At 48.8% G+C, this 284,022-nt stretch overlaps 6 protein-coding genes, 1 long non-coding RNA gene and 1 pseudogene across 14 annotated transcripts; 3 read left to right on the top strand and 5 right to left on the bottom strand.

The window, feature by feature from the left end:
* Nucleotides 1-9,290: 9,290 nt before the first annotated feature.
* Nucleotides 9,291-18,789, bottom strand: TINAGL1 (tubulointerstitial nephritis antigen like 1). 3 transcript variants are annotated; one of them, XM_079114392.1, is made up of 12 exons: nt 18,637-18,789; nt 17,833-18,150; nt 16,685-16,748; nt 13,211-13,303; nt 12,949-13,063; nt 11,753-11,876; nt 11,525-11,675; nt 11,254-11,443; nt 11,101-11,146; nt 10,728-10,851; nt 9,908-9,953; nt 9,291-9,815 (listed from the first exon to the last, which is right to left on the bottom strand). In XM_079114392.1, exons 2-12 carry the CDS (start codon nt 18,140-18,142, stop codon nt 9,675-9,677), a joined length of 1,404 nt encoding a protein of 467 aa, XP_078970518.1. In that variant the 5' UTR covers nt 18,143-18,150; nt 18,637-18,789; the 3' UTR covers nt 9,291-9,674. The 3 variants fall into 3 exon arrangements, with proteins under 3 accessions (XP_078970518.1, XP_078970520.1, XP_078970519.1); XM_079114394.1 differs by lacking the exon at nt 18,637-18,789 and adding an exon at nt 18,443-18,592; XM_079114393.1 differs by lacking the exons at nt 9,291-9,815; nt 9,908-9,953 and adding an exon at nt 9,960-10,643.
* A 21,430-nt stretch (nt 18,790-40,219) lies between these two features.
* Nucleotides 40,220-59,213, bottom strand: LOC306664617 (antizyme inhibitor 2-like; annotated as a pseudogene). Its single transcript has 14 exons — nt 59,128-59,213; nt 57,809-57,923; nt 55,550-55,685; nt 53,509-53,588; nt 52,806-52,955; nt 52,067-52,240; nt 51,220-51,378; nt 50,611-50,745; nt 46,965-47,126; nt 46,326-46,473; nt 43,268-43,368; nt 42,268-42,483; nt 41,964-42,005; nt 40,220-40,671 (listed from the first exon to the last, which is right to left on the bottom strand). The product of its transcript is annotated as an antizyme inhibitor 2-like (transcript).
* Nucleotides 59,214-88,264: 29,051 nt separating this feature from the next.
* Nucleotides 88,265-106,910, bottom strand: SERINC2 (serine incorporator 2). The gene is made up of 10 exons (XM_079103536.1): nt 106,790-106,910; nt 97,744-97,905; nt 96,855-97,045; nt 96,332-96,411; nt 95,839-95,976; nt 95,271-95,440; nt 93,371-93,461; nt 92,916-93,057; nt 89,697-89,915; nt 88,265-88,857 (listed from the first exon to the last, which is right to left on the bottom strand). Exons 1-10 carry the CDS (start codon nt 106,826-106,828, stop codon nt 88,722-88,724), a joined length of 1,368 nt encoding a protein of 455 aa, XP_078959662.1. The 5' UTR covers nt 106,829-106,910; the 3' UTR covers nt 88,265-88,721.
* A 26,848-nt stretch (nt 106,911-133,758) lies between these two features.
* Nucleotides 133,759-137,846, bottom strand: LOC306646672. The gene is made up of 2 exons (XR_013759937.1): nt 137,549-137,846; nt 133,759-136,286 (listed from the first exon to the last, which is right to left on the bottom strand). It is a non-coding gene; the product is annotated as an uncharacterized lncRNA (long non-coding RNA).
* Nucleotides 137,847-137,979: 133 nt separating this feature from the next.
* Nucleotides 137,980-145,579, top strand: FABP3 (fatty acid binding protein 3). Its single transcript, XM_079115208.1, has 4 exons — nt 137,980-138,134; nt 142,079-142,251; nt 143,885-143,986; nt 145,283-145,579. The coding sequence occupies exons 1-4, from the start codon at nt 138,062-138,064 to the stop codon at nt 145,334-145,336; spliced, it is 402 nt and encodes a 133-aa protein (XP_078971334.1). The 5' UTR covers nt 137,980-138,061; the 3' UTR covers nt 145,337-145,579.
* A 592-nt stretch (nt 145,580-146,171) lies between these two features.
* ZCCHC17 (zinc finger CCHC-type containing 17) lies at nt 146,172-194,169 on the bottom strand. Of its 4 annotated transcripts, none has more exons than XM_079114782.1 (9): nt 194,050-194,121; nt 192,726-192,834; nt 185,645-185,765; nt 177,183-177,240; nt 165,896-165,996; nt 164,264-164,355; nt 160,716-160,816; nt 158,828-158,973; nt 146,172-147,123 (listed from the first exon to the last, which is right to left on the bottom strand). In XM_079114782.1, the coding sequence occupies exons 3-9, from the start codon at nt 185,708-185,710 to the stop codon at nt 146,962-146,964; spliced, it is 726 nt and encodes a 241-aa protein (XP_078970908.1). In that variant the 5' UTR covers nt 185,711-185,765; nt 192,726-192,834; nt 194,050-194,121; the 3' UTR covers nt 146,172-146,961. The 4 variants fall into 4 exon arrangements, with proteins under 4 accessions (XP_078970908.1, XP_078970909.1, XP_078970907.1 ...); XM_079114783.1 differs by having other exon boundaries at nt 192,751-192,834; nt 194,050-194,106; XM_079114781.1 differs by lacking the exon at nt 192,726-192,834 and having other exon boundaries at nt 194,050-194,169.
* A 159-nt stretch (nt 194,170-194,328) lies between these two features.
* SNRNP40 (small nuclear ribonucleoprotein U5 subunit 40) lies at nt 194,329-226,381 on the top strand. The gene is made up of 10 exons (XM_079114640.1): nt 194,329-194,515; nt 196,039-196,168; nt 198,233-198,326; nt 200,016-200,181; nt 209,454-209,576; nt 216,827-216,947; nt 219,373-219,455; nt 220,397-220,458; nt 224,957-225,060; nt 225,872-226,381. Exons 1-10 carry the CDS (start codon nt 194,372-194,374, stop codon nt 225,919-225,921), a joined length of 1,077 nt encoding a protein of 358 aa, XP_078970766.1. The 5' UTR covers nt 194,329-194,371; the 3' UTR covers nt 225,922-226,381.
* A 13,490-nt stretch (nt 226,382-239,871) lies between these two features.
* On the top strand, nt 239,872-282,135 carry NKAIN1 (sodium/potassium transporting ATPase interacting 1). 2 transcript variants are annotated; one of them, XR_013759856.1, is made up of 7 exons: nt 239,872-240,511; nt 275,870-276,007; nt 277,232-277,312; nt 278,498-278,695; nt 279,280-279,376; nt 279,510-279,570; nt 280,076-280,144. XR_013759856.1 is itself a non-coding variant. In XM_079115069.1 (7 exons), exons 1-7 carry the CDS (start codon nt 240,458-240,460, stop codon nt 280,304-280,306), a joined length of 624 nt encoding a protein of 207 aa, XP_078971195.1. In that variant the 5' UTR covers nt 240,029-240,457; the 3' UTR covers nt 280,307-282,135. The 2 variants fall into 2 exon arrangements, 1 of the variants encoding a protein (XP_078971195.1); XM_079115069.1 differs by lacking the exon at nt 279,280-279,376 and adding an exon at nt 280,297-282,135 and having other exon boundaries at nt 240,029-240,511; nt 280,076-280,157.
* The last annotated feature ends 1,887 nt before the right edge of the window (nt 282,136-284,022 follow it).

Genomic DNA, 284,022 nt, shown 5'->3' with positions numbered 1-284,022 from the left:
CTGCTGCCTGAAAATCTCCAGTCCTGCCGCAGAGGGCAAAAGGAGCTGGGCTCCCTGTTGGTCAGGCAAGGACCGAGTCAGATCAGGCCATCTTTTCTCCTATCTTTGCTTTCAGGATGCCCACAGTTTTGTTTTAGGAGTGTCTCTTGTCAGCAGCCCAGAGCTGGAGTAAGGGTTTCATTGATGGTGACAATAATCTATTAACAGGGGCAATCAGTTCCTTTACATTGTTCGTGATTATCAGTATTCTAAATTTTATTTGTACCGTCTGATTTGTGCTTTCCATTTACCATGTGTATTATCAACAGTTATCACTAAACATTCATTATCTCATACAGTGTCTTAGGGTTGGGAATCTGGGGGATTTGGGCTCAGACTTTTGGAGACTGCAGTCAAGCTGTTGCCACCCAAAGGGTTGCTGAGGATTTGCTTCCACATCCACTCACAGGGCTAAGGCAGGAAGCTCCAAGTCTTCCCCACCTTAGCCTCTCCCCAGCGCTGTTCACCACCTGGCTTTCCCAGAATGAATGATGCAAGATAAAGAGAGCCAGAGCCAGAGAGAGTGTAATCAAAATGGAAGTCACAGGACTTTTCTAATAGGGTCACCAGATTCAGCAAACACCAATACAGGAAGCCCAGCTAAATTTAAAATTCAGAGACTACATTGACATTTGCACGGGACACATTTTACTAAAAAATTATTCATTGCTTCCTTGAAATTCAAATTTTCCTGGGTTTCCTGTATTTTATCTGGTAACTCTCCATAGCACAGGACAGGCTACACAATTTGCGGAGTCCCTTATTAAAATAGCGTGAAGCGGGACCTGGGGTTGTGGCTAGGTGGTGGAGAACTTGACCAGCAGGTACAGGGCCCTGGGTTTGATCCCCAGCACTGCAGGGAAAAGAAACTAGTGTGAAGACTTTAAAACAGAGCAGAGCATCAAGGCAACCACGGGGCCCTTCTAAAGATGGGGCTCAGAAAGCAGGCCCTGCTGGGACCTGCCTCACTTCTGCCAGATCCTGTTGGACAGAAGAGTCACAAGTCCAGGTTGGGTCCCAGGATCGGGGGAGGAGCAGCTTAGAAACCAGCCAGGTTTTCTTCACTTCTTATATTGGTCGTTTCCTGACTGGTGGTGGAGTGACTGGATTTTCTTCATTCCCCTGCTTCGACTGGTTTGGAATTCATTCCTTTCCTTCTCCTTCATTAGTCATCCTTAAATTTTTAACCTGCATATTTCATAACAATGTTTGAAGTTAATCAATGTCCTCTGGAATGATCTTAAAATGCCTTTGAACTTGATCATGGCTTCCTGCCCCTAATTTTGTTCTCCAACGTTTTAGTCTCACCTTGTGGGTTTCTTTAGTTTCTCTTTGGACCCAGGGCCTCACACATGCCAGGAGAGTGCACTACCACCGAGTCATACCCCAGCACGCCTTGCTCCGTTTCAGTTTTTATTTTATTATTATTTTTTAGTTCCAGGCATTGACTAAGGGGTGCTTTACCACTGAGCCACACTCCCAGCCCTTTTTATTTTTTACTTTGAGACAGGGTCTCATTAAGTTGCCCGAGGTTGGCCTCAAACTTGTGATCCTCCTGTCTCAGCCTCCTGAGCTGCTGGGATTACAGATGTGTGCCACCGCATCAGATTCATTTTGTTTTTAAATCACACTTTAAACATCTTTTTTATTTTTTTCTTGCAAAGTCTGCGCCTATTTGAATTTTCCATGATTGATCATTTTTTTGCCTTCCAATTCATACAGCTACTTCTACCGAGTTCATTTCCTTGGTTTTCATATTATCTTACTCTGAGATCTTGTCAGAACCAGAGGTCCCCGTGGTGTTTTCCACTGATTTTTTTATAAAGTCGATTGCATCTCTGGTCATATCCTTCTTTTTGTTCCCAATATTGTGTATTTCATGGTAATGTTTTGTTTATTTTATTGAGGCTTTTAAAAGAATCAACCAGCTTCGGGTTGTTTTCCATATCATCACTTTCTATTTTATCTTCATGATTTCCTTCCTTTTACTCTCTTTGGGTTTTCCAATCATCTCTTCCTAGTATCTCGAATTGGATGCTTAATTCATGTGTTGCCAATTCTTCCTGTTTTTAATAAACACAGTGAAGGCTACAATTTTTCCTCCAAGTTCCACTTTAGCTTATTGTTATTCCATTTAATATATCTTGTAATTTTCTTTATAATTTTATCCTTTCCCCATGAATTATTTAGAAATGAGTTTTTAAGTTACCAAACATATTGGATTTCCTTGGCCAACTTTTTATTGTTGATTTCTAATTTTATTATTGGGATTAAAAAAATGTGATGGAGTCAGGCACAGTGGTGCATGCCTGTAATCCCAGCAGCTCAGGAGGCTGAGGCAGGAGGATCGAAAGTTCCAAGCCAGCCTCGGCAATTTAGCAAGGCCTTAAGCAACTTAGTGAGAACCTGTCTCAAAATGAAATACAAAAAGGGCCGGGGATGTGGCGCAGGGGGAAGCAACCTGGGTTCAACCTGTAGTACCTAAAAGAAAATTCTCCCTCCCTCCCTTCCTCCCTCCCTTCTTTCCTTCCTTTCTTCCTTCCTTCCCAGTGCTGGGGATTGAAGCCAGGGCCTTGAGCACACTAGGCAAGCACTCTCTTCTATCAAGAAGCTACACCACTGGCCCCATACTGATTCTTTGAAAAAATTTTAGACTTCCTTTATTACCAGTATGCAGTGTTTTATAAAATGTTCCACATGAGCTTGAAAATAGTGGGTTTTCTATTTGGGGGGTGTTGCAAAGTTTATTCTAACCTAATGGATCAAGATCCTGATTACATTGTTCAAATTTGTGTCCTCACTAATGTTTTGTTACTTGATCCACTGGTTTTAAGAAAGTTTAATTAAAATCTTCCTCTCTTTTTATAGATTTCTGACTTTCTCCGGGCCGTTCCTCCAGATTAACTTTATATGTTTCACCAAGATAAACACGTGCTGCCAGATACATAGAAATCCCTGACCACCTTAGGATCCTGGCGGATGCTGCCCTTCCTGAGCTTTGGGCTCAGGTTATGGGGTAAGCTGCTATTATAAAGACCCTAAGAAAACAATGATTTTTAAAAAGATAGACGTTCTAGTTCTTGTTCACTTCAAAAGCTCACAGCCACAGTGCCCTGCCCTCCGGCCTCCTGTGGGACATGGTAAATGTGCAGCCCCCCAGGAGATGGGAGGGAGGGAAGGGAGGGAGCGAGGTCTTTATTCCCCTGCGCCCCCAAGGCAGGTCACCTCTGCCTTAAATGACTCTATCCTTCAGAGCTGAGTGACCTCTCCCTTCCCTTGGCCCTGCAGGTCTCGCGCAAGTGACAGTATGCTGCTGCTGGCCCCAGGGTCCTGTACTCTCCTGTGACCCCCTGCACCCTGCTTTCTCATGAGTCCTTTCGAGAATAAACTCTACCCAAATTCTAATTAGTGTTCACCATCTGTGTCCTGATGAGACCGCAAGGGATGCACGCTGACATCTGTTTTTAAAAGTCACTGCCTCCGAATGCCCAGAGGCAGGGCACTCTCCCCCCACACTGGATGCTGGGCCCGGTTCTCTCTCACCCTGGCTCACTCCTGAGACTCATTAGACTCTGGCTCAGGTTTCTGGAGAACCATCCTGTCACCAGGGCCTAGATCTCTCCACCAGTAACACCGCCCTGTGTCCACCTCAACCCAAGGCTCAGCTTGACCACGGGTCTGCTGGTAACGGCTGCCTCTCAGCATCCTGGGATCGTGGGTTGATGCTTTAACCAAGTGCCTGTCAGCTTCTGCGGCACCAGAGTAAGCCTGGCTCTTTAGGGAGAGTTACCCATTTCTTCAGTTTAGCTCTTGGTGAGCAAGCTTGTCTCCGTTTCTTCATTCTTAAACAATTCCTCAAGCTAGAGCCATTTTACAAAGAGCTAACAGAAATCACTATTCCCATTTTACAGACTGGGAAACTGAGGTCCAGAGTGGAAGGTGAGTTTCAGGTGAATCAGAGGAACTGGAACCTGAACCCGGGTCTCACTGGCAGTGAGTGAGAGGTCTCTTGCTAGGTGCTTGTGCGCTTGGGGGAGACGGGGAGTCAGAATGGAGACCCAAGCCAAGGACTGTGCCATAAGGTGGAGGGACCCTCAAGGCCAAATTCAGACCCTTTCCGGGCCAGACTGAGGCATGCCATCAGGGCTGGAGGTGCAGAGACAGGGTGGCAGCAGTAAGCTGGCCTCTGGAGTCGGACAGCATGAGATCCGTTACCCGCTCTGCCCGCTCCTGGCTTTTCCCCTCGTCGGCGTCCAGCCTCCCAGAGCCGTGAGGACTCAGTCTGGGAAGGAAGGTAAAGGGCAGGCGCTCAGGTCTGAGAACCAGCGCAGGTGCCTCCCTGCTTCTTCTCTGCGCGGCCGCGACGTGCCGACCCAGCCACCAGGGGGCGCTGCTGCCCGGGCGCCGCGGTCGTCGGGCACCGCTTGCTCTCCTCCCGTGCGTTCTGCCACCAAACCCTCGAGCAATCCTGAGGGCACAGGCTGTGGCCCAGCCCAGTTCTTGAGAAGCCTGCGTCAGGAAGGAGGGGTAGGGCGGAGGTCTGCAGTGCAGGAAGGTGACAGAGAAAGTGGGGGCGGATATCCAGAGAGGAACGATGACTGTCTAGGGGAGGCAGAGGTTTCCCAGAAGAGGCGGCTTTGGAACTTGACTTCCCAGGATGAGCAGGATTCGGGCACCCCCTCTGCAGCCCCAGGTCAAGGCCAGGCCTCTCCCAGGTTCTCCCTGATCACCAGCAGAAACGAGCCCCAGACTTCAGGTCCCAGCCGTCTGGGCGCCTGCACCTGGTTTAGGGGGAGCAAAGGCTGCCGTCTGACCAACGAAGTTCCTCGCTGTTGAAAAACAAACTCCAGCTCAGAGCGCAGCAAGTGACAGAAGACCGCGCCTCAAAAGGCTTTCTCCTCACCAGCAAATGAGCCATTGTGCAGGGGCATCCTCTGTAAAGCTCAGTTTGGACACTCATAGGTAGAGATGGCGACAGATCGCACAGGTTGGAAAATCAGACCCCAAGACACCCCCTGGATTTTATTTTATTGTGTTGTTGTTTATCTATTGGGCACTTTATCACTGAGCCACATCCCCAATCCTATTTATTTATTTAGAGACAGGGTCTCACTAAGTTGCGCAGGGCCTGGCTAAGGAGGGAGGTTCCCCAGAGTTCCGTTCCTTTGGATCTCCTGGGAGACGTCTCCACATGAGCCATGCTCACAGGAAGAGGCCTATCAGCCTCTACATTGGCCTTGGCTCTGTGCAGCTCGGGGCAGCACCCCTCTGGAATGAGGAGGGTATGACCTGCTGTAGAACAAGGGCAGGGAGTCTCTGTGGCTGGCGGTGAGAGGGAAGGCAGGGGAAGACTGGAGTTTCTATGACCTGGGGGAACAAGGTCTAGTTTCTGTGGCTTGCCTTGGGGATGGAGTTTTGAGCCAGGAACCATGGACAAAGCCAAAAACTACGTATATCATAATATCACACACATCACTTGGACACTAAAAACGTGTCCTTGGGCAAGTCACTTCACCTTCTCCGGTGCCCACACCCAGCCTCAGCTCCCTCCCTGCAAAGCGGGGAGGAAGCATCCTCACCTGCAGTGTGTGTCTTTAGGACAACTTGCCTGGCACCCACCTCTGATGTCACCTGCCTCATCCCATCCCACGGTGGGAACTGCGTGACGAGAAAGGATGCCTCCTGAATGTCCCCTAGGATGTGGCCTGTGTCCCCTTGGAAAGAGACTGCCATGGCCATCGAAGGCAGAGCCACCATGTCTTCACAGCGAGTGGGATTCTAGAGAAGGTGTCTCCCAGGGCCCAGGGGAGAGTTCTGTGGGAGAAGCCGGGGAGGAAGCTGTCACCTGTGCTTCCCTTTGGACTGATCTTCAAGGTCAGGCGAAGGCAGTCTGGTCTCTGTCTGTGTCTGGCTCTACCACTCATGGGCTGTGTGACCTGGCCAGTCACAGCTGAGCCTCCATCTCCTCACCTGGCAGGTGGAGGGTGCAGCAGGCCCTGCGCCATCCGCCCAGGGTTCCTCCTTCCCCCAGGAGGATTCCGCAAGGGTTTTCATAACTTCTGTGATCCTGACCTTGGCCACAGTGACTGGCCAACAGGTGGACACTGACTAGGGCCACATTAATCTGCAGACACCCCAGAAAATGGCTGTGGGCTGAGGCTCAGTCGTCTTTGGCCATGTGCCTTTCCCCAGGGCAGACAAATCTAGAGAGAGAGAGAGAAGGAGGGAGAGACAGAGGCAGAGAGACTACACCCTGGCAGTACTGGGCACCCTGGTTCCAGCTGGCCTGGACCCACCAGCCCATCATTTGGAAGTTCACCCCTCCTGGACTCTCCGAGTCACCTTGCTGGTGGCACTGGGTTTCCAGAGACGCACTTCCCCACAGGAGAGTGGGTAAATGGGAGTGAGCTGACGTGTGTGGAGCACTTGGCCCATGGCCTGGCCTACTGCAGGCTCAGTGGGCACGAATTCCTTTCCCTTAATGGGCGCCAAGCAGAGATGGGGTTTGGCAAGATATCAGGAGGCTGTGAAGCATCAGCGCTCGTGAGGTAACTTCCAGCCCCTGGGAAAATAAAGTCAGGTGCCCCATAGGAGACCAGAACTGTTGCCCAAATGGAATATTTGGTAGCTAGGAAAGGTTGAGGCTCAGGAGAAATTAAAAGATCTGCCCATCCTTTTGTAGGAGAATTTTTTAGGGAGTGGAGGGTATTGTGGATGGAACCCAGGGATGCTTAACCACTGAGCCACATCCCCAGGCCTTTTTAAAAATAATTTATTTTGAGACGGAGTCTCGCTAAGTGGCTTAGGGCCTGCCTAAATTCTGAGGCTGGCTTTCAATTCAGATCCTCCTGCCTCAGCCTCCTGAGCTACTGGGATTTCAGGTGTGTGCCACCCTGCCTGGCTCCAGGAGAAATTTTTAACAGGCACTCCCTCTGTGCTAGGAACGTATGCCAGGGTCCCTGGAGGTCAAGAAGATGGGTGCCAAGAAAAGGTTTCCAGAGGTGGAACATTTGAGCTGGGATTTGAAGGATAAATAAGAGTTTGTCAGGCAGGGAAAGGTCTTGGGGAGGGACTATCATTACCAATCTTAACTCCTACCATTAGTACAGAGCTCATGACTTTGAGGATTTAGGTGACCTGGGTTTGTGTCCCGCTCTCAACCACTTAACTTCTGTTCCTAATAAAGAAAAATTTCAAGGCTTAAACAAGACTATATGCATAAAGTACTCAGAACAATATGTTGGTAGAAACCTGTTGTCAAGCTCTTAGTAAATATTTAGCTCATTAGGAAAACTTATCTGATCAAGTCCAATTCCTTAAAATGATCAGAGCTATTACTACTTATTGAGCCTGGAAAAGTTCCAAGCACAGAGCTAAATGCTTAGCCTGCTTCGTCTCATTTAATCCCCAGGAGGTGGGAAAATACAGTCACCCCACCAACTACGCACAAACCTATCCGATATTCCAGAGTTGGTGTGGATCTAACAGCAGAGATTCAAAACCAGGTTTGTCTGGGGACCGTGCCCTGGGCCCAGAGAACGCAAGGGATTCGCCCCAGGGCACACAGCAGGAGGCCAGAGAGCCAGGCTTTCCTTACTGGCAGACCCGAGGGCAGTAATGTGGCGGGGGACGCCTGAGGTTTGCCTCCCTCTTCACACCAGCACATCCATCAGCAGCCTCTGAGCACCGGCGTGGCGGGCAGAGGACGCGCGGCACCTGCCAAGGCCTCCGCGGTCCCCGCGCTCCGGGAAAGGAGAGGCGCGGGCCCGGCGAGGCGAGGCCGGGCGGGGCAGGGCGGGCGCCGCCCGGGACCCTCCGCCCGCTCCCTCCCGCCCGCCCGCGCGGCTTCCGCCCCAGGTCGGGGTAGAAAATTCCAGCCGGCCCCGCGGCCCCAGCGGGATTTTTCCAGGGGCGCGTCCCGGGCCCAAGCCGCCGGGGGCGGCCCTCGTCGGGCCCCACAGCGGAGCCGCCCCAAGGCCGGCGGCCCGGGCTCCTCGGGACGGTGGGCGGGCCGCGGGCGCCGGCTCGGGACGTCCTGGCCCACAGGAAGCGAGACAAAGGCGGCCGCTTATCGGGCGCCCGCATTCCTTTCAGTGGTGCCCGCCGGCCTTGGGGACGCGGAGGGGCTGCCCGCGCTCGCTGGAGGAGGACCTCCGGCCACCTGCCGCAGTGGCGCAGTGACGCGGCCACCCCCGCCTCTCCGTCCCGCACTCCGGGCCGCCCCACCCGCGGCCCCAGGCACGGCGTCCTGGGCTCCAGGGAAGGAAGGGCCCGGGCTGCCGCAGTCCCGGGCGGGAAGCAAGCGGAGGAAAAGAACCGGTCACAGTCACTGTCGCTCCACAAACTGAAATGCCCCTGTACCCCAGGGCAGCTTCGGCACAGTGGGGACACAGGTGGACCGGTGGACGCCCGAGGAGTGGAACGTGAATTCGAGGGCAGCGTGCGCTGTCACAGGAGGGAGTGTCCAACCCGAGCGGGTGGATTTGGGGTGGTTTTGGGGAGCATGTACAGCAGGTGGCCTCTATGATAGCCCTCCTGGGGACAGTACCACCCTTGGGGACTGCTTGAGTGAGGCAACCCTGGAATTCCTTTGGAGCAGGAGTGGGTCTGGGTGGGTAGGGGAAGGGCATCTGGCTTGGGGAACGGCATGCACGTGCCTGGTGGTCTGCGTGTGTTCCGAGGAGCAGTGGGGACGCTGGAGCTGCCTGGGCACAGGGCGAAGACACTGGGGGGAGGGGGGGCATTCTGGTTGGCAGGTCTTGAGGGCCAGGCTGAGGCCTGGGTGTATTTTGCTGGCACTGGGAGCCGGGGGAGGTGGGATGCTAAGAGGGTGCGCAGGCAGGCCCAGCTTGACCCAGGAGGAGGGAAGGCAGGGGCCCCCTGTCCCGGTGGCTTGGAGAGGATGATCTGCAGAGACAGAGGTCCCAGCACTGTGGGGTGAGCCCCCCTTGCCCGCTGGGCCCTGGAGCCAGCTCTGCTGATTGGTGGGCTGGCTGCCCCTACAGGCAGGGCTGAGTCAGCGTCTGAAAGGTGGTTCCCACGGTCCGCATTTTCCTGGGGGCCAAAGGCCATGCCAGCCCCGTCCCGCCTCCTAGTGGGTCACCGCCCAGGGCGCTGACAATTAGGACTGAATGGCGGCTACCCACCCCTACCAACCAGCAATGGCTCAGCCAGTCCTTTCTGCCCTCTAGCTAAGTCCCATCCCAACTCTGGCCAGGTTTTCCACCCCTGCAGGACCCAAGATACTGTAGTTATCTGTACTTTAGTTTTATTTTAGAACAGTGAAAAGAAAAATAAATATCTTTGAAAAACAAGAATACAGGAGTGGGGCGGGTAGGGGGGCTGGAGATTGGGGGTGTCCTGGCTTCGTGGTCTTGGGCTGGAATGCCAGGATCTACGGGCCCCCTCCTGCCTAGCCAGGCCCTGCCTCATCCCCGCTGGGAGGTCTGGGGGCTCCGCCAGCCTCGCCTGCCCGGGCTCCCAGGCCGGGCGCTGCGTCAGCGGATCCGGCTCCGTGAGGGGATTAGCACCAGGCGCCGCCTGCACCAGGGGCTGCTCCGCCGGGCGGTCTGGGGGCTCTTCCGTCCATCGCCCCACTGGGACCCCGGGCCGGGCCTGGCCTAGTGCCCGCAACTTCAGTGATGACCCATGTCCTCCATGCCCACGCGGCCCCAGACGCCCAGCACGAAGCTCTCGATGTCACACTCGTTAGCACCACGCACGATTCGAAAGTGGCCCCGCTCACCCCAGGATGGGCCCCAGGAGTTGGCCACGGTCTGGGAAGAAAAGGGGCAGTGAGGAGGAGCGGGCGGAGAGCGGGGAGGGGGCAGCGGAAAGAGGCAGCACCAGGGCTGCCGGCGGGACTCACCCAGTACTTGAGCGTCTTCCCATCGGGCTGCGTCTCCTCTCCCCACCTGGCAGAGCGGGAGGGGAAGGGGCGCTGATTCCATTGGCTCTCAGGGGCGGGAACCCTTGGGGTCCCCCCCTTGGGGCCCCTGTTGCTTTTTGAAACTTGGGCACACTGTTATGACTTGGGGAGTCTCAGTCCCTCTCCACATTCCCTCACTCGCCCCTTCTGTAAGTGTGTGTACCCAAGCTCAGCAAGGGGAAGACACCAAAGGTGTGGGCACAGGGTGGACCTGGTCCTCATGGGGCCAGCTCTGTGGGACCTCACACATCTGCCTCTCCTCCCTTGCATGGGCAGCCAGGGAGGGATAGGTAGACTGAAGGAAAAGGCCCGGAGAGTGTGGTACTTCAGAGGCCCCTAACTCCCCCCAGCACACTTCTTTGGTTGGGCTTTTCATTGACAAAATCAGGATCCTACCATCCCCTATTGTATCAGAGGGGGAAACTGAGGTGGGGGGAGTGACCTGCCCTGATGACTGTGTCTGCCAGAGCTGGGACAGGTGCTGAGGTGGAGAGGCTGAGCAGCTCTTGAATCCTTGTCAGTTATTTTATCCCTGGGGCTATTTTATCACTGTGTAAGGAAGGAATGGTTTCCAGGAGCCCTTCAAAAACTCCTGACTCTCCGTGTGACTCAGAGCAAGCTCCTCCTCTTCCTGAGCCTCAGTTTCCTCCTTTTGAAGTGTGGGGAGCAGTCCTGACTTTGTAGAGATCACAAGGATTCAAAGCAGGCCCCCGGTGCAAGCCCTGCTGCCCCGAGTCTCCCCAGGCCCACAACATCTCACCCTGTGATCTTGACCGAGTGGGTGCCGTGCCGGCGATAGCGCTCTGGTCTGCTCAGGCTCACGGGTGTGTGGCTGTAGATGCCACCCTGGTACAGGAAGAAGTCCTCGTGAACCTCCATGAGCGCTGTGGGCAGATCAAGGTAGGGCCCCCTTAGCCCTTAGTACAGGCCCTGGTGGGGAGCCTGTTCCACGTGCCCAGCCACCAGGACCTCACCCCGCAACACTCTCCGGGGCCGGCCTGTGAGGCGGGGACATGCCTCATGCCCGGCCTCACTGCGGATGCTGCTCAGTGCTGTACAGACTGCTTGGGCCACCGGACCCAGCCTCAAGCAGACACCAGCTTCTGGAGCCAGAGCAAGACGAGGACACTCACCCTGGACCGGGCCGTTCTCCATCAGCTCCTTCATGATCTCCTGCTCCTGGAGGGAGGAGGATGGGCAGGAGGGTACCCATCAAGAGCGAGGCCCTGGCCTCTGACCACCCCCAACTCTCCTGCCTCTGACCCCTCACCCATGTGCAGACTTACATTGGAGCCCAGGCGGTAGGCAGGAGTGACCTGGTAGATGTCATTGGCATGGACATGGCTATTGGGGCAGCGGGCAGTGGCCTGGCGCTTACCCCGACCCATGGCCCGGCTGTGCATCATACAGGGGGGTGCAGGGCCAGCCTCATCCCGCTCATGACCCGAGAACGGATAGCAGTTGTCAGACACAACCCTGGAGAGACAGCAGAAGGCAGCGATGTGGTGCAGCACAGCCCAGACCCTGCCCACTCCCCTGGTACCCCTTGCGGCATACCCGCGACGTCGCAGGAACCACCAGGCGCCATCGAGACGCCCACCGCGGCAGCCTTGCTGGTGGTGGGTGTCACAGGACAGCAGGTTCTGGGGTGACAAGACTGGCGTCATGTGTCCCAGAGAATGGATTGAGACCCGATCAGATGCCACGGCTGCGGGAGGCAGAGGGGCCATCAGGGCCAGGCCTTGGCTCGTGCCCCCGCTGTGCCGGCCCTGCCCTCAGACGCACCTGCCGTGGAGAAGGCCCAGGAGCCTGCACAGTTGCCCTGGTCCAGCGGCTCGTGGATCAGATTGGGCCACTTCTCCGAGGCCTCGAAGGCCGTGGGCAGCACCTGCCCTGGGTCTAGCACCATCTGCAAGGCAAAGGTGGCCCTGTCTGCCTCCTGCCCTGTGTGGCCTGCCCCTCAGGCGCACTTTGGTGTTGGTGGGTCACCAGGGGTCGAGGGCCTTCCGCAATCGGAGGCTCCTGCTGCGAGACTCTAGCTGCTTCGGCCTCAAGGAGAATGGAAGAACCAAGTGCCACTGAGTGGCTCCCGGTGCGTGCGGCAGGGGCAGCCCGTCCTGTTTTACAGGTGAGGCCCTGAGACCAGGAAGAGGGGAGTGGCCCCGTCAGGATCGCCCAGCTTTCCATTTCCAACCTCTGCCTTTTCCTTCTCCCCCTTCGGATCTGCCACACCCTCCTTCCTGCAAGGCCTTGGCCTCTAAGCCCCAAAGGGCAGGGGAGGGAAGAAGCAGCGGCGTCCCGTGACCAGGCAGGCTGCCAAGGCAAATAGCACCAGGCAGAAAATAACCAGAGGCCCAGAGAAGTAAGGCAGGGCCAGGGCTGGCCACCCAGGCTTGGGCTGAGGTCTCTCTGCAGGAAGGACCAGCCCCCATCTCCCCTGCCAGTCACTGATGGACAGACCCTCAGTATGTGTCCCAGCCCAGTCCTGCTGCACGAAGCTCCCCCTCCGCACCCTGTGACCGCGTGGGTCTGATTCCCATCTCCTCCTCCCCTGGAGGGTCCCACTGGTGGGAAGGGAGACACCCCCTCCTCCCTAGAGGCTCTGCTGAGTCCGCATTTGTTCCGAGAACTGTTGATCTCTGGCCAGAGCTGGAAGAGTGTCGGTCCTTCCTTTCCTAAAAATACCAAGGTGACCTCCTGGCAGCTGGGGCCCTGGCTCAGCTCTACTGGGACCAGCAGCATTTTTCCCAGGCTGAGGCAGGAGGAACTGATGCTGAAGCCACACAGCTCACGCCTCCCGTGCGGCCCATTTTGTTATAAGCAGGCAACAAAGGCCCAGAGAGGGAAGTGATCTACTCGGGGGAACATAGCCTGATACTAGCGGACAGGTCTGAGCCGTTGTGGGAGCAGGGCACAGGTACCATCGTCCCTGGTCCTAAGCCACAGGAGGATGGCGGCAGTGTGGGCATGGGTGGACTCACGTAAATCTCATTCATGTTCATGACGGAGGAAGACGGGCGGGTGGTGCCCAGGCGGTAGCGAATGCCCTCGTCCAGGGTCATGCCCCAGAAAGCGCTGTGGTTCCCGGCCTGCCATCTGAAGGAGAGGGGACGGGGACTCACAGGTCTGCCGAGGCTGGGAGCCCCGGGGCTACGTCCCTGTCAGGGGAGGGATGCATCGCGGCCAAATGAGCATCGCGTGCCCGGCTCGTCGCGCGACTCGGGCAGGGCACCGGTACCTCACCCGTAGTTGCCCCGGTTGATGGCATTGATCATGTCCAGGTCCACCAGGCATGGCTCCTGGTCACACTCCCACTGCCCCTTCTCCTGGCAGGTGCTGGCAAGGAAAGGACAGAGGGAAGTGAGTGGGGAGCTGGGGACTCTGAGGGGACGGCCCCCGAGGTCAGCGTGGGCCTGGGATTGTGTACCGGTCACCGTGGGAGAACCCTCAGACGCTCCCACCCACCTGGTGGCCTTAAACGTCAACTTCAAGCTCACAGTTCTCAAGTTCATGTCCACTGCCCAGCTCCCTCCTGAACTCCGGATCTGGTACACCTAACAGCAGCTCAGGCGTAGCACACCCCAGCCCAAAGCCTGGTCCCCCCACTTTCCGATCTCATAAAACGCCAGCTCCAGTCTCCCTGGAACTCAGGCCCAAGCCTGGGAGTCGCCCTTGACATTCTCCCCACTTGCTGATCCCACCATAGGCAGATCCTGCTGGGTCTGCCTTAAACTCACCCCAGAATCCAAACCACTCTCCCCTGCAGCCACGGCCTCTCCCCCGTCCCTCAGCCCATCTGCATCACCCCACATCCCCCAGGATATTTTTAACACAGCCGCCAGAGTCATCTGCTAAACTGAAGTCAGGCCATTCCTCTGCCCAAAACCTCCACTGGCTTCACATCCCAGAATACAAGCCAAAGTCCTCAGGTGACTACAAGTGCTGCATGGTCTGTCCTCTTTCCCCACTCTGACCCTCTCCCTCCAGTTCTGACTCCAAGGCTCCAGCTAGGCCGTGTTCGTACCAGCCCCGCTCCTGCCCCAGGGCCTTTGAGCGGCCTTCCTCCCACATCCCCATGGCCTGCTCTCATTTCTCCCAGGTCTTCAGTCAAATGTCTCCTTCCCAGGGAAACCTCCTCTGGCCACCCTATCTTACAATCTGGCACCCTCTCTACTTCCTGTCCCATTTCCCTGTCTCACTGTTTACCTTGGCAGGTCACCAGGACCTGACACCCTACAGTTGACATGGTTTGTACCATTTCCTAAGGCCCTTGAGGGCAGGTATTGGTTGGCATCTTTGGGGATTCAGAAGATAAAACCCAGCCCATAGCAGCACCCCATAAATATCTGTTGAGGGAATGAGAGGCGTTGGCCGTACAGTGCGCTGGCTGAGAGCACAGATTCTGGAGTTCAAATCCCGGGTTCCAACCCTAGTCGCCTCCGCATGTGAACTTGGGAAAGTTATTTAAACCCTCTCCCTCAGGGTCCTCAGCTGTAAAGGAGGATAATAATAGTACCACTTTCCAGGGATTAAGTGACGGCTGTAAAGCACTTAGCACCAGGCCGGCGGGCTGAGCGCTCAGAATTGTTCTGGACTGTCATTGTTCTCACAGGAACCCCAGGCCCCGCTTCCCCTGGGCTTCCGACTCACATCCAGCTGACCTCCTGACACCTCTGGATGAGTAAAGGCAGCTCAGATCTAAAATAGCCAAATGGCCTTCCCCGCTGCTCCTCCCCAGCACCCTCCGCTCAGAACGCAGCACCCAGCTGCTCAGATCCAAATACTGCAGGGTCAGCAGTGTCCCCCACAAGTCCCCCATCAGCAGGCTCTGGGGATGGCCCTTCAGGAACCCAGCTGACCCTTGCCCCTCCACTGCTGCCATCCGGCTCCGATCCCTCCTCACCTCTCACCTGGCCTGGACAACGGCTTGCTGACCGAGTCTCTGCCTTTCTCTGATTCCCCCACCCACCCCACCCACAATGCATTTCCCGCCTGCTTTCAAGTCAGAGACCTATGAGCAATGTAAGTCGACCGTGTTCTCCAAAAGGCTTCCTGTGACGCTCAGGACCTCAGGGTCCGCGGCCCAGCTCATGAGACCCGCGGGCCATGGCCCACCTCCTGGAGCCTCGTCCACCTCCGCCTGTCTCCCTGGGCCAGGGCTGCTGGCCCTGTCTTCTACCCACTGCTCGATGTCAGCAGAAATGTCCCTTCCTGACAGCGGCCTACCTTCTTCCTTTGGACCCTCTTGACTCTAAAGTAGGACCTCCATTATCCTGTCTTTCCCATAACACCTAGAACAGCTCGTCAGGATGGATTTATGGTTTTTTGTTTTGTTTCTAATGTCCTTCACCATTAGCCTGGAAGTCCTGTGGGACAAGGACTGTGTCTGCTACCTCCAGCTGAACCTTCTGGGCCCGGCGCAGGTTCCTGTGGGGCAGCAGGTCTTTAATAACTAGGTGTCGACTGAGGGTTGGATTCTGTGCATTCTAGGATGCTTTTACGAGCTCATAACTCTGCGATTACAAGATGCTAAACTGCTTCCTTCCAGGCCAGCCCCAGGCACCCGCCTCCAATGTCACCTTATAAGGAGCCTCAAGGGGAGCCAAGCCCCAGTATGGCTGGCTCTCCAGGCCAGAGCGGAGTGGGTGGCGCTCAGGGAGGGCTGTGGGGGCAGGGAGGCCCTTGTCCTTCTTTCCCCTCTGCACAGCGGGCAGCAGCCGCAGGACCCTCTGGAAGCTTCCCTGAGGGTGCACACAGCCTGGAGGGCACCCACTGCCAGGTGTGAGGTGCTGGGAACAGAGCCGCCCAGAGCTCCCGAGGGTGGGCAGGGGTCGGTCAGGGCCTTCCGGTCCCCACCCCGTGCCCCAGGGCTGCCCAAGCAGGTCTAGACAGGGCTGATGGCAGGCAGCAGGTCCCACATTCCAGAGGGGACCTGGGACAGGAGAGGGAGCGTTAACCCCTCAGGTCTCCCCTCTCGGGAGGGCAGACTCCTGCAGGCCTGGCCCGCCCTCCTGGGGCACCCAGAGTCCCCGCTGCCCCTGTGACCCAGGCACCCCTCACCCCGTGAGGCAATGGAAACAGCTTATGCGCAATGCATTCCAAAAAGTTTCCTTCTCCCTGGGGCCTCTCAGACCAGCGGAGCGGTGGACGGGCTCCTCCAAGTCCCTCTCTCCGGGGCGGCCTTGGGCTTCCCACCCACCCTTCCCACTTCCCGCCTCCGACTGAGTACAGGCACCACGACCCCTTCCTCCTCCTGCCCGGGATGTGGGAGGGCTGGAGGAAGGCGGGGCTGCGTTCCAGGGAAGGCCCTGCTTCGGCGGCTGCCAGCTCGGCCATCCCTGACCCTTGGCTGGCCCAGGGCAGCGGATGCTGCAGAGGTTTCCTTCCTGGCGTCCCCTTCTCGGCTCTCCCGTGACAGCAAGAGCAGTGGGGAGGGGCAGTGGCCCAGCCCAAGCCAGGAGGGGCGGGGAAGGACTCCCAGCTGGGATGGCACCTGGGCCAGGCAACCACGGCCGCCCGCTCCTAGGCATGTGTTCGGATGCCACTGTAACAGTTGGCAGGGACTGTCATTGCTGAAATGCCCACGTCACAGATGAGGACTGAGGCTGAGAGGGGAAAGGACTTGTCCCTAGTACGCGGGGGCAGGGATGTAGGTTTTGACCAAGTCTGTTGGCCATGAGGCGCACAAGCCAAGCCCCACCTGGCCCCAACACTCACCAGCGGTTGCAGTTGTCCCAGTAGGTTCCAAAGACTGGATAGATGCGCCCCCCATGCATGCATCCTGGAGGGAGGAGAGAAGGGAAGTGGCCCCAGGCCAGAGAACCGCCGATATGGCCCTGTCCTCAGAGGGTCAGGTGCCCTAGACCCTCCCCAGGTCATCTCTCCCATACACACACACCAACCCCAATTGTCACGGAAGCTAAAGCCCAACTATAACTAAGACATCCCCTGCCGGGTGCGGTGGTGCACACCTGTAATCCCAGCAACTCAGGAGGCTGAGGCAGGAGGATGGCAAGTTCAAGGCCAGCCTGGGCAACTGTCTCAAAATTAAAACTTAAAGAAAGACTGGGGATTTAGCGCAGTAGCAAAGCACCCCTGGGTTCAAACCCCAGTGCCCCGGGGGGTGGGGGAAGACATCTCCCTCGGGGTTGAACACCAGCCTCTACGTGGGAAGTTATTCAATGACTCCACCGCGAATCCTCTTGCTTCACCTGGAGGCCAGCCACAGCGTTCCTGGGATCCTTTGCCATTTAAATAAGTTGGGGCATGGAAGCGGGGTGGGAATGGCAAGGCCCAGAGAAAGTAAGAGACGCCCTTAAGATAACACAGCACTTTGGAATGGCAACCCAGGTGTGCAGTCTCCCTGCTCAGGGCCCTCCAGGACTGTGGGAAGGAATTCCAGCGCTTCTCCCAAGGGCCAGTGCATGGAAAAGGGCGTGGGGAAGGGCGGGGGCAGGAAAAGTCCGACCCACTTCCCAGGTCTGGCCTATCTCAGGGGCAAGGAATCCTGAGCGGAAGCAGAGTGGCTGAGATGACCCTGGCCAACCCGCGTGCTCTATCAGCCCAGCCGTGAGTCAGCGGGCGGGCCAACACCTTCCCCCTCCGGACAGGACTGGGAGAAAGGGCGGGAGGCCATCAGCCCTTCCCCTGGGGCCGCTTAGAATCCCAGCTACGGATCTTCTCTTTCAGTCTTACTGGAGAGAATCACGTTAGACCACAGGAGGGACTTCCCTGAGGGGCAGGGAGTGAGCTGGGGTCTCTTTCCCAGATTCTGCAAAGCCTGCCCTAGTAATGTCCACGCATCAGCGCCTTGCTGAGCCTGGGGCCGACAGGTGTCCTGTCCTCTTGGTCACCTTGGTGCCCACCTTGGATGGGAGGGAAGGGGGGCGGCACACCGAGGCAGAAGTCCCAGAAGTCAGGGCAGCAGTCGGAGACGGTGCGGTTGCAGAAGAGGTCACAGTAGCAGGTGGCACCCAGGTAGGGGAGGGCACAGTCGTCAGCGCGACCACGGCAGCACATGTCCTGCTCCTGGCAGTACCGGCCACCCGCGTCCCGGATGCCCCGCAGGTGCAGTCCTGGTGCCAGCTCCCGGCGCCAGCGACCCCGCCGGTCACCCAGGGCTCCCTGGCCAGCCAGCAGCAGCAACAGCAGCAGCCCCGGGGGACAGCGCCACATGGTGCCTCCTGGGCCCAGGGAGGGCAGAGCTCGGGGTCAGAGGCGGTGGGCGCAGAGCCTCCCCACTTCCCGCAGCTGAGGGCCCAAGAGGTGCAGCCAGGCGGGGCCCCTGCCTGCTCGGTCCCCGGGCAGGACACAGCACGGAGCCACAGGCTTGGTGACCTGGCCTACGGCAGGGAGGGACCTGGGCACAGAACGGAGCCCCTGCCTTCAAGGACAAGGACACGGGTGATGGCATTCTGGGAGCCCCCACCCGGCCCTCGTCCTGCACGCCAAGGTCCCTCTGCCCCCGACCCTGACCTGGGTCCTGACTCCAGCCGTCCTAACCCGCCCGGCCGCCCCGACTCGCCCTCGGGTGCCCTCCTCTTCCTTTCTCTGGGGGTCCCTCTGTCGCTCCGCACTGTGCTCTGCTCAGTCCTGGCCTCCGCCTGCCCCGTCCCCCTCCGCCCCGTGTCTGTCTACACCCTCCGCCTCTGAGCAGGGGAGCGCCCTACCTGGTGAGGGGTGTGGGCTGGGCCCCGGCTGCCCTCCGCCTCCTGGCTCCCCGCTGCCGGACACAAAGTCAAGTGAGGAGCACGGGGCGGGACTGCCTTTTGTACCGCCCCGCCGGCCATGCCCTCCCGGCCGGCAGACTGTGGGAGGGAGGAGCCGGCTCATTTGCACCTGGAGCAGACCGAAATGCAGGGCTGGGGCTTGCAGCAGGGAGCGGGCAGGCCCAAGGACAATGAGCATGAGGTTGTCCTCCTTGGATTTTGATAAGTGGAAGTCGCTCCCTTTGGAGGTAGAACTGTAACTCAAGCAGAAGGGATTGTGGTCTGACACCAGGAAGGACTTACCATGGAAGCGAGGTGCTTTCCTAGAGAGCAGGAGATGGGGGCAGCTGAGCTCAGAGTTTAGGACATGACAGAAGAGTGCCAGGGGCTGCCCCTCTGGCCCCTTAGTATGAAAAACAGCCCTGCGTGCCCTCTCCATGGTGACCGGGCTGGGGGCGGTGGGGCTGCCTCAGCAGCCAGGAATGATCGGAATCCTCAGGAGCAGGGTTGAGGAACCTGCAGACACGGGCGGCTCATCCCCAGGAGGCGGGTGGGTGAGGGCCCCTCCACGCCCTGCGACCCTGGGTGGGCTCTGTCCTCTCAGTCTGCTGGGTCCGCCCTGAGCACCGCCCCTCCGTCAATCCCAGGAACATCCTGCTTGGCCCCTGTCCCCTGAGAGGGCCCGAAGGCAAGCGCCAGGCCAGCTGGGTGCCCCCTGCAGAGCACCCCCTTCCTGCCTGAGGCCTGACCCCTTCCTTTGCCCAGGCGGGTCTGGGCCCCACACAATAAGGCCTCTGTCCCACCAGGCCCGCCGCCGCCACCTCTCACCTCCGTTGCGCAATCCCCCTCTGCCAACAGGTTGGGCCCAGGCCAGGGCGCCCGACCAGCAGGGAGGAGGGAAGAGCTACACCTGGACAGGTCCCGGTCCCCAGCCCATGCTCTCGTGCCACCCTGGGAAGCGCGGGAGTCCCTCTGCCTCTGCTGAGCTCCCCGCACCCTCCTCCAGCCGGGGCGACCCAGCCAGCCGGCCCCTGGCAGAGGCGGAGAGACCAGGACAACGGGCACTTGTGGCTGGGCCACCCCCTGCTATGGGACAGTGGGGGTGAGTCCCCAAGGGGTCCTGCCTTGGAGGTGGGGACAATGTCCACCCCATGTGGGCACTCAGGCCCACCAGCTGCCCTGCTCCCTGCAGGGACTTGGTAAACGAGGAGAAACTGAGGCTCAGAGGAACAGATTGGCTTGAGGCCACGCAGTCAGAACACAGGCTCCCTGCCTTCTAGCAACCTCCTCCTTCCCCGTCACCCTTAGCCATCCCTGCAAGTCTCAACACCCTCCTAGTTGGGAAGTCATTCTTCCTGTCTAACCTCCATTCATCTTGCTGTTAGACGGGTTCCTTGGAATTGCCAAATATCACATCCTCCCAGTGGGAGATGAGGCAGCCTTCAGAAGCTGCCCAGGGTGCCTGCTTTGATGGATGGGTTTCATGGCTCTGGACTGGGACTGGCTCAGGGGCATCCAGCCTGTCTTTGACCCAAACCCACTGTGTGTGCTGCCCAAGTGAGTCTGCACATGTGTGCCCGAGTGGCTGTGTGCGTATTTCCAAGTGTTTGTGGGTGTTTCTGCTTGAGTGGTGGTTGATCTGTCTGTCTGTCCATCTGTCTACCTGCCTGTCCGCTGCGTACCTGTGTGTCGGGCATTTTGGCTGTCTGCCGGTTCTCGTCTGTCTGTCTGTCTGCTTGTCTACCTGCTCACGTGTCTGTCTGCATGGCCTGTGTGTTCGTGTCTGTGCGGCCCTCTGGATGTTGTCTGTCAGTCTGTCTGTCAGGGTGTCATTTGCCCGTGCACGTGGCTGCGAGGCGGTTCTGTCCGCGTCCACCTGTCTTCAAGGTGTTCCTGTATCAGTGCCAGTGTCTGCTTGTGCCTGTCTGGGCTTCTAGCTGTCTGTCTGTCCTCATCTGTCTGTCTGCATAGGAGGCAGGAACACCAGCAGGGCAGGGGGCAGAGCCAGGGGCAGCCCCCATCTCGGAGCTTGGCGCTGAGCCCACCCAGTGGAATCTCGTGACTCACTGGGCTCCATGGCCAAGGAGCAGAGGAAAGGGCAGGGCCCGGGGGCTGGACACCCCGCTTTCCTTTTCCCCTCCTCCCAGTGACTCATTCTGTCTCATTCTTGCCCAGGGGGGGCTTTGTCCAAGGGCCTGGGACAGAGCCGCAAGTGAGGGACACCAGTGAATCCTCCTGGAGGCCTCCAGCCTCCCCTAGAGGCAGGTGACCTGGGAGACTCACCAGGGAGTCACCGCCGACTCTAGGCAGCATGCCCCTCTCTGGTCTTGGCTCCCATCTGCTGCCTGGAGACCCTCTCACACTCGCTTCCCTCTGAAGGGGACGGGAGAGCACAGGCCGGCCTCCTCTCCTCTCCCAGAGATCGGTCGCTCCTCCCAGTGCCAGCCCCTCCGGCTCCTCTGAATGCCAGAACGGACCGTTTTATGCAGTCTGAGCAAGGCAGTTGTTCTCCAGCCAGGTCCCTGGCTGAGGACCCCGCACTTGGGGTCCCCAACAGCACCCCAGCTAAGGCTAGAGCTTCCACAGGCAGCCTGTGTCCAGAGCTGTGACGCTGAGTCAGCTCCAGGCCAGGCCTAACGTCACAGCCTGCGGGGGTGCGTTGCTGCGTGCTAGGCTTCCCTAGGGCCAAGCACCCCACGGAGGCCGCGAGGTGGCGGCCCCGGGGCGGGTGCTGTGCACCCAGCTCTGCTCCTCAGCTTTTCCTTTGTTCAACAAACATCTCTGCATTAGGTGCCGAGGGCTCAGGGTCGACCCAACAGGTCTTGTGCTGCTGAGGTGCAGTTTGTGACCAATGGGCGGGCAGACCCTGAACGAGCACACGACAGCCAGAGGTCGTTCCAAACATGAAGTCAGACACCATCTGCACCCAGCATCAGGGCCTGGGACGCTGGGGTGGGCCCGGTGGTCTCAGAGGGGAGAAGGCGTCTGAGCTGGCACCTGAAGGATGAGGAGAATGGAACCTTTCCGAGCGCCCAGGGTGGGGGTTCTGGGAAGCCAGAGTCACCGGAGCAAAAGCCCCGTACTCACTGGTCCGCTGGAGAAGCAGAAGGCCTAGGAGCAGCCGGATAATAGTGAGGGAGGCCCCAGAGGAGCAGGAAGGAGGCTGGTGGGAGGAGCGCGGGCTGTAGTGAGGAGCTGGGATTGTCTTTTGCCACTAAAGATTATTACTATTATTTTTTGTACTGGTGATTGACCCCAGGGCTGCTTAACCACTGAGCCACGTCCTCAGCCCTTTTTATTTATTATTTTGAGACAGGGTCTCACTAAGTTGCTTAGGGCCTTGCTAAATTGCTGAGGCTGTCCTTGAACTTGAGATCCTCCTGCCTCAGCCTCCTGAGCTGCTGGGACTACAGGCCTGTGCCACCACGCCCGGCTTGCCACTGGAGATATTTAAATGTGACAATGAAATAATTGTGATTTCTCTCTGGCTGCTGTGCAGAGAACAGAGTATTATAGGGAAAAAGTAAATTCAGAGAAGCTGGCAGGAGGCCACGGGGTGACCTAGACTAGCTGTGCTCGTTTGAACCAGGCTGGCGGCGTGGCAGTTACGAGTGGGCTCACTGAGCATCCTGGGGAAGTGGGACTGTCAAGACTTGCTGCAGGACAGGACGTGGGGGGACAGACTTCAAGGAGGCTGCAAGGTTTCTAGCAAAACCTCTGCTCCTCTTCCCACTGAGAGGCAAAGATGCTCCCTCCCCTTGACTCTGAGTGGCTCCTGATGACTTCCACCCACAGAGCAAGCATGACCTAGGCTGGTTCCCAGCTCAGGCTGGAAGAGGGGAAGCAGGACTGAGGTTCAGGAGCCTGGGGGTCGCGTGCCTGTGGTCCCAGCTACTCAGAAGGTGGCAGCGGGAGGATCTTGTGAGCTCGCCGTTCCGAGCCAGCCTCTGGAGGCCCATGTCTATATATCTGGCAGGCCAGGCAGAGTGGCACATGCATGTAATTCCAGGGACTTGAGAGGCTGAGGTAGGAGGATTGCAAGTTCAAGGCCAGCTTCAGCAACTTAGCAAGACACTGTCTCAAATAAAAAATGCAAAGAACTAGGGAAGTGACTCAGTGGTACAGTGTCCCTGGGTTCAGTCCCCAGTAGCAAATAAATAAGTGTTTGGCTGAGAGGAGGGAGAGGTGGTGCACCCTGCACAGGAGTGCCAGGGGGTGGGGAGGGAGTTAGCCGTGTCCAGAGCCAACCAAGAGATGCACGAGGCAGGGAGCGGGTCGGGGGTGCGGCCAGTGGTGCAGTGTGTGCACCCGGGAGGCCCTGGGTCCAACCCCCAGCACCAAAGACAGACAGAAAGAAAAAAGATGAGCTGTAGGTCCACTTCTGACAGTGACGGACGTGAACTTTGGACAGATCCCCTTTAGACTTGGTGATGTGGAAGTTGGGGCAAGATTGACAGGGAAGTCAATTGACAGGAAGTCCCTGGAAGATTAGGGAGTTGGCCTCTGGTAGCAGCAGGGACCATTGCCTGAGAGACAGAAGAGGAGGCAAGCTTGAAGAACTAACTAGTCGAAGACTTCCCTCCAATGGGAAGGTCACATGAGCAGGTGACAGCTGGAGTGTGCCTGGAAAGGGAGGGGACGCAGGACCGAGGCTTGGGTGTGAGAGGGTAGCCGCGCAGGGTGACCTGGAGGTTGCCAACCGTGAATGCACAATGAGCCCAGCTGGCCAGGCTGACTAGTAGCATTTTAACCTATGCACAGCAGGTGCCGAGATGGACTTTATCCCAGCTAACCTGATCCACTCCATTTCACAGGTGAGAAAGTCCAGGCTCAGAAAGACTCTCCAACTTGCCCAAGGGTGCACAGCTATTAGGGACAAAGCAGGAGCTGGGGCCCACACCCTGGAAGCCCGATCACACCGTCTCCGCAGCCGCCACCATTGTCCTCGGACTAAGCTCTTCGCTTAAGTGCTTGTGGTCATCAGTTGTGGCCAGAAGTGGGGAAATTTGGAAGAGAGGAGCAAGCTTTCCCTCTCCTGTAATATTTCTGTACCATTGGTGTTTGGGGCCAGCTGAGCCCAGAGGCCCGAATGCTGTTTCCTTGGGAAATCTGTTTGCCAGGCGGTGACACCTGCCAGTCCTCTCCAGCCCCGCCCACCTCTCATGCCGGGAGTGCCAGGATATTTGGGGTTAATGGCTCCTCCTCTCGTAATTCTCTGCCGTTCTTCAATCAGCCTTACTTTCACTGAAGAATGCTGCCCAGGAGCAGGGAGCTTGGTGTTGTCACCCTCAAATATCTGCAGAGCTGCTGCCGTCCCCACGGGCCCGTTTACAGGAACATTTCCATATCTCACTTGACATTTCCCGGAAGTCTTGGTTGTTCCCAACAGGAATGTTAATAAATAGATGAGTCCTGTAAAAGGGCAAGAGGCTGTTCCAGGGCTGCAAGCACATCGTACACCTTCCCTTTTCACCCCTAAGAGAGTACTAGAATCTAAATGGCGGGGTAAACGCCAGCCCGCCCACCATGCTGGGGATTGAACCCAGGGGCACTCTACACTCTCACTGGGATACATCCCTAGTCTTTTGAAAACGTTTTGGAGACAGGGTCTCACTAAGCTATCCCAATCTGGCCCTGAAATTGCAAGTCTCCTGCCTCAGCTTCCCGAGCAGCTGAGAATATGGATGTGCACCAATGCCTGGCTAGAGCCACCCTTAAGAACCGGGTCCTCAGCATACTGTGATCTATAGTGTCGAAATGGAGAACCTCAGAAGGAGATGTCCAGATCCTGAGCGCTGGAATCTGTGAATGCGACCTTATTTGGAAAAAAGAATCCTTGCATAGTTTTATAGTTAAGGATCTCGAGATGAGATCAGCCTAGATTATGAGTGGGCCCGAACAGGGGGTCCGTGTGAGATTCACACGGGACACCGACAAAAGAGGAGGAGGCTACGTGGTCACAGAGAGGCAGTCTGGAGTTCTGTGTCCACAAGTCTGGGGATACCCAGAGCCACCAGTAGCTGGAAGGGACCAGGAACAGACTTGCCCAGAGCTTCGAGGTGGAGAGCAGCCCTGCCAACACCTTGCCTTTGGACTTCCGGTCTCCAGTTAACTGTGAGAAACATACTTCAGTTGGTTAAGCAGCCAAGTCTGTGGCAGTTTGCTACAGCAACCCTAGGAAACTAACGCAGCAGTCCTCCATTTCAAGAATGCACAAGGCCTGAGATCTAGCATCAATTGGAATGTGCCAAAATCAAGGCCAAGTGTGGATCAAGCCAGTGCAAAGCAGCCCACGCTGGCAAACGTGGAACGAACTGGCTCAGACTGTGTCGAATCATCTTAAGTGGCTCCAACACTCCCTCTGCAGGGCGGGGCCATGGGAGGTCAGAGCACAGACAGACGCAGACAGACGAAGAGCTTCAAGCCCTGGCTCGGCAAACCTGCGAGCTGGGGCGAGGCTGTCTCACGCTCTGTGCCTCCGTTTCTCCTCGTGTACATGAACGGTCGCTACTGCCGGGTAGTCCTGAGGATTATATGAATTCACAGCTGGACAGCACCTGGAAGGGACAACCCCACCACAGCACAAGTCGAAAATAAATGTCCACTAGTATTCAATGCACCCAAGTCGAAACAGGCACCAACAAACTCTGACCAGTCCAGTACACTCAAGGGGGCTGGAGGGGGCCCACCAGTGAAATCGAGCCAAAACTAGAATGAAGCAGCACAAACCTCCTGAGTCAAAAGCATGAAAACCAGATCCAACCAGTCGAAACAGTCTGGAAGGCGGTGCCTGCTTTCACAGGCTCTCCGCATCCTCCATGCACATCAGTTTGAGAAGCAGCAAAGGGCCCTGCCAGCTCCCCCCAGGAGCACGGTGGAAGCCAGTCGGAAAGTAGATAGATGTGTTTCTGTCGGAAACAGGACGGGCAGTGTGATTGCTGCTCAAAGAAACACTCCAATGCCTCCGTCAGCTCAAGGCTCGAATATCGGGATCCAGCCTCACACGAATCAAAGACGAGACAGGTCATTCGCTCCAGGATCCCGAGGGTCTCAGGAAACCAGGCGTAAGAAGCGGAGTCAGAGGCTGTGAGCATCTAGGTGGTGAGAGGCCTCCCTCCGTCCAGTACAGGAAGTCTGGAGCTCAGTGGCACGCAGGCTGGGAGGCAGGTGGGGACCAGAAGGCAGAGGCAGCAGAAGGCCACCTCCTCCAGTGGATACAAGGACACTTGGAACCCTAGCCCTTCCTCCAGGACTGTGCCCTCTACGGAGCACAGTGACACCCCAGCACCCCTCTGGGGCTCCTGGAGCCGCAGGGCGATGCCTGTCTGGATGCACAGCAGTCCGTCTGCTGTCAGAGTCAGAAGCGGGGAAGGTAAGCAGAGTCCCAGAGAAACAGTCTCCCCGACATCACCGCAGGGGCGTTGAGGTCCGGGGGGCCTCAGTGACCAGTCCTGGCTCTGCCTCTGACATGCTGCGGTGTGCCCTTGGGCAGGTCACCACCCCTTCTGGGCCTCACTAACCCATATCTGAAATGATAGCATGTCCCCCATGGTCGCCAAGGGTTTGAAGCACATAGAAACCCAAGAGCTCATTCAGCTTGACCCTCTCGTGTGCAACTAAAGGAACAGACACAGAAAAGGGAGAATACAGAACACAGTGACGAGGGAAGACGGGGGCTGCCCATGTCATGCACTGTCCATCTACTGTGTGCTCAATAAAGTCCCTCTGCGTGGACAGCCTTTCCTGCATCCCAGTCGGCAGGACATCATGGCCTCTCCCGGGGGCTGGGTGTTGGCCACGGTTGTCCCGTTCCTCCCCAGCTGGCCCCACCCGCAACAATCATCCCCCATTTCACAGGTGAAGAAGCAGTTCCAGAGAGAAGACTCACTCAGACCCAGCTCCTTGAATCCTGTTCTCCAGGGCAGAAGGGGGATGGCGAAATGCCAGAGGTCAAGGTTGCACATCACCCAGAATCAACCTGTGCAGGCGAGAGCAAGGATGCAGGTCCGGAAGAGGCTGTGAGGACGGGCCTCTCGGATTCCTCTGAAAACAATCATTTTTATTTGATTTATTTTTCATTCAATGGTATGTTCTGATGGTTCAAAAAAATATACATTTAAAAAGCTTGCAGTAAAAGTCTCACGCGGGGCTGCAGCTCAGCAGTAGAGCACTCGCCTAGCACGTCCAGGGCTCTGGGTTTCATCTCCAGCACTGCCAAAAAAAAAAAAAAAAAAGTGTTGCTCTGACTTTGTGGCATTTGCCCTGTTGGGACGCCCTGCTGCCGCCTCCTACCGGTCAATTTTCATCTCCCATATTCTTTCAGAGTTTCTTTTTCTTTTTCTTTTTGGTATTGGGGATTGAACCCAGGGGCACTTTCCACTGAGCCACATCCCCATACCTTCTTTTATGAAACAGGGTCTCATAAAAAAATTTGGGGAGCTTAGGGCTCCCCAAATTGCTGAAGATCTCAAATTTGCGGTCCTCCTGCCTCAGCCTTCCGAGCCTCTGGGATGATAGGCATGTGCCACCGCCCCCAGCAAGCTCATTTCTTCTTGTTGGCAGAATTTGGTTCCTTGGGGCTGGAGAGCTGAGGTCCCTCCTGTCTTGCTGGCTGGAAGCTGGGGGTCTCCCTCAGCCCTCAGAGGGCACCCAGAGTCCATGTCATGCAGCTCCTCCAAGTTCAAGGCAGAAAAGGCACAGTGCAGCTTTCTCATGCGCCGTATCTCTGACCTCTGCCAGGGAGAGCACCCGACTTTTAAAGGACTCGCCTGATCAGTGTAGCCCACCCAGGGTCACCTCCCGATCTCTATGGCCTTGCTTACATTTGCAAAATACCTTCCGCCACTCAGTGGTATCTAGTCATTGAGTCCAGTCTCAGGGTTCACAGTTCCACCCACACAAGGGCAGGGGACCCCACAAGGATGAAGGCAGTGAGGGTCACCTCAGAATTCTGCCCGACACAGTCGTCTTTGTGATTTGGGGTAGAGAATGCCATCCTGTCCCCATAGGGGTTTCCTCTAGAAATAATGGCGTGCTTGCGTCTCCGCATGCTGCTGAAGAATGTGATCAAGGCTGGATTTCTGCCAATCTGATAGGTGAAAAATGAACTCTCAACATATTTTAAATTTGTGATCATCTTCTTATGAATAAGTCTGAGTATTTCTTCAAAAGCCTGAGAGTCACTTCTATTTCTTTTAAATGGCTTCTGGTTTTAAGATCTAACTTCAAAATTAATTAGAAACTCCCCTGTTTTCTTCTAGTGTTTTCATGGTATTTTTTGTTTGTTTATTTGTTTGATACTGGGGGTTGAGCCCAGGGGAACTTTACCACTGAGCTATATCCCCAGCCCTTTTTATCTTATTTGTTATTTGGAAACAGGGCCTTGCTAACTTTCTGAGGCTAGCCTTGAACCTGCAATCCTCCTGCCTCAGCCTCCCAAGTCGCTGGGATTAAGGTGTGTGTCAATGCACTTGGCTCATGGTTTCATTTTTTAAATCCACTGGTTCCTGGAGCTAGAAGCTTCTTTTATTTTTCTCAGTCTTGAGTGCAAAGTTGCACCCCACAGGCTTGGGGTTCGGGGTAGAGAAGGGGCTGTGACCATGGTGGAGCCCTCTCGTGTTGGTTCTGGCCCTTCCTCCAGCACTCATGGCACGCTGGGCCAGCTCAGGGGTCCAGAGTTGGGGGGGACCCTTCCTGCCTGAGCTCCGGATCTGGAGGTTGAGCAAGCTCAGGGCCAGGCTACCAGGGACAACCAGGCTGGGAGCACAGGTAGGGGCGGGGATTGAGATGGGGGCGTCTAGGGGGCTCCCCGGAAGAGCTGGTGTGTAAGCTGAGCCTGGAGGAGGAGAGGGAAAGGTGACAACAGTGCGGGGGAGGGAGGCGCCGCAGTGTAGGAAGCAAAGAGGGGGAGGTGGGAAAACCAGCGGAAAACCCAAGCCAGCGGACCAGCAGTCCAGGGATAGGAAGCCGGTATGACTGATCTCCGAGCCCCTCCTCCGTGCCAGAGGAGGCATCAGCCAGTCTAATGAGTGAAATGAAGCAGAGGGGAAACAGGTTTTGAATCCTAAGCTAAATCATGTTCTCTTTACTCTGACAATGAGAAGCAAAGACCACCAAGAAAGAAGCCGTGGGCGGGTTGTCCTTGCAGAACCCGGCATTCCCTGCGCACCACCGCCCCCTCGTGGCCGAGCTGGGCACTCTCCATGCCGGCCTCCGGGGTCAGGTCTGCGCAGAGTAAATTCCAGAGCTAAAGCAGAAAAGGAGGCTGAGTGGGACTCGGGGAACGGAAAGACCCCGAAGGCCTGGTCTGAGACCGTGAGTCCAGTGGGCCCTCGTTTGTCCAGGTCCGACTTGGTATGTAACTGTGGAGAAATCAGGTCTCCAAGACACTGGCAGCGCCGGGTGATAAGACAGCCCAGTTTGCAGCCTGGCTTGTTTCTTCCAGGCTGAAAGACCCTGGGCAACTGGTCGCTGCTTCCGTCTCTGGAGTCTGGCCTCTGCTTGACCTCTTTCCTGATAAGGCGAGCTAAGTTACACACATGGATCCTCCTGCTGAAAACCGTTGAACATGGTGAGATATTGGCATAACTAGGGGCAAGGAGTTACCAGATCAGAGCTGAAGGGAAAACAGCAATTTAGATAAGCCTAGCAGGAAATTCGCTTTTACTCTAAGGACATTTCCTGATTCTGGCCAATGGGAACTATTGTTTTGATGAGTCCCTCAGGCAAAAGAGCACAAATAAAAGTCTAGAACACAGGGAGGTAGATCAAATAGAAGACCCTCCCCCCAAATGAGCTGGGATTCCGGAGAGCCATGCTCTCAGAAGTAAACCCACCCTGGAATGGATCTAGCTTGTATCTCCTGGGTGGTCTGTGATCTTAAATCTTGAACTTGGTTGAGGTGATCCCAGGCTGTTTGTGCCTCCTGGAAGGAGAAATGGAAATCCTCTTTGGAGGTAAGTACCTTCAGTGTGGGCCCTTGTCAGTTACACAAGGGCAAGCACAGGCGAGGGACTGAAGCACCAAGGGAAGCAAGAACCCAGGGCAAGAAACAGGAAATGAGACAACAAACACCCCCATAGAGAATTGAAACACAAATTATTTTACATAGACTATAAAACAACTATTCCATATATATATATATTCTTTATATACATATATTTTTTTAATTGTCGATGGACCTTTTTTTATTTATTGGTTTATATGTGGTGCTGAGAATTGAACCCAGTGCCTCACATGTGCCACGCCAGCTACCACTGAGCCACAACCCTAGTCCCTAAAACAGCTATTCTTAAATAAGCAAAAGACTAGCTTGAAAATATTGGCATGATACAGGGAAGCTATAAAAAGTAACCGTAGATTTGAAAAGAGACAACCTTGAACAAAAATTAAAAGTCAGAAGTCAAAAGGAAGTTTAAAGCAGATTGGGCATAGCTGAAAAGAGAATTGGTGAACTGGAAGAAAAGTCAGAAGAAACGATCCAGAATGAGCACGGGAGACAGGAGGATTAAAAAAAAATACAGAAGAAGGGACAGAAGACATGGAGAGTAAGTGAGACTCCTCTAACATCTAACATTTATTTAACTGGAACTTCAGAAAGAAGAACGAAGGGGAAAGACATGATATTTGAAGGATTGGTAACTGAAAATTTCCCAGAACTATATGCCATCAATCTACAGATTCAAAAATTGAAGCAAATTTCAAGCCAGACCTACATATTTTTTTAAATTTACACTCAGAAAAACCTACATAGAGTATGGTTCCAACTATGTGACGTTCTGGAAAAGGCAAAACCATGGAAAGGGTAGGAAGATGAGTGGCCATAGGGTGGGAGGGTGGACGGGTGAGCACAGGGAGGTCCTAGGGTAGGGAAAACACGTTGTTTGACACGGTGATGGTGTGAACATGTCATTATACATTTGTCAAAGGCCACAGAATGTATGAAATGAAGAGCAGTTCTTTGAAAAGATTAATAAAATGGCCTGGTGTGGTGGCGCATGCCCATAATCCCAGAGGCTCAGGAGGCTGAGGCAGGTAGATACCAAGTTCAAAGCCAGCCTCAGCAACTTAGCACGGATGTTAGTAACTCAGTGAGGCCCTGAATAAAATGGGCTGGGGATGTGGCTCAGTGGTTAAGTGCGCCTGGGTTCAATCCCTGGTACAAAAAAAAAAAAGAAAAAAGAAAATAGATAAACCCCTATCAAGAATGAAAAGAGAGAAGTAAATATTGCCTAATACTAGGACAAAAGAAAGAATATCACTCCTGATTCTACACATAAAAACAATAATAAGGAGCTGGGCATGGGGGCACATGCCCATAATCCCAGAGGCTCGGGAGGCTGAGGCAGGAGTTCTCTAGTTCAAAGCCAGCCTCAGCAACAGTGAAACACTAAGCAACTTAGTGAGACCCTGTCTCCAAATAAAATACAAAAAGGGCTGGGGATGTGGCTCAGTGGTCCAGTGCCCTAGAGTTCAATCCCCAGTGCCCCCTCCAAAAAAAAAAAAAAAAAAAAATACAATAATAAGGAAATATTATGAACTACTTTGGGTCAATAGATTTTAAAAAGTTTGAATAAAATGAATAAATTCCTTGAAAGAAACAACTTAGCAGAACTATCAGAAAGAAATATAAAATGTCAATAAGCTCTATAACAATTGAAGAAATTGAATTTGGACTTAAAGAAAATTTTCTAACAAAGATTACTCCAGTTCGAGTGGCTTTAAGGAAAAAAATAACACCAACTTCTACAAACTCCTCCACTTTACAAAGGAAGAAGGATCACTTCCCAGTACACTTTATGAGGTCAGCATAAGCCTAACACGCAAATCAGATAAAGACGTTATTTTAAAAAACCACAAACCAATGTCCATAAAGGATAACATAGTTGCAGAAATCCCTAACAAAATATTAGCAAATCAAATTAGTTATATATGAAAAGAATAAAAATGTCATGAGCAAATGGAGTTTATCCTAGAAATTTAAGATTGGTTTAACGGTCAAAAATCAATTATTGTAATTCACTATATTAACATCCAAAAAGTCAAAATAATCTCAAATGAATCCAGAAAAAACGGGCTAAGGCAGCAGATTGCAAATTCAAGGCCAGCCTAGGCAACTTAGCAAGAACCTAAGCAAATTAGAGAGACTCTGTCTTGAAATTAAAAAAGAAAGAAAGAAAGAAAGAAAATGTATGGGGATGTGGCTCAGTGGTAAATTGCCCCTGGGCTAAACCCCCGGTACCCCAAAATAAGTAAATAAATAAAATTGAAAAATAAATCAATAAAAGGAACTAGGGCCAAAGCTTAGTGGAGAGCTCTTCTGGGTTCAATTCCCTTACCAAAAAAAAAAAAAGAATTAACACCCATTCATTATTTAAAAAACAAAGCAAAACACACACACACGCACACTCACCCTTAACAAGCTGGGAATAGAAAATAACTTCTAATAAAAGACATTCATGAAACATTTATAGCTAACATCATATTTAATTAATGGAGAAACACTGACCAGGTTTTCACTGAGATTCCCTAAGGCAAACACTTTGTTCCTACCCCTTCTACTCAACATTATTCCAGAAAGCGTGTCCAGTTCCATAAGTTGAGAAAAAGAAATAAAAGATCTCAAGGCTGGGGGGCCGTGAAATTGTCACTGTTCCATACCACGTGATGGGTAGACAGTATGTGAATCCCACTCCCTCCATCTACAGCCCCCCCAAAAACCCCTAAAATTAAAACTGAATTCCTAAGGGTCACAGAGACAAAATTAACATACAAAACCCAAACTTTTTGTATACATGCCACAATTAATTGGAAAGTGAGATTAAAATATTATTTACAATAATAAATATAAACTCAAAGGATTTTTAACTGTCTTCTGACAAGGAGCCAAGTTAATTCAAAGGGGGATGGAAAACACTTCATATTGGAGCCACTGAGTATCCACATGAGAAAAAAATAAATCTTGGAACTGGGGGCGCGGATCAGTGGTAAGATGCTTACCTAGCTCGCACAAGGCCCTGGGTTCTATCCCCACCACCACAAAAATGTATAAATAATAAGAATGATAATTTCAATTCCTGTTTCTCCCATAAATAAAAAATTAATTTGCCATATAAACCCAAATGAAACATTAGAAACAAAAACGTTCTAGAAGAAAACACAAAGAATACCTTTACAACCTTGGGGTTGGTGAAAGTTTCTTAGAATCCAAAAAGCACTATCTGTAAAAGAAAAATATTACATACTGAACTTCATCAAAATAAAAAATGTATTCTGTCAAGAGATACACACCCAGCTGTAATCCCAGCAACTCAGGAGGCTGAGGCAGGAGGATCACAAGTTCAAGGCCAGCCTCAGCAATTGAGCAAGACCCTCAGCAACTTGGTGACCCTCTCTCAAAATACAAAGATGGGATGTAGCTCGGCATGCCTGGGTTCAATCCCCAGGGGTGGGGGAGGCACCTTTTAAGAAAGTGAATAGGCAAGATGTAGACTTGGAAAAATATTCACAAAACATCTAACAAAGAGCTTATTTTCAGAGCATACACAGAGCTCTGCAAAGTAAAAAAGATGATCCAATTAGACATGGATGAAAGACTGGTGGGCTTGCACTGGGGTCTCATGTGTAACCTGTCACGGTCAAAACAGAGCTGCTGACTGTCAACCTAACAAAAAGTAGCTAAAGCCGAGGGGTTAGGAAGGAAGAGTTCTCACGCGCACTGGCCTGAGAGGAGCTGTCGCGAAAGATCCTGTCAGAACACAGGCGTTGCATGAAGGCCACCGCATACTTCGGGCCGGGTGTGGTGGCCCAGGCCTGTAACCCCAGTGGTTGGGGAGGCTGAGGCAGGAGGATCGAAAGTTCAAAACTAACCTCAGTAACTCAGTAAGACCCTGTCTTAAAATAAAAAATAAAAAGGGCAGGGGATATGGCTCAGTGGTTAAGTATTGCTGGGTGCAATCCCCAGTACAAAATAGTAATAATAATAATAATAATAATAATACTGCGATGACGTCTGTCCAGCAACTGTCCAACCTCAGACTGGTGCCCCTTTGTTATTGAGCCATGTGGCCAAGGATTATTGTTTCAACGCATCTTATGTAACCCTCCCTTCTCATTTTGTCATTAAAAAGTCCTTTTTCCTCTGCCAGCTTGAATATGGTCCTGGTTTCTATGCACATGCGCTGCCTTTGCAAAGCTTTTGCCTTTGCGATAAACTCCAGGGCTCATTAGGGAATCTCTCTCTGGTTGTCATTTAGGTCGACAACCCCAGTGAACTACCTGCCCTGGTATTTGTGTTCTTGGGTGGTCCCTTCCCTTGTGACTCTGGGCTTGGTCACTGGATTTACCTTAACTTGGCTAAGAACTCAAGGATTCAACAAGGGTCTTTGAATGCTCCATCTCGGAGCCCCGAGTCACCATGTAATGTGATCTGATGACCCCCCACGGGGGGCCTCAAAATCAGGGCTACCTGGCCAGCCTCCAGCTGTCACGGCGATCACAGCTGAGGCCTCGGAGGCGCGTGTTAGGTTGTCTTCAATTTCAGCTACTTGGAGCCTCCCGTTGACACTGCCCACATCACATCGGAGGAGAAGCCGGCCCAGATGCACCCGGTTCAGATCCCGGGAGAGCGCGACAACGAGTGGCTTTGTCTTACGGCGCTTGTTTCCATGGTGGGGTGTTACACAGTAGTGCATGGCTGAAACAGAAGCTGGACGCATGTTTCTCAAAAGAAGATTTGTGGCAGGCCAATAAGCATGAGAAGAGGGATTCGGCACAGTTAGCTGTTAGGAAAATTCAAATTAACTTCAAACACGACGAGATCATATTTCTCACCACTACCATGGTCAACATTAAGGAAAGGGTTAACAATACTAAATTTGGAGCAGCTGAGACTTTCACACATTGCTGGTGGGAGTGTACAAAAGTAGACCAACCCCAGAAAACTATCAGATTCTCAGAATGCTATGCATTTATTATTTATCTACCTTAGGAACTAGCAATTCCGATTGTGGATATTTACCCAAGTTATCTGAACTGATTTCAAGTCTGAGGCAAGAAACGTACAAGAGGAGAAAGAGGATGGAACTCTAGGAGTCTCTGAACACCCATCACCTCAGTTTATCAAAAAAAATAAAAATAAAAGCAGCCAGGCACAGTGCTGCATACTTATAATCCCAGCGACTCTGGAGGCTAAGGCAGGAGAATTGCAAGTTAGAGGCCAGCCTCAGCAACTCAGGGAGACCCTGTCTCAAACTTAAATAGACAGACATAAATCTGATGATTCTTCTAGATTCAATTGTACAGCAATAAATAGGACATTTGAGGAGAGGGGAACAGAGCACCTGCACCATGGGTGTGCAATTGCCAAGGACTGAGAAAGAAACTCTTTAAGACGACAATCCAGTTGCACTGACATGAATTATAAGAAGAGAAGAAATGGGAAAGGAGCCAAAGATTAAAGGAGATTTGAAGACACATTCAAACAAGCAAAACATGGGTGAATCCATTCAGAAACAAAACCATACACATAAAACACAGGCAAAGCAGGAGTCAGGGGATGGTTGCTCCCGGGGTGCAGAGGAGCGAGCAGTGCCTGGGAGGAGCACCTGGAGAGTTCCTGGGGTGATCAACAAGTTTTTGCCTCCAGACAGGGGTGGTGGAGACCGGGTCTTTGCCTTATGGTGGCTGATTAAACTATACAGACATTTGTTTATTGTGATTTCCCACATTTGTATTATATTTAATCATGAAAATGGTTTTTAAAACAGAATCCTCCTGACTACTTACTAAACAGGCTGTTCCTGGTTTTAGCTCTGAGGGATTCGATTCCGTTTATCTGGACGATTTCTGCTCATCAGCAGCTTTAAGAAACTGCCAGATGTTTTGACATAGCTGTCCCGGATGCATTCTGAGCAACACTGGGGAAGGCGTGAGGGCCAGGGAAGGATTTTGTGCAGACAGATCCCTCCAGTCTGCCTGGGTGAGAGGAGCTGGAGGCTGACCCCCAAGGTCAGAAGAGAGGACAAAGAGATGGTGGTTGAAGTAGTTGCCTGGGGATGAGATGGAAACTCAGATGCAGATGTTACAGGTACAACTTCATAAAGGGTTTTCAGGAGCTGGGGTTGTGGCTCAGTGGTAGAGTGCTTGCCTGGCATGTGTGAAGCCCTAGGTTCGATCCCCAGCACCACATGCAAATAAATAAAGGAGTCATTGACAACGAAAAAAATTATTTAAAAAAAAAAAGGTTTTTCAAATTCCCATCAGACATTAGCCTTTGGGATTTCAATATAAGAAATCAGAATTCCAGGACATTCTCATGAATTCCTAAAACCACACATTGTTTTGCATTTGCCCTAATACTTTGCTGATGTGTTTTGAAAAAAAGAATGATTGACCATAGGAATAAATAGTAAACATTTTTCCTTAAGAAGGAAATTTGAGATACTTTCTGTTTGAAACAACTCACAAAATAACAAATACATGGCTTATTATTATATAAGCCAATTTATAATAACAAGATGATTTATTTCCACAACATGTTAAAAATGACCTCTACATTTTACAGACATTTGATAAAAGAAGGGAACATGGCCTCAAAGTAAATGCCAAACAAAAATTCTCTTTAAAATTGAATGATAATATCACAAATGTTTACTTTCAGGGATGGGTAATTGGGAATTGAACCCAAGAGTAATGTACCACTGAGCTATAGCCCCAGTCTTTTTAATTTTTAGAGAGGGTCTCCCAAAGTTGCTGAGGGTCTTGCTAAATTGCTAAGCCTGGCCTTGATCTTGATTCTCCTACCTCAGCCTCCTGAGTCACTGGATTACAGGCATGCAGTACCACACCTGGCTTTAAAAATTATTCTCAAAATTAAAGTTTAAAACGCACAAAGTAATAATTGCCCTATTCAACAATCTCTGCCCCCCCGCCTCTGCTGGGGCTAGAACCCAGGGCCTCATGCATGCTAGGCAAGCGCTCTCCCACTGAGCTACACCCCCAGCCCTTTCAGTATTGCAGACATAGATATTTTGATTTTGTTGTCATGGAGGCTGGTTGAATTGTTAGAGTATGTCCAAACTCATCTTCAAGTTAGTTATTATGATGCATGCAGCTTCATAGAATTTTCTCTTTTTTAAGGAGAAAATAGTTTGTTTTACAAAGAACTATAACCTATAGCAAATATTCATATGCTGGAAAACACCAGCTAACATAACGAGCTAGTGTTTGAGCAGCATGTTGAAATTGCCAATTTAAGGGCATATCTTACTTCCACAACTTATTTCTCGGAACACCACTCACAGGATGTGAATAAAACATGCTCATACTATACACACACACACACACACACACACACACACATATATATAAAATACACATATTTATATCAACTTATAAATATTCATTTTATTTGCAAGAATAGCTCACCATTAGCAGTAGACAGGGTCCTGAACACACATTTACAACACAGATATAGCTCCAAACAAGACTAATTGCATCTCATCCAAGTCTCTTACACTTTTGCTCCTATGCCCTGCCCAGAAATGAGGAGCTTGACCTTTGCCTCTGCAGGACAGTATTTCTTGCTTTAGCTTTTGACATAATGTCCATGGGTTCCTTTAAACCAGTAACATCTTTTTGTTAGTTGTTAAGCTTCAATTTTCACAGGAAAATAAAAACAGTTTTCCCCACCCCTGGAGTCACTCAAGCCAAGATAGGAGAGTCTCAAGGGTCAGCAGGGTAGGGACTGATTGACAGAAGGCCAATGGCATCACCATCCCTGGAGAACATTTAGTTATTTATTTTGGTACCAGGGATTGATCCCAGGGGTGCTTAACCACTGAGCCACATCCCCGACCCTTTCTTTTATTTTATTTAGGGACAGGGTCTTGTTAAGTTGTTTTAGGCCTCACTAACTTGCTGAGGCTGGCTTTGAACTTGTGATCCTCCTGCCTTAGCTTCCTGAGTTGCTGGGATTACAGGTGTACACCACCAGGCCCAGCTCCGTGGAGAACTTTCTACAGAGATCTCTGCATGGACAGCAGTGACTTAGGCATGGGCCTTCTCTGAACCCACCTAAATCTTTCAAACCCTCAGGCCTTGGCACTATGGCCTCTTGCTGGGCTGTCTCCCTGGCTGGTCCTCCCCCCTGCCTGGTGTCTCCCCAAGTGCTGCCTCCCAGTCACCCTCTCCAGTCACTCTCTGAATTCACTGTGGCACCCCTTACAACCTATCATGCTCTTGGTCTTGTTTATTATCTGTTCCTTCCCTACCCACATGGAATGTCCGTATTAACGAGCATGACCTCTCCCCTCTTATTCCAACCCCGTGTTGGTGCCTGCTTATGTCTGACACAGAGTAGTTGTTGAGTAGCTAGCAGGAGGTACTGCTGAGTGGACAGAACGGGCAAGCGCAGGTGGCTGTTTAAACCACCTGTCTGGACTCTGTGTGGCTCAGTGGAGGATGCTGGCTTAGCACGCACGAGCTCTGGGTTTGATTCCCAACGCTGCAGAAGAACCCCAACCAAACAAAACACGAACAACGCCCCCACCACCACACAGCCCTTTCAACCAGCCCTGGTAAGCCCCAGACAGCACATCCCCAGCTCCACTTGGGTGCAACACTGAGCGAGGCCAGTGGGGGGCAGCAAGTCCCTGTGGATGAATGGTGACTTAGCTTCAACCCCCCCAGAGCACCAAGGACCCCAACTTTAATCCCCCAAGAGCCAGAAGAATTGTGTCTTTTCGCCATGTGGGACGCAGGGCTTTCTTATGCACAGAGAGCAAGCGCTGGGGTCCTGAACGGAGAACACCGAAGACATTTGCTTTCAAATCCTGGCTCTGACATTTCCTGACTCGTGACGACCCAGGGCCATTGGCTCCTGGACAGTGGTGTCCCTCTGAGTCTGTGGCAGGTAAAAGCTGTGAATGAATGGCATGCTGCGCCAGGCAGGGCAAAGCTCGGAGGGCTGCGGGGGCCATGAGGTGGCACCGTGTATGGAGCCTGGACCTGCAAAGAGCCCGGGGCCACCTCACACTCAAGCCGTCCAGCCTCCCTGGGTCTACCTCAGCTTCCAGCTCTGCGCCTGCACCCACGCAGCGGGGCGCAGCTGGGGGCCAAACCTCCCTGGTGACAGGGCTGTGACCCGCTTCTCAGCACTCTAGACTCGGCTGAGCGGTCGGTCCCTCCTGGAGTTCTCTTAAATTCTGTGACTGCCTCTTCTTTATGGATGGCTCCTCTCCTTGGTTCCAGGAATTCCAAGGTCATCCAATGCCAGCCGCTCCCAGTGTGTCTCACCCCGACCTCTCCCAGGAGCGCAGATTGTTGTATCTGGAGGAGGTCTGGTGGCTTATTTCAGCACTCCTAACCTGCTTCTCTCCCAGGTCCCCAGCAGGGCAACTCCGGCCCCAAACCCTGGAGTTGAACTTGACTCCTCTCTGCCTCACCTGATGCCTCAGCAAATTCTCTCGGTTCCACCTTCAAGGCGCATCCTGATCCTGACTGCGTCTCACCCCCTCCACCACTATGGCCACTCCACGTCCTCCTCTCTCTCTGACCCCCCAGTCTGGGGATTGAAGCCAGGGCAGCCACATCCTCAGACATTTTTATTTATTTGGAGACAGGGCCTTCCTAAGTTGCCCAGGTGGGCCTTGAACTTGTGATCCTCTCGCCTCAGCCTCCCAAGTGACTGGGATCACAGGCACGCGCCACCGGCTGCCCTCATCACTACTGTGGGGCAGAGCCTCATGCTGACTCACAGTTTCTCTCCTGCTCCGATCACGTCAAAGTCTTGGCTCACCACAGGCTGGTCAGGGGCAGCCCAGACCCTTCCCGCCACATCCCCTTGCCCTCCCCTCCACCTCCGCTACCCACACCTGTCCTCCCGTTCGCTCTCCACCCCGACCTTTGAGCATGCTGACCTCTCTTCCTCCAGGGCTCTGCTCACACCTCACCCCCACAGAGAGGCTGCCTGACCCCTGCCGCTGCCCTCTGTCACTCGCTCCTCCTGTTTCATTTTTCTTCACAGCACCTGTGTTTCCACTTCATTTTGTCATTGATGTATCTGTTTTTCTAAGCTCTGTCTTTCTCACCAGGAAGGTGAGCTCTACCGGCGCGGGTTCTTACCTGTCTTGTTTGTCCTGTGTCACCTGTGCCTAGAGTCATGCCAGGCAGAAGAGGCCCTCACATTGTTATTGAGAGGCTGGATGATGGATGGATAGATAAATGGATGGATGAATGGATGGTTGGATGGATGATGGATGGATGGGTGGATGGGTGGGTGGATGGGTAGATGGATGGATGAATGGATGGGTGGATGGATGGATGGATGGATGGATGGATGGACAGATGATGGATGATGGGTAGATGGATGGATGGATGGATAGGCAAACGGATGATGGATGTGTAGATGATAGATGGATGGATGGATGGTGGATGATTGGTGGATGGGTGATGGATGGGTGATGGATGGATGATGGATGGATGGATCATTATCCACAATCCCACAGGACAGCACCCACAGGGCAAACAAAACACACCAACCATCTTTTGCACCTGAACACAACTTTGTATTTTCCCCAAAGCCCACTCATATCTGTACTCCCAAACGCCTCTGAAGGGTAGAGGTGGACATTTCCACACCCAATTTGAAGGCCCAGGGGACAGCCAATGAGAAGCACAGTGTCTGGCAGGCTCTCTGGACCCTCCAGCTTCCACAAGGGGCAACCGCAGCCCACCTTTTCCTCAGATGTCTAGGGGTAAATGTTCTTCAGCCCACAAAGATTTTCTGGCCTTGACTAGGCTGAGGAGGCAGAGGCAGGATTGGTGGCACTGTCTCCAGCAGGCAGGGAGCACCATTTGCAGAGGCTGTAGGTGCACGACGGCCCTCATAAGGCAAGCTGGGAGACACACAGGAGATGGCGTGGGCCCTAGGTGCAGTCCCCTCTCTCACTGCAGGGTGGTCATCTGGATGTTCCTCCCCTCCCCTCTGCCAATGTCCTTCCCTGCAGGATACATATTTTTTTAAGCTTAAAACCCCAGATACTATTTATTCATTTTGTTACCAGGGATTGAACCCAGGGGCACTTAACCACAGAGCCACATCCCCATCCCTTTTAATTTTAATTTTGAGACAGGGTCTTGTTAAGTTGCTTGGGGCCTCACTAAATTGTTGAGGCTGGCCTTGAACTTGTGATCCTCCTGCCTCAGCCTCCTGAGCTGCTGGAATTGCAGGGGTGAGCAACCACACCTGGCCCCAAATATTACTTTTAACCTTGAAAAGGGCCCAGGGATGGCCCTAGCATCTGCTCTACTTTAGAATCCTCTGTAGCCCCACCTCATCCATCCAACCTTTCCATCTGGGGCTCCTCTGAGGTCAAGGTCAGGCCTGAGGGAGCCCTGGGCCTGGTCTGTCAGCTGTGTGGCCAGGTGCTGCACATGCCCTCTGAGGATGCCCAGACTGTGGGGCAGGGGGTGACCCCTGAAAGGCCCTGTCCAGCCAGAGGCAGGGTCCTGGACATGAATGGTCCTTGGAAGAATTCACATCATCTTCCTTAGCCCTCTCGTCAGCCCTGTGAAGGGAGGACGGTAGTTCCCTCTACCAGCCCTGTGAGAGGGAACTACCGTCCTCCCTTCACAGGAGGGGAAACCGAGGCTCTGACCACGTGCCAGTACATGGTGGGGCCAGTCTGACCACAAAGCCCGAGCTGGAGGCATCTCCAGTTCAAGTAAACCCTTTCAGCAGCGCCCACAAACTGGACAGAGGAGGGAGGAAAGAAATCCAGGGTCCTGTCAGCGCCCAGGACCTGCAGGGCACAAGCCTCGTGCTGGGCAAGTTCCTCAGCCACCGCCCCCACAGTGGTGTAGAATGGCCTTCTCAGGGCGGGGGCAGAGCTCTCGCCTAGCACTTGAGTGCCTGGGTTCCAGCCCCAGAACCATCCAAAGAGGAACACACAAACCAAAAGAACCACCCTGCCTCCTCCAGGAGCACTCCTCCCCCTCCAGGAGCACTCCTCCCCCCTCCAGGAGCACTCCTCCCCCCCCTCCAGGAGCACTCCTCCCCCTCCAGGAGCACTCCTCCCCCTCCAGGAGCACTCCTCCCCCCTCCAGGAGCACTCCTCCCCCTCCAGGAGCACTCCTCCCCCCTCCAGGAGCACTCCTCCCCCTCCAGGAGCACTCCTCCTCCCTCCAGGAGCACTCCTCCCCCCCTCCAGGAACACTCCTCCCCCTCCAGGAGCACTCCTCCCCATCTGAGCTTCCCGGGCCCCACCAAGGCACTGGAGCCACTCCACGACAGCCATGCCCTGGCCTAAGGCGCCATCTCCAGCAGGCTCCTGTGAAAAGGTGGTGACGGTCATAGTGTCAGTCCCTCCACCTCCTCGGGGACCAACCCGAGACCAGGCAGAGAAAGGACCCCAGGGCAGGTGTGTGAGTCAGCCTGAGGCAGGTGGGGAAGCGTCACCTGAAGACGAACCAGAGAACTCGGGAAGCAGTCACAAATGGTCAGAGCAAGAAGGGTCTGGGCTGCCCGGGAACCTCGGACTTCAGACCCTGGTGAGAGCGCCGCAGCGCCCTTCCTCCAACCCCTCCAGACACCTGCGCTGGGGGCCCAGGGCACAGTGAACGGCCGCAGGCAGGAAGCCATTGGAGGTGGAGCTCATGCAGCAGGTGTAGGGCCCGCGCCGGGAAGACGAGCCAGTCGCTCACGTCCAGCTCGGGGAGTCACACCTCCTCCAAGGAGAGCCCGTCAAAGGCATCACACTTGGGGCCCTAGAAGGGGCAGGGGCAGAGGCGGGGCTCTGAGAGGACCTCCTACAGGGAGCGAGGGGGCGGGGTCAGAGAAGCAGGAGCGCCCAGTCCCCGCCCACTCCCCAGGCCCAGGGTGTGCCCCTGGGCACAAGTGGCCACGCACCAGCCAGGACGCAGTCATTCAGCCACAGGAATCACGAATGGGTGGCTACTCTGTGCCAGGCGGTGCTCCCTGCACACCGTGGGACTCATACACACTGAGCCAAATGAAGACCCTGCGATCGCGGAGCATGTTCTATGAGGCGCCACACCCCAGCCCTGCCACTCCAGAAAGTCTGTTTTCCAACTCTAGCATGCAAAGGTTTTATTCATTAGTCCCTCAGGGCATTAAGCCTGGAGCCACCCGGGGAGTCTTAACAAGGCTGATGCCAGGCCCCCAGGCCCCGAGAAATTCTGATTTAAGTGGTCTGAGGGCATGGCCTGGGCCCTGGGGCTCTAAAGCTTCCCGGGCCACCCCTGTGAAGCAGTTGGAGAACCATTCCTCTTGAAGTCTCCTGAGCCTTCAACATTCAAATATTCTGGAAACGCCCAGAGCCACAGGTGTGCAACCTCCGCAGACCCACGCACCTGTGCACCCAGGTACCCGCGCAGGTGCGATCGACAGGCCCCTCGAGGAAACACACATGGGTGAACGTGCAGATCCCCGCACACACTCCTGGTGTGATAACTTTTAGAACCGTGCTTTATCTGAGATCCTGCACCTCTCCCTGCCTCTCAGAGCAGGGCCCAGACCTGGTGGTGGTCTCAGGGCCTGGGAGGTGCCGGAGTCACACAAGGGCCCCCTTGCCTTCACCACGATGGGTGTCCTGGGGACTGGCTCCCTGAGGAAGATGCGGAAGGAGCCATCCCAGCCCTCATTGAGGTAGTAGAGCAGCTTCCCTCGGCCTCCTGCGAGCAGGGGATGGCGGGACTGAGGTGTGCTTGGCCAGGTCTCTCTCCTGACTCTTCACGCAAGAGCCCCAGGACCCTTGGGAGAGGCGCAGACCCTCTGCCCAGAGCTGGATAACTCCTGTTCCCTGGTCCTCCTTCCCATGCATGTCTAGCCTGTCCTCGGGCACACACTCTCCTTCTGCTCTCTCCAGCAGAGCATATGCATGAGAGCTCAGGGATTGTTCCAGGCCTCACGTGTGTCTGTTTAATGCACTTAACTACACCCTGAGTAGATACAATGGTCCTTGCTTTACAGTGGGGGAAACTAAGTCTTGCCAGAAGTCCACAAGGGAATGTGGGCAGGATGGGATTCATCTCAAGTCTTTGTCTTGGACCAGGTTCCTGAGCACCTGCTGAGTCAGGGCAGAAGAGGGGGCAAAGGGCCTTTGTGTGACCGTCTCATTTGTTTTGCAAGTCTGGGGGTTGAACCCAGGGGTGCTCGACCACTGAGCCACACCCCCAGCCCTGTGTATTTTTTTATTTTGAAATGGCCTCACTCAATGGTGAGCCTCCTGCCTCAGCTTCCCGAGTTGCTGGGATTTCAGTGAGCTCGGCCACACCTGGCTGAGTTGGTTCTGTTCTGCTTGCTCCTTCAAGGTGTGCTGTTTCCTTCCTGGCAGGGGTGCCTGGATGAACATTTTTATTTTTGTGTGTTCTTGGTGCTCTGGCCTCTGGGGCCCTGCTCATGCCTGAGGGAGTGGTCATTCCAGAGGAGCTCATTCTTAGCAACAGCCTTTTCCCGGAGTTCTGATTCCTGCAGGGCCAAGGACCAGGCACAGTCCTTATACTCCAGGGTCTTCTAAACAGTTGAAACTGGCCAGTCCTAAGCCTGCCTGCACGGTGTGCCGGCCTTGTCCATTCCTTCCCTCAAAGTCACGATGAAGACCCCTTTCCACTCTCTCCTTATGCCTCCTGAGCAACCGTGGTGCTTTCCCACGTGGTCCTGCCCGGTGTGATGGCTCCTGTCTCTAGTAAACTACGCATACGACAGTCATTCCTGAGTCTATGTCTTATAAATCCTGGCTACATTTTAAAATAGTGCCCAACTCTAACCGGCACCAACTAGTGCGTGATCCTCACCTCCCTCCACCTAAACTCACCGCCTCTAATGATATTGCTGATGTAAGCCTGTGGCAACTTTCTCCCTAGCTGCTGACCCCCACGTCCTCTGGACATGACCTCCGCCCAAACCAGTTTCTTCACAGTCTTTAGACTGTACTCAGAATATTGTCTTTTGAATTCCAACTCAGAATTCTACACTAATTTCTGGTAGCACTTGGGGGCATTTCAGCTACTACTTAGATGCTCAGGTCTTTCTGAATAGCAACTTTCTCTCCCCAAGTTTTCCCTCCTCACTTCTCGCTGCTGTCAGTCACCTCTTTGCTCCTCCCCTGCCTCCCTCTGCTGTTATGGAGCTTCTCTCCTCAGCCCCAGCCGCGGCCCATGGTCCCTGAGTCAGTTTTGGATAGTTCCTCCTGACAGCCCTGAGGTGACAGCCCCTGCTGGGCACGTGGGGCAAATACACCAGCACTGGAGTCAGAGGGGCCTGGGGCCAGCCATGCCACTAACTGGCTGTGCCGCCTCCTTGCACGAAGCCTTTCCCTCTCTGTGCCTCAACATCTCCACCTATTTAATGGGAATGACCCGAAGCCACCTCACGGGATCATTGAGCAGAAATGAGATAAAATATATAGTTCACACATCATTGATCCATACTAATTGGCAGCTCTTGCTATTGTGGACATAAATAACCAGCTCCAAATACTTGTAACTCAGACTTTGGAGAAATGATGGCTAAAATCATATGCTTTACATTATTATTACTATTATTATTTTTATTAGTTTGGTACTGGAGATTGAACTCAGGGGCACCTTACCACTGAGCCACATCACCAGCCCTTTTTATTTTTTGTTTTGAGACAGGGTCTCGCTAAGTTGCTGAGGCTGGCTTTGAACTTGCCTCAGCCTCCCAAGCTTCTGGAATTATAGGCACACACCACCTATATTACATTATAATATTCTTGACTGAGATGTTCTGCAAGGAAATGAAATTGTTTGACACAAATGCTTTTGGGATTACAAAACTGTGGCCAATCATTTGTCAAAAGGATAAGGAAGGAGATTAAAGAGATTCGTAAACATTGATATGTCAATTTTCAGCAAGCCACAGTGGATTGGATCTAGTAATGTTCTCCATTTCATCATGAAAATGAGAACAGCAAACCCCACTTTCACCACCCACAAAAGATACTGACAACAGAAAGACTCTTGTGACAGATGATCCCTCTGTCCAGGAGGGTCACTGTCATCCTCTGGACCAGAATCCTCAGGATATGATCATAAGAATATTGCTTTGATTTACTTGTTGTGAGAATTTGTATACACTCCCTCTAGTTTTTGTTACATGAATTTGTACCTGTTCACTTGCTTAAAGAATTTACTAGTTTGGGGCTGAGGTGTAAGTAACTCAGTGGTAGAGGGTTTACTTAGCATGTGCAAAGGCCTGGGGTCCATCCCCAGCACTGCAAAAAGGAAGGAAGGAAAGAAGGAAGAGAAGGAGCGGGGAGGGAGGAAGGGAGGGAGGGAGGATTTACTAGGCTTAGTTATAGGGTACACATTATTTCAAGGGAGTTGGGACCTGAGCTTATTCTGTGACTTTAACTTCATATATGCAGCATAAATTCACTGGATACTAAGGAAGAATGAAGATCTTTTTTCTTCATTCTTTACTTCACAGTCTATTTGAGAACGAGAAGTTAGTGACAGTAAAGGGTTTATTTCTAAACCCAATTCCAATCTTGTTTCCTGGTAATTAGGCACCAGGGGCAAAGCCTAGACCAGCTGTCCATCCTCTCCCAGGGCCTGGGGCTGCCTGGCCAGCGGCCTCCTGCCCCAGTGCCCTCCTGCCCACCCACCGGGCTCCAGCACCGCCTTCTTGCGGATGATGTTGACTGCAGCTGTGCAGACGGGCGCCATGTAGAAGCGTCCAGGCTCCGCGATGACCTCGACCCCAGTCCCCTCAGGAAAGTCCTGGGCCAGGGCAGCATTGATGACACTCGCCATCTGCAGGGACAGACCCAGCCTCTCCTGTGGCCAGTCCCTATACAGTGGGCTCAGCCTGCTCCGTTTCCCTCTGTCCGGGTGACAGTGACAGGGATGTGGAGGTTTGTTCACCCCCTTTTACTGAGGAAGGAGCAGGTAGGAACAGTGACCCAGAAGGACGAAGGCACCCAGCAGGAGAGGTGAAGGCGCCCCGAGATGTGGAGGTCGGAGGATTTGATTCAAATCCAGGAGCAGAGACAGAATGTTCCCTTGGTCTGGGGACTGCAAGCTTCTACCTGGCTGCAGCCGAGCCAAGGACAGCAGCTAACGTGTTTACAGAGGCGCAGCAGGTACGCACGCATGCGCAGTCAGGCCATGGTCTCCCAACACAGACGAACCCCAGGTGTGCACAAGGACTCCCCAAACACGGGGTTCTCAGGCTCACATTCTGTTCCCCACCCCAGGCTGGGACACCAGGCTCCCTCCCAGATCCCCGGGACCATCTCTCGCACCTCCTCAAACTTAGGCTGAGAGCCCTCCGCTCCAGGGAAGCCCCCTCCGAGATCCAGGAGGCTCCTGTCATGGCCCCACGACCCATCTCAAACACGCAGCAGCAGTCAGCAATGGCCTGTGCGAAGCTCTGGGGTGGCTGGCAATCGGAGCCCACGTGGAAGCTGAGCAGCACCGTGACAAGTGGCACAGGAGACACCCAGATAGAAATGCAAGGGTCAGCGAGAAGAGAGACGTATTCAGAAACCCTGCACCCTTGGTGCCTGGACCCAGGTAAAGAACAGAGACCAGCACAGAGCAGATGCCTCTGCGTGCCCAAGTACACTGGCCCAGGTGGGCACCCAGGAAATGTGCAACCTTGGATACACACGGGTGTCCTCAGAGATGCACACACCCCACGTGAGGATCCTAGAGTTGGGGAACTCACAACTGGGTCTCCCCCAGCTGTCCCTCCCAGTGCCTCCCTCCCAGAGTCCCCCCTTCTCCCCGTCCTTGGAGCGTATGTCATCAGAAGCTTGCCTCCCAGTGCCCCCAGAAGGTGGGCTGAGTAATCAACCAGGGCCAGGATGAGCAAGGCGAGACATTTCCTCAGGTGCAACATTTAAGGGGGCGCCAAAACACTAAGTAACCCAGGCAAATCATACTTCATGCAATCTTTTATTTTTTATTTTATTTTATTTATTTATTGTTTTTGGAGTACTGGGAACTGAATCCAGGGACACTTCACCACGAATTACACCCCCAGCCCTTTTAAATTTTATTTTTAAATTCAGAGATAGAGTCTTGCTAAGTTGCTTAGGGGCTTGCTAAGTGGATGAGACTGGCCTCAAACTTGCAATCCTCCTGTCTCAGCCTCCCAAGTCACTGGGATTACAGGTGTGCCCAACTTCCATGCATTTTAAAGAGCAAAATTAATGCAAACATCCATGAAGAATAAAACAAAAATTTTAAATGAAGGGCTGGGGTTGTAGCTCAGTGTTTGAGTGCTTGCCCAGCATGTGTGAGGCACTGGGTTTGATTCTCAGTGCCACATATAAACAAACAAATAAGCATTGACAACTAAAAGATTATTAAAAGAAATAAAAAAATCACCCCCCTTAAAAAAAATATTTTTTTTAAATGAAGCCAGGCTCAGTGGCTCACGCCTGTAATCCCAGCAGCTTGGGAGGCTGAGGCAGGAGGATTGTGAGTTCAAAGCCAGCCACAGCAATGGTGAGCTGCTAAGCAATTCAGTGAGACCCTGTCTCTAAATAAAATACAAAATAGGGCTGGGGATGTGGCTCAGTGGTTGAGTGGCCCTGAATTCAATCCCTGGTACCAAAAAAGAAAAAAAAAATTTAAATGAAGACAAGATCAATAATCTATCCCAAAAACCTCCTCCAGAAAACTTCTAGACCTCATCAATGAATTCAGAAAAATAGCAGGCTATAAAATCAACACGCATAAATCTACAGCATTTTTATATGCAATTGATGAAACAGCTGAAAGGGAAATGAGGAAAACAACTCCATTTGCAATAGCCTCAAAAAAAATAAAATACTTGGGTATCAATCTAACCAAAGAGGTAAAAGATCTCTACAATGAAAACTACAAAACACTGAAGAAAAAAATTAAGGAAGACCTTAGAAGATGGAAAGATCTCCCATGTTCTTGGATAGGCAGAATTAATATTGTCAAAATGGCCATACTACCAAAAGTGCTATACAGATTCAATGCAATTCCAATTAAAATCCCAATGATGTACCTCACAGAAATAGAGCAAGCAATCATGAAATTCATCTGGAAGAATAAGAAACCCAGAATAGCTAAAGCAATCCTTAGCAGGAAGAGTGAAGCAGGAGGTATTGCAATACCAGATCTTCAACTCTACTACAAAGCAATAGTAACAAAAACAGCATACTATTGGCAACAAAATAGACAGGTAGATCAATGGTACAGAATAGAGGACATGGACACAAACCCAAATAAATACAATTTTTTCATACTAGACAAAGTTGCCAAAAATATGCAATGGAGAAAAGATAGCCTCTTCAACAAATGGTGCTGGGAAAACTGGAAATCCATATGCAACAGAATGAAACTAAACCCCTATCTCTCACCCTGCAAAACTCAACTCACAATGGATCAAGGACCTTGAAATCAGACCAGAGACCCTGCATCTTATAGAAGAAAAAGTAGGTCCAAATCTTCACCTTGTTGGCTTAGGATCAGACTTCCTTAACAGGACTCCCATAGCACAAGAAATAAAAGCAAGAATCAATAACTGGGATAGATTCAAACTAAATAGCTTTCTCTCAGCAAAGGAAACTATCAGCAATGCGAAGAGAGAGCCTACAGAGCGGGAGAAAATCTTTGCCCTCATACTTCAGATAGAGCACTAATTTCCAGAATATATAAAGAACTCAAAAAACTCTACACCAAGAATACAAATAACCCAATCAACAAATGGGCTAAGGAAATGAACAGACACTTCACAGAAGAAGATGTACAAGCAATCAACAGATATATGGAAAAATGTTCAACATCTCTAGTAATAAGAGAAATGCAAATCAAAACCACCCTAAGATTCCATCTCACCCCAATTAGAATGGCGATTATCAAGAACACAAGCAACAATAGGTGTTGGAGAGGATATGGGGAAAAAGGTACACTCATACATTGCTGGTGGGACTGCAAATTAGTGCAGCCACTCTGGAAAGCAGTGTGGAGATTCCTTAGAAAACTTGGAATGGACCTACCATTTGACTCAGCTATCCCACTCCTCAGCCTATACCCAAAGGACTTAAAATCAGCACACTACAGAGATACAGCCACATCAATGTTCATAGCGGCTCAATTCACAATAGCCAGATTATGGAACCAACCTAGATGCCCTTCAATTGATGAATGGATAAAGAAACTGTGGTATATATATACGATGGAATATTACTCAGCCATAAAGAATAATAAAATTATGGCATTTGCAGGCAAATGGATGAAATTGGAGAATATCATGTTAAGTGAGATAAGCCAATCTCAAAAATCCAAGAGGAATGATCTCACTGTTAAGTGGATGATGACACTTAATGGGGGGTGGGAGTGGGACAAGAATGGAGGAAGGAGGGACTGTATAGAGGGAAAAGAGAGGTGAGAGGGGTGGGGGGGAAGGAAAAAAATAATGGAATGAATCAAACATCATTACTCTATGTAAATTTATGAATATGCAAATGGTATGCTGTTACTCCATGTACAAACAGAAACAACATGTATCCCATTTGTTTACAATAAAAATAAATTTAAAAAATAATAATTATCTATCCCAAGGCCAAAAAGAAAATCAGTAATACCAACCCTATCTTTATTTAAGATATCAATCTTTGTTTGGATTTTTTTTGCATTAACTTTGATTTTTTTTTAAGTTCTTTATCTAGAGTAGTAGGGTGTTTTGGTGGCCCTTAAACTTTGCACGGGAGGCCACTGCCTCACTTGGATTCCACTGGTCCCAGATAACGTCCAGCCCCAGCTCTAGACAAATGGAGCACTGTGGGGGGCCAGAGAAGCCACTGGGAGGCCAGAGAGGCCACCTGGCCCAGGGCATGCATTAAGCAGGGCGCTCAGGGAGGCACCAGGACTCCTGCCTCCCCGTCATGGAAGGCTAGTGCTACTCACCTGGCTCCAACCACCGCCAGCCCCAGGTCTCTGGCAGTCGTGAGCAGGTGTCCACACGCCTCCAGGCTGGCCCCAAACTTGGTGTTCAGGGGGAATCTGCTCTTGCTGTCCTCAGCCAATATCCAGGGGACCAGCCTGCAGCAGCGCAGGAGAGGTGGCAAGAGAACTTAGACCCATGAACCCTGAGGCCTGGGTGCTTTACCACCATCCCCGCCTCCCCTCCCTCTCCCCTGGTTCCTCTGCCAGGCAGGCTCAAGCAGGAAGAGCATAAAAATCATAAAGACACCTGCAGAATCAGAGCTGCTAAGGAACTTTCTCGAGACTACATAGCACGTGACCAGGGACCCTGAGAAGTGGATCCTGCTGGACTCCAGTGAGTACTTTTCCCTTTATTCCAGTGCTGGGATTGAACCCAGAGCTTTGCGCAGGCTCTACCACTGAGCTGTGCCCTTGGCCCATGCGAGTACTTTTTCTTTGACATCACGGTGCCAGACCTCCGTGCGCCAGGCTCTGCCTAGTGTCTGTGCAGACAAAAGCAATGTTTATTTGGTACCAATGTGCACCACAGAAGGCTTTGGCCCACTGACCCCAATTCTTAAGTTTGCTCACCTGGCCCCAGTGTGGTGCTGGGCCACCTTGGTCAGCTCTTCCTCGCTGTCAAAGCCCGTGGCAGGCTGCATACTGAATGTGGATGCTGGCCTTGCAGGGGTTGGCAAAGATGATGCGTGCGGGGGCCACGCCCAGGCTCAGCACCTGCTCCAGCTCCACCTGGCATGGAGAGCCAGAGTTGGGGTTATCTTGCTGTCCCTCTACCCTTTGAGGACCGGAAGACTGGCCTAAGCAAATGGAGCTGCCCTTGATGGAACCTCTACTATCTGCCAGGCACTGCACTGGGAAAGTAGAGTTGGCCACATTTTTGGTCCTTGGGGGCACTTTACCACTGAGCTACATCCCCAGCCCTTTTTTTCAATTATTTTACTTGTCGATGGACCTTTATTTTATTTATGTATATGCAATGCTGAAAATTGAACCCAGTGCCTCACACGTGCCAGGCAAGTGCTCTACCACTGAGCCACAACTCCAGCCCCCCCCAGCCCTTTTTACTTTTTATTTGAGACAGGGTCTTGCTAAGTTTCCCAGGCTCGCCTTGAACTTGGCGATCCTCCCTCGTACCTGGGATTCCAGGCATGCGCCACCACGTTTGGCCATGTTTTAAAGAGGAAGAAACTGAGGCTCAGAAAAGTAATCTGGCTGTGCCAGGTCAGAGTGTGTCCTGAGGCTTGAAGCCTGTGCCCAGCTTGGGCTGTCCACCCTCGTCTCATGGCCCAGTGGAAGGCGGACCACAGTAGTTCATTTGTTTATTCTGTCAAAAATAGCTGAGCACTACACAGCAGGCACTCCAGATCCTGGCCACGACCTTCTCCCCCAGAATGTGACAGGCCTGGCGCTGGCTCACCTGGCTGGCACAGTCAAAGCCTGTGCCCAAGGGAGCCAGGACACGCAGCACCCAGGGGCTGCTGCTGCACTTCACCGAGTAGAAGGGCCAGACCCTCGGCAGGGCCTGGCCGAAAGCCTGATGGTGGCTGGCCAGCTCGTGCAGGTCAGCCACCATGAAGGGATCTCGGTGGTCCTGTAGGGGCAAGGACACAGGGAGAGAAGGCTGCGCAGTGGCTTATCTGGCAAAATCCCCTCAGCTCTCTGAAGTGAGCGCCGCTGCTTTCCTCTTTCAGGGACGAAGAAACAAAGACTGAGAAAAGTGAGAACACTGGCTCAAGGTCATGGAGCAAGTGCGAGTCAAAGAGGATTCGAACCCGGGTCTTTTGACTCCTCCCTCCTCTCCCCACAATGCCGGGGATCAAACCCAGGCCTAGGGCATGATAGGAAGGTGCTTTCTGCTGAGGCGCATCCTTGACCCTCTTTAACTAGAAGGCCATCATCTCTGCAGACCGAAGTAGGAAAAAGGGGTCTCCAACCCCAGCGTGGGCTGACCCTGGGTAAAATCCCACATGACAAGCAAGGGGCCTGGAAACGACAAATGAGGGAACGGAAACGCTCATCCAGGACCCCAGCTGAAGGGGCCTTGGAAAAAGGCTTGTGAAATTGCCTTGCAGAGCCATAAAACAGGAAGGGGCTCCTCCCACCCTGGGGGCTGGGGAGCAGGACTCCGCCTGCCGTGGGTGCCACGCCCTCCATACCGATTGGGAGAGCTCCTGGATCTTCCTCAGGACTTCCTGCCAGGCCGGTTCCCCAGGCCCCAGGGCGATGAGCTCCTTCAGTCCTAGGGGACCTAGGTCTCTCCCTCGGGCCCCACGGTGGGTACTCATCCCTGAGTCTCCAGCCGAGGCCTCCTCCAGGCACAATCCGGCACCCTGGAAAGGGCCTGCTCTGAGGACCCGCCTCTTCCTCCCTGCTGGCCCCAGAAGCCTGAGTGGCTGGTCCGAGTCCTTGACCCCCACCACCCTTCAACCCCAAGACTCCACAGCCTTGGCGAGTTTTTCCAGATGGACGGGTCACTGCTCCAGCCCAGCCCTGGTCACAGACTGGTGGGGGCAGCAAGCAGGACCCATGGACCCACCCACCCAGAGAAGGATGGTTATCCCTCACCTAGTGCACCCATTCAAGTGAGAAACAGACTCAGAAGAAGCGCGGAGAAGGACTGAGACCTGGGAGAAGGCAGGGTCCTATGGTCACATTTTGCCAAAAGGGATAAGGCCAGAAAGAGGAAGGGACTTGCCCCAGGTCAACTGGTTAGCAGCGGAGCTGGGAATGGAACTGGACTCCCTAGAGCAGTCACTGGACCCTGCCCTGCCGCTGACACCTGAAGCAAGTGGGGTCAGCCTGCGGCCAGAAGCTCCTGCTCTGTGGTGGGGAGGGTGCCTGCAGCCCCTCCTTACTCACCTTGTGGTCATGGTGACCTGCTTTCTCAGGAACAGCCCAGGGAGCAAGGTCGATGGTGTCCCCAAACTTCAGGTAAATCTCTGTGGGAGGGGGGTGGGAGGGGGGCAAGAATGGAGGAAGGAGGGACTGTATAGAGAGAAAAGAGGGGTAGGGGAGGAAGGAAAAAAATAACAGAATGAGTCAAAAACTATTACCCTATGTAAATGTATGATTACACAAATGGCATGCTTCTGTTTCATGTACAGAGAAACAAGATGTATCCCATTTGTTTACAATAAAAATAAATTTAAAAAAATCTCTATGGGAAGAGCAAATCCCAGCCCCAGCTCAGGGGGCAGGGCATGTGCCCCCCCACCTTCCCCACCTAACCTCAGTCCCCTTCCTTCTCAGTCCCAACCTCCAGGGCAGGAGGTCTCCCACACAACAGGCGCATAGGGTGGGCTGAGACCCTTGTCGTACATAAGTGTCAGCAATGGCCCAAAGCAGAGGAAGTCTGAAATATTCCCACTCACCCTTTCCTCTCTGCAGGTGGAAACCAGGACCCCAAAGTGACCAGATCACTCAGCAGATGGGGAGTGGGCCTGGGAGTAGAATCAAGACCTCTGACTTCGAAGGGAGTGAGTCCCGCAGACTCTCCTGGATGGCGTCTCTTGTGCTCTGCTGCAGATTTAAGTGTCCTGCTGGAAGCTTCTGCAGATAGAAGCCTGATGCTGTCTGCCTCGTGGCTCAGGGTCTAGTCTCATCCTCACCCCTCCCCACCCTACTTTTCTGTGGGAGTCTCCTCTGCCTTGTGTGACCTCCTGGCCCTCCCAGACTGGAGCCACCACCTTGGGGCTGGGATGTCAACTACCACTTTCTGCAGGCTTATACCTGCTACTGTGCTAAGTCCTCTGCTATTCCAGAGAAGATCAGCCAGAGCTTCTAGGCCTCTGACTGATCTGGTGTGCCAGCTCTGCACAGGCAGCCAGTGGGGAGGACCAGGACAGCAGCAATGGCCGGGCCCAGGTCCTCCTGTACCTGCGTTAGCAGAGATATGGATCTTAACCCAGAAACTAATCCTCTTATAGCCTCCGACTCCCTCCTGCTTGCACCCCCTCCATGACATTTCCTCCCCAGGACAGCGGCCTTGAAATCAGTCAGGTTTAACACTCTCAAGCTGTGCAGTTGTGGACATGTTAATTGACTTCTCTGAGACTCAGTTTCTTCATCTGGAAAATGGAATATCAAGGAGCAGGATAAGGATTAAGTGGGATAATATGTATGGAGCACCTCACTATCACTGTTGGTCTTTGTGTTTGTCTTTCTGCCCATGTGAATCTTCCCTTCCAGATGCCATGCCTGGGAGACAGGAACCCAATCTGCATTTCTGTATCCTCCATTCAGGACAGAGCAGAGTGCAATTGGGCATGCCTGTGATTCCAGCTACTCAGAAGGCTGAGGCAAGAGGATGGAAAGTTCGAGGCCAGTCTCAACAATTTAGCAAGTCCCTCAGCAACTTAGAACTTGTATCAAAATTTAAAAAATAAAAATAAAAAGGACTGAGGATGTAACTCAGTGATTAAATGCCCTTTGCATTAAATTCCCAGCTCTCTGGTCTGTGGGGGTTGGGGGGGCGGCGTTCAGCACAGACTTTGCCTCAGTAAATATTTGTGGAAGAAAGAAATAAACGGGTATCTCAACTAATCCACGTGAGATCTAGGGTTTAGATAAAGGCCGGTGTGGTATTGTGATATGTATATTTTGGTTTTCATCCATGATTTCTGGCTCAAAACTCCATCCCTGAGGCAAACCACAGAAACTAGAACTTCTTCCTCCAGGTGGTCATAGAAACTGGAATCTTCCCCTGCTTGTCAGTCTCACCGCCAGCCACCAAGAGTCTCTCTGACCTGCTCTTGTCCTATAGCAGGTCATAGACCCTCCTCCGGCCAGCCCATGAGCAATGAAGTCTCCCTGGAGATCTGAAGGGACAGAGCTCTGGGAAGACTCCCTCCTGGTGGCTGAACCCCTGGCAGCTGCTGGAGGAGGCGCCCTTCCTACGCACCTCGCCTTCCCAGGCCCTCGCCCCTCATGACGCCCTTCACGATGAACTGGCCAATGGTAGGGCTGCCCTGAGTTACCTGAGCCAGCGCAGCGAATTCACGGAAGCCCAGGAGGGGTCGTGGGAACCCAACGCATCGCTGGCCGATTAGAAGCACAGGTTAAGTGATCTGGGCTGGCCGCGGGCATCTAGTGCACAGAGCAGGGGCCCTGGGGACTGAGCCCCACACTGTGGGACCCACGTGTCTCCAGGTGGGCAGTGTCAGCACCCGCTGCGGCGCTGCTTGCTGTCTTGGGGTGTGGGCAGAAGGCCCCAGACGTCCCTGGGTTGATGGCCGGGCTAGAGCAGACGGGAAACTGGACAGGGTGTTTTTCCCAGCACAGCCTGTGTGACGCCACATCCTGATAAGGATCCAGGGGAGAAAAGATCAGTGGGACGGAATGAACAAACCAGAAACGGAGCAGAGCTCAGACTTCAACTAATGGCCCAAGAGAACAGGTTCACGGAACAGCTGGGGACGAGCAAGCTGGGAAGACCTCGCTTCTCCCTAAGATAAAGGTGAAGTAGGCTAGAAAGCTAATTCATTTTTAAACAAACCATTAACAACTTTAGGAAATGGGATTGTCTGTGTGAACTATCTCTTGGGGGATGACTAAGCTGGAATGTGACCAGGGAGAGGACAGTGAAGGATCAACAGGTTCCGTGGCACCTGAGTTCTAAATGCTGTAGGTACTTAAACACGAAACTCAGTCCTTCCTGGGGATTAGGAGACCTGGGAGCGGGTGCTGGCCTGGGATTAACTCGCGGGGAAGTATGACCCGAACACGAGACCCGGAGTTAAGCAGCGGTTTTGACATCTCAGATGGTAAACCCCAAGAAGCCTTGTCAGAGTGACAGATGCCAGATGCCAGCCGGCCAGCACACCCAGGTGGCCACACTGAAGTGTCGGCGCATCCTGAAGGCACAAGGAGAGGGAAGGAGGAGAGGGAGAGAGAGCTGGCAGTCCTCCAGCTGGGGCCTCCAGACTCTCTCCTCCACCAGCGACCCTCCCAGGCTCTGGGGGCTCAAAGGTCCAGGCGGGGACAACAGGAAGAGCCTGAGTTGGAAGGAGGACTCCAGTGGGACCTGAGGCAGATCCCTAAACTTCTAGGGCCCTCCTGAATCCCTTCTGGAAAGAGGTGGGTGAAGATTAAGGATGAGTTGGAGAAGTCCTTCCACTCCATGATTCCAGACAGGAAAGTGAAATCGGTGACTTTCACAGAGACACCCCACCCGCCCACTTGCACCCACTGATTCAGGGAGAAACGATTTCAAGCTCTGGGTGGACGCCTTCCCCCCCAGGGCCTCAGTTTCATCCTCTGCCAAAGTCATCTGGATTTCTCCTGGCCTCATGGGTGGTTCCAAGGGTGAAATGAGGCGAAGTGGGGTTCCTGTGAAGAGCTAGCCAGGTGCCGGTACCAGAGTCATCCGGGTAATGAAGACAATGATAATGACAGTGGCCAACATTACTCAGCCTTAAAAGAGAGTCAGCATTATGCTAAGTATTTTTTATTTCGGCAAATTTGAAAACATTTTTATTGTTTGTTTTATTTTACTTTGACACATAATAATTGTGTTTATTCACAGGGTACAATGTGTGTTGTATGCATGTATACATTGTGGACTAACCAAATCAGAGTAATGAGCATATCAGTCACCTGAGTATTTACCTTTTTTTGGGGGGAGGGGAGACATTTAAAGCCTCTTTTAACTGGGCACAGTGGCACACACCTATGATCCCAGGTACTCAGGAAGCAAAGGCTCACCGCAATGCACCACAGATTCTGCTCCAGCAACTCTATTCTTGGGTCACTGGGGTTAAGCGCGATGTCTTTGGTTTGGTGAGTGTGGGTGTCATGAGTGAGCTATGCCATTAACATAGACCAAACACGTCTGTGTCTTTCCACAATGTCAGGATTTATTGAATAACAATAAATTTACAAGGTACACCAGTTGTGTGGTCGGGATTCACTGAGTACTCCAGAGTCACCTGATGGTCATGAGCCAGGCAATCGCGAGTTCTTTTATTCATTTCAAACTTAATTTCTAATATCCATAACACTCAAGCCGCACATCATACTTCACACGCAGATGCATGTGTGTGCCACAGAAAGACCGAGGAAGGGGAAGGGGGCGCAGCATCCAGAATGCTCTGCCAAGAGCACAGGCAGAGAGAGAGAAGACTGAAGAGCCAGAGTCACTGTAGGTGGCCAGGTAACCCACCAGTTCCGCAGAGTCGTCAGGGCAGAGGGGCTGCGTGGACAGCAGGGTGCCAGCTTGAGGTGTCAGCTTGGAGTGGGCCCACATTGTTGTCAAGGGCAGAAGAAACCACACTGTGCTGAAGCCCAAAGGAACAGGGTCAGAGGCTCAGAGCTCGGGCAATTTCCCTGTGCAAAGCTTACCATAAGTGACCAGGTGACAGGGTCAGGGCGCTGCCATGTCACTCTTAGGGGACTCTTCCTTTTATGGGCACAGCCTGAAAACTACTGTTCTGCTCACCATGGAGAAACTAGGAGCAGGGCACAGCCCGCTCTTCACCCTGGGCCAAAGAACTGCTGCTTCCCTGGGTTAAGGTCCGATGAGGTCTGACGCAGAACCTTTGGGGCTGTTGGACATCATACCCACCTCAACCATTTCAGCTCACGACAACGACCATGAGGTCAGAGCAGGGAGGGCGGGAAGATGCTCCCAACCAGGGCTCATCTCCTGAGGAATGAGAATGGCCCTTCCTTCTGAAGGTGGCCAGAAGACAGAGTGGTCTGCACATTCAGTAGCTCCAGGGTGTTCTGGCACCTTCCATTTTCATAGATGAAGTAAGACCTCTGGCTGAGATTCCCTTGGGTCTCTTTTCCAGCTTGGGAAGGTCTTCTGTGGATTCTGAAGCAGGTGTCCAGAACCTGCAACTGGGCAGCTTCCCCCTGGGGAAGAGGGAAGACTTCTGGTTACCTTCTAGAAAGAAGAGAGAAAGTGCCTGTCCCCGCCATGGCCTGCCTAAATGTGCACGGCAAGATCAAATTGCCTCTGGAAGCTACTGGGGAACAGAGAATGGACTGGAGATCATTCCGTACCTAGGGCATGCAGATGCCTGTAGATGCCTCTCCTGGTCCAGATTCCAGCCGGGCTGCTCACCATGCCATGAAGCCCAGAGGTCAGGAAGGATGAGAGCCAGCTGCTTTCAGCACTTCCATGGTGAAACCAGGAAAGTAAGACCCCGGAGAGAAGCTTCTGTCCTGTTAACCCATATAACAAACATTACAAGAGCACCTACTATGCGCTGGTAGGGCCCAGGAGGACAGGCAGGGGAGCAAACAGAACATCCTTGGGTAGTGGTGAGTGGTGTTCTCGCAGGTCTCTTGAATAAACTGCCGGAGAAGAGGGACTCTACTTGGGGGACCTGGGGTTCTGGGCCTTTGGGGTCGAACCTGGAAGACCTGCTTGTCACAACAGATAATAAGACAAGTGCCCCACTGTGTGCAAGCAACAGTGCCAGGCACTCGACCTGCATCACAGCAACCTGCCCAAGTTGAACTCTTGACTCTCACCCCAACTTGGTCCTGGCAACTTTCAATTCCCGGTGAAAATTGGCATCATCCAATCCAGAGTCGGTCTCCTTCTCCACCCTGCCCATCCTCACTCTCCCTGGACACATCCTGATTCTTCTTGGTGTTTTCTCTTCCGTGTCCCTGGTCATCCACTCCTCTCCATCTTGGTCATTGACCCAGTGGCTTCTCCTCTGCCCTCTGCTAATAACAGACATGATCCTGGTTCATCTCTTTTGAAAAAAAAAAATTTTTTTTGGTACCAAGGATTAAATCCAGGGACACTTAACCACTGAGCTGCATCCCCAGTCCTTTTTGTGTTTTATTTAGAGACAGGGTCTTACTGAGTTGCACACGGCCTCGCTAAATTGCTCAGACAGCCTTTGAATTCACAATCCTCCTGCCTCAGCCTCCCCAGTAGCTGGGATTACAGGCATGTGCCGTGGTGCCTAACTAGAAAGACCTTTAAAGATGATGATAACCAGTAGTCCTTACAACTGTTGTGAGGTTCAGAGACCCTGTGTTAATTCAACAAGATGTGTGAATCTTCATCCTAGAAAGGTGCATATGTAAACGGTAACTCATAGGTTAAGAAACACTGATTTAATCTGTCCCCTCCCATTTTATGAATGAAATTTGAATGAGATGTAGATAAAAGTCCTAGAGAAAGACTGCTGGTTGGTTAACTTATTCATTAGACACCAGGGAGTCACCGGGATCCTTCCATACACAGGACATTGGACTGTTCACAGCTGTTCCTCTGTCTTTCAGGAACCCAGGGCCTCCAGGAAGTGAGCAGGAGAGACAATAGGTTCCACTCACAACGGGGGAAATGAGCAGCTGACCCTTTCCACCTGCTGGAGAAGAGCGGGCTGTCTTCTAGAGCAGTAGGAGGAGCCTGGGAAAGCAGGGACATTTTAAATCCAACCTAGAGGGACAGGTTGGCACAGTCATTCAGATACAAGCCACAGGATTTGGTTGGACCATGAAGGATAAGCATGAAAAGAACAGGGCTCCATGCCAGGGATGACAAATGGCTGGACAGGAGGACCTGGAATCTTCCATGACACCCTTGAACCAACTCTGGTCGGGCATGTGATAATGAGGTATCACTGCTGTCTAAGTCACTGCTGAGCGGTCCCGTTACCTGCTCTGGAGACTGATAATACAGTCCATTGTTGTGTGAAGGAATAAAAAACAATAATATATAAGGTGATAAATCAGGAAAGAATAGAACAAGAGAATACTTCATGCCTAGGAAGGAAAATAAAGAAACAAGTTTTCTGGGGCAAAAATTTGGTTCTCAGGCTGAGATGTAGCTTAGCGACATAGCGCTTACCCCGAAGCCTTGGGCAGAATACCCAGTTCCGGAAAAAAAAAAAAAAAAAAAAAAAACAAAAAATTGGTTCTCAATCTTGGCTGTACTTTAAAATCACCAGGAGAAAAAAATCACTGGGGAGCTAATGAAAATCCAGATGCCCAGGGTCCTCTCCAGCCCAATCCCATCAGCTCCTGTTGGGTGAGATGTTGCAGCCGCTCCCAGGCGTGGGGACTAACGTGAGATCACTAGTCTAGAGACTAGTCTAGAGGATAAGGAATGTGGGACAGATTTGTTGGTTTTCATTATCTTTATTATATTATTTAATGCTGTTTTATTAGCTGTAAGATTTTTATTTAAAATTGAAGAGACAAAAAAAATTAAATAAAAAACAAATGCACTGCAGAAGAAGGGGGGAAAATCCCTTCCCCTCCCCCACGGCAATCTGCAGACAGGCAATCTGCAATCCTCAGACAGGGCTCCCCCACCCCAGTTAGCTCCACTTTGGAACAAATGCCCTCTGTTCCCAGGGGACTATCCCCCTCTTCCTTCTCACATGGAAGTGATGTAACTCACCCAAGGTCACAGGGACAGGTTTGTCAGCCCAGTGACATTAATTAGGGCTTCTTTAACAACAGAACAGGCATTCCCTCAGGGCAGGACCTGTGAATTCCTTTGTGCTGTGTCTCAGTTTCCTGGGTGACCCCACAGGAGACTGGAGATCATATGCTGCCCACTTGTGCCTGAGGACACCCTATGGGGCAGATCTGGCCTTCCTTGCTCCACCTGAAGCACAGCTTGTGCACTGTCCTCTCTGGGGTATGTTCCCATGTACTTCAAAACCAGCAAACCCAGATGCTCTGACTCAGGTCAGGTGAGAAGAGAGGAATGAGGCGGGCTCAAGCTACCAGAGGTTCCCCACCTACACTGGGGAACGAGGGATTATTGTCCCTGTTTTATGGATGAGGAAATTGAAATTTGAAATTTCAGATGGCGGGCTGGGGTTTGGCTCAGTGGTAGAGCACTTACCTAGCATACCTGAGGCACTGGGTTCGATTCTCAGCACCACATATACATAAATGAATAAAATAAAGGTTCATCAACATCTAAGAAAAATATTTTTAAAAAATTTCAGATGGCTTTGCCCATGCTGCTGTGGAGCACAGTGGTGAAGTTCATGGACTCTGCAGCCAGACAGCCGAGGTTCACACCAGGTTTGCTGCTTGTCTGGGTGAGTACTTGACCTAGGTGTGTCTGTTCCTCCTTGTCATGGAGACCGACACATGTTCCTTCTCGGGGCTGATGTGAGGACAGATACCAGCACACATGCAGGGCTGAGGGCACAGCCTGGTTTCACAGCCTGTCCCTGTAACTCACGCCCAGCTTGGGGGCTCAGTGGATGTTCTGAAATGGGTGTTGAGACATGGCTGAGCTGTCCCAGGAATCAGGAAGCAGAGAGGCCCCTGGTTAATGTTCTGCAAAGAACAGAGAAGATGCCAGCCTCTCCTATGACCTGTGCTCACAGCAAGATAGAGTCAGCCCACAAGTCACAGCAGAGGCAGAAAAGAACTCCCAGGTCACTCCAGTTGGAGGCTGGAACTGTTTTCTGGAAATTTCTCTGGTTCAGAATCCGAGGCAGGGCTGGTTTCTAGAGAGAGGACCTCTTGGCTGGACAAGGCCAGGCCAGCCTGTGAATGGCAGAATCAGGATTGAATTCAGGGCGTCTGACCCCAGGACTTTAACCTCATGGGAGGCACAAGCCAGAAAAGCAGGCTAGATCTGGGCTTTGGTGTTGGATACTGACCCTGAGTCCCCTGCCCTCCAGCTGTGTGACCTTGTACCTCCAGACTCTTGCTTGGGTGGAATCACCTACCTCTTCAGGATTTCATCTCAAATAGAGCAGAATCCCCTGATGAGCTGGTAACACCAACAAGAGCTGTATTTCGCCTTCTTCTGATTTCTAGCCGAAATTGAGCGAAAGAACCCCAACGTGACTGGTAACAAAACCAGAGAAAATCAGCTCAAACTGGTTCAAACCACATCAAAAAGAAGTCAGTTCAAGCCAGGCGCGGTGGTACCTGCCCTTAATCCCAGCTTTGGAGGCCAAGACAGGAGAATCGCAAGGTCAAAGCCAGCCTCAGCAATTTAGAGAGGCCCTAAGCAACTCAGTGAGACCCTGTCTCTAAATAAAATACAAAATAGGGCTGGTGATGTGGTTCAGTGGTTGAGCACCCCTTTCAGTCCCCAGTACCCTCCCCCCCCCAAAAAAGAAGTCAGTTCAGGCCAGGCATAGTGGTGCGCACCTGTAATCCCAGCTACTCAAGAGGCTGAGACAAGAGGACCACAAGAGGCCAGCCTCAGCAACTTAAGGAGACCCTGTCTAAAAATAAAACAATACGAAGGACTGGGGTGTTTTACCCAGTGTACAGCACCCAGGTTCAATTCCCAGTGCCCCCCTCCACAGAAAAAGTCAGTCCCCGGTTCAAGCTTCTTCCAACATATTCTTCCAACCCTTCCAGCGTTTTTCCAGCTCCTCCCTCGTTTCCTCAGAGCTCCGGGTGAACGGCACACAAACCTGCCCAGGCCCAGGCAGCCTGGCTCCTATGGCTCCCGTCTGCAGCATCACAGTCCTGCTACAGGAAAGAGCCAGGCGGTTTTTTGCCTTAGTCAAAGTTCTTTGGGTTGCAAGAAAACCACCTGCACACTGGCAGGCTGGAGAGGGCACTCCCTGTAGGAAAGCCAGGCGTCTCAGAGGAAGCTGGCAAAGCAGCCGGCCCGCCCCCTCCCGCACGCCCCCTCCCGCACGCCATCTTCACTCTGGTTTCTCTTCGAAGTGGAAACCAAGGCCAGGCAGCAAGGTGGCTTGTTCGAGCCAAGGCTCATAGAGCAGAGCCAGGTCAGGGATGTGGGGGGCGGGTGGGGGAGAGGCCTCCCTGTGGGGTTCTGACGTCACAGGCTGGCTCTGGTTGTGATCAGTGCCCTGACCCTCTAGGAAGCCCTCTGGCCCCGATGGTCAACTACAGGCCCACGTGACTTGGCCTTCCTCCCGAGGTCCCTGGATCCCTGAGAGGATTTATGGAATCTGAAGTTACAGATTGGGGGCCTCTAAGACTTAAGGGACAAAATGCAAAATTACTCATACAAAATTGCTGAGCCTAAAACGCTCAAAAGAAGCATGAGCGAGTGACATGTCATGAAGCGTAGGCTTCATTAGCTTCCTGATAAATCTGCCTCTGGTATGGAAGCAGCTAGAAGCAGAGTCCTTGAGGAAGAAGTCCGTGGCTGGGCTTTCTAGGCACACTGCTGCCACCTGGAGGACAGAAGGCCCCGTGCTGAGGTCTTAGGGAGGCTGGGCCTCTAGGGAAATGAGAGATGTGGTGTCAGTCACTGAGTGCAGCTCTGTCCCCAACTGTGTGACCATGAGCACAAAATAACCCCCTCCAGCCCCAGAAGTGTTGTGGAAAAATAGCAGAAAGTCACCTCCTCCCTGTGCTGGTGGGACAAGAGGTCACAGTTAGCCAGGAGAGCTGCAGCCAGGAAGGAGACATGGCCACTGCTGGAGAAGCCACCCAAGGCAGAGAGGGTAGGGGAAGAGGACACTTCTCTTTCGTTCCCACCCTCCAAGCTCCACCTGAGCTTCCACGGGTCGAAGCTGCGGGGGAGCCAGTTGAGCCAGGCCAGTGGGAAACACAGCCTGCAGAGGTCAGGGTGTCAACCCAGGTCAGGAGGCCAGGCTGCTCAGGATGCGCTGAGATGAGGTGCAGTCTCAGCCTGTGGTGCCCCGTGCAGAAGGGGCTCGGGGAATCTGAGCTGGCTGTCAAGCAGATAAGTGGAATTTGGACAGGAGCAGATGGGCAAGAACGTTACAGGCAGAGGAGAAGTGTACGCAGAGGCTGTGCCTGGGCACAGGTGGCGAGCTACCAGAAATGCCTGGCTGGGCAGAGCTGGTGCAGAGCGGGTTGGAATGAGAGCAGGGTGATCGTGGAAGGCCAGAGGCCAGCGTGGGATGGGCTGCCTGCTGCAGGAGGGCTTCCGAGGAAGCAACGGGCTCAGACGAGCACAGTAGAAGGAGCTCAGGGGGCAGCAGAGTGGCTGCACGAGAGAGCAAGACCATGCTGGGAGGCCATCTGGACCGTCACTATGGCTCTGGAGAGTGCCACAGAGGGGCTGGACCCTGGCAGTGCCTGGAGAGGGAAGACGCAGAGGTGCTCTGGAGCCCGGACACGTGGGATTTCAAAGAACACACAGGGGGCTTCCCCCAGGGTCTCCAGCATGGAGCATGTGGCCTGCTGGTGAGCCATATGAGGGAGAAGGTCAAAGTGGGGACAAGGCCCAGATTTCTGCTGAGGGGCCAGAGACAGGCTGGGTGGAGGAACAAGGGGAGCTCGGTCGAGATGTGCTGAGGGTCCTGCAGAATGTCCTTGCAAGGCGAGGTGACCAGGGTCTGGAGTATGGGAGAGAAGTCACCTGGAGTCACCAGCAGACAGGCAATCCCTAGAGCCCGGAGAGTGGACACGGGCAAACCCGGCCTGGGCAGTGAGCTCCAGCTACATTCACTGATGCCATAAAAGCCAGGCTGCTCCTGAGCAATAGGGAGGGCCAAGGCCTGGAGGCTGCAGAGGCCAAAGGGCAACCTGGGGCAGCGGGTGGAGGCTGGGGTAGAATAGCATCCCCCACAAAACTCATGCCACTGGAACCTCAGAAGGGAACTTTATTCAGAAATAGTATTTTACCAAATGTCATCAGTAAGGAATCCCAAGATTAAATCCTCCTGGATTTAGGGTGGACCCACCTCCAATGACAGACATCCTTATATAAAGAGGAGAGGGCACAGAGACACGGAGAAAGCTGTGTTGCTGGAACAAGCTGAGGAAGGTCTGGGGTCACCAGCCCCAGAGGACTCTTCCTTGACACCGAGGTCAGACTTCCAGCCTCCAGGACTGAGAGAATACATTTCTGTTGTTTTAAGCCATCAGTTAGCAGTATGTGGTGCAGCAGCCCTAGGAGACTAGTACTTGGGATTGGAAGCTGCCAAGCTCTGCCCACGGCATGTACAAGATGTCTTCCTCTGCTCTGCTTGTCATGCGATTCTCACACACAGACTGTCCCCCTACCACTAACCTGCCAAGGCAGTACTCACCTCTTACCGTCCCTGGGAGATGGCCTTCCCCACACATTGACCAAACCAGCATTGTGGCCATACCTGTCCATCCACTCTGTTTCTCTTTACACTCCTCCTTCAGCACAATCGTGATGACTTATTTCTATCAATTCTATTATCTAAGGGGTGGTCCTTCTGTTTCTATGTCTGTTGTCATTTGTCTGTGATTGTGCTTTGATTCTTTGCGTTTTGTAATTTGGGATTGTGAGCTCATCTTTGTGGTTTGAGGCTGTGACTCCCCAGAGCAGACTTTATTTGCTTCTGCCAGGCAGCCCTGCGATATTACCAGCCACAGACCACAGAGTAGATTAACTTTGCAGCTTTAGGATTTCTCAGACCACAAAGGAAATGTTAGTTCAAAATCTAAATTCTTGGAAGGTTTGACAGGTACGTATAAATTCTCAAAGGACAAACACTCTTTCCTGTTACCTTTTCCTGCCAGTGGGCAGGGTGGATGTTTTTTCTAGTTCACTTTTTCATTAAAGGTGTCCGCGTGTTGGGAGGAAGATGGATGGGTCCAAACACCTGCTCCTTGTTGCCAGGCTTTTCATAGCTTGGCCCCTGATGGCTATGAAGTCAGCCTACTTAGTTACTCTAGCACAGCCCCAAAGTTTTTGGGTTGCCTTCTCTGTCAATGAACAGAAGCCACAAATCCTAATAAATTCTTTTCTTGTCTTTCTCCCTGTGCCAGAGACTGTCTATTGACAGCTCCAGCTCACCCTTCTTTGACTTTCCATATTGCCTGTGCCACCAGGCTGCAAACCTGAAAACTACATTTCCCAGATTCCCTTGCAGTTGGGTTTCAATCGATTCTGCCAATGGGAAGCACCGGTGAGAGGAGAAGGTGGGAAGAATGTGGAAGCTCGGGGCAGGACTTCCTGTACTGGCAGGAAGGGACCCCTGCTAAGGAGCTAAGTGACTATGAGCTCCTGTGCTGGAGCCAGCAGTTCAGAGGCAGCAGAGGGGTCAGGCGGCCAGCCATCTGACAGTGAGTGACAGTGGCAAAGGAGTGCATCTTCCTGCAGGGTGATGGCCTTGGGAACAATTGCAACAATGCAGGAAAAAGGACAGCATCCTCAGACAGTGTGCTTCCCCTGGTTCCTAACTGCTCTGTGGAGAGGATGCTCTCAGGGCTCCAGCCCCAGCCCTTGGACTCCACTGCGCATCCCTGTCCCTGGGGCAGACATGTTCCCTGCACTCACACCGGCCACCAACGCCTGGAGAACCAAGCCCCACTCCCAGGAGCCCTCCGCAGGGGTAGCTGAGTGTTGGTGTGGAGTGCTCCAGCCCGGGTCCTCATGCGGGTCACTCTGAGGCCAGTGTTTCACATCCCAGCATCTCCCATGGGATTAAGCTCTTGTCACTCACTGTCTTGAGCTGTGCGTTTACCCCTGGTGGCTTCCCACGCGGCTCCAAAATCCATGTCCTCAAATCCTTGTGTCAGGTTCACCCCTCCCAAAGGGCACGATTCAGCAGGAACATGTCTTCCACACCCATGGCACTTGCCGCCTCCTCTCTGCAAATTTCCTCTCTTGAATCCCTCTCCATCCGCGAGACTTGGAGTCCTTTTTGTTTTCCTAATAAGAAGCCAACTAATGCACATCTCAGGTGGTCTGCAAACTCAAAGGGGCAGTCTTGGTCAATACTCTGCACAGGCCCAGCACACAGTAGGTACGCAGTGAAAACTTGTTGACTGACATGCAACGGAATGAAGTGCCCCAGCTTCTTCCGAGTGTCTCTGAGCTCCACGTGTGTCCTGAAGGAAGGCATTGCTGCTTGTTCCTATTACAGATGCTGAAGCATGTTCAGAAAATTAGCCCTCTTGCCTGGCAATCTTTTTTTTTTTTTTTTTTTTTTTAATTCTGGGGCCCTTTACCACTGAGCTACACCCCTAGCCCTTTATAATTACTCTTATTATTATTATATTTTTATTTTTGGTACTGAGAATCGAACCCAGGGGCACTTGACCACAGAGCTAAGGGATAAAAAGGGATCCAGCCCTTTTTCTCTTTTAGACGGGGTCTTGCTAAATTTCTTAGGGCCTCACTAAATTGCTAAGATAGACCTTGAACTTGGCGATCCTCCTGCCTCAGCCTCCTGAGTGGCCTGGAGTACAGGTATGTACCACAATACCCAGCCCTTGCCTGGAAATCTGTAAGTTATATTGTCTGCATTGTAATTCGGCTTATCAACAAAGTTCCAGAAAAGGCCAAACACCACAGAGCTATACTGGATCCAGAGCTGCAGTGGTTCAGCTGGACAGGGCTGGCACAGAGGGGAGAAGATAGGAGGAGGGCATTATAGCCTGCTCCCAGAGTCTCAGAATTTTCTTAAGGGTGGCAACCAATGATTCAAATGATGGAGTCTTCCTCTTAGGATGACAGAAAGCAAATGTCTTGTTGAAGGTCAATCTGGCCCAGATTGGTTAGGCCTGGCGGCCTGTGAATTCCATGTCCAGACCCACTGATCCCCCATAACAAAGAAGATTCACTGGAATATCTTCCCAGAGTCTACACATTCCCCTGCATTTCATGCCCATAATCCAAACTCCTTAGGACTGGAGCCATACCTGCCCCACCTGTCCCCAGTGTGGGCACTCATCCCAGCCAGGCCTCCAGGCCTGAATGGGACACCCTCCCACATTACAAGAGGCAGGACGTGGCCCCTAAGACATCCAGACCCTGGAGACTCGGCAAGAACCAGGCCATGAAGGGCAAAGCTGATGCAAACTGACACGTTGACTCCTCTTGAAATCCTGCCAGCAAGCCCCTGGGGAAGTCAGAACTCTTATCACTGTTGTACAAGGAAAACTGGAGTTCAGGTGAGACATGGACCTGTCCAAGTTCACAGCTGGCAGGGAGCGCGCCTACACTCCAGCCAACTCTGGCTCATCCCAGCACACTCTCTCTTTATTTATTCATTTTTTGTAGCTGTAGATGGACAGCATGCCTTTATCTTTACTTTTATGTGGTGCTGAGGATGGAACCCAGTGCCTCACCTGTGCTAGGCAAGTGCTCTACCCCTGAGCTCACAGCCTCTGCGCCCCCAGCGCATTCTTAACACTATGATACGTTGTTGTTTTATAGAAACTCTTTCTGGAATAAGGTCACACTTGATACAAGGAGGAAGAAGGAGAGAGAGAGAAGCATAGATCAATGCCAAGTGCTAATCGTTTAGGGCAAAGATTGAGCGATCTTGGAAGCTGTATTATTTAATATGGACGATCAGTAGCCCATTTTTGGTGTTCCTCTGAGTGGAAGTAGCTTCCAACATGTAGTCTTAAGCCACTGCTTCTATGAATGGGGAAAAAAGGCTGAGGAGGAAAATGAGAGGGGGAATGGCAGGACCGGCCACTGCTGAGAAATTCAGAGCAAGAATCAACCCACATGTGAGCAAAGATGTTTTGGAAGTTGCACATAGAATTTGAGAGTTGCCCAGGCCTCTGCTCCTCAGTACCATCCTGGGTCAAATCAGTGTCCCCAGGGCTGACCTATCAGAGTGTCTTCTGCCTTCCAGACTGGCTAGGCTCTGGATTTAGGGCTCTGCAGGCTCCAGAAGACTCCTGGGGGAAAGGTGTGTGAGGTGGACAAGGCACTTTAAAGCCCCTGGTCCCCTCCCCTGAGGCTTCACACAGCTGAGTAGAGCAGCTGGGCCCTAGAGGCAGAGCCCAGGGGGATGTGACATCTGAAAGAGCCTGGGACCAGCCACAGGCCAGAGGCCCTGGGGACTCCTGCTCCTCAATTCTGCTCCAGGGGAGGTGCCACCTTGTAAGTCTCCTCCTCCCTGGGACAGGCTCAGATGCAGACCCAAGTCAAAGGGCAGATGGGCACTTGGCTCTGGTGAGTCCACAGGGAAGGGCAGGTTCCCCACTGTTGGGTGATCCCACTTCCTCTTCCACCCTACCCGCAGACCTGAGCTGGGTCCACGGCAGAGTAGACAGCCATGTGCACTAGACATGGCAGTAGACAGCGAGAGGCCATTGAAGGTGGAGCTCCTGGACCTTGGGCAGGCGCCTGCATAAAGCGGGGCAGCCAAACCTCCTCCAAGAAGAGCCTGTCAAAGCCATCATGCACAGGGCCACAGAGGGAGCAGGGAGGGCACTCGAGAGGATCAAAGAAGCCCAAGGCCACCGGGAAGGCTCAGAGCTATCCCAGGGCTGGGAGTCATTGCTCCAACAGCCCAGGGTCTATAGGGTCTGCCTCCGCAGGCCTCAGTCTCCTCATCTGTAAACAGGGCTGCTGGCCTCAATGACTGCTCTAGGGCAGGGGTTGGAACAATCACCTCAGGGGTCCAGCAGGTAACTAAGTGAGCAAAATGGACCAGACAAGGCTTATGACAAGCTGGAAAGCCACCCAAAGTGGGATACCACTTCTCAGTTCCAACAGAGACGTCGCATGAAGGTGTGCCAATGCAAATTTGCAGACTTTCTGGTTGCCAGACCTTTCTCAGTATCTTAAAAAGAGCCAAAAACATCCAGGCATTGGTCAGATAGGTCTCGATTTATAATATATATATATATATATATATATATATGGGGGGTACCAGGGATTGAACTCAGGGACAACTGAGCCACACCCCAGTCCTATTTTGTATTTATTTAGAGACAGGGTCTCACTGAGTTGCTTAGCACCTTGCTTTTGCTGAGGCTGGCTTTGAACTCGCAATCCTCCTGCCTCAGCCTCCCAAGCCACCGGGATTACAGGTGTGCACCACCACGCCTGGCTAGAATTTTCAATATTTTTAACTACAGTTTAAACTCTGTGGGGGTCACACTTGCCTGAGGGCCTCCTATTTGAAATCTCTGTTCTGACGGTGGCTCCATTGCCAGCTTTCTAGCCTAAAGGGAGGAGAGAGGCAAATACACAGCCAGGAACACCACATACACAAACACCCATGCGCGGAGAGACACACACACATACAAGCAACCTGTACACACACCAAGACACTCATCGTTCAGGAGAGATGGTTAAAATACTTACAAAGCCATGTTATTTGCAGTTGTCAATGCCATCAAACTGGAGGAGGACACTGTGTGCCAATTCGGTGCTGGATCCTGGGAGGCTTGAGCGGCAGGACCTCCTGCAAAGGCCCTTGGGAGACTCAGCAAATGGCTATTCAATAACCAGTGGGAAGAATCTCAGTAGTGTGGAAAACAGGTCACGCCAGAGAATCCCGGGGGCCTTCTGGCCGGTGAAGCTGCTTATCCAGCTACTGCAAGTGTTCTGACTTGTGTCCCCAAGCGAGCACGAGTCTGAGTGTGCACTAATCATCAGGGAAGACCCTCCGCTGGGGTCAGGCACATCCACCCCTCCCCGTGGGGGAAGCACAGGACACCTCAGGAAGGGACAACACCACGGCCACACAACGCCCTGACTTTTACCACAATGGGACCCATGAGCAGGCTCTTGGAGGAACATGCAGAAGGCGTCATTGTGGCCATTATTGAGGGAGCTTCCTGCTGCCTCCTAGGGACAGGGGAGGGGCACTTATAGGGGTACTCAGTCATACCCTGACCCAGACCCTGGAATCTGTTGCCCATCCTCTCCACAGGGCCTGGGGATGCCGAGACAGTGGCCTCCCCACCCAGCTCCCTCCTGGCCCACCCACCAGGCTCCAGCATGGCCTTCTTGACACTGATGTTAATGGCAGCTGTGCAGATGGATACCACGTAAGAAGCAGTCAAACTCTGCAGTGACCTTGACAACAGTGTCCTCGGGGAAGCTGGGCCAGGGCAGCATTGATCCCTCTCACCCACTAGAATGGGGGTGTAGCACAGCAGGAAGAAATTATGACTCGTCCCACACACGTGGGTGCACCTCATTCCCAGGGCAGCCGGCAGGAGAGGGTTAGCATTATCCCGCTTGCCAAAGAGGAAACAAGCGGGGCATTGGAGGTCACCTGGGTGAGGTCACAGGGGGGATGTTGAGACTGAGCCATCTGGCTACCAAGCTCCCTGAATATACAGCGATTTAATTCACACACAGTAAGAGGACAGGATGTCTCCCACACCCAGGATGCCTCCCAATTGTCACTTATTTAGTGATATTGACACCAATTCTACAGAAGCAAACATATACATATGTGCACAGGGACACACAGAGAGGCATGGGCACAGACATCTGCAGCAGCTGCCAGTGTTCCCAGGCCATGTCCTCCCTAAGCCACCTGTGCTTACCTGCTCAGTTTCCAGCTCCAGCCCGGCCTCCCTCTGCTGCTGTCCCTGAGGGCTTTCTCCAGTGCCACCAGGAACTAGTAGGGCTCACAGACCACAAAGACTCCCAGCCCACGACTTATAACCAAAGAGGGCAGGAATTGGTAGACACGGGCCACAGCTCCCTGTCCTGCAAGAGGACAATTCTGAGATGTGTGTACATGGTCCCCAGAGGGCCAGCCCTGGTGCCTACAGTGGGACCCAGCTCACCCATGCTCCACTTGAAGGATCACCTTCAAAAATACTACCCGCAGCCAAGTTTTCATCCCATAGTTGGTTTGGGGGGGAAACCAAACTAAAATAGGCCTGTGCACACCTACCGGCCTGTGCATACCTTCCCACCTGTGCACACAGAAGCACAGCATGCACGTGCTCACACACATGCCTGGGGATATACTCTGACTTCCCTGAATACAGGGACCACTCTCAGACCCTCACCTCCTCAAACTCAGGCTCAGAGTCAGCTGCCCAGAGAAGCCCCCTCCAAGATCAAGGAAGCTATGTCATGGCTGACCCCAAGGCCCATCTCAAACACAGGCCAGCAGTCAGCGATGGCCTATGTGTAGCTCTGGGGTGTCTGGTAGTCAGAGCCCACATGGAAACCAAGAACACATGCATGTGACCTACGGACGGATGAGTACTGTTTAGAAGCATAGGGCCACATATGGATAAGCACACACCAAGACAGACAGACCTGGTGCTACAGAAGGCCCAGAGCCTCCAGACCAAATGCTGAAGCAAATGACCTGAAACATAATTGGGGACACTGGCACAGGTGTTTGCTCACAAACACCTGCACACTCAGGCTGACCAGTAGATAGATAAATGCACCCTCGGAGGGCACTCGCCTGGAGACCTGAGTGTTCACATGGACACACTCCATGAGCGGCAGGCCTCGACCCCAGCCTGGCTGCAGAGGCTCCCCTCATGCTCCTCATGGCTGGGATTCTCAAACCCCAGGACTCTGAGTAGGGAGGACCCAAGTAAACTTCGCATCATAGCCTGTCCCCTTTGACAAGATGGGGTCTCCCAGAACGGGGACCACAGCTTGCCAAGGGTCCCAGCAAGGGCTAGATTAGAACTCAGGGCTCCTTCCCCCAATCCAGTCTTTAGCATCACTCCCTGGTACAAACCCAGGTCTCCAGTGATCATGAGCCGGGCCCACATGCCTCTAGGCTGCAGGCCCCCAACATGGCCTGGCTCTGGGTCTGCACAATAGGGCAGCCTAGAAGAAGGACACCATGGTTAGGGAGGGTGGAGATAGAGTGCTCAGCCACATGCACCCAGGGATGCAGACTTCTACCACCCCACTGCAGCCCAGGCGACACAGGATCTGGTAGGGCTTCAGGGCCACCCAGGTCATCCCACCTGCCCAACCAACCACCCACTTGGGTACACATCCACCCTTTCTGTCAGGTAAGCCAGACAGGGGTGCAGAAAACAGGAACGAAGCTGATGAACACCACTATGAGCTAGGCCACGGCCCTATTTTGTCAATGAAAAAAATCTAGTATCGAACATACCAAGAGGCTTGCCCAGGACACATGTCAAGTATGTGGCAAGCCAGGAGGTGATCCCGCTGTCTCACTGCAAATGCAGGGTGGCTTCTCTCACACAGCTGGGCCCACTGGTCCTCTCCACTGTTCTTAGGCCAGCATGGCTCGGCCAGGTGCTGCGCTGGGTGACACTCACTCCTGTGGGCCCTCGCCCTGCCTGCCTGCAGGCTGCTGCTCTCACCTGGCCTGGGGTGGTCCTGGGCCACCTTGGGTGGCTCCTCCTCGCTGGAGGAAAACAGGAGAGCACCTCTTGGTGGGACCCAGGCTGGCAGGGGCGGGCCCAGGCAGCGCACAAGATGGACACCCCCAGGCCCAGCACCTGCTCCAGCTCCGCCTGGCAGAGCCAAGAGCCAGACTGTGATGCACTCCCTGCCCCTCCTTATAGACAGAAGCCCCTGGCAGGGCTTCTGCAATGTGTCAGGCGCTGTCCTGCTGGCAGCAACGTCTTAGAACCCACCCCTGATGAACCCCAGTCCCCTGGAGGAGGAATTCGGTTCTGGAGGCAGCTGGCGATTGAACCCTGTCAGCTGAGGGCTCTGCAGAGAGGAAGGGGGAGGCCCGGCAGAATAGTCCTGCCTTCAGGGAGACTCCCCACTCCCATCCTTGGGCTTCTGCTCCAATCTCCGTCAACACCCCTAAAGCCCCTTCTGCAAAGAACCCCAAGAGGGGCTGGGGAGATAGCTCAGTCGGTAGAGTGCTTGCCTTGTAAGCACAAGGCCCTGGGTTCGATCCCTAGCACCCCCCCCCAAAAAAAAAAAAAAAAAAGAACCCTGAGAAGTGCTAACTCCTGGGATAAGAAAAGACCCACAGAACTCTGTGGGGTGCCCTCCGTGTCCAGAAGAATCAGACTTGGACGAGCCGTGGGGTGCAGAGGTCCGACTCCCAGGAAACGGTGGTCATGGGGCACTGCTCCAGGTAGCCAAGGAGGGAGTGGCCCTGTGAGGGAGTGGCTGGCCATCTGGGGATATGCTAGTTCCCCAAGCAAATGGCTCCCCTGACTCCACCCCATCCTGTTCCTCACAGAAGCCCCTCCAGGTCGGGGCCCCTTAACCTGTGTAACTATAAATAAAGGTGAAGGTGGGGTTCTCCATCTTGTTGGAGGCCAGATCTGGTATGGTCCAATCCATCACACTCCCTTCCTTTTGAAAAGAATATTGGCTCTTATGTGTTTATTGATTAGATAAGTTTATTGGCAATTAATTGATTTATTGCCGGAACTGCCGTCTTCCAACAGTTAACCCTTACCTCAACCACGCCGGATGTGGCTTGAAATCCCCCACAGAATTCATGTTCAGATGGTTGGAAAAGATACACTGGTAAGTCATTGGGGTGGGAAGGGCTCTCCCAAGGGCCAAATGGGGTCTGGGTGACGCAGGGCTTTTGCTCTGCCCATTGAGATGTGCAAGTGTGGGGAGGAGCTGAACTAGTTAGCCCAGGAGAGAAAACACCACGGGAACTCTGAAAAGAAATGTAGAGCCAGCTGGGTGTGGCGCACACGCCTGTCGCCCCAGGACACAGGAGGCTGAGGCAGGAGGACTGCAAGTTCCGGGCCTGTCTGGGCCACTCAGCAAGGCCCTGTCTCAACATTTAAAAAGTAAAATAAAATTTCAAAAAGGCCTGGGGATGAAGCTCAGCGGTAAAGTGCCCTGAGTTCAGTCCCCAGCACAACACTTTGGTCTTGGTGTTGACCTGCCAGTTCTAGTCAGTCCTTCAAGGCAAAAACTTTGCTGAAGAGCAGCATAATACAATCCTTACAATGAAAACCATGTTTTAGCTTATTTTATTTTTATTTTTGAAAAGCGTGTTTTTAAACAACTGAATGACTGACAACATTTGAATTGTTCGGAGTTATTTTGTGGTTGATCTACCTGGCAACCACAGGTCTCCTGAAGGCAAGCAGGGTCCCCACCTTGGACCTGGCCACGGAACATGCGTGTTTCAAGACCAAGGCCGGGTCCTCTCCTGGGGCATTTACTCGTGCCAGGGCTGGTCTGCTGGATTCCAGGCAAGCTGGCTGACTGAGAGAACAGGCTGTGCCCAGAGTTACTCCATGAGGCACAGAACAGTCGTCCACAGACTATTCCTCAGCCTGTGATAAAGCCACTTGATAAAGCAATAGTTGGCCAGAAGCTACTCCCTCGCAAGAGCTGAGATGGAATCACTCTAAGCCTTGTTCATACAAGTAAACAAAAACCATCTGCCTGGCACAACCATCAGGCACACACCAATAAATAAAGTGTGCTAATAAAAATGGCCACCTGTGGACTTACCGAATGAGTCGGAAGCATGGGGGGCACATGGACTTAACAAACTCATAATGGAAAATCAGACCACCAAACGAAGCCACTCCCTCACTTGAGGCCCATAAAAGGAGGAGCACCCCAAGACTGGACACAGCAGCACCCTGACCCCCTCACCTGGCCACTCCTCATGGGCCTTGCCCAGGGAAATCACCACCACAAAGAACCTCTGAATCTCTGTCCTCAGGCTTCTGAGGAGGGCATTGTCTCCTGCCCCTGAGGACTACACAAGACCCACCCCAAGGCGACATCTCAAGCTGATGCTCTGCAACTGCTCTCAGTGCTGGACTTTGGCCTAGAATAAGTCCCTGCTCTTGGACAGCTCTGTGCGCCCCCCCCTCCCCCCAACAGATTCTTAGGCCGGTTCCTGATCTTATCCGACCACCTACAGTGACTCCTTTCCATTCTGCCTACTCTCAGGTCAGAACCCCTGTGGCTGCCTTAACCCTTTCTTAGCCTTTCTGGAACCTATGGGTATAATTGAGTAAAGTGTGATGTGAGACTTGAGTGCTACGGATACTAGAAATTGAGATTGGAATAACAGAGCTGGTGTTTGCCTGGCTTAGGACTACCAGGTGGCCCACAAGTACTCAGTGGGCTTAGGACTACCAGGTGGCCCACAAGTACTCAGTGACCTGCCACTGATGAAAGTGGTATGGCCTGTGAATTTACTGTCGTTCAATAAAATCTGACATTGTGGAAAGACACCAACGTTCCTGATGTCGACACTGACAGATGTCCCAGTTCACAGCAAATTCAGGAGGTGGAGGAACAAATTACCCAACATCAAGTGGAAACAATCAAACTGACTCAGAATGTGGGCCATTATACAATTCAACTCTTCCAGCCGCACAGGAGGGAGCCGAGGGGAGGCCGTTAGGAGAATTCAGACACATAATAATTAGCTTCGATGTGTACTTAGTGATTAGGGCCTGGTTCGAAAACATCAGCTAGAGAGGACATTGAGGGGGAAATTAAGAAAATTTACATATGGACTGTCTCAGATGATATCAGGGAATTACTGTTACTTTTTTAGGTGGGGTAATAATATTGTGGTTATGTAGAAGAGTGACTTCTCTATTTAAAAAATTATTTTAAGAGACTCCTGCTGAAATAACTTGCATGTCTTTTCTCTGCAATTGGGAAACACCATTGTCCTCTGGCCACAATTGGGTTTATTGTCCTTCTAGGGCAAGTACCTGGTTATAATTTAAAAATCTGAGCTGGGCACGGTGGCGCATGCTTATAATCTCAGTGGCTCGGGAGGGTGAGACAAGAGGATCCCAAGTTCAAAGTCAGCCTCAGCAACTCAGTGAGAGAGTACACAGCCCTAGCAGCTCCTGTGTGAAGTAGCAGCTCAGGAGACTGTCTTTTTTTTTTTTTTTTTTTGGCGGTGCTGGTGATTGAACCCAGGGCCCTGTGCTTGACAGGCAAGCACTCTACCAACTGAGCGATACCCAGCCCTCTGGTGCTCTTTTTTATTTTGTTTTAAGCTTGGTTATTTTACTTTTTTAAAAAATCAAGTGTCAATCCATGTTGACAATTATTAACTGAAGTCCATAGCTTACAGTAGGATTCACATTTTGTTGTACATCCTATAGGACTTTTTTATTTAAAAATTTTTTCATACATGTATATAGGGTAATAATGTCCATCTTAATCCACCGTCCTTCCCATCCCCACCTGCCCACCCCTCCCCTCAGTCCCCTCTGTACAATCCAAAGTTCCTTCATTCTTCCCTACCCACCTCCAACCTGGATCAGATTCTACATATCAGAGAAAATATTTAGCCTTTGGTTTTGGGGATTGGTTTATTTCACTTAGCATGATGTTCTCCAGTTCCATCCCTTTACCTGAAAATGCCATAATTTCATTCCTATTTAAGGCAGAGTAATATTCCATTGTGTATATGTACCACAGTTTCTTTATCCATTCATCTGTTGTAAGGCATTTTACATTGGTTCCATAGTTTAGCTATTGTGAATTGAGCTGCTATAAACATTGATGTGGCTGTATCTCTGTAGTATGCTGATTTTAAGTCCTTTGGGAATAGGCCAAGGAGTGGGATAGCTGGGTCAAATGGTAGTTCTATTCCAAGTTTTCTGAGGAATCTCCATACTGCTTTCCAGAGTGGCTGCACCAGTCTGCAGTCCCACCAACAATGTATGAGTGAACCTTTTCCCCACATCCTCGACTCTGGTGTTCTTCATGCCAGATGAGAAGGCCCTGGGAAGGGTCAAGACTGAGGACAACTGTCCTAAGTTGAAGGCATTGGACAGGATGCTTCCGTGGTGCCAGTTAAGATGAAGAGCCCTCTAGAGAAGGAAACAAAACTTCAAGTAAAGTAAAAACAATGGAAGTCCAAAGAAGAAAAGCTCAGTAGGCGCACACCACGTAGGGAACTAAAGAATGCCGACTGGGAAGGACTGGGTTGTCAGTGAGATCAGATTCTGATTGGGGGGCAGCCAGGCCATGAAACAGACACACTTGGAAGGGAAAGAGGAGGATGCCAAGGACAAGGTGTTCCGGTAGAGACGGGGGCGTCTCCTGCCACTGGAGCCCACTGCCTGCCTCCAGAACTCAGTTCCCACAGACCAAGCTACATCCTCAGCTAGAAAACCACGATTTGCTTCCACCCCGTCCTGACTCCTGCAGAATAGTTTTCTCTACTGCTTCATGCTCCTCACTCATTTATTGTACAAAAAGGAAGCGATGCGTGTGCACAAGCACACTGCACTGTTATTAATTTTCTAAATGGCCTCTCATTATTATTATTTGGAGTGCCGAAGATTGAACCCAAGGCCTCGCTCATGTTAGGCAAGTGCTCTATCACTGAGCTACTTCCTCAGCCCTTTTAACTTTGAGACCAGGTCTCCCTAAGTTGCCCAGGCTGTCCTTAAACTTGTGACCTCTGGCCTCTGCTTCCCAAGTAGCTGGGATTACAGCTGTGCACCACTGTACCCAGAGGTGATATGTTTTGATGGTCATCAGTCGGGAATGGGATGGGAAAAATACTGGTTCTGTGAAAATACCCCCTTTCTCCATTAGTCACCTGTTCATTGACTCTCATCTGTTTATTTCGTTAAGTTATTTTGCTCTCACTATTTTAACAAATAACATAAAAATGCTTACATCTTTTGTTTAATTTGAGCATTTTGATTTTTTCATTCATCATTGTAAAGCCTAGGACAATTTTATAACTCTTTTACATAGCGGTTTCATGAGAGGCAATCTGTTTTGTTTGGTTGGTTTTGGTTTTGTTTTATCATATTAGGGATTGAACCCAGGATTGTTTTACCACTGAGCCATATCCTTGGCCCTCTTTATTTTTTCTTTTATGACAGAGCCTCACTAAGTTGCCCAGGCTGGCCTCAAATTTGCAATCCTCCTGCCTCAGCCTCTCAACTCACCAGGATTATGGGAATGAGCCACTGCGTCCAGCTCAATTCTGTCTTTAAGTGGGGACTTTTCTGGGGGGTGGGTACAGGGGTTGGAACTCAGGGGCACTTAACCACTGAGCCACATTCCCAGCCCTATTTTGCATTTTATTTATAAACAGGGTCTTCTAAGTTGCTTAGCACTTCACTTTTGCTGAGGCTGGCTTTGAACTCGCAATCCTCCTGAGCCACCAGGATTACAAGTGAGCAACACGGCACCTGGCAGGACAAATTACTTTTAAAAATAAACCTAGATAGTTTTCTTTTTAAGTCAAGCATCTTCTTTTTTGAGGAATTATAGTAATTTTTATAAAACACTTAGATACATTTGGTTGAGTCATATCTTGTTCTGATTAGTGGAAACTGACAATAAAACATCTAGGGTGTATCTTCCCCCTGTGCATAATGACAAAACTATACTCCAGTGCCTTTAATGCACAGAAAAATAAAATTATTTCCAGTCTTTGGGGCACTTAAGCTACATTCAGATGTGCCAAAAAAATGTTGTTTTCTTAATTCGTCTGTAATAGATTCTGCTTGTCTCCAGAGCCCCACCCACCAGGGTGGCAGAGAAAACAGCTGAATTTTAGTCTAGTACAGTGACCTCACTTCAGAAACACCCAGTGAACCCTTAGATCAGTTGGCACAGTCTTCTTTGGGTAAAGGCTTTATCCCCTCTTCCTCCCTCAAGCTGGCAGCGGATATGGAGGAACAGAGGTGCCTCTGGGTGATGAGCGAGATGAGGGGGAGCAGACATTCGTGTCCTTTTGCATTTCCCCAAACTGTCCAGCATCTTCTTGTTTAAACTTTTTTTTTTTTTCTTTTTCCAGCAGGGAATAAGTTGGGTGGGTGATGCATGCCTGGGATGCCAGCCACTAGGGAGGCTGAGGCAGGAGCACCTTCAAAACCAGCCTCAGCCTCTCAGCAAGACCCAGTCTCAAAATAAAAAAATACAAAGGACTGGGATGTAACTCAGTGGTAAAGGACACCTGGGTTAAATCCCCAGTACCAAAATAAATAAATAAATAAATAAATAAAACAGGGTTGGGGGCATAGCTCAATGGCAGACAGCCCCACCTAGCACATGTGAGGCCTGGGTTCAATCCCCAGCACTGCGGGGGGAAAAAAAAATTCAGGTTAAGAATATCTGATTATCTGATCTCAGGGCTGGGCTGGTGGCTCAGTGGTAGAGCACTTGCCTAGTATGTGTGAGGCACTGGGTTTGATCCTTAGCAGCACCACATAAAAATAAACAAATAAAATAGGGCCATTCTGTCCACCTACAACTACAAAAAAAATTAAGGAAAAAGAATATCTGCTCTCAGTCATTCCATTTCTCAGATAAGGAAACTGAGGGCTTTGACTCAGATTCACTCCCAGCTTGGAAAGGTCCTCTGCCAGTACTCAAGTGTGCAAGGAAGTGTCTACATGTCCTAACAGCCTGGAACTGCCCTTGGTTTCACATTCTGAAGGAGGACTTCCTACCCTCTGCGGACCTGCTTGCAAGTTCCATGTGATAAAAAATCTACTACACCTAGAAAAAAAAACAGAACAAAACCCAGGCGTCTTGAATCTGAGCATGAAGACAGTTTCCAGAGGCCGCCGGGTTCTGCCATCCAGTACAACCTGCCAGGTGAAGAGGAAGTTCAGGTGCATGAATTCGTAAACTCCAGGAAGCCCAGAGAAAGTTGCATGATGAGGTGTTGCATGATGAGGAGGAGGAACCGTCCTGCTTTCCCCAGACTGGCATTTCTAGGACGCAGTCCTCTCAGTACTGAAACAAGGGAAGGATGTTTGACCACTTGGGACACTTTGATGGGAGGCCCTCGGCTGTGGGACGTGGTGGACACTTGTTTGAGCACCCCGGCGTCTGTCTCCTCCCTCCCTCCTTATTTATCATACTAGAATGTTCCAGGCATTAGAAATCAGGAAACACTGATCTTGCCTCTGGGTAGGGCGGTCATGAGTGAGTTATGTCCTCAACCTGGGGGCCACAGAGAGAAATCGGGGGTCCCTGGGTACATAGGACAGTAATTCACCTTTATTTTCACCAGCGACTGCTATTATAAGTATAGGTAGCAAGCCACAGTCATTTTAGCAGTATTTGAGTCCTTGTCACAGTGGAAATCACAGATTTTTTTTTTTATTTTATTGTAAACAAATGGGATACATGTTGTTTCTCTGTACATGGTGTAAAGGCATACCATTTGTGTAATCATAAATTTACATAGAGCAATGTTGTTTGATTCATTCCGTTATTTTTTCCCTTCCCCCCACACCCACAGATTGTTTATAGCAAATGACAGTCATTAGAGGCTTCCCCAAATTAAGGTAATTATTTCAATTTGCTGATGAACATCCGTGATCAGAGTCTTTTCATCCAAAGTTCCTGCAACACAACTACCCAGTATCAGGCAGCTTCGAGCCCAGTAGATGTTCAGCCACTGCAGGGATGTCCCATGTCCCCATGCTGGACATGCCACACTGTCCTGGATCCCCCTCCCATTGTTTGTAGATCAATCAGTAGAAGGAGGTGGGTCAAAGAACACATCATAGTTTAACATTCTTTAAATTTATTATTGTTATTATTTTGTACTGAGAACTGAACCCAGGGGTGCTTTACTACTGAGCTACATCCCCAGGCCCCCCTCCTTTTTTTTCAGACAGGGCCTCACTAAATTGCTGAAGCTGGCCTTGAACTTGCAATCCGCCTGCTGCAGCCTCCCAAATCACTGTGATTACTGGCATGTGCCACCGTACCCAGTCACAGCCTAATATTCTTATTACAGCAAAGCCAAGCATTGACTACCCTCACCGATGTGTCACTATTAAATGAGAGTAAAACTTTGACTTACCCATATTTAAACATATTGTCTTATTAGGTAATATGCTAATAAAAACATGCATATCATTTGTGCATAAGTTTATTCATTCATTATTTTGATAACTACATTTTCAGATAATTGGTTTCCTTTGTGATCTTATATACTTTGCCTGGTTTTTGTTTGTTCGTTTTGGTACCAATGATTGAACCCAGAGGGGTTTTTAACTACTGAGCCACATCCCCAGCGCTTTTTATCTTTATTTTGAAACAGGGTCTCACTAAGCTGCTAAGGCTGGCTTTGAACTTGCAATCCTCCTGCATCAACCTCCCAAGTTGCTGGGATTATAAATGTGCACCATCACCCCCAGGCCTGCCTGGTGCATTTTTGAACACATTCTAAGAAAGCGTCCTTAGGCTTTGCCAACTGTCGGAGGCCTAGGGCACAGAAGGTGTTAAGAACAGCTGCCCCCCCCCCCATCCCCCAGTCTATTTTATTTTAATTTATTTTGTTATTTTATTTCTGGTGGGTTTTTCATTTGGGAGGGATTGTAGGGCAGGGGCTATTTGTTTGGTACTGGGGCTTGAACCCAGGGATGCTCTACCAATGAGCCACATCCCCAGTCCTTTTTATTTTTTGAGACAGAGTCTTGCTAAGTTGCTTAGGACCTTGCTAAGTTGCTGAGCTTGACCTCAAACTTTCAATCCTCCTACTCCAGGACTTCAATCCTGGAGTCACTGGGATCACAGGGTCACTGGTAGTTCTACAGATTTTTACCTCGATTTTCTAAAATTTAAATATCTAGAACTCAGTCATTGAATTATTGTGACTATTCAACAATTTAACATGTTCAACACATTTAGAAATGTGTTTATTATTGTTAGATACTTATACCTAAATCCATTTGGAGATGGAGAAACCGAGGTAAAGAAAGGTGAGGAGACAGCTCTGCCAGGCCCTGGGGACCCAGGGGTGGGTGAGCATGCAGGCGACATTCCTCCCCGGAGCAATCTTTATTCCTATGGGGGCTCCCATGAACAATCTCCACATGGTCAGGAGGCCAACAAGGAGGGAGGGACCCCTCAAAGGGAGTGTGGACTATGACCAAGGAGGAGACTGAGACTCAGAGAGGAATCCCGGCCCAGCCAAGGTCACATTGCCTGGAAGCAACTGAGCCCAGAATTTGAACAAAATATAACTGAATCCAAACCCAAGCTCTCTGAGTCCAAGAGGCAGCATGGCAGACAGTGTAGACTCAGGTGTCTCCCGGACCCATGTCCAATTCCTAGGCTCAGCCCCTTCCTAGCTGCCTGCCTTGGGTGAGACCTCTTGCCTTGGTTTTCTTATACATAAGACGCGGCCGTGAATGCGTCTCCCTCGTGGAGCAGATGGGGGAGTTGGGTGAAATGGTGCAGGGAAGAGGCTGGGTTGGCACCTGGCACGTAAGCAGTCCTTGTCCCCGTTAAGTGTGACCTCTGTTTACCTTCAGGCCTCGGCCACAAGCCCCAGAGTTACCGCTGGGACTGTTAAGTGAGAGCAGAGGCAGGGTATCCCCGACAATCTTCCAAGGGGCAGAAGTCACATCCTTTCCCCAAGATGACCTTGTTTGTGGGAAAGAACTTAAGCTTGCCTTAAGTTCTCTCCCTCTCTGCCTCTCCCTCTCCCTCTGCCTCAGTGCCAGGGATGGAACCCCACATGCTAGGCAAGCACTCCACCCCTGAGCCTCGTCCTCGGTCCTGACTTGGCAATCTTGCTGAGGTTCTTGTTTGAAACACAGCGATGGTCAAATAAGATACATCTTCAAGTCCCTCATCTGTGACTCAAGGGCACAGTCCAAGCTTGCCCCTCTGCTGCCTCGCCAGTCACCACAGGGCTCCAGCTCCTCAGTTTCCTGGCTCTGTGACAGTTGAGGTCCACTCCCTGCAGAGACCTGCCACTCCTGCGTGGCTGCTCCATAATCAACGAATGCGCATTCAGAGGGTCAGTCAGCTAACCTGCTCCCTGCCTTCTCCATCTGTTCTGAGCATCAGGGAAACCGGAAGCAGCTAGAGTGGGTTCTCTTCAAAAATGGATGCATAGTTATGCCCAGTAATAAAGGCTCAGACACAGAGTGCACCAAGAGAAAGCGGGGTCAACAGACTAGCGGGCAGGGTCTCCGTGTTCCTCTTCTGTGGTTTTCGGCCCCTGCGCGCCAGCAGGCTTGTGCTAGGGATCAGAGCTCCTTGCTCCAGGCAGAGTTCCGGGAAATGTTCCGTGAACACCGGACCCTGTTATCCTTTCTCTCTCCACCTCCTACGGCCTGTCACACACAGCCACCTCCAGAGGGGCAAAGGGCTGGTGTTCCTGCAGGTAGAGGGAAGGCCAAGGTGACCTCATCTGTCTGCCTAGCTTTCTGTCTCAGTCCCCTAGGACTGATAGCCAGAGAAAGAAAGAGCCCTGGATCCTTTGCCCCCTCTCTGCCGGACATGGTACCCAGCCCTTTACACACACGCTGTCACTGACCCGACGGCACCCCGTGGTGTGGGCACTGCTGCAGTCCCATTCTGCAGACTGGGAGACAGAGAGAGCAGCTGTGGGGGGCGAGATGAGAACCTGGGGATTTGGGGTCTGAAGCCATGGACTGCCCATCACCCAGCAAGCTGCCAGTACAGCCCAGTGGCCGGTGGCAGCAACACAAAACCAACAAAGCACTGAGAACAACAGGTACCATCAGTCGAGACTCAGTTCAATGCCTCATAGGAGAGCCCATGACAGACCCACGCTGCTGCTGGAGGACTCGAGAAAACGCTCTCCACTCTCCCAGCTATGTGGATTTGGCTTTTTAAACCATGAACATGCATTACATCTAAAATTATGATTGGAGCTCGAATCAACGGGGTGCAAGGAATGGAGCATCTGTCCATTTGCTTCGGTCAACTTTCTTCTACCCAAAGCCTCAGCCCCAGGGGCGGGTGGGAAACTTCACCTCCGCCAGGCGCACAAGCTGCCCGCCCATCAGGATAGTGCAGAGGTCCTGGGATCACTCGGAGCTGCAGCAGCCGGCAGAGTGGAGGAACTCAGTGTCGCTGGCACATCACATGGGTCACACCCACCGCCACCGCTCACCAGGACCACAGACCCCTAAGCTGTCCGCAGGGCACAGGCACTGGGCAGAGCCGAGGCCTTGCTGGCTCCCCCGGCTCAGAGGACCCACAGCCTCTGCCTCTCCGAGGACCCCCAAGAGCTTCCACTGGGGCCTGGGAGAAAACACTCCGTCCTTCTCAGTCCTCAAGCTCTTTCGGGCCGGCCCTTGGCTCCTGGGGGGGTACCAGAGGCCTCATCAGGGCCGACACCGCCGCTCAACAAATTCCCTTCTGTGAAAATTCCCTTCAGTTAGCTCTCTCTGCTTTCCCACCTGCAAACGAAGGCAAGAACCTTCTTCAAAAGACTTCCTGGGGCTGGGGTTGTGGCTCAGTGGTAGAGCACTTGCCTAGCATGTGCGAGGCACTGAGTTCGATTCTCAGCACCGCATATAAGCAAATAAATAAAAATAAATAAAGGTCCATCGACAACTAAAAAAAATTTTAAAAAAAGACTTCCTTCTCACATTTCCTCCTGTTAGTCATCACGTAGGTATATTATATGAAGAAATAGAAAAAAAAATATATATGCAAGCATATGTATGTGCATACTATGCTGTCACTACCTGAAATTTTTTTAAAAATATTTTTTACTTATAGATGGACACAGTATCTTTCTTTAATTTTATTTATTTTTTTATTTAACGTGGTGCTGAGGATCGAACCCGGTGCCTCACACGTGCCAGGCAAGTGCTCTACCACTGAGCCACAACCCAGCCCCACTACCTGATAATTGTGAGTAATGGAAACATTTCTCTTGTGTGCTCTTTTCATTATCAGCAAAATTAATGGTCACCTCACTAATCACATCAGTTAGAAATACATTCAGGTGCAAGGGACTTAATACTCAGTTAAAGGCAGAAGCACATCGGGTCTGTTCTGCTCCTGCAAGGAGCCTAGGCCAGGCACAGCAGAGCCAGGGCAGCTCCGAGGTGGAACTCGGATGCAGCCCCTTTGTCTGAATTTCCATCCTCGCCATGTTGGTTTCTCACCCACAGGTTTGTTGCCTCATTGTTTAAAGAGGGCTGCTGCAGCTCCAGGCATCATTTTGTGTTAAGTGGGAGCCAGTAGTGCCTTTTAACAGGAAAGCACTTTCCTGGAATGTTCCTTAGCCTTTCTACTTAGAGCTAATTAGCCCAAATGTTGTCAGGTGCCCACCTACAATTCGCAGGGAAGCTACAAAGTGACGAGCTGGCTTCTCCAGTCTTTGTGATGGAGGCAAGAAAGGGAGAAGGGGGTTGGGAATGTCCACTTGTTAAGCAGACTCTCCATGAGTGCACAGTGCTTTACAGTTTATAAAACGGCTACTGGTGCCCTTTTATGGAAACTGCAGCTGAGCCCGAGAGAGAGCAGCTAAGCAGCTAGTCACACAGCAAAACGGCAACAAAGAAAAAGCAAGCTGGGCTTCTCAGGACCCCACTCTGCTGCGCTTCCCAGCAGGGTCTGTGGGCTTGGCATGCACTCTGCCAGGACACCAGCCCACCAGCTGGGGCCAAGGACACTCCACGGCAGGCAGGCATGAGGCTGCCAGGGTTCCCCTGCAATGACAACAGCCCAAGTCTGGGGCCAGGGTAGCAGGTGTTCAGAGGCAGAATCCTCAGAACCAAGGCAGCTCCTTCCCACTGAGTCCAGCAGGGAGGCCCGGTGGCCAGGGCTCACAGACAAAAGAGCTGGGGTATTACGGCCTCTGCACAAAGGGACAGAGGAAAGGACATGCCACAAAGGAGCACACAGAGGAAGACAGGTGACTGAGAAAGGGGACGGTGTGGGGAGAAGAGGTGCAGGCAAGACGGGGTGCGGGGGGAGGGAGGGCACGTGGAGGCCATGACACTGGGCAGCAGGAAAGGTGGGTGCACCTGGCACAGAGACCGGGGGACGTCCCATGGAGGCTCAGGGGACAAGAGCACCCAGATGCAAGTCCCACCCAGCAGTGAGGAGCTTCCTCGGCCCCCGCTCCAGTCCCCACCCCTCTGCCTGGGACCTGCCCCACTTCTAAAGTTCGATCATGTCACTATGTGGTGCTAAACCATCCGGGGGGCCCATCAGTGCTTCTCCCAGCTCAAAAGCCCCTATGTCCCCTCTGCCTGCAGGATGTCTGGCCTCCTCACCATGGTCCCCAGGGCCCATGTGACCAGCCCAGCCAGCTCTGAGCTCACCCTTCTCCTGCCCTGCACATCCCCACCCCAGCTGCACGGCAGGCCCCATCTGCTAATCGCTCTCTCTTTTGCACTGGTACCCCCTTGACCTTGCCGCCTACTACTCATCCTCCATATTTCGTCCTGTCCCCAGCTGGTCAGTGCCTCCTTGGTGACCCCACACATCCCAGGGCCACTCTATCACTGTACTCACGCTGTAACCCTGCAGTGGCTTAAAGGCAGACTGTCCCCACTGTCCCAGCCTCTGTCCTCAGCAAATCCATCATGTCCGTGCCTATTCTGAGACCCACAGGGAAGGAATGAACAGCTGGCATCTAGTCACCACAGTGACAGGTCCTGGGCTCCACCTGGAGCCCGCCTGTGCCTCTCACCCACCTGTGCCCTTCCGCAGATGGGAGTTGACATTCACGGGGCACCTGCTCAGGCCGTGGCCCAGGCTGCTCCAGGGGTCCTCAGCCTGGAAGCGGGCGGCGCGGCTCCCGTTTGATGAATGAGGAACCAGCACCCCCAGATGGGAAGGACCTGCCCAGAGCCCCTGGGATTCCCACAGCCTCCTCTGTGGGGGCAGCCAGGCTGGCTCAGTGATCTTCCCCAAGGTGGCCTGAGGCCTGGGGCTCACTGCTCTCCTCTGCATTCCCCAGGCACCTGCCCCAGGTGGATGCCAATGACCCGTGGAGCAAGAAGGGGAGGGTGGCGAGCAAGCCCTTAATGTGGATGTGGTGAGATGGGCAGGACTGCGGGGCAGTGACTGGTAAGGGGACCCTGAAGGGAGTGCCCTCAGCCAGTGGCATGGCTCCTGCTCCACCTGGCTCCGGCCTCCCTGCCCTCGGGAAAGGGCCCCTGCTGGTCCCACTGCCTCCAGGCTCCCCTTGTCTGGCCCCCAGAGTCCCTTCTTCCAAAGCCTTGGCCGGCCCTCCTTCCTGCCAGCCCTGCATCCTGGGTTCTCTGTGACCCAGAGCCCAGACCCCTCGTCCCTCAGCCTTGACTCTCCGCTCCCAGCCCTCTGGCTGCAGAGGCGACAGGCTCAGCACCAAGGGTGAGGAGCACGGGACACAGGAAGGCACACATGGGCGTGTTTATTGCGCGAAGTCTTGGAGACTTGTAAGGCACGGTCCAGGAAGGGGTGGGGCAGGAACACGGGCCTCGGCGCCAGGCGCCCAGGTGGCGGGTGCTCACTGCCCTCTGAGCAGCTCTGAGCAGCTCTCCCCTCAGCCCCCTTCTGGGCAGCCTAGGAATGAGGGGACTTTTTTTCCCAAGAGTGAGTGTGGGTCACTGGGGTCAGGGAAGGAAGAGGCAGCTCCGTGGTCTGGGGCAGCGGCAGGTGGGGCACAGATGTGAGTCCGGTGCTCCCCAGACCCTGGCGGCACTAAGACTGCAGGACGGCCACTCAGGACAGGCCTGGAGGAGGGTGAGGGTGGGGAGGATGGGGCTCAGCCTGGCTGAGCAAGTGTGGGGAGGCGGCAGGTTGGCTGTCAGCGAGCCCCAAGGCACGAAGTGGGCAGGCTCCGGGGGCCGCCTCAGCTGAAGTCACGGTTGGGCAGGAGCAGAGGGGCCACCAGGGTCCACAGGTAGAGGAACAGCCCTGCCCAGCTGGCGCAGATCTTCACCCACACGGCGGTCCACGTGCTGATCATGGTATAGGTCTCTCCGGGTCTGGAACACACCATCTTCCTGGTGAGCCTGGCCCCTGAGCTCGTGACCGTAGTCCTGTTCCCTGACTTTACGGCCCACTTGTGACCCCTGACTTCAACACCAGCTCTTACCCTGCCTCTGACCCTTCAGGCACTCGGCCTCATTAGCCTGGACAAGGAAGGCTCTTGGCCTCCTACCACAGCCCTGACCCGCCTCAGCTCCAGTGTCGACCCAGTCCTAGACCTTGAGCTTGACCTGTCTCCTGGTCTAATCTTGGGATCCCAATTCTCCGACCTCACTCCCAGCCCCTGACCTTGGGGCTCTGGAACTCCTGACCTTAGTCCTGACTGCTTACCTGTGCTCAGTCCACCCCGACCCCTGACCTTATGACCCCGATCTTAGCTCCTTGATTCCATCCCTTCAGTCCTGGCTACGGCCTCCAGACCCATGTCACCAGATGACACAGCATGGTGTGCACACGTGCCCACGCCATGGCAATGGTCTGAGTAACGGAGACCAGCTGCAGCTCCAGAGGCCCCGCCCCACACTAGATGCTGACTCCTCCTCCTAACATGTGACTCTGATTCTGACCCCACCCTAACCCTAACCCTCCAGCCACAAACCTCAAAGCTGACTCCATGGTCCACCAGATTTGAAACCCCACAGCCCTGCACAGGCCCAGCCCCACCTCCTGTGAGGTCCCCTCCATCACTCATGAAGCTGCCAGGAGCTGAGCACACTGAGGCACCAGCAGGGACACTGGGCGGAGCAGGGGCAGACGCCCAGATGCCCCCGACCTTGAGCAGGCTCAGGGACACCCAGGGAGGGGCAGAGGAGGGGGCGCCGCAGGCTGCACGCACCTGTACCAGTTGGTGAGCGTCATCATGATGTGCAGGGAGGCCAGCACCAGGCACAGGTGGAAGAAGGAGTAGCTGTAGGTGACACCATCCTGCTCGTTGTCGAAGGCTCGGCCCTCACAGACCACCACCTGCTGCTGCTGCTGCATGGCCTCCGGGCCAGCCGGGCAGTCCTCCGTCCGCATCAGACTGTTCACCTGCTGGTGGTCTGAGGAGCGCACGCTGCGGGGGAGCCAGGAGGGTGGAGTCAGGGCCGCGGCCACCAACGGGGGCACACTGGTAGCAGGGTGGACCTGGAGCCACGGCAAGGCTCACAACACCAGACACACGTGGTCTCAGGGCTTTGGAGGCCAGGGACCTGATGGCCTGGGCCCAGGAGTTAGTAAGCTGTTCTGACTCTCAACTCTACGCCAACTCCCTCTGTGACCCTGAGCAGGATGTGTGACCTCTCTGAACCTCTGAGGCCTCCCCTGTACTTCCCTCACAGGGCTGCTGGGAGGTAAGTGGAATAATGACGGAAAGCCCAGCACTGTCCAGGCACAGGGCACGAGCTACATAAACGGCCGATACTCCTGAGACACGCATTGGCTACTTCCGCAAACTGAGTTCCCAGTGCTGCGGACCACCACATCAGGAGCTGAATGTTAATAACTCACAAGGCTTTCATTAGTCTCAGGTAATCATCTGCCTCCCTTTCCTTCATGGTTACACTAGAAGAAGAAAATGACAATCACAGTGATGGTTATATGTCATTGCTTCTGTTCTTTCTTTCTTTTTTTTTTTTTTTTTTTGGCAGTACTGAGGATTGAACCTCTGAGATACACCCCCAGTCCTCATTTTGTTTTATTTCGAGACAGGGTCTTGCAGTTGCTGAGGATGGGTTTGAACTTGTAGTGCTCCTGCCTCAGTCTCCACGACTGGCTGTCGTGGCTTTTCTATGATGAGGGCTTAATGTTGAAACAAAATTCAGAAGTTCGAGACATACAATTTTGAAGACCCAACTCACATTCTGGAAAAAGGTAAAAAGACCAGGTATAGTGGTTCACACTTGTAATCCCCAGCAACTATGGAGGCTGAGACAGGAGAATCCCAAGTTCAAAGCCAGCCTGGACAACTAATATAAGAGCCTGCCTCAAAATGAAAAAGTAAGAAGGCTGCAGGCGAGTGCAGCTCAGCGGTGGAGTGCCTGGGGTTCAATCCCTAGCACTGGGGGGAAACAAAGAGAAGAGCTGGTTCCCCGCCCTAACACAGGGAACGGAGATCCACCCTGGCTGAGCCTCCGGTGGGAACGCAATCCCCAGCTATTGTGCGGGTATCAAGTGCAGGAGAGCCAGGCCTGGGCCACCCGGAGCTGGGTGGAGACCCGGGTAGTCCTGGCCTCTCGGCAGCTCATGCCAGAACTGTGCCGAGGACGGAGCCCTGGCTCCAGGGAGCCTCCTGTGACCAAGGTCAGGAAGGCGATGACGAGCAGAGTAAGCAGAGCTGAGCCCGGGGGGTCAGGGACGGGGAGGGACGGAGGACCAGGGGCAAGAAAAGCGTGCAGAGGTCCCCGCCACTGTGGGCTCATGGCCTTCCTGAGCCTCAGTCGCCCCATCTGTCAAAGAGGCTCTGAGATCCAGGCCTTTCCAGGTCGCACAGGTATCAACGTGATGGAGAAGAGAGGTGAACGTAGGCTGCCCTGACAGGACTCGGAGACAATGTTGTGAAAAGGTTAAAACCAAACTGACTGCGAAACGGCCTCGGCCTCCAAGCGCTGAGCCCGGGAGGCCAGCAGGCAGGGGTGCTGCCGCCAGGCAGGGCGGCAGAGCAGAGCTAGAGCGCAGGCGCACATCATGGGGCCAGCGGAAGGCGAGCGCGAGTCCGCGGAGTCGCTGAACATTATGACCCGTGCCTTACACAGCAGCGCTCCCGTCCACCCAGCTGTGCAAACGTCAGAGGGTTAGAACAACACAGAACACTTATCTTGCACCTGCTACGTGCCAAGCTCCTGCATACTGGTCCTTTGTACTGTTTTACACACAGTAACTCATGGCACCACCCTCAACAATCCAATGAGGTAGGTACTATTTTTATCCTTATTTTATAGGTAAGGAAACTGAGGCACAGAGAGGGTAAATGACTTGCCAAAGATCACAGTTAGCAAGTGGCAGGGCCAGGTTCAAAGGCAGGCAGGCTAGCTCCAGAGTTCACACTAATATGCACTTCTAAGATGTTCCTTTTAAAAAGTTGCTGTGGCTGGGCACGGTGGCGCACACCTATAATCCCAGCAGCTCAGGAGGCTGAGGCAGGAGGATCTAGAGTTCAAAGCCATCCTCAGCAAAAGCCAGGCACTAAGCAACTCAGTGAGTTTCTCTAAATAAAATATAAAATAGAGCTGGGGATGTGGCTCAATGGTCGAGTACCCCTGAGTTCGATCCCCAGTACCCGCCCCAGAAAAGCTGCTGAGTAGCCAGGCACAAGGAAACATGTCTGTAATTCCAGTTATACAGGAGGCTGAAGCAGGAGGATCACAAGTTCGAGGCTAGCCTCAGCAACTTAGCAAGACAGTTAAGAAGGGCTGGGGACATAACTCAGTAGTAAAGTGCCCCTAGGTTTAATCCTTAGTACCAAAAAATAAAAATAAATTAAAAAAATAAAAAGCTAGGACTGGGGAGATAGCTCAGTTGGTAGTGTGCTTGCCTTGTAAGCACAAGGCCCTGGGTTCGATCCCCCAGCACCCCCCAAAAAATAAATAAATAATAAAATAAAATAAAAATAAAGAGCTGCTGTGTGAACTTCAGCATGAGCTGCCCTCTTAGGGAAGATGATGGGGCCACAGCCAGCTCCACACCTTGGAGAGCATCCTTCTCCTCTTACCCAGGAGGAAAGTGAGGCTCTGGAAGATTACGCTGCTTTCCCAGGCCACATGGCAGGTGAGAAATGGAGCCTGGACCTGCTGGTCCAGTCCAAATCCCTTCCCTGATCCCACAGGTGGCTGGGCTGGAGACGAGGTGGCTCCAGTGCAGAAAAGGGCTGGGCCGGGAGGGCGGTTGGCCCGCCTCTGCTGCCGGCTCAAGCTGGGCCTGAGAGGCTCGCTCCCCACCAGCCCAAGTCGGGCTCCCAGGCCTCCTCACTCTGGCCCCGCAGGAGACCACTCCCCAGAGGGCGGACCCCGCACGAGACCACTCCCCAGAGGGCGGACCCCGCACGAGACCACTCCCCAGAGGGCGGAGCCCGCCGTACCTGATGAAGAGGGTGCACAGGATGAAGATGACGAGGCCCACGATGCTGGGGGCATCCCACCACTGGCTCTCGTAGCCCTCGGGGCCCGCCAGGACCGTGGCGTTGTCCAGGCGGGTCAGCAAGTGAGGGTTGCACTTCTGGTCTGGGGAGGGGAGCAGAGTCACCTCCACCCACGGAGCCCCGGGGAAGCCAGGCAGCCCTGAGGACGGGCAGGCAGGCAGACAGACAGACAAAAACATAGCCCACCAGCCAGGGCCCAGCAGCAGACAGCCCTTAGCACACAAAATGACAGCGTCAACTCTGGGAGCCAGCGGGCAGCCACCTCCCTGAGGGCAGAGTCTCAGGGTGGGCTGCAGCCAGGATGTCCCTGTCACCTGTGAGGGTCCCCAGCTCCTCAGCAGGCCAAGGTGGCCCAGGAACAAGGCCAGGCCTCTCGAGCCCGGGGCCATACTCACCAGGGACATTGGACAGGGCTGACCAGGTGACAAACATGGTGTAGAGCGAGATGACAGAGGCCTGGAGCAGCCCAGAGTTGGGCTGGGCATCCTGGAGAAGGCCAGCACTGGTAAGTCCCCTGCCAGGCCAGGGACACCCACCACCCCCCGGCCACTCACACCTACTAGGGGACCTCCGAGTCCCCCACCCACCCCACCCCACATTGGGAAAACACGCCAGCCCGGCCACCTAGCACCCTCACCACCTGGATGTGGGCTTCTAATTCTTCCTCTTCACACTCTCACTCCTCAGATCACCACCCTCCTCCCTCCTAAAAACCCTCTCAGGTAGACCGCCAACCACAGCCTCCGGGTGTGCCGGCCTTCTCCTCCACCTCTCAGTGTAGCATAGCAGCCATGGTGGCTTCTTCTATCACCGCAGCCTGCCAACCCTCCCTGCCCCAGGGCCTTTGCACAAGCTGTATCTACTCCTTGTTTTGTTTGTTTGTTTTTGGTGCCAGGGATTGAACCAGTGGCGCATAACCACTGAGCCACATTCCCAGCCCTTTTTATTTTTTATTTTGAGACAGGGTCTCACTAAGTTGCTTAGGGCCTCACTTAGTCAATGAGACTGATCTTGAACTCATAATCCTCCTGCCTCAGCCTCCTGAGTCACTGGGATTACAGGCATGCACTACTGTGCCCATCAGTCCTTCCTTCACTTTGTTTTTTTCCTGGTATCAGGTATTGAACTCAGGGGCACTCAACCACTGAGCCACAGTCAGCCCTATTTTGTATTTTATTTAGAGACAGGGTCTCACTGAGTTGCTTAGGGCCTTGCTAAATTACTGAGGCTGTCCTTGAACTTGCTATCCTCCTGCCTCAGCCTCCCATGTGACTGGGAGTACAGGCCTGCACCATCATGCCTGGCCGCTTTACTTCTTTAAGCCTGTGTTTCATTGTAAAGTGGGTTGATGATGTGAGGACCAAGTGACATAGGTGACAGATGCCATTAACTTAGAGCCACTATTCTCATTCCTCCTATTCCTGGCAGTTGTAGCCCCAATCCTAGAAGTGAGCCTGGCAAGCCAGGCACAGAGGTGCAGGCCTGTAATCCCTGATTTAGGAGGCTGAGACAGGAGGATTATGAGTTCAAGGCCAGCCTCAGCAATTTAGCAAGGCCCTAGGCAACTTAGTGAGACCCTGGGTTCAATCCCCAGTAGCCCCCCCCCCCCCCAAAAAAAAGGTATTTGCTGAATGAACGCTGGTTGCTGTGTGCTCTGGGACAAAGCATCTCCCTCTCTGGGCTTCAGCTTTCTCACACAAATGCAGGCTCTGAGCAGAAAAGAGGTTCCCAGTCTTTCTACTGAAGATACACAGAGACCACCCAAGCTGGCTTTGAAACTCCTATGGTGCTGAGATCCACACTGTGAGGTACTGCTGGACACATAAGGTGGTCCAGAACATTTTGAAGAACATTCACCTTGGAAGCCCCCACCCACTGTCTCAAAGGGTCTGAGATGGAACCCTGGAATTTCACCCCCAGCACCATTTCTTGAATCATCTAGGAATCACTCACTAACTCTTCCTGATGGTCTTCTAATTTGTGTGAAAAAAAAAAGAAAAATGACATCAAGAACTCCAACAGCTGATGTCTGATTGTTCCCTCTCACACCAGGCACTGCTCCCTGTTCAGTCCTACAAATAGCTGGTGTGATCATCCCCCTTTTACATTTGAGGAAAGATGGGCACAGAGAGGTTACAGCACTTTCCCAAAGACACCCAGCATGTAGACGTGACAGCCAACACTCCAGGCTCGGGGTGCTATCTCTGGAACCCATGCTCTCAGTGTCAGTCCCTGCCCCAGAAGCCAAGTTTCTACAGAAATCCCACTTGCCAAGGGGCCGCCGGGCGGGCTCACCTGGACCTTGGGCAGGACAGCCACGATGGAGAGGCAGACACAGAAGGTGAGGTTGAGGCCGATGAAGATCTTGCCCTCGTAGCAGGCGCCCGGATGCGTGTAGTAGACGAACATCAGTGTCACAGCCGTGACGGTCAGCGCGTAGAAGAGGAAGGTGAAGAAGAAGAGGCCTGCGGGAGGGGCAGCAGCGCCGGCTCAGGGGGGACCCCACCCTCTGGGGCTCCGTCCTCATTCAGGATCTTCCACCAGGGCCTCTGAGTGACTGCCCCATCCGGAGCTGGCATGGGGTGGCCGTCACCACGATCACGACACGGTCAGAGCAGTCTGATAAGGCGGCACCGCGGTGGGAGACAGAACAGCGCGCAGGGCGCCAAGACCACGCCACACCTGGGCAGCGCTCAACGGGGGCCCCCTCTGCTCGGGGGCTGCAGGGGCCCGTGTCCCTTGGAGCTCCGTCTGGGCACCACCAGAAGGCGTCGCTGCGCAGAGCTCTCCTCCGCTCCCGAGGGCACGCCCTGCCCGCGGGGAGCCCCGGCTGCCCTGCCCCTGTGCCAGGCCCGGCACTGACCTGCGTACCAGGCGCGGGAGTCGCGCTCCTCGGCCTTGCACAGCCACCGCTGGTTCCAGGAGTGCGCGAAGTCGATGAGCAGAACCAGCTGGATGAGGATGAAGAGGAAGGAGCCCACGGCGCCGAAGTAGAACCAGACTGCGGGCGGGGGGGGGGGGGGGGGGGCAGGGTGAGGCCAGGGGAGGCCGGGGCAGCCACCCGCGGTCTCCCTCTCACACACCACTGTCTAGTCAGTCGTCCTGCAGCAGAGACCCTGCCTTCAGGGAGCCCTGGCCTTGCAGAGACGCACAGCAGAATAGGGGTCGGGCCAGGTGGGTCCCCCCGCCCCAGCTGCCCCAAAACAATGAAACCAAGCATTAGTACTGTCCCACGGTGGGGGGCAGCAGCCTGGGTCAGTGTGCCAGGGCCAAGGGCAGCCCCACCAAGCCCCTATCCAAAGCCCCAGAGTCCTACCACCTCCCTGCTAGCCCTCCAGTGCCCCCAAGCCACCTACTATTGGAGAAGGAGCCACTAGGGATGTAGAAGGCACCCACGGTGATACCCACGAGGACCAGGAACTTAAAGAACCAGAACCTGCAGTGGGGACAGACAAGGAAGCTGAGCAGGGGCAAGACACCAAAGTCAGAGCAGGCCTGGCCCCAGAGCCCTGCTCCCAAAGAACAGACCCTGGGAGAGGCAAAGAAGGACTTCCTGATGGGCACAGAAAGCCTGCCCTGCCCCCAGAAGAAGCCCTGAGGGGTAGAGAGGGAAAAACCAAGCAGTGAGCATGACTGCCTGAGTTCCAGTCGACTGTGTCAGTCTCTAAAGTACTGTGTGACCTCAGGCACACTACTGCCCTTTCTGAGCTTTCTTTCCTCATCAGAGAAACAGGTATGACTCAATGAGCTGTTCTCTGTGCTGTGACCCTGGCTTCAGTGACTCCCAAGTCCGAGGGCAGAATCTCGAGATCCTGGGAACTGGCAGAGGAGGAGAAGGGGGCTGGAAAAGAGCGCCGGGGTGCAGGGCCCCTCCCTTACCCATTCTGGATGGCAGCGCGGGGGTCCCGGCTGCTGCGCACACACATCATGAGCAGGGCGAAGAGGAAGAAAAAGGCCGCCGTGGAGAAGCACATTCGGTAGACGGCGCGGAAGCCCAGCAGGGAGCCACAGTTGATGTGGCCCTGCGGGACAACGGGGTTTCCAGCCCCCTCCTCACACACCCAGGGCAGCTGTGGAGACAGACAGCCGCCTGAGTGCCCGGCTTGCCCCCAGCCCAGGGCGGCAGGAGCAGGAGGGGCGCGCGGCCCAGCGCCCGCTCCGCCGCCCCCCACCCACTGCGGGGGCAGGAGCCCCGTGACGGACTCTCCCAGCTCGCTCCTGGCTGTGTGCTTTCCTGGCATCCCTCCAGGGCCAGTGACGCACTGTGGGGCTCCCCAGCGTGGCCTCCACCCGCCGCCTGGCTCAGCGTCACAGTCTTGGGGAAAAAGGAGCCGCGGGCCGACCCGGGTCCAGGGCGCACTGCCCGCATTCCTCCGAGCTCCCCGGGACTCACACCTGGGCGCGGACAGGCGTCCCCGCCCTCGCCCCCCGTCTGTGCCGGGAGATGAAGAGAAGAGCCGGGACCCCCGCTCCGGGCTCCAGCACTGGCGGGAGCCAGCCGTCCAAGGGACAGCAGTGACTAGCATTTCCCAAGGAGACCACGGCTTCTGAGAAACAGGACTCCCTCACGAGGTTCAAGTTCTCCCCACACAAGAAAGGGCCCCACCATTGCCACCCGCAGCTCACAGGGGCGCCGGGACTCCTGCCCGCCTCCGTGAGCGCAGGGCCCCGAGCCTGCGCCCTCTAGCTGGAGAGCCGAGGCCCCTGGAGGCCAGGTCGGGAGCTGCTCCCGCAGCCGCCGCCTCCCGCCTCCCGCTCTGGCGCTCACCTTGTGCAGCTGGCTCTCCACGCCGGGGCTCAGCATGATGATGGACACCAGCACGCCCAGGAAGAGGAAGCTGGTGAAGACGAGGCGGCTCACGGTGGAGTTGCGGCTGGCGGGGCAGCAGCCGCACAGGAGGCAGGGAGCCGTGCCGCAGAGGCAGGAGGCCTGCGGGGAGGGGCACTGTCACCTGCCTGTTCAGGGGTTCCAATCTGGACTGAGCTGGGCAGTGACACTCGCTTCGCAGATGTTGTCTCGTCTAACTGCCAAGCTGCAGGGGAGTCAACAGAAGCCAGACTAACCTGGATCTCCGAAAACCCCAGTGACTCAAGAGGCTGAGGCAGGAGGATTGCAAGTTTGAGGCCAGGCTTGGCAATGTAGTGGGGCATTGTCTCAAAATTAAAAATTAAAAAGAACTGGGGATGTAGCTGGGTGGTAGAGCACCCCTGGGTTCAATCCAGTACACCCCCTGCCCACAAAAAAGGGAAGAGAAAGCTGTGGTCACAGTTTCTTAGTTGGGGGAATGGAAGAAAAAAAAAAAAAAAAATCAGAAAGCCAGCTCTGTCACTGTGTGACTTTACACAACTCACTCAACCTCTCTGAACTTGTTACCTCGCCTATAAAATAGGAATCATTACCTACCTCTCACAGGAAAAGTATGAGAACGAAATAGGGATTTAAAATTTCAACCCCCTCGGGCTTCCTTCTCCCTTCCCCTTACTTCTCCACAGGACTCTCTGTCTTCTGATGGGCCCCTTATTTTACTTGTCTGCTTCCCCTGCCAGCGAGCATGGAGTTTTGTCTGTGTTGTGCACGGAGGACCACACAGTGCCTGGCACACAGTAGAAGATCGTGGGCTATCTGCTGAATGAATATAAAGTGTTTGACATAGAAGCGGACAAGACCTCAGAAAACAGCAAGTGCATAATAAGCATTCGTTGAATGAACAGAATAGAAACTCCAGAGCGGCCATCCTTGCAGCCGCCTGGGTGGATGTCGTACAAGCCGAACTTGGCCACCTTCAACGCCGCTGGAAGCATCCGCTCGCCTTCCCCCAGCTTGGCAGCATCCTCCCAGTACCGCCAGCTGCCCAGCGACTATGGGCCACCATCACGGGGTCACACGCAGGGAACTGGGAACAGTCATGTGCCCCAGAGCAAGTATGGGGAACTGCTGGCATCGCGGAAGAGCTGGGGAAGGAGATGAGGCCACCTCTGCAGGGAGCAAGAGTGCCAGGAGAGGCTGGAGCTCAGGACTGGCTGGGAGTGCTTAGCACAAGCGGCGGAAAGCCAGACCCTAGCCTCCTTGTCTGCCGGCGAGGGTCTCTACAGTGTGAGAGGTGACAGCTCACCTTCCCTGTTCAGATGGAACACTTGTATTCAAAATGGTAACAGTTTAGTTTTTTCTCCCAAGATTCACAGTCTCAAAATATTGGGAAAATATTTCGAAGTTAATTAGGATTTGCATTTTATGTGGTTAGGAATGACCCAGGTTTTGTTTTTTTTTTAAGCATTGATTTAAAAGATGCATGTGAAGTTATTTTACAGCAAACCGTTGTTTGGCTCCAAGATACCAGTGTCCCTTTAATCTTTTGAATACTTTATGTCACTCAAATTGTTCTTTGTTCCTTTTCATAAGCTCAGTTGATCCCAAGGACTTTGTTTGACTGCATCCCGACCGCCTGCTTCACTTAGCTGTGCCATACAGTGGAGGTTCTGCTTAATGGCACTTCTTTTTTGCTTAAGCATTTGCATGACTCTTAGTGCTTCGAGGTCAATTTTAAGAGTGCACAAGTTATAAATACAGAAGAAAGAGCAACCTGCCAAATCTACAAGGACCCCGAAATTTTTCATACTAAGACTATATGTAGATTTCAGTTCTGTTTATTGGAAGTTGATCAAAACATCTGGAAGAAAATGACTAAAACTGCATCTTTGTATGTATTTATTACTTGATGTAATAAAGCTTATTTTCATTTAAAAAAAAGAAAAAGAAAGAAAGAAACTCCCGAGCGGCTACGCCCGGCCCTAGAGTTACCAGTTTGGGACAATAGGTGGCGATCTAATTCTTCCCTTCTGGGGTCCCCAGTCGGCGGCCGTCAGAAGTCACACAGGGGCTGCTGAGGCCACACCCCTCACAGCCGGTCCCTGGAAAAGGAGACACGCCCCCCGGCCTTTGAAGAAACAGGCCCCGCCTCCAGCTTCACCTGGTAAACCTCGTCCCCAAACCACCCAAGTCCTCTCTCAGGTATTTAAGAGCAAGACACAGGTCTTGACGAGTGCCCGCAAGAAAAAGTACCCACTGCCATGAGTGCCAACGCGGGTGGGGGGGGTCGCCTTGAGGCGGCATTTCAACTGAGAGCTGAGGGGCAGGAGGCACCCAGACCCCGGGGCTTGGGGCCGCGGAGCTGGGGCAGTGGGGGCCGGGGAAGGAGGCTCTGTGTTCTCGTGGGGAAGCCTCCTGAGCCGGCAGGTGGTGAGCGGGGAGTGATGGCGTCGGACCAGACAGGCACAGGACTGGCTGTCATCAGAAGAGGAATAACCTGGCCCTGGAGGTGAGCTTTGTAGAGAGCAGGCGGAAAGGGCCCAGGTCCTGAGACTCCAGCCTTCCTGGCTGGACTGGTCATAGGCAGTGGCGCCTCAGCTGGGGACGGAGTTGCTTTTCCTCTGCCTCTTCTCTTCTGAGGACACCCCTGGGAAACCTCCTTCGTACCCCTCTCTGTCACCCACAGAGCCAAGTACAGCTCAGTGCTGCGTTCAGTGCTTGGGGGATCAAATTGTTCTTGGTGTTCAAGCCACAACAGCCTGGTTACATCCTGCAGTTGCCACCACAAGCCCTGCCTATCCATGGCCATATCTGGGGAATGAGGGGACAAGCATAAACCAGGAAAATATTTTGTGGGCCATAAGGAATCTCCTGGTTATCAGACAGAGGAGGTGATTAGTACCATTTTACAGATGTGGGCTTTGACACCAGAGAGGTTCAGAAACTTAACTGGGGTCACATAGCAAGTCAACAAAAGCACTGGAATTCAAGTAATCCAATGACAGCTACCGCCTCTGAGGGGCTACTCAGCGGCGGCATGGCGGTGAGCACTGTATCTACCTTAAGCCTCTGACAGTACGAAGTGTGTGTCAGCCTCCCATTTACATATGGGGAAACTGAGACTGGAAAAGGTGACATGAGCAAGGTCACACAGCAGGTAAGCCCAGGAGTCTGTGTGCTGCCCAAGAGCCACACTAATGGTGGTCTCGTTTAATTTAAAAATACCCCGGTGAATAAAAGCATCCCTCCACGCCCAGAGGAATCCCAGGGAGGCCAGCAGGCACTCCCCTCAGACACCTGAGGGCCCGACTCTGGCTCGTTACCATTTCAACCTGCCACCTGCGCGACAAGACAAGAGAAGCCATCCCAACTTCAGGGAGCTTGACCTTTCAATTCACTCATGAGGCCAGAATGCAGGTGTTCCTGCTACCGGATACCTGGGGACTTCCGAGGCCCAATCAGCAACCAGAGAGACCAGGAAGGAGGGAGGCGGAAGCTGCCCCACCTGTGGGAGCCAGGCTCAAACACCTGGACCCCTCTCCCCACCCCTGTAAGGACCCTTCCTGCAGACAGACAGACAGGCAGGCCACAGGCAAGTTCCGTTCATACAGGAAGCCCAGGGGAACAGGAAAAGGGAATGTTCACCGAAACATCAAGGCAGATTCCCCTGCCAAGTGTGGCCAGCGTGTGGGTAACAATCATGTGTCAGTCGAGTTGATTTTACAGATAGGAAAAAAATTAAGATTTTTAAATAAAGATTAAAAACTCAAATTGGCACAAAGCTTTAGGTTTTATGAGCTTATTATCATCCCAAGAAACTGCAGATGATATCATGTCCAATACCTGGGGACGGTGGTGGCCCCTCCACTCTTGGGATCACTAGAGGTGATGAGGATCACTGAGCTGCAGAGTGACATGGGTCAGTGCTCCAGGCAGCTGAAACTGCCCCGCGACTCCAACCACTTCCTGCCCCGCATGCCCGAGGCAGCGATGGAAAAGCACAGAACACCTAGCGCTGGCCGAACCCCAGCACTGGCCCGGGGCCTCAGGATGGAGAACTCACTCGGAACTTAAGAAGCCCAGACTTAGAATCTCAGCTGCAAGGTGCCTGGCCATTTGACCAATCCAGCCAGAAAAAGCCAGCTGTCCTCCGCTGTGCACGCACCACCAGTGACAGAGAGCTCACCACCTCACACAGCAGGCTGGACACTCGAGCCCCGAGAGGTTTGGCATGATGGGAACAGGTCTCATTCAGTCATCCACACACCACCGGTCCTTAGAACCCTACCCTTGGGGCACCAGGTAGGCAGGAGAGGCAGATCAAGGCTGAGCCAGTTTCGAGTTGTTTTGTTTGAGACAAACTGGCCCTTCACTTCTGCCTACAATCCAAAAGAACTGAAAGTAGGGATCAAACAGACACCCATGTTCACAGCAGCCAAAAGGCAAAAACCACCCAAATGTGTATGGATGGGTAAATGGCTAGACAAAACCTGGTCTAGTTATACAATGGAATAACACTCACTCATGAAAAGGAGGGACTTTCTGACACACGCTACATCAGGGATGACCCCCAGGATGTGACGGCCACAGAAGCCAGTCACAAGAGGGCAAGTGCTGCATGCTGGACTTACTGAGAAACCCCAAGCAGTCATGGTCATTGAGAGAAAAATTATAACAGTCATTACCAGGGGCTGCTTCTGTCACCAGATGGTTACCAGGGTGGCTACTGTTAATGGGAGCTTCAATCTGTGAAGATGAAATGGGGTGAACAGGCTGGTGATGGCAGAAGGCTGGGGCTGGGCTGGGGCTCAGTGGTGAGCACTTGCCTAGCATGTGCGAGGCACTGGGTTCGACCCTCAGCACCAGATGTAATTAAGTAAAATAAAGGTACTGCGTCCACCTGCAACTAAAAATAATGCTTAAAATGGAGCTGGGCACCACGGTGTGCACCTGTGGTCCTGTCAACTCAGGACACTGAGGCAGGAGGAGCATCTGAGCCCAGGAGTGTGAGACCAGCCTGGGCAGCACAGCAAGACCCTGTCTCAAAAGAAAGTAAGAAAAATGGTTCAGACGACACATTTTAAATCGCAGGCATTTTACCACGATAGAAGAGGGAGGAGACAGGGAGCTTCCCAGGGAGAGCAGGAAGCCAGGGGAGGTGGGAGGAGGGTTGTCCTAGCCAAGGGAATCACACATGCCACAGTTAGTCGATGTTTTATTTCCTGGTGTGGTGCCCGGAAGTGGCGACCAGAATCCCTTAGGTGAGTCTGAACTTCACCCCATAGGCAATAGGGAACCCCACTGCCAAAGAGGAATGACATCAGATTTGCATTTTAGACATATCACTTTGGCTGGACATTTTGGCACATGCCTGTAATCCCAACAACTCCGGAGCTGAGGCAGGAGGGTCACTTCAGTTCGAATCCAGCCTCAGCAACCAATGGAGGTCCTAAGCAACTTAGTGAGACCCTGTCTCAAATAAAAAGTAAAAAGGGCTGGGGGTGTGGCTTAGTGGGTAAGCACCCCTGGTTCAAATCCCTAGTACAAAAAAAAAAAAAAAGAACAAAAAGAGAAATATCCCTTTGGCTGCAGAACAGAGGACAGGCCACAGAGTGGCATGCAGTGTGGTGGGAGTAGGGAGAGGGAGCAGGGGCCGTTTCCAGTAAGCCAGACAGGAAGCCAGCTTCTGCCACGTGGCTGTGCTCCCTTCCCTGACGATGCCACTCACTTGGGATCCGTATCATTACGGTTGCATTAGTTAAAACCCATTTTTACTATGTATGTCTGGTGAAACAAAACAAAAAAAGAAACAAAAGTTAAAAAGGTAAATCTTATGTCATATTTTGTTGCCATTTTAAAACAAAAACACAGGCCCCAGAAAGAACGCACCCTGTAGCCTTCACTAGCCATTCGCAGTGGCCAAGCCACCCCCAGAGCAGCCTCCACACAGGGAAGAGGCAGCCTGAAGCTATTCAAGGCATGCTTCCTTCCCCTGCGCAGTGCAGTCTGACCCCAGGCGAGTCTCTCCTCCCTCTGTGGGACTCAGTTTCCTCATCTAGGAAACGGACTCCTGGCCAAGGGCAGTGACTCTGAGCCCAGGCTCCAGCTGGACAGCCCGGCTCAGCTTCCCCACTTCCTCGTTGGTACTTCCTTGCTGGTGGCTGGGAGCAGGAGCAGTTTCCCAGCCTGGGGGCTTATGGAGTGGAAAAGCCGCAGGCCAGCTCCCGGTAGACACGCTAATGTTCCATTTAATCCCGCGACACTCCTGAGAGGCAGGAACCACTGTCCTTCCCACTGTACGACAAGCAGGGGGCAGAGTGACTGCCCACGGTCTTGCAGATGAGAAGAGGCCAACCAGGACCTGAGTCCAGCTGTTCTGACCCAGTGACCTTTCACAGTCCCTCCGCACAGAGGGCCCTCCCTCAATATTTGCTGACTGTCCAGTCACACTGTGCCAACTTGCCTGGTGACTCCCAGCCCCAAGGGACCCACCTTATCCCCATCCAAGGCTAGTCTCGCCTCCTGTCCAGGGCAACTACCCGGAGAGGCAGATGGTCACAGCTGGGAGGGTTCAGAAGTCTTCCCCACCAACCCATGTACCCCAAACACTCCCCTTAAGATGCCTGGAAACCTTCCATAAGGGCCTTAGGTCTATGGGGCAACTCTTTACTGAAACGGGATGTCGGTGTCCAGGAGAGTCCACTGTACCAGTTAATACCATGTGGCCTTGGGGAACCACCTGCCTTCTCTGATCTGGCTTCCTCGTCTTTGAAGTGGGAATATTAAGTGCCTTGCTCATCACAGTGCTGGCCTGTGCCAACCTCTGCAGGGCAGCTCTTTCCCATGAGTGCTGGGCCTATATAAGGACACAGTAAACGGTGGCCATCATTGGTATGGTATATTTAAAATGGGTCGTCGGTGCCACGGGGGTGGGGGTAGAACCAGTGGGATGGCATGGGCGAGGGCCTCAGCACAGCAACTGGTGCAGTGTCAGAGGTCAGAACTCCACGGGAGGGCAATTCTACCCTAGGCCAGCCCTGTCCACAACCAGAATGTGGGAGAGGGAGTGGGGGTGTTCGCAGAAACCTAGACCAGGAAACAAATTTTAATCCTGACTGTGCAACCTTAGGCAAAGCAGCTAACCTCTCTGGGCTGCAGTTTCCATGCCTGTAAACTGAGGGTTTGAGCAGGCCTGTCTGCTCTCAGCATTGAATCCTATGACTCAGACACTCTCCAGATGGAATTCTCCACACATCTTCCATCAGAGATAAAATCACCCATGGTGAGCACTCGCCACATGCCAGGCGTGCTGGGCACTTTCCATGTCTACTGCTTTTTGTATCTTTTGGTACCGGGGATTGAACCCAGCAGGGACTGAACCCAGGGGTGCTTTACCACTGAGCCACATCCCTAGTCCCTTTTTTATGTTTTATTTAGAGACAGGGTCTTGCCAAGTTGCCTAGGGCCTTGGTAAGTTGCTGAGGCTGGCTTTGGACAGGGATCCTCCTGCCTCAGCCTCCCAAGTCACTGGGATTGCAGGCCTGTGCCACTGGACTCTTGCCCAGCCCCATGTCTACCATTTAACATTCCCAACAGCATTAGGGAAGCACCACCACCATCCTCGACTTACAGACAGGAAACCAAGGATGGGGGATTAGCGGGCCTCCTCTCAACATCCCCTACCCCACCCAGCACAGCAAAACTGGTGCCAACCCTGCAGAACCAGAAGAAAAACCAGTCACCCTCAGGGAAGCGGTTCCTCCCTGACCAGGAGGCAAACTGGTCCTGGGCAGAGACCAGCCCAAACCTTGAATTCTCTGGGCTGGGCGGGACTGCAGGTACCAGCTGATCCCTCCTCCTGCACACACACACACACACACACACACACACACACACTTCACAGATGGGAAATGGAGGCCCAGAGAAGAACAGAGAATTGTGTCGAGGCACCCACTCTAAGGCCTCCCTAGGCTGAGCTCATTCTCAGAAAATGGCTACCAAGTAAATCTCTAGATCCCAGCGCTCGCCCCACGCCCCCCTCCTCACACACACACAAATCAGGGACAAAGGAAGGCAAGTTCTGAGCTTTCCTTAGGCGGCAGCCTGGCAGCCCCCTCTCTTTCTCCGCCCCTCTTTGTGTGGGGCCAGAGCGGGAGGGAGCTGCTGAATGAACCTCGCATTTAATGAGGGGGAAGGGAAGAAAGAGGGGGCGGGGGAGGGAAGTCAGAGGGCCCCCCAGCTCTCCAGCTCAGGCAACCAGGCACGCACACCCAAACTCCCTCAGCTCCTCGGTCTCCCAATCCAAAGTTTGGCCCGGGGGGTGACAACTGGCACCAACCCCACTCAGGGTGGCTCGGGAAGACCGGATGGGGGCTCCTCCCCACCCCTCTCCCATCGCAGCGCTGGGGCCCCGCGCGGAAGGGGCCAGGGCTTGCTGGGGAAGTAAGTGCCCAGGAGTTCGCGCAGACAAGGACGCGGAGAGGCCGGGAGGGATGGACAGAGGGACGCGCGAACCCCGAACCTCGGAGACGCGTTTCGGGCAAATACAAATGGACATACTGAGCCGCACCGACAGGGCCACACCGTCTGCCAAAGGGACAGAGAAGGGCACTGGGCAGAGAGGGACAGGGGCCAGGCAGGACACACAAAGAGTCGGAGCGTCCGGGAAAAAGACGAGAGACGCGCCCGAGAACCACCCCAAGTCCGGCGGGAAGAGCCGGGCCGGGGCCGCGACGCTCCCTCCGCCCCGTGCGGGCCTCGGTCTCCCCGGTGCCCCGAGGCGCCGCCGAGGGCGCGCCCCGCCCGGCCCCGGAACCCGAGCCGGGACACCAGCTGTCGCGGCGCCGGCGCCGCCACCCGGGACCGAGTGGTTGGGGGCGCCGGCTGAGACAGGAGCCTGAGGGACGAGGAGGCGGGTGCGGGCCAAGGAGGACAAGTTTGGAGGAAGGAAAAAGAAGAAACTACTTGGAGGAAGAAGACAGGACAGAAGTGCGGGGCGGGCACTCACGCAGCCGAGCAGGGAGCAGGCGCCCAGGCAGGCGCCCATGGCGGCGGCGGCGGCGGCGGCGGCGGCGGGCCTCGGGGTCCCGTCCGGCTCCCAGTGCCCGCCTGGCCCCGCCCCGCCCCGCCCCGCCCCACCTGCCGAAGCCGCTCGGCCCTTTCCGGCGGCGCTCGGGGCCTGCCGGACTCACCTGGGGCAGGTGCGCGGGGCGGGACCGTAGCGGAAGGGGAGGTGCAGGACTCCAGGGCCAGGAATCGTGCCACCCGACCCAGTTCTGGCCCCGGCTGGTACCCCAGTCCAAAGCGATGATTTGGACAAAGACCTGAGTCTGAGCTCCGTAAGACCACTGTGTGACCTCGGGACACGTCATCCCTAGAGGCAGAATCCAAGAGGTGGTCCCGCTGACTCCATGACCCTTGGCGCGGAGCTTTGCTCCACACCTGGTGTTGAAGGATGAATAATTGGAGGAAGAAGCGTGGGCTCAGAGGTCACCTCGCCTATCTGAGCCTCAGTTTCCCCAGCCGTAAAGCGAGGGGACTTGCCTCACAGAGCTGTTACAACACATAGAAGCCTAATGAATGTAAGTTCCTTGTCTAAGCCCGAGTCATCCACGTCCCTTCAGAGACCCCCCGCTCCGTGCTTTCAAACCAGTCCCTTCCATCCACCTGTTTTTCAAATTCTACCGACTTTGAGCAGCTTGTCTACGGCCACACGCCCCACAGCCACCTCTACCCACTGGTTTCTCAGTTGGAGAGACCCAAACTCTGGCCTCTGGGTTAGGAGGTCCCGGTGAGGGGTGTTCCTAGCAGATGTCTCCCCCGGGGCAGGTGTGAGAGACCCAGCAGAGGGCTCTGTAATTACTGTAGTTCACCCTCCAGCCCTCTCCTCCACCAGCTCTAGACCTGGTAGCGTGAGGGAAGGAAGCCTGCGTGCCCCACGGCTGGCCCAGGGGCCAAAGATCCGGCCTGACTGCTTCCTCGGTGATTCACAGGGCATCAGGCTTGGCCATTAATTGTGCCATGTTCCGCACTTTCCCTCCTCCACACTTTTGCCCACAGGATGCCCTCCTCTTGAAGGTCCTTCTTCTTAGCCCCCTTTGTCCTTTTCAAAGCCTCACTCACATCCTGTATCTTCCTGGTACAGAACCACAGCCACCACCTCCAACCCACTACCTGGCCAATGAGGCATGAGTATCCCCCTACCCTGGTGCTTCCAGAACAACAGGACCTCCCCTCTGGCCTCACAAATAACTTCCTGTGGACTCACCACAAAGTTTGAGCCCATGCCAGACTCTTTTACCCACCTAGCACCATTTGAGCCTCACGGCAGCCCACACAAGTAGATTAATTCCCCTCCCCAACTTCCCGATAAGGAAACAGAGCCTCAAAGAAGTAAAGTAACACGCTACAGGCCCACTGAGCACAGACCAAGCACTGGCTGTGACTGCAGGGATTGTTGATATGGTTGCTCAAAGCCATATAGCTTTGGACCCCACAGCTTGTCCTGGAGAGCTTATGACTATCTTGGAAAGCAGAGGTGATAAGATCCAGCCTGCCTCTTTTCCTGCCCAGTCCAGCGACCACCTGACTCATCTCTGCTGCTGTCTGTCCTGCCCTGAGCCCAGCACAGCCCAGCAGTGAATGCCTGTTGAAGGAATGTTGGGACTTTGACCACCAGCCTACTTTTCTCATTCTGCTCCGATGACAGTCTGACCCCAAAACAGCCCCCACATGGCCACTTTCTACCCAGCAGTACCCTATACCTGAAATGCCACCAAGCAGCCCCAAGCAAGTCCTCCTCATGACTCCCATTCCCAGATTCAGCTCCCTTTGACACTTCTACCCCAGGCGCCAGTTTTCCATCCCACAAACCCTCCCTTTCCATGACCTGGTGTAGTAGAAAGTGCCCAAGGTCCAGGGGTCACCCCTTGGGATTCTTGCTCTGCTACTTCATCTCTTACCTACATTCCCTCCCCTAAAATAGGGTTGGTGTTCTGTGTAACCTCTCAGATGAGGTGTGAGCATCAGACAATGCCGTCTAAGAAGCAGGCTGCATCTGAAGAGTGAGGGATTAAGGTGATGGCAGAATCGAGAGGGAGTCCCTCTGGTTTTAGCTGAAAATTTTCAGAACCCTGTAGTATGCTGCCATTGTCCTGGCCTAAACCCTGCCAAGATGGAGGCCATTCGGGTTCTTCCATTCCCCCCTCGTCACCCTCCACAGAGGGGCCGCCGCTCTGCAGAGAACTCACTGCGTAGCTTCGTCCCGGTGAGTCATCCTCTCTCAGCCTCATGCTTCTCATCTGCAAAATAGAGATAAATCATTTTTGCTCTGTCGTAGGAGGCTATTGAAGAGATAAAACGAGGAAGTAGATAAAGAGGCTTCTGTGTTTGGCACTCTGACCAGCCTCTCAGCCTCTCTCTCAGTCCCGAATCTTCTCTATGGGGCTAGAGTAATAATATCTCACACCTCCAAAGACAAGATCACAGTCAATAGCTGTGTGACCACAGCAAGTCACCTAACTGCTCTGAGCCTCACTGAAAAACTGGAATTCAGAATTCAGTTCTTCTACTTGATACCACGTAAACTGTGTCCTTCGAGAGACACATGCAGGGTCACAAAGTTCATGCCCCTGTCCCATCACCCAGCCGAGATAGATACTCAACTGCCCAGTTCCCAAAGGAAACAGGCTTGGGCTCCATAGGCTAGTCACCCAAGGGTTCTTTAATCTCATCTCATTGGGCCTTCCTTTTCACATCTGCAATGCAGGAATAAAGCCCTGCCCAGGCCCTCAGTGTCCCCTAATTTCCCTCAGTCCATTCTTTTTTTTTTTTTTTTTTTTTTTTTTTGCAGTGCCCGGGAGTGAACCCAGGGCCTTGTCAAGGCAAGCACTCTACCAACTGAGCTATATCCCCAGCCCTCCCTCAGTCCATTCTTGCCCCTTCCCCTCTCACCATCCTCCCATCCATGAGGACTCAGATGTGCTCCTGATTTGAGTCTCCTGTACCCTGGGCCTTGCTGTCTGCACTGGCCTCTACTTCCTGCTTCTGACCCATTTACAGAGTGGGGCTGAGCCCATCCCTTATGAATATGCACGTAGGATAATGAGAGTGTAGGGCTGGGGGAGCATCTGGGAAGAAGCATTGCCGTATTCGCCATCCATGCTGCTCTCCCTGTGCACACCCCCAGCCAAGGTGCCTTCCTCCCAAAGGCTGAAGCAGTAACAATCATAATGCCCACAGCAAGCATCTTTGAGTGCCTACAGCCTACTGGCACTCTGCTAAAAGCGTAAGATGCATTTGAGATAGGACCTATATTCCTCACTTCACAGAAAAGGAAATTGATGCTCCCAAGAAGTTAAACTTGTACAGAAATTGTACATGGTATGTGCCCAGTGGTTATGTACACAGCCAGGGTGGAACCAGCTTATCTCCGGAGGTTGGTCGCCAGAGCTGGTGCTTTTAACCCTTGTGGTCTAAATGTTCAGGGCCAAGCCATGGCCATGGAGCCACATCTGGACCTCATAAACCAGCAGATGAACCTATAGTGGTCTTAGGTGACCAAGGTCTTGGAGTGGACCCAGTCCTGGAAGTGAGTCCATCCAGAAAGCATGGAGACAGGCGGAAAGGTGCGTGCTCAGAGTGCGTGCTCACACGTGAGCAGGCACACACACACACGGGGTGCGGTGTGTGCACAGATGCTAGCACAGCTGCCCTGTGGTTGCCCACTGTATGTGCCTCTGTGCCATTTCTGTGCCCTTTTCAACCAACAGTTACAGAGTGCCAGCTGTGGGCCAGGTGCTGTGGACAGAGCAGGACGGTCCCCACCCACCCACGTGGAGAGGATGGTGAGGATGTTCTGCTGTGCTTTGTCCCCACATGCACTGATGCTCCAGAAGGACCCACTTCCTCTGGGCCAGTGACCACTGGGTGAGAGGGACACTGTGGGGGAGGTGGGGAAAGTGGCCATGGAGTGGAGAGCTGCAGGCCTGAGGATGCCAGAGGTCTCCGGATATTCCTCCCAGATATCAAGGGTCTCTTAGGAATGCACACAAGGGACCATGGTGGGGGGCTGGGTGTGCTGTTCGCCGTGCGGATATGCATGGCTGTGTACATGGAGCGTCCGTACATGAATTTGAGACAGGAATGAGTATGTGGAGTGTGCACAGTAGGTTTTACATGTAGGTGTGGGTATGGGTGCGTGGGCATGAGCAGAGCCTGCTGCTGTGGAGGAGAGGAGGGGCAGAAACAAATGAGATGGAGGGATGGAAGGAGAGAGAAAGGAGTGGGTGGATGGAGAGATGGCTGGGGGCTGGGTGGGGGATGGATATGTGATGAGGCATATTCTGCACAGTGGAATCGTAGGCTCCAGTTGGTGCCTTTTTTTTTTTTTTTTTTTTTTTTGTACCAGGATTGAACTCAGGGGCATTTAACCACTGAGCAATATCCTCAGCCCTTTTTTGTACTTTATTGAGAGACAGGGTCTTGCTAAGTTGCTGAGGGCCTTGCTAAGTTGCTGAGGCTGACTTTAAACTTGTGATCCTCCCACCTCAGCCTCCCCAGCTGCTGGAATTACAGGTGTGCACCACCATATCCAGCTGAACAATTCATTTAACCTTTCTGGATGCTTGAAAGTTTTTATAGTAAAATGTATCCTCAAAGTAGGCTGGATGTCTAGTCCCAGGGAATTGTGAACAAGGTGGAAAGAACAGAATGCTCAACGATTTTTTTTTTTTTTAAACAGGGTCTCACTAAGTTGCTGAGGCTTGCCTTGAACTTGCAATTCTCTTGACTCAACCTCCCAAGTCTCTGGGGTTATAGGCATGCACCACTGAGCCCAGAAAACATTTTTTTTTTTTTGTAATTCCTATAATTATCTTGTGAGTCTCTCAATTGGGTTACATTGCACCCACTTAAAATGTTAACTCATTAAATAAGAGTATGGAAAACATACCACAATTGTGACCACGCTATTTTGGACTTTCTTATTTTTAACTTATTGGGAGCCTCGAAAAGTAGAAGTGGTGCGGAGCGCAGCAGCATGCATCTGCCATCCCGGCAACTTGCAAGTCTGAGACAGAAAGATTGCAAGTTCAAGGCCAGTCTCGGAAATGTAAGCAAGACCCTCAGCAACTTAGACCCTCTCTCAAAATAAAAAATAAAAGTGGCTGGGGATGTAGCTCAGTGGTAAAGCGACCCTGGGTTCAATCCCAAGTATGAGAGAGAGAGAGAGAGACAGAGAGAGAGAGAGGAAGAAAGGAAACCTGGAAGCAGTCCGAGGCTCCCTCTGCCTGTGAGTCGCTGCTGGCCAGCTGCACGCGTGGGTGAGCAGGTGTGTGTGCCAGCGTCGGGGATGTGCCCTCACTGACAGTGTGGCCCCTCGAAGTCCCCTTGAGGCTAGCACCATTCCTAGGGTGAGGGGAATGTCTTGGGGCAAAGCAGGGCAGCCACCAGCCCCAGGGCAGTCTTGGGGACCAGGAACTCTGTCATCAGAGGCTTGGACACGCTCAGGCCAAGCGGCGTCCCCTGGCCAGCAGCAGGAGCGTGGGTGGCTGAGGTGGTATTCCCTAAAGGAGGGTGGGGTCAAGGCAGTGTCCAGGGTCCCCCTGGAACACAGCAGCCCTCGCTTCCTCCCCGTGCATCCAACACCTCCTGCCTAGGCCACTCATGCCCCCGGCTCAGTGACCCTAGGCCCAAGCTGCCACACCCTCTCATACAAGTGGGGAAACTGAGACTGCGGGAGGATGTAGTTGCACAAGCCACACAGCCAGTTGGCAGCAGGGCCCCTGCACAAGAGGGATTCAGGCCCAGTAGGCCCAGCGAGTGAAACCCAGGGTGTCCTCCTGTCTGAGCCGGTCACAACAGGATCCATGAGGCCAGGTGGGGACCAGAAATGGCACCTGGCCGAGAGGTGCTGGGTTGTAATCCCAGCTCTACCATGAACACTGTCGGGATGACCCTGGACGGCTCCCTGCCCCTCTCTGGATGTCACTTTCTCCATCTGTAAAATAAATGGTTTGAACTACAACAGTGGCTTTCACATAATATTTGAAGCAGAACCCCTCAGCTACAAGAGGAGCTGCCCTGTCCACAAAGGGAAGGTGACAGATAGCCATCGCTTGGCCCCCTTACCTCACCAAAGAAAGTTCCATCCAACTGAGAACCTGTGGATAAGGGACCAGCCTTCAGCTAGAACCAATTCTGACTGGGCCACTTGCCAGCTGCATGGACCCAGGCAAAGCTCTCAAGCCTCAACTTATCCATCTGTAAAATGGGAGCAACTATACCAACCTCCCAAGACTGGGAGACAAATAATGAGATAATCCATATCCAGTGCTTGTCACACGGCAATGGCACTACAACTTCAAGCCACAGTGACTGTTACTAGCTACCCCAGATGAGGACACAGTGGACTCACTGGCTTCACCGTAACTTGTATCTGCCATTCCAGACCCTAAGGCCAAAGCATCTAGACAGCTGCCACCTCACATTCTTCAGCCCGCCATCCTGTGCAGCTGCTTCAGAACAGCTGAGCGTGCTGGGGGTGCTGGGAGGCGGGCCTGGGCCCTGGGGAGGGGAAGCTCAGGGCTCCCTGTAATCAGACCAGGCTCAGAGTAGGGCCTGTTTCATCTGGACAACCCAGCCCAGAGCAGGCCATCATTAGCACCCACCCCTGCCCAGCCCCGGGCTCTGACCCTGGCACTGAAGCCCCAGAGAGGCTGGTATTTAGCCAGAGCCTTTCATTCCCCAGAACACTTCTTGAGGACTCCCAGGGTTCATGAGTTCAGGGAAGGGTGTCCAGGACCATAAGCAGGCAAGAAATTCGACCAGAAACCTGGTCCCTATTCACCCCACCAGGCAGTGGTTGGCCCCAAGAGATGACAGAGCCCTGTCCTTAAGAATCCTACAACCTCTGAAATAAAGACGGCTCAAAAACCATCCTGTGGATGTACTCTACACACGGTGGAACACTGTCCCACCTTAAAAAGGAAGGAGCGGGGCGTGGTGGTGCATGCCTCTAATCCCAGCGGCTCAGGAGGCTGAGACAGGAGGATTGTGAGTTCAAAGCCAGCCTCGGCAACAGCGGGGTGCTAAACAACTCAGACCCTGTCTGTAAATAAAATACAAAAAATGAGCTGAGGTTGTGGATCGGTGGTGGAGCACTTGCCTAGCAATGTGAGGCACTGGGTTCAATTCTCAACACCACATAAAAAGTAAATAAATAAAATAAAGCTATTGTGTCCATCTACGTCATATATACACACACACACACACAAAAGGTCTGGGATGTGGCTCAGTGGTGCAACCCCTGGTCCCCCCCCCCAAAAAAAAAGGAAGGAAATCCTGATACAGACTGTGAAATGGAGGAAACTTAGGACTTTCTACTAAGTAAACATCAACCACTCACAGAAAGTAAACTGGTATAGTTCCACTCATATGAGGTCCCTAGAGTAGTTGAATTCATGGACAAAACCTAGCAGGTGGGGCTGGGGTGTGGCTCAGCGGTAGAGCGCTCACCTAGCACATGTGAGGCACTGGGTTCCACCCTCAGCACCACATATAAATAAATAAATAAAATAAAATAAAATAAAATAAAGGTATTGTGTCCATCTACAATAAAAATATATTTTTAAAAAATCCTAGCATGTTGGTTTTCAGGGACTGGGAAAAGAAAGGCAGGGGGAGATATTCAAAAACACAAGACAAAACAACAAAGCTTAGAGAGGAACCAGAGACAAGGGGAATGTGCACTAGTCCAGCCATCATGGAAAACAGCACGGAGGTTCCTCAAAACTATAAAGACAGGACTACCACACGATCCGGCTGTGGCACTTCTGGGAACGCAGCCAGCTCTCCATAGGCACAAGTTCTATGTTGGTGGCTTCAACCAACCCTGGATGGAAATGTTTGAAAAATAAATAAGGAATAACGATACGACAAAAAATACAAATAAAAAACCGAATAACAACCACTTGCATGACAGTTGCATTGTATCAGTATCGCATTGTAAGTCATCTAAAGACGATTTAAGGTATATGGGGGGATGTGCACAGGATATATGGAAATATGACACCATTTTAGTTATGGGACTTGAGCAACCACGAATGTTGTATCCACTGGGGTTCTGGAACTGATGCCCATGGATACCAACCAGGGAAGACTATACAGCCAAAGGAAATGAGATCAATGTGTTGAAGAGCTGTCCGCCCTCCCTTTACGGCATAATAGCCAAGATACACGACCCTAAGCGGCCATCAGTGGATAAATGGATAGAGACAATGTGGTATATAATATACACACGAGAATACCATTTGGACTTTAAGAAGAAGGAAATGGGGCTGGGGTTGTGGCTCCGTGGTAGAGCGCTTGCCTAGCCCGTGCGAGGCACTGGGTTCCGTTCTCTGTACCATACGCAAATAAATGAAATACAGGTCCATCAACAACTAAAAAAATACTTAAAAATAAAAAAAGAAGGAAATGGTTATTTGTGACAACTTGGATAAACCTGGAGGACATTATGTTACATGAAATAAGCCAGAGAAAGAAATCTGCTGAGTGCTCGCACTCACTTGTGAAATCTAAAAGAGTTGAACTCAAAGGAGCAGAGAGTAGACTGGAGTCCCCCCTGGGGCTGGGTGCAGGGGCTGGAATAAGGAGACGCTGGCCAGAGTGACAATTTCAGTTCAACGTTCGAGAGATCTATTGTACGATGTGGTGACTGTTGCTAGTAACAGTGTATGGTGCACTTGAAAACCTCAGAGAAAGGAGATTTCAAGTGTTCTCACTGCACAGAGAGAGAAAGCTAAGTATATGAGGCAATCTATATGTTAATGTCTGTATGTTATATGTTAATCTATATGTTCATCTGGATGAGCCATTCTACAATGTATACATCATTCAAAGCATCATATTGTGTACCATGAACGTATGCATCTTTTGTCAATTAAAAATTCTAAAGTTCTCTGTTTTGAATAATAAAGAAAAACACAACCACCCCCATCCCCCCCATACATACACCTGGCGCTTCCTCTTGTTTAAAGGTGGGAATAGCCAGGCAAAGTGGTGCACACCTGTGATCCCAGAAAACCGAGAGGCTGAGGGAGGAGGATTGCAAATTCAAGGCCAGCCTGTATAAGTCGGTATGACCCTGCCTCAAACGTTTTAAAGGTCTGGGGTTGCAGCTCAATAGAATTGTGCCCCTGTTCAACTCCCTGTACTGCAAAAATTAGATTTTTTTGATTCAAAAATTTTTTTCCAAAGAAATACCTGTGGATCTGTGGGCGCTCACCCCCAACACCCTTTAATCTTATAATGCTTAAGGGCTTTTCCCCCTTTGAGACAGGGTCTTGCTATGTTACCCAGGTTGATCATGGACCCCTGGGCTCAAGGGTAGCTGGGACTTCTGGAGGTCAGCCTCCACAATAACTGGGACGTCAGACATGAACCATGGTGCCCAGACTTTAAACACTTTTTAAGAAAAAACGTGGAGCCTGGAGCAGCAGTACATGCTGTAATCTCAGCAGCTCCAGAGGCTGAGGCAGGAGGATCGCAAGTTCGAGGCCAGCCTCAGCAACTTAGCAAGATCCTAAGCAACTTAGCGAGGTCCTAAGCAACTTAGTGAGAACCTGAACTCAAAATAAAAAATAAAAGGGCTGGGAACTGGAGTTGTGGCTCAGTGGTAGAGCGCTTGCCTAGCACGTGTGAGTCACTGGGTTCCATTCTCAGCCCCGCATATAAATAAATAAAATAGAGGTCCACTGACAACTAAAAAAAAAAAAATTTTTTTAAATAAAAAAATAATAAGAGGGCTAGGGATGTGGCTCTGTTAAAGTCCCCAGGACCAAAAACAGGAAACAATGTGGAATCACTGTTAAAGTTTCACATCCTGTCTTTTTTATGTAACACTCCTTCACGAGCATTTTTCCTTGTTATTTAAGTGTCTTCTTGACACAGCCCCGAGAGTGAGCCCACACCTTCCATCAGCTGCTGTCCTCCTGCAGAAGTGACTTCCTTAGCAGGACTGCGGGTGCCCCTCGGGCGGAATCAGCCCCCTCCCACATCACTAAATGCCACGTCTTACTCCTCCACGGTTCACTAGGTCATTATCCGTTTATTAATCTGCCCATGTCACAGTGTAAGGCCAGGGACAGTAGAAAACAATGTACCTGGCATTGTTTGTCCCTGAACAAACCCATGGTGCCCCCTGTGCGCACCAGGTGCAGCACAGCCGCGGACAAAGCAGAGAAGAGGTCTTCCCCTCAGAGCCTGCCTTCTGGAGGGGCAGGACTTCCCGGACCTCCCCTCCCCCAAGAGGAGCCCCGGCCCTTCCACGGTCCCTTCTGGTCCCTTCTCTTTACAGCCCCGGGCTTCGGGTACTTCTTTTAAATAGACCCATGCGACATGGAGTCCTTCGTGACTGACTTCTTTCCCTGAACAAGGTTTTCAAGGCTCATCCGAGTCGCTGCCCCTATCGGGGCTTCATTCTTTTTCATTGCCAAACGATATTCCGGTGTCTGGGTGGTCACCTTTTTTTATTGTCCATTCAGAGGTGCGAGGCATTTAGAACACTTGGACTTTGTGGCTGTTATGAATAATGCTGCTGGGAACGTGGCAACACTAGGGTTCACGACTGGAGACTGAATGAAAGAGTCATATGGTGAATCTGTGTTTCACTTCTCTCTCTCTCTCTCTCTCTCTCTCTCTCTCTCTCTCTCTCTCTCTCTCTCTCTTCCCCCCCACCCCCCTTATTTTTTTTTCGCACAGCTGGGGGTTGAAACCAGGACTTCTTGCATCCTCTACCACTGAGCTACACCCCTCGCAGCCTTTTTTTTTTTAAATATTTTTTTACTTGCAGATGGACACGATACCTTCGTTGTATTTATTTCATTTTATGGGGTGCTGAGGATGGAACCCAGTGTTTTGCACATGCTAGGTGAGCACTTTACCACTGTGCTACAAACCGAGTCCTTTTAAATTCTAATTTTATTGTGAGTTTCCCAGGCTGACTTGGTTCCCAGGATGCCAGGCCGGCGCCGGGCTGCCGAGGTCCCTCGCCATTCTTGTCTGCACCGTTCTTAGGCTTCTCTTTTCGCCGCAGCCTTCTGACGGTCTTTGTTTTGGTTTTTTAACCAGTGAAAAGGCACTTTTTTCATCTTTTTTCACCCGCTAACTCCTAACCGGCCCAGGGGCCGCTGGCTCTCACCTCCACGCTCTGGTCCCTTTTCTCGCTATTGTCTGAACATCAGGCAGGTTCCAAGAATAACCCTGCCGCCTCCCTCCTCTGGCTTTGGCGGCTGTGGACACCACCTCCTCGCCGAGGCCCGCTAGGTTTACCCCCACTCCCAGGTCTGATGGGATCGCCTGCGGACAAGGCCGCTCCGTGGGCGCGCGCCTCTGCGGAGGGCGCTCCGGGCGCCAAGGGCCCTGCTTGGTGTGATGTTCTACTGCTCCGAGATTCGTGACCGTTTCTTTTCTTTTTTCTTTTTTCTCAGCTCTAGGATTGAATCCAGGGGCTTGTTACCACTGAGCTATATCCCCTGTCCTTTTGTTATTATTATTTTAAATTTTGAGACAGGGTCCAAGTGGTCCAGGCTGACCTTGAACTTCTATTCCTCCCGCCTGGGCCTCCGGAGTCCCTGGGATCACAGGTGTGTACCGCCACACCTGGCTCATGATAATGCCACATTTTCACTATGTGTTAGCACCTGACACTTAGGTAACAGGTGTGCTTGAGTGCCTTCTGCCTGTCACACAGCCTGCAATGAACCTGACCTCAAGGGTGTCCGAGTCCCTCCAGTGCCTGGCAGATGCCAGATAACAAATGAGTGAACATGAACGCCCAAAATATGTGAGTGAAATGAATTCATGGACGAAAAGAAGAGATCCAGAGAGAGAAAGAGAGAGAGAGGAGGGCGGGGAGGAATGGAGAGACAGGAGCGAGTCTGTTATAGCTCGCAGAGTAATGTAGATGGTGTTCCAAGTAGAGGACCGGCATGTGCAAAGCTCCCCGAGAATGAGTACCCATCACGGGCAGCACCGGGAGCCCCGGGCTGAGGGGTCACACTGGCCTTAGTTGATCCCTGGTATCTATCTGGAGGACATGGGAGAGGTACGGCAATGCTGGTCTCTGGAAAGACCTGTTTCCCTGGCTGGGGGTAGGGAGAAAGCCCTGGAACCCAGAAGAGGAGGCACTAATTAGTGCCCTCAGAAGGCCTCTCCTGTCATTGGGGAGTCGGTGCAAGTTCAGGCCAGGAAGGAAAGGGGGCCAATAAGATAGCTTGGCTTAGGATCAGGCCATCAAAGCCTGGTGATCTTAATGACCCCAATCAAAGTGCCTTTGTTACCACTGGGTCTCTGACTCAGGAGTCAGCACCTCTTGCCCCAAATCCCTGCCAGCTGATTAGGACTTCTCTGGGTCCAGAATCTCCATTCCAGAAACTGGGTAGTCTTCAGACTCCCAGGACAAGTGGAACCAGAGAGGGGAGAGCAGACTCTGCAGTGGTGCCCCCGCTGCTGATGGGGATGGAGTGATAATGACCTCCTAGTTTATGGGCACAAGGCTTGGCCCTGCCCGGCACAAGGAAGGATGCCCAGATGGCTACAAGCCCTTTGAGAGGCTTTGTATATATTAAGCATCCCTTATCCAAAATGCTTGGCACCGGAAGTGTTTTAGATTTTTTTTTTTTCAGATTTTAGAACATTTGCATATGCAAAATGAGATATCCTGGGGATGGAACCCTAAATACGAAATTCATTTATGTTTCATGTGTACCTTATACACATAGCCTGGAGGATTTGGTTTGCTTTGCAGTATTGGGGATCAAACCCATTGAAGACTTTTGGTTTTTTTTTTTTTTGGTATCAGGGATTGGATACCTCTTGAATTAAGGGAGACTTCACCACTGAGTCACATCTCCAGCTCCTTTTATATTTTATTTTGAGGCAGGTTCTTGATAAGTTGGTTAGGGCCATGCTAAATTGCTGAGGCTGGCACTGAACTTGTGATCCTCCTGCCTCAGCCTCCCAAGTACTGGGATTACAACACTGAAGACTCTTTCATACAATTTTTTAAGTGACTTTATGCATAAGCAAAGTTGTGTACATCAAACCATCAGAGAGCAAAGGTGTCACTCTTTCAACCACTCTGAGGAAATCCGTGGTTGCTTATCACCGTCCCCATTCCTGACTCTGAATTTAGATGTCACTGACAAGCAATCATTTTCTTTTTCTTTTTTGCACTGTACTGGGGATGGAACTCAGGGACACTACCACTAAGCTACATTCCCAGACCTTTTATTATTATTATTATTACTATTTTTTATTTTGAGATGGTCTTCCAAGTTGCTGAGGCTGGACTTGAACTTGAGATCCTCCTGCCTTGACCTCCCAAGTCCTTGGGATCACAGTTTCATGCCACCACACTTGGTAACCATTTTCTTATTATGCACTTATTCACACATAAGTATTCAATAGTGAAAAACATGACATACTATTAATATAGTGGAAAATTGATGTGTTCGGGATAACGAAAAAGCATAGTAGCATCACCAAAACACCTGCGCCAGCTGCGACAAGCAACATCGACAACAAACAGGGGCCTTCAACCTCCACCTGCCATGCTGTGTTTTGATTGAAAGGCTACCGGGGAGGAGAGGTGTGCACACACTAGCCTAGCATGCATGAAGCCCGGGGCTCAAATTCCAGCACTGCCAAAAAATAAACAATGAAAGCCTCGGCACTGTAAAAAATGTTAACCCATTCTTAGCTGATGGACCACGTGAAAGGTTACTGTGCACCCTAAAAAGTACATTTTTTTTTTTTTTTTTTTTTTTTTTTAAGGTGAGCAAAAACATCAGAAGCAGCTGAGGGCAGCTCCTATGTGGGTAGGTCGCTGAGCCTCTCTGGGCCTCTATTTCCTCACCCAGAAAATGAGGACAATGGCAGCACTTACTTTGTTGGAAAGTGGGAATGAGCTGGCACAGGGCTGGCACACAGTAGGCCTCCTCATGGGGCAGCCATTCCGACCATTACCTGTCACCCACAAGCTTCCCATGAGGGAGGGGCAGCGTCTGCCTGCTCACAGCGTAGCCCCAGGTCCTGGACGGTGCTTGGTAACTAACAGGCCCTCCAGAAGCGGGTACTGAGACAACCGATCCGCTGGGCATCTGCCCTTTTCCCCTCTTTCCTCTCTCCCTCCCAACTCAAGCACACGGTCTTTAAGCAGGCCAGAGGCTTCGGTGGGTGGGGACAAAGGAAGAGTGGATGGGTGGTGTGTTAAGTGCAGAGACATTTCTGATCTTGAGATGGCCCCATCGACGGTGGCCAGAGCCTGGGGGGATTGATGGGAATGACTACATGCCACAGCGTGACTCTGACTTAGCTGAACAACTTTTTTTCTTTCTTTCTTTCTTTTAGATTCAGGATTTTTTAATTACTTTTTAAAATTTTTACAGAGTGCATTTTTTTAATTAAATTTTTTTCTTAATTTTTACAGACTGCATTTTGATTCTTGTACACGATGGGGTATAACTTCATTTCTATAGTTGTACACAATGTAGATTCACACCATTCATGTAATCATAAATATACATAGGGTAATACTGTCTGTCTCATTCTACTATCTTTCCGTCCCTGCCCCCTCCCACTCCCAATTTTTTAAAAAAAATTTTTTAGTTGTCGATGGCCTTTATTTTACTCATTTATTTACACGCGGTGCTGAGAATCAAACCCAGTGCCTCACACCTGAGGCAAGCACTCTACCACTGAGCCACAAGTCCAGCCCTGAACAACTTTTTTTAAATAATGCTGGGCATTGAAGCCAGGGCCTCGGTCATGCTAGGTAAGGGCTCTACATCTCAGCTCCATCCCCAACTCTTTTTATTTTGAGACAGGGTCTCACTAAGTTGTTTAACTTGCGATCCTCCTCCCTCAGTCTTCTGAGTTGCTGGGCTTACAGGTGTGCGCCACTATGCCTAGCAGTCAGTCGAACAATCCTTACAGCCTCCAGCTATACCCAGGAGGAGGACAAGATGTCATTCAAAAAAGAAAGGCCATTCAAAGCAAAAGTTACAACAGGGGTCACTGAGGTGACCTCCGCAGACACACGATCAGGTGACCTGGGGACCCACTAAGCCTTAGCTCTACATAAATTCATTTCCCACACCAATTTAGACACGAACCTGAACTGAAGAAAAAGATAAAGATAGTTCTCTTCTTGATACCCTCAGTCATGGCCTGGTAATCATGCCGGGCGCCCAAATAGAAGCAGAAAGCTCCATCATTGCTGCTCGCTGCCAGGCTTCTCTGAGCCTCAGCCCATCACCTGTAAGCTGGAGGCCGTTTCCTCTCTCCTAGGATTCCTGCGCAGGTTTCAGTCATGACAAAAAGTTCGAAAGGACTTGACATGCCATCTCATTTAATCCTCTCGACAACCCTCTGAGATGAGAACTATTATCTCTGCTTTGCAGATAAAGAAACTGAGGCACAAATGGATTGCGTAACCAGGCCTGAAGTTTCGTAGCTGGTGTGAACTGGAACTAGGTCCATCTAACCCCAAGCCCACCCTCTTCCTTGGCACACAGAGAAGGTCAGCGGAGAGTTTGACAATGTAAACCTTCAAGAGCAGAGCCAAGAGGAACAGAGCAGAGATGAGGCGGTGTGGACTGGCCTGTGTCCCCGGGTCTGGGCAATGCCATGCTAGCAACACCAGGGCTTTGACTCAGTACAGCCTGGCCCAGAAGCTCCTGAGCTGACAGGCAAGGAGAACCTTTCCCAGAGGTAGGGCAGGGGCACCCAACTGTGTCAGGAAGCCCAGCTTAAGCGCCAGTTCTGCCTCTAGGTTTCAGGGTAACCTCCTGCAAGTTCCTCTCTTCCTGGGACCTCCGTTTTCCCCACCTGCCCAAGTGCAGGTGAATGAGGGCTTAGTGAGTGAGCCGGGTCGCTCTCCTAGGTGGGCTCTTTAGTGCCCCCTGGTGGACAATCTGGCGCATGCCTCCATCAGCTCCCAGAAGAGAATTGGGAGTAACCCCTCCTCCCGCCTTTACCCAAGGCCCTGGGTGTGTGGAGAAGACACACACACACCCAGGAGCCTCAGGTCCCCAAAAGGAAGAGGAGGTTCCTTGAAGGTCTGGTGGGCCAGGAGGACACCCAGGCTCCGGCTTTGCCACGCATTCTGTCTCTCCTTTCTCTGAGTCTCAGTTTCCCTATCTCTAAGAATGAGTCAGGAGGCCAGGGGTGTGGCTCAGTGGTAGGTGCTTGTGTGAGGACCTTTTTCAGAGCATTAATGAGCTTTGTGAGCTTAGGCAAGTCCCTGCCCTTTCACTGGGCCTCAATTTTTCCATCTGCACAAATCGATGGGATCAAATGGCTTGATGACCCCTTTAGATCTGACATTCAGGAATCCAAGGGAGAGAGATAAATTTGGGGGGATTGAGAGGAGGTATAAAGCCCAGCACGGAAGCACATATCTGTAATCACAGTGACTCTGGAGGCTGAGAAAGGAGGATCACAAGTTCAAAGTCAGCGTCAGCAACTAAGTGTGACCCTCAGGGACTCAGAGAGATCCAGTCTCAATATAAAAGGTAAAAAGGACGGGTGGTAAAGTGCCCCTGGGTTCAACCCCTAATACAAAAAAGAAAAAAAAAAAAAAAAAAAGCGGTGGGGGGTAAATGGACCTTAAGAAGAGTTGCTTCTGCTTTTGAACCCAGAGTGCTTTACCACTGAGCCGCATCCCCAGCCCTTTTTAATTTTTGAGGCAGGATCTCACTAAGTTGCTTGGCCCAAGAATAGTTTCTTGAAGGAAGGACCCAGTCAAAATCATGTCCCAGAACAAATAGGAACGAGAATGCATTCCACTTTTTAAATTTGACACATTTATTGAGAACCTGCTCAGTGCCCAGCTATGATGTATGTGGTCGTACAATAGCATACAAGACAGACACAGTCCCTGTCCTTGAAGAACTTATAGCCTAGTCCAGGTCACTGATGAATGCACAAACATTCACATTCTAGACTGAACGAGTCTGGACAGGAATGCGGACACCTCAGCCATACTACTGTTGGAAGGCCAGGTATCGGGAGGTGACAGGTGAGCAGGGTCTGAAGCAGACAGGGGTATAAAAGACACTGAATTTTTTTTTTTTTTTAAACAAGCAGTTTTTCCCTTCTGTCAATCCTAGTGAAAGTTCTTACTTTTGGTGGGACAGTGGACACACAAATTGTGATAAGGACGGAAAAATCTAAGGAACGAGTCCTGCTCCCCTGGGCGTCATACGAACAGAGGCAACTAATGACTGTGATAAGTGGGGTGGGTCTCGGACAGAGTGGGGACAGAGAGGAGCAGAAGCCAAGGGTCAGCCACACCATGTCTGTTGAGCACTTAATAACAAAACCACCTCATTTTTTGACCTGGAGATCTGATTAGCCTGCGTGGATCAGTAGGCGTTCCTGGACACTGGAGGGGCAGGGCCTTGCAAGATACAGACCTAGCCTCCGGGCCACACCTGGTGGGGAGGAGCCACTTTCTGGGAGGGAGGCTGGGGCCTGGCTGAGCAGGCTCCAAGGTCGGAGTGATTAAACTAGGTCATGAGTGAGGCCTGTTGGTAGGTGAGTTTTCTGTCAATTCCTGCCCCTGAGAAAGTACTTAGACTGGGTAACAGGCCACTAGGTGGACTGTCCACTATTTGACTAAAACACTGTTGTCAGGGAAAATGCTTCATTACATATTTGACGATTTTGTTTGTAAAGATGTAGAAAGTAATATGTCTCTTGCACGCCATCTTACAAATACTGAGATTGTTTATTATTATTTTATTATTATCATTATTATTATGACCACTGACTGAGCCACATCCCCAGCACTTCTTCTTCTTTTTTTTTTTTTTTATGTTGAAACAGGGTCCCATTAAATTGCTGAGACTAGCCTCAAACTTGCCATCCTCCTGCCTCAGCCTCCAGATTGCTGGGATTACAGGTGTGCACCACCCTGCCCAGCTCAAATACTGAGATTGTAGTAACAAAAAAATCACCTCTGCTTCTCGGGTCTGGTGGCCAACCTGGGACTCTGGTGTCATCCATGGATCCTCATCCGGGCGATGCTGCTTCCTAACCAGCTTTTTTTTCTTCATTTCACAAGAGACCCTGTACTCTTCAGAGGCAGGTCCTGGAACCACGGGGTCCTGGAATGGACAACTTACAGAGCACGCCACCCGGCGTGGACAGCCTGGGCTCACATCCCGGCTCCGTGTCACACAGGGACTTCTGAGATCCTGGGCAAACGACTTAACGTTTCTTTGCCTCAGTTATCTGTAAGATGAGGATGAAAGAGTTTCTACCTCCTAGGGGCGTGAGGGTTAAATGCCATGCCTAGCGCCTGTTGAACACCCACCACATGCCAGGCCCTGTTCTGACGCCACCGTCCACCCCAGCCCACCCCAGCCCACAGGGAGGCTGCAGCAGGGGGAGGGAAGAGCATGTGGTGGCCCAGATGAGGTGGAGGGGTGAGGGCGCTGTGCCCACCTGACTGGGAAGCTCTGGAGGGTGAGGCCACCCCAGGCTGCTGTGCGTCCGCGGGGAGGGGCTGGTGTCCCCAGAGGTGGGGGCTGGGGCGTGGACGTTTGGCTCTGGGTCAGCGTGCACTCTGGCAGGATCGTGTTGGGGGGACTTTGCATCCCTGCAGACATGACTGTAATGAACCAAAACTCTTTTGAGAAAGTGTTGCTGGAAGCTCGGTCCTTGTCCCCGATGCCAATCCAAAAAACGAGGACGCGGTTTTGAGAAAAAGGAAAAAGGTTTATTGCTTGCTTCACTAGCGAAGGAGAGACAGAGAACTCCCGTCCCAAAGGCTGCGTTCTGCCCATCAGCAGGAACAGGAGGTTTTTAAAGAGGTGATTCAGAGAAAATGAAATTAGGGAGGTGAGAACAGGAAGAAGATCAGGAAAAAGAAGATCAGGGAGGAGAAGTTAGGAAAAGAAAATCAGGGAAACGATCAGGGAGAAGGTCAGGGAAAAGGTTGGGAAAAAGAAAAACACCACATAAGTTTCTAAGCGACAAGGGATGTAGCCAAAGCATCAAGTGAACCTCAGACACAAGAGGACTGTTCTGAAATCCAAGGTTATTGGGCCGCTCCAGATGCCAGTCAGAAAACCCACACCCCGCCAGCGGCAGGGCTATGTAGCGGTCGGAAAGATGTCCCCCAGGGGAGAATAAGAGCATTTTTTATAAGTTTGGGGGAAGAAAAACACCATTTCCTACACTATTTGACTCAGAGGACAGGATAAACCAAAGCAGGGAAAGCAGGTCCCTGTGGAGAAGCCATGGTCAGGAGTAACAGTCCAGGAGGATTACCCGCAAGCCATGCTGTGGCCCTGGTGGCCACCACGGTGGACATAAGTCAATCCTTTTTTAAAAAATTATATGTATATATATGTCTTTTTTAGTTGTTGATGGACTTTTATTCATTTATTTTATGTAGTGTTGAGAATCAAACCCAGTACCTCACACATGCCAGGCAAGTGCTCGACCCACTGAGCCACAACCCCAGCCTCTAAGTCAATCTTGATTTAGGATTTCAAGGTCCTTTGTTGATTTCCCCTTTCTTAATCCCTCCCACCCACCACCCCCTGCAGCTTTGTCATGAAGTTTCTGAGAACTTCCCTTTACCAGCGGTTAGGAGTAGGCGTGACACCAGCCTAGCTGCCCAGCAGAGTCCTGTTGTGTCCGTCCGTCTGTCCAGCAGCTAGCCCTGCGCAGGGGGTACATGTACATGCTTGGGAGTGGGGTGGGCTTCATGTGTGCCTGTGCGCGCCTGAAGTTTCTTCCTCTGGACTTGGGGACCGTCAGCCCTCGCCTCTGAAGGAATTCTGGGAACTCCAAGGCAACCCCCACTCCCCACTCCACACACAGGGGGAACCTCTGCTTTCAGCCCAACCTCATGTCCCACATCAGAAGGGCAACAGTCATGATTTTGGACCTGACTGTCCCCAACTCATTCTGAGACCCTGGACAACTGGTGTATCCCCTGGGTCTCAGTTTCCCCACCTATAAAACAAAAAAGTTGGATATTATGACTTTTTTTTTTTTTGTAGCGGGGTTGAACCCAGGGCTGCTTTACCATGAGTGCCCTCTTTATTACTGATTTTGAGACACGCTCTTACTAAGTTTCTGAGGCTCTTGCCAAGTTGCTGAGGCTGGCCTTAATAAACTCACAATCCTCCTGCCTCAGCCTCCAGAGTCACTGGGATTACAGGGGAGTACCACTGAATCCAGCTTATTGTATATTATGACTCCGCAGGTTCAGCACGTCAGCACCTGTGTCTTGCCTGACTCTTGGTCTGTCTTTGACAGCTACTCCTGGTTCTGCACAGTGGGACCCTGGCTCTGACCCTAAGCCAGCTGCAGGTCCCTGCACCAGTCCTGACTCCAGATGTAGCCACTGACTCCTAGATTTGGGAGAATCCAGTCCCACGAGATGAATAGGTTAAGCGTGGCCCCGAGAGGGGACAACACACGCCAACTCGGTGGCAGAGCCAGATTCAATTGAACTTCCCTGGCAACCCTCCCCCCCGGCTTTGGCTGCTGTGGCCACCATTGCTGGTTCTGAACTACGAGCAAGATTGTCTCTCATAGGAAACCAGCAGTCTCTGCCCTGTCCCCCACCCCTGTCCTTCTGCCAGTCACAAATGACAAAGGGCTTGAGAATATCAACACATTCATCCCTCACTGTACAGATGGGGAAACTGAGACCCAGAGAGGAATAGCAGGTGATCAGATCACTAAGCCAGGTGGTACCAGGAACCTCCTGACTCCAAATCCCGTGCCCCCTCCCCACCTCCCGTCCCCTTACTCAGGACTCCAATCCCTGCTAAGCACCAAGAGGCCCCGCAGTGTGAGGGCTTTTCTCTGGCATCCCTCCCTGAGCCCAGGACCCAGGGCGAGGGCAGTCTCATAAGTGGGCGGGTGGGGCAGGCAGTGATGCTGGCCCCCAAGGATGGACGCGCAAGCACAAGAAGGGTATTGTTTGCTCTTTGCCCAAGCTGCCTGGACCCTCCCTCCCCGTCCAGGCTGTAAAGGAACATACTGAGGCGGGGCGCGGGGAGAGGGCCAGCCAGCTTGCTGGGTTGCTTGGGAGGGGCATCCAGGCCTGCTGGAGGAGCAGAGATAGGAGCTCTGTTCAGTCACTTTCTTTTCCCTCTTGGTACTCAGGGTCAAACCCAGGGCCTTGCGCAGAGTAGACGGGTGCTCGACCACTGCGCTACATCCCCTGAGACCTTATTTTTTTTGAGACAGGCCTGTTTTTGTATTTTTGGTACTGGGAACTGAACTCAGGGCACCTTACCACTGAGCCACACCCCTGGCCCTTTTTACTTTTTGAGAATCTCACTAAGTTGTTGAGGATCTCACCAAATTGCTGAGGCTGGCCTCAAATTTGTGATCCTCCTGCCCCAGTCTCCCAAGTCACTGGGATTGCAGGCCTGTGCCCCTATGACCAATTGATTCCGCCATCTTTAGATCGGCCTACTCAAGCCCCCAGGACAACACAAGGAGGGTCCAGGTCCCTTATCAGCTTCCATGAGGGCAGGACTTTTATTTGTTTTATCTCCTAAACTTCCACCAAAGAATTTGAAGGTAGGATTCTCTGATGTAAAAATAGCTCTGAAACCACAACCCCAGGAGATATTCAGATGGGGAGACAGCTCCAGAGAGCAAGTGGCTTGTCCAAGGGGAGCCTTGCCTTGTCTCCTACCTCCTGGTTGCATTTCCTTCCCTCAGCTCTTCCCCTAAGCAGAGGCCGGGAGGCCGTTCCTGAGAGCCCAGCGGACGGATGAATCTGGGGTTCAATCCACAGACTCTGAAGGCAGACCTCTGCAGTGGGGACTTTGCTGTGCCTTGGAAGGGTCAGAAATGAGCAAGGTGGAGGGGCTGCCTCAGCAAGAGCCCTATCTGACGGAGAGCAGGTCCCTCCATCGCTTACTTGGACGCCTCCCCTTCACCTTAAGCTCTCCACCAGCACCCAGGAGTCCCAGTCTTATCTCTTTTCCCTGAGGTTGCTGTTCTCCTCTCTCCTCCTTCACCCTGGGCTCTTCTATCCCTCTCACATGATCCTCATCTTATTTGGCCACTGCAGCCTGGGGGAACAAATTAGGTCTAAGACGGGAGGGGGCAGGACAAGCAGGTGGGGCTCAGGACCCAGCTGCAATGCTGCTTCTTCCCAGGAGAGGGCACACTGCCACCTGTGGCGGACACACCCCTCCGAGGTCCAATTCCAGAGCCAGTACCGACATCTGAGATTCCCAGCCACCTGGTGGGAAGACCACGGTCCAGAGAGGGCCAGTAGTGGCTGGAGGCCTGAGGTTACATGCAGCTCTGCCTGAACTCTGCTTCCAGTGACCTTGACTCACAAGTGGCCACCTCGGCTCCCTCGACACCTGTCCTGGTCCTGGGAGATCTGCTGTCTGGTGAACAGGATGGGGGAAGGGGCTCCAGGCTGGGCCTCTGAAGCTCCTGGATCCAAGGGTATCATTTCTTAGGCTACCCATTCTTGAACCCCCCAAAATCAGCCTTCCTCTCTCCCCCAGGATCCCTTCGCCCTGCTCCCAACTTTTTCTACTTCAGCTAAACCATGGGGTTTGAGGGAAGGGGCTAAGGGACACAGTTCCTAGACCTGGCTGCCCTCCCCAGACATCTGGCCCCGTGTGGGTGTGGACACTCTGACAACACCATCCTAGAAACCCCTTCTATTTTTTTTTTTTTTTTGTACTGGAGATTAAACCCAGGGGCATATTACCACCAAGTGACATCCCCAGCCCTTTTTAGTTTTGACTTTGAGACAGAGGCTTGCTAAATTGCTGAGGCTGTCCTTGAACTTGCCGTCCTCCTGCCCATCCTCCTGAGTCACTGAGATTACAGGTGCGTACCACCGAACCTGGCAGAAACCCCCTTCCCTTAGAAACAGAAAACTGCTCTGGGCCAAACTGTCCCAGGCTCTCCTCCAGGCACTTGAGTTAGCTTACTGCACCCTCAGTGAGGCGCCTGGGGCACAGAGAGCATCAGTCATTTTCCTGCCCTGCTGGTAAGTGCCAAGGCAGGACCTGAACTTCCAACCACCGTGTCAGAGACCTCCAGTCCCCTGACAGCTATGTTTTCCTTTTTATAAAGTCAAAAAAATCAACCCAGAATGTGGTGGTTTCCCCAGTCTCTCTTGTGCAAGACCTTAATGTGTGGCCACCATGGCCAAGAGAGAAGAGATGTCCCTGGCTGCCAGGTCACAACTTCAATTAGGAAGTCTTTTCCCCTTCCTGCTGGCTGCATGTGGGCGTGGGCGTGGGTGTGGCCAGGCCTTGGGGACTGTGCAGACTGGCGTGCCTGCCCCCACACCTAGGTGATCTCGCCTGCCCAAGCCCCCAATGACTTTCTTCTTTTTTATTTTATGTACTTTTATTTATTTATTTTTGGCAGTTCTGGAGATGGAACCCAGGGCCTCGTACATACTAGGCGAGCATTTTATTACTGAACTACAGACTCTCTTTTTCTTTGTTGTTTTTTTCGTACCATGTATTCAACCCAGAGATGCTTACCCACTGAACCACATCCCCAGCGCCACCTCCTATTTTTTTTTTTTGGTATTTTATTTAGAGACAGGGCCTCACTGAGCTGCTTAGTGCCTAAGTTGCTGAGGCCGACTTTGAATTCACAATCCTCCTGCCTCAGCCTCCTGAGCTGCTGGGATTACAGGTGTGCGCGAAGACCGGTTCTTTTTCTTTTGAGACCCCTTCTTAAGTTGCTGGGGCTGGCTTGAACTTGTGATTCTCCTGCCTCAGCCTCAATGATTCTTGCTTGCCTTCAGAAAAAAAGGCCAGGCTTCTCTGTGATGGAAGACCTCTCCCTGTCTGGCCCTACACTGTCTTTTGGATCTCCTCACTTGCCATTTTTATCCCCTGCCCTCCCCGGAGACCAATCATGGAGAAAGGCATCTCTTCCTTCTGCTATTCCTTCTCCCTCGGCCTTCCCAATTCTTCTTCCACCCCTAGCGACAGACTCCTTGTGTCTTTCAAGACACAGCCCAAGACCTCCTCCCGCGGGGAGCCTCTCCTGACCGTCCTGGGAGGGTGAGCAGCTTCTCTGGTCTTCCAAGGTGCAGGGTCCACAGCCCTGTTAGCCCAGGCTGTTTGTCCTGTCACGGCCCCTAGAGGTGTCTGCCTGTCCCATCTCCCTCTGAGGGAGGAAACCAAGTCTAGGTCTTCTGTGGGTTGTTGTACCTAGTATGGCACCAAGCCAGTGGCAGTCAAGTTCAATGAGCACTTGGGAGAGACAGAGAGAGAGAGAGAGAGGGAGAGAGAGAGAGAGAAATGAGTGTGTGAATGGCCTGACTTGGCTGGAGGCCCAGGCCAAGGAGACAGGGAGAACATCTAGAAATAGCCCCAGACCAGGCCTGATGCCAGGTAAACGGACTGCGTGAGAAGGTGGGCCCGGGACAGGCTGGTGCAGTCACGGGACTGGGGATTGGGCAGGCAGTGGCCCTGTTGCCTGGGCTCCTGGTCCTCTGGGTCTGTTAGCCAAAGTAGACGGGCCCTGCCTGACTGTTGGCAGGCGGTCCTGCTCTCAGACCTCAGTGACCCCAGTGACTAGTGAGTATTTTGGGCTGGGGCTGAGCATCACCTGTTCCCTTGGCCCCACTTGTAGGGCAAAGGGGAGCCTGCCAGCCTACCCACTGATGAGGGTGCAGGTTGAAGGCAGGGACACTGGAAAAATGTGTCCTCTTTCCAGTCAGCTCCACATCACCCTCTGTCCCACTCGGAGAGTCCCTTCTGAACCACTGAGTACCAGTGTGTGGAGGACTGAAGAGATCACCTGGCCTTGCCCCCCCCAAGGGAGCACTAAAGGAGGGCCCTGCCGAGGCCAGAGTGCCAGCAGGGTGAGGACTCCCACGGGGGACGCTGGGGGAGCTGCGCTCAGCCACACAGCCTCCAGAGCCTGTTCTCGTCTGTAAGCTGGGGACAGGTCCAAGAGCACCTGACCACAAGGTCGTTATCAGGATCACAAGAATTGAAAGACAGAGGCTGCTGAACCCAGCACTGGCCTGTCAGAGTCAGCGATCATGGTGGCCAGGGAAATTGACCAGCAGCTGCCGTGGTCCAGGCCTGGCCTCCCTTCAGCCCTCCTGGTCCTTAAAGTGAGCTCCTTCCCCTTGCCACCTAGTGTCTTGGCTAACTATGAAGCCCAAGCATGCTGCCCCACGGACCTCGACACGACCCTCAAGACCCCAGGAAAGCCCACACCAGGCCAGGCCGACAGCCCGGCTCCACACCTGCTTCCTGGAACAATTCTGGCCCCAACTCCTGAGTCAAGGTCCATTCCTCACTGGCCCCCTGCTGTGGCTTGCCAGCTCGCCTCACCCAGGGACGCACAGCAGTCACCTGTCCTCACCAACAAGGCTCATCGGGCCTCCTGGAACAGCCTGCATCCTTCCAGAATCTTGGGCAAGCTGTTCCTGAACAGAATGCACTCTGAGGTGTGACCACTGGGCCACCTGTCTGGTGCCAGGAGGGGGGACAGAGTCATCGTGGGGGATGAGAGTGGAGGCCAGGCCACATGGCACAGGGGCACGTGAGGTGCTGCTAGTGTAGCATTAGGTCTACCTTTCTAATTATAGTTTACTTCATCCAATATTAGAGGTTATTTAGATTTTTGCCAAAGCAAATTTTCACTTGAAGAGGAAACTAGTCAGTTCCAAGTCTGGGACCTGATTACATTACTTCCTGGAAACAGCTCTGTCCCCAAAGAAAGCTGCCTTTGAGATACAGGCTACACCAAGCACCCAGAAGTCCAGTTCTCACCCAGGAGAATGTGGGATCCCACCACACACTGGAAATGGCCCAGTGTCCTGGCCCTGGGTGGAGTAAAGAGGTCAGGAGAGCGGATCCTTTGCAGGAGGAGAGCTGAGAGTAGTGGGGGTGGGGGCAGAATTTTCAGAGACAACCATGAGGAGGACAGTGGCTTTCTTTGCTCTGGAGAGACTGTTCATCCACCACCAGACAAATACTTGCTAGGCCCTGTGCACAGCGGAGAGCAGCAGAGCTCTCTAACCCTAGAAGGGCCTCCAGTGTAACAGCAAAGACATACTCTGACCACATCGAAGCAGGGTAAGTGTCCAGACAGGGCAATGAAGACACCCAGAGACAGGACAGTTAAGCAAACAGTAGAAAAAATGTGTAGAGTTAACAAGGGACAAGGCAGGAAAAGAACTGTAGGCAGGCCAGGCATGGTGGCGCATGCCTGTTGTAGTCCCAGTGACTCAGGAGGCTGAGGCAGGAGGATTGCAAGTTTGAGGCCAGCCTCAGCAATTTAGCAAGACCCTAAGAAACTTACTGAGACCCTGTTTCTAAATAAAAAGAGCTGGGATGTGGCTCAGTAAGAGGGAAGCATACGTCCCCTGGAAGGTACCAAAGATCAGAATGAAAGAATAAACACTTAAAAAAAAGAGTCCAAAGGCTGCAGCATGAGAGCCTAAAGAGGCAGGCAGGGGTTACCAGGGGCTGTACAAAGGGAAGCTTGCTTGTCTTCTCAGAGTCCTTGGGAGGCCAGCTAGGCGGGGACCCTGTGTTGGCTTTTATTTTTTTCTTTCTATATGTTTTATTGGTGTGTCATAGTTGTACCTAATGATGGGGTCAATTGTCACATATTCAGACATGCACACAAGATAACAATATAATTTGGCCAGTATCCTGGTGTTTTTGACAGAGGAATAAACTGACACTCAGGGAGGTCATGACTTGCTCAAGGTCACCCAGCTGGTATATAAGTAACAAAGGCAAGTAACAGGTGAGTCTCTCCAGAGAACCTAAAGCTGGAGAGGTAGCCAGATGCACTCACCCACTCGCTCATTCTCTCACTCACTCATTCTTCATTATTCAGAACCCAACTATCTGCCAGGTGCTCTTTCTGAAACAGGATTTCAGTAACAAGTCAACAGAACAGGTGAGACCAGGCTAAAGAGGCTGGGCTTTATTCTGTCAGTAACAGACAGAGCAGCTGGTTAGGGCTGGGGGAAGCTCAGTGGTAAGTGCTCGCCAAGCACAGGCAAGGCCCTGGGTTCAATCCCCAGCACTGCAAAAAGAAATAAAACCACTGGTTCCGGGAAGGTTGCCCCTCCCAGCTCCTGAGCGGCCCCTCCCCCTGGGGCTGCAGGGCCTTTGTCCCCTTCTAGGAGCAGGCCGCCTGCCTGGGGCAGCAGTTTCTCAGAAGCGAGCCAGTGTTGAGTACACCTGTGGGTGCTGGCGTGTTTGTCCTCTCAGACCCACCCCACAGCCACTCCTGAGGCTGATTTCCTGGAAACAGGTCTGTCCCCAAAGAAAGCTGCCTTTGAGACACAGGTTACAACAGGCATCCAGAAGTCCAGTTCTCACCTGGCAGAATTTGGAGAACAAGGAAGCAGATTTCCTAGTGGCAGAAGGAACACTTGCCTCCACCCCCTGTGGCTGCAGTCCCTCTAAACTGTGAGGGAGGCAGGGGCCGCAGCTTTCCTGTTTACCCGATCCCCCAAGCCCAGCATAGGGCCTGGCCTCAGGGGGAGGACAATTAAGAGTAGTATGGTGGACAGGTTATTTAAAGGGACAGAAAGGGAGGGAGGAGGGAACTTATCTGCAGTATCTAATGCCTACTCCATGACCTCAGAACAAGTTAGCCAAACACTTGGAACCTTCCTTTTGACTCAGGGTCTCAAAAGGACTTGGCTCATTCAACCGTCCTGGGGAGGAACCCTGGAAGGGAGAGAGAAAAAGGAATTACTGTTTGTTGAATATTCGTTTTAGGTTTTCCATTTATTCTCTCTTTTAAACCTGTGACAACCCCAAGAAATTGAGGACCTTGCTGCATTTGAGGGATTCAGAGATTCAGAAGGGGACAGAGCTTGCAGAACTGCAGTTCTCTAGCTAGTAACTGACAGGCCTGGGATTCAGAACCCAGGCCTCTAAGTTGTGGAGCCTGGCCTCAAACTTGTGATCTCCCTGCCTCAGTCTCCGAGTAGCAGGGATTAGATGAGGATGCCACCACGGTGCCCTGCTTGAAAGAGGCCTCTTTCTAAGCAGAATGCTTCTGATATTCAAAGTACCGAGGGAGAAGCATGGAGGGTGTGGAACAAAGGGTTATCAAAACCCCATGATTCCATGGTAGGCAGAGACTGAGAGCTCTACCATTACCAGAAAAAGAGAAAAAGTCCCAGTTGCGGGTATTAGAGGCGGCAAGGGGGCAAGGTGGAGATGGTCAGCATCCACTGACGTAGGTCCTGGGGGGGCAAAAGAAGGATCTCCACATGCCCGCGTCAGCAGGCCCTTCAGCTCTGCTTCTTTGGCTCCACCTCCAAACCTTTCCCAGGCCAGCAGCACAGTCCTTAATGGAGGCACCCAGATGGCAAGGGAGGGTCCAGGAAAGAGCTGGAGATGCTGAGCAGGCCTCCCTCTCCCCTCCCCATGGCCCCATGGATCATGCGGCGTGCCGGCGCATCTCATTGGTCACTCCTGGTTACTCCTCTTCTCCATCCTCCCAGGCTGTGGTTGCCGTGGAAACAGAATGGTGACATCAGCGTAGGGAGAGGCCTGAAGAGATGCTGCTCTTGGCAAGCACTGGTTCTGCTGCCCGCCAGATGCTATAGCCACATCTGGATCTGCCAATAGCAAGAGGAGCAAGACAGGACGCACACACACCCCTCCCAAAACCGTAGTGAGCACAGGAGGGCAAGGAGGATGCAGGTACTCAGGGTGAGGAGGAGCGGATGCACATACTTAGGAGGCAGGATGAAAGGTTCCAGCGTGGGAGCCGCACCTAAAAAGCCATCAACTCAGGAAGCTGAACAGGGGATTCAAATTACAAAGCCCACCTGGGCAACTTACCCAGACCCCACAGAGAGGGCTGGGGATATGACTAGTGGTAGTGTACCCCTAGACCCAATTTCCAGTATCTAACATCGCACACTCACACACACACACACACACACACACACACACACACAGAAAGAGGATGAAAATCAGCAGAAGGAAGATGCGGTGTGACTTAGGAGTCAACTGTGGTGACACCGTGAGAGCACGGTAGTTAAAGCAGGGGTAGCTGATCTGGGGTTTGTCTAGAGTGACTCAAAACCCATGCTGAACCTCTTCTGTCCTTCACAGCTGCAGCTGTTTCTAGTCCTGACTCAGAATAAAGAACCAGGAAGCAAAGAAACCTGCCTTGGAAGACCCAGCAGGGGCGGGGCAAGGCTTCAGACTCAGGTGTCCTGCATCATTCATGGAGATAATAAAACCAGGCAACGGGAGTGAATGTCTATTGAAGGAACCATGCTTAGCATTTAAATGTGTTCTTCTACTTGATTCCCACATACCTCTGCTTCAAAGACAAAACTGAAATGCCAAGTGACTTCAGTGCATTGCTGAAGGCCACAGCCTAATACCCAGTGAAGTTAGGATGGGGACACACATCTTTCCACCAGCAATTGTCAACCCAGCTGCAGCTCTCCACCACTGCAATATAAAGATCACAAAGGGACACAGCTTGGGGACCTGGGTCTCAGGCCACTCGGTCCTTGAGAGTGGAGGCCCTGTGTCTAAAGGCTGTGTGGCCTTGAAGTCAGAAACCATCCTTACCCCCGCCTCCCCTGGCACCTGCTCTGGTAGTGAGGTCCCCAGGGCTCCATGTCTAGCCCTGAGGCCTGTCCCTGTAGCTTTGGCAAAAATGGGCCTCTGAGTCTTCTGGCACCTGGCTAGTCCAAAGGAACCAAGACCTTGGGAGAGGACTCTTCCTCTGGGCCTTCTTCCCAGAAGAGCCAGGGGAAGGGAAGAAGAGATTTCCCCATGGGAAACAGGCCCAGGGAGGAAGATCTGCCCCATTATAGGTGTGAGGCAGAGCCAGAAGGATCTCAGGGACCCCCCCTTGTCTACCGAGTTCCCTTCTGCAGGCTGGCGTTCACCCCTCCTGTGCAGGGCCATTCTGCTGGGAATTCTCTCAGACCTCTCTTCTCTAGTCCCTGAGCCCCCAGGTCAGGCTCAGCACAGGCCTCCCTGTCAAGTCACCACGCCAGCTGAGGGACTGTTCCTTAAGACTAACCACTTGAGCATGGGCCTGTTTCCCGTTGTCTCTCTCCACAGCAGTTCCCAGCACAAACCAAGTGTTTTAATAGCTGCTGGATTCATGAACGGGTTCCTCCGAGCTCCCATTGTTCACTCCTAACCAGGGAATGACAACACTTATTTCAAGGACTTTGTTTAAAAAAAAGTTCAGCAGCGATAATGTACTTGGAGCACTGAGAATGCAACAAACATCAATGCAAGGAGGGTCTTTTCATTACGAAAAGTGCTTTGTAAACTGTAAAGTGCCAAAACGACCGCGCAGTGGGCTCTTTGAAGGAGGTGCCAGTTCTAGGAGAAGGCAAGCCGGCTGGTGCCCAGGTCAGGGAGGGGTCCTTGGGCCTGACAGAATTTCTGAAGGAGGGTGAAGGGAACGACCTGAGCGACCTGAGCGCAAGCTCAGAGGTCAGGGGAAGGTGGGGAGCTGGTCCGCGGGAGGAAAGGCGCCACCCGGAGACATTCCGTAGGGAGGGGCAAGCACGTGCGGGGTGGGCACGGGGAAGGACGCAGGGGCAGCTCCATTGCAGACAGTGCCCCTGATGACGCCCCGAGCCCCCGCCCCGGGCAGTGGGAGGAGGATGCCAGGCTTGCCATCTGGGCTTCAGTGCACCGCGTATTTCCAATGACCTTGTCCGTTCCCCTGTGAGCTGGCTTCTCACCTATGAATTAAGGGCAAAGACGCTTGTGCCACAGAGTCAGCCACAGCTTTCCCCGCGGGGGTCACCAACCCAAGGGCGAGCTTCCCTTTCCTCTAGTCTCATCTCGGCCGCAGGGACGCGGGTGGAAGTGTCGGTGGCGTGCGCATTAGCTCGCGGCCGGGACCCAGCCGCTTCCTGCTCACATTCCGGAGAGCGCCCCGAAGCCAGGAGAAGGAGCAGGTGTTGCCAGCTCGGGCATGGGACTCCGCGGCCGGGCACCCGCGCTGACGCAAGCGAGCCCGGCGCCACCGGCCGGGCCCCTCCCCCTGAGCGGGTGGGGGATGGGCGCCCAGCCCCCGCGAGCGAGCGCTCGCCCCGGGCTTCCTATTTCGGGAGCCGGGGGGCGTGGGCCACAGCTCATCATGTGATGCAAGGGCTATTTAAAGCGGCAGCTCGGTCCGGGAGCCGCCGGTCCCAGAGTGTCTGCAAGTCTTTCATCTCTCAGTTTCTTTCTCAGCCTAGCCCAGCCTCACCATGGTGGACGCTTTCCTGGGCACCTGGAAACTAGTGGACAGCAAGAATTTTGATGACTACATGAAGTCACTTGGTGAGCGGGTAGCCGAACTCTGGATGCCGGGTGGGAAGGGGCTTGCTGCTCACCTAGCTTGGCACAGCGCTCTGCTTGTCTGGTTTCTTGTGCGCCTGCCCGCATCCATCCCTCCTGGATAAGGTTGGATAGCGGGGCGCAGAGATGGCAGCCTGGGCTGGGGCGTGGGCAGAGGGGTACCCAGGTAAGGAGGTGCAGGGAGGAGGCAGCTGTGTCTCCCGATGTCAGGCAGGGAGTCGCTTTCTAGGAAGAGGGGTATATGATCTGGAGGTAGGGGGAGGGTTTGGATAAGAGAAGAGCACTAATCAAAAGCCCAAGGTGAGCCTGGGGAGAAAAAAAGGGGTATGTGGGGCACGGAATCTGGAGGAGTTCGAATCCAGAAAGGGAATGGGACAGATAGTGTACTGTGACCTAAAGAAGTAGGAAGGAACCTAGAAAGAGATTGAGTGAGAAAAATGAGTGAATAGGATATGTGCAAGAGGTGAGACAGAGACCCTGGCACAGTTAGCCAAAATCCCTTCCCCTCCATGTTGCACTAGGGAAAAGACTGTCCTGGGAGGTGATTTCTCAGCAATCTGGCATTGGCCTGCAGTGGTGTGTAAGCAGGTCTTAGTCACTGTAAGTGAGCCTGGTGGTAGGGTGGGACAAGAGGCCCATCGCCACCTGGGCTTCCCTACAGCCTATCTCAGCCACCTGTTCAGTGCAAGGAGCAGTGTGAGAAAGCCTTTGGACTTCCAGGGTGCAGCAGGGGGTTCTAGAGCAAGGTCAAGACCTGTTCAAGGGGGAGGGTCACTGGTCTAGGAGGGTATGGAGAACTGTGTGATTGTAGAATGGGGAAGAATAGTTTCAAAGAATCCTACAGGTAAGGACCGTAGGAAAACAGGCCAAGATTGAGTAGAAATTCCATAGCAGAGCTGGTAAGAAAACCCAGGACTTACAGATCCATAACCCAGAGTTCTTCCCACTACCCTGTAGACACTAGGAATGGGAGGAACTGCTTACCGAAAGACTGACCTCAGCCCTTCCTCTGCTGGTCTGAACTTAGATGGAGAAGGTGATACCCTTTCTCTGAAATTCTGGGCTCTATTCTAGTCCACCAGGCTGGGACAGGGAAACCTGGGATGATGTTCACGGTTGAGCTGGGTTCCTTGCCTTGCTTCCAAGGAAGGAGGGCTGGTTGCAGCAGATAGGCAAACAGGTGTATGTAGGGATCCCTCTCAATCTTTGCTCCTAGTCCTTCTTTGGAACAGGTACCAAAAGTGTACCCTAGCTCTCAGTTGCACCTGCCCTATCCTGGGGACATACCTAGTGACTCCAAGAAGGCAACCACTGTTTGGAAGAGAAGCAAGCTCTTGGGGAATCTGAATTGCCCAGGTTTAGTTCCTCTTCCCAAAGCAGACGTTTGGGCCAAATGCCCCAAACTGAGCTAAAACAAGTTTACTACCCTTGTTCCCTTATTCTGCCCAACTTGGGCCAGAGGCCAGGTCTCCCTGAGGACCTGTCATCTTTGGGCAGGTTTTGTCTTTTGGGGTGCTAAAGGTTGACCCAGGACCTAAAACACACTAAGCATGTGCTCTAGCACTGAGCTATGCTCTTAACCCATGACAGCTTCTTATGTTAGGGCCTAAGACTGTTCAGCCTGCTTTTCTCAGATAGAATGAGGCCCACTGAAGAAGGGAGAAGGAAGAAAGGAAGGGAGGGAGGGAGAGAGGAAGGGAAAAGGGAGAAGGGGAAAGGCGAAGAGAAAGGGAGGGAGGAAAGGAAGAGAAGGGAAGGAAAAGAAAGAAAAGGAAAGGAAGAAAACAACACCTTAGCTCTCAGGAGCTAGCTTTGGCTTCATTTCTTTCTTTTTTTGTGGTACTAGGGATTGAACCCAGGGGTGCTCTACCACTGAACTACACCCTCAGCCCTTTTTCTATTTTTTGAGACAGAGTCTAAGTTGCTGCGGCTGGCCTTGAATTTGGTGATCCTCCTGTTTCAGCCTCCCAAGTCACTGGGATTACAGGTGTGCGCCATCATGCCTTGCAGTTTCCTTAGTTTCTTGTGTCTCAGTCCCTCATTCATCTCTGGTTTCCTTCCTCACACACTCCATACCCCTTGACAGGTTCCTGAGCAAACAGCTTCTGTACGGTGACAAGGCCCACCTCTGCACTAGGGAGTATGACTGGTCTGACTCACCCTGATACCAGGAAGTAAGGCCAAGTCCCTCACTGGCCAGGTAGGGTGGGCTGGCATCAGCATAACTGCAGCAGAGGCAGTCCCTACCCCTCGTGCCCTAAACCAAGGGTTCTCAGGAGGCAAAGAGGTCCAGCTTAGTACCAACGAACACAGGCACAACTGGTGGCCTTGATGCATGCATTATGTGAGGACAGAATGGCACTGCGGGAACAGTGAACAGTCTGGGAGTCTAGATCTATCACTTGCTCTTTGTTTGAATTCGGATAAGACACCACACAGAGCCCCATTTGTAAACTTGGAACAATAAAACCTACCCTTAGGGCTTTTCCAAGCATTAAGTAAAACAACCTGTATAAAACATGTGCAACGTACCACAGCTTCCAGTAAGCACTGTGTACTCAGGCACATTTAGACCAGACACCACTATCTTGGGCTGCGTCCTGCCTCACCGCTGCCTTGGGGACAGCTCAGTAGAGGCTGCTGGGGGCAGTGGGGCAGGGCAGTCATGATGAGAGTTCAGTAGCAAAAGGGCAGATTCCAGGGAAGCTACAGCCTGAAGGCACGAAGGCTTAGCCTGAAAGTTGTGTTCATTTGCTGGGAGACTTTGCCCAGCACCCAGGGAAGCCATGCATAGGCCAGGAGAGTCCCCATAGGAGTCAGGGGACGAGTGTTTCTTAACTCATTGTGTTTACCACCCTAGACCTCTCCCCAGTCTTCTAAATTTGTACCCCCCCCCCCCCCCCCAAATGAGAGGCTTTGCAATGGTTGTGTTCCCACATTTGGTGGATAAGAGCACTAATGTTTCTCAGGTTTCAGGTAAAAATTTCCAAAGGTGGAAAATTCTTAAGTCAAAGTCTATTTCACCTGAGTTTGAGCTACTTGGGTAGCCTGGACTGTAACCTGGTGCTCTGCCTTGGGAGGTGGTATGGAGGAACAGATAAATGAGCTCTGTAGTCAGTTATGGCTTCAACTTCAGGTGTGTGACCCTTAGCTTAAACTCCATCGGTGTTTACATCTGTAAAATAGAGATAACAGTTATAACTGTTATCAACCCTTCAAGGGGATAGGAAGGACTGAATGAGGTAAAGCAGTACTTACCACACAACATACTTGATACCTTATTTATTATTATTGTTGGCACTGGGGATTGAACCCAGGGATACTCAAGTACTGAGCTACATTCCCAACCTTTTTTATTTTTTGAGACAAGAGTCTCACCAAGTTTCCCAGGCTGGCCTTGAACTTGTGATCATCCCGCCTCAGCCTCCCATGTAATTAGGATTACAGGTGTGTCACCATGCCTGGCTATTTGATACTTTATTCTAATCTCAGTTCTGCAACTGACTTCCTGTGGCATGCCTATTCCTTATGTTTCTCATCTAATGGGGTCAAGTTTATTTGCTCCACAGAGCTAAGGGGAAGACTGAATTTAAAAAAAAATAATAATGGCAGCCAGGTGCAGCAGCAACTGTAATCCCAGTGAGTTGGGAGGCTGAGGTGGGAGGATCACAAGTTCAAGATCAGCTTTAGCAATTTAATGAGGCCCTGTCTCAAAATAAAAAATAAAGATTGGGGATGTGCCTCAGTAGTAAAGTGCTTCTGGAATCAATCCCCAGTACCTGCTCACCTCCCAAAAAACGCCACACAAAGATTTAGGCTGATCCTGGTCTAAGAATCAGCTTGTACAGTTCCTCTCAAGTTCCTTGAGCTTGTATAGTGCCTCTGGGCTGCAGCTCATATTTTCATCATCTTCCCCTGGCCCTCAGGTGTGGGCTTTGCTACCAGGCAAGTGGCCAGCATGACCAAGCCTACCACAATCATTGAAAAGAATGGGGACACCATCATCCTAAAAACACAGAGCACCTTTAAGAACACGGAGATCAGCTTTCAGCTGGGGGTGGAGTTTGATGAGACTACAGCAGATGACAGGAAGGTCAAGGTAAGTCAGGGAACGGGGCATGGGAAATGAAGGGGGCTGAGACCCTGAAGGGCAGGCTCTTATAGGGAACTTGGATGACACAGGTTCATAAAGCTTGCTCGGTGCTAGAAGATCCAAGGTGCTAAATACGTATTAGTTCCGTCCACTTGCCGTCCCTTCTTGGAAGCACCTACCAGCTGCCTCTGGGAGTGGGCAGCACAGAGCCAGAATGTTCTGACCTCAGTGCTCCTTAAGCTCCAGCTGGGTGACCTTGTGCAAGGTATGCAGAAGCTCTGGGTTTCTTTCCTCTTCCATAGATGGAGGAGTTAAGCGGCCATGGCTGTGACCTGAAGTGTTTTGGGACTGGTGCCCAGGAGAATTCAGGGCCTTCCACTGAGTGAGGTCATCCAGGCCTCCACCCGCAAAGCAGGCAGCTGGGAACAAGAGACTGAGACCTATTCAGATGTTTCCTCTTCTGCAACCTGTAATTCCCAGGCTTGGCCAGTGACCCTGGAACTATTTCCAGTGCAGCCAACTGACAGGCAGTTAGAATGGTATTCTGAGACACACACTCACATTGCCCTGGGTGTCTTCCCACCAAGTCGTAACTCCCTGTTCCAGGGTGGGGGTAGGGAGCAACTACCCCCCAGTCTCAGGTCTCCGTTACCCCATGGTGGTTTTCTCTTGGCACCTTGCCTCAGGCTTCCTAGCACAGGACCAGGCATGGGAGAGAAATAAGGGGCTCTGACTTCTACAGGGTATCCCTACAGCGGCATCTTCACCCTAAAACACGGCTCTTCCACTGGTTTCCTCATAGCTACCCCCAGGAAGAAGAGTAGGGGCTGTTTTCCTTGCAGAGGAAGAGGCGCTAAACCCCAGCACAGAATCACACAGCAGGCTGGCAGCAGAGCCGGGGATGTTGCCCTAAAACAGAAGCTGACCTTGGAAGGTGGCCGTCCCGCCACATATCCCTACCTCCCTAAGCTTGCCAGTTCTTGAGGGGCAAGAACCCTAGTGAAACACAACTCTGGGATGTGAGTGCCAAACATAATTTGGTCTGAATGGGCAGAAAACTCAGAGGGATGAGAATGAGGAGTAAGGTGGGCTACAGAAAGCACAGCAAGACATAGCAACCCAAAAACATAAATACAACCTCTGTACCCTGCTGCACCTTGCTCAGCAAGGTTCCTAAGTCTGGACTATAGCCCCCAAATTCCTAGAGGAGACAGACCTGGGAGAGCTGCCAAATGAGAACCAGCTGATGCAGGCTGGCAGCACCCAGAGGACTAAGTGGGCCTCTGCGCCAGGGTTGAGGCACACTCCAAGGACACCCAGCCCAATGACCTTGTAGTTGCTGCCCTCTTGTCAGCTGAAGGGGGGTCATATGATTTGGACTGAGGAGAGGGAAACCTAATTTTCTAATACTCTCCATCACAAAGGGTCTTTTAGACACTGTGTGATGGCCACAACCAGAAAGAGATCCCAGAACTCCTCCTCAGCTCATCCATCAGGAATATGGACAGGTACATGTCTTCTGTCTTGGAGGAAGCAGGGCTGTGGAGTATAGGATAAGTACTTTTCTCTCTCTTTCTTCTTATCCTGTCCCTCAGTCCTGGCTCAGATCACCGCTCAGGCCTCTACCCTTTTTCCACAGTCCACTGTGACGCTGGATGGAGGAAAACTTGTCCATGTGCAGAAGTGGGACGGGCAGGAGACTACACTTGTGCGGGAGCTAAGTGATGGGAAACTCATCTTGGTAAGACGGGCAAGTTTGGAGCCTTAGCAAACTGTTTACTAATACTTTTTATAGCCTAGCCTGTAAAAGGCCAAGGTCCTCCCCTGGGAGCCATCAAAGCTGGGACAAGAGAGGCAGAAGCAGGGTCATAGCTTTGGACTCACAAAGGTCTGGATTCAAATCCCGGTTTATAGGCTACATGACTTGGACAAGTCACCTTCTTCAAGTGCAACTATAAAGTGGGTTGTACTAACCCCTACCTTCAGTGCTGCTGGGAAGTCTGAAAGAGACCGGGTATGCACAGCAGAAACCATCACTGGGGAGGGAGGCAGACAGCAGATGGGCCACAGCCCAAGAGGAGGTGGGAAGCAGGGCCAATCTGACTCCAGGCTCTCCAGGACAGGCTCCCATTTCCCATGAAAACATTTCCTTCCCTCTTACATGCAGGGGCAAACTGGTGACGGGTGGGGGCACTGATGGACAGCACAACCCTTTCTTCCCCATTCCCTCTGTTAGTTCTAGGTCTGGCTTCCTTTACCTATTGCCTGGATAGGAAGGACTAAACACAGGCTGGCAGATCTGTCTATTTAGACAAGCTTGGGGGCTTCACTTGGAGAATGTACCCTCCATTGAACTCTCCCCCAGATTCAGGGCACAGATGGAAGCCACTTGTGGTCTTTACCTTCTAATGCCGTAGGGCCTCAAGTTCTTTTATCGGCATCTTCACTGAAGACCTTCCTGGGGAGCATAACTGCTAACTGCATTCTTGCACTCAGAGTTGAGAACAAGGTGCCCAGCTTTGGTGGGGATAGGATACAAAGTACCAGACCTCACTGACCATTCAGATTACTGTGAGGCCATGGGCTTGGCTCTAATGATACCAGATTGGATGGTAGGGATCTGGCCTTGCCCCAACTTGGGGAACTCAGGGAAAGAATGCAGAGATGGTAGCTTAGCACAGCCATTCCTCAAGTATCTCTGGCCATTTTTATTCACCTATTTGTCTACTGTGTGCCAGGCACCATCTTAGGCGTAAGGATGAAGGAAGCTGAATGGTGTAAGGGAAAAAGAAACAAATTATATCCTTTTTTAAGGCTCATTTCCCCTCATCTCTCAAGTAAGAATTACAGTGCCTACCTTAGAGACTTGGTACATATCAAACGGGGGAAAAAAAAAAAAAAAAAAAATATATATATATATATACACACACGTATGTATGTGAAGTGCCTGGCACAGAGCAGGTACTCAGGTGACAATTACCAGGATGAGTAGAGAGTACTGCTCAGGCCTTCCCCTGACTCTCGTCTTTCCTTCCAGACACTCACCCACGGCAGTGCAGTGTGCACTCGCACTTACGAGAAGGAGGCATGACCTGCCAGCGCTGTCACTGACTGCTCCTCTGCCAGCTGGCTACCCCTGGACTCAGCACCACATTGCCTCATTTTTTCCTCTGGCATTTTGTATAAATCTACTTTGGGGAATTCTTTTGAGGTCAAACGGCACCAGCCTGAATCCAGTTCCAGTTTCCATTGTGTACGTGTGGTTTTGTTTTGTTTTGTTTTTTAAACTGTATCCAAAGAGTGCTCTGAGGTCAATAAAGCAGAGCAAAGATGACCCAGTTGCCTTTGGTGCCATGGTTCTAGGAGTCTTTCCCTGTGTGTCAGTCGGCAGAAATAACTGCTTTAAGGTCACTCAAGATCAAACACTGGATGAGAAGCTATAATGGGCAGTCTCAGGGATACTAATAATGATAGCTGCACCTACACCTTGCCTTGACATTGCCCCTACCTGGGTCAAATTACCATTCCAGTCATTAGAGGGTTGGCCACTGAACTGTCACCTCTGGCCCATCGTGCATTGAGTACTTTTGGGTCTGGCTCTTTGTGGAATGCTGTGGTTACTCCCTTCCCATTGTGTAGGTTCACAGGATCTAGGTTTGTGCTTTTGTGGGAGGAGATGACCACTGGTCAAGATGACCGCTGAGCTCTCATCTATACACCAAGCTAGTACTCAAGGTTATAAGTCTTACTGGTTCTCTAACCAACTCTGGGGAAAGAGATCATCTGATCATTACAGAAGGGTTTATAAGTGACCTCAAGAAAGCTGTGGCCTACAAGCGATTCTAGCTCTGTTACCAGCCCTTGGCTGGGCTTCTCTCCAAAGTCTAAGGGAACATATTAAATGTTTTTCTGTCAACTAATGCAGGTTCAGTGACTATAAATCTGTTAAGTTACCCAAGAAGAAGGATTATAAGAATAATAACTTTCAGTAGGTTTAAAACCAAACACATTTCCATTTAGTGCCAGGAATTTAAGCAGAGTCCTGAAGTGGAACTAGCCAACTCATACAGTAGTAAATAGAAAGGAGAGCAATGATCTTGGCTTCAGGTGTCTGGTTCAGTGGTCTGTTGGAATGTCATACATAAGTCAAACTGCAAACAACTGCTTTATGGCTGTTGTCACTGGCTGTCACTTCTAGCATAGAACCATACTGGGGAATGGAAAAAGTGAGCACCACTTCTCACCATGTTCTGCCTCCTGCTCCCAGTTTCTCTGTGCTCCCCCATATGCAGCACAGACTACCCCATCAACTGGTTCAAGAAGACCAACAGGAAAGCGCCAGTCATTGTTCAAATACAGCCAGGCACTCACCTCTACAGCAGTACTGTGGCTTTAGCCTGGACTCCTACAAAGGAGCTCTGGCAGTGGCAGCTGGGGAGGGTAAATAGACCTCCTGCTGAATGAAGGAAGTTAGGTGAAATGAATGGGTGGGCCTCAAGGGTCACTTGCAAAGGGATTAGAAGCAATAAGGAAAGAAACTCATTTAGGCAGCTGCTTTTGACCTGGAACTCCCAAATCTGCTTGCTGCGTTCCCATGGAAGTCAGTGGGGTGGGAGGCCATATTCTCACTATGAGTCTTTTCAGGAGCCAGAGCTTCAAGGCACAAAGCTCCTGGTTCCTTATTCTCTCAACCACCCCCATCTCTCTTTTCTACTCTCATTCCTTGTGCTTCTTCTTATGCTTTTTCTTCTTTTTCTTCTTTTTTGCCGCCTTGCTATCTTTTGATGTGTGCTTTGCTTTCTTGCCTGTATCACTCTCAGAGTCTGAGCTGTCAGAGTCAGACGACTTCCTGTCTCTATGTTTCTTTTTCTTCTTTTCCTGAAAAGAAAAATTTAAAGTTCAACATTGTATGTGTATATTTGCTTTAAAAAAATAATAGCTGTAATTAGAAGGGAGCCATTTAATAAATGTTAAAGTAAATATTTTGAGTACAAAAAATAGCCAAAACAAGTGAAAGAACCAAGACAATACAGTATCTATTGTAAATTCCGGTGTATACAACATATGAGTACATGTGTACAAATGTGTGTACTGTATAGTGTACATATATCTGTATTTAGTTGTATGTTTGTTTATTTCTTAATTTTTTTTGTGGTACTGGGGAGTAAACCCAGGGTCACTCTACTGCTAAACTATATCTCTAGCCCTTTTTATCTCAAGAAAGGATCTCACTGAATTGCCCTGGCTGGTCTCAAACTTGTGACTCCTGCCTCAGCCTCCTGAGTATCTGGGATTACAGGCCTGTGCTACCCCATCAGGCTATCTGTACATATTAATACATGCTTATATATATATCTAATACACGAAAAACACTGGAAAAGACCCATCAACTGGTAATAAATGTTATTTCAGGAATGAAATCAATGGAGGGAGGACAGAGTTCTTTCACTTTCTTTGGTTTAAAAACAAAGTAAACATCTATCACTCCTCCCCACCCCACCTTTTTTTTTTTTTTTGCAGTACTGGGGGGGTTGAACCCAGGGCCTCATGCATGGTAGGCAAGTGCTCCACCACTGAGTTATTTCCCAGTCCTTTTATTTTGGGTCTTGCTAAGTTGCTCAGGCTGGCTTTTAACTTGTAATCCTGAAGCCGAAGCCGAAGTCGAAGCCTCCTAAGTAGCAGAGATAACATGTGCCACCATGCCTGGCTCTATTACTTCCATTTTTTAAAAAGTACAGGATACTAAAGCTGAAAGAGATCCTTAGAGCTTAACTAATCTATCTAGAGACAGTGATTCATTTAAGGCCACAGAAGAAAAGATTTAAGAGTCATCTTCCAGTCTGGTTTCTGTTAGACCCTGTTGGAGAAAAAAAAAAAAAAAAATCGCTGCCATCAATGAGCTTCTACCTGCTATCCTTGAATATTTATTATATATAACTTTAAAAACCACTTCACAAGAATATATTGATAAAGAACAAAGCTCAGAATTTCCCAAAACTAGACCCTCCCACACACACCATGTTGCCAGAGTAACCAGTACAAACCCATACAAGAGCTGGAAAGCAGATTCTAGGCTTCTATGGGGAAGTTTAAGCAGTTTTAAACATTATCTATGCCTTTTCCTTGAATTTCAAATATCTATGTTGCCTTATGAAAATTTCTTTTTCTTTTCTTTTTTTGTACTGAAGATTGAACCCAGGGGCACTTAGCCACTGAGTTACATCCCCAACCCTTTTTCAAAATCCTATCTTTATTTTGTATGTTAGGGATTTTCATTATAATGTGCCTTGGTGTGGATCTGTTGTGATTTTGTGCATTTGGTATTCTGTAAGACTCTTGTATTTGATTTTCCATTTCATTCTTCAGGCTTGGGAAATTTTCTGATATTATTTCATTGAATAGGTTGTTCATTCCTTTGATTTGTATCTCTGTGCCTTCCTCAATCCCAATAATTCTTAAATTTGGCTTTTTCATGATGTCCCATAGTTCTTGGAGAATCTGTTCATGATTTCTTACTATCTTCTCTGTTTGGGCAACTTTATTTTCAAGATTAAATATTTTGTCTTCATTGTCTGAGGTTCTGTCTTCCAAGTGGTCTAGTCTGTTGGTGATGCTTTCCATTGAGTTTTTTTATTTGGTTTATTGTTTCCTTCATTTCAAGGATTTCCATTTTTTTTTTTTTGTTTTGTTTTGTTTTGTTTTGTTTTTTTTTTTTTGGAGAATCTCTTTCTTGAAATCATCTTTTGCTTCCTGCAGTTTCTCTTTCAACTGCTTATATTGGTATGATCATTCATTGCCTGAATTTGCTCTCTTATCCTTTGCTTCACAAATCATTTTAATTAGTATAATCTGAAGTCCTTTTCTGACATTTCATCTACCATACTGTCACTGGATTCTATGAATATAGAATCTAGGTTTGTTTGGATCATTTTCTTTTCTTGTTTTTTCATGTTATTCATTTATCTTCCCCTTTAGCAGTGCAGATCTGGGGTATTGCAGTTTCCCCCCTATAGGCTTATAGTGGCCCTACAGGTCTCCAAAACCTTTTCTTTAAGAAGGAGATCAATATTAGCAGTGCCCAGTTCAGACAGTATGCAATCCTAGACCAAACAGCCCCTATGAGGATGTTAACATTATCATAATAAACAGAATGAGTTCAATTATCTTCAGTACAACAAACAGATTTGCAATAAGGTCTGCAGTTTCTAATGGAGGACAAAGAGGATGCGGAGGGATGTAGGATGTAGCTGTTAATGGGATAAGAAAAGAATATATAGAAGTTCTAGATCACAGAAAGAGTGAGAGTGTAATCAAAAGAAGTTGGTTGTTAGCATGCGAATAGGGAGAAAGAGACTCCGTGGGAACAGGTAAACAAAAGTAAAAGAGAGTGAGAAAAGTAAAGAAATAAAAACTTAAAATTTTTCAATGAGGAGAAAAAAGAAAATCTATACTGTAACAGTCATATAGTATTCAAACCTCCCCATCTTCAGTAGCCTGATGTATGAGAGGTACCTGAAAATGAGCCTCCACTCTCCAGCAGGCATCTCAGGTGGGATTTGCCCACCTAAAGATGGAAGATATAGCTTCCAGGATTATCCAAGATGGCCACTCTGGCTTCCAAATGTGTTGGCAAACAGGGAGCTGCAGCACAGAGCATGGGTGTGGTTGGCTAGAGGTCCTGGAGGCGGGGTGCAATCAGTCCAGCCAGGGGTCCTACAAGTCCTGGCTGTTGTCTCAAAATGGCAGTAGCCACGTGTAACCAAACCTGCAGGTACTGCGACAGGCAAAAGCAGGCAGCTGGTGCTCCACTGGTGGTCTGTGGTCAGTATGCTGACTGCTGTCGGATGATCAGGAAGTGAACCTTGGGTGGTGGGTGATGGATAGGTGAAAGGCAGGCGATCCCTAGCCCTTTTTTATAATTTATTTAGAGACAGGGTCTCACTGAGTTGCTAGGGCCTGAGTTGTTAAGGCTGGCTTTGAACTCACGCTCCTCCTGCCTAAGCCTCCCAAGTCACTGGGATTACAGGTGTGTGCTACTGCTCCCAGCACATTATTAAAGTTTCTAAAAGAGACCATGGGAGGAAAAAGGGAGAATACAGAAAAGGGTGAAGCTGCTGCTCCTCCTGCAGGCTTCCAACCAACATTCTGAGAGCCCAGTTTGCCTGATTGATAAACCAGATGGGAGAAGTTAGCTGTAAAATCACAGGGGAAAGAACAATGAACTAGGTGTTAAGACAATCCTAGACCTGAGTCCTATTTACTAGTCTGTAACCTTGGTCAGTCATCTCACCTCACTGAGGCTCAGCCTCTGCAAATGGAAAACAGATAAGTATAGTACTTATGTCACATGGATGTGGGGATTTAATAAGACAATTATCTATGGCTTTGCGAAGTTGGAAGCCACTTGTCCCAGATCATAAAGGGAGGGTTGGGATATGCATATGGATGATGTGAATGGAAATCTCCTGATGTAGCACAAGGACTCTCTTCCTACAGAATTATGGGAGGCATCATGGTATGATGGTCAGAAGAATGATTTTGGATTAAGAATTAAATTCAAATTTTAGCTCTGCTACTTAACTTACTATGTCACTCAAAACAAAGAACCTACCTTTCCTGAACCTCTGTTTTCCATAAATTAGAGTATCTAATTTCAAAGACTGCTATGAGGATTAAATAAATTCTAATTACAGTGCTTGATACGTTATGACTACTCAGAGGTAGGTAGGTAGCTAGAAGTGTTTTTTTCAGTGCTGAGAATCAAGCCCATCGTCTTTGCACATGCTACACAAGTGCTTTACCACCAACCTATACTCCCAGTCCACTAAAGCATTTTTCTCTTATTTCAGAGAACTCCCAGGATGTTCTTATAGTTTGGTCAAGTAATTATAGCAGATGAGTCAAAGTTGTGAAAAGCGATTAAACCAAAACTCTCATTATCCCCAGTGGAGTACTAAGCTCCCTGGACCCACAGTACCAAGCTATAACAAGCATGGCTGGGAGGAGCTGAGATTTAGCAAACGGATGGTTTGGCTTATGGTGTTGCACATTCCTGGATGGCAAGACCATAGAAGTCCATCACAGGATATTATGGGCTTGGAAGTCTCACCAGAGTCTGTTCCTTAGGGTCCTGGGCAAGTAAATAAGTAAACAAGAGTCTGGGACCAATTCCCTCCAAGCCTGGCCCAGCCTAGGTAAGGAAATGAGAATATTTAAAAGCACTCACAGCTTTGAGTATTTTGTTTTTGTTTTCTTTTCCCCTCTTGTGGTACTGGGGATTGAACCCAGGGGCACTCTACCACTAAGCTATATCCCCAGCCATTTTTATTTTGTATTTTGAAACAGGGCATAATTTGCTGGGGCTGGTCTCAAACTTGCAATCCTCCTGCTATAGCCTCCTGGTCTTTAGGTGTGCCCCACTACATACAGCTAGTTTCAAGTTTTTTGCATCACTTATAATAATAATAATAATAATAATAATAATAATAATAATAATAATAAAAAACTGTCAGGGTCAAAATTAGTGATTTTTTTTTTTAGATGGTGTCTCATTATTTACCCAGGATGGCCTTTAACTGGCAATTCTTCCTGCCTCAGCCTCACAAGTAGCTAGAATTATAGGTCCATGTCACTATATTCAGCTAAAAGTCATAAATTATTATTTTCATTTTATAGATGGAAAAACTGCAACTTGGGGAAATAAAATGAGTTGACCAAGGCTAAACAAGAATACTGTCTTTTCTAACACAGTTTGATAGTATTTTTACTTTACTCTCTTTCTCAAGGACACCAGTTGAGAATAAAGAGCAAACAAATCACAAGATGACACTGGCACGCTGGAACCCAGCTAGTGAAGGACTGGGGAGATGGTCTTCTCCTAGACCTCAATCTTAATTCAAAAGTGTTTTTTGCGCCAGGCATAGTGATGCTTGCCTGTAATCCCAGAGATTTGGGAGGCTGAGGCAGGAGGATCTCGGGTTCAAAGCCAGCCTCAGCAACTTAGCAAGGCCCTAAGCAACTCAGTAAGACCTGGTCTTTAAATAAAATACAAAATAGTGTGGGGATGTGGCTCAGTGGTTGGGTGCTCTGAGTTCAATCCCTAGTACTCCCCCCATCTCCCTCCAAAAAAGAAAAAAAAAGTGCTTTTGCAGCCTGAACAAAGACAACCCAGGCTCTAGCAAGTGGTACATTTTACATCGGGCATTCCTAAGCTAGAGAACAAAAGAACAGTTACTTCAGAAGTTGAAGTTCAGCAGGAATGTTGGGAGTTGAGTAGGGGGAAGACCTAGAGGGCTGAAAGCTTCCTCTGGTCCCTGGACTGCATTCAAGTACAAAGGGGAACAGAAAATAAAGGGTGAGCTGAACATGGTGTTACAGGTCTATAACTCCAGCTATTTGGATGGCTCAGGTAGGAAAATGGTGAGTTCGAAGACAGACTGGGGAATTTAGTGAGACCCTGTCTAAAAAGAAAAAAGTGATAAAGGGTATGTGAGTGCACAGCTGACAAGTCAGGAAGAACTGGGAAGAAGCCACTGCTGAAATGTCTCTAAGAATCTCTTTAGGAAAAAAGCACATACTGGTTACTGCAGCATTTTCTGTAGTTCTGAAACAGGACAGCAACAATCCAATGTGAAAGAAAAACAAGAATAAAAGCAAAGACTGAGAAAGGGGAATAACAGCAGTAAGCATGTATACAGTACTTAATTTTCTAGATGCTGGGGCTGGGCATTTTGCACACATATCTCATTTAACCTTCATCAACAAATTTATCAAATGGACATAATTATCAGGAAAAGAAATTATAACCTCAACAAGGGTGACAGATGACTGGCCCATGTGGTAGCACCTGGACATGACTCGGGCTGGGTCCCAAAGCAGATGTTCTTTTTAGTCCTGTCTGTATTATAGGCAGCAGCTAACAGCTGGAGGTGAAAGACTTGTATATTGAAAATATAAAATATTACTGAACAACATTAAAGACATGAGCGCTAAGGGTGTAATTCAGTGGTAAAGCATGTGCTTACCATGTGCAAGGCCCTGTGTTTGATCCCCAGCATCATAAAATAAAATGAAATAAATAAAAAATTAATTAATTTAAAGGCCCAAATGGAAGATTTGATGTGGTTAAGATGTCCATTCAGGGAATAGATAAGTAGCTCAGTGATAGAGCACTCACCAAGCATGCACAAGGTCCTGGGTTCAATCCCCAGTACAGAAAAAAAAAAAAATTAAAAATCAAAAAAGGGATGTCCATATGTTCAACCTACTCAAAATGATCTACAGATCCAGTGAAACCCCTATCAAAATCTCAATGATTTTGTGTTTGTGTGTGAAATAGAAAAATCCAGCCTAAAATTCACATGGATCTCAAAGGACTCTTTAGAGTCAAAATGATCTTGAAAAAGAGGAACAAAGTTGGAAGATTCAGTTCCTTACTTAAGCTACAGTAATCAAAACATTGGTGACTGGCATAAGAATAGGCACAGAGACCCACAGAATAGAAAAAAGACCCCAGAAAAACCCTCATGTATATGGTCAAACGATTTTTAATGAGGGGGCCAAGATCATTCAGTGGAGAAAGGAGAGCCTTTTTTTTTTTAACATTTCAATGTCTTTTTTTTAAAAGGAGTGAGTTGTGTACAAGGGGTTAAATGCTTTATAGACAAGAAAAGAAAAACTGTGATAGAACCAACTTATTTATCATCATAACCTTCTTCATCTTTCTCTTTCTTCTCATCCTCTTCATCTTCCTCCTCTTCCTTCTTTTTCTTGCTTTTTTCAGCCTTGACGACTCCCTTTTTTGCTGCATCAGGTTTTCCTGTAGCTCAGTAGGCAGCAATATCCCTTTCGTATTTTTCCTTCAGCTCAGCAGCCTTCTTTCCCTAAGGCTGCTTTTCATCTGCAGCAGTGATTCCGTATCTCTGTTTCTTTGCAACATCACCAATGGACAGGCCACCGGAGGCCTCTTGGATGCACTGGGATCCTTGAACTTCTTTTTTGTCTCCCCTTTAGGAGGGATATAGGTTTTCATTTCTCTTTCATAACAGGCCTTGTCCATCTTTGCCATGTCTTCAAATTCTCCTTTCTCTTTAGTAGACATGGTCTTCCATCTCTCTGAGCACTTCTTAGAAGACTCTGTGAAGTTAACTGAAGCAGCTGGGTGCTCCTTCTTGTGCTCCTCCCGGCAGTTTGCACAAAGAATGCACGTGATGGCATTTTGCCTCTCAGCTTCTTAGGAGCTCCTTTGCCCGTCTTAGCTGTTTTTCCTCAGCGGGGCACAGAGTTGCCCATCCGGCTCTCACTTGCCCTGGCGCTGTCTCTGTGGAGCTCAATGTAATGCAATGGCTCAGTAGAATCTTCTTAATAGGTGGTCTTGAGAAAACTGGATACCTGCATGCAAAAACACTTTTGGACCAGATGGGCACAGGGGCACATGCCCACAATCCTAGCAACTCAGTATGCTGAGGCAGGAGGATTGTAAGTTCTAGGCCAGACTTAGCAATCTAGCAAGACCCTCAGCAGCTTAGCAAAACCTGACTCAAAATAAAATAATTTAAAGAACTGGGGATGTGGATCAGTGGTAAAGCATCCCTGGGTTTAATCAGTGAAAGAAAAAGGTCACTTTCACTTCATCAAATTATATGTGCAAGGAATGCCATCAGGTAAATATACACTACTAAACTACACACTTAAAAATTAGTTAAGATGGGGGCTGGGAGTATAGCTCAGTGGTAGGAGTGTACACCCAGCATGTGTGAGGCCATGGTTTTCATTCCTAGGACTGCCCCCAAAAAAAGTTAAGATGGTAAATTTTGTTATATGTTCTTTACCACAATTTTTAAAAAATAAATCTGAAGGTAGGGGGAAAAGGACACCTATTAACAGAGTTAAAAAGCAAACTATGAAATGGGAGGAAATGTTTGAAAATCATGTATCTTTTTCTTTTCTTTTTGAGACAAGGGTCTTGGTGTATTGCCAGGCTGGCCTTGAACTTAACTGCAATCCTCCTGCCTCAGACCATGGAGTAGATAAGATTACAAGAAGGCGCCACCCCACTCAGTTGCAAATCATACATTTGACGGGATATTCAGAGCACAAGAAGAATCTCAACAATTAAAAAACAACAAAAAAAATACACAATGTGATTCAAAAATGGGCAAAACCTTTGAATGAACATTTCTTCAAAGAAGATATACAAATGGCCAGTAAGAACGTGAAAAGATGTTCAACATCACAAATCATTAGGGAAATCCAAATCAAAACTAAAATGAGAGCCAGGCGTGGTGGCACACGCCTATAATCCCAGCAGCTCGGAAGGCTAAGGCAGGAGAATCTTGAGTTCAAAGCCAGCCTCAGCAACAGTGAGACGCTAAGCAACTTGGTGAGACCCTGTCTCTAGATAAAAATACAAAACAGGGCTGTGGATGTGGCTCAGTAGTTGAGTACTCCTGAGTTCAATCCCTGGTACCCGCCCAACCAAAAAAAACAAACAAAAAAAATAAAACCCCACTAAACTAAAATGAGATGCCAGAAAATAAGTGTTGGTGAGGATGGGGAGAAATTTTAACAGGAGCAAACACGTATTCTCTAAATTTCTGGTGAAAACATAAAATGACACAATGGGAGATAGCACAGTGGTTCCTCATAATATTAAATTGAATTAATATATAATCCAAAAATTCCATTCTAGGTATATGCCACAAAGAAATGAAAACAGGGTCTCAAAGAGATATTTGAAACCCCTGCTCACAGTAGCATTATTCACAACAGATAAAAGGTATTAGTAACCCAAAAGTCTATCGATGGATGAATACACCAAGTGTGGTATAGACATACAAGAAAATACTATTTAGCCTTAAAAAGTTAGGAAATTCTGACACATGCTATAGTATGGATGAACCCTGAGGACATTATGCTAAGTGAAATGAGCCAGTCACAAAAAGAAAAACTCTGTATAACATGAGGCACCTAGACTGCTAAATTCATAGAGACAGGAAAATGGGCTTCCAAGGGCCAACGGAAAGGAGGAGGGGAGTTACTGAATAGGAACAGAGTTCTAGTTTTGCAAGATGAAGAGAGTTCTCCAGATGAATGGTGATGATGGTTGTAGAACAACATGAATGTATTTAACACTGACTATAGACTTAAAGTGGTTAAGGTAGTAAATTTTATGTTATATTCATTGGCATCATAATTAAAGAAACAAACAAACAAACAAACAAACAAAACAAAATACTATATCCAAAGTCTACAGATTTGGACTTGATCAAAAGGGGTGAATGTGATCCATCACTGAGACAGGGATGTATGTGGAAAGGGTAGCTTTGGGTAAGAGAATTAAGTTTTGGGGTGTGTCAAGCTTGAAGTCAACTAGACAACCAGATGGAGATGTCACATAGACAGCCTGTTATCTAAATTTAGAGTTTCAGAGAAAAGGTCAGATTTGGATAAAAGTAAGAATAGACGTTCTTAATTTGGAGGTTATTAGTATACAGATAGTGTTTAAAACCACACAACAGGACAAATTACCATGGAGCACTCTGATGTTCAGAGTTAAAGCAGTGGGTGAAAAATCAACAACGAACAATGGCAGTGAGTTAAAGAAGGTGCTGTATTAAAAAAAATCTGATTGATTCTAGGCCCTGCAAACTTGGTACCTAAGAAATAGGGGCAAATGTGTTTTCTAAAACTCCTCAGGCTACTTCAATAGTCTGAATGTGAGAGATGTAAGGGGATGAAGTGTACTGTAGTAGGGGAAGAAGGAGGGAGGAACAGAATTTTGAGATGTTTAAAATGTGCCCCTGGCAGGACTTGGTGACTGCCTAAATGTAGAATGAAAATGAGAGGAAAATAAATGGCATATTGGTGTCTTTCTTGGGAGACTGGGAGGGTACTGCTGCCATTAAAATAGGTAATATATTGAAGGACAAAAATGATTTTGGTAGGGAGCAGTGGGGAGGAGGTAAAGAAGAGATTAAGGTAGTCATGATAGCATTAATTAGAAAATATTTGTTAGTGACATCTATTTCTGGGAGCTGGGCTAGTCCTCTGCAAGGAACAGTGCCATCAAAGATCACAACAATCCCACTTTGCAAATGAAGGGTCTGAAGCCAGCCCCAAATTACACAGCCGGTAAATAGCACAGAAGGGCTTCAAACCTAGGTTTAAATGACTTGAACCAAAGTCTGAGGTACTTATGGGATACTGGTTAGAGATGTGGAAGTCCTCAAGGCAGTTAAATCTTAGGAGGCATAGGATCACCCAGGGAGAGAAAATATAGATCAATAAATTATCATTCATATACCGACTAATTCTTACTATGGTATAATGGTCTCTTCCTCATCTGTAAAATGAAGATAATACTTAATTTGTAGATAATGCCCACTGAGGGCAAGAATTTCACCACAGTCGTCGTATTACTAGAGTTTACAATACCTGGCGCAAAATTACCATTCAATAAGAGTGCCAAAGATCTAGAAACAAAATTAAATAATTGGTCATAGAAAAATCCTACACAAGCGCTGTGGGCCACCATGTGGCGGCACATGCTTGTAATCCCAGTGACTCAGGAGATTGAGGCAGGAGGATCCCAAGTTCTAGGTCAGCCTCAGCAACTTAGTGAGCCCTATCTCAAAATAAAACATAAAAAGATTGGGGATGGCTGAGTATGGTAGCATGTGCCTATAATCCCAGAGCTCAGGAGGTTGAGGCCTTAAGCAACTTAGCAAGACCCTGTCTCACAATAAAAAATAAGAAGGGATCGGGATGTGGCTCAGTGGTTAAGTACCCCTGGGCTCAATCCCTGGTACCCAAAAAGAGATTTGGTAAATTGCCCCTGGATTCAACTCAAAGTACTGAAAGAAAAATCCTACCCAATAGAATGTCATTTTCTGACCAAACTATAGCAGAGTTCTTTCGTTTTTGTGTAGCATGCTACTGATGCAAGGTTTCTTTACAGTATAGTCTATTTTATAAACTGCTCTCTGCTCCAAGCAGTAGAAAAGAGACAGAACTTGGTGAAGACAGATAATGTTTACACTGCTGGGGATAGATAAGTACTTTCTGAAACCAGTTTTATAAAATGTTATCGAGCCTTAAAATCTTAACCCAGTAATCTTACTTCAGAATCTAACCTTAGAAAACAGTATATGATGTAGCCAAAAATTTAGGTTTGAAGTAACATAAAATATTCAATAATCAGAAAACAAATAAATAATCATATAGTCATGAGGTAGAATACTGTGTTGCTCTTACAGCAAGTTTTTGAAGAACAATTACAACTAAAAACTAAAATGAAAAAATTAAGAGTATAAAATATACCTAGTGTGACCATAATTTTATATTTACATGTATATGTGTTTATATGTACACACACACATATATACGTGTATATATATATATTTATTTATTATGACCTATAAAAGATTAGAAAATACTAGAAATACTAGAAAGCAAATGAGTGGAAAGATTACTGGAGATCATGATTTTCTTTGTTTTTAGTATTTCTAAAATTTCTGCAAAAAGTACATTTTTATTTTAAAACTTGAAAAAATATGAGAAACACAAGCAAGAAAACACTCACCTTCTTTCTTTTCCGGGAAGAATTCCTCAAAGGATCAGGTTTCTCAAATTCTGCTGACTTTGTCTCTTCTTTCTCCTCTTCCTCATCAGGTATCAAAGAATATCTGGTCCCACCTGGCTGCATGAAGCAATCTTTTGCAAAGTGGCCTGAAGAAGAAAAGCAGAAAAGGTAGAGAGGGAGAAAGACTCTCTTCTCTCAGCAGGTGGCTCTTCCCCAGAGGTTACTGATAGGAGCTCACTGCTTCAGGAGATATTGAGTCAGTTCAGACCAGATTTTCTGTCACCTCAAGATGGCTTTGTTCAATAAACCAGAGCCAGATGAGTAGTCGACATTAAGAGCCACAGGAAACACTGGTGCTGCTTTGGAAATGGCAGAGGATATGAGGATGCAGGCTTGGACTGCCCTCCCTTAGGGTTATTAATTTTTAAAGATCAGTTTGGGAACTTATTCCTGACAATTCAAGGCTGCTCTAGAGAGCAGGATGCTTATCAGAGGGAGCTAAGTGGCAGGCCAAGCCTTAAAGAAAGATAGCTGGCAGGAAGTGGGCACTCACATCCAAGTTAACACACAGAGAGACAGGCACAGACACCTAGAGGCAATGAACATTCACAGATTGTCAGGCCTGGCAAGGGCCTTAGAAATCATCAAATCCAACATCCTGAATTTGTAGACTGTGAGGGCCTAGAGTTAAAAAGTAGCTCAAGGTCATACAGATAGCTACAGAGCTAAAACTTCTTACAGCTCCCGTGCCTCCCTGCCCTATGCTCTTTTTGCTGCACCAAAACTACCAACCTTTGGCCTGATCTTTGCTGACTGGGACAAATTCCACCTCTACTTATTCTTTTCTACTTTATGTGCTGCCTGGGGTATACAAGTTGAAAGTAGGAGATTCCGCCCTTCCTGAGCCATCGGTGCTACTGGGGGGCTATTAACAGATGCTGTGCCCTACACAGATAGTTTTGTTAAATTTCTGGTAATTCTGTTTTGGGGGCACAGAGTAACTGCATGAGATAATTAAAAAGCCATGTGAACACTACTTTGCACTGCTGGGTCCAGAAACTTGGTGGTGCCTGGAAAAGGAATATTTGGAGTACAGAGTTCTCCAAATATTTGGAATGTACCCACAATTTCCCTGAGGAGGTATTCTTTCTCTTAATTTTACTTTTCCATTCTTCCCTCTATGCTAGTAATAAATGGGGGCTTACTCCCCACAACTTCAACCAGGGCACACATCTGCTACCAGCTGTAGAAAGATGAACAGAGCAGGCTAGATGGAAGGCTGGGGAGAAAAGGTGATGAAATGAGGTCACTCTGAAAATGAGAAGCTGGCAGTCCTTCTCATTATAGCTCCAACAAGGGAAGTCAGGCTGAAAGAGCTTTTTAATATTTGAGTAAGACTAGAAGAAACCTGAGGAAATACAGCTAGAAGGAAGTGAGTATTCTATCTTCTGTGTATTAAAGGTATTGTATTTAGAACTCTTGAAAGAAATAAAGATGAGGAAGAAAGAGTAACTTGGATCCTTAAGGAATGTATTTCCATATCACTTAATTTTTGCAGAACAATAATTGTCCTTTAAAATTTAAAGTATAAACCATAATCAAACATTCTGGCTCTTCCTGGCTTAGTTCATGGGGACCTTGCCCAGCCAGACAGGACATCAGCTGTGGAGTGAGGGGGTACAAGGTGAGGTTATCTCACAGGGCCAGCATTCAGAAAAGTAAACAGAAAAAATTCAAGCCACACCCTCTGATGTAAGTGTGGCAGGAATAACAGCATGTACGGGTATATCCACAGGTTGGCTAAAAAACAGGGTAAGTTAAACAACCATGGGCTATGGCCTTCCTCCACAAGGAGAGAAATACAGAAGTGGCAGAGACTTCACCTTACCTTTACAGCCGCACTTTTTGCAGGTCGTGTTCAGCACAGCCTCAAGGGTGATCTTCTGTCCAGTGTAATCCTGGAAGGACCGCCTCCGCCTCTCTTCTTGCCTATAATGAAAAAGATAGGGGTTGAAGTTGTGGCTCAGTGGTACAGCGCTTGCCTGGCATGTGTGAGACCCTGGGTTCAATACTCAGCACCACATAAAAATAAATAAAAGTAGAAGATCTATTGACAACTAAAAAAATATTAAAAAAAAAGAAAAAGATACTGACTGTTGGTCCCCTTAAGAGATGCACCACAGATACTTCAAGGTAAGGCTTGTTTTGTTTTTGACAAAAGAAAGGAGAGAGAAGAAAACATGTTGGGGCAGAATAAGACAGGCAGTGAAAGCAATGATGTGAAATAGCCATTTTTTTTCCATTCAGAACAAGGCTTTGAATTAACAATTATGAATGAGTCTAGGTGACATCTCACTAATGTGCAGAGAATGAAAATATAATTACTCACTATGCTAACCATCCTATAATACTTACCAGGTCACTATTGGATTTAAAAGACCATCTAGGTTTTCTAGAAAATCAAGTCCAAATTTCTCACCTTGACATTCAAGGCCTTTCAATCTGTCTCTAATTACTTTTCCAGCCTCATTTTTACTTATACAATAAGTTCTGGCCAGATGTGACTATTTCACTGCTTTTGTTCAGGTGGTTCCACCTGAACATACCACTTCACTACAACACCCAAATATTTCAAGACTCCTATCTATCAAGTCTTCTTCCCTGAGGTTCTCGGCTAGAATTAATCTTTGTTTATTCTTTCCCACAGCACTTTTTAAAAATTATAAACTTCTGATCAAAGTATAATATGCATGTTCTTGTACTAAGAACACAGCTTACTTCATTTTCACAATCTGAATATATCCATAAAACTAGTACTCAGTAAAAAAACAATTTAACTAGCACCTCATGCTCACTTCTAGTCACCACACCTCCCACAGGGTAACCATTAGTCTGATTTTGGGGAGGAGAGGCAAATGGCAATAAAATCCTTCCATCATGGCCTGAAATCAACTCTTCCTCTTCCGGCTAATTCCTAGAACCTTTTATGCAAACCACTCATGCTGTCTATGATTGTTGAATAAATGTGTAAACTAAACAAATATTATACATCAAGCACTATGGGAGGTAAAAAGGACAAAATGTGGCCCTGTTTTCATGGTTTGTATACATTCTTTCAAAAGAAAAGATGAAAATATCAGATATTAGAAGAAAAATAAGATTTAAAATAATAACTACAAATAATTATCTAGTGTGTTTACTATAGACACTAAAATAGCTCCTGACCAATAAGATTTTACTAAAATAATTTCATCATTTCTGAGATATGTGTACCCTCATTTTATAGTGAAGAAGCAGTGTATAGAGATGCAGTAATGTGCTCAAGATCATATACTAGGTTGGAACAGAACTAGGATTCTTTCTAATTCAAGTCTAACTTTAAAACCTAGAATCCTTCTATTATGCTGTGCTTCTTTCCTGGATGCACTTACATTTATTTACAACAAAAGCTAATATGTCAGAAACTTGGTTAGTACTAGAAATAGCCCACACACAAGACACCTATGGCCCCAAACCAGAAAGCCTTTCCCCTACCTTACCTTTTTCTGAGAAACAGAGTTAGTTCTTTTACAGTACTTGTTTTATGTTACCATTTTAAGGGTTGCTTTGGAAAACTACACTGCTTTTTAATGAGTCTGTTTAGCATAGGATTCTTTGGAGCAAAAGTAATTTATTACAATGCAATCAGTAAGAGCCAGACTTAAAGAATATTTCTGAGTTAATAAAAATTCCTAGTGAAACTAGAAAGTGTTTTGTCAATAATTAGTACTACAAACGTCAATATTTAGAGACTAAACTACAAAAATACGAAAAATTCTCATGTAACAGCTAGAATTCTGTGGTGCAGAAAGCATTAGCACTAACATCAGGACCTAGATTTAAGTCCTTGACCCACTATAATTTGTCATATAACTAGAGGCTAGTTACTTATCATCAAGCTCCAAGCTTGAAAACAGAAATATAAAATAAAATGCAGGTTATGAGCGTTACATGCACACTGCTGGAGTTGTAGCACAGTGGTATAGCAATCTCTAGTACCAAAGGGCAAAAAAGAGGCAAGAGAGTTACAACCCTAATGTGCAAAAATTGCCTTCCACAATGCCTGGCACATACTATGTATTCAATAACCATCACTTCATATCCAAAGTGATTTGGCTCAGAACTAAAAACATGAGGGTTTTCAATTTTTTTGCAACCCCCAAATATCATTTATTAATTGTCCTAATGTTTTATTAGTCAGTGACATAACTACAATGGACTAATTATTATGTGAGAAATAATGTGATATTTTATCATCAAAAGCAATCATGGTTAACCTGAAGATAAATTTTTATTTTGGTTGACTTTCTGAAACACTGAAAATAATTAATAAATCCCCTAAGATGCCTCAAGGGATATAGGGGGCCAAAACTCTTAGTTAGAGATTCTAGAAAGAATTTAAGACACCAAATTTCCTGTATTACCAGACATTATCCTAGATTAATAGAAACATTTTCTATTTCTAAATATAAGTCAGAAGAGTAAATGAAAGTAAGGTGCTGTGTTCACAAGATGCAGGAGTCTAAATCCCAATGAACATGCTCCTAGATTACTCTACCCTACAAATGGTCAATGCACTTCTTTGGCCCCAGTGAAGAAATTACTAGGAGAGAGGCAAGTAACAGTACTTTGTGAATGCTCTTTGGCCAAGGGAAAAGCAGAAAGAGATTAAAAGGAAGGAAGCAGCAGGGCACAGTGGTACACGCCTATAATTACAATGGCTCTGGAGACTTGGACAGGAAAGTACAAGTTCAAAGTCAGCCTCAGCAACTTAGAGAGGTCCTAAGCAACTAAGCAAGACTCTGTCTTTAAACAAAATATAAAAAGGGCCAGGGATATAGCTCAGTGGTAAAGCGCCCCTGGGTTCAATCCTCCAAAAAAAAAAAAAGAGGAGGGAAACTAAATTACAAATGGAGTACTCCTGCACTATGAGATTTGTGTTAGTTTTTCATCCTAGAATTCTATGCAATAAAGTGCTGTTTCCACTTTTTAAAATATATATATTCTTGGACTGGGGAGATAGCTCAGTTGGTAGAGTGCTCGCCTTGCAAGCACAAGGCCCTGAATTCAATCCCCAGCACCACAAAAAAATTTTAAAAACTAAAATATATATATTCTTCACTTACAGGTGGACACAATACCTTTATTTTATTTTTATGTGGTGCTGAGGATTGAACCCAGTGCCTCACCTGTGCTAGGCAAGTGCTCTCCCACTGAGCCACAACCCCAGCTCCCTATTTACACTTCATACCACTAAAAACCAAAGATCATAAAGTCTGCATAACTTATCGACATCACGAAGTCTATAAATGGTAGAGTTCCCAGTTCAGACTGATTTACCACAGCATTCTGTGCTTTGGGAGGTAGGATTCTAGTTTTCCCAAACCTTTTACCTACTCAATGATAACGTTGTTGGGATCAAGGTCTTTCCCAGTCCCTTGGTTGACAACTTTCATGGAGAGGGATACTTTTATTCTATCATTTTTCATCTGAAAAAGACAAAAAAAGAGTAAAAACTGTAAGTACATACTTTAGACCGCCAATCTAAAATTAGCTAAGAATTACAGCTTTAACCACCATAATGAACACCAAGCTCCCCTAATGGACAAGGCACAGTGCTAGAAGTACAAAGAAGCACAAGAGGAAACCCCATGACAGAAGAGTTGTAGGAAATGGTCTTCATCCCATTCCTGTCCCACTGGGGGAAAGACAGAAATAGTTGCTCAGAAATCCAAGGCCTGGGGAGGTAACCAGACAGAAAATAAAAGCTGAAAGAAGTTCAGCATACGGATTGGTTCAGAGACCCATAAACCCAGAACAGATTTTAGAACATTCCTTCTGGACTTGGGTTAGGGCTTATTCAAGCAGGACACTTGTTAGTCACATTGGTATTCTTTTGCTTCCTGCAACACACATAATGTCCTTTTTTACTTCAGCAACTTTGCAAAAAAAGCTATTTTCTCTGCCTGGAATGTTCTTTCCCCAACTCTTCATGTGACTGGTTCCTTTCCTTTGGGTTTCAGCTCATGTACCATTTCCTCAGAGAGCCTTTTCTTGACAACTTTATCTAAATCTACCTTCAACATTGTTTGAACACAATATAATACTTGGAGTACTTTTACTTTCTCTGTTTTTTGGGGGGAATATCTAGGATTGAACCCAGGGGTGCTTTATCATTGAGTCACATCCCCAAAATATTTCTTATTTTGAGACAGGGTCTTCCTAAGTTGCTAAGGCTGGCCTGGAACTTGTGATCCTCCTGCCTCAGCCTCCTGAGTATTGAGATTTCAGGTGTGCACCACCATACCTAGTTTGTTTACTTCTTAAAAATTGTGCCTTTCACTTATATTCTGTATAAGGTCTACTGTAGCGGGAACCATTTATATCTGCTTCACTCTTTGTTTCGCAAACCTAACACACATTAAGCATTACTGTTGAATAATAGCTTTTTCAGGCCCATCCCCCCTGCCATTCCCAGGTATTAGAGCAGGAGGTGTAGATGTTCCCTTGTCACCTGTGGTCTGCCTATACCCACAGCCCTCATGCCCTTAAGTGAGTTGTTATTCACAGGGTGCGTGAGATAATTCTCACTTCTCCTGTATTGAATGGTGCCAGATGTTAGGAAAAACGACTATAAACTCTCTCTGTTCTTTATTATGGTCCAATTGAAGTATATCTGGCAGGTATTCTTTGTTATTTGTGATAAAGACCTAACCCATAAATTAAGTTTCCTTTTCTTTTCTTGTTTTTTTTTCCCCCTCCCTTTCTTTTTTCTTCTTTTCCAGCACCTGGGAAGACAGTTTTATAAATATCCATTTATTTTAACACGCTCAGAGTTCACTTCATTCCTTCTGAATTTGCAGGACAGAAAACCAGATTTAAATTAAAAGCAGATAATTGTGATAGGATTTAAAAATAATATTATCAGCCACAATTAACAATATTTTCACATGCACCATCATAAAATTTCAAGAACACATCCGTTTTTCTGAACCCTTTCTAACCACGTGAAGCTGCATGGAACCTTACCTCTCGGCCAATCAGTTTCACCCACACTTTGTCTCCGACATCTACTATCTCAGAAGGCTTGTCCACCCGACAGGAGGACATGTGAGTTCGATGGACCAGACCTGGGGACAAGAAGGAAAATTAAAACACAGCAGAGGGCATGTCTGATATGTATACTCTAAATGACTGGGTAAGAGGACAGGAGTAGAGGAATGCAAGTGAAAAGTGAGAATTTTTACTGAAAAATGTAAATTCATTTAAAACTACAAATTAAACAATTTGAGATCATATTTAATACCTAATTAACAAGCAAACATTCTTTAGAATACTGCTTGCCCGGGGGTACAGTTTAATGGTAGAGCAGGTGCTTAGTGAGCATGGATGGGCTATGCCCTGGGTTTAATCTCCAGCACCAAAACAAATTAACAAACAAAACAACAACTACTCAATATTAGTAAATATGTGATAAAATAACAGCAAAAATACTGGCAGAAATACAAGTTGGTAAAATTCTTTGAAAGCAAAGACATAAAGATATTTATATTTTTACTGTTGAAAATTTTTCCAAAGAAAAAAAATCGAGAGGCAAAAATCCATGGGCATAAAACATTTGCAGTATTATTTTTTACAAAAGTTAAAAAAATAAGAATTATAAATGACCAGCCTAGCAAACTATGGTAAATCTGTCAAATGGCATAAGGCCCTGGGTTTAATCCCCAGCACCACAAAAAAAAAAAAAAAAAAAAAAAAAAGAAAGATAGGTCCAGGGATGTAACTTAGTGGTAGAGCACTTATCTAGCATGCATAAGGTGAATTTGTTGCCCAACACCACACACAAAAACAAAAATTATATAGTAAAAATAATTTAAAATCAAATAATATATAGTACCATTTAGTGAAACATTTATAGGAAACATCCTTTTCTGTCTATCCAAGGTCCTTTCCTTGGGAGAGCCACCCTCCCTACATTCTAAAATAATCTGGTCAGTCCATGTGACTGGATTGAAGCTGACTGAACCTCCAACTGTGGGCATAAGACACAGGCTTAGTCAATCAAGGTATTTCACTGTCCCCTGTCCTGACACAGTAATTAACTGGTTTGGGCATCAATACACAAAATCAGCTAAGACAATCATCTTCAAATAAATTAAGATTATAAACTACAAAAAAACTGCCAGTGCTCATCTTTACCAGCAGATGGCAAGAGTTGCCAGAAGGAAGTGAAGAAGGGTACTGGTAAACAAGAAACAAAGAGGGTGGAAACAGCATCCGGTAACAGTCAAGGATGAAGTTAGATCTATTCTGCAAGTCCCCAGTAAGATTGGCTAAAATGTTTCTGTTTTTTTTTTTTTTTTTGGGTGCTGGGGATCGAACCCAGGGCCTTGTGCTTGCAAGGCAAGCACTCTACCGACTGAGCTATCTCCCCAGCCCTGGCTAAAATGTTTCTTAACTATGCTTCTGCCCTCCTCAAGAGTACTGTCTAATAACTAATCTCACCATCATCACTTCCAGAAATCTAAACTAACTTTTTTTTTTTCTTTAAGAGTCTCCATTGCCCAGGCTGGCCTCAAATTCCTGGGCTCAAGTGACCCACCTGCTAGGATAAGGCTCAATGTATTAAGACAGGAAAATTTAGAAACAACCTAATATCTAAAACAAGGGTAAGGGATAAATTAATTAGGGAATAGTCACTTGAAAACCCATTCAAAAGATGACACAAAAATATTCCTTAGTAAATACTATGTTTTAAGTTCTATAGGCATCTAGCATTTTCCTATGATAAAAACAGTGACATAATGCACACTTATATAGAATGATTACAAAACTTAAAATAGAGCTGGGGATGTAGCTCAGTGGTAGAGACTTGCCAAGTACATGAGATCCCAGGGTTTTTTTAGTTTTTGTCTTTGTTTTTTTTTCTGTTTTTGATACTGGGGATTGAACCCAGGGATACTTAACCACTGAGCCAGATCCCCAGCCCTTTTTTATGTTTTTATGTTTTATTTAGAGACAGGGTCTCACTGAGTTACTTAGGGCCTCACTAAGCTGCTGAGGCTGGCTTTGATCCTGCCTCACCCTCCCACGCAACTGGGATCATAGGTGCGTGCCACTGCACCTAGCTTGAGGTTTGATCCCCAGCACCAGAAACCTATGGTTAAAATACATTTAAAAATTGGAAAGAAATGACCCAAAATTCTAATGATGAGTATGGTTTAGCAGTTTAACTTTTTCATTTGTTTTCACAATAGAGAAATTATTTCTAGAGAAAATAAAAAATTATGATGAATGACCATAAGTTCATGAGCCAGGAATCATAACCAAAACAACTGCCTCCCTAAGGTTGCCTGGAAGACTTATTTTCCTATATCCCCCACCCTATCCCACACTTTTATCTGCCCTTTGTTTGGAAATCCTATTAGAAACCACTGTTTTCTCTATCTATGATCATGGGGTCTTCTGTACTACATCAGCTGATTCTGAAGGCCTATCTGAGTAACACTTCTGTCTCCAAAATGTTTTATATACATTATGGAAGCTATGTATTTAGTTTTAGATCCATATATAATCTCCAAATTGGGTAAAATTCATGTAGCTCAGATTTTATTTTTCCCTTGTGATGATATAATGAGCAGACTTGCCTAATTGGAAAATTTGAAGAAGAAATTCAGATTCCTTGAAGAAAAGGGAAACTTCTCACCTTGACATATTCTTGGCTGCGACTGTTCTCTCACGGTTAAAATTCACCTCTTTCATCTATTGTTAACTTAAGTTGTGAAGGAAATATTAAACCTAATATATTTGAGAGAACATTATTTTTCTTCCTTAAACCAGAAGTCCTACTTAAAAGTACCACAAAGAGATAATGACATCAATAACTTGTCCTTCTACCTGAACCCAAAGTACATTTAAACAAAAAAAATTTTTTTAGTTGTAGAGGGACACAATACCTTTTTTATGTGGTGCTAAGGATCAAATCCAGTGCCTCACATGTGGCAAGCACTCTACCACTGAGCTACGACCCAGCCCATGCTATTCTTTTTTTGGGCAGGGCCGGAGGGGTTGAGGTACCAGAGATTGACCTCAGGGGTACTCAACCACTGAGTCACATCCCCAGCTCTATTTTGTATTTTATTTAGCAACATGGTCTCACTGAGTTGCTTAGTGCCTCCTGTCGCTGAGGTTGGCTTTGAACTTTCTATCCTCCTCCCTCAGCCTCCAGAGCCGCTGGGATTACAGGTATGGGCCACTGCACTTGGCCATGATATTCTTTTGATTCAAGTATCTCTCTCAGATAAAGATGGCATTTCTAGAAGCATCAACCATGAAAAACTGGAAACAGTTTAAAATGATTATGTGGTGCATCTGAATGGCAGATTAATGCCATTAAATGTTACAAAAGATATTTTAAAAGATAAGGAATGTTAAAGGTTCATCAAGAATAAAAAGCTACAAATTTTAAATAGTGTAACATTAATCTCAATATTAAATTTTATATAGATATTTGACTAAAAAGAAATATAACAACCTGGCAACATGGCTCATGCCTGTAATCTCAGCTACACAGGAGGATCTCCAGTTCAAGGGCAGTGTGAATATAACTTAATGAGATCTGCCTCAAAATAAAATTTTTAAAAAGAGGGGGCTTGAGGGGTGTAGCTGAGTGGTAGAGCACTTGCCTGTCATGCACAAGGCACTGGGTTCAACCTCTAGTACCCAAACCAAACCAAACCAAAAAACCAGCAAAATGTTAACAGTATCTTTGTGGTGTAGTAATACTGTATAATGATTGCTTTCATTTCCCCCTTCTTTTTCTTTTTCTTTCTTTTATATTTGTTGGATTTTCTTTAAATTTTTTGTAGTTGTAGATGGACAGCATGCTTTATTTTTATGTGATGCTACCCCCTTATTTTTCTAAAATAAGCATGCATTATTTCTAACCATAAAAAATACTTTAAAAGTCAATTTTAACTGATCTAGGCACTATGACTGAAATTATTTAAAACTATGTTTCAGGGCCAGGGATGTGACACAGTGGTAGAGTGCCTGCCTAGCACGTTCAAGGCCCTGGGTTCGATCCCCCGGAACTGGGGAAAAAAAAAAATCTTGAATTTGGCAGTATAGCAGACCTGAGTTTGGCAGAGTTCCAGACCTGAGATTGATCCCAGGCACCTCAAAAGTAAATAAGATATACATTCATATTGATAATATCAGCCAAATAACATTCAGACTATATCGCCATGCATTGCTTTCTTCAGCTTGCTTCCCTACATCAAATAAAGGAAGAGATGGGAAAACCGTTTCATTTGAACACAGACCAAAAGGGAATGTATAGTAATAAGTTACAGGAGGGTGCAAGACATTAATGGCGTATTACCGAAGAGCTTAGCTTACACATGAGTTAAGCAAGGGACATGGTCTACCCTTCAATCTAAACGGTTGCATATGTAAGTCTGTAGCTCAGGGGAAGAGTATGAAGCAGAGATTCAAGTGGAGGAATCTTCAATGTGCAGATGCTTGGGCAGCTGTTCCTCAGATTCTGGGTGGGATTGGCTTCAAGACCCTTCCCCTAGGATAACCAAATCTACAGATACACAAGTCCATCAAACAAAATTACATAGTTTGTGTATATAACCTTCACCCAAAATACATTAAACCATCTCCATATTACTTTAATATCTAATACAATGTAAATGCTATGTCAATAGTTGCTATACTGTGTTGCTAAGGGACTAATGACAAGAAAAATATACATATTCAGTACAGATGAAAACTTTTTTTTTCTTTTTTTGGTACAGGGGATTGAACCCAGGGGCACTTAACCACTGAGCCACATCCCCAGCCCTTTTTGTGGTCTATTTTGCTGAGGTGGGCTTTGAACTCACAATCCTCCTGCCTCAGCAACCCAAGTCACTGGGATTACAGGCATGGGCTACTGTGCCCAGCTGAAAACATTTTTTAAAAAAATTTTTTTCTGTAATGGTAAATGGACAAAATGCCTTTATTTTATTTCTTTTTTCTTTACGTGGTGCTGAGGACCAAACCCAGGGCCTTGCGCATGCTAGGCAAGCACTCTACTGCTGAGCCACATTCCCAGTTCTGCTTCAACTGAATCAGAACAAAAAGGACACAAATGTTTTGAAAGACATCTCCATTCCATGAAGGGTTAATGGACTATTACTTCCTCATTAAAAAAATCCATCTCGGTGCTGGGGTTGTGGCTCAGTGGTAGAGCACTTGCCTAGCATACATGAGGCACTGAGTTTGATCCCCAGCACTGCATTTAAAAAAAAAAAAAAAGAACCTAATTAAACAAAATAAAGGTATTGCCCATCTACAACTATATTTATATATTTATACATAAATAAAATTCCATGTCGGTGGTGCGTGATGGCACATCTCTGTAAACCCAGTGACTCAGGGGGCTGAGGCAGGAGGACTGCAAGTTTGAGGCCAGCCTTTGTAACTTTGCAAGACTCAGTTTCAAAATAAAAAATAAAATGGCTGGGGATGTAGGCTGGTGGTAGAGTGTCCCTGGCTTCAATCCCCAGTACTGGGGGTGGGGGTTGGGGGAAAGAATCTATCTCTTTAGATCCTATCATCACGCCAACTTCAGACTCTCAGTCTCTCTCTTGTACTATGTTCCAGGCTGACAATTCACTTCCTATTCACACAATCTCTCCTTAGAATATGATACGGTCAATTAATATTTTAGTCTCCTAAACTACAATTCCTTTCCAATCCTCTCCTTCTTTCTCTATTTTTTTCCATGGTGCTAGGGATGGAACCCAGGGTCTCCTGGATGCTAGGCAAGCACTCTAACATGAGTTATACTCATAGCCCTCCAATTCCTTCACCATGAAATACACCCAGATTATCTCATTAGAGTGCTCCATAATTTCAGTCACAGATTTATAGGCAATTACCAGCTTTACTTTATCTAATCTCAAGCTCTGTATGAGGGATTTGCCACAGAGTCATTCTCAGAGGCAGTCTAAATTGTTGGGAAGTATTTTGTTGTTACAAAAACACCATCGAGAGCTGAATTAAGTGTATAGATACAATAGAGGACACCAATATTTATGTATACATTTAGGGCCCCTTCATTTGGTGCTAAGTGCCCTTCTAGATAAACCATATCCATCCATTCATTGAATTCTCATATCAACTCTATGACACAGATTCCCAGGAGAAAATAGTCTAGAGTTACATAAATTGTTAAAGGTCACAAAGTTGACAGAGTTGTCCCTTGGCTTTCGTCCCTCAGTATTTGTGAGAATATTGGTTCCAGGAACCCCTCAGATACCAAATTCTGCAGTGCCTTAAAGGCACAGTATCTGCAAAGAACTTATACATATCCTCCCAAATACATTTTGCGTGCGCGTGCACACACGCGCATGTTAAGCACAAGCTCTGCCTCTGAGTTTGGCGAGCCAGCTCCCTCCCCTGTACTTTAAATCATCTCTAAATTATTTATAATACCTAATACAATGTAAATGCTATGTAAATAGTCAAGTGCCACATAAAAACATTTTAGTCAATGATGGACTGCATATGCAGTGGTGGTCCCATAAGATTATAATGGAGCAGAAATTTCCTAATGCATAGTGATGTCATAGAAAAATGTATTACTCACGTGTTTGGTGATGGTGGTGTAAACCTACCATGCTATTAGTCCTATAAAAGTACAGCACATGCAATTATGTACTGTACATAACACAGCACTTGATAATGACACCATACAACTGTTAACGATTGATGTATTTATCAAACCATACCTTTTACCATTATTTTAGAATGTATTCTTCCTACTTGTTTTCTTTTTAAAGTTCTCTGCAAAACCATATGCACTGTCATGCCAACACCAGCCTCATACCTTTAGTGTTTACTCTCTCTTGACTGCATGATTTTATCTTATGCTTGATTTAATCTCATATTTTGTTCTTCATGGCCCTAGAAGCAAGGCTATGTCATAATATACAGCCTAGGCACATAGTGGGCTTTACCATCTAGATTCTCTTTTCAATTACAAAAAGAAAAAGATGAATTCGCCTATAAATAGTGGAAACATTACCAATTCTATGTAATATATGCTCCAGGATGAAACAGAAGCAAACAAAAATGCTTTGCTTGCTGTGCTGCGTGACAGGGAAGCAGTTTTTATCTAGATTTCTTCCCAGTTCCTCTCCCGCCACCCATTTGTAGTGCTGGGAATTGAATCCAGGACCTGTGCATACTAGACAAGTGCTACATACCTGGCCCACACCTAAATTTCTAATAATAGGTTCTACATTTTTCAGACAGCATTTTTTTTGCATTTATGTTTTATTTTGTTTTTACCGTAGAGGTATGAATATAGACAAGCGGTAACAAAATTTTTAGCAAGTCCTTGTGTTTGTGTATGTGTGTGTGTGTGTGTGTGTGTGTGTGCGCGTGTGTGTATTGCCTTTGAACCTAGAACCTCAGGCATGCTAAGCACATGTTCTACCACTGATCTACACACCCACAACCCATTTATCACTAGAACCTTGTGTGAAACAAGCCCTCTCCAAGGCTTGTTTCAGCACAGCTTCAGATTGACAGGTTCACTTGTAAGCTGTCACCCACAATCAGAGGCATTACCTGACAGAGGATAGACACAAGGAAGTTGAAAACTGACTGTTGAAAGGTAGCAGCCTTTAATCCCCAGATAGTTCCCAAAGTGTCACATGAATGTCTAAATAAAAATGGCACTTTCAGGCACTGGCAGTGATGGCAAGTACACTAACAAGAAAATCTGCCTTCAGACAGGAAGAGATGCAGGTCCTGTAGAGGTGGGGATGAGTTACACCTCATTAAATCCTAGCCAATATAAAATGAGAAACTTAATTACAGACTGCTGACTGCCAGCTTGAAAACCACTGGTAAGCCATTTCTAATGCAAAGATGCAATCTGCAGCACAGTGGTCTCCAAGGCTAGAGGAAGGCTTTTTTATCCAAAGATCAGCTGTTGGGCTTTTCAGAAGAAAAAGATTTTTAAAATATGGCAAAAAGTGAAAGTCCCTCTTCCATGTACATCCCTCCCTTAGTAAACCCAGCTCCCCAAAGGCAACTATTATTAAGAATTTGTTAGCTGGCTAAATTTGTGCATGCCTATAATCCCAGTTACTCAGTAAGCTGAGACAAGAGGATCACAAGTTCCAGGCCAGCCTGGAATATTTAGCAAAAGAACCTATTTCAAGAGGAAAAAAAAAAAAAAAAAAAAAAATTTGTTGAATATTCTTCCAAACATATGCAATAACTTTAAAAAAAAATACATAGGCATGTTGGGTATGGTGGTGTATACCTCTAACCCCAGTGAGTAGGGAGGCTGAAGAAGGAAGATCACAAATTCAAGACTAGCCTGGGCAACTTAGCAAGACTCAACATAAAAAAAAGGGTCTGGGGGTGTGGTTCGGTGATAGAGTTTGAGGGCCAATTCCCAGTACCTGACTCAAAAAAGAGGGCATATGCACACTTGCTTTAAAAGTGTGAAAATGTAAAATGATGCAGTTTGGAAAACAGCTTGGCAGTTCTTCAAAACTGATGTTAAACACCATATGACCCTATGATTCCACTCTAGTTATATGCCCAAGAGAAATGAAACACACATCAAAAAAAATATATTCTATATACAAGTGTTCATCACTATTCATAGTGGCAAAAAAGCAGAAACAAGTCAAATACCAACCACTAATTAAATTATAATAAATTGATTTGGAATGGCAATAAAAAGAAATGAAGTAGCCAGTGTAGTAGTGCAAACTTGCAGCCCCAGTTGCTTGGGAGGCTGAGGCATGAGGATTGCAAGTTCAAGACCAGACTCGGCAACTTAGTGAGAACCCATCTTAAAATAAAATAAGGGTAGGGGATATAGCCTAATGGTAAAGCATCTGCCTAGCATGCAAGTCCTGGGTTTGATCCCTGGACTGGTGGGGAGTGGGGAGTAATGCAGTACATGCTACAAAACGGATGGATCTTGAAAACATGCTAAGTGAAAGCAGCTAGTCACAAAAGACCACATATTGTCTGATTCCATTTATAACAAATGAGCAGAATAGGTAGGCAAACAAAGACAAAGACAAAGTAGATTGGTGGTTGCCTAAAGCTAGGGGAATAGACAGAATATGTGATGATTGCTGAGAGGTACAGAATTTCTTTCTGGGGAGATAAAAATATTCTTAAATTATATCGTGGTGATTGTTGTAAAACTGTGAATATACCCAAAACCAATGAAATGTATACTTTAGGTAAAATGTATAGTATGTGAATTATACCTCAGTATAATTTTTTAAAGGGATGTTACATAAATGGAATGATAAAGGGTATAACTCTTTTGGGATTAGTTTTTTTCACCTAGCTTAATTATCTGAAGATTGATCAAAGTTGCTGCATGTATTGATACTCAATTCTTATTCCTTTTTATTGCTGAGCAGTATTCCGTTATCAAATGGACCTTAATTTATGTAACTTTTTGTCAATACTAAGAATGAACACCTTTTAATACATTGACCAAATCACTTAGTTTTCTCCTGTGAGTTATATTTTCATATTGTTGTTCCTGTTCCTACTACTCCTCCTTTTTTTATTAGTCCTTTATCACATGTATTGCAAATTCATTTTCCCAACTTTGCTTATGATTTTTGAAGTTTTTTTTTTTACTTTCACATAATAAAATATTCTTCTATATCTTTCTCTTTGGCTGTATCTTTCTGTTAAAATTTTTAACTTAGGGGCTGGGGTTGTAGTTCAGTGGTAGAGTGCTTGCCTAGCATGTGTAAGGCACTACATTCAATTCTCAGCACCGTGTAAAAATAAATAAATAAAATAAAGGTATTGTGTCCATTTACAACTAAAATTTTAAAAAAAAATTTTTTGGACTTATTTCAGCAAAAGGAGCTGGCAAGTTGAGTCTCTGGATTCACTAGCACATTGTGTGATAAAGCAGAAAGCCCATGAGGCTAGTAATCTTAAGGTTTAAATTCTAGTCTTAGTTGTGACATTATCTAGTTAAATCATGCTGGGCAGGTCACCTGTTTGTGGAATCCCACTTTTATACTTAACACAATTATTCTCATAAACAAAATTATAGATGCAAGAGGGAATCTCCAAAATGTTCAACAGATGTTTATCTATTGTGAAGAAAATTTAAAGTATTATATTTATAATTTTCTTTTCTTTTCTTTTCTTTTGGTACAGGGCATTGAACCTAGGGGTGCTTATCCCCAGCCCTTTTTTATTTTTTATTTGAGACAAGGCCTTGCTAAATTGCTGAGGTTGACTTCAAATTTAAGATCCTCCTGCCTCAGCCTCATGAGCCACTGGGACTACAGGTGTGCGCCACCACGTCTGGCTAATATATGTATTGGAAGCTGGGCGTGGTGGCATGCACCTGTTTCTCCATCTACTCAGGAAGCTGAAGCAGGAGGATCACTTGAGCTCAGGAATTTGAGACCAGCCTGGGCAAGACAGCCAGAACCCAACTCTTAAAAACATAAACACTGGCATGTGTGAGACCCTAGGTTCAATCCCATACATACATACATACATACATACATATATACATACTATTTCCATTTCATGAACCATACCAGAAAATTCAAATGCCAACTTCACAGAAGTAACTTGCCACCTATAAATTTTTATGTCCAAAGAAGTCAAGCGATTAGGGCCACAAGTGAAGTCCAGGGAGGAGTTGATTTCAGAAATAAATCCAATTAGCTATACCCTAACCTTCTTCCCAAGTCAGAGAGCAACCTTTTTCTGAGCCAAGACCTGCAATGAGCCCAGTGCAGTGGTGCACGACTATAATCCCAGCAATTCAGGAAACTGAGGCAGGAGGATTGCCAGCTAGAGCAACTTTAGCAAAGCCCTAAGCAACTTATAAAGACCCTATCTCAAAATAAAAAATAAGGACAGGGGATATGGCTCAGTGTTTACATAAAGTGTCCCTGAGTTCAATCCCCAGAACCACAAATGTTAAAAAAAAAAAAAAAATTATAAAAAATAACATGATAAATGGGTTTTAGGTATATAGATCAGTGGTAGAGCATGTGCTTTAGCATGCATGAGGTTCTAGGTTCAAACCTCAACACTCACACACCCACAAGGACAGGCTAAAAATTAATGTTACCACTTGTCTGTATTCATACCTCTATACTAAAAACAAAACATAAATGCAAAAAAAAAAAAATACTGTCTGAAAAAATATAAACTTATAATTATGATATGGTGGGGGCTACAGCACAGAAAGTGAAATGGGAGAGCTAAATTTCAAATTGTAGACTCCCACCTTGCTTCCGACAGCCTGGGATTTTGATAAAGGCTCCATAGTCTGTCACCATGGCAACCTATAAAGGAAAAAAAAAATCAATGTCACACAAATGAGAATTTTTTTCCAGAGTATCCTACTCTCCCCGAATTTCTGCTTGGTACTGACTTGTCTCTGATTGCTACAAAACTCCCTAAATGATGTTTTGCCAAGCATTCTTTAAGTTCTTTTGAAATTTAGGCTGACAGGTATATACATACACATTAAAAACAATGATGAGATTGGAATGTGGTCACATGGTATGACAGTAATAGAAGGATGCCCAAATCCCACACCTGTTGAAACCACCAAAGGAGTTTTACGAATAAAAGGGATAGCAGGAACCAGGTAATAAAGTTATACTTTATATTAGCTGGGATTTAGGACTCTAATCTCAATTCAAAGAATTGTAATAGTTTGGGATAGATCATGTGGATCCCTTTTTCTTCTTCTTCTTTTTAATATATATTTTTAGTTATAGGTGGACACAATACCTTTATTTTATTTTTATGTGGTGCTAAGGATCGAACCCAGGGCCTCACATGTGCTAGGTGAGCGCTCTACCACTGAGCCACAACTCCAGCCCCAAGATCCCTTTTTCTTAAACTCCAAACCAAGACAGTAGAATGAATTGGACATAATTTTCCTATGTTCACATATGAATAGACAACCATTATAATTCCACATCATGTACAACCACAAAAAGGGGAAGTTATACTCCATGTATATATGATATGTCAAAATACAGTCTACTGTCATGTATAACTTAAAAAAACAAAAACTTTTTTAAGGCTGAGTAATATTCCACTGGAGCTGGAGAATATCATGCTAAGCAAATAAACGAATTCCAAAAAACCAAAAGTCGAATGTTTTCTCTGATATGCAGATGCTAATTCACAATGGGGAGGGGCTAGGGAAGAACAGAGTTACTTTAGATTAGGTGGAGGGGATTGACGGGTGGGGAGGGAGTATGAGAATAAGAAGGGTAGTAGAATGAATCAGTCATTATTACCCTGTGTACATAGATAACTATATGACTGGTGGGATTCTACATCATGTAGAACCAGAAGAATGAGAAATTATTCTCTATTATATATGATGTATCAAAGTCCATTCTACTGTCACGTATAACTAATTAAAACAAATAAAAAATTTAAAAACAAATTTAACAATTTCAAACCAGACCATACAGTCTGTTGTATTTTGATCCAAAATTTTTACTGAGACCATTAGAGGAAAAAAAAAAAAAAACAAAAATCAATACTGAGACATCTGACAAAACCCCAAAAGATATAATCAGAGAGAAAATGATTTGTTAAGACTTATAGCACTGACCTAACATGAGGAAGTTAGGTACTTATGTAATAAGTAACCAATAAATGTTAGTGATGAAAGGCCCCTACCAAATAAATTATTATCCCAGATTCTCTCTCTCTTTACCCTTTCAATCTTCTAATCCATCCCCCACTCACTTGTGTGAACTGGGATTAATGTTGTCACTACATGCTATATTTACCGTTAAATTCATTATTTGTAAAAACTCAGTATTTTATTCTTTTGGTATCTTTAGTTGTTTCATCTTGGGCAATCACTGTTTCAGCTTCACCATATCTAAAACTAGGGATCTGAATAAGACAATTCCTGCTGACTAATATTCACTAACACATACTGAATACTCACTACATGCAAAACACTATTCAAAATGTTCCTAACATTGTATGAAGTTGGTACTATTTTCATTTGACAGATGACAAAATGATGTAGAAAAAGATTAGATAGTTTACCCAAGGTCCAAAGTTAACAAGTTAGCAGAGCTGAGATTTTTAATCCAGAGAGCTGAACATGCATTCCCTTTATTCTTTTTTTGGGGGTGGGTACTGGGGGTTGAACCCAGGGCCTTGTGCTTGCAAAGCAAGCACTCTACCAACTGAGCTATATCCCCAGCCCCTGCATTCCCTTTATTCTAATGACCAAAAGCAATGTGACATTTGATATCCTATCTGTTCCTGGCAACAACCCTAGGAAGTATGTATGGTAGGTTCCTATGTTGCAGATGAGGCAGAACAGTCTAGGTGTAGAAAGAACACAGGCTTTGGAGTGAAAGATGTGGCTTCTAATCTCAGCTCTGCCATTTCCTACCTGTGGGATATTGAACATAATTGCCTTTCAGGGTCTAAGTTCCCATCTGCTCTCACTTTGCAGCTAAAGATAACAAATGATATACATAAAATGCCTGGCACTGTTATCTGGCACATAATGCACACTCAAAGTATAGCTTTTTAACAATTTATAGTCCAAGAAACTGAAGCACAAAAAGAGTACTGACTACTAGAAAGGTATACAACTTAGAGAGAAGCTAGGGACAAAATCTCAGTCCCCTGACTCCTCGTTCAGTTTATTACTCATTCCATGTTAGATAGAAAAAGGCAAAAACTTTCCTTCCCCTCATTTTTTAATTGGGATATTGGGACAGATCACCCAAACTAACTCTCCAAAAGACACAACATGAAGAATGGGTTTATAAACCAATAGTTCTAAACTTCTGTTTTACACCAATGAGGAAGTTACGCTAAAGCAAGGACCAGGCAGTCCCAAAGAAACAGTATAATTATGCAGATACTTAAATCAAGGTAAGGTAGTGCCAGAAGAAGGTCTTTAAGAAGGACTTTAGAGATTGCCTGGTCCAATCCTGTCATTTTTCAAATGAGTGTGAGACATTAAGTGCTTACCCAAGTTTACAAAGCAATTTGTTTGTATGAAGAGTTCCCTGGATAAAGAAAATAAGTCTTTCAATTTTTAATTAAAATAAGAGCAGATCCCTTCTTTATGGATCAAACAAAGGTACTCTGGCTTTTGCTCCACGATTCTAGAAAAAAGGCTTCTTATCTCATATTGTGTAACAACATTATTAAAGAGCTTAATTATCTAACAAACTTAACAGCAGCATCTGGAAGTCAAAGCCCAAATCACCTTGCTGCTGTAAATTAAAACAATCTAACTTTTCCATCCTGAAGCTCCAATGTCACATTATGGTCTTTAGAGGTAATAACAGACCTTAATTTGGCATCTCCCAAAAGGAAAGGTTAATGTGCTCCAGAATAAATGCACTCAACTGTTCAGTTAGGAAAAGGTATTCCTGCCTATTTCCAGCACCAGGTGTTTCCATCACTGTGTCTCCTAGGGTACAGTCAAAGTTGAAATTAACAGGATGGCACCTGCCATCGATGATCACACAGTCTTCCGGTGTCCCAAGAATAATTTCTCAAATGGCTCAGGGGAAACAATTCAGTAATTATCTCAAATGAATTCAAGTCTTGGGTAAAATGAATTTTCTATCTTCAGATTAGAGTAGCAATGGCTTTGAAACTCATTCTCCACATAATGTAAATGATGAGTTTGAGACTTGGAGACTAAAGTTACTTGTTCAAAGTCACAAAGTTAGGAAGTAGCACAACCAGGTATAGAACAGAATTTTTTTTTTTTACTTTTGGTCCAGTGCTATTTCCACCTTACCACACCAATCTCCCCACACCATTTTTTCCACTAAAGCTAGGCGGAGCCAAATTTCAACTCCCACTGCTATGCTTACACCCCCTACCATGCTTAATAGACACTCACACATGACGTTTCGGAGGATGAGAAAAGGGTGAATATTGACTTCATAGCTATTCAATCACTGGGCCTGGCAGCTCTGCGGAGCCCACGAAGAGAACTGCTAGAATATGAGCTATACCATCAATTTCTTCAAGGACAACTGGTCTTATGAGGTTTGGGTACAATTTTATTCCAGTATTTATAGACCGTCTACTACATGCAAGATACAATACCAGGTACTGTGAAATAAATACAATTTACAAAAAGATACCTGGTTGCTGGGCATAGTGACGTACACCTATAATCCCAGTGGCTCAGGAGGCTGAAGCAGGAGAATCACAAGTTCGAGGTCAACCTCAGCAACTTAGTGAGGCCCTAAACAACTTAGCAAAATACAGTCTCAAAATAAAAATTAAGGGGCTGGGGATATAGCTCAGTTGGTAGAGTGCCTGCCTCGCAAGCACAAGGCCCTGGGTTCAATCCCCAGCACCACCAAAATAATAATAATAATAATAAAATAAAATTAAAATTAAAAAGGGCTGGGAATGTGGCACAGTGGTAAAGTACCCCTGGGCTCAGTCCCTAGTACCAACGCTGCCCCCTACAAAAATAGTTGCCCAGCTCATTTAAAGAAAAGAATATGAAATATTTACCAAGATATGTGAGAAAATCAGAGAATCCTGGCCTCTACCCTCAAGTAACTCACAATCTACTGGGGACACATATACAAGTAAAACTTGCAATACTGACTATCATAAATGCTATAATAGAACTGTATGAACAAATGACCGAAAACAAAACAAAACAAGGCTGGGGAGATAGCTCAGTCAGTAGAGTGCCTTCCTTGCAAGCACAAGGCCCTGGGTTCAATCCCCAGCACCCAAACAAAAAGAAAACAAAACAAAACAAATTTACCATTTACCATCTACCTTCTTCCTATTCCTCAATTCAGTCAAAAGAATTTATTTATTTTTTTGTCCTGGAGATTGAAGTTAATGGCACTTAACCACTGGGCTACATCCCTGTCCTTTTTATTTATATTGAAACAGGCTCTCATTAAGTTGTCTAGGCTGGCCTCAATCTTGGATCCGCTTGCTCCAGACTCCCAAGTAGATGGAATTACAGGTGCATACCACCACATCCAGTGAAAATATTCTGATAGAATTTTTTGGTTTCTTCATATATTTGTGTATAATTGGACAACCTCTGTTTAGCAAAATGTAGACCTGGAAAGATTTAGAATCCCAGCTTTGGCATTTATTCATCATCAGGCAATTAATTGACTTCTGACAAGTTTTCTTATCCATTAAAAGGAGTTAATTTTGGAAAGATTCAATGACATAGAATGTGTTGGAGTGCTTACATGTTAGGCTTTCAAAATTTTTTTCAAACCTAATGTAACTATTAGGTACTCATTTATTTTCACTGGATGAATATTCTGAAAAAAAGTTAATTCCTTCCACTTTACCAGGAAATTTTTCTTTTCCTAATTCCAAGTCATTTCTAGAGCATTCTTTTTCAAAACACGCTTCTGAAATACCAAGTTAGAACTCAAGTCCTCACTGAACATTCCCCCAGATGATAATATATATCTTCCTTGATGGTAATATAGACAGTCTATATAATTCAAGCCCCATCTCATAGAAGAAAAAGCTGCAGGCCATGAGCCACTTTAGAAGAAATCTTAGTCTATGAAGGGCAGAGGATGCTACCCTTTATTTTGTGCAGCATATGATAAATGAGGGCTTCGGGATCAGAAAAGTCAATTTCACTTGCAGTGCTACCATTTTGTTTTTCTGAGTTCTGGTACCTCACTCATCTTTGGGGATACCATGAGTCATAAAGACAAAAGCAGAGACTCTGAACAGCAGAGTAGTTTGCTATTTGTTAGAATTTTATTATCTTTGCAGCTTGACTGATACATTGCCATTTGGGACCAACTTAACAGGTGTCAAGAGCAATAATTATCAATAACTGACTAACAATCACAAAGTCTGTCCTCAAAGACCTCACATTATTAGGAGGTGAAACTTTATCAACTGTAAAGAAAGAATGAAAGCCAGAAGAATAATACAGTTAAAATACTTCAGACATTTTTAAGACACTGAAAACCATTTGGGGGCTTTATCTTTTTCAAGAAGAGGGAGACAACATTAATGAATGCCTATGTCTGTCAATTTTATAGATAACACCTTATTTAACCTTCACAGTAATCCTTTGGAAGTAGTTATCTCCAGTTAACAAATGAGAAAACTGAGGCTCAAAGACATTAAGTGACAGCCTCAAGGATTCCACATTATTAGTAAATAAAAAAAAAAAAAAGAGCTGGCATTAGAATCCAGGTCTGTCTAGTTCCAAAGCCTCTGTTTCCTAAAGAAATTCAATGCCTCAAAAGTTGATCATTCACTCAGTCATGAAGCACCTACTGTCTTCTACCCAGCTACCTGAAATTGAGATACACAACAAAACAGAACTCTGCTCTTGTGGAGCTTAAGTGTCTTGTGAGAATGACATTAAATAAGTACACAACTTGCCAATTAAGTTCCAAGTTTTCAATTCTGTGAATATTTCAACAAAACTGAAACATGCATTAAAATAGGTTGGAAATCATACTCTAAAACGTACATATCCTTTATTATCATTAAGAATGAAAATAGAGATTGTCCTATGAATAGGACACTGGGATAATAATTATCATTTACATAAATATGTCAACCTATAAAATAAGACATTGACAAAAATATCCTTTTATACATTAAACAATATACAAAGAAGTGACTTTCATGAACTGTTCAGTAACTAACTTTGGTAAAAAGAAGCAAGACTTCAAACAAAGGGTTATGTTACATTTTTGTAATATGTTGTCGATTTCACATGACATGCCCTGTTTTGATAAAGTTCTTGGCATTTGAGAATAATATGATTTCTCATGTCAAGTCTGATTGTTATCTTGGACATAATAGGTCTGGAAATATTACATTTTCTTTCTCCTACTAATTTCTCATTGCATCATTTTAGGTATGTTATGCAGAAATCTCTATTGAAATCCAACAAATTTATGAGATCTTTCTTTGTTCACAAACTAGTAAATAATTCATGCATTTATGATACACATACTAAGTATTCAAGGGAACAAAAGCCAATACCATTTTTACCTCTAAAAGAAGTGGAAAATTTAGAAACTAACACATTAGCTATATGTTTTTTGACCTGCTCCATTTCCGACCTGGGCTGGTTCACCCCTCCTTAGGCAACCTGGTGGCTCCCGGCTCCCGGGAGGTCACCATATTGATGCCGAACTTAGGGCAGACACCGGATCGGCATAGCGCACTACAGCCCAGAATTCCTGGACTCAAGCGATCCTCCCACCTCAGCCTCCCGAGTAGCTGGGACTACAGGCGCACGCCACCGGGCCGCACATGTTTTTTAATTTATTTTTTCCATCACTGAATTTTGCCAAGAGGTTCAACCACATCATAGTTCACTTTAACAATGACACTTTTATTATCTAACCATTTTTATAATGATAATTTCATTATTTCTACTGAATCTGTAATCACAGACTGACTCTCTTGCCTGTTTTGTTTATCACTGTTGTCAGTTTTGGAGGACACTTATTGAGTCTGTTTTCCCTCATGGTACTCGTAGCTTGGACTGCAATATTTCAAAAGAATTTCAAAGAAAGCAAGTCATATCCAATGAACAAACTGTCAAAACAGTGTGATTGCCAGGTGTGGTGGTGCACACCTATAATCCCAGCAGCTGGGGAGGCTGAGGCAGGAGGACTACACGTTCAGCAACTTAGTGAGGCCCTATACAACTTAGCAAGATGCTGTCTCAAAATAAAATAAAAAATAAAAAAGGGCTAGGGATGTGGCTCAGTGGTTAAGAGGCTATTCTGGCTGTGATGTGAAGAACAGACTGAAGAGGGGTTACAATAAAAGTAGGGATCCTTGTAAGGGTCAGACAATATGAAGAGCTTGAACTAATGAGGTTGAAGAAGTATTATTAAGACTTGTGGATGGACTGGAGAGGAAGGGGAAATCAAGATCAAATTGAGAAGTGAAATCAAGGATAATATCCAGATTTCCAGCTTAAGTACTTGAATGGAAAGTGGTTTCTTTGGCTGAAATGAAAAAGACTAGAAAAGAAACAGATTTGGTGATAAAAATTAAAAATGCAAGGGGTTTGGGCTAGGGTGTGGCTCAGTGGTACAGCACATGCCTAGCACATGTGAGGCACTGGGTTCAATTCTCAGCACCACATAAAAATAAAGTAAAGGTATTGGGTCCACCTACAACTAAAATAAAAAAATAAAAATAAAAAAAAAAAATTCAAGCGGTTTGAGCTAGAGCGCTTGCCTAGCATGTGTGCAGCACTGGGTTTGGTTCTCAGAACCACATATAAATAAAATGAATAAAATAAAAAGGTCTATCAACAACAAAAGAAAATATTTAAAGAAAGAAAAATTCAATTTAAAATATAAATTAGAGATGTTATAATGAATCCAAATAAGGATGTCAACATGCAGTTAAATGTCTGCAGCTCAGAGGAAGTATATGTGGTCAGATGCTCCACTGGCCTTTCTCATTTAACCACAATGATCATGAGAAAGTCTTAAAGAGATAGGAACATCAAAGCCGGCTGCTTTCACTCTTTTTTTTTTTTTTATCTTTTTTTTTTTGGTGGGGTTCTTTTTTTTTGGTCTTTTTTGGAACTGGGGAGTCAAACCTAGGGCTTCGCTAATGCAAGGCAAATGCTTTGCCACTAAGCTACATCCGAGCCCTGCTTTCACTCAATCTATTCTTAGCAACCTGTAAAAGAGATTTACAAAGAATAAAAGACTATACCTCTCCTTGGAAAATAGTGTAGAGAGCAGGCAAGTTTTCCATGGTCTCAGGTCTTCCTGAATTCATCCTTAATGTTCTACGGCTCCTCCATTTCTCTTCTGCTAAAGCTAACTCAAGTATCCTGTTACAAAAGAATAAGCAACAATTAGGAAGACATCTACATTAAAGAAATGAATATGCAGTCCACAGTTTACCTCTATAAAATGAGATTTAACACCATGGACTTTAGTCCAAATCTCTTTTGTCTATTCTAATTTGGGGAGTTTTGGAAAACTTTATCTTATTTTGTTTGTTGTTGGCTGGGTTTTTTTGTTGTTTGTTTTTGGTACTGGGGATTGAACTCAGGGGTCCTCTACCATTGAGCGATATACCCAGTCCTTTTTATTTTCTTAAATTTTGAGACAGAGTCTTGCTAAATTGCTTAGGGTCTTGCTAAGTTGCTGAGGCTGGCCTCAAACTTTCGATCCTCCTACCTCAGCCTCCTGAGTCACTGAGATTACAGGTGTACACCACCATGCTTGCCCCTTTATCTTATTATGCTAGTTCTCAAGGCCTTTAGACTACTAGTTTTGTTGTTTGTTAATTTATTGCTATTGTTGCTATTCTTTTGCCAGGGGAAGGCTTTTGGAGGAAAGGGAGTACATTTTCCTGAACCTCAGAAAAATAGAATAGTAATAGGAGCCAACACTTACCAAGCACTTACTATGTACAGGATACTGTGTTAAACAGTGAACATGTAATGCCATTTAATCCTCAAAACTCTCAAGATATAGGAAGATTCTATTTTTATTATTGTTATTATTATATTATATTATATCAATGAGAAAAGCAAGGCTTTCAGAAATCATTACTAAGCCTATGTCCAAAAGCCAGCAAGGAGAGAAAGGTATGGTGGCAAATGTCTGTAATCTCAGTGACCTGGGAGGATGAGGTAGAATGATTGCATTTAAGGCCAGCCTGGTCAAGCAAGACCCTAAAAACAAAAGTTTTTAAGTTTTGTAAAGCGCTGGGGATGTAGCAAACTTGTAGAAAGCTCTTGGGTTCAATTCCCAACAATAAAACCCAGTAAATGGTACAGTCAAACTCTGGGAAACCCCAGAACTATACTCCCAGCCACTATGCTAGGAGTTAAGTATGAAGTGAAATCAAAAAGAGAAAAACTGCTGTCTCTCCCTCTAAAGATGGCCTACATTCTTCCATGAATGTATATCTGCTTTCTAAATAAATATGCCTCTTAAAAAAGTTTTATTATTATTATTATTATTAAATTAAAATACATTTACTCATTTTAAAAGTTCAGGTAAAGTTAATACATGAATAATGAAGAAAATACCATCCATAATTTAATGTGGTTTACATTCTTTAAGGTTTGTTTATATGCAGAAGCAGTAATTTAATTTTATTTATTTACTTTCGTGGTACTGGAGATTGAAAACAGAGGCACTCTGCCATTGAGCTACAACCCCAGTCATTTTTATTTTGAGACAGGTTTCACTAAGTTGCTGAAGCTAGCGTTACACTTACATAGTGTTTTGTTCTTGTTATTTTGATACCAGGGATTGAATCGAGGGATGCTTAACCACAGAGCCACATCTCCAGCCCTTTTTATATATTTTTTATTTTGAGACAAGATCTTGCTAAGTTGCTGAGGCTGGCTTTAAACTTGTAATCCTCCTGCCTCGGCCTCCCCAGTTGCTGGGATTACAGATTTACACCACCATGCCTGGCTAAGAAGTGGATTTTTAAGTGAATCATTAATCACTAACAGCCATTTTCTTACATAATATATTTATAACTTTTATTTTGTGGTGCTAAGGACTGAACCCAGGACCTCACGACTGCTAGGGAAGTGTTCTACTGTTGAGTTACATCCCCAGTTCTTTGCCTAATATATTACACCAATTCATACACACACACATACTTTTCTAATGCCTAAATAATAATTCATTGTTGGATACACCAAATTTAACTATTTATGAATTGTGTTGAAAACAGATCACAACAAATTATAATAAATATTACAATTTGGTAGATCAGAGATAGTACCTAAAAATAGATTTTTATTATATTTTGGATTATATTTAATATATTTTATTATATTATATAATTTATTATATTATACTGAGGATTGAACCCTCTACCAATGAGTTACATTTCCAGTCCTTTTTTATTTTTATTTTGAAACAGGGCCAGTAGAAATGGGCAGCTGGTTGTTGTGCCTTGACCGTAAGTCCACAGATCAATTGCATTCACTACCAGGACTGCTTGGGGTACAGCTAGGCAGTCGTGCAAGGCTGGTGAGATGAGGAGGAGGCACAGAGGGGATCAAGTTTGAACCTTGCCACCTGGAATGACAGACACTAACCCCAGTTACTACAATTGGGTCAGGGAAGATAGGGACCTACATCAGCATCTTGCCGCTTCTGCAATTATTGTGGCAAGCTGAGTTCATGCCACTGCTTCTATGTGAGCATCAATTAGACTGAATCAATTCCACTGCTTCTGCAGTGGCAGTTGATCCACAGTAGCCACTCAGTCACCTGAAACTTCTGCAGCTGCTGCAGCAATCACATCAATCATATTTGTCAAGGAGACATTACCTTCAGGAGCAGCTGTGCAGGACACCCAGTAACTGCCCCAGGAGACTTCACTTTGGCCATAGCCACTCCAGATGTCTCTGCCCACCCTGCAGCCATTTCAGATGTACCCATTCCAGTCCTTGAGGTGGTGACTCATGACAGCCAGGGCAAGCCAGTCCAATATACTTCCCCAGACTGGCATGAGAGTGCAGAAATCTGCAATCAGCAGACAGAAGTCTGTGCACATGTGGGCCTACCCATGTGATATATAAGCAGCATGGGGTCCATCTGGGAACCTCCATCCCATGCACTGCTCTCCCTTACAATGTAGCACAACCCAAATAAAGACTCTTTCAGATGGTTTTATTTTGCCCATTCATGGTTTCTATCTCTGATTGAGCAGGCTGAGCTGTTTACATTAAGAGTTGGAAAGGACAGCTAGCACTAAGAATGGCTGGTAGCAGAGAGCTGCTGAGAGCTGCTTAAGAGGTGCTGGGCACTATGAGCTCCAGTTGCTGAGAGCTGCTAGGAGTTACTGAAAACAGCTGGGAGAGCAGCTAACACCATGAGCTGAGAGCCAGTGGCATCCAGAGCTTAGAGCTGCTAATGCTAAGAGAGCTGCACTCAGACTTTTTGTAATTTCTATCCAGACTGAGTAGAAGAACCCTAAACTTATTGGTAACAGAAGCACCAGCAATTGGGACATCTAAAATGAACTCAAACATATTAAGTCTATTACTTGTTCTCCACACAAAGTCATAGAAAGTACAATAGAAAGGAACTTAAGTTGTTCTTTACAGATTTCTGCTGTGAGAAAAGTATAAAGAGCTAGTATTTAAAGACCTCCTGTTTGTTACTCCTATAGAATGGAAGCCTAAGAAGGAAACTGGCATGCATTGTTTGAATTGAGAGGAGAGTTCACTTATTAAAAATACTGGCTATGAAGAATAATGACTTGAGAGCTTGCATTCTTATCCACCATACTACACTGCCTCCAGCATTTACAGTTCACATCCAAATATAGAGTTCAGCTCTAACACTATCAAGGTCCCATCATGAGATAAATCAATGAGGAGTAATCAGAAGAAAATTGTTCATGAAAGAGTCTAGAATGAGTAAGGTCTGAATCCATTCATTCAAGCAAAAAATCAAGGACTATTTCTTATTTAATTTCATGTCCTGGTATAGTATAGGTACTCAAAGTGTTTTTGAATAAGAGATTCAGGCCTACTATATGCCACCTATAAGTAGGGAAAGATATAGAAGAAGGAACTAGGTGCCATAGAATGTTAGATGGGTCAGCAAATGGGAGACCTACAAACACTGAACTGGTGGCTAAACCTTCCTCTGTCCCACCAAATTTCTTGAGTGACTATGCAAACTCCATTTGTGCAACTGTTGAGAAAATGTTCAGATGTAGGAAACAGGAAGAAGAGTAAAAAGCTAGGATAAAACACAAAAAGCAAGCTCATAAAATGTAAAAGCTGAAAGGAATTATGAAGATCATTGAGCTAACTGCTTTATATAAATGAAACAGGCTAAGACAAGTGAAGTGACTTGACAAAGACTGCTCATAATTAACAATATTGACATTAGAATCCAGGACTAGTACTTACTCTACTAACACACACTACTCTTTCAGTCAATTATTCCTAAGTTACCTTCAAAGTTCTCTAATAATAATGGCTAATATATGAGTGCTTCATATTTACCATGTATTAATCAATATTAATCTAAGAGCTTTAATTGTCTCAGTTAATTTCTCTTTTTGACCACCTCTATGCAATTATCATTACCACTTTGAAAAATGAAGACATGGGGCTGGGGGTTGTAGCTGAGAGGCAGAGCACTTGCCTAGCACATGTGAGGCACTGGGTTCAATCCTCAGCACCACATAAAGAGAAGTTAAGTAACTTGCTCATGATTTAAAAAAAAATACTATGAATGATAGATATGGGAGTCACATCAGAACTAATGAATATCTTTCCTCCCTTCTAGATTTTCCAATTCTTGCAAGCACACTCTTGTCTTCCACATCATCACATCCTCCTTCTCCAAATCTCCAGTACCCAAGCACCATGTAAGTAAGACACACTGAACTGTATAACTGTCTACTAAAATACTAAAACTACTGGGGCTGGGGGTATAGCTTAGTGCTAGACAGCTTGCCTGGCATGTGTAAGGTCCTTGGTTTGATTTCCAGCAAAAATAAATAAATACATACAAGTATTTAATTTTACCCTATTGTTAATTAATTAATCAATTCAGTACATTTAAGTGTTTATATGTAACATTCCATGCTTTATAAAACTATTTAAACACCTGAAACAACTCTACAAAATATCTACATGTTTTATAGGAATGAAGTAACATGTCCAAATCACATGGCTAGAAAGAGACATTTTAGGCCATTCCAAGAGTCACACATACCAAGTAATCTTTTGGTTTTTTTTTTTTTTAATATATATATATTTTTAGATGTTGATGGACCTTTACTTTATTCATTTATTTATATGGAGTGCTGAGAATCAAACCCAGTGCCTCATACATACTAGACAAGTGCCTTACCACTAAGCCAAAACCCCACTCCCCTAAGTCACCTTTTATATGAAGAGACACATTTTTTTTTTCTTTTTTGGTGGTGCTGGGGATTGAACCCAGGTCCTTTTTCATGCTAGGCAAGCACTCTACCAACTGAGCTATATCCTCAGCCCTAAGTCACCTTTTAAACACAGTTTCAGTCCTCAAACAGTTCCTAGTCTGACAGGGATGATAACGAATTGTAATTCAATAAAGTACTGAAGTAGTAGCAAGGAAGAAAGAACCTGGGAAAAGGAGGGAAATTTCAGATATGGCAACAGAGTAGGCAGACCTTTTAGGATAAATGGAAGCCTTCAAACAGAGAATACTGTTCTTCAATCACATTAGAACCCCGTTCTATTCACCTTTATTTTCTTCCAATCTATCAGCCCTTTCTTTTTTCTTTTCTTTTCTCCCAATCCATCTTAGATTCCATAGCTCCAGCACTTTAACAATAAATACCCTGAACTCTCTGTTTTTATAGCTTGCCTATCTGGCAACATCCCTACCCCAGTGGGGTATAGTTGCAGACAGCAGTATCCACTGTAGCGCTAGGTTAAGCAGAAAGCAATTTACCACAGATTTTATTACCAAAATTATTGGAAGCACTATAGAAATAGGCTTTGGCAAAATTTCCCAAAACAATTCCTAACCCACAAAATAACAACGCTTTTGTCATGATTAAGATTATGGCTCCATAGAAATGGGAAGTTATACTCCACGTATGTATAATATGTAAACATACTCTATTGTCATGTATACGTAAAAAAAAAAAAAAAAAAAAAAAAAAACAAATAAAAAAAGATGATGATTATGGCTATCACTGCAGAAAGTTACCAAACCAGGAAGCTGCTGACTAGAGAAACTCACTGCCACTGCCATCTCTGTCAGCAAAACTGGGTGCCTCAAACGCTTTTTCTTTCTGCATTTAACTCAGTTCCAAATTAAATTCCCACCTTAAGTGCAAGGGAGTCTAGAAAATAGTTTTTAGCTTTCCAGCTCTTTCAATAAACAATGGCACTAAAGGCTGGAATTGAAAATCCACAGTCCTTGCCATAGTACATAGGTTTTCTCCATGCATGCACTAAACAGCCTTATGTGCTGGAAAATTTTGATTTCCAACCTCAAATGGGCCCTTAACTCTGCCCAGCAATTCACTTCTTTAGTAAGTTCATTATCCCACACTCTACAATGACTTTCAAATCTGTAATATTCACAAATCTCTGATCTTCTCTAAGTATATGTTCCCATTTCCTCCTTTACAGAGAAAATAAAAGCTATGAGACAGGGAACTCACTTTATGAATAGCAAACATACAACCTATATCTATAGCCTTCATTCCTTTCTTCCCGTCTGTTAAATGAAGAAACTGTCCATCTTCCACAAACTGATCCCTCTACCTATATATTGGGCCCCACCCACTACCATGTTCTCACAAATCTTATACTATCAGTGATCCAATTTCTCTCATATATTCCACTTCTCCACTGCTCTCTTAATTCGATCTTTGATAACCTCATCCTCTTCAGCTACAAGATTCTCTCCTCCTCTTTATAATTTTATGTATAAAAAATACTGTCTAGGAATTTCTATCACAGACCATTCATTTGCTCCTGAGACATTCTTTGAGTCCTCCTATCTCTTCCTTTTCCATTTCTCCTGTTGGTTCATTCATCTGTTCTTTGCCATGTTGAAAAAATTCAAAGTTCTTAGTTGACTTTATCCACACCCATAGCTCAATTATCACGTATATGCAAATTATTCTCAAGTTTATATTTCCAACACAAATCTCTATGCTGAGAACCAAAGGTTTATTTCAAACTGCCTCCTCGATGTCATCAACAACCTCCCCCAGAAAACCATGAAGGACAAAAAACTGGTGTCAGTCAGGCACAGAGGCACATGCCCATAATCACAGCAACCTGGGAGGCTGAGGCAGGAGGATACCAAGTTCGAGGCCAGTCTCAGTAACTTAGAGGGAGGTAGCTCAGCAGGTAGAGGAAAAGCATTCCTGGGTTCAATCCCCAGTACCTAAAGCAAAACAAAACAGATCACTAGTCACCTTCTAGTGTCCCCTATCTCAGTGATTACTACCATTATATACTCAACTGCATAAGTCAGAAACCTAGAAGCTATTTTTCTCTTTATTCTCTGAATCCAATCCATCACCAAATCCTTTTATCCACTTATCCCCCATATACTTTACAATCTGTCTAATTTTCTGCAGTTCCATCACCATCTCAGTCTCTATTGACATTTCTGACCAGGATCACTGCATGTTCTAAGTGATCTATCCGTATCCACTAGGGCTCCCTTCACCCCAACGTGTTCACACCATTAAGCTCCACTGCCCAGAGGAGGGAAAACTCTCTCCTTTTAAAAGTAAAAGCTACAAATTCGTGCAAGGCCTAATCTCTACCACCTCCAGCTTCATCATGTACCATACTCCCCTTCAATCTCTTTATACCAGCCACACTGGCTCTTTGTTTTAATACTCCTCGCAACTGATATGGGACCTCTGCCCTCCCCTCCTTCCGTGTAATCAGAATTCTTCCATCAGATATCAGCTCAGGCATCATTTCCTCAGAAAAGCCTTCCTGCTTACTTAGATCCCAAGAGCATCAGGGATCTTTCTTGAGTAGCACTTGAATTTATTAGTGAGCTCACTATTTAACATGTTTTTCCCAACACACTCTAACCACCTGAGGATCGGGACCACGCTTGGCTCAGGATGTATCCCCGAACGCTCTGCACAATAAACGGCAGTAGGCTGACTGAGGAAAAGACCTGGTTCCGGGGAACGAATCTCGCTCAATAAGGCTGTGCCCTGGAGAAGGACTTGGACGTTTCCTTCGTCGCTTCTCTCTCGGGGGTGTACATGAGGCTGTAATAAATGACTGTAAAATCAGTGGCAGAAGCGGGTCGGCCTCCGCAGCCAGAGGGGGGCCCCCCAGTAGGCTGGGAGACTGGCCTTTCTTGCCGGGAACGCCAGGCAAAGGGCTGGACATAGTAGGCGCCCGTCGAAGGCAGCAGACATCAAGGGCCAGCAGCAGCAGCAGCAGGGTCTCAGTCCTGCCGCTAGAGACCCCAAAGTTCTGCTCCTGCCTGCAAGGGGACTATTCCAGGGCCCGCTTCCCGCCCCTTGCTCTCCGGGCCTTCAGCTGAGAATGGCAGGCTCAGGCCGCAAAGCCTGGCGTTGCCTCCAGATTCGAGGAGCCACCCACCCCGACTTTCCCTCAAACTCACTTAGCGTCAGCTCCTGCTCTCCCCGCCGCCGTATTGCCCGAAACGCCGAACCCAGTCAGAGCGTTCCCACCCACAAGACACAGCGCGCCTAGGAGGGATGCCAGCTCCGCTCACCAATCCTGGAATGGCGCTCTCGTGACGTCAGAAAAATAGGACCAATAACAAGAGAGCATTCAGAGGGCGGTGCAAGAGGGGAATATTGAAAGCCGATTGGCTTCCCCAAATCGGAAGTTCTGGAGGAAGGACTAAATCCGAGCCAATCGCAGGCCGCCCGAAGTTGTCGGCGCGGTCAGTGGCGGCGCTGAGGACAGCGGGTACCGCCATGATAGAACAGCAGAAGCGTAAGGGCCCTGAGTTGCCGCTGGTCCCAGTCAAGCGGCAGCGGCATGAGTTACTGTTGGGAGCCGCGGGGTCGGGACCCGGAGCGGGGCAGCAGCAGGGGACGCCGGGAGCTTTGCTGCAAGCGGTAAGTGAAAAGGCAGGTGGCCTTCGGCCCTCAGCTCATCTCCCTCACCTCCTAACGCTGGTACCTGATGATCCCGCACTGCGGGGCGAGAATGTACCTGAAGTTAAAACAGATAAAGGCAATAAAAGCAACCAATATCACGTGGATGCTCCGTACATGTTTCCCTGTTTGAGGCACTTTCTCAACCTTTCGATCGCCCTGTGAGGTGGCATTGAAATTAATCTAAAAACCTTAGGCTCACAATCAGGGCCCAGGCTTCTGCATCCTAAATATTGCGACATAAAAAAAAAAAAATTTTTTTTTCAAAGAAGTTTGTAGAATGGACGACTGAACAGTGAGGGAAAGAGGAAGGGATATAAATGATGTTGGCTCGCTTTGGGATTTCGGGCAAGTTGCTTTTCCGTTTACTTCGCTGCACTAGTGTTAGTAACAGCATCTGAATGAACAGTAACATTCATTGATGCTTGTGCTATGTTTCGTATATGAAGTCTATATTAGTCTTGGTAACGGCATAAGAGTTAGAAACTGTTACTTTACTTTGGAGGTGGGGAAACAAACCCTTATCAAATAAGGGGTAGATTTTGAATTGGAATCCATACTCCTAACTGTCTTTCTTGTAAAACAGAGGTGATCACACTTCTCTTACTATACTAATAGGCTCAGATGAGGAAGTATATGTCCCCTCTTCTCTCAACATCTCAATCAACCTATCAGCAAATCCTGCTGGCATGGTCGTCCAAAGATCTCCATAAGCATAAGCCTGGTGGTGGCCTGTGTACTTTGTAATCCCAGCTATTTGGGATGCTTAGGCAGGAGGACTGCTTGAACCCAGGAGTTTGGGGCCAGTCTGAACAACAGAGTAAGGCCCTGTCTCAGAAAAGAAAAGAAAAAAAAAAAATCTAGATATATACAGAATTACTGCCACTTTATCCAACTCCATCACTATCACTACCTCGTGGTCTCACATTTTGTTGTTGTTGTCACTAGGTGTTGAATCCAGGGACACTTTACCACTGAGCCACATTCCCAGCCCCATTTTTTCAAATTGTTGGTTGGACCCTCACTAAGTTTTGGGCTGTTCTTGAACTTAAGATCCTCTTGCTTCAGTCTCTTGAGATGGGATTACAGGCCTGAGTCAACCACTGAGCTCTTAAGTCATTATTGTCTCATCTGGCGTTGTTGCAAAAGGGGCCTTATATTTCTGTTTTTATCCTTGTGTGGACAATCTATTATCAATCTAACAGCCAGGGGCATCCTTCTGAACATCACATTACTTTTTGCTGAAAACTTTCCGGTGACTTTGCATTTCATTCAGAGTAATCGAAATCCTTATTTCTACTGGAATGTTCAAGTGGGTATCAAAGTAGGGGCATGAATTATGTGAGCAGAGCTGTATTTCTCTAAATCATGAAATCTTCTTAATCATTTGCTTGATCTTTTCCCTTCACTCCCTACTCTGCAATTTTGCAGCCTCCTTTGCTTGTATGCAGTGGCTCGCTACCTCATACCTCTCTTTTGTGTAGGGACCTCCAAGATGTTCCTCCCTTCAAGCCCCAATCATGCTGCTCTCAGGACATGAAGGAGAAGTGTACTGCTGCAAGTTTCACCCAAATGGATCCACCTTAGCATCTGCAGGATTTGACCGACTGATATGTAAGACATAGTTTTTGAATCTGGAATAATTGCTGTCTGCCAAATAGTGATTTTTTTTTTTTTTTTTTTTTTTAAACTTTGGATAGCACAGAAGTTATCAGTCTAAATTAGCAACATAAATTACATGGCTAACATGCCAAAATCAGGGCATAAAAATGTTGAATGATCACTTGGGTGTAGAATTTGGAGTCCATGTGGTAAATACAGAAAGAAGGAACTATTCTTCTAGTTAGAAAAGTGAATTGACTGTGGTTTGAGATTCCTCATGAAGGCAGATGTTTTATTTAGCAAGACAACAATCTGGGTTTAACAGGTTTATGAGGAAAGAGAACTTTCCTTTCTCAAAGGAATGAGACCTTCTTCTTGATCCATACGCTGAATCTTAGCATATACAATGGAAGAGAGGATCCTAAAATAGTTACCTACTCAGATAATCTACCTGTATATCATTGGGTTCTGCTGTCAGATTCTTAGCTGTTAATGAGGAATACCCACTTTTGAAAAATAAGTAGAAAAATCAGGCTGGTACAATAGCCCAGTGATAGCACTTGCCTAGCATGTACAGGCTGTGGACTGAATCACTAGCACTGCCAAAACAAAAAATGGTGGGGGAGGGGAGGAAAAATCACTTTGAAGCAGGGAGTCATCTAGGCACAGTGGCACATGCATATAATCCCAGCAACTAGGGAGGCTGAGGCAAGAGATTGGAAGTTCAAGACCTGTCTCAACAACTTAAACTCTAAGCATCTTAGCAAGACTTTCTCAAAATAAAACATTTAAAGGACTAGGGATATAGCTCAGTATTAAAGCACCCTTGGGTTTAATCCCCAATACCAAAAAAAGAAAAAGGAAAAAAAAGATGAGTTATGGATAACTAATTAAACAAATTAAAAAAAAAAAAAAAAGATGAAGAAGGGAGTCTTGAGAAAAAGCAAGAGAGAACATAACAGAATTATCTCACTTTTTCTTGTGGCTTCATTCTTCATTATCTCATAATTAAACGATTAATGAGATAAAATGAGTCCTTTGGGTTTTTTCTTTTAACGCTGCCTCAGAGTAGATTGTTTGTCTTTATTGCCAATTTTGATTTGGATGTTTTAGTCCTGTGATCCTTATTCTTACCAGTAGGCAAGCATCTGGAAGACTTAGGGATCTCTGTAGAACTTTTTTTTTTTTTTTTTTTTTTTTGCGGTGCTGGGAATTGAACCCAGGGCCTCGTGCTTGCAAGGCAAGCACTCTACCAACTGAGCTATCTCCCTAGCCCTCTGTAGAACTTCTATGAGTTATCAGTATTTATATGCTTAATTTCATTAGACAAGCTAGAAACAGTTGTTAGCAGAAAAATGACTTTCAAATCTATAGGTATCTATCCATATATACATATATATTTTATCTAGGTAGATAATCCATAAATATCTCTTCATGCCTTTTCTTGACCATTCTCCCTGAAGATAAGAACTGTGTCCTTTCATTTATTCCAGCACCTGACATGTAGTAGTTACTTACTAAGTGTGAAATGAGTAAATGTAATACAATGTCATTGCCACGTGACCTTCAAGTTGTAGATTCCTAGGTTTTCTATAAGTCTGTCATTTTGCAGGCTCAGAACAGATAAGTAGGTGTCAACATCTTTAAAATTACAGGGAAAAAATTTAAAATTTTTAAGAACTATATCTTTTTTCTTTTTACCTTATCAATTATAAAAATATTGCCATTATTTTTATTGTAGTGTCAAAGTTGGTCCACTTTCTTGAATCAGTAGTGTTTCAAGGGAGAATAATTTCAGATCCGTACTTCTGGTTATTTCATAACTTATTTTTTTTCTTTTATTTTTTCTTTCTTTGTGTGTGTTACTGGGGGATTGAACCCAGGGGCACTCTACCACTGAGCTATATGCCCAGCCCTTTTTTATTTTGAGACAGGATCTCACTAAATTGCTGAAGCTGACCTTAGCCTCCTAAGCTGGAATTGCAAGTATGCACTACCATGCCAAGCTACGGGTAACCTTTCATAGGTGCTTTCTTTTGCATATTAATGCTCACAGAAGCCCTCTCTCCTTAACAGTGTTATGGAATGTCTATGGTGACTGTGATAACTATGCTACTTTGAAAGGACACAGTGGAGCAGTGATGGAACTGCATTATAACACAGATGGCAGGTGGGTATACTGCATGATAGCTGCTTCTCATACTGATACCTCAGTATGAGATCTTTTTTGCCTTCTGACCTTCTGCTACATTTTGGATAGCTATTTGATTGTCCTTATTTCCAAATGAGGTGTTTATTGTCTATGTATGCAATTATAAATGCATCATCATCTAGCATATTAATAGGTCAGACAGATTTGTTTTATCAGATGTAAAACAAAATAAAATTTTATCTGTAGAAATTAGCTACTTTCATTATGAAAGTAATAAAATGCAATTTTGAGAAACCAAATAAAGCAGATTTTTTAAGTGCATGTTCCTGCCATACCAAGATAGTCACTTTTTTTTTTTTTTTTTTTTTTTTTTTGGTACCAGGGATTGAATTCAGGGGCACTCAACCGCCAAATCACATCCCCAGCTCCATTTTGTATTTTATTTAGAGACATGGTCTTCCTGAGTTCCCTAGTGCCTCACTTTTGCTGAGGTTGGCTTTGAACTCTCGATCCTCCTGCCTCAGCTTCCTGAGCTACTGGGATTATAGGCATGCACCACTGCACCCAGCTCAAAGATAGTCACTATTAATGTTTTTCTAAAGATTTTCCTATCCAAACTTTATTTTTGCTTGATTTGTTGGTGTGTACCTATAATCCCAGCTACTTGGGAAGCTGAGGAGGAGGATCACAATTTTGAGGCCAACTTAGACACCCTAGAAAGACCCTGACTCCATAAAAGAGCTGGGAATGTAGCTCAGCAGTAAAGCACCCCAGAATTCAAAGTTCAGTCACACACACACACATTTAGTTTTGGTATATTGTTAGTGATATGTACAGCCCCCCTCAACCCCATACCAGAGATCAAACCCAGAGGCACTTAAACCACTGAGCCACATCCCCAGCCTGTTTTTATTGTTTTTATTTTGAGACAGGTATCACTCAGGGCCTTATTAAGTTGCTGAGGCTGGCTTTGAACTTGTGATCCTCTTGCCTCAGCCTCCTGAGGTGCTGGGATTATAGGCCTGTGCCACCATGCCTATCTTGTATGATCCTGTATACTGATTTTTTTTTCCCTAACAGTGTTCACTTAATCTCTATTATTATAAACATTATAACTTCATGCTTTTAGAATATCTGTAGATAATATAGGGATTTGGTTATAAAAATTTGGTAGGTATTTGGTGAATGTTGATTTATTTTACATTTCTGACCTCTTAGCATCTTGGGATGCTCCATCTACTGGTATATAGCACTGTATGCATTTTAAGTAAAAGCAGATTTTTAAATCAGGCTTAACTTAGAATTTATTCTTATAGACAAAATAAAAACTTTAGTTTTTAGAGAAAGGATTGGCATTACTCAGATGAAGAATTGCTACATTCTGTCTTAACCTCTACTGCAGCAGGGACTGATCGAACATTTCCAAGTGAAAGGATGTCTTATCTGTAACATGTTAGCTATCACAAAGGAGGAAAAGATTGAGATCTGCTGTAACAGGCATGTAATGTATCATGGGGACTCAGAAGGAAATATTTTTAAACTTCATTGAGTATAGAACATGAGTCTGATTTCCATAAGTAGTGTAAGGCATACCAAAAACGATAGTCAGTGATCTGGAAGAATCTGTCTCATTTTTGCAAGTGGGAAAGATAGATTGTTATTATTGGTCTCCACTTACTTTTTTGTGTTCTTCCTTTTACCTCCTAGTATGCTCTTCTCAGCATCCACAGATAAAACTGTGGCCGTATGGGACAGTGAAACAGGAGAGAGGGTTAAAAGGCTGAAGGGACATACTTCCTTTGTGAATTCCTGTTATCCAGCCAGGAGAGGCCCCCAGCTTGTCTGCACTGGCAGTGATGATGGTACAGTAAAGGTAGGTGTTCTTGGTCTGTGTGAACCTTATCCCACCTTCCCAGCTAGGCTTCACCCTCCTCTGCAAAACAGTTTTAGCAGTTTCCAAAACAGATCCTTGACATTTTTCCCCATTTAAAATAATAGGCACTATTTTAATTACCCTAATTACCCTACAGAATTATATTAGAACCATAGAATAAATTACTACTTGGAACAAAGTGGACCACATGAATTTGATTCTTGGCTCAGCTGTTAATTGTGTGGCTTTGAGCAGCTCAATTTTCTGAGCCTCAGTTTCTTAATTTGTAGAACACCGACAGCCATATGAATGTCTTACGAGGTTATTGTGAAATTACAGACATACAAAAAGCCCCGTAAATGGTTCTAGTAGCCCAAGGTAGGAATTTAAAAGTCATTTAGTCTGAATAGTTTCCAACCTGTCTGTGTATTAGAACCTGTCAAACTACCCAGAGATTCTGTTTCAGTGGCTCTGGAATGGGCATCGGAATTTTTAAGGTGTTCTTCAAGTGATTTGTTACAGTAGGTCTGACATTTTAGGAGCCACTGACTCATCCAGCATCATCATTTTACAAGTGAAGAAAATGAGACATAGAGACATCAACTTGTGTGTCAGGTACACAAGGACACACTGCTTCATAGCATCAGGGGGTTCCCTTCTTCTTTGCACTGTTTGGCTGTCTGTTGGATTTTAATGATTAAACAAGGGAGCTTTGAAGGAGTGCACCTAAAAAACAACAATAACCTTTTGATTTTGATTGCTGCATTTTTACTTTTTTTTTTTTTTCTTGAACCCAGGGCCTCAAATGCTAAGCAAACAGTTGGTGTACCCTTGATGTTTGGCTAAAAGGAAACTCTGTGGCTTAGGATTGGTTTCTAAGCTCAGAGTCCTAAATTAGGCATACTGGAGTTGGATAAATATGTGTGTGTTTGTTTGTTTGTTTACCACTGAGCTATATCCCCAACGCTTTTTACTTTTCATTTGGAGATATTCTCACTACATTGTCCAGGCTCACTTTGAACTTGGGATCTTCCTGCCTCACTCTCCTGAAACACTGAGATTTCAGAGTGACTGTTGGAAGAATCTTAACAGTGGCTATTTGCTAATTGGCATTGTAAAACACTGGAAGAAATAGAAATGCCCTAATGAGTTATGTTAACAAACATTATTGAGGACCTTCTGTGATAAATATCTAGGAACTTGTTTTTGTGCTTTCCCTTTCCTCTCAGTTTCTTTCATTTTTTAACCTCTTCATTCTCGTATTTATCTTTCTGTCCCTCTTTAGCTTTTTTTTTCCTAATACTAGAAAAAATTTTATGTCTGTCCTGTCTTCCTTTCTTTCAGTTTCCTTTTTTTAATTGACCATGAATTGGAATCATTATAACTACTGCTCAAGGTAATTTTTTAACAACTTCTATTTTTATTTTTTAAATTATCTTTTTTTTTTTTTTTTTTTTGCGGTGCTGGGGATTGAACCCAGGGCCTCAGTGTTTGTGAGGCAAGCACTCTACCAACTGACCTACATCCCCAACCCTCTTTTTTTTGACAATGATTTTTTTTTAAATTTTTTTTATACTTATTATAGGATAATGTCTGTCTCAATCTACTGTCCTTCCCAACCCTCCCCTCACTTCCCTTTGTACAATCCAAAGTTCCTTCATTCTTCCCTACCTACCTCCCCACTATGGATCAGCATCCACTTATCAAGGTAATGTTTTTTAATGGACAAAAGATGACTGCTTTTTTTAGTACAGTTGCTTATTTTGATTTTTAATATATTTTTTGTATTTAAGGCATCATCAAACAACTTTTTTTATAATGGTTTATTATTTTATGGTATACGCTATAAAAATAAAAACCTGAACACTCATTCCCCCAACATCGGGGGGGAAAAGCTTACATCTTTCTTGTGCAGTCATCTTCTAAAGCAGGCCATTTGTTTCTATATATACCCCTACAAAAATGGAACTGCAAAGGGTTTATATGAATGAAATTGTCTTGCCCTTGTTATTACACAGACTCTTGAAGTGACTCAAGAACCAAGGAAAAAAACACCTCATGAAAGTGTGGAATGTCTGTTAGCTGTAACAAGTATCTGTTGTTAATTTGTTGATCTGGCACCTCCTTGACATAGTAGGTTGGGATATGGGCCAGGTGATTGCTTTTACTTGTTTCCAGAAGGCACATATCTTCTATACTCTTTCTTAAACAGCTGAAGACAAACCAGAGGAGAATCCGGTATTTAGATTCTTCACACTCTGAGGTATTAAATGCATAAGGAGAAGATGAGTTATGTCCTGGTAGCATGCAATAAAATAATTTTTAAAGCAACATGGTTTTAAGTGTGAGGATTTTTAGAAATCAAAATATTTATTCACATAATTTTAAAACTAAAGTCAAAGCTAATCATATTCTACGGTAATGATTTAACGGCAGATAATATGGTTTTCACTTTTGTTTCTTTCAGAGAAAAGGCACATCAGTTCTTGACCAAGTCAGTGTAGCTGTGAAAGAGGGAGACATTGTTTCTGGCATGCTTTATTTCCAGTTTAGACATCTCAATTAGGTTCTTTCTAAATGCTGCCATTCTCTTCCATTTGAGGTTGATAAGTTCTGCTTTTGCAGATTCAGAAAACTTCAAATTTCTGGCAGCTCAAACAACTTTTTATATTTACTTTTTAGCTGCTTATCAAGTTGGAAGTCTTTGTTGTTTTCTTTTACTAGGTTTGTAAGTATAAGAATAAAATAACATCAGGGCTGGGGATATATATAGCTCAGTTGGTAGAGTGTTTGCCTCATATATACAAGGCCTTGGGTTCAATCCCCAGCACTACAAAAAAAGGAAAAGAAAAAGAAAGAAAGAAGAATAAAATAACATCATTTTATCTAAGGGGGGAAAAGCATGTTGCTTTGTACTTGTCACAGATCATGGAAAGCAAAGGTTTCAGATAGCACTATGACTGAGCTGCATACCCAGCACTTATTTTTTGCAAGTTCATTCTTTCCCCTGGTTTAAAAGAAAAAAAAAAACTGTTAAAATGTTAAATGTTAAAAAAAAAAATGAGGGCTGGGAATATAGCTCAGCGATTGTGCATGTGCTCAGCATGTTTGAGACCCTGGGTTTAATCCATAGTGGCAAGGGGGGAAAATTAAGTAAAATATAATATACATGTATAAATTGTTTCCTTTCCTGAACAGTTCAGTCCTAAAGCCATTATGTAGGCTAAAGCAAGGAAGGCGTTCTGATTGGAAGTGGGAATGGGCAGAAGAAACCCAAGTGAGGTGAGGAGAATATCCATACCATGAGGGTCAGTTCATTGTAGGGAGTCAGGAAGGAGGGCATCCCTATAACACAGGATAGTTAGCTCAGTGCCCTAATGTGGTGAAAGTGTCACCTATTCATGGTGGTGGTGGTAGAGATGGAGTCTGGCTGTCAGAGCCTGAGCTGAGGATGTCCACACAACATGAAAGCAGTTCAGTGTAGGAGGTCAGACTGAAAGAATGACGATGACATCCCTGGAGAAGAGAGTCAGAGCAATGATGAGGCTGACCCAGGTTGGGTGAGGAGGGGACTCTTACAGGGTCGCCTAAGATGGGATTCACAGTTCAAGCAGAGAAAGGAATATACTCATGCAGGCAAAGCATCAAAGAGGATATGGAAGATTGATTACATATGGGAAGTTGATCAAATAAATAAATACATTTAACATAATAGGCAGACTTCTCACTGTCAAGAGAATGGAGTTTCTGATACAAAAAGGCAGAAAACTAAAATGAATCATGCGCTGTTGGATTTGAATTGCAAGTGTGAGTGTGAACTTTTAACATTCAATACATAAACAGATAGTTGTACGAAAAAATACATGTGAATGTTTGAGTGTACAGGCATGTGTGTACCTAAGTATACATATATTGCCTAACTCTCCACTAAGAAAGCTTACAAGCAGCAGGTATACCCATTAACAATGAGTATACCTACTGTTTAGGTCTTGGTCTTTAAATACCATCTCCAACAAATGGAACCAAGGCTCTTATTTCGGGTCTGGGACAAGAAAAGTGTTTTAAGAGGAACCTAGAACACCTCATACAAAAAAGTTTGTCCAAAAGAACATCCTAGGGGCTGGGGTTGTGGCTTAGGGGTAGAACACTTGCCTAGCACATGTGAGGCACTGGGTTCAGTCCTTGGCATCACATAAAAATAAAAAAATAGAATAAAGGTATTGTGCCCATCTCCAACTAAAAAAAAATTTTAAAAGAACATCCAACCAAGTGATCATATTTATCATTATTAGTAATGAGACCAAATTGTGATCCATTTGATAGGATGTAATGAGGATGCTGCCTCATTTCTGTGATATTCCTACCAAAAGTGCATAACTTTAATCATGAGGAAACATCAGGCAATCCCAAATTGAGGGATGTGACAGCTCTGGTTTTCAGAAGTGTATAGGTCATAAAACTCAAGGAAAATCTGAAGGACACGAAAAAAACATGTCAAGTAATTTAGCACGATTCCAAACTGAACTCTCATGCAAAAATAAATAATTGGGATAAGTAGCAAAACTTGAATGGCATTGAGGATCAGATAGTAATAATGTATCAGTGTTTAACTTTTTGATTGTCTTGAGATTAGGTAGGGAGTAATTAGGAATTAAGTCTTCAATTTACTCTCAAATGATTTCAGCCCCCCCTCATGTTCTTTTTACTTTTCTGAACACTATTTTAAAATTTAAAAATCTAGCCAAGTGCAATGGTGTACACCTGTTATCCCAGCAACTGAGGAGGCTTAAACGGGAGAATTACAAGTTCAAAGCCATCCTCAGCAACTTAGCCAGACCGTGTCTTAAAATTAAAAAATTTTTACAAAGGGCTAAGGATATTCCTCAGTGATTAAGTGCCCCAGAGTTGATTCCCCAATAACAAAAAGATTTAAAGTCTATTAACAGTGATAATTATCTGAAACTAAATTATTTTAACCACACTTTAAGTGACTACCATAACTTTTAGGACACAGACAAAGATTGTTTTCATCTGCATAGAGAATATATATTGAAACAAAGATGGTAGTAAGGCTCAGAAGATATGTGGGAATCAAATTATCAAGGCCTTGAATTCCAAGATAAGAAGTTTGGACTTGATTCTTAAGCTAGAGGAGTTGGGGAGGGAATATGTTCTTTGGAAAGAAGTGAAGCACTCTTTTTGGACCATTTATCTGAGAAACATGCTTCCATGAAATAGGAACTGCTTTTCATCCTAAGTCATGAGAATTAGAAGGAGAGACAACTTGGCATTGGCACACTCCTACTCAAACTCTACTTTTTGACCAGAAAATTAAATTTAAGCCCATTAGATCTTTTCTAAGATACCATGGTTGATTCCTTTCTTTTCAATGACTTTGTTTTCTCGTAGGCCAGGCTGGGCGCAGTGACACATGCCTGTAATCCCAGTGGCTCGGGAGGCTGAGGCAGGAGGATCATGAGGTCAAAGCCAGCCTCAGCAACAGCGAGGCACTTAGTAACTCCATGAGACCCTGTCTCTAAATAAAATACAAAATAGGACTGGGAATGTGACTCAGTGGTTGAATGCCCCTGAGTTCAATCCATAGTACTCCCCAAAATAATAACAGTAATGTAGGAGCTAGGAAAGGTTTCACACACCTGAAATCCCAACAACTTTGGAGACTAAGGCAAAAAGATAAGTTCATGGCCAGCCTCGGGAGCTTAGCAACACCCCATCTCAAAATAAACAATAAAAAGGGCGGGGGATGTAGCTCAGTGTAAAGCACCCCTTGGGTCAATCCCCAGTACCAGTTAAAAAGTGTAGCCAAACATGGTAGTGCACACCTGAAATCCCAGTGTCTCAGGTGGCTGAGGCAGTCAGATTGCGAGTTGAAGGCCAGCCTCAGTAATTTAGTGAGGCCTTGTCTCAAAATAAAAAATAATAAGGGCTGAAGATGTGGCTTAGTGATAAAGCACACCCGAGTTCAATTCCCCCCCAAAAAGTTTTTTTAATGAATATAAGAGCTGAAGATATAGCTTGGTAGTAAAGCACCTGTATAGAATGTACAAGGCCCTAGAGTTGATCCCCAGCACCACACAAATAATAATAATAATATATGTGTTCATTTTTTAAGAACAAGCATTTATTAATAATTGTGAAAAATTAACCATACATTTCAATACTTTGAGGTTAATACAACATTCATATAGTAAAATCTGACTATTCTGGTCTTCATTTTACTGTTGACTTCCTAGTATTCTTTATCAATCAGTTTTCTTTAAGCTTTAGTTTCCTTATCTATAAAAGTTGGGGTTTAACTAGATAGTCAAAACACAGTAACTTTGAAACACTTTTTATCCCAACTCACATTAAGGAAAATATTTTGTATTGTGAGCCAATATCCACCCCCCTCCGCCTGTGTATCTGTATCATGAACCAGCCCTTTCTGCATGTGACATTTTCTGATAATCATCTGTAATATTTTTACTTGAGATAAAATTTAACTAACATAAAATTTATCATTTTAATCATCTTAAAAAGTATACAGGACTGGGAATGTGGCTCAGTGGTAGAACATTTGTCTAGCATGTGTGGGACCCTAGATTTGATCCGTACTACCAAAAAACAAACAAAAATTGTACAGTTTGGTGACTTTTAGTTCGTTGTCATGCAACCATTGATATAATCCAATACCAGAACATTTCATCACTCCTAAAAGGATCCCCAAACCCATCTAGCAGTTACTCCCTCTTTTCTGCTACCTTCTGGCTACTGCTGATCTGCTTTTTGTCTCTTTGATTTGCCTAATATGGACATTTCACATAAATAAAGTCATATGTGGCCTATCATGTCCAGCTACTTTCATTTAGCTTGTTTTCCAGATCTCTGTGTTGTAAGATGTATTGATACTAGATTCTTTTTTATGACTAAATATTACATCATATGAATATTCCACACGTTTATCGATTGGTCAGTTGGTGAATATTTGGGTTGTTTCCACTTTTTAACTATTATGATTAATTCAGTATTATGGAAAATTATTCTTTATTATGAATAATGCCATTGTGAACATTAATGAATAAGTTTTAGTTTGAGTACCTGTTTTCATTTCTATTGGATATATACCTTGGAGTGGGATTGCTAGCTCATGTGACAATTCTTGTTTAACTTTTTGAGATACACAGATTTTTCCAAAACTGCAGCACCATTTTTATTCCTACCAGCAGTATATGAGGATTCCAGTTTCTCCACATTCTGGTTATTGTTTTGTTGTTGTTGTTGTTGTTGTTGTTGTTTGGCAGGGGTGGTTCCTGGAGATGTATGTAACCCAAGGTCTTATACATCTAAGCATGCACTGCACTACTAAGCTATACCCCTTGCCCTATTGGGCTTTTTTGTTGTTGTTTTTAAGATATCCTAGAGGGTATAAAGTGGTATTGTAATTAAACAGTTTTTTAGCTCAAGAAATGTTTATTCAAGTTCTCTGCTCATTTACTGATTGGGCTGTTTGTATTTTTGTGTTAATTAGAGTTCATTTTGGGGGGACTGAGTTGTAGCTCAGAGGTGGAGTGCTTACCTAGAATGTGTTTATTTTTAAGTCCAGTTTATTTTTGCATTTGTCATCTGTGCTTTTGATGTTGCATCTAAGAATCCATTGCCAAATCCAAAGTCATGAAGGCCGCTGTGTTTTCTTCCAAGAATTTTTATAGTTTGATCTCTTACATTTAAACTCAGAACTGTGTTGAATTAAATTTTGCAAATCATGTGAGACAGGGGTCTAGCTGCCTTTTTCTTTTCTTTTTTCCTTTGGTGCTAGGGAATGAGCCCTTCCTCAAACTTGCTAGGCAAGCCCTCTGTCACAGAGCCACACTCCTCCCTAGTTTATTCTTTTCCATGTAGTCATCCAGTTGTCTGAGAACCATTTGTTGAAAAGACTGTTTCTTTTTATTTTCTTCTATGTGTATTCTATTGCATTGCGTACTCATAATTTTTGGATGAAAACTAGATATAAAGTGACAGTAATGGAAATTAGATTCTACTCAGTTTGTTGTTGTTGCTTATTGTAGTTATTGTTTGTTTAGTGATTTTTTAAAAAAACAATTTTGTAAGGTCTGTATACTTTCTCCTGTGTATCTACTGTAGTCTTTCTCCATAAGCATTCCAATATGCTAGTGATTGACAGGGGTTTCCTTAATCACTTAGAAAACAAAAACTCTGCCAGTCTTTCCAGATTGGCTATATCTGTGTCAGAGCCTGCCTTCAACTCAGCCAGGCAGTTTGCTTATACAGAGTCTGAGGGTCAGCTGGAGGAGAGAGCTTAGGGCCTTCCCAGATCCTCAGGAATATATGAGGGCTTTTCAAAGCTCTTATTTCCCACATTCTCTTCCCTAGCCTTTCCTCTCAAGCTTTTTGGTTTGTCTGTCATTTGCCCTATTCCCTGCCCCAGGCAGCAAAGGCAAATACATTTGCCTTTGAATGTTTTCAAGAAGAGTTTCAAGTTAGGCAAAATAACTGCAAACCCTTTGAACTCATCCTTCAAAGGGCACAAACCTGTAATCCCAGCAACTTGAGGCTGAGGCAGGAGGATCGCAGGTTTGAGGCCAACTTCAGCAACTTAGTGAGGCCCTGAGTAACTTAGTGAGAACACGTTTCAAAAAATAAAAAGGGCTGGGGTTGTGGCTCAGTGTTAAAGCATCCCTGGGTTCAATCCCCAATACCTAGATAAAGAAAGAAAGAAGAGTCTGAACAGGGTACAGTCACTCAAGGATGTTAAGACAGGAGGATCCTAAGTTTCCAAAAATATAAGTGAAATGATTTATTACTTATTTTTATGTAGTTCTAATAATTTATTTTTAGTGACTAAGAATGAGTGTAAGCATTTTAGATTCCATTTGGTTTTTTTTTTTTCTTAATGCCTAATACATTTTGTTATGATTTGAAAATGACCTCTGTGTCCCTGTTAGAGAAGTGCCAGTGTCCACAAGGTCCTCGAATTTAGGGGTATCCTGTGTGAATAATTTTTTTTTTTTTTTTTTTTTTTGGTACCAGGGTTTGAACCCAGGGACATGAAGTCACTGACCCACATCCCTAGTCCTTTTTTGTATTTTATTTAGAGACATCCAACTAAATTGCTGAGGCTGGCTTTCAACTCACAATCCTTCTGCCTCAGCCTCCCGAGCCGCTGGGATTACAGGTCTGCGCCACCACTTCCAGCTGTGTGCTTACTTATAAGAGTGACATTACTGATACATTCGTCTTTTCCTGTGCTTCAGCTTTGGGACATCCGGAAGAAAGCAGCCATCCAGACATTTCAGAACACTTACCAGGTGTTAGCTGTGACCTTCAATGACACAAGTGATCAGATTATCTCCGGTGGAATAGACAATGATATCAAGGTATGTATGATGTTTATGTTATAATTCCCTTTCACTTCCATACACTCCCAGAAGTAAGTCTTTGCAAACTGAGACTGTGGTACCTTGGCACGCAATGCCAACTAATAGGAAGGTAGTAACTTGAAACTTTCTCTCCTGTCCTTACTGAGTTTCTAAATCAAAGGTTACATTGTTTCTGGTATAAGAACAAGGCAGTTAATTTGACTGAAGTCTCTGGCTGAGGGTCTGTGTGGAAAATACAGAATGCATTTCATTCCTTCCCAGAAGACATTTAAAATCTTTTTTTTTTTAACTGTCTTGTTCTAATGAGATAGCTGTGAATCAGTCTGTGATTCCCTTCCCTCGTCTCTTGGTGTGTTTCTTTTCGACACTATGAAAAGGAAATTTCCTAAGCTTCTCTAAGAATAAGAGAAGGTAATGATTTTGGAGAAGGAGACAGTAGACCATGAGCCCAAGCTTTCAAGTAATTGACTTGGATTCTAATCCAAGTTCCATCATTTTCTAGTTTTGTGACTTCAAGCAAGTTCCTTTACTTTATTTCTTCAAGCCTCTGTTGTCTGAGGAGAACAGCAAAGGTGGTAATAATATCAAACAACAGCACCTGCCTCATAGGGTCGTGGTGGTTATTAACAGAGCCTCGTGTATTAGAGCACCTGAAAGTATTCCGAAGTGTAGCTAGTGCTAGCAGTTGTGCAATGTTGTTTCGGAGCTACGCAGTTCATGTCTGCCTTTATGTGTTGGCTTTCTTGAGACTCTCAGAGACTTTGGCCTTACATTCTGCTTTATCATAAGAATTTAACAACAATGTTAGTTAATACCCAACTTCCTCTGTTGTCCCTCCCTGGAGATTGTACTGTATTCCCATCCCTCCTTACCTCCTTTGTAGTTACTGTGGATGAAATGTCCTTGCCTACCAGAGGTAATCCTTTAAGTGGAAGGGTTTCAACCCTTCTTTCCTCCTCAAGAAACCCATGCCATACATTTGCCCAGATCCTGTTTTTAACTTCTGTGTTTTTCCTTTCTTCTCATTAACATTTCATCATGCTTAGGTCTCTTCTAGGGAAGATAGGTGGGATCATCCTTCAGTCACACACCCTTTCTTGCTGTTGCCCTATGTGTCTTCCCCTTCAGCCTAATATTTTGGAACAGGATAATGGTGGTGATAATGTTGTTATCATCTAGCACTCAAAAAGAGCTTACTTGATGTTCTTAAACTCTGCATCATTCATTCATTTAAGGTTCACAACTGTCTCTTGAAACAAACATATTAATACCATTTTATAGGTGAAAAAACTGAGGCTAAAAGAGGCATAATAAGCTTGGCATGGTGATGCATGCCTATAATACCAGCAACTGAGGCAGGAGGATCACAAGTTCAAAGCCAGGCTCAGCAACAGCAAGGCACTAAGAAACTCAGTGAGACCCTTTTTCTAAATAAAATACAAAATAGGTCTGGGGATGTGGCTTAGTGGTGGAGGAGTACCCCTGTGTTCAATCCCCAGTACCAAAAAAAGAGGCACAATAATATAACCCAAGGTTCCACTGCTAATAAGTAATGGAAACTTAGTTCAAACACAGAATTTGGTTCTAGAATCATACACTTAACACTTAAGAGAAGACCCCTGAAGATTTTTCTTTAGTTCCTTACTTCCCTTTTATTTCTCAATTCCATATCACCTCTAATAGTCTGACCTCTGCTTTCATTGTTTTGTGGGCATGACTCTCTTTAAAACCATCAGTGATCTCTCTGTTGCCAAATCCAGTAGATCCTTTACAGTCTTTCTTCATGACTTCTCTCTTAAGTTCAACTACAGCCTTATCCCTCTGTCTCAAATGCCCTCGCAAGCTGCTTTCTCTAGGCATGGTTTTTGTGTTTTTGTTTTGCGGTACTACATATCAAGCACAGGACAGGCACTCTGCCACTGAGCTACACTCCCCACCTCTGTATTCTTTTTCTTGTTCATACTAGGGATTGAACCCAGAGGCACTCTACTACTAAGCTTCATCCCAGTCCTTTTTATTTTTTTTTTAATTGAGACTATCTTGCTAAGTTGCCAAGATTGGCCATGAACTTGTGATCCTCCTGCTTCAGGTTCCCAAATTTCTGAAATTGCAGGCATGTACCACCATACTTGGCTAGTTTGTATACTTTGTAAGATATTTAGCTATCCAAAGCTAGGTGCAATGGCACACACCTCTGGTCCCAGTTATGCACCTCAAAATAAAGAGATATAAAATTTGCCCTAAAATGTACATTTAACATATTAAAGTTTCTGGCAATAAAACTAAAGATTAAGAAAAATGGTTAATTATAACTAAGATATTTTTAGCAACAAAAATGATAATTTGTTCATTGGAGAAAGCTTACAAAACATAAAAAGAAAAATAGCCTGGCACAGTTACATACCTATAATCCCAGCCACCTGGAGGCCAAGAAAGAGGATTGCAAGTTTGAGGTCAGCCTGGGCAACTTAATGAGACCCTGCCTCAAAATGAAAAAGGGCTGGGGATGTAGCTCAGCGGTACAGTGCTCCTGGCTTCAATCCCGATACCAAAAAGGAAAATAGGAAAAATAAAGTCAAATAATCATCCACATTCGTTCACTCTTGATATTCGATTACATTTCATTATACTTCTCCCAGTCATTTCCTTTAGATGAAATCTTATATGCTACTTTTCAGATGTATTATCCTATAACTAATCCTTATGTCAGGAACCTCCCCTCCTCAGATCCTGCTGTGACTGACTTGTTCTTGTTTTCATCTCTTGACTCAGATCTGTCCTCCTCTAATTACTCTCTATCATTTTCCTCTTATATTCTTCTGAGCAATATGGTAGGATCATTTTTCTGATTCTGCTACTTAACCACTAGCTCTCTGATCTTAAAGTTATTTTGTAGCTGGGTGTGGGGACACCTGTAATCCCAGCAACTTGGGAGGCTGAGGCAGGAAGATCGTGAGTTCAAAACCAGCCTCAGCAACTTAGCAAGGCCCTAAGCAACTCAGCAAAACTCTGTCTCTAAATTTAAAAATATATAAAGGAACTGGGGATGTGGCTCAGTGGTTGAGCTCTCCTGGTTTCAGTCCCCAGCACCAAAAAAAAATTTGTTGTTGTTGTTGTTGTTGTTTTTGCAGACAGGGTCTTTCCACGTTGCCCAGACTGGTCTTGATTTCCTGGACTGAAGTAATTCTCCCTTCTTGGCCTCCAGAATAACTGGACTAGAGGCATGTGCAAGCACACCAGCTAAGGAAGTGACTTTAACCTCTCTGAATCTCCATTTCTCACCTCTAAATGAGAGTAATTAGACTACCACATACAATCGTTACATAAATTAAGTAAAGATATGCAAGCTCATAGTAAGGGTTTAATATATGTCACATGCCGTTACCATCTTTTTTGTTGTTTTACCATGCTGGGGATTGTGTTATATCCCTAAACCATATCCCCAGCCCATCATCATTTTTATTATTAGGATACAAGTTACAACCATGTCCTGGACATTCCTTTAGACTGTTTTATACATATCACTGTCACAAGTTATACAGTTATGGTCATATTTCTGTGAAACTTTTTCTGTATTTGTTTCCTTAGGATAGAGTTCCTGAAGAACAGTAAGGTGCCAGAAGCTTGAGGTGTAGCTCAGTGGTACATTGCTTGCCTAGTAAGGCCCTGGATTTGATCATAAGCACCACAAGAAAAAATGATGATGATGGTGATGATCATAATACTGTGTTAACAAGTATATGAATGTTTCCAATTTTGAATATATATTGTTTTTTGTTCTTTTTGTTTTTGTTTGGTTTTTTGTAGTTGTAGATGGACAGTGTGACTTTACTTGTTTATTTTTGTGCAATGCTAAGGATCAAACCAAGTGCCTCACAGATGCTAGGCATATGCTGCGCCACTGAGCTACAGCCCTAGCCCTATTTTGTTTTATGGCAGCAGCAATTAATAGTGTTTAAAGTTAGGTTGCTGTAATTATTTGTCTTCATTTTTTTCTCCTGTATAATTAAGGTATACTGGAGAATTGTAAGACCCTATTAGAATTTAGTTAGAAGATAGTTTTCTTCCTACTTAAATACCCTGTTGTTACACATTTAGGGGAGAAGAATTGCCCTGGACTCAGAAGCACTCTTTAAGTTGTTCTCAGGCCTCATAAATTTCTTTAAATATGCAAAAGAGAGGCTCCTTTCCAATCAGAATTAGACCCAGGGAATGTCAAACCTGCAAGAGACCTTAAACATCTGGTTCATCTCTCTTATTTTATAGATGACTAAAGTGAGGCCGTAAGATGTTAAATGATTTAGCCAAGATCGCATAGTCAATCACTCAGTCAAAGGTAGAGCCAGGATCACAGCTATATCCTCAGAGGGCTGATAATCTTTCCAATGTGTCTTGTTGCCTCTAGTCAATTAACAGGTTCCTAAAGCACTTAGGGACTCGGCAGTCTTTAGCACTTAATTCCTTGACAAGTCCCTATACTATCTCAGCACATATAGGAGGTACTCCTTAAAGAACTTGGTTCTTGGGCTGAAGCTGTGACTCAGTGGTAAAACCAGTACTTAGCATACACAAGCCCTGGGTTTAATCCCCATCCTGGTTGTGGGGCACCAGGTGTAACAGGACACTTCTCAGCACTGCCTATTTTTAAAAAGAAAGAACTCATGGGGAATAGGAGTCCCTTTTGTGAGCAAATATGCTCTCTCTTGGGACTTTTTTCCTGGTGATAGGATCTGAAAGTCAGAGGAAAATGGAAAAGAACAAAACATATCCCTGCTTGAGGGCTTGAAAGTCTGTCTGGCAGTCCTTTAGTGTTTCGTGTAAACCTGAACCACATGGGAGTTTAGTTGGTAGTTTTGTTTGTTTAAAGGAATAAAATAAATGCTTTTTGATTTCTTACCCTCTGGTCTCATCTCTTTGATTATCTGGGCCAGAAAGATCTTTTCAGAGTACAAATCTGACCAACTCATTACCCTACTTTGAACCCTTCTGTGACTCCCCAGTGAAGGGGATGGAGTCCAAGCCAGGCATCCAAAACCTTTTGTGAGTTCACCTCTGCTTATGTACCTGTCAAGTATCATCTGTTTCTTCTCTGTGCTTAATTCCCTACAATCTAGCAATTTTGTCATGCTCTTTGCTTTCACACATCACCTGTGCCTGAAAATACACTTCCACTTTGTCAAAAGGGGAAAAAAAAAGGTCTCTTCTAGTGAGGTAGTGGCACATACCTGTCATCGCAGCTACTCAGGAGGCTGAGACAGGATGATCCCAAATTTGAGGACGGCCTGGACAACTTAATGAGATCCTGTTTCAAAATTCAAAAAGGGCTGGGGATGTAGCTCAGTGGTAGAGTGTCTGTCTAGCATGTGTGGGTTTAATCCCTAATACCACACCAAAAAAAAAATCAAAAATCTCTTCCTTCTTCTACACCTTGCTCAGATGCTTCATTCTCTGTGAAAGCTTCCCTTTCCCTGTTCCACAAGAGAGTTAAACCTTCTTCCCCCTCTGCTACTGTACCTTGTATAGGTCTCTCAATACTTGTTTGCATATCTGTTTTCCTTGCTAAACTAAATGCTTCTTGAGAGCAGGAACCCTGTCCCTTTAAACCTCCAATAGTGATTGCCACTGATCAGATGTTCGTTGAATAGCTGATTAGGACATTTGCAAAATGTTTTGCTTAATTTAGTGCCCTATTCTTTTTGTGGTAAATCCCAGATATTTTTTGTCCCTACACAAACAAGGTATAGGCCTCAAAGAAGAAAATCTGGAAATAGCACAAAACTGCTGAGATTGGTGGCAAAGCGCATTCTCTCCTACTTGTTACTAAAGTAAAGATTTCAATAGTGCCTTCTCTGAAGAGGAAGGACAAAGCTTTAATAGAGTGTCAGCTATTCCAAGCTCTCCTGATTACCGAGGCAGCAAGCATCCTGACACAAAAAATGATGGTAGATGAAGTGTCGGGCCCCAGACATGCAGGAGGTATGGATGTAGACAGTAGAGTTGGCTGCCTGGCTATTGCTCCGGCATACCATGCCTGGCTCACTTCTGGATGAGAAAAAGCACCCTGCTTTAGAGGGCAGCAAAAATTTTATTCACTTAGAAAAATTACATGGCAGTGTTAAATAAAATTTGGAAATACCAATGACCTTCACAATATTACTATTTTTCCATGTGACATCAGACTGTTGCTGTCAGTGTTAATAATTATTTTACATAGTTGCAGTTTATGTAAATATAAATACTGTTTTGTATTTTCCCTGCTTTGCTTAATAGTTTATTATGTAAATATTTTTACATTTGAGTTTCAGAGTTATTCTTAGGAACTGTTAATAATAGCTGCCAATTATTGAGAGCCTGCCAAGTGCCAGGCATATGCTAAGCATTCTTATTTATAATTCTTATATAAGAGCCATAAGAAGTAGATGTTTTCCCTGTCTTCCAGAACAGCTTCAGAAAGGGATAGTGGCCCAGTAACATATAACTCCAGTTTTTTCTTACCATAAATCTCTTTCCACTCTATCATGCTCTCTCCTTTGTGAGAATTCATAATGTTCCAGTGTGCTCATGAATCATAATTTAATGTCATCTCTTACCTTTTTGACATTTAGGTTATATACAGTACATGTGTGTGTATGAATACATATTGTTTACATATATATCTTTTTAAATTAACTATTTAAGAATTGATACTCTTGCATATTGTCTTGTACACAATTTACATGTACTCATAGTGTCTTTTTAAATTACATGTTTACTCATTTTTATGTAGTTCTAATATCTTTTTAGTGACTAAGAATCAGTGTAAGCATTTTTTTTTTTTTTTTTTTTTTTTTTGTGCTACTGGGGATGGAACTCAGGGCCTTGTGCTTGCAAGGCAAGCACTCTACCAACTGAGCTATCTCCCCAGGCCGGGTGTAAGCATTTTAAGTGCTATTTATTTTATTTTAATGCCTAATACATTTTATTATGCTTTGAAAAGACCTCTGTGCAAATTTTCTTACATTGAACTTTATCTTAATCTTTGACATTAATTTATATCAAGTCAAATATAGTAACTGGCTGTCTTTTTTAAAAGACAAGTGTTTTTTCCCTCTTTGACAGAAATCTTGTATTTTGTACTTAAAGTAATATTTGGTTCAGAGCTCAATTTAAGAAGGGATACCAATTTCTCCAAGCAATTGACTCTTGAATAATTCTTTCTCTGCTGTTTCTCAGTTTGATTTCTGGGAGTACTTTTTTTGTTTTTGCAGGTCTGGGATCTGCGCCAAAACAAGCTAACCTACACCATGAGAGGCCATGCAGATTCTGTGACTGGCCTGAGTTTAAGTTCTGAAGGCTCTTACCTCTTGTCCAATGCAATGGACAATACAGGTAACTTTGGAAAGCTGTCCTAGTGCCATCTCTGTAGACCCTAAAGAAGTAGGCATTGGATATTAAAATTGTGTAGGGGTGGAGAGGAGAGTAGCTCAGTGGTAGAATGCTCACCTAATATGTACAAGGCTCTAACATCAGTGCCCAACACTGCAAAGAGAAAAAATATGTGTACTGGGATACATGAAAATTCAAGGAAAGAGTCAAGGATGGCTTGCAGAGTCTACCGATCAGTGAGAACACTGTAGTGGGAAAAGCTTTAGATGATCCAGAATCCAGGACACTAGTCCCAGATCTGCCTTTGTAGCTCTTAAATAACTTACACACATTTCTCCTTTCTGGACATCAGCTTCTACATGGATAAAATTAGAGGAAATTGGTCTTTATCTTTAAGGCCCATTTCTGCTCTGGTATGCTGTGTCTGAGCAGAATGAGAACTCTTAACTGATTCGTTTAATGAGAAAGATCAGAGTGTGGTGATCCAGATATTTAGGACAATTCTCAGATGTTTGCAAAGAGTACAAGTTTGGGCAGTCAGTAAACCAGTGTGCTCATTCTGCCATTTATCTTTCCTCCCAACTCAAGAGCCCTGGTGTGAGCAAGGAATGGTGGTGCACCTGGAATCCCAGCTATTCGGAAGGCTCAGGCAAGAAAGTAGCAAGTTAGAGGCCAACTTCAGCAATTTAGTGAGACCTTGTCTCAAAATTAAAAGTACTGGAGATGTAACTCATTAGTAGATCGTTTTTCTAGCATTTTCAATCATCACTAGTACTGCAAATAATAATAATAATAATAATAGCCTCAACATTCTGGACATTCTGGACTTAACAAACACAAACTCTTGCCCTATCTCTTTGCTTATTTTTTTATTTGTTTGTTTGATTTGGATTTTTTAGTTGTAGGGTGGGAAAATGGGTTTACTATAGCAAAAAGGAAGGCAAATTATAGGATTATATGCTTAATATTGGAGTTTGGAAATGCTCCTGGTACTCATATCATATTCACAGGCTTGTCGGGAACTAAAATGCACCCACTGACATTTTATAACAAAAATAGTACCTGGCATTTAATGGGTACTCAAATATTTGTTGAATGAATGGATGTCCTTCCTTCCTGACTGCATTATCATTTCAATAGCAAATTTTAATGCATAGCTTTGCCTTTTTATACTTGTCTGACTCCCAAGTGATGGTATTACCTTTTCACACTCAAATAAAATGACATCATTCAAATTCCTTTTTAAGATTAGCTTCTGTTAAACCAGCAGTAGCTACTGCTTACAGTGTATATTTATATGCATGTATCAACTTCAGTAAATTTACCATTGACTAATTCTAGCATTCTTTATAGTGAGAAACAATGAAGTTCCCTAAATGTTTATTTAAAGAGTAGTAAGAAGAAGTTCTTGTTATGACTATATAATAAAATTATAAATTCTCTGTATTTGTTTATTCACATCCAATTTTTTAGAATCTTTCCACATATATCATTTTGCTCAATCCTTAAAGTAGATTTATTTATTTAAAAAAAAAAAAAAAGACACAAACTTAAACAGGCATGATGGCACACACCCTGTAATCTTAGCTATTCAGGAGGTTGAGAATCAAAAGCTTGAGACCAGCCTGGGCAAAATGAAAAGGTTTGGGGATGTAGATTCATAGGGGAGTATCTCTGGGTTCAATCCCTAGAACCATCAAAAAAAAAAAAAAAAAGATTTTTTCTGTTTGTTTTTTATAGAGCAGAAAACCAAGACACAAACAACTGATTATTTACTTAACATCCGTGTATGCAACAAAACTAAAATTAAATTCAGAGTTCACATTTTCTGAAGCTGAGGATATAGCTCCATAGGAGAGTGCTTGCCTAGCATGTGTGAGACACTAGATCCCTAGCACCTCGGTTGCTAGAGAACAAAGTTCACCTTTTCTGATTTTTTTTTTTAACAGTATTCTTTTGCTACATTAGACCTTGTTCAAGTTTAGACTCTCATGTGCCCATATGAGGAAAATTATAAAAGATGAATATTAACTTTAGTTTTTATAGACTTGTTTTTACAGTAGTCATTGGTATTTAGATTGTTACATAGAAGTTTTGGTGGATGTGACTCAGTTGACGGAGGAGTTGTCTGAAGTCATTATCACAACCACCTTCATTCTGTTGCAACTCCTCAACAGTGTATTCTCCATTTCTCCTTCCTACCCCGCCTCGCTTTCTGTTCCCTTAGCCCCAGTTAATAGAACTTTGATGCATTATATTCCCACTAGAAAAAGAAAAGAGTCTTACCAGGTAGCAGTGTGTCTGTTAGTCCACCTCTATCTAGGAAACAGTTTTTGTCATTGACAAGATACTATTTCAGCTGGGTTCTCAGGAAGCCTCTGGCTTATGGTTGGTTTGGTTGGTTAATTGGATTGAATTTGTTTTGCAGTGCGGGTCTGGGATGTCCGGCCCTTTGCCCCCAAAGAGAGGTGTGTGAAGATATTTCAAGGAAATGTGCACAACTTTGAAAAGGTGAGTGCTACATAGCAAAGGGGTTTTAATGTCCTTTTGATTCCAAAAACATTTAAGGTGATGCTAAGGCTGAAGAGTAGCTTTGCTAAGAACGGGCTGCATTCTAGTGGCTGTTCTTTATCAAAGTTGTTCTTAGCAGAACTTAGAAGCATATCAGAGAAGACATGTAGCCTGATAGCAGTGAAGCCAGCCCTCAAACTGAGAGCTTCTAGTATCAGTCCATCCTCAACAGGACACTCTAGGTCTTTCTTTTATTCCTTAGGAATTTCAGTTCTTTCAGATCAGTGCCCTATATGGAACCCAGGCTCCCATGGCTGTTATCCAAATTGTTTCCTTCACCTTCCCAGTGACCAGGTGTTAGAACCCTGGAAATACATCCCCTTCTCAGTGAGCACCATGGCCCAATTTGTGAGAGACAGAAATTTTTCTTAAATCCTCAAGTTCCCAGGTCAGCTCTGTTGGAAGCTGCATTTCCCCTCAAACAATTGGTTAATAGAGATTAATGTTTTACTTCTGAGAGCTCATTGCAATTGTTTTGCTTTATATATCAGATCTTTTTTGTTGTTGGGTTCGTTTTTATTTTCCTTTTTCTTCAAGATTAAACAAAAAAATGAAAAATAGATAAGAGCAAGGAGGAAAAAATTTAATGAGAATCAAGATGAATGGAGCAAAGAAGGCCTCCATTTATCAGCAGAACAAATTTTTGTTGCCAGGTCTAATCTAACTGTAACTTATTAAGCATTTTCTAGTTCGTGTTTATGTGGTCTAAAATAGTGAAGTATTTTGGTCCATAGAACATAAGATAATTTCTGATCATCTTTCTGGGGAGAATAATTAAAATCTAGTTAGGAGGCTTAAAATCTCCCAGTGATTCTGTGGTACGGCAAAGAGAAGTTTGGTATGTTGCCATTCAATAGATTCATGCTTATTCATCATTATAGAATCTCCTGAGATGTTCTTGGTCACCTGATGGAAGCAAAATAGCAGCTGGCTCAGCCGACAGGTAAGGATTACTGGGTATGAGGTAGAGGATGATGTAGCTGTGCAGGACTTCTCATGTTTATGAGAAGTTATGACATACAGTTATGGACTAGAACAGCCAGAGTTATAGCTGTACTCAGAAATGAAGCCATTTACAGTATGAAGGATTTAAAAAGCATGTTAGGTGAACACATTATTTCTCTCTTCCCTGGATACATTTTAGACCTTGAAGGTCAACTGTTTCTTTGATATCCTGTTGGATTCCCATTGCCATCAAAATAAAATTCAGACTCATAATTTTCCCAGTCTCTCATCAGATTCTTCTGCTGCTTAAGTTTATTTTAATACATATTGAGTATCCTCTCCCTGCACTCACATGGAACTCTGTATTCTCATCCTCCTGCATCAACTCCAGGTTCTCTCTCATTCCCCCTTCTCCATTATCCAAGTTCCCATATCTTTCTAGTAACCACCACTGTGTTATATCTTTAAATGTTGCCTGGCCTTCTCTCTCTCTTACCTTTTGGGCATAACTAGTTATTCTTTGCTGTAATTAACAATTCATCCATCTAATCCTTATTAGTATTTATTACACCTCATAATCAGCAAACATCATGGGGCAACCCTACTAGATTATTTGAACCAGAGCTCAGGGAATGAATTGTAGTCATCTCTGAACCCAGGGAAGTACTGGTCAGCACTTGAGTTATTTTATTCTAAGAACTTGTGAATATTATATGAATGAATTCCCAACTCAAAGATGGTGGTCAAATTCTACCCTACGTAACAACTTTAGGTAACAGCTACCAGGGGCAACTTTTGAGACAAGTTGCTGAGATTGGCCTCAAACTTCGGATCCTCCTGCTTCAGGCTTTCAAGTGGATAGGATTACAGGCATTTACCACCATGTCCAGCAAGTGAGCCTTTCTTAAGTGGGAATTTAAACTGGTTCATCATGTGGCTCATCTGAGGAAATTCTTCCATGAGATGCTGTTGTATTTGGTATGTCTGTAGTGGCCTATACTTGGGAGGGAATCAGAGGCTGAATAGGGATGTCCAAGGTACCCAGCCTGGCAGGCTACAAAGTGGGATGGTAAAGAATGAGACCTCCTGGTGGCAGATTCAGGCTTTAACTTTTACTGAGCGATGTCTTTACTCCTTTTCACTTAATATCACCTTTGTACCCTGCTGAAATTAGCATCATTTATAAATGGGAACCCTTTCCGAAGCTTGCCAAAGCCTTTGGCATGCTTCAGGTTTTTTTTTCTTGAAACTCTAGCACTGCCATGAAGCTTTACCATGATCCACCCCACACCTACTTGTGACTAACTTACATACTTGAAAAATTCCAAAGTCCACTTTTTTGTTTTCCTGACAAGTTGAATGCCAGAAAAAAATGGAGAAGTAATCAGGTTTTTTTGAGGGGAATAGGCTTAGATGAAATAGTGACACATTGATGATTTTAGTCCAGGTGATATAGAGAACTGCCCTGAAAAGGGAATCTAGGGACTGGGGAGATAGCTCAGTTGGTAGAGTGCTTGCCTTGTAAGCACCATGCCCTGGGTTCAATCCCCAGCACCCCCGCCCCTTCCCCAAATAAAAAAAAGAAAGAAAGAAAGAAAAAGAAAAGGGAATCTAAAAGATTTTTAGTGGTCAAAAGAAGACCTTAAGAAACAGATTAAAGTATAGATAGAGTAAGGACCATTCAAAGTATTTTTATATAATTTTCACCAGTGTCTTTCCTATATTAATTAGTCTTTTTGAATTTTGGAATAGGGTGGTGGGGATGTAGCTCAGTGGTAGAGCAATAGCCTAGGATGCATAAATCCCTGGGTTCAATCCCCAGTACCACTAAGATTCAGAGGAAAGATTGGTTAGTCTTATTTTTTAGGGTAGGAGGAAAATATCTAAAGGAGACAGACAGGGTCTCACTAAGTTGCCCAAGCTGGCCTTGAACCTGTGATCCTCCTGCCTCAGCCTCCCACGTCACTGGGGTTACAGGAGTACAGCACTGCACTTGGCATGGTCTTTTTAAATTATATTTGCATATACCCTTTTCCCTGACAAGAAGGTCCTGTTTCTGACATTGACCCTTTCTGATCTGTAGTGTCCGTCCTTCTCTCTTTTCCTCCCCACTGTTCCTTTAAATTTTACATGTTGAAGCTTGACTCTGGCCTGAGGAAAGCCTGCCCCTCTCTCCCTGCTGGGGTTGTCCAGATTTCACAGGCCACCTCGCCAATTAGCCCCAAGTCAGCAAGCAGCTCTGTTACATAAGGACCTGGTTCCTACCGAATGTTGCCATGCTACAGTGAGGAAAGGCAAGGAATCCCTCTAAATTTAGCATCTAATTGGCAGCCATCAAGAATGAGGCCTTGAAGTAAACCCTTGGAGATCTGGGGTTCTGCTGTCTTTTATGTGCCTAGGAATCTATCTTTCCTTCTCAGAAAACTGCTTTTCAGCTGAGCCTGGGTTTGCCAAACTTCCCTTTTCTACTTAGAAATCATGTCCTCATCTTCAGACCGGAAACCCTTAACATCCCTAGTAAGGACACAGGAAGACTGGCCTGGTCCAGGAATGATTGATTCAGCCCATGGACTTCATGTGACTCTACTTTGATAGTAAATGTATTCATAATAGCAGTAGCCATCATTAATTCTGTGTGCCAAGCACTTGGCATTATATTATCTTATTTTTCTCAACAAACTGAAAACATTTTTTCCTCCCTCATTATAACAAAGGAAAGAAGCTCAGAGAACTTAAATTATTAAATGTACTTAGCTACTAAGTAGCTACACTGAGACTTGAACCCAGGTCTTTCTGTCTTCTGGTGAAATAGCACTCATTCTGTTTCACCCCACCACAGTGCCCTTCCCGTGATGAATGAAGACCAGTTATTTGAGCATGGCAGGAAAATAGACAGCGCAGCGAGCACGAACAGGAGTGCCTGGGTCTAGACAGATGGGGTGGCCGTTTCTTCCATCTTGCCGGGAACTTTTACTATGGCTGTGGAGCCGAGTCTGTGAGAGCTCAATAATTAAGAAGCTCTTACTGGTCTGGGATTGTGACTCAGTGGCAGAGTGCTTGCCTAGCACAAGTGAAGCACTGGGTCCAATCCTTAGCACCACATAAAAATAAATAAATAAAATAAAGGTATTGTGCCTATCTACAACTAAAAATATTTTTTTAAAAAGAAGCAGCTCTGGACTGGGGAGATAGCTCAGTTGGTAGAGTGCTTGTCTTGCAAGCACAAGGCCCTGGGTTCGATCCCCAGCACCGCAAAAAAAAAAAAAAAAGAAGAAGCTCTTATTTATGTTCTTTTTTGTTTTTTGTTTGTTTGTTGTGTTTTGTACACTGAGGCTGACTTGAACTTAACAATCCTTCTGCCTTAGCCACGTGAGACATGGTATTACAGGCATGTGCCATTAAGCCTAGCATTTATTTGTATTTAAACCAAAAATTGTTGCATCAGAACTAGGCTTGCTTTTTTTGTTTGTTCTTGTGTAGAGGATGAAATCTATGATTTCACACAAGCTAATAAACATACACTACCACTGAGCTGCACCTCAGGCTCAAGAACTAGGCATTTTATAATCAAGTTATATACTAGTCCATTGTTGATTGAAACAAATATATGAATAAATGTTTTTAAGTCCTGCTAATAACTGCTTCAAACCACCAACCATATGAAGGTGGTAACTATTTTGCCCTTTAGCTAAAATGACTCAGGCAAGGTTAAGGGTCAAAGAAACCTTTTTTTTATTTTTACCAGAATGTTTGAAGGTGGTAAGGGAGGTGAATCCTGGAATATATTAAGAGTTCTAATTTTAGTTTTATCACTGATGAACTGTGTCACCTTGGAAAAGTCACTGTATCCTAGTTTTCTAGTCTGTTAAATAATTTAGCTGATTTTTATTGACCCCTTCCCATTCTAGAATTAAGTATATTCTGCCCATCAGTTCAATGTAAGATTTGGCTCAAGTGAATATTTGAATTGTTTATATAGTTGAAATTTCCTATCCCTTCTCTGGACTCAGGTTTGAATACAATGCTATAGAACAGTGGTTTAAGTATAAAAGTAGGAAATTATGCTTGATCTCCTAACCTACAATGAGTCAGGTTCCCTTAAAACATTCCTAGATGATTTTAAAGTTAACTGTAGCCTAATTATGTTAGATGCTCTTTGAGGAAGGTTTTTATGTGGGGTTCACAGGAAAAATCATTTCTTCTCCAATCTTGAAGCTTGTGTCCGAAAATATTAATAATGCTTATATTTTTAGCTATTCCTATTTACTAAGTTTGTCAAGAGCAGGGTCCATTTCTTCACTCAAATCTCATTCCTAGTTTCTAGTCAAGTCCTCTACCAGTGAGCTATACCTTCAGCTTCTGTTCTTAGCTTCTAAAAACCAGAACACAATTCAGTAAATATGGATAAATAAAAATTTCCATGAAGGAAGCATGCCTTTGCCCTGACCCACCTCTTCGAAGGCTCACCTTCCCCTTGTTATTCCTGATACTTGCAGGTTTGTGTATGTGTGGGATACCACAAGCAGGAGAATCCTGTATAAGCTGCCTGGCCATGCTGGCTCCATCAATGAAGTGGCTTTCCATCCCGATGAGCCCATCAGTAAGTCTGTCCTCACTACTGGGAAAGGGGACCTGTGGTAATCTCTCAAGGGTGGACCTAGGAATACAGATACAGAAATGGGTGTCTGTTTTATGTGAATTTCCATATAAACAGCCCTTATGGGTATCAGTGACAGTCTCACAGTTGCCATCCTAAGTGACAAGAGTAGGAGTAATGTTCCATTTTCTTCTCTTTCTCAAAGGGAAGGTGGATTAGTCTATTTTTATAGTTTTTTACGTTTACTTCAGATCTGTGCTTCAGATAACAGAATCATGAGGGTTTTATTGTTTTTGGTGTTTTGAGATAGGTCTTGCTGTGTTGCCCAGACTGGCCTTGAACTTGAGCATAAGCAATACACCTGCCTCAGCCTCCCAAGTAACTGGGTTCACAGGCAAAAGGATGTTTCTGAATATTTAGATACAAATTGCAATTTAACTTTAAGGAGAAAATATAACTTTCTCCAAAGCTTAACAAACAGAAGCACATTTACAAAATGATGGGCACAGACATTGATTCCTGTCTCCTAAAGTAACTAGGAAAATCTTTTCCTTGGGGTTTGACTGACAGAGACATCAGGATTTAGAGCCTGATAATGTATTTCCCACAGTACTGTCTTCCTCATGGTTTTGAGAGGACTTGGATTGAAAAGGCAGGCTACAATTTCCTGTAGATGCTGTTTAGAAGGGGAATGCAAGCTAAATCCAATTGCTCTTATATACCAAAATTGGCTCTTGACACAAGAGCCCTTGAGCACCAAGTCTCCTTGAACCTTCATTATTTCCAGTTATCTTCTCTGTTCTTTTTACCTCAGTTCTTTCAGCATCCAGTGACAAGAGACTGTATATGGGAGAGATTCAGTGAAGCTATGGAATGGAAGACTCCAGGGCTGCTTGACCTTGAGACCTCAGACTGCATAATTGGCGTCAAATGGTGCCCAGGCTGACCTCCTCCCTTCAGATGACCATTACTAGCAAGACACCGAGGAGGTGGTGTCCATATTCCAAACGCCACTTGTATTCCATGCGCCAGGGTGATTGAGGCAAGCTCCCAGTAGCCTCTGATACCACCTGCCAGATTTCAGGGACTGGTTTCTCCTTCCCTTTTTTTTTTTTTTAAATAAGGTTTCTTCAAAGAATCATTCATTGGTTTGCAGTTCCCTGTTTTCTAATCTGGGCAGAAGGCAGGGAATATCAGCTGAAATTTGTTGGATGGGCTTGGTTGTTTTGTTTTGTTTTTAATTCAGTAACTGGCTTGTATATTTTCTTTCTATGTTTCTGAGTCATTTTATATTAAAAGCCAAATAGATGCCTTTTTTACAAGACCCATGGGATTGAATTTATTGCTTTCTTTTCTTTGAGGCTTGATTGCTACAAATCAGAGCAGAGTATGTTGTGGCCAGGGGATATAATCCATTTAAACCTCAAAGAAGAGCCAGACATGATGGCGCACACCTGTAATCCCAGCAAGATTACAGGGCTGCCAGAGGGCTGAGGCAGTCATATCACAAGTTCAAGACCAGCTTCAGCAACTTGGCAAGACCCTGTCTCAAAATAAAAAATAAAAAGGGATAGGGATGTAACTCTGTGGTAGAGTGCCCTTGTGTTCAATTCCCAGTACTTTGGGTGTAGGGGTAAAGACTTCAGAGAAGCTGTTTTACTTGTTTACTTGGGACTTTTCCCCCCTCTTCTGTGTTTTTAGGTCTCCTCACTCCCTTGAAAATGACAAATAAGTTATCAGTAACAAACATCTTCCTCCTACTAGAAGAAGTGACAAATAAGGTCCAGAAGAACCTGGCTCTTGTGTACTTAACTCTTCTCTTTCTTTTACCCAGAGCACTTTTCTGAGCAGCAGTCTGTGCTTGGGGCTCCTGACGTGAACAGACTTGCCGTGGTCTCTTCTGGTTAAAATGACATTGACTGGGATGCTGCTTCGTAACTTGGAACTTGGTCATGACCATGTCTGAGACTTTATGATTCTCTTTACTTGTTTGCTTTTTCTTACACCAACAAGGACATTAAGAAATGTTATTGCTGGACACAGTGGCTCACGCCTGTAATCCCAGCAGCTAGGAGGCTAAGGCAGGAGGATCACAAGTTCAAAACCAGCCCTAGCAACTTAGTAAGACCTTGTCTCTAAATAAAATACAGAAAAGGAACTGGGAAGGTGGCTCAGTGGTTAAACACCCCTGGATTCAATTCCCGGTACCAAAAAATAAAATAAAATAAATGTTATTGTTGGCCTTCTATCACTACGACAGGTTACTATTCCCCTGGGTCTCCAAGTGACTGTGCCCACTTCCAAACAGGCCCTGACGAATCCCATCTGGCTCTGGGTACTAGAACGTTTAAGAGGTCTTCACATCTCCAACCTGTTCTGAGCATATTTAATTTTATACTTTTCTCGCAAACTTGAATCCTGTCTTTAAGTTAAAGGGAGGATATTACCCTGGGTTTGTGGCATAATCATTCAACAAACACCAACCCCTGTTTTTGACAGGCATGATAGTCATTGCTGAGGACAGAGATAAATAGGATACCGTCCTTGCCTTCTTGAGAAACGCATAAACTATTAGAAAAGACTGTCTCGAATCAGCTACTTTTTTTTTAAGTGAACACATGCCAGAGATTTATTTAACTCATTAATGAAGGAACCAGCAGGATGGTAAAGCTCTCCAACCAATTACTTTTAATACAGTGAATGAAGTTTGAATAAAGTGCACTGGAAACACAGGAGGAAGCAATTTATTGTGCCTGGGAGAGATGAGGAAATTTCACAGATTATGTGATTATGCTTGAATCGGGATGTGGAAAATGAGTTGGGCTTGCCAGGTGGACAAAAATCTTGCACATTCCAAGAAACAGCAGGCATGAGCTTGAATGCATGGTAAGTTTCAGGAACCAAAGGACTTGAGTGTGGTTAGAGATGGGGAGTAGCAACTGGGGAGGGTGCAGAACTGAATAAGAGCCAAACCTTGGAGAGCTTGAACAGGGACTGGATCCTGCACTTCCTAAAGTGTACTCCACAGAACACCGATTCCCACGTAAGTTGTTACATATTTTGAGGCATAAGATCTCATGCTCAGATAAATTTGAGAAAAACTGGGTTAAACAAAGTGAAATTGACTTATTTACTTGGAACCTTTAATATAAAAAGTACTGTGAGATAGAGGCCTGAGAAAGTTATATATATGGTTATACCTTTAACCAGGAGAGATGTGGCCAAACATGCAGAGGAGCTGTTCTTCATGCCCCCTACGCTATCACAGGTGACTCCTTAAGCCTTTGTAAGCACCAGGTCCCCATGCCTCAATTTGTTTTTTTTTTTTTTTTTTTCATTTTGTGGATACTGAACATTGAACCTAGAGGTACTGTACCGCCAAAATACACCCCAGTCCTTATTGTATTTTTTGAGAAGGGTCTCACTAAGCTGCCAAAAATGGCCTTGAACTTGTAATCCTCCCGCCTCCTGAGTCACTGGGACTACAGGGCCCATCCCACATACCTCAGTTGGTTCAGTTCCCTTCCACCCTTCTCGCTTTTCTTGGCTTGTGATAAAACTGGGCTTTAACCTTGACACTATTTATTTTGGGGTACTCAACCACTCAATTTTGGGAGGCTCTCAACCACTGAGCCACATCCCCAGCCCTATTTTGTATTTTATTTAGAGACGGTCTCCTGAGTTGCTGAGCACCTTGCTATTGCTGAGGCTGGCTTTCAACTTTGATCCTCCTGCCTCAGCCCCCAAATCTCCTCAGATTATAGATGTGTATCACCGTGCCCAGCTGTGACACTGCACTTTAGAAACCCACCTATCCGTAAGGTGTCACAGCCCTGCTGACTGCCAGGGCTCTCCTCTGACCTCAGCCTCAGCAGTCCTTCAAGTGGCTGGGTGGAGCCATTAGCAGGAAATAGCAGTGCCACTTAGGATTTGAAGAGAATAGAGGTCCCAGCCTGTGGAAAAAAGATTTTGAGTATAAAACATCCCCAGAGGGTGCAAATTGTGTTCTCACTTTGGGAAAGATAGATTGCTCCCGAATGAGTAATGGCATCTCTGGTTTTCAGTTAATTTCCCTTTATGACTTCCACAGTCTCTAGCGCTTAATACTGTTGGCACTTAAAGAGCAAAAAAAAATTATGTTTCTTTTTCTTCTTTGCTAGGTGGTTTTGGTGGGCTGAATTGTCAGAGAGGTGTATTTTCATGTTATTTTTTCCTTTCTTTGGCCTCCCTGATGTAATTTATTTTTTTCTCCTAGCCTGTAACCCCAACCCCATCTGATCCTAACCTGGTAAGCAACTTATTTACAGACTAACCAATCAGAACACAGGTGGGTGCTATTTTCCCTCCCCTACTTCCCATGGTCATGCAGGGTGGTTGACCCCTTTTCAGGTGAGAGATGCTGGAGACCTGCATGGTCGCCATGTGCCAGGGTGAGTTCGGTAGCTCCCTACAGCACCAGGGGTCTGCTATTCCCGGTAAACAGATCACAGGCAGAACTGCTGGCTTCAAAGACAAGAATCATCTGGTTATTATTCTGGATAGTAGCTAGAAAGCTCAGGGCTCTTGTCAGAGTTACTTCTTCACAGCAAAACTAGAGTATTTGCTTCTTTCTCGCTGACAGACCTAAAGTCTGCTGCTTAGTATCTCAAGGTGGGGGATCGGGAACTGGTGAAAGTGCTCTGAGCAATTTGGGGCTGCAGGCAGTGAGGCTTAGAGAAAGGCCGCTGGATCTTTTGGGTTAGGACAGGATTGCTACTTTCTCGAGATTTGGGTGGGTACACTGAGGTGTACCAAGTAGAGCATGTGCTTAGCATGCGTGAGGCCCTGGGTGCAATCCCTGGCACCAAAGAAACAGGAATCAGGAGACTTTGGAGTTTGACAGCTAATATCCCAGGACAAGGGGAAGGATCAACAGCCCTGTTTCTAGGGGACCAAACAAAGCCTAATCTGAGTTCCAAGATACCCTCTGGCCAGTTGTCTTTACCCCACCACCATAATGATCTCTGGAAGAGTCCAAGGTGGATGCCCACCCACTGCATTAAACTGTGACCCCTACTAAACTTCTAGATTTCAAGTTCTTTTCCTCACTTGACTCTGCAGCCAATCTAGACTCTTGCATTCTTTAACTTAGGGCAGTTTATCCCCAAGGGACATTTGACAATGTCTGGATATACACAATGGGGTGCTGCAGATGGCTTAACAGGTAGAGACCAGGGATCCGCAAGGAATTAGCTGCTCCAAAATATTGTGATGCTGTGGAGAAACCTTGAGTTAGACAGTGTCTCTGGACCAGCAATAGCAACAACACCTGAGAACTTGCTAAAAGTACAAATTCTAGAGCCCCACTGAGACCTACTGAATCAGAAAGTGGGACTGGGGGTGTAGCTCAATGGAAGAGGGCTTGCCTAGCCTGCCCAAAGCCCTGGATTTGATCCCTAGCACCACGCCAAAAAAAAAAAAAAAAAAAAAAAAGAAGAAAAAAAATGAAGAAGGAAAGAAAAAAGCTTTGTGGGAGAAAGCTTTTGGTAATCTGTGTTTTAACAAGACCTCCAGGTAATTCCGTTGCATGGTTGAGAATCATGGTTGTACAGACGCAGAACATTGCAATCTTTCCTAGGGAGCCACAGACTTCTACTTTTTGATCAATAATTATCCTTAACTGTTTTAACTGTCAGCCATTCTCTTTGGCCCAGTGCTGTATATGCACTGTATCTGACTTGATTCTCACACACGGAGCAACAGGTTCAAAGAGATCATCCAACTGGTAAGTGGCAAAACCAGGATGTCATAATAGCTGAATCTTAACCCATCACCACAGTGTGGGCCTTACTGACCTCTAACCTTGAAAACATATTAGAGTCACCTTTTAAAATCCAGATGTTTAGGGCTGGGGAGGTAGCTCAGTCGGTAGAGTGCTTGCCTTGCATGCAGCAGGCCCTGGGTTCGATCCCCACCACCGCAAAAAAAAAAAAAAAAAAAAAAAAAAAAAAAATCCAGATGTTTAGGCCTTATCCCACACCAAATTAAATCAAAATATCAGAGGCGGTTGCAGTTTTTAAATCTTCCTTTAAAAAAAAAAGGTATAGTGGAAGTTGGGAACACGGGTGCTGGCGGTGGCTGCAACTGCAGCCAGGAGGGCAGCTTGAAGCCTTGCCAGTCAACTTTGTCCTTGATCCCTTGGGTCTCAAGAAAACCACCGGCTCTCATACAAGCTCTGTGAATTTCGGAGTATTTCTAAAGCCCCTTCTGAGCTTAAATTTAGGACCTCAGCCAGAGAGCCACCATGGTCATCTCTGCCTGGTAGGACTGGAACTTTGTAAAAAAAATAAATAAATAAAAGCCCCTGTCTTTCCTTCAGAGTCCCTGTCAGTCCTTCAGAGTCAGGACTGGAGGTGCAGCTCAGTAGTAGAGCACTTGCCTACCATTCTTGAAGCTCCAGATGATTCCCAGCACCAGGAGGAAACCAAGTCCTAAGAACAGCATAGGTTGGAAATGACCTTGTAGATAGATCTTCAGGTCATCCATCCAACATCACTTTACAGAGGGGAAACTGAGAGGAGATGGAGTGTTTCCAAAGCCACAGGCATATATAGCTAGTGCTTTGGCTCATCCAGAGTCTGTCTACCTTCTTTTCTTCCTTTCTTCCTTCCTTTCTTCCTTTCTTCTTTCTTTTGTTCATGCTGGGAACTAAATCTAGATACTTCCTTACACTTAGCATGTGCACTACCACTGAATCACATCCTCAGTCCTCTTCCTCTTTATTTTGAAAATTTAAGAGTGAAAGATTAGTATATTGAGTATCTACAGACAGAATATGCATCTATTCCACCTGGATTCAATCATCTTAGCTGAGCACAGAAGCGCACTCCTATAATCACAGCAACTCCAGAGGCTGAGGCAGGAGGATCACAGTTTGAGACAGCCTCAGTAACTTGGGGATGTCCTAAGCAATTTAGTGAGACCCTGTCTCAAAAAATAAGAAGGGCTGGAGATGAAACTCAGTGGAATTCAACAATCTTGTCTCTCTCGTATATGTACATATACAACTGTCAATAACCATTGAAAGTATGCAGTCATCATATTTCTTTATTCCCCAATACTTTTTTTTAAGTTCCCAAATACTTTTAAGCACTCCATCAAACATCTTCTAAGAATATTCTCCTTCATACCAAAGTTCCCTTATACACCTAAGAAAACTAAACAGTGGCCAGGTGTGGGGGCACATGCCTGTAATCCCAGTGGCTCAGGAGGCTGAAGCACGGGACTGCACATTCAAAGCCAGCCTCAGCAACTTAGTGAGACCCTGTTTCAAAATAAAAAACTTAAAAAGGGCTGGGGACTTAGCTCAGTGGTTAAGTGCCCCTGGGTTCAATTCCTGGTACCAAAAAGAAAGAAAGAAATGAAAACAGCAAGTTCTCAATGCCATCTAATGATCATGTCGAATTTTCCCCAGCATTGAAAATTTCTTTTATAGCTATTTTTCACTCGTAATCAACTAAGTTTATGCATTGGCTCTTCTGTCTCTATTGTACAGTCCCCCAGTCTTTTTTTCCCAGCGAAGTTGACTGTACATCATGTATGAGTTTGTCGCTGCTTCATAGTAGAGCTGTGCTTGTATTAATGCTTTAAATGACTGAGCGTCAAGTAAAATTGACACTCTGTGCTTTCTATCTTCTCATACTTGTTTTAGAACCAGATATAAACAGTTTGAGTACAACCTAGAAGATGGTGGCAGGGTGCCTATAAACTAGGATGCAGTACCCAGGGAGGGTTAGGGAAAGCTTTATTGAGGAAATGATGCCTGAGATGAATCTTCCAGGAGGACTGGAACCTGGAGAAGAGACGGAGCTAGGAGTGGGAGTAAGGAAGGCCCAGGTAGTGGAAATAACATGGACAACAGCACATCATCAGATCTCTTGGTTTGTCCAAAAATGTCATGCAATACCTGGTGGTAATAGTATGCTGAGGGAGGGCTGGGTTGTGGCTCAGCGGTAGAGCGCTCACCTAGCATGTGTGAGGCACTGGGTTCGATTCTCAGCACCACATACAAATAAAATGAATAAAATAAAGGTCTATCAATATCTAAAAAAATATTTTAAAAAAAATAGTATGCTGAGGGAGTAAAGATGAGCAGGATCCTTGAAATTGTTGGAGACAAAATGCAGAGTCTTGAAAGCCAGATTGGCAGCTTTGGCTTCACCCCATGGAAGAAGGCCACCAAAAGTTTCGTGGCACTCTGTGCTGGAGGTCAATCACACCTGAAGATGATTTGGTCCTGGGTGCCCTCTCAGGAAGTCACTGTGGAGAACAGATGTGGGAACCAGGGAGGATCGATAGGATTGTTGTCTCCAAACATCAAAATGCTACCTTGGGCCAAGCATGGTGGTACAGGCCTGTAATCCGAACCACACGGCCATCCTGGGTAACAACAAAAACTTGTCTCAAAATTAAAAGGGCTAGGGATGCAGCTCGGTGGTAAAACGCCCAGTACAAAAATAATTTTTAAAAGAAAAATTTTAAAGCCACCTTGTAAAAGAATGCTTTTACTGATGCCGCAAAGTGCAGAGCCAAGACAAATGAATTATAAGAGAGCAGATTTATCTTCAACAAAGAAAAGACTGAATCGGAGCTGTCCACGGGGCGAGTGGGAGGGAGTCCCTCTTCTCTGGAGTTGTGCAAGCAGAAACCAGGGGACAATTTGATAGGAATTCCTGAGGTGTACTGATTCAAAGGGTTAGAACCGCTTGTCAGAATCCCTGGGGAGTGTATTAAAACACCCGGGACCTGGTCCCACCCCCAGAGACTGCTCTGCTGAGCCGCTGTGGGGCCCTGATGCAGATGCAGGTGTTCGGTGTGCTAACATCTGGGGGCTGCTCACTCCAGGGAAGACCCTTTCAGCTCTACTGTTTTATGATTTTAAGATGGCGTTTTTCTTCAGACTCTAAGATGGTAATCTCAGGATTCTCTGGCCTGTTTGCCGAGAAGGGACACCTGGGAAAGGGCTTATGGAAAATGACAAGGGAGCCAGCCAGGAATTGAGAATATTGTTGGGGCACTTGGAACCTGCTGAGGGGCCAGGCCTGAGCGGACTCCATCTGTCTTCCTATCCCCTGTTGGCCCCTGGACAAACCCAGTGCAGCATAATGAAGGCCCAATGGCAGTATGAGGCCGATTGGAGAGGGCCTCTTCTCATCTCTCAACGTCCCCAGCTCAGCTGGCCTCAGGGCAGACTTGAACTGAAAACCCATGTGGCCTCCAAGGCCTGGTGGAAGGAAGATTTGTCTCGGCTGTCAGCACGGATGCTGGAGACTGGAGCCCACAGCCCTGGGTGGAAAGAGCAGGTTTTCCACCAACTTTCCTGCCATCAGAGCTATTCAGGATGCCTTGACCTTGACCCAGCTAGTCATATACAGCCCATCTTATCCTCTTCTTTGTTCCCAACCATTCTTTTCTTTCCCCCAGTGCTGGGGGTTAATCCCAGTGGTAAGGGGTGCCTTACCACTGAGCTACACCCCCAGCCCTTTTTATTTTTTATTTTGAGAGAGAGTTTCACTGAGTTGCCCAGGCTGACCTCCAACTTTCGATCATCCTGCCTCAGCCTCAGTAGCTGGGATTACAGGCACCCAGCCTTTTTCTCACCCTTTTCAGATTTGCTCCAGGCTTGGGATTTTGCAGGAAACTGTTTGGAGAGGGGTGGTGGCACTGAGAAGCCATAGGAAGTGAAGACATGGGCTGAGCAGAAGTTAAAGCAGAAGGGGCCATGCTCCTGAAGTGCACCTCACAGTACACAATGCCCGTCTCACATCTGTCTGGCACCCAGCATTTCAACCATCATCCTTCCTCTGGAATTTTCCATCCCTACCTATACCCACGCAAAGTTAATCCTTCTTCCCAACATCCTATTTCTGTACCTCACAGACACGTTGCCATTCTGTATGTGGCTTGCAACCACCAGTGTGCAAGTTCTGCCTCTCCAAGGGACCTGAGGGTCACAAACTCGAGTGCCATCAAGGAGAGGGCAATAGAGGAAGCTGCTCCTTCTTTATTTATTTAAGAAAATAAGCAGCAGGGTGCAAGGCCAGCTGCTCAGGAGGCTGGGGTGAGCCCATGGCTTGAGTCCAGCACAGCAAGACCCCATCTCAACAAAAAGAAACAGAAACAAGCAGCGGTGGCAGCGTGCTGACCCTCCTTCACCCCAAGGCTCCCTGAGAGCACGTGTCCTATTCGTGCTTGGTTCCAAAGGCGCTAGCTCAAAGCCCAGCACGGTAACGCACTGAAGGAACCCAGCGCTCTTGAGTTCCAGCTCTACCTCTGGGGTGCTGTGTGACTTTAGAGGACTGACTCACCCTCTCTGTCCTTCATGTTCTCTATCTCTCCCCCTCTTCGATAAGTAAATAAGTGGCATCTTGAAGACCACCTAGGCCAGTGGTTACTCCTCAGAGACCTTGGACTGACATGAGATCTTCACAGGAGACAGGGACCTGCTGAGAGAACAGTTGCTGGTCCTCTTTCCCACACAGCCAATTGTACTTCCTTCTGTTTAGAAATGCATGCTTCCTTCTGAAGAAAAGGATCTACTGCTTAAACAGAAAAGGAACAGCAGAGGTGAAGTCGTTCTGCCTGGGCTCAAACCCCAATTCAGCCACTTCTGGGTACGCCCCTGGTCTGATGTAACTTCTTCTAGCCTCAGTTTCCTCATCTGGAAAATGGAGATGATGGTGGGAGCGGCCATCTCACAGGCTGCTGGGAGGGTGAATGAGCGAACGCACAGAAATGGTTCCAGACAGCGTCTGGCGAACAGGGCTCGGCAAATGTCAGCCACGGTGGTATTATTATACCACACGTTTGGTCTTTGTTCCTGGTTCCTGGCACAGAAGACCTAAAACCCTTGGAGTTCCCTGAGTGGTAGAAGTGTCTTTTTTTGCCTTGGGATGCTAGGAACGGAACCCAGGGCCACACTCTACCAACGGGTCTTACCCAGTCCAGGCCAGTGGTATCTTGATATCTATTAGTCCCCCACCATCACACCTGAGCTTACGCTAAGGAGGGGACTTCAGGCAACCCCTAGATAGCTTGAAAACAGGCCTAGTCACCAGAAAGACGCAGCCCTCCGGGGAGGATTGGGGTTGTTGGGAAGCTGGATCTTTGAGCAATGAGGTTCAGAGAGCTTCCAGGTTGGTGAATGCATCCATCAGGGAGGATGGGACACCCCATCTCTACAGCACAGAAACCCTGCACTTGGCACCCTGCCAGACCTCTCCCAGTGTAGCTCTTCACCTGGCCATTTAACATCCTTTATAATAAACCAGTAAGTGAACCTCTCAGGGTCCTGTGAGCCGCTCTAACAAGTCATGGATGTTGCGGTGGGTCGTGGGAACCTGCGACGGACAGCCTGGGAGTCAGAGGTGTGGGTGGGCGGCCCGCGACCAGGGCCTGGCATCTGAAGTAAAGACGGTCCCAACCTGTGGGAGCTACGCTGACTCCTGGCAGTTAGTGTCAGAACTGAATTGAATTGTCAAGACACCCAGCTGGTGTGCAGAGCGGGTGACAGAAAACGTCCCAGCAGCTGTAATTAGCGAGCCTGTTCACTCCTCCCACTTGAAAGAAGGGGAAATTATCATTTTAACATTCAGCTATCTTACCAGTGAACTTTCTCAGAAGCCTACAGAGTGGGGTGCTGCAGACTCTGCCTCGCCTTGGTGTAGGGGAGGGAGGGGACTTGGGACTTCTTAATGTCCCTGTGTCACACCCACCAGGCCTCCCTCAGGGCTGATCATGATCCCTCCTTCACCCAGGAAACGAGGGCATGTTCTGAACCATCTCTGTCCTTTATCCCCAAACCTGCTCCATCTTCCCCACACCCCTGCTCCATCCCTGGTGGTGACGGCACGAGTCCCCTAATATCATCCCTAGTACCTAACCCTCCGACCTCTTGCCAGAGATGGTCCATCCGTTCCGACAACGGATCCCTTCCCCCTAGAGCCCTGCATTTGCAGGTGATGATGACCCAAGGTCTGTGGGACCCTGAAGCAGGGAGGATGGGAGGTACGTTCAGGTAGAGAGAAGAACATGCTCAGAGCAAGGCAGTGTAGAGGCGGCAGGAGCGGGGACCCGTCCCAGCAGGACGCGGACTAAGCGGGAATGACTGGGGCAGAGGTCAGTTGGGCAGCTGTCAGACAGGCCATCCATGGCCCCACAGTCAGGCTTCCAAGTGAGGCAGCCAGGTCTTAACGGGGTTTCACAAGCAGGATGTGATACAGTGGAGAGCCTGGCACGGGGGCAGAGCCCCAGCAGAATCCACTGTTGTTGTCAGGATTAAATGAGATAATATGTGTCAAGTGCCTGGCTCAGAGTAAGCACTCCATAAATTATTACTCTTATTACTCTTACAGAATCGCACTGTTAGCCTCACAGAGGGAACTGGCAGAGACTTGTTCTGGAAGAGGCCCCAAGGATCTTTTAGAGAATGGTTACATCTGGGCTAAGCCTCTGCGGGCTGGTTTTTCTTTCCTGGGAAACTGACTCCTTGGAGAATCTGATGAAAGCTGTGGACCCTCTCCCCGGAAAAAGCACATCTGCTCACATACGCTTTGCATATTATTTCGGGACTTCACAGACTTCTGGAAGCCTGGCTAGCCACAGAACCTGGTTGGTCACAGCTGTTACTCACCAAGCATGGCTGAGAAAAGTTCCCACTGTTATCTCAGCTTATTATTCCAAGTGGGAAGCTCAGCACATGTAGGGTGTTCAACTCAGAAAAGTGTCCTGTGTATTTTGTTTATTTTTGTTCTGGGTGGGTACTGGGGATTGAAGTCAGAGGTGCTTTGCCACAGAGCCGTATCCCAGCCCTTTTTATTTTTCATTTACGACAGGGTCTTTCTTTTTCGTGGGGCGGTATCAGGGATTGAACTCAGGGGCACTTGACCGCTGAGCTGCATCCCCAGCCCTATTTTGTATTTTATTTAGAGAAGCTCACAGAGTTGGTTAGCGCCTCGCTTTTGCTGAGGCTGGCTTTGAACTCACGATCCTCCTGCCTCAGCCTCCTAAGCCACTGAGATTACACGTTTGCACCACCACACCTGGCTCCTGTGAGTTTCAAAATACAAAGTGGCACGCTGAGGAACTGGTGGAAAAGGGAGACTTGAAGAGAGCATTTCAATAGTCCCGGGAGAAGGCGGGCTGGCTTCACGGGTACAAGCACAGGGTCTTCACCAAGCGTGCTTTCACGCCCTGCTGTCTTGCCAACTTGAAAGTCTCAATTGTCTAACAAGGAGCCTTGCACTTTTGTTTCACCTGCAATTATTCGCCCTGTCCTGGGAGAAGGCAGTGATGCATTCAAGTGCTGACTATGTAAGCAGCAAAAACTGCTGAACAGGTATGTGGACTGTTCTGGTCCAGAACCAGAACATGGGTCTTAACCTAGTCAATACCATCCTGCCTTCTGAATCAGGAGGGTATAACGGCAGGGCACAGTGGTGCACGCCTGTAGTCCCAGCAACTCAGGAGGCTGAGGCAGGAGGATCCCAAGTTCGAGGTCAGCCTGGGAAACTTAGGAAGACCCTGTCTCAAAATGAGAAAGGACTGGGGATGCAGCTCATTGCTAAAGAGCCCTTGGAGTCAATCCTTTGTACCAAGGAGAGAGGGAGACACTACCAGAACACTCTTTTTGGTTTGTTTCACTTTTGAGACAGAGCCCAGGCTGGTCTTGAGCTAATTGGTTAAGTGATCCTCCTGCCTCAGCCTCCTAAATAGCTGGGACTATAGGTACACCACCAGCCTGGTCCTACCAGAACTCTCTCTTTTTTTTTTTTTTTTTTTTGGTACTGGGGATTGAACCCAGCGGCACTCAACCACTGAGCCACATCCCCAGCCCTTTTTTATATTTCATTTAGGGACAGGGTCTCACTGAGTTGCTTAGAGATTTGCTAAATTGCCGAGGCTGGCTTTGAATTCCTGACCCTCCTCCCTCAGCCTCCCCAGACAGGCCTTCCAGAACTCTACTCCGCTCCTTCCCTCCTGCTCTTCTCTCATCCTGGCCTCTGAGCCTAAATTGTGCCTCTCTTATTCTCTCTTTTACTTTGTTATCTGCTAAGGCAATTATTAGAATTGTAATTATGCAGCTAGGTATTTACTTGCTTTAATGACAATCCCTCACTGGACTGCTCTGTGAGGGCAGAGGCCGTTTCTGCTTCATTGCCCCATCCCCAGTGGAGAGCCTGGCTCCTGGCATTTCATAAATACTGGTTACAAAGTACAGTCCACAGAACTCAGTGACAGGTCAGATGGGATAGGGAAGCCTGGAGGGTGCCCTAGGGAACCCCTGGTGATGCTGACCACCAAGTTGAACACATGAAGTCGGGTACCAGCAAGAGTGATGAAGTGGACTTGGGATATTCACTTCGGGTGCCTTTGGAAGTGGCTTGAAGAAGGTCACTTTGCTGGCAAACCTGTTGACTGCCTCCTGGGTCCAACTTGGGTGAGAGGCTCACCAGAGGGTCCTGGACAGACCTCTGCCACCACCCACTCACTGGCCTCCTCTTGGAAGCTGTCTGTCGGGTCCCTGGGCTATGAAGCTCCTTGGGAGCTTCCAAGACCAGGAGTGTGCCTGCAGCCAGGCTCAATAAATGGCAGGAAAAGGAAAGAGGGAAGAATTCAGGGCCAGGCACTTGGGAGGGATTCTGGGATGAGGAGCAGATCTGAGAACAGAAATGAAAGTAGAGTTAAACTGGAGGCCCCGGACCTTAGAGGCAGGGTGCGGGAGAAATGCTCCAGCATCTCGCGGACACCGAGGCTATTCGTACTTTGTTCCTGAGAACACCGAGGTCCAGAGAGGTGATGAGATTTGTTCAAGGTCACACCGCAAGTGAGCGGCGGAGTCGGGACTCGACCCAGGGCTGTCAGCTGCACTCTCCCCTCTGCCGGCCTCTCCCGCACCTCCCCCTCCCTCCGCGTCCCCCTCCCGCGGCCGCCCCGCCCCGCCCCTCCCCTCCCCTCTCTGCTCGGTGGCGGCGGCGGCGGCGGCAGAGCCACGTGGTGGGCCGGGAAGCGGCGGCCGCCGAGCGCCCGGGCGGCTGCCCCAGCTGGGCAGTGCTGCGCCGCGCCGCGCCCGGTGCCCGCGCCGCCCGCCCTGCGCTTGCCGCCCGCCGCCCGGGGCAGGGGTGAGCCTGACGGCCGGCCGCAGACAAAGGAGGCGCGCCGGCAGACCAGCGCCGGCGGACCATGGACTCGCAGCGAGGCCGGCCGGCCCCAGCCCTGGGGACCCGGCGCCCCCGGACCCGGCCCTAGGCGCCCGGCCCCGCCGCCCGGGGCGCCAGCGGGAGGCCGCGGAGCCCGCGCGGCGCGAGGAGCGGCGGCCGCGGAGCGAGAGGGGCGCCGGCGGCGGTCGGCGCGGCCCGGAGCCATGGGCAAGTGCAGCGGGCGCTGCACGCTGGTCGCCTTCTGCTGCCTGCAGCTGGTGAGCTCGCCGGGCGGCCGCGCGGGGTGGGGCGGCGGGGCGGGTCCGGGCGCGCGGAGGGCTGCTGGCCGCGTGTGTGCGGGGCGCGCCGCGCGGGGGTGCTCCGAGTCGCGCAGCGGACGGGCGGAGCCTGCTCTGCTGGCCGGGCTGTCTCTTTGTGTGCGCTTGTCGCCGCGGTGCCCCGCGCTCCCCCGGCACAGCGCGCACGGTCCAGCGCGTCCTGTGCCCGGCCCGGGGCCGCCCCGCGCCGGGGGCTCCGAGCGTCCGGCCGCCACTGGACGAGCGGACTCCGGTTGGGGCTGCGCTGGGGCTCGGTGGCTCTCCTGGGGCCGGGGGTGTGTCCGTGGACCGGTGGTCCTGCCGCGTGTTTCCCTCCAGATGGTGGTTCGCGTGCGTCTCCCCGGCTCCGGGTCTGCTTCGGGTCTCCGCCCCTGCGCGAGTGTTTCGCAAAGTCTCTGCTCCGGTGTGTGTCTCTCCGGCTTTCTCTTTGGTGCGTCAGTTTCTGGTCAGTGTTCATCTGTGTGTTGGGATCGTGGACTCCAAGAACGCTCAACACTCCTTTGTGCTGTTTCTGCCTCCCTTCACCCTCCCGACTGGACTGGGCTGCTTGGAATGCGGAGCCACCTCGCTGGAGAGGGTCACTAGCAGCAGCCTGGTCTTGGGCCAGCATGAGTTAACCAGGCGCTGAACCACCCTCCCTGCTTTGGCCTGGCCACTGTGGCTACCCAGGTTCCAGCAGTCCTCCGATCCACTAGATCACCAGGGGTGGGGCCAGACAGACCAGCTCTCTTCTAGGTGCCCCGGGAAAGATCAGAGCACTGGGGACCCCGTGCCTGCCCCAGCTTTAAGAACCCAGGTTTCTTGTCTCAGGGAGGACAGAGGAGTGAATTTGGAGGCTGAGGGGAACCAGCTGTGCCCTTCAAGAGAGACCCTGGCGGGTGAATTTGGGAGAGTGGATAAGGAGAGACCAGTGTCTCCTCCAACAACTAAGGGCTTTTTTTTTTTTTTTTTAATATTTCTTTTTTTTTTTTTTAAGTTGTTGATGGACCTTTGTTTTATTCATTTTTTTATATGTGGTACTGAGAATTGAACCCAGTGCCTTGCACGTGCAAGGGAATCGCTCTACCACTGAGCCACAATCTCAGCCCCAACTAGGGGCTTTGAGACTGTTTCTTCTCTCGGTGGAAAGCCCCTTGAGTGCAAACGGAAGGACGCTGAGCCTCCCTTATTGCTAGGCTCCATCTAGGTGTGATTCTCCATAGGTGCAAAGATGACAGAGCAAAGCTTTTGGGTCTGGACACCCCGCCCCCAAAATGTTACTCCCTCCACTTAGGTACACCAGCCCCTAACATGCCACCCACAAACCTGTCCTCTTGGGCAACATTAGAAGCAGCTCTGAAGATTGTCACCCTCCCAGCCCCCTGCTGTGGGAGACTGAGCAGACTGGGTCTGCCTGACCATTAAGTGTTCATTCTTGAGGATTGCAGGGGAGATTAATAATGATCAGGTAGAATGGAAACTCCAGAAGGGCAGAGATTGTCTGTTTTGTTCCCTGCTAAATCCCCAGCAGCTGGAACAGTGCCTGGCACTCCATTAATATTTGCAAAATAAATGAACAAATCAGTTATTTGGCAATTCCTGGATCATAGTAGAAACACTCTTCTTTATTTTGTGGAACATGAAATGCCAAGAAATGTTGAAACCCAAAAGATTCTTTTTCTGGGTTTGTTAATTAAAAATTTTTAAGCTAGAAACTAGGTTGTTTTCTGTTTGTTTGTTTTTGTGGTACTGAGGCTCGAACCCAAGCTTCACGTACGCTAGGCAAGCACTCACTCTACCACTAAGCTACATCCCTAGCCCTTATTTATTTATTTATTTTTTCATGGTACTGGGAGTTGAACCAAGGGGCATTCTACCCTATTTTCCTGCCCTTTTTATTTTTAATTTAGAGACAGAGCCTTGCTAAATTGCCCAGGCTGGCCTTGGATTTGTGATCCTCCTCTCTCAGCCTCCCAGTTTGCTGGGATTATAGGTATGCATCACCGTGCCTGACCCTCTGTTGCCTTCTTAATTATAAAATAAGTAGTTGTGACCCTGGTATGTCTGGGGCACCTAGGGAGGTGCTTACTGCCCTATAGAGGTGTGAAAGTGGCAGAGGAGTCCCCCTACCCCCAGAGCTCTCTCCTGCTAAGCTGAGCCCATTCTTCCACCAACAGCTGCCTCTGGAGTGGGCTGGGACCTAGGTGGGATTCTACCTCTCCAATGTCCTGGCTAGGTGACTTGGGCAGCTTGTATGGGTGACAGGAGATCACTTGGGAGGTGCTCCGAGGAGGAACTTGGAAATTGTCCTCTTGGCTTTGTAGCTCTGTCTGAGCTGATTACAGAGAGGGTCCCTCCAGCTGTCACTAAGCCTCTGGAGTCCCCACTGCCTGGCAGCTTCCAAAATATGCTCCTGGGATTCTGAATTCACCAGCTTGAAGGGAAAAGGGAGACTTGTTTTTCTTATCCAATGGACTGAGGGATAAAAGAGGCTGTTAAATATTTTTCAGCAGAAAACTTGAGAAACGGTGTCATTTTTCTTTTTTGAATGGAATTTAGGCATTACAACGAAGCAGGTCAATTCTAAACCTCTTCTGTATTGGCTAGCCTTGCTTTGGGTGAGGGAGTAGGGCGTGAGGTGGGTAGGGGAGTCAGAAGAAGCAGTAGGGACAGTAGTGTGAAGCCATAGGTGTCACTCAGGTGGACCAGAGTAGGGGAGTACTAAATTTCCAGAGTTTGAGAGTTTGGATCCAACTCTGTCACTTCCTGGCTGTGTAATCTTGGGAAAGTTGCTCACCCTCTCTAAACTACAGTTCTGTCATCTGTTAAATAATATTAACAGTCACTAACTCTTAGGGTTCTTGTGGGAATTAAGCCCATGTGATGAATTTAGTGCTGCTCCAGGAACAGAGGGCACTCAATAAACTGTAGCTCTTCATTATTATCTTAATGATTCATAACGTGAGTGTCTTCCCAGGGACTCCAAACACTGCCCAAACACTCCAGGTGCCCCCTGCACTGTCTTTTGTGGGAAGCAGCAGGTAGCTGGGCACTGAATTGGGAGGCAGGAGGCCTGGGCCAAGCCCTGCTCTGCTGCTGGCATCCTGCAGATTTGGGCAAGTGTCTGTCTCACCATCAGACTTGGCTTTTCCACCTATAAATGGGAAGAAGCAATGGCCCAGCCCCTGCGGTTGCTGTCAGCTCTGCCTGTCTGGGACTTGGGCTGACATGTGGGCTGGCGCGGAGGTCTCGTTGCCCCTTGCTCTGGTTCTGTTCCCTAGAACCTCTCCGGTCCCTTGCCTCCCCAGATCCACGTGCTCTATCATTTTGACATTATTAACTACTTCCTAAGTTTTATATGTTGCCATTTTTCTCTCCCATCCAACCTGAATCCACCTCCTTCCTGAAACTTTGTAGGCCACTCTGTTCTTCCTGGAAGGGGCTGGACCAGGGTCATTTGCCCCAGGGTGTTGTCATCAGTTTCTTTATCAGCGTCATTATCCCTCCCATTGCAGGAGTCCTGTGCTAAGCACTTTATACGCATTACCTCATTTAACCAAATGAGCTCACATATGTAGAGGGCTTGGCCGAGTGCCCGACACGTGTTAACGATCAATAAACGCTTAGCGATCGTACTGCTTTTATCCTTCCGATTACCATAACTCCACACAGGGGATCGCCCCTTTTATGATCCCCTTTTTCAGGTGGGGACACTGAGGTTCAGAGGGGTGATGAGGTTTTCCTGAGGTCACAAAGCTAGTTAGTGACGGAAACAGGATGCAGCCCTCTTCTGCCTGAAAGGGAGCCGACCTCACCCTATGCCCCTCGGCTGCTTCCATGAGACCAATGTGGGACCTCAGAGAGGGCCAAGCCTCAGTTTCCCCAACTGAAAGTGAAAAGGATAATGTTTCAGCAGTAACCACCCATTGTGCTTTGGCCCTGTGACGCCAGCACTCAGTAATACATCACTGTTTTTGTCCCCTCTATGTGTGACCTTGGACACGTGCATTCACTCCTGGGGCCCCAGCTCCTTCCTCTGTGGAGAGGAGAGTCATCTCCGTTTGCAGAGGCAGAGAAGGGACTTTCCTTAGCCAGGTGCCAGGCACATAGTAGGTACTCAGGAAAAAAAGTGTCTTTCTGTTTCCCTTCTAGAAAGCTCTTTTATGTTCTGAAGGTGGTGAGTGGGTGAGGGGGAAATATGTCACTTCCAGCTGAGCTGGGAGTAATGGTGTGAAACGTGGTCACCCTGATTGATGTCGTTATTAGCGATAGTGATGGTGAAGGCCAGAGGGAGCTGGCTCCGGCGGGTGCCTGCACTCAGAAGCAGCTGTGTCTCTGAGCTCGTGGATCCTCGCAGGAATCTGGCTCTGTGCTGGTGCTTGGGGTCCTTGGGCTGGACTTCAGAGTCAGGAGATGAAGTTGTCCAGGACACTGACCCCTTCTGTTTCTCAGTCCCCTTCAGATGGCATGCAGCTGGGGGCATCACCTCCCTGGGCAGGTGGACGGACTGAGGCCAGATGGCCCTCAAGCAGCCCTCATGAGGCAGGGGTCCGGGATGGCCCTGGTCCCCCTCATTTGCAGGTAGATAACTTTTAAATCGGGATCCTGTAAATGACAGGTGTTCTGAATGTTGGCACAGGAGTCAGGAGCACAATTCTGTGGTTAGGCAGATTCTGCTGCCTTGCTTTGTGACTTCTGGGAAATTCCTCACCCTCTCTGAACCACTACCTCCTTACCTCAGAAGTAGTCAGAACGCCACTTGGCAGTTTGGGTGATTCAGTGAGACGATGCCCTGACTGTGCCAAGCATGGTGCCAAGCCCAGGGAAGCACCTCCTATGGCCAGGTGTTATCTGCTCTAAGTCTTGGACAAGTCACCTCAGCCCATCTCTCCCTCGATTAGAGGTCTTCGTGATCAAGGTCATTCCCATAAACACTCCAGATCATCACTTCTGTATTATTATTATTATTATTATTATTATTATTATTACTATTACTTTCATTTTTGTGCTGCTAGGGATCAAACCCAGGGCCTTGCACATGCGAGTGCTCTACCACTGAGCTATACCCCAACCCATGTCTGTATTTCTTTATGTGGAAAATGTGGGACTCAGGAAACAGGAATGCCCTTCTGTTTGATGTCTGCTGTGAGCCTGGCACTGTCCCTTGATACCATCTGGCCTGTCCATAAATGGTGGGTACGGAATGAGGATTCACACCCAGACCTGGTCCTCTGCCTCTGCTGCCCTGTGTGCCCCGTTGATCCCGCTGTGGGGTGGGGGGCATGCTGGGCTGGAGCAGGTGGAGAAATCAAAGTCTTTCTCCAGACATGGCAGGTCTCACCAGGTGCCAGATCATCTGAGCTGCTGTTCACAGGCCTCCTCTCCCCGTCGCCAACCCTCAGCTCAGTGTGGGGCTAAATGGAGCCATGATACAAATGGAGAGAAAGCCACCGAGGGAAGCAGCTACCCCGTGTGGACAACTTCCCAACTGGCATGACAACTCCGAGATAGGTGTGGGTTTGATACCCATTTACTGGTGGGTATACCGAGGCTCAGAAGAATGAAATGAATTGTTACCAAGGAAACCGGAATATAGTCTGGGTCTCAGATAAGTCATTAAGGGGAAAGGATTCGTAAAATCTGATCCAAGCAGAGAGAATCAGATCTGATCACTAGAACATATTCTCTCCACTAATTTTAAGGAGGGTGAGTGACGGGAGGACAGACTGAGACCAGAGATCTCTTTTTAAAAAAAAAAAAAACAAAAAACTAATTCCAGACTGTGTGGGTGGAGCTGGCCTGTCCCAGCACCTTGGCCTTGACCTTCTCCTGCCCTAGCCTGCAGAGGCATGCTGATGGCTTTGGAGACGAGGGGGAGCCTCAGGCAGCAACGCAAACATCCCTGGAACACTTCTGCCAGCGGGGAGGGAGAGCGAGCACCCAGGTTTTAGGAGAGCTGTGAGCTGTGTTTGCAGGCTTCTATGGGTTACCTTGGCCTCCTGGCCCCTGCCTCTCAGCAGCTGGCCCATGCGGGAGCAAGGAGGCAGACTGAGAGGGTTTGAGTTCCAGCTCAGGGGCCCTGAACCTCCCCCTGCCCCCTGCACTCCTCTGAATCAGGGTCATGATCTGCCTCAGGGTAGTGCCTATGCAGAGCAGGAGCGCGAAACGCTCGCATTCTCTCAGCCAGGGCAAGGCCCAAGGTGGAGCGGCCGTTCTGTTGAATCTTCGTGCCCCTGGCCTTGCTGTCCCTTGATCTGTAAAATGGGAATGATGACAGCAGCCACCTCCCGGCACTGTGCTGCGTGTGACCTGAAATGACGCAGGGAGACGTGGGCACAGGGCTCACTAAGAGGGAACGCGGGATGGGGCATGGCCCTCTCCCGGCTGCTTTCTGCTTCTCTAGAGGGACCCTTCCAGCTCAGGCCAGCAGCCAGCAACCTCCCTTCGCAGGCAGAGGCAGCGTGGCTACCTCATTGTCCCCTGGCTGCAGGCAGGTGACTGATGGATACCAGGGCCTGGGGAGAGGAGGCCTCTGAGGACCTGCCCAGGGCTTCACACCTGGGGGTCAGGTTTTCAAGGACTCAAGTGACACTTCTTTCTTCTGTCTCTGTGAGTCTCTGCACTGTCCCTATCCCACAAGCCCATGTGGCATATTTGGTGTGAAATCAAGCCTCAGGCCACAGAGACTCAGCACTGGGAGGCTCTGGCTCACCATTAACCTCTGCCCTGCAGATGAGCTCCCCAAACTCCGGAAGTACTGATTCTCCCAGCATTGTCACAGCTGACCCTACCCAGTAAATGTGCATGAAGCTCCACAAAGCACCTGTCACAATTCTAGGTGCTGAGTCACCTTGGGTAGGGTATGCCCTCATTTGCAACTTAGAGTGCCGAGGTTTAGTCGCTCTGTAGCTTTGAGCGGCCTGACCCTCTCTGGGCCTCATTTTCCCAGTCTGTGAAGTGGAGGAGGGAGTTGAACTCCAGCAGTGTGTTTTGTACTCTCCAGGGGCTCTGCAGAGGGAGGGGCTGACGACCGCGTGGTGAGTTACCTGTCTGGGGCAGTGACTGAGGATCTGTGGGAGGCTGGGTGACTACTTGGACATGTGGAGCATCTAATGATGACCCAGGTCCCTGGAACCACCAACTGCTGGTTCTAGGTCTTGAAAGGACAGTGCCAATAGTGGGAGATGCTATCTATAAGTAATGGAAACGTGGACATTTCATGCTCTCGCCTGCCTCTTTGCCTTCAGCCTGCTCCCTCCTACCCCCTCCCCAAATCCCAGGACTTGGCTGCGCTCCTGACCCAGGAAGCAGGGAAATGGAAGTGTACAGGGACTCTCCCCTCCTGCCTGTCCTGGCCACTCCCCGCCCGTGAAGGAAAGACGGCCCTGAGATTTCCACAGTAAGGGTGGCTCCTAAGCCTCCTTTCTTTGGTGGGGGGGTTGGTTCTGCAGCCCCAGCCTGAACCAGAGATGTGGGTTTTCAATTACACAATTAAATGCACAATTAGGCATAATTACCAGTGCTCAGAGCCTGAGACTGCTCATAATAGGCGTGTAATCTACTGCAGCCTCTGTTTATACTACTCGGCGCGCTCCCTAATGATGCCAGGATGCCTTCACACTGCACCGTTGCCATGGAGATGAGCCTGCCGCCACCATGCAAAGCTGACAAATAGTGCTCTGGTCCTGGGCCCCTGGATCCGTTCCAAGGCCTCTGCAGCCAGCCCTGGCATGGAGGGCCGGCCAGGTGGGCCCAGAAGGCAGGTCGGCCCTCCCTGTCCTCTGACACACCTCGCTCGCTGGTACTAGGCAGCCTCAGAGCCACCATGAAGCACCGGAGGAGGGGAGCTTCAGGCCCCCAGAGTCCTCAAGCCATGATCAGGATGGCCTGGGTATGTGGAAGGTCGTGAGCTTATCAACTCAAGCATCTCATACCCCCAGGGAGCCCAAGTCTGGACAGGGGCCCTGCTCGACCTGGTTCCCAAGCAGGCCTAGCTCTGCTGGGAACTGGCTCTGTGACCTTGGGCAAGCCCTTGCCCCTCTTGGGGACTCTCTTTTCCCCATATGTAAATGGACCTCAGGGTCTCACGGGGTGTTGTCTAATGGAGAAGTTTCACTGAGCTCTTCGGACAGGCTTCGTCCCGTGGGGACGCCTGTACCTGGGCTGTTCAGCCTCGCCATGCCCTGCCAAGGTGGGCACAGCTGAATCTGAGGCCCAGAGCCCTTACTCCAGGCAGCAGCAGGGGTCCAAGAACTGAAGTCCCTTGCCCAGAGTCACCCAGCAAGGCAGGGGTGGAACAGGGTCTAAGAGGCCAAAGGCCAGCTCTCCTCACTCGGTGGAAACCACCAAGGGGTGAAAGTTCTTCCTGCAGCAAGTGCACACCAGGGACTCCTGCCCACCCCGTCCAGCCTGGTCCTGGCCACTCTGGAGGCGAGGAGTCCGGCGCTCCCTCAGACCCAGCACTTCACGGTGGCCTTGAAGGCAATTTTAGTCTAGTTCTTTCATCAGTCCACCTTGTTCGGTAGAAGCAGGGCCGGTTTTTATGCTTTATTATTTTTGTTTTCCTGGTACACAGATCAAACCTAAGCCTTACACCTGCCAGGCAAGCTCTCTACTGCTGAGCTTTTTTTTTTTTTAGGGTCTCACTAAATTGCCCAGGCTGGCCTCAAATTTATGATCCTTCTTCCTCAGCCTCCCCAGTAACTGGGATTACAGGCAAATAGGGGGGATTGCAGGCATGCACCTCCAGACCCGGCTTCGTTTTCCCTCCCTGTTTCTGTAATTCTGGACATTATTCACGGATACCTGCGATGTATCAACTCCTGGGGACACGAGTGGAGCATGCATGGTGTTGGGCAATCACTTGACTTCTCTGTATTTTAGAAGCTCTCTTTTTTTCCCTTTCTTTCTTTTCCACCTCCTTCCTCCTCCTCTTCCTCCTTCTCTTTCTTCTGCCACCTCCCCTGCTTCCTTCCTTTTCTTTTCTCCTCGCAGTGCTGGGATGGAACCCAGGGCCTCACTGATGCTAGGCGAGCACTGTACCCCGGAACCACACCCCAGCCCGCTGCCATGTGTGATGCAGGCGAGAGTCCACTTGAAGGCTGCTGGCAATGTTGGCGCTCCAGCTACCACTCCCCAGACACTTACTGTGTGCCCGGCTCGAGGCTAAGCACGCCAGCTGCCCGGGGCGAACCTGCACAGCGCAGCATTGGTGGCTCCCATTCGGCAGATGGAGCAGCCTGAGGCTCAGGAGACTTCAGTGCCTTCCCGGGGGCCTCCCAGCCCACCAGGGAGTGACAGAGCAGGCATCTGACCACCAGGTGTCCCACTGCACAGAGTGTCATCAAACATGGTGCCCTCCCACCACCCCCCTGCAGTCTCCAGCCTCTTAGAGAATGAGGTATTTGGATGGAGGGGTGGTGCACCCGGTATAGCCCAGTTTGCTTGTTTGTTTGTTTTGGTACTAGGGATTGAACGCAGGGTACTCTACCTCTGAGCCACCTCCTGGCCCTTTTAATTTTTTTTTTTTTTTTTTTTTTTTTAATTTTGAAACAGGGTCTCGCTAAGTTGCAGAGGCTGACTTCAAACTTGTGGACTCTAGCTCTGTGGTTCCCTCAGAGACGTGCTAAAGCAGGGCTTTCTGCACGGGCTGTGAGCTGTCACTTCCACCCTGACACCACAGAGCAGGTCAATCTAAAGCCCAAGAAACAGTCTGTGACTTGCTGGAGAACACAGTGCGAGTCAGGGGTGGTGGAGGGACTGGGACCCAAAGCTGGTCGAGGATGCTTCTTGTGACTTTCCCTTTACCCCTCCTGCCCCGCCCCATCTGTTTGTTGCTGGTAGAGAGGGACCCGGGCTGTGACCACATGGGCACTGGCTTGTTTGTATTCAAACTGTTCATTGCCGCATGCCTCAGGATTCGTGGGGCAGACGCCTGGCACGTTGAAATTCGTGGATCAATAAACATCCCTTCCCGCGTCCTCCCTCTTCATTTATTCATGAACTCTGAACTCCTTGGCTCCAGAGAAGCTGCTTGGAAGAAAGCAATTAGTGCATAATTAGAACCACTCCTATTATCAGCTCTCCGTGGGAGGGGCAGGGGCGGCCCTGGGACTTCCCTGTGGTCCCAGATCCTGCTGCTGCCACTCAGCTCCTGCTCACCCACGGAGACTCTGACACGCAGGGTCCTGGACCTGGGACACCCTGGGCTGGGCTAAGGACCTCTCCCTGGTGGCGGGGAGGAGGGCTGTCTGCCTCGCCTGCTGGGCATGCTGGCTTAGCGAAGACGCCCCTCCATGCCGAGATCCTTGGGTGCACCCTGTGGAAACTGGTCGGCACCGCAGGAACACTGGAAAGCACGTGGCTTCTGCTTTCCAGCAAGCATCCGTCTCGCAGAACGTAGTGCTCGAAGACTACGAGGAACGACAGCAGATATAAATTAAGCCGAGGAAGCGATTTACCAAGCAGGCCTCCATCCATCGCCAGATGATTGGTAGTGAAAACAGCACCGGCAGCCAATATTTATGGGGCATTTCAGACCCCAAGGCTGCTGTTCTTCCCCACAAGGTGTCCCACCAGCAAGGAGAAGCCGCCCAGGAGCAGACATTGTCCCCCTCCCCGAGAAACAGGGCAGGCCTCAGGCAGGCACTGGGCCTCTGCCCGCCCGGCAGGTGCATCTCCTCGCAGACCTGATCACATGGATGTTGTCTCTGGTGTGCAGATGAGGACACTGAGGTTTGTGGGGAGACAAGACCTGCCCACGTGAACGGCATCAGCACAGGACACTGACCCACACCAGTTGGACTCTAGAGCCCTTGAACTTTGCACTCTAGCAGGTTTGGGGGTGCAGCGCTCTCTTGCCTTCCTCTCTCCTGAGGGTCAAGTTGGGCCCAAGTTGCCCAGGGCTTTCTTCCTGAGAGTCTTAAAAACAGCAAGAAGGCCCTTCTGCGTGGGAGGGGACAGTGTGTCCTGTTCCTCTTCTCACCCTGTGCCAGCTGAAGATCGTGGGAGGGCCCCACTACTGATCTGGGTCACCACCCCCATAGGAGTCGCTGCCCCTGCGCTGGTTGGAAAAGGAAGGTGAAGGCCAATGAGAGGCCCTGTCCTCTGGAGGGGGGGTCACCGCAGCTACTGAAGCCCAGGCTGTAACCCAGGAGACAACCCAGCCCTCAGGCTGTGACCAGGAGGATGCAGAGCAAACTGAGGAGGAGAAGGAGGGGAGGACATTGGCACTTGGGGCCCAAACAGACAGAGGCTGGACTAGAGTGGGGCACTGAGGGCCGGGGGTCAGTAGATTCCTCCTGGGATGGGGGTTCTCGGAGCAACCTGCATCCGTTCTTCTTGTTCCCTGCCCCACCTGAGGGGAGGTTGCCATGGCTACCAGCTCCCCATCGTTGACCTCTTGGTAGGATGCTGCCCCCTTCCTCCAAGTGACAGGTGGTCACCCTGACAACAGGCTCTGTGCCCCGCAGGGTCTGTGGCTTCCTGGGGTGGGGGCTTTCACCTGGGAAACCACATTGTTCTGCAGCACACAGCAACTGTCCAGCTAGAGGTGAGGGTCCATGGAGACCCCCTTCAGATGCCGGCCTTTTACAGGCCCCTCCCCAGACGCCCAGATCAATCCTCACCAGCTGCCCAGATGACCTTAAAGTGGAGTGCTGGTCCTGCCTCCCTCTTAAAACTCGAGGAGGCTCCTAATTGCCTCCTGAAGAACCCGAAAGCCGTGGTTCTCAACCTTCAGCGTCATCCGCTCCCGGGGAGGCTGGTTAAAATACTGGCTGTTCGGCCTTCCCTCCAGAACTGCGGACTTAGTAGGTCTGGGGAGGGGCCCTAAAATTTGCATTTTTAACAAGTTTCCTGGGAGTGCTGCTGCTGCTGGTCCAGGGACCACACATTGAGAATCACTGGTCAAGGCAGGGGGACACTGAAGGCCTGCCCAGGCTTGCCCACCCATCCTGACGCACCGCATCCATGTCCCTGAACTCGGCCACAGTGAGCTGAGCGCCTGTGACTTTGTGTTCCCTGGCTCTGCCTCTGGAAGGTCTTCCCTCTCCTCATCTCCAGGCCGGCTCGTCTGTCGTGCCCTCCTCCAGCATCCGCCCCGCCACCTCCTTCCATCCCGTAGCTATGCCCTGGCACTTCTCTTCCTAGTCCCACAGTGACGCCCTCTTCCTAGAGCCCGGCCCTGAGCGTGGCCTCTGATGAATGGGGGGTGCTCGAGAGCGCCCGTCGGGCAGATGGAAGGGGTGGGGAGGGGCATGACGATGACTCCGCGTCTCAGTCCTTTCAGCCTGTCACTGGGTGCTCACGGCGCCAGGCACTGTGCTAAGTGCTGGGGATTCGGTGGTGTGGGAGGCACAGTCCCTGCCCATGAGGACTCAGGCACTCTCAGTGACCAGGTTGGGACTGGAAAAGACAGTAAGAGATCTGGTGTCACAGAGAGGGTCGTTTTTAGTTTGGCTGGTTTTTTGTACTAGAGATTGAACCCAGGGACCTCTACCGTGAGCTACATCCCCAACCCTTTTTATATTTATTTTTAGATGGCTTTGCTAAGTTGCTGAGGCTGACCTCAAACTTGGGATCCTCCTGCCTCAGCCTCCTGAGTCGCTAGGGTGACTGGCGTGCGCCGCCTTTTGCGGTAAGAGTGAAGCCGATGGGTCTGTGCAAGTCGGGTTCAAAGCTCTTCCCGGCCCCATGGTCTTTACTCCTCACTCCCACGCTTCCAGGCAGAAAAATCTTCCGTTTTATAGAGGAACAAACGGGACCCAAGAGAGGAATTCACTAAGCCACTTGTCATAGCCTGCATGTGGCAGAGCTGGGACTTGGACCTGGATTTCCTGATGTTAAATCCCATACTCTGTCCCCCTGGGATGTCCCTAGAGGCCTGGCACCTATGCAACCTGAGACTCTCCTCTGAAGACATGTCTCTAATGAGTTTTTATTGGTTTGCTCACAACAAACACCTCAGGGGACCTGAGCAGCATCAGGGGCCCAGGCCCTCCCCTGCCCCCGACTGGCCATGTCTTTTGCTGTGGGGCAAGAGGTCCGCAGGGTCGGGGGAATGCCTGCTGGAAGCCTGTGCACCCTCCCACCCTAGATCCCAGCGCAGACACTTGGGACTCCCTACTTTCGGGAACACCAGGGCTTCTCCGGAGGACGCCCGTGCTGAAGTGACACTTCTGGGCACGTGGGGAGCGGGGCAGATGTGACCACTGCTGACCTGTGCATCCAGGCCTGGTATGAGGCCCCGAGGTGGGATGCTAGGTGCCCCAGACGCCGCTGTCTTCTGACTCCACACTCCACGTCTCAGAGACACTGAAGCGCACGGCCTGGCCTTCCAGACCATTAGGCCGAGGTCAGAGGACAGACGTATTTTGTGTAAGAGTGTCTATCTTGACAGGTGATGCGCAGGCCTCCACGGGCGCCCTGCTCCCGCTCCTGAAGATCCCCGAGTGTGAAGAGCAGAATCTGGACTTAGAGGCAGGACGCGGGCAGAGGCTCCCCCGGGTGCTTCGTCAGCCTCGGGCCCTGCCAGCTGTTCAGCCCGTCACTGCCTGTCTGTGGTCAGCAGCCCCATGAGCCGTCCGAGTAGACTGCCATCCCTAAGCTGCCACTCGCTGTCATCCCTAAGACATGCCACCAGGGACACTGGGATTCTCTGCTGAAGTGCAAGGCTGTCGCCCCAGCCTGGGAATGACACCGTGGTTGTCAGCTGTGACAGCTGGACTTGTTGGATAGGAAGTGGGGGCACGGTTTGTAGGGCCCGCTGGGGCCAGGTGCCTGACCGATTTCTGCCCTTCCTGCTGCACCAGCGTGGTGCGAGTGCCCCATCTTGCAGAGGAGGCAGGGAGAGGGCGAGAGAGCGCAGGAGCCCGCTTCCGCTTCCCGGCCGGCGCGTGAAGAGAGGCAGGTAGCTCGCCGCTCAGACCCGCATCCTCATCTGGGAGGCGGAGGTGGTGATCGTGCGTGCCTCTGAGGGCTGCGGAGTCCACACACTCGGTGGGAGAGCACAGGAAAAGCGCTCGGCACAGCCCCTGGCACTAGCTGAGGCTTAGAAAACGGTAGCTGCTGTCCCGCCCATAGGGGTAAGCACCAGCCCCTGAGCAGGCAGGGTGTCTGACACCCACAGCCACCGCGGTCTGCTGAATGGGGTCCTCCTGGCACAGGATCCTGGAAGGAGGGAGGGTCCCTGAGCACCCCTCCAACCTGTTTTGTACTCAGAGGCTCCAGGAGAAAGTGGGCCCTGGGGTCCAATCCCTGCCTCCTTTCTTCACTGCTCCAGGAGAGAGCAGGGAGCCCGGCCATCGGGGCCCTTCAAGGACTATTCTAGGAAGTGGGTTGATGCCACTTGAAGGCTGGAGATTGTGTGTGTGATTCCAGACAAAAATACCCGGAACAAAAATACGCTCCCCCGTGGATGGAAGCTGTTGGCTCCGCCCCGCACTCAGCTCTGGGCATCTGCGGGCGAGAGTCTGCGGCCAGCCTTCCCCAGGGTCTCAAGGTTTGGGGGCGGGAGCCCACAGTTCAGGAGGTGCGGTGCACTCCCAGGAGAGGGGGCTCGACCCCCACTGGCACCCTGTGACCTCAGGAAGGGCCTCTGGAAGAAGGACTGCTGGCTCTCCTGTGAGTCTCGGGACCCTTGAGCCGGAAGTCTTGGTGCAGTCCGCATGGGCTGGGCTGCAGCTCAGTGGAGGAGCCCGTGCCTAGCGAGCCCAAGGCCCTGCGCTCCGTCCCCAGACCCCCAAGGCAGTTCCTCACGGTCAGGGAAGTCACTGCGTGCTTGTTTCCCCACACGCGAGGACGAGAATCGAAGGATTCAGCCTCCCTGCGCGTCAGAGCCGCTCGGCCTGCAGTGAGCATTCGCTGACGCTGCCTCTTGCTGTCCTTCTGGGGATGAGATGAAGTGCCACCTGTAAGGAAGGAGCACTGGTCAGCACGCCACATGCAGGTCCTGAGAACCCTGCCTCTGTCCCTCCTGCCCCACCGACAGCTCTTCCTCCAGCAGGTTCCGCCCCCTGGCCCAGGGCCAGGAAATGAGGGCCGGGCTCCCCACTCCCGATCCTCTGCCCTCCCCTTAATCCTCCTGGCCTGCCGGGGATGGGATGGGAGGGAGAAGCCCGGGGAGTCTGCCCAGGGGCTGGGCACTGCAAAAAGCGGCGGTAGGTGTCCGGTGAAGCGCGTGGGCTTGGGGGTCCGGGCCCAGTTGGCTGCAGCTCTGCCTCCTAGGGCTTGGGTCAGGCTCTGCTCCACACAAGGATGGGGCCATGACCCCCCACGTTTGTGGTTGTGAGTGCTAAAGGAGACGGTGCCTGCCAAGTGCCTGGTACAAAGTCAGTGCCCACAAAATACCAGCCGTGGTCCGTGATACTCGTGCTCAAGTCCCTGGGGGTGTCCCTCCAGAGATGCCCTCTGCAGCCCTCCTCACAGTCCTTCCCACTGCCCTGTCTCACGAGCCCCAAGTGACCCGCCCCCAGGGCTCTACGTGGGCCTGACGGGGACAGAGCACAACACCCCCGAAAGGTAGATTACCAGGGGGAAAGCAGGCGGCGGGACCCTCCCTCATTGATGGCTCCTGCCCCGTGCAGGAGGACGCGGGTTTGCAGCCCCTCGGCTCCCTGAGCCTCAGTGCCCTCACGGGTCCCACGGGGCTGGTGATCCCACACCCCAGGCTGGCACGAATCACAATCCGAGCCCTAAGAGGCTGCCCAGATGTTGGTGGCTGCTGTGATTCTCCACTGGAGGGAGAAGCAGGGAAGTGGGATCCCAGCCAAGGCTGGCACAATAAATGACAGGGGATCCCCCGACCCTGCTGGGGGCGGGGCTTCCCGGCACCTTTGCCCACTGGCTCCAGACACCCACATTGTTGCTGGGCAGACTCCCCACCTGGCTCCCAGTGAGGAGGAGGAGGCAGAAGTGGCTGCTGTTGCCATAGCAGTGAAGCTGGTTTCCATCAGCACATCCTTCCTGGGAGCAGCAGGACAGGAGGGGCTGCAGAAGTCAGGGACGCGGATTTGTTCCCCACACCCCCACTGTCCCCTCATGGGTCACATGAGCAGTGGCCTCAACCAGGAGGAATGACCTCCCATCCTGCTGGGTCCCCCACAGTAAGTGCCTGATACCTCCAGGGGGGTGTCTGGCCCCAGGGATCTCAGAGGGCTTGGTGCCCTTCCCACCCGAGGCTGCTTTCCAGCTCAGCCTCCCACACTGCCAAGCAGGCCACTGGTGCGGTCGCCCTTCCTGCCCTTCCCTTGGTGCTTCTCCCTTGCACTCTCCATACTGTGCCCACATGGATCTTTACCAGCCCCTCTGCCTGCCCAGCTCCCTCCACCTCTCCACCAGTTAGTTCTCTGCCCCTGGTCTTCCTTCTGCCCTTCTGCCTGAGTCTTCCTCTCTCTTTCTCTTTTTATCTCCTGGTACTGGAGGTTGAACCCAAACACTCTCTGCCACTGAGCTATGTCCCCAGCCTATTTTGAGACAGTCTAACTAAGTTGTTGAGGTTGGCCTCTAGTTTGTGATCCTCCTGCCTCAGCCTCCCAAGTCTCTGGGGTTACATCTAGCCTTCCTTTCTTCCTTCTCCCTAACTCCAGGTCCCTTCCTCGGCGTGCCTCCCTTGACCACTCACCTGGTGGCTCTTCTTGGAGTCCTTCCTTCAGAGCACTTAGCACGAGAGTCGCTTTGCTCTGTAGGGTTGTGTGTGTGAATATCAACTGCCCCGAGGGCAAGAGCTGTGTCTGGGTGGTTTTTTTGTTTTGTTTTGTTTTCTTTTTCAAAAGTTGAAACGTAACTCACATTTTATACATTTTCCATTTTAAAGTCTACAGTTGGAGCTGGAGGTGCAGCTCCATGGTAGAGTGCGTGCTCAGCCTGTGTGAGGCTCGGGGCTCTATCCCCAGCGCCCAAAGAAACAAACAACAAAATAAATAACGAGAGGAAGCAGACAGCTCATTTTTTTTTTTAATACATTGACAAAGTTGTGCACTGTCACCACTAATTCCAGAGTAATTGTCTTCACACTTTAAAGAAACTCTGAACCTCTTAGCAGTCAATCCCCATTTCCCCTTGACGCCAGCCCCTGGCAACCACTACGGTCTATGTAGACACACGTGCACATGCATGCACACGCACACACAACTGCGCACGCGCACGCACACGCACCTGCCAGTGCACATGTTGGGCTGCGTCCCGGTTCTCTGTTCAGTTGTTTGGGGAACTAGCCCGATTTCCATAACAGGGAGGCCTTTGCATTCCCAGCAACACCCGAGAGTTCTGGGCTCTCCACGCCCGCGAGCGCCCCACTCATTACCTTTTGATCTCGTTTGCTTGTGTAACTTGCAGTGCTGGGGCTCAAACCCAGGCCTGCCACGGGGTCCCCGGGCCCCCTGCTCTCTTTTTGGCGATAGCCATCCTGACGGCTTCAATTTGCATTCCCCTAATCCCTAATGATTTTGAGCATATGTTCACGGGCTTATTAGCCGCTGTATCGCTTTGAAGAAATTTCTATTCAAATCCTTTGCTCATTTCTAAAAATGTGGTTGTTTATCTTTTTAATGATGAATAGTAAGTTCTTGATGTATTCTGGATTCTGCACCCTTGCCAGATACCTGATTTGCAAATGTCTCCGGTGTTGTAGGTTGGCCCACACTCCCTCCCTCTCTCCCTTCCCTCCCGTTTTCCTTTGGTGTGGGGAACCAACCCCCTGCCTCCATTTTAATGGATATTGTGTGTGCCCTGCACTAGTTGTTTTCTTTCTTGTGTGTGTGTGTGTGTGTGTGTGTGTGTGTAGCTGGGAATTGAGCCCAGGGCCCTGTGCATGCGAGGCAAGCACTTACCATCTGAGCTACAGCCCAGCCCTCGAGTCACTTTCTCGATAGTGTCATCTGATGTACAAACCACATCATGGTGTCCATCTGTCAAGCTGTTCTTTGGCTACTTACACTTTTGGTATCATAAACGAGGAGAGTGTTATTTAATCCAAGATCCTGTAAATTCAGACCTGCATTCCTTCTAAGGGTTTAGTAGTTCGGGCCCTTTCCTTTGGTTTTCGAGAAATTTTAAATGAATTTTTGTGGATGGTGTGAGGTAGGGGTCTGGCTTTGCCCTTTTGTGTGTGGGCACCCTTTGCCCTGGCACCATCTGTTGTAAAGGCTGCTCTCTCCATTGAATGGTCTTAGCACCCTTGGCAACAATCAGGTGACCCTAAATATGTGGTTCTCTTTGGGGGTCGTTCTGTTCCATTTATCTCTATGTCTGTCTGTCCTTACGCCTGCGCTAGACTGTCTTGATTACTGTGGCTTTGTCTTAGGTTTTGAAATCAGGAAGTGTGAGTCCTCCAGTTTTGTTCTTTTTTAACATTTTTTGGCTCCTTGGATTCCCTTACATTTCCTTATACATTTTAAGACCATCTTATCCATTTCTTCAAAAAGGTAGTTAGAATTTTAATAGAGACTGCATTGAACCTGTAGATCAATTTAGAAAATATTGCCATCTTAAATACCATATGTATATTACATATATATATATTTTTTTTAACTGTGAATTGAACTACACCCCCACACTTTTTAAAAATTTTAAATTTTGAGACAGGGTCTCACTAAATTGCTGAGGTTGGCTCAAACTTGTGATCCTCCAGCCTCTCAGCCTCCCAGGTCACTAGGATTACAGGGTGTCCCACTGTGCCAGGCCCATCTAAATAATTTTAAGTTTTCCTAGTCTATGAACACTGGATATCTTTGCATCTATTTAAGTCTTCGATTTCTTTCAATGGTGGGTTGTGATTTTCAGCTTACAAGTCTTGTACCTCCTTGGTAAAATCTTTTCTGAGGGTTTTCTTCTTTTTGATGCTATTGTAAATGAAATTGTTTTTTTAAATTTCATTTTAACTTGGTCATTGCTAGTGTATAAAAATGCAACCGATTTTTGTACAGCGATCTTGAATTCTGCAGCCCTGAATTCTGATCTTTCTGTGTCTGAGATCACAACTGCGGACAGATTTGCTTTTCCTTTCCAACCTGGGTGCCCTTAAGTTCCTGTTCCGGCCTAACTGTGCACTCCAAGACGGCGGTGAACAGTTGCAATGGGTGCAGACATCTTTGTCTCGTTCCCAACCTGCAGGGGAACTGTTCAGTCTTTTAGTGTAAGGATGAGGTCAGCTGTGGGTTCTTCGTGGATGTGCTTGTCCAGCGTGAGGACGTTTCTGTCCTGTGCAGGGGCTACATCTGTGTTTGCTTCTGTCCCCACCTGAGCTTCACTGCCCAGTACTGTGGCTCTCATTCAATAAGTATTTATGGGTTGAGCCAATGAGGTGAGAATAGCCAGGTGCTGTGGTGCACGCCTGTAATCCCAGTGGCTGGGGAGGCTGAGGCAGGAGGATGGAGAGTTCAAAGCCAGCCTCAGCAAAAGTGAGGCACTAAGCAACTCAGTGAGACCCTGTCTCTAAATAAAATACAAAATGGGGCTGGGGATGTGGCTCAGTGGTCGAGTGCCCCTGAGTTCAATCCATGGTACCCCCCAAAAAAAAAACTGAGGTGAGAATGAAGAGACTCATGGTGCCTGACAGAGCCCAGGCATCCCAGGACCCTCCCTGCAATGACTGTAGCTGACCTTGGGTCTGACCTCGGCCGTGGACCTTCCTCATCACACTCACCTGCGGACTTGGTTTTGTTTTGTTTTGTACTGGGACGTGAATCCAGGGGTGCTCTACCACAGAGCTATAGCCCCAGCCCTTTTTATTTTGAGACAGGGTTCTTGCTAAGTTACCAAGGCTGGCCTTGAACTTGTGAATCTCTGGCCTCAGCCTCCTGAGTTGCTGGGATTACAGGTGTGCACCTAACAAGACTTAGCTCTATTGTAAGTGACTCCCCATTTTAGATGAGGAAGCCGCTTACCTATGCCGTGTGACCCATGGATAAGGTCTAGCTTCTCAGTTTCAGTTCTTGTACCTGCCAGTGGATAGAGACTGAGTGCATCAGGAGGCTGAAGCAGGAGGATCGCCAGTTCAAGGCCAGCCTCAGCAACTTAGTGAAACCCTAAGCAACTTAACAAGACCCTGTGTCAAAATAAAACGGGCTGGAGCCTGTGTGAGGCCCTGCAGCATACCTAGCACAAAAATGAGTAAATAAATAAGACAAGTGCCGGATGCATATTTTTTATAAGACAGCCTTCCAGGAGATTTGAGTCTTGCAGAGGCTTTCTAGATGTGCACCCTACTGTTGGGGAACTCAGATGGGAGGGGTGGAGCCTCTTGGCCCAGTGGGGCAGACTTCCCATCCAAGAGGAGGGGGTCTCTCCTGTGAGGGGAGGACTTAATGGTTCCCAGGATGTCACTTATCACATTGGGCCCACCCACTCCCTCCTAGAAGGCACCAAGAACAGGGTCAAGCATTCCCATTGTATAGATGAGGAAACTGAGGCCCTGGACAGTCAGGTGTGATTTGCCAAGGTCTCAACATCCTAAGTCTTAAAGTGGGACAGCAGGTTGTAGACCAATGCCAGAGTCCCTGAAAGTCAGGGGCTTTTGCACTGAGTCCTCTCCCGTGGTGGGGTCAGAGCTGCGGATGAGGGCTGAGCATTCGAGGGCGGGTCACCTGCAGGCAGCTCTGGGGGGAGCCGCGCAGTCCTGCTGGGGGGCCTGAAGGTGCACCTTGGGCTGCCTGCGGGTCCCAGGAGCTCTGGGGTCTGTGCTGACCCCACCCCAGGGGTGCTGAGGACGCAGGCCACCCTGCTCCAGGAGTCCAAGAAGGGACCGTCCATGTTTTATCTCTTATCAAGGAGGGAGGTTTCTAGGAGGACAAGGGAAAGCTTTGCAGAAGGACGCAGGACAGGAAGGCTTGGGCGGATGACCAGAGCAGACCCCAGGTCCAGTCTGCAGGGGTGGGCGGAGGAGGAGGGACCTGGGCAGAGGAGAGGAAAGAGCAGCAGCTGGGCCCCTCTGGGCCAGGAGTCTGCTTGCATCCCTTAAGGTCACAGCCTGTCCCAGAGGTAGGTGCTATTCTCTTCCTTTTTCTAGATGAGGAGATGAGGCTTGGAGTTTGAATGTCCACCAGGGCCACACAGCTGGTAACTGACGGAGCCCGGATTTGAACAAAACGCATCTCAGCCACCATGGGTGGCACGGGCGGATCCCTTGGGACAGTCCCCTGCTTCAGCAGTGCTGGAGTTGGCCATGTGTGATGCTTGGAGGGCCGGGAGCCACCTGTGGACCAGAAGAGCTAACAGGGTGACGTGGGGTGGCAGACAGGCTTTGGCGCCTGCAGGTCGGTGTTCGAATCCTGTCTCTGCCTCTTACTTGCTGGGCGACCTGGGGCTCCTTACTTTACCTGCCTGGGCCTCAGTTTCCACTTACATAAAGTGACAGTGACACCCTCCAGGAGTTGAGAGCAGTGAACAAACTCACGTTAGGCAGCGCGCTGGCGGGCTCGGGCTCCCCACCGGGGTGGGCTGTGTCCGCTTCCATCTCTGTGCTCTTCTCTGGGCTGGTGTGAATTGATTCTTGAAGTCAGTTGTCTGCACCCAGCATAGGCCAGACACAGGCCAGGTCAGGACCACAGAGCGGAGCGCCTTGGTGGGGGCAGGTGCCACCTGGCCTCAAAATGCCCCTGCACGTCAGGACAACCTGTGGTCCTATTTTCAAAGCATAAGTTCTTTGAGCCCAAAGTCTGCTTTATGGGGCACAATAGTCAGAGCTGACCCTTGCCTGGCTATGAGCCAAGCAGTGTTGTGAGCATTTTGTGCATACTCCCTCATTTAAACCTCACAACAACCCCATGTAGGCGACATTATCATCACCCCTATTTTGAAGATGGAAAAATTAAAGAACAGAGAGGTTCGGTGACTTGCTGCAGGGCACACAGCTACATGTGAAAGTAGGATTCCAACTCAGATGGTCTAACTCCTAAGCCACACTTTTTTCCCCCTGAAACCAGGACCTTGCTCTTGCTAGACAAGCACTCTACCACTGAGCTACATCCCTGGCCCTCTTTATCCTATTTTAAGAGAGATTCTCAGTAAGTTACCCAGGCTGGCCTCAAACTTGTGATCCTCCCATCTCAGACTCCCAAAGGGCTGGGGTCACAGGTGTGCTCCCCCATGTCCAGCTAGGCCGCACTTTGCTACCTGAGCAGCTTCTTGGGAAATAAGCAGCAAGTGCCTGCTCTTGGTGTGAAGTGGCACATGCCTGTGATCCCACAGCTTGGAGGCTGAGGCAGGAGGATCCCACCTTCAAGGCCAGCTTCAGCAACTTAGCAAGACCCTGTTTCAAAAGGGGCTGAGGGTGTGGCTCAGTGGTAAAGCGCCCCTGAGTTCAGCCCTGATGCCAAAAAATAAATAGTAAATAAAATAAAAATATGAAACCAAGGATTTAATAATGGTCTTAATGTGGGCAGGCACGTTTCTGACTTCTCGGTGGAGAAAACAGCACATAATCACTTTTTTTTCTTTTTGGCAGTGAGAACTTAGGATCCTGGGATGGAAAGTGGCTTGTTCGATCCATAATAATTCATTGAATATCTATTACATGCAAAGTCCTTTGTTCACCTTACTTCATTGACTCCTCATGGAGAGCTGGGAAATAGATATTATTCCCATTTTACAGATGAGGAAACTGAGGCTCCCAATGAGACTGCTGGGCTCCTGGGCTGGGTCCCACGCTGAGCAGGGTTGACTCCTGGTTGTTCTGGTTCTGGCCCCGCCCCCATTCCTCTAGGCACCCCTGAAACTCCAAACACCACCGTTGTAATTAATTCTCTGCCTAAGTGTCCGCCCCATTAAGGTGCTTTCTGCTGCGAGTTTTTGGCTTAATTATACGGTGGTGCTCGATGTGCTTAGTCGGGAATCTGATTAATCACCATTTTCTTTGTCCAAATGTTCAATCGTCTGCAGCCTGCTCTCCTGGGAGCGCCGAGCTCGCGCGGAGTGTTCCCCGCCTGCCTCGTCTCCCCTCCGCTCCTGCGCCCAGCGCTGCTCTTGGGAGGCACCCCTCCAGGCCTCAGCTGCCCACTCCAGCGCCTGCCAGCGCCCTGCTTCTGGGAGATGAGACCGGGGTGACTTCAGCAGTCTGCACAGGGGCACGTGGGAGGTAGAGAGGGCATCGCCAAGAAAATGGGCTTCCTGGGAGAGTGGGACCCAGGCCTGCAGAAGGCCTCTGGGCCCCGTCCTCAGCTCACCAAGGAAAGCTCAGCCTCTCCACCTCCTCTACGCCTCGGTCCAGCCTCCTCCCCAGCGCCAGCTTCCAAGGCGCTCTGCTCAGCTGGCCTCCTAGGGACCAACGGGATGGACCCCAGGTCTGAGGTCCGGCCTCATCCCTTCCCTCCCTGCTGCCTTCCAGAGCTGCCCCAGGATAGCCACACTACCCACATCCGGGGTGACCAACTTGTCCCAGATTGCACAGGACTTCGGGATTTTGTCTCAAAGTACTGAACCCCAAGAACTTTCATGGTCCCAGGCCGACTGGAACAGGCGGTCACCCTCTGCAGTTCCCACCCTTCGCCCAGCGGGCGCTCTGCAGCTTCATGCGTGCGCATGTGTGCCCATCCTGGTGAGCTGCCCTCTGTTCTCTTTGCAGTGCCGGGAGAGGAAGCCAGGGCCTCCCCCAGGCTAGGCAAGCGCTCTGCCCTGGAGCCACAGCCCCATTCCTTTTTGTTTTTTTTTTTTTTGTTGTTGTTGTTGTTGTTGTTGTTTTGTTTTTTTGTTTTTGTTTTTGTTTTTGTCCCATTCCTTTTTAAAAGTTTTTTAGGCAGAGTCTTGCTAACTTGCCTAGTCTGACCTGGAATTTATGATCATCCTACCTCAGCCTCCCGAGTAGCTGGGATTCCAGGTGTGTGCCACTACATCCGGTTTTAGTGTCTTCTTTTAATACCTTTATTTTATTTTCTTATAAAAGTGTTACTTTTCATCAGGTGCGGTGGTGCAAGCCTGTAATCCCAGCAGCTTCGGAGGCTGAGGCAGGAGGATCAGGAGTTCAAGGCCAGCCTCAGCAACTTAGTGAGGTCCTAAGCAACTTATCGAGCCCTATCTCTAAATAAAATACAAAAAAAGGGTGGGGATGTGACACAGTGGATAAACACCCCTGGTACCAAAAATAAATAAATAAATAAATAAATAAAGTATAACTCTTCAAGGTGAAAACCTTACAGAAATATATCTGAATCTCAAAGACCTCTGTCATCTTACTTCCCAGAGTTAACAGGTGAACAGTTGGATTTATTTTGCCTTCCTTCCTTCCCCAGCCCTCTCTCTCTCTTTTTCTCTCTGCCCAGTCCTGTCCCTCTGGTGGCTCTACAGCCTGCCCATCCACCCCCACATGGTGCACAGGTACCATAATTTGCCACGTTCCCGACCGAGGGACATGCAGTGTTTCCAGTAATTTGAAGTCAAACCTAAACGTCACCTGCTCAGTAAAGCCTTCCTTGACCTCCTTGTGTTCCCAGCGTTTCTTCTCATTACTACCCTCATTTGAGTAAGAGTAGTTAACACAAATGGATCGCTTCCTATGGCAGGCACTTGGCATATATTATCTCATTTAATTTCACAATTCCAGAAAGTGTGGAGTTGTTACCCCCATTTTACAGATGGGGAAACTGAGGCTTGTGTGGAAGATAAACCCAGGTTCACACCACCAATGGTGAATGGCAGAACCCACACCTGAACCCGAGCAGTCTGCCTACAGAGCCCCCTGTGATCCACTACCCTAAACTACATCTGGAGGTTGTTCAGAGCTTGGGGTGCTGGGGCCAGAGCCTAGGCAGGTGCACTCTGCTCCCTGGGGACGGACCGGCCCAAGGGCAAAGCCCATAGGAGGTATCGTTTGACAAAAGGTCAAACATGCAAAGCTGGCAGTTTGTAGCTTCTAGTTCACTTCCTGCCAGAACCAGAAATTAGGGAGGACCAGGGCCAGGTGGGAGGAGGTGGCAGAGTAAGCCCAGGTCCTGGGAGCTGGCTCTGCAGGTCCACAAGAGGGACCTGTCCCATGGCAGAAAGCCAGGAGCCGCAGGGTGGCGACCAGAAGGGTGTGGTAAGGCCCAGGCTTGGGGGCAAATCTAGGAGATCTCCCCAGCCCCCTTGGCACCACTGTCAGCTACACGTCCTTGTCCCCTCTCTGAGTGACAGAGTCATGGCCTGCAGGCCCTTCTCTGCTCTGCCTGCCACTTGGCCCCTGTGGATTTGCACCAGATGGTCAGCGAGGAAACAGGCCCAATGGGATGGGGACTCTTGAGTTTTGTTAGACTTCTCCCTAGTAGCGGTACCCTGGGCCACTTGGCCCAGGATTTATGCAAATTAATGTAAATGTATGTTAATTGGATCACTACCAGGCACTTCTAATGGGGCTGCCAGCTCAGAGGTGTAGACAGATCTGCCCAGAAGGGGTCTGCAGAGCCCCCCAGCTGGGCAGGGGTGGGAATGGGTCAATGGTCACTGGGATGAGGGGTGGGGTTGCCATGGAGACAGAGGCCAGGCCCCTGCCTCCTGACAGGACCATGACTGGCCAGATCAGCCCTCCGAGTCGGTCCTGGGCCTCTCTGCAGCTCCAGGCTGGTCTCCGAGGGCTAATTATGTGGAAGGTAGTGACCAGCTGCTCCCTGGCCCCCAGGCCCAGCTGAGGCGAAGGGCTGGGCCACAGTGGGGGAGCTTGAGGACAAGACAGATGGCAGTCTGTGGCTCTGGGTTCAAGGACCTGTCCTGAGGAGGAGGGAGATTAGCTCTCCAGCAGGGAAGCAAGGACTAAGATTCCAAATGCCTGGGCATGCGCAGGAGCTGAAGCCAAGCCCAGGGAGCCGTGTGGTGGGGCAGGGGGAGGACGTGACCCCCTACGCCCGCTGGAGTCTCAGCTCTTGCCTCTGCTGCTCCAGGTGCCCACTTCCTCACTTGCACCTGGGGCTGGGACTGAAAGGTGTGACAAGAGCATGGAGTTTAATACACAGGAGGGGTTGGGGCGCAGCTCAGTGGCAGAGCACCTGCCTGCATGCACGAGGCTCTGCGTTCAATTCCCAACGACGCAAAATACGGAAGTAAATAGGTGCTCATGAAATATAGTGAGATGGGCCCACTGAGAGACGTCACAGTCTCCTGGGGGTGTTTGTCTGGTTTCTTTTTCTTGGGGAAAGAGCACCCCTCTTCTTGCTCATCTTCCTCTGTCCCAGCTCTCTGACTGGGACACGTGTTACTGGTGTCAGCTGAGGAGGGAAATGGCAGGACCGACATCCCCAAAGGAACAGGAGGTCTGTCCACTGTTTTCATGGCTGAGGTGCTCGGGGGCCTTTTGTGGAGCGCATGCGACTAGATGTTCAGTGCCCAGAGCGCATGCAGCTGGGGAGGACCGCTGCTCCTCGCTGCCCTCAGGACGCAACGACTCAGGAGAGGCCCTTGATTCAGAGAAGCCGCCCCCACCGCCTCCTCCCCTGACTCCAGATCCTGGCTCTGCTGCCTCCTGGCCGAGACTTCAGGAGACTTGAGTGACCGCTCCGTATCAGTCACCCCACTAGGGCTGCGGGCGAGGGTGCCCTTGGCAGAGGGCATACCTGGGTGCAGTCAGGCTGGAGGAGGTGGATGTGAGGACCCAGGCAGGACCTGGGGCTTGCAGAGCCAGTGTCCAGGGAAAGGCGAGCCACCAGACCCTGGGCAGAGGTCACAGGGCTCCAAGGCCAGGCCCCACTGTGCAGATGAGAACACTGAGGCCCAGAGGAGGAAAGGGCTGGCCGAGGTCACACAGCACCTTCACCTCAGAGGAGGAAGACGAGGTCCTCTGAGCCGCTCTGGGGCTCCTCATGCCACCTGAGGGCGGAGTCAATATTTGAGGATGTGTTCTGGTAACTTCCTTAAAGACGGCTCTGTCGTAAACCATTGCAGAAGTGCGGAGGTGTGCGTCCTTACACCTGCCTGCCTCTGCCTCCCTGCTCCCTGGAGACCCCTTCTCACCACCATCGTCCTGGCTCTGGATTCTATGTCACTGTCACACACATGTGGTGACTTTGGGGGCTTTTGGTTTTTTACACAGTGGCACGGTATCCTTCCACCTAACAGCCACGGCCTTGGCCCTTCCGGGGGCATCCAGGCCGGGACGGAGAGAAGCAGAAGGGCCGCAGAAGCCCCGGGAGAAAGAGGGGCGCCGGGCAGAGCAGCCAGTCCTCAGCCCCCAGAGCCTGGCATCTGCCTCTGGGCCCACCCTCTGAGGCCGGGGCTGCACCAGCTTGTTTGCAGCTACATGTTGTGTACCTCGGCCAGGACCTGGCACAGAGCAGGTGCCCAAGAAATACTCGCAGGGTGGATTGACGTCCTGTGTGGCCCATCCTCCCGCCCCTGGCAAAGACCACCGTCTCTGTGACTGTCCTTTGAGTCTGTTTCTTGTGCTCATATGGCCCTGAGCCCCGGTGGAGTGGGAGATGGGGGCAGCCCAGGGGCAGGAAAGCCTCCCCAGGGCCAGTGCTGCCCCTCCCTGCTGTCACTGTGCCCATGGCCCTGACAAGAGCTGGCCCCTCAGATCTCCTGGGCTCCTTCCAGCCGCTGCCGCAGCCCCCGCCCCACGCCGTCATTTCATGCATGAGGGGTTCAGTCGAGTTTAATTTTGTCAGCTGCCTCAGAAATCCACTGGGAAAGCGGGGGCTTGAGTCTGGGGGTGCAGCGGAGGCTGTTGCCGTGTGTTGAGCACCAACGGTGTGCCAGGCGGCAGGCCGACAGGGGGCTCTGAAATGTCTGTGGTGGGGAAACTGAGGCCAGAGAGGAGGAATCCGCTGCTCAGATCCCACAGGGAGTCAGTGACAGGCGGGCCTAGAACTTGGGTCTGCTGGACCTTCCAGTGGGGAGTCTCACCCCTCCGCCAACTAAAGTCAGTAAAAGAGACAGAACCAGGCTGAGTGGAACCATTCTCCAGAAACTTCAGGGACACCTCCCTCATCCTTCCCCAGATAGCCAGACTTGCATCTAAGGCCGACGGCGACATGTCTGGAATTTGGGCCAGGGAAGTTGTGGACTTGCAGAATTGGCTGGCAAGGACTTGGGCACAAGAGGTTTCTGATGGGTCCCATGGCCCTGAGCCCAGCCCTCTCCCTGCCCTCCGCCCGGCAGCTTCCTGGGGCTGGGGTGGATCCCATCCGTATTATTCATCCTCCGCCCCCACCCCCAACCTGGAGTTGGGCTCCTGGGGTTGGCGTCTAGACAGACAAGAGCATCCTACTGAGAACAGAGGCAGCCCTGACTGGGGCTGAGGTTCCCATGGCAACAGCATCCCCCTCCGCTGGCAGCTACCCGATAAATAAATAATCAGGGATGGGGGTGGGGTGCTAAGGGCAGGGGGAGGGGCAGCAGGGGAGCTGGGGCTTCACTCTGGAGAGGAGAGGGACGTTCGGCCTTGAAGTAGGCCGAGGAGGAGTTGGTGTTGCCTCGTGAGAGAAGATGGATGGAGGCAGTAGGTGATGTGAGGGACTTGGAAGATCAAGAGCCAGCCCTCGCTGACACCTGGACATGGTTGAGACAGCGGGATGGAAGCCGGGACCTGAAGTTGGGGTTTTCAGCTTATGCAGCTGGGCTCACCAGGGGACCCAAGCACTGGGTATGGACCAGGTTTGGGTATTATCACGTCCATGAGGACCCACCTGGTGAGGGGCTGGGTTTCAAGGGGCTGGAGGCTGGCAAGTGAGCAGACAGGTTCTGGAGCTTAGGTGGTTGTGTGTGTCCTGGATGCATGGCGCCCAAGAAGGGCCAGCTTGTGACCCTGAGGCCCTCTGATATATAAGGACCTGACCACACAGGAGAACGAGTCACCCCAAAATCGGGAGTAGATGGGCAGGGCAGGATCCGTCTAGAGTTTGGCACCTGTAGTGCATCGGGCACTATTGGAAATACCACGGTGGACAACACCAGCAGAAATTCCTGCCTTGGCAGATCTCACCATCTGGGCAGGAAAAGGACAGTCTATAGGAGTGGATGGCACAGTGGCTGAGAAGTCCCACAGAAAAGCCAGGCATGGTGGTGCACACCTGTGACCCCGGCAATTCAGGAGGCAGGAGGATTGCATGTTCGAGCCCAGCCTCAGCTAGTCAGTAAGGCCTGGGATGTAGCTTAGTGGTAAAGCACCCTGGGTTCAATTCCTAGTACCAAATAAATGAAAAATAAAAAGGACGGGGAATGTGGCTCAGTGGTACAGCACTTGCCTAGCATGTGTGCGCTCCTGGGTTCAATCCAGTGCCATGGAAAAATAAACGTGGCAGGAGGCAGGGACTTCAGAAAAAGAATATAATTATATAATGTTAAATAATACTGGCTCGACTCTCCTTACGACCCTATGAGTAAATCATGCCCATTTTCTTGGCAAAGAAACTGAGGCACAGGTAGGTTAGTGGCTTGCCCAGAGTCGTATGATATTCAGTGGCACCAGCGTCCACACTCGGGCTCTGCTCCTAACCGTAGGTCATCCTGCCTCTGGGACAGAAGCCCGAGAAGAGTGTTTCCCCCAGGAGGGGACATCTGGGGGCAAGAGAGATGAGAAAACTGAGCTCTGAAATGCGTCTGCTGGACTCGGTGACCATGCAGGCTGCAGTGACCTCAGTGAGAATGAGTCCGGAGTCTGAGCAGAAAGCCAGGCTGTAGTGTTCAGAGGAGGGACAGGCAGGACGCAGAGAGGAGGGTGGAGGGGGGCGAGGCACAGCGGAGGGATGGGCTCTTTTCTTTTCAGTAGGAGGCGCTTGAGTGGGTCCAGGAGCCAGTGGGAAGGATGTTGGGAGAGGGGACGTTGAGTTTTGGGGAGAGAAGGGGGCCATGGGTGGTGTGGCTCCTGAGAGGGAGGAGCTGGGTGCCACGTGCAGATGCAGGACCAGCCTGGGCTGGTTACAGACAGAAGGGGAGACCAGGCCGCCAGAGAGGGTGCTGGAGGGGTTCCAGGAGGGCCGAGCACACTGGAGGATCTGAGACCGTGGCCGAGTAGTGGGACGTTATCGGGAACCCTCTGGAAGCCATTGAGTGTGGACTTGCGGTGGACCCTGAGTGACCTTTTCCAGCTTGCTGGACTGCCGTACAGTCACTGGGGAATCTAGTCACTGGGTCTCTCCAGCTGTGGGCTCTTCTGGACAGCTGTGGTGGCCAGGTGGAGGAGGACAAGCTCTAGGCTGCAGGGATCACGACGTCCCGGCGGCACGAGAGGACCTGTCGCCCTGCGTGGTGTTTGGAAGCCAGCCGAGAGGGGCTGCAAGATTGGAGACGGTAGAGACGGCAGTTGAGGTGACGACATGCTGAGATGGAAGTGCAGGGCAAGGCCATGGTGTTACGTTTTCTTGTCACTGTGACCAAAATTCCAATAAGAACAATTTGGAGGAGGAAAAGTTTATTTTGGGCTCACAGTTTCAGAGGTCTCAGTCCATAGTCATCTGACTCCATCACCTTGGGCCAGAAGTGAGGCAGAACAGAAGAGGGGGACAGGGGAGAGCCATGAGCTCCTGGCAGCCAGGAGAGAGATCAGGAAGAAGCCAGGGACAAAATATATAATACCCGAGGGCACAGCCGCAGTGACCCACCTCCTCCAGCCATACCCCGCCCGCCCATGGTTACCACCCCCTAGTCCATTCGGATTCTTAATCCACCCAATGGATGAGCCCACCGATCAGGTCAGAGTTGGCCTCATCAGGGGTGCGATCGCCTGCTGTGATCTCGTCTTTCCTCCGACTGCATTAACGAGGGAGCTGTGGGGGACACCTCATATCCACACCATAAAGCAGGGGAAGGCGTCTGAAAGACTGAGGCCAAGGGGCTGGATGGGGTGGGCCCGATGTTGAAGTGGGCCAGAAGGAGGCAGGGGCTAACTCATTCTCAAAGAGGGCACAAAGCCAGGCATGGTGGCCCATCCCAGCTACTCTGGAGGCTGACGCAGGAATATCCCAAGTTCAGGGCAACTTAGCAAGACCTGTCTCAAAATAAAAAGGGCCGAGGACGTACCTCAGTGGCAGAGCACCCTGGGTTCAGTCCCCAGTACTAGAGGGAAAAAAGAGAGAAGCCCATGGCTGTCGAGACCAGCAGTGGACGAGGTGGACGAGGGAGAGGGACACAGGATGACCTCAGGCCACATCATCTCTACTGCAAGCAGCGTGGGGACCCCAGAGCATCGCACCCCACGTCCAGGCCTGAAGACTGTGGGAGGAGAGAAGAGGAGCAGTCTCCCTGGAAGGCCTCGCCTGGCCACCATACACGAGAGGCTTCAGGGAGCCGCTAGGAAAGGGCGGTGAGGTCAGGGACAGGCAATCAAGCCTCCTGGAGGTCAAGGGTGGACAACTGATGGGCAGGAGTAAGGGTCTTACCCTGTGGGTATGGCAGGGCTGTGAGGCCACAGGGACTTGTCCTTACCTGTCACTCTTGGACTCATCTTCTGGGCTTGGGATCCTACATGTCTGTGGTGAGATTTGTATTTTAGAAAAGGCGCGGGGTGGGCTGGGCAGGACAGCACTTGCCCAGCACGTGGAAGTTCCTTGGTGGCAGGGGTGGTGGCCCACTTTCCTCTGCATGGGTTGTCCTCTCTCCAAGGAACTTAGCTCCTGGCCCCTTAGGAGAGATTCGAGAAGCCTGCGCGGCCTGGCTTGCATGCCGACCAGGTAAAAATATGCCCCCAAAGCTGGCTTTTTCCTCGGTGCACGTGCGTTTGAGTTCTTCGCAAAGGGCGAGGAAGCTTCTGCACCATTTCTTGCATCAAAGTAAGGAAGACACACGCAGCCGCCGGTGATTTACAGTCACCACAACCTTCCAATTATTGTTTCTAAGCTGGTGCGACCAGATGGGGAAGATAGTCCTCCTGTTTTCTTCTTATCAGTGTTTGCTAATTAGCTGCATATCACTGCCACACAAGCAGAAGTTCTGGAATATTTGACATGGTTTTCTAAAAAAAAAAGAACAGCTTTCAGGGCTGGGCTTTCGCTCAGTGGTAGAGGGCTTGCCTAGCTTGCACAAGGCGGGGGTTCCATCCCCAGCACCGCAAATAATAAGAATAAAACTTTAGAACTGATATTCTTTATAAGTCACAATTTCAATTTTTAAAAAGGTATATATGTATTTTTTCTTTCAGTATTGAATCCAGGGCTTCAGCCAGGCTAGGCAAGCGCCCTACCGTTGAACTCCACCCAGTCCTTTTTACCCAGACTGGCCTTGAACTTGTGATTCCTCCTGCTTCAGCACCCTAAGGAGCTGGGATTACAGGTGCGCGCCTCTGCGGCCGGCTTGATTTATCTCACTTGCTATTCTGGGGTCAAACCCCTGGCTTTGCACATGCTGAGCTACACCCCTGCCAGAAGCACCCTCGGGCGTCTCCCTGAGGCCTGCCCGGCCTCTCACTGCCCACTCTGGTTTGTACTGTGATTTCCTGTCCACCTCCTCTAGGACCGAGTTCCCAAAGAGCAGGGCCACTCCTCACTTTGGCTTTCCAGGGCCAGCCCAGGGCCTGCCAGAGACTAAGTGCTCTGTGGCTGCCTCAGTGAAGAACCCGGATGGATGAGGGTGTGTGAGATGCCTGATGGACGGACGAGTGGGCTGTGCGGGAAGGAGCCCAGGGTGGCTGGCTGCAAGGGTGGAGGACGGCCTAGGCACTGTGGAGACAGAGAGCCAGCCCTGGCCCCCTGGGCCCTCAGAAAGGCCTTCCTCCCAAAGGAGATCAAGCTCCCCTTCAAAGACCAAGGAGGACTTAGATAAAGGAAAGGAAGTACAGGTGAGACTGCAACCATTTCTCAGCTGCTTAGAGGCAGGAGCTGACAGGAAATGAAGGATTGCACCAGATCCTGGTGGGCCTTTAGGGCCAAACTAGGAACTGTTAAAGACTTAAACTGTTAAGACTGCTGTTCATTAGCCACCGTTTATCACTTCTAATTGTGTTAGTTCGTGTGATGTTTCTATATCCTCTCTGCAACTTCTCGGGGAGGGATTATCTTCTATATATAGTTGAAGAAATAGTTTCAGAGAGGGAAAGTGACTTGCCCTGAGTCACACAGCAGAGGTGGAATTTGAACCCGAGTTTGAGTGACTCCAGAGCTGCTGCTGCTTTCAAAACAAAACAAGCCAACAAGACACCATGGTGCTCCTTCCACCGTGGGCACAGGAACGGAGAGGGGTTTGGAGCAAGGGCCAGTGGTGGTCTCTCTCAAGGGGACATGTTTGGGCAGGATGTCTCCCCAGCTACACCGCAAGCAGGGGCAACTCTGTCATAGCTGCCTCCCTCGCCCTCTGGTGGGGACCTTCCTCCCTTGGACCAGATAGCTGCTGAGTCAAAATATCAAGGGGGACACCAGATCATCCACTGCTAACGCAGCTGGAGTCAGGTACAAGGGGAAGAACAGAAGTGGGGAGGCGTGTTCCAGAGGGGGAGCAGCAGGGAGAGACTGTGGTCCAAGTCCGGGGAGGCTTTCCCCCGAGCTCGGCAGACCCTGAAATCAGGATGGATTATCTCACGCACCGAAGGCTGTGTGGGCGATGAGCCCAAGACCCAACAGGGAAGGCGACCTGCCCAAAGTCACCCAGCAGTCACAGGCAGGCTTTCCACTGGAACCCACACCTCCTGACTTCCAAGCCAGTGCCAATCGGGAAGGGCAGGATGTGGTGCCAAGATGGGACAGGTGGCCTGTTCTGCTACCAACCTGCTGCGTAACCTTGGGCAATTCACTTCCCCTCTCTGAGCCTCAAGTTCTCTTTCCTCAAAATGAGATCACAGTCCCAGCTCTGCCTGCCCGTCAAGGAGCACCCAGCAGGGCTGAGCTCGGAAGACTGCTCACACTCTGGAGCCCTGGGAGGGGTCACCAACAAGAAGCAGGCTGGTGCCGGGCAGGGAAGTGCCAGGGCTGGTCCTGGCACCACCGGGCTCTGCTCAGCCCTTGCCCAAGCCTGCAGCTTCCTTGGTCTCTGCCCAAACTCTAGCACCTGTGTGGTGGTGACAGGTCCACCTCCTCCCACTCCCTGGCAGGAAAAGTCACCTCAGAAGTACCAGAGGGAGAAGAGCCTCGGGCACTGATCTCGCTCTGTGATCTTCCTCCCGCGCTCTGTCTGACCCTTCGCCCTGGCTTCCTCCTCGGACAGGCAAACTTCCTGGGGGGCAAAGATGGCCACCAACAGCTCCAAGCTGACGCCATCCCCATTCAGGTATCCTGGCTCTGTCCTGAGCGTCCCAGCAAATGCCCAGAGTGCTCCTCAGGGTCAGAGCACCAGGGCGAGTGCCATCCTGAGCCCAGCATGGTGTCTGACTGTCTGGCAGGGCCTGAGGCACCTGCCTGCCTCAGAAATTAGAAATGGGGTCAGCCCTCCCCAGGCCACAGCGTGGTGGGAGGTAACTCTCTAAACAGAGACATACTCTGTCACCTGAATAAGGGACGTTGGACAGGGTTGAACACAATAGTTATCCTTGACACCTCTGTTCCTGAAGATTGTTCCTAAAAGATTGCATGGGATTGGGTAGCGGGGTTTGGAAGGGAGTGTTGATTGAGTCCTGTGTGTATCAGTTAGCCTTTGCTGCATAACAAATCACTCCAAAGTGTCTTGCTTTGAAATGGTCATTTCGTTTAGCTCATGATTCTGTGGGCCCGTGGGGCAGACCTGCTCTGGGCCTTGCATCTGAGCAGCTGGGGGGCTGCCTAGCAGGCAGGTGGCCTCGGCTGCCTCTCTCCCATGTCTGATGGTTACTAGCTGTCAGCAGGTGGCTCTCATGCTCCAGCAGATCAGCTCGGGCTCCTTCGATAGGTGGCCTCTGTTACAGGCGACGCAGGTCGGCAAGCTCGAGCGAGCCTTTCTTGAGCCTTCACTCACGTCATTGCTAAAGTCACAGGAGCCAGCTTGGCATTAGCGTGGGAGGAACTGCCAGAGGGCACGGGAATAGGAAAAGGAAGAATGTGAGGTCAGTTTTGCAACTGACCTACTAGAATTCCCTGGGGAAGAGGAGTGAGAAAATCCCTCCTCTGTGGCCTGGGGACTCCACGGGCCAGGACAATGTCCAACTGGCAGCAGACTCGGGCATTCATTTCCCTGGGCCCTCTAGGGCTGGGGTTCAGTCCTCTTCCTCACCTGCTGGGGAGGCAGCCTGGGTCCTGAACCCACCAGCCAGCCCAGGTGGGGCAGGGGCGGGAGCTCCAACCCCGGCGGAGAGGCATCCTGGGCAGGGAGGTGGCTGTTCTGGCTCCTGCCTCCCTCCAGCCCACCCAAAGTGCCAAGCGGGCTTTGGGACCTCACTCGCTCCTACAGACTCGCCCCCACTTCCCAGCATCCCTCTGGTCTGGAGGAGCTGGGTGGCTCTGAGACCATCGCCATGGGAACTGCCACCGCCTGCCACACAGGGTCAAGGAGGAATCCCTGACCTTCCCTCTTGGCCGCTCTCTCCCATAGGTGGCCGCGCTGCAGCGGCAGATCTTCGACTTCCTGGGCTACCAGTGGGCTCCCATCCTGGCCAACTTCCTGCACATCATGGCAGTCATCCTGGGCATCTTCGGCACCGTGCAGTACCGCTCCCGGTACCTCATTCTGGTATGACTCACCCAGCCCCTTCCCGAGCCTGGCCCCTGTCCTCACCCCTGCCCACTGGCCCTTCAACCCTGGGTCTCCAGATGGACTGGCATCGGCCTCAGCCCGGGGCTGAATATGCAGATCGCAAAGGCACTTGGCTCAGTGACCAGGTAGATATTTTTTCTTAAAGAATTTTCCAGAGAAACAGTCCAAGCATAAGCAAGAGAATCCATTTAGCAAGTGCCTAGCACGCGCCAGGCACACTGTGGGCCCTGTGTGTCCTACCATCCCATTTTCCAGATGAGGAAGCTGAGGTCCAGAAAGGGCACAAACCTTCCTAAGGTCACTCAGCTAGCAGGCAGAGCTGGGATCAGAGCATCAGGTCTGCAGGCGAGGCTCCTGCCCCCTCACCATGCTGCCTCAGGAAGCCCTGGGGACAGTCACAGGAGGGATGGGCCTCAGGTTGAGTTTCTCAGAGTGGTGGGGCTTGGGTTTTGTCCTTGGCGACAGATGTTCCTCAAGGACTGGAAGTCAGAGGCTCCCTGCACTGAGCCCAGGGTCTGACTGAGTCCCCAGCACCCTCCCCACCTCCTCTTTCCAAGCCCTCGTCTCTGTTGGGCTCTCAAAGTCCTGCTTTCAGCGAGGCTCACCCAGGGACCCTGTGGATCCTCGGTGACCTCTTTCCACGGCTGTCTTGAGGGAAAAGGCTTTCCATGAAATTGACCCTGTTGATACCCGCAGTGATGATGGCATGCAGTGTCTGTCACCAAGAGCCCACTCACTCTCTAGGACTTCTCCGCACCTCCCACAGGGTCAGCTCTCAGGAGCCAGGTAACAGGGCCTAACAAAGCTCTGTCACCTGACTCGGGGACACTGCTCTCCAGTCCTCAGGACAGCACCAGGCCCCCAGGCAGTGCCAGGGTCTGCCAGGTGGCAAACGCTGGGGTTGCAGGCAAAGGCCTTGCTCCCAGACTGCCCTCTGCAGCAGCTCACAGCCCCCCCAGGACACTCCTCTCCCCAGAAGTGGTCACATGTGAGATGTGGGGAAACTGAGGGGCCAGGGGGTCCCTGGGCCACCCCAAGGCTCGGGCCCTTCGTCACTGCCTCCGTCCTCGCTCTGCAACCGCTCCTGAATGGCCCAGGGCCACAGATGCAGCTCCAGCAACCCTTCCACCGGCTGGGGGAGAGCAGGGAGTCGCAGTGCTCGGTAGCCCTGCCCCCTGAACCCACCTCTGCTTTCCCCAGTATGCAGCCTGGCTGGTGCTCTGGGTTGGCTGGAACGCGTTCATCATCTGCTTCTACCTGGAAGTTGGACAGCTGTCCCAGGTAAGCCTCAGGCCTGGGCAGTGCCATTAGGCAGCGCTTGACCCTTCCCATCCCTGTCCCCAGGTCTCCCAGTGTGCTACAGACCTAGAGCATCACCTCTTCAAGACACTCCCTCCCTCTTGTACTCACTTAAATAGTCTGGATACCCCTTTTCCCCCTTTCTTCCCCCTTTTTTGTTTCCTTTGCATTTCTCTGAGATTAAACAGCAATCTGTGTGAAGATGGGCTGAGGGTCCCAGTTAGTCACAGCTCAGTAAAAATCAACAGTATGTGCAGGCCCAGAAATTACTCTTAGGCCCTATAAATAGCAGTAGAGTATTCAGAGCAAGGGAGGTGAAAATTCCATGCACATTGTACTGTTTAGACAAAGATTTAGATCCAGGGCTGAGCGATATTTTTCAGAAGGGAAACTGAGTAGTTTGTGTTTATTCAGGAAAAATTGAGCAGATCCTACCACATGGAGAACTACTAAAGAAAGTGGGGTTGTCTAACTTTAAGAAAAGCAAACCCAGAGAGACACTGTGTATTCTGAGATATGAAGGAGGCAAAATACGTGAATAAGAGCATCAGCTTTGTGATTTGTCCAGCAGTGTCACCCTGGCTTGTCCTCTCCGAACTTCAGTTTCTTCCTCTAGTAAGTGGAGATAGTAGCAATCCCAACTTATGTGGTTGCTGAGAATGAAATGACATCACAGATCTAAGTGGATCTTGACTTGGCTGAAGGAGCGCAAGAGTAATGAACCCGGGCTGCACCGCCTGGGTAAGGTCCAATCTTGGCCAACCCCTTCTCTGAGTAACCAATGGGAAGACTAAGGATCAAAGAGAGGAGCGGTTTGCCCGGGTCATACAACCAGGAGAACAGTGGAGGACCAGAGCTGCTGTGAAAGGGCCTGATTGAGGGTTTCACCAATGCCTGGGGGATTGGACCTTGTCACTGGTAATGTCCCTTGTGTTGTTCTGAAGTTCTGAGGCTCCTGAGAGGTCACACCAGCCCCTTTCCATGTTCTCTGTGGAAATGGTGCCAGCGTGGTCATCAAGTGCCACCTAGTGGCCAAATGTAGACTTGCAGGTGCGTCCTCTGTTCCCTTACAAACCAGATGGGAGGCTCTAGTCTCCTCCAGGTGAGAAGTGGAGGCTGGGAAGGATACCCCTGCCTACTCAGTCTCCCAGGCCCCTCTGCCCCCAGGACCGGGACTTCATCATGACCTTCAACACATCCCTGCACCGCTCCTGGTGGATGGAGAATGGGCCAGGCTGCCTGGTGACCCCTGTTCTGAACTCCCGCCTGGCCCTGGAGGACCACCATGTCATCTCTGTCACTGGATGCCTGCTTGACTATCCCTACATCGAAGCGCTCAGCAGTGCACTGCAGATCTTCCTGGCGGTGAGTCCTGCTCCCACCCCATAGGTACTCCCAGAGGTTCAGGCCTGCATCCCAGCCCCTCTCCTTACCCCAGTTAAGGGAGGACAAACCTGGTTCTCCCAGGCTACTTGTGCTTCTGCCTGGATCTGTTTCCATGTCATGACACCCCTCTCTCCTGCTGCAATCCCCCTGCAGGGAACAGGTTCAGTAAGTAGGACGAAGCATCAGACCACGAGTCCATCCTGGGTATCAATACCTAATACACTCCCTGTTACCTTAGATAAGTCACTTGCCCTCTCCAAGCTTGTTTCCTTTATTCACAAAAGCGAATGACAATGCTGAGCATGGTGGCAGATATTTGTAATCCCAACAATGTGGGAGGCTGAGGCAGAAGGATTATAAATTGGAGGCCAGCCTCAGCCACTTAGTGAGATCCTGTCTCAAATTTTTAAAAAGGGTGGGGTGTGTGTGTGTGCTGGGAATGTCACTCAGTGGTAAGGGCCAAATTCCCAGTACCAAAAAAGAAAAAGAAAAAAAAAAAAAAAAAAGTCAAGCGCAACCTAATAGAGTTGCTACACAGTCACATAATCCTCTTTCCTCTTAAGCCATTAAGGCATTTCCCAGGTCTAACTGGGAAAACTGAGGCGCAAAGAGGTAATTACTTACCTGAAGTCGCCCTCCCAGAGTGAAGAATGGGATCAGGTATGTTTGACTTTTAAGTGTAGGCATTTAACTTGAACTTGTTGGCCTTGGAGCCCCCCTCGCAAGTTGGGGTGGGCTGGGGGCTCAAGGAAAAGCTTCCCTATCCCCCCTGATGTGTCGCCCCCTCCCCCAGCTGTTCGGCTTCGTGTTCGCCTGCTACGTGAGCAAAGTGTTCCTGGAGGAGGAGGACAGCTGTGAGTAAGGCGCCCCGGGGAGGTGGGGAAGCCTGGCGGGCGCCGCGCCGCGCCTTTCAGCACCCTGGACAGGGGCCCGGAACCGGACTTGGTGCGGGGAGCCAGGGTCAGCCGGGTTCCCCCTTTAGAGGCGGAGAGGAGCCGGCAGGGTGGATAGGGGTGTGTACAGCCAGCCCATCCAGGTGCCCGATCCGGGCCCCGACCCCGCCCTTTCCCAGTCTGGCCCCAACCCCATAGGAGGTATCGTCTAGCCTCCAGGAGCCTTCCCTCTGGGACCGCGCCTCCCAGGCGCTCCAGGCACGGGGGGCCTGACCCCTGCTGGGTCGGCTCCCTTCCCTCGGGTTCTGGCCGCACGGCCCCGCCCCCAGTTCGAGTCCTGGGTCAGGCCTTCCTCGGCCCCACCGTCCTGCTCTCCAGCCGGGCTTCCTGGGGCCGGGGGATGGTGCCCTCCACCCTTCCCTTTCAGGACGCAGCCTCTCCTAACGTGTCCGTTCCCCTCCTGCAGTTGACTTCATCGGTGGCTTTGACTCCTACGGATACCAGGCGCCGCAGAAGACGTCGCATTTACAACTGCAGCCTCTGTACACGTGGGTCCTGGCTCTGGGCTGGGTGGGGTACAGGGACAGGGACGTCAGTGGCGGGAAAAGAAAGGGACGGAAGAGCGGGGAGGGCAGCGGTTCTTCCCGCCCCATACGTACTCCCCTAACCCGCCTTTGTTTCCCGCAGGTCGGGGTAGCTTCCGCCCTGCGCCCACCCCGGCGCCGCGCCCTTAGCTGCTGGACTGACCCCGGCGGCCGCGAGCACCGGCCAAGATGGACAGGCGCGCCCCCTGGCGGCTCGCGAACCTACTGCAGCCTGCGCGGCCCCGCCTGGATCTGCAGCCGGAAGAGTGGACTCGGACTTGGCCCTTCAGCCCCAACTTACGGGGTGGGGCTGGGAGGGGCGGGGCGGGGGAGGGGGGTCGCGGGGTTTGTATTTTTTTTATCTTAGCCTTGGAGAGCGCCGGGGCCTTCCTCCTTTCTCCAACCTCTCCCTTTCACCCTTCACCTGGCATCTTGCCCCTTGTCCGGAGAAAAACAGCAGGACAGACAGACCCGCCCCATCTCATCACACGTTCACCAGCCCTGGGGAAAGCTACCGGGAACTAGGAGCAGGAGTCCTGGGTTCCAGTCGTAGCTCGGTCACTGACACCCTGTGTGACATCTAGCAAAGCCCTTTCTCTCTCTGGGTCTCAGTTTCTTCCCCTCCAGTGATTAAAACGATCCTTAGCAGATGGTCTCTTCTTTCTCATTTGACTCAATCCCCTGGACTAGGCTGGGTTTATAATTTCCATTTCGCAGACATGCTAACTAAGGCCCAGAGAAGTGAAGCGGTTTGCTTGAGGCCACACAGCTAGGTTTTTGGTGGAGCCAGGCCTTGAACATAGTGTACTTACTCTAGTTTCTGATTCCAAAACCCAGTGTCTGGTCTCTGGATTCTGTTTGCAAGCCTGCCCCCCAGCTCAGATACTCCACCACACACACATCTCCACTACTTGCCTCCACTAGCGCCTCTCTTAAAGCAATATACACATGTGTTCTCTTGGTGGGAAACTGAAGGACAGAGCCCAAGCCCTGAATTCAACCTGACCTCCAGGGAAAGCTTCCTAGACTCACCATCTGCAGACCCTTGGCAAACCTTTGAAGCTCTCTCCTCCAGGAAAGTGGGGTGTAACTCCCTTCCAGGTCGCTCAGGCCAGGTCTGCTGCCCCCATGAGCCCAATCCCCACCCATCCCTGATGGGTCGCTCCATTCACCTCACCACTTAGAAGGTCTGTGGTTCCAGAGGGAGAGGATGGGTCAGTGCTGCCCAGACTCTAGTGTTTACAGACCGCAGGCAACCCCCCAAAAGGCCAGAAGGCGCTCCGAAGGGGCAGAATGGGAGCGTGACTGATGGGGGGGTGGGTCAGGAGGACCAGCACCCACCCCTTCTGGGACAAGTACGAGCAGAGGCAGGAGCTTTTCTTTCCCACTTCCCTCCACACATGCACTGGCTGTGAGTTCACAGAAAAGAGAATCAGGCTGTTCATCTATGAGATGGAAGCAGACCTGGGCAGGAGGGAGGCCGGGGGAACTGGAGAGAAGCCCAGACGGTGGAGGTGACTTGCACACACCTGAGCCTGTCCATAGTGCCCACTTCCCTCCTTGATCTCACTGGGGGGGTGCCCCTGCCCCTCTAGCCCAGCTGCAGTGATGCACCAAGCACCAGCCCCAGGAGTAACTGGCTACCATAGACAACGAGGTTCCAGATGGCCAGCCTCGTCAACTGGTGGGTACAGCTCAAGAGAGGGACAGTTCCGTACAACTGAGCTGTCCCCCTGCCAACAGGCCAGTCCCGCCTGCAGTCCTCACTCCCCGCATCCCTAGGCCTCTGCCGGGTCTAGCCACTGGTGCTTTGAAGCCTTTGTTTTTATAAGCTGGTTTTTGCAAGGGGACCAGTTTCTCTCCTCATTGGGACCTTGCAAGGCCAGGAGGGCTCCCCTGGTTTCTGTGCAGGTGGGTTAATTAAAGATGGTGTTTTCTTCTCTGTTTTCCTGTCCTGCCCTCTGGGTCAGAAAGACCTCCTAAGGGAAATGTCCCCCTGTGAGAGCCAGCAAGGCTGAAGGCCATCTCAGCATTAGCATGCATTCTAGGGCACTGATCTCTTCCTCTCAAGATGCGCTCCCTCTCTTTCCAAAAAAGAAAGAAAGAAAAAAAAAAAAAAAGCCCGCAAAGGTCATAGTAAATCAGTGGGTTCCCAAACCTGGCTTCGCAATCCCTTGGAGAGCTTTCTATTTATTTTTCTGATTAAGTGCGTGTTAGGCTGATGCTCCAAATCCTCTTTGCTTCCTGGCTCTGCCTCTTCCTGACAGTTCCGTTCCTGGCTTAGAACGAGCTGGCAGACAGTGCTTTTGACATGAATCCCTGCATCCTATCCTGACACCCTGGATCCTTTTCTGGTAATACAGCCCAAGAAATTAAAATGTTTTAACTTTTTAATGAACACATACTATGTTACAAAGTCCAGAAGTTTCCAGGAAGGTATATACTTACATCTCTTCTTCATCATTCCAAAGATAACCAGTTCTTTGACGATTTATACAAATATTCTTTTTTCCTATTTTCACACAAATGGCAGCATTCTACTTCTTCCACTTGACTCTGAATCTTGGAAATGTTCCCCCAATAATACCTGCGGAGCTGCCACCTGCTCTTCCACAGCAGCCCCTTCGGATGCAGGGGATCTTACCCTGCCTGATCATAGGGCCCAGAGGAAAGCAAGGCAGACCTTGCCTTCAAGGAGCTCCTGTTCCAGCGGGCGCGCACTGGAGGAGCAGGCAGAGGTGGTCAATGTGGAGGACAGTAGATGAAAGGCAACTGATAATAGCTGCGAGAGAGCAACGTGGCCCGGGCAGGGGCAGCTTGGAGGAGAGGAAACTGGTGCCGAGTAAGCGTAGAAGACTGCGTTAGAGGGCGTTTCCATGGGGAATACGTTGGGTTCCTGTCGCTTTCTCCCCACCCTGGTGCTGGGGATTAAACCCAGGGCCTGCAGCCATGCTGGAGAAGCACCCCAACACTGAGCCACCTCCTCAGTCCTTTAATATTTTGAAACAGGGTCTTGTTAAAGTTGCCCAGGCTGGCCTCAAACTTCTGTGTTGTTTGTTTGTTTTTACCAGGGATTGAACTCAGGGGCACTTAACCACCGTCACATCCCCAGCCCTTTTTTTGTATTTTATTTAGAGACAGCATCTCGCTGAGTTGCTTAGGCCCTTTGCTAAATTGCTCAGGCTGGCTTCAAACTCGAGATCCTCCTGCCTCAGTTTCCTGAGCCACTGAGATTACAAACGCAAAGTGGAATTTTATATGAACATTTTTCCTTTCTCCGCTCCTCCCTCCCAGGACCTCAAGCACGCTAGACAAATGCTCTACCACTGAACTACATCTCCAGGCTAAAATGGAATTATATTTAAGCTCAATTTCATTTGTTACTGCCACCCTTCCGGTCTTCCTTAGTGGATTAGCCATTTCCATGTAAGCAACTTTTAAAACTAAGCAGCGCCTTCACTCGCCACTAGGGGGGTTCAGCGGGAGGCAGGGTCAGGAGGGGGCGGCCAGCTGGAGCTCCGCCCGCCTCTCCCTCTTCCGGCCTCAGCCCGGGTCACCTGGAGGAGGGGAGGCAGCTCCACCCTGCTCCACTCCCACCCGGACGTGGTGGCCTCGCTTGCTTCAGGCCTGGTTCTAGTGACTCAGCAGTCCCCATCTCAGCCAGCCCGCCTCCTGGCTGCGCAGGGCCTAGCAGCAGCTGCCGAGAGCCCTGCCCCGGGTGTCCTGCGCCCAGGTGCTGGTGCTTCCCCTGCTCCCGCCCCCGCCGGTGACCTTGGCCGCTTCTCCCTACCCTGGCATTGGTGCTATCTTGGGTGAAAGAAGAGGACTG

Source organism: Sciurus vulgaris (genome assembly GCF_902686455.1).
Source record: "Sciurus vulgaris genome assembly, chromosome: 1".
Lineage (NCBI taxonomy): Eukaryota > Metazoa > Chordata > Mammalia > Rodentia > Sciuridae > Sciurus > Sciurus vulgaris.
The sequence above is the reverse complement of the archived record's forward strand: the minus strand, read 5'-3'. Positions and strand labels throughout refer to the sequence as shown.

Excerpts from the sequence above, each read along its gene's own strand:
- TINAGL1 (XM_079114392.1), bottom strand. The coding sequence starts at position 18,142 with ATGTGGCGCTGTCCCCCGGGGCTGCTGCTGTTGCTGCTGCTGGCTGGC. Across the intron at positions 13,304-16,684 it reads TGGGACAACTGCAACCGCTG|CACCTGCCAGGAGAAGGGGC; the intron begins GTGAGTGTTGGG and ends TTTCCTTGCCAG. Across the intron at positions 11,147-11,253 it reads CCTACCGCCTGGGCTCCAAT|GAGCAGGAGATCATGAAGGA; the intron begins GTAAGTCTGCAC and ends TCCTCCCTCCAG.
- SERINC2 (XM_079103536.1), bottom strand. The coding sequence starts at position 106,828 with ATGGGCGCCTGCCTGGGCGCCTGCTCCCTGCTCGGCTGC. Across the intron at positions 96,412-96,854 it reads CGCGCTGCCATCCAGAATGG|GTTCTGGTTCTTTAAGTTCC; the intron begins GTAAGGGAGGGG and ends TCCCCACTGCAG. Across the intron at positions 93,058-93,370 it reads AGCCCTGTCCAATGTCCCTG|ACCAGAAGTGCAACCCTCAC; the intron begins GTGAGTATGGCC and ends TCCCCTCCCCAG.
- FABP3 (XM_079115208.1), top strand. The coding sequence starts at position 138,062 with ATGGTGGACGCTTTCCTGGGCACCTGGAAACTAGTGGACAGCAAGAAT. Across the intron at positions 138,135-142,078 it reads TGACTACATGAAGTCACTTG|GTGTGGGCTTTGCTACCAGG; the intron begins GTGAGCGGGTAG and ends CCTGGCCCTCAG. Across the intron at positions 143,987-145,282 it reads GTGATGGGAAACTCATCTTG|ACACTCACCCACGGCAGTGC; the intron begins GTAAGACGGGCA and ends CTTTCCTTCCAG.
- ZCCHC17 (XM_079114780.1), bottom strand. Across the intron at positions 160,817-164,263 it reads CCCAACAACGTTATCATTGA|GCAAGAAGAGAGGCGGAGGC; the intron begins GTAGGTAAAAGG and ends TTTTCATTATAG. Across the intron at positions 147,124-158,827 it reads CTTCCCGGAAAAGAAAGAAG|GAAAAGAAGAAAAAGAAACA; the intron begins GTGAGTGTTTTC and ends TTTTCTTTTCAG.
- SNRNP40 (XM_079114640.1), top strand. The coding sequence starts at position 194,372 with ATGATAGAACAGCAGAAGCGTAAGGGCCCTGAGTTGCCGCTGGTCCCA. Across the intron at positions 198,327-200,015 it reads CATTATAACACAGATGGCAG|TATGCTCTTCTCAGCATCCA; the intron begins GTGGGTATACTG and ends TTTACCTCCTAG. Across the intron at positions 200,182-209,453 it reads GTGATGATGGTACAGTAAAG|CTTTGGGACATCCGGAAGAA; the intron begins GTAGGTGTTCTT and ends CCTGTGCTTCAG.
- NKAIN1 (XM_079115069.1), top strand. The coding sequence starts at position 240,458 with ATGGGCAAGTGCAGCGGGCGCTGCACGCTGGTCGCCTTCTGCTGCCTG. Across the intron at positions 277,313-278,497 it reads AAGTTGGACAGCTGTCCCAG|GACCGGGACTTCATCATGAC; the intron begins GTAAGCCTCAGG and ends CTCTGCCCCCAG. Across the intron at positions 278,696-279,509 it reads CACTGCAGATCTTCCTGGCG|CTGTTCGGCTTCGTGTTCGC; the intron begins GTGAGTCCTGCT and ends CCCCTCCCCCAG.